This window comes from Acartia tonsa, chromosome 1, assembly GCF_053477335.1.
Source record: "Acartia tonsa isolate MP-2025a chromosome 1, ASM5347733v1, whole genome shotgun sequence".
Lineage (NCBI taxonomy): Eukaryota > Metazoa > Arthropoda > Copepoda > Calanoida > Acartiidae > Acartia > Acartia tonsa.
The window spans coordinates 62,761,054-63,049,411 of record NC_137260.1 but is presented as its reverse complement, the minus strand read 5'-3'; the positions used below and the strand labels follow the sequence as shown (position 1 = coordinate 63,049,411).

Genomic DNA, 288,358 nt, shown 5'->3' with positions numbered 1-288,358 from the left:
TAAATTGCAAAAACATATTTTGAAACATTACACTATGACTCTTGGTTCAGTTTTATCATTCAAAAAAGGGACAAACATTTTTAATTTAAAGAAAAATTTTAGTTCTTTTTGTAAGATTTCAGGGGATCCTAAATTTAAAAAGGCAAGGAATTAATATTTGAAGAAGTAATTTTAAGTTCCCCACCCCCAGTAAACCAGCCAACATCTGGAAATTCCTTTAGTTTAGACAATGTAAAAGTTATAAGCCAAAATATGAACTCGCTTAATTTAAGTTTAGCCTCTTTAGATAAGGATGGGGGTAAGTTTAAAATGAAAATTAAAATATCAGAATGCATATAATAAGTGGATTAGAGGATAAATGGGTTAGTGCAGGGACAAGGGAAGGCTATTCTGGCAAACAATGCTTTAGAGCTGATTTCATAGATTTCCAGTTAAAACTAGATGATGAGATTATGCAACTTTTGGCAGAATTTGATAAGAATCTCAAGCATTATTTATTAGTTTTTGCTCACTTTACTACAAGCCATGCAAAAATGATAGTCAGAGATTAGTTCCATGTTCAGTTTTGAGATGGACAAGTTGTATAATGCTTTTTACATATTTTATATATTTTATCTAAATCATAGACTACTCGTAAATTATATGTTTAATAGTGAATAAAATTTATTGAAAATCCCAAAGAGTGGATAGCTGTAATATTTTCAAAAATATTTAAGATTGTTTATATATTTATCTCATCTAAAAATTTTACATAAAAAAAGTTTTTACGACACCTATCAATAAAATTCTGAACTACATAACTATTCTTTTCCAAATCCTAAATTTTATAATATATGTTGTGGTTTAATTTGGTATTTCTTGACAACTTCTTGCCTCTAATTGTGAAACAAGTTGGAGGGAAGTGGCGAAATGGGTAATGTAAATTAGAAGCTTCCCTGAAATCATGATTTATTATGTACTGCAATACTAAAATCAACTAATCTTCTCCGAATATTAACATTTACAAACTTTTCACAGAATTTAAAATATGGGGAATTTCCCCCATAGTGCCTTGTAGAGCACAGAATCCCCACTTTCCCGACCATTAATTTAAAACAAATTGTAAACGACCAAAGGGGAGGGAGTCTTGGTATAGCATTAAAGAAACCAAAAGATATAATTCAAATAAGGAGGGGGATCCGTGCTTGATAGGCAACTTTGTGGTAAGGCACCAATATATGTTTTTTATGATTTATATTAAATTAAGTTGATCGTCAAATAGAATTTAGTTCTTTATGTTTCTAGGTCATTTATTTTTTAAAAGCGAAGCTTTTCTATAATTAGGGTCGGTCCGTAAGTCCGTCCGTACGTCCATCCGTTACAGTTAGCTTTTCTCGTTAATCCTTAAAAAGGTTAGGATTGTCCTTTCGATTTCAAACTTTATATGCTAATTCCTATAGCAGTTAGGTACAAATTCGAAAGCGCAGCAACTCTATAATCATTACTAGAAAGTCCGTACGTCTATTTAAAAGAAGCTTTTCTATAATTAGGGTCGGTCCGTAAGTCCGTCCGTACGTCCATCTGTTACAGTTAGCTTTTTTCGTTAATCTAAAAAAGTTAGGATTGTCCTTTCGATTTCAAAATTCACATGCTAATTCCTATAGCAGTTAGGTACAAAATGATAAGCGCAGCAACTCTATAATTATTACTAGAAAGTCTGTACGTCTATTTAAAACAAGCTGATTTTTTACTTTTTTTACAACAAATTTTTATATATTCAAAGTATCCTAGTCATCTGATTTTTTTAATACTGATACCTATTACAACAAGGTATAGTGTTATAAGCGAAGCTTCTCTATAACTAGTCTTAAAAACGTTAGTATGTCCTTAAACAGTAACATGTATTTAAACAAGTTTTGCAACAAATTTACTTACAATTTTGCATAGACATATGTTCAGTTTATTCAGTTCTGTCACTCTATGAGTGTTAATGTTCGATTTCCTTCCAATTCAGAGCTTCGCTTTTATAGATGTTGTCATCCTTGTTTTAATAAGTAATGAGCAAAGGATTTTATTTTTGAGCTTTAAAGTAAGAAGTTTTTAAGTTATTGAATCAATTTGAAACTTTTACTTTAACTTGCTCTAAAGGGTTAATTAGGAAGTGTTTGAAAATGAGCCGAAATAAAAATTTGTCAAAATATTTTGTTTTTCGTCTTTAAACAGTTACTAATTTTATGGGTAGGAAAAATATTTAAAGATTTTATTTTTAGGAAGTATTTAAAAATGTTTTTTAATCTCCCTACTGTGTTATTTTTTTTAAATCGGTCTGCTAATAACATAAATAATCAGGGTTTGGCAGCCGCGCCTCAGCCTCACTTTTAAACCTGCTTGTGAGCAGAAAAAGAAATTTCAGAAAGAAGGATTGTCAGCTAAAGAGCAGTTTTATACATCCAGCTGAATATTATAGTAATAAAATGACGATATCACTGAGGCTTATGTGCGGCTGCCGATCCCTGTTAATAATCTACAAACTTTTGATGAGGTTTAGTGAATTTAGATTAGCGAATTTATACTCAGACATAATTACTACAAGCCCCTTTTAATAATAGTTGAATCATCAATAATATTACACACTCGTAAAGGTTTCGTGATTAGATTGCATGATTTTAATAGACTTTTTGGTCAGAGAAACCTTCCCTTGTCCCTGGGGTTAGTGTTTTGGTTTGTTAGTTTTTCCTTTCCATTAATACATCATTGTTTCTTGGAACTATTTATTGTTATAATATATACTTTTATTTTCAGTTCCAAGCGGATGGTCCAGTTAAAGAAACTGAACAAGATCCACAAGTTTTTAAAATTAAAAGATGCCATTGCCCTCACACACTTTAAACAAAAGCTTAAAACAATTCCGAGTAGTCAAAGAAGACGAATCATGTGAAAGATACTGAAAACGGAATATATGCAAGTGACTTATGTCCTTCCATCTAAGCCAGGAGTGCCTATAAGAAAGGAAGATGGCTCCAGAACATCATGTGCAATGCTGTTAGTTGCTCCTGTTAATAGGGGTCGGCAGCTCCTGGAAGCTGAGGTCAACAACCAAAGGATGTATTGTACCAGCTCTAGATGCTACATGGAATGCTACTTTGCAAGACACTATAGGTTCCAATGTCTTGGAAACAGCGAAGTAGTTTACCCTTCATTGCTTGATCCTTGAGGGTATCCCAGGACACCTCAGGTCATGAAAATAACTTCACTTCACATAAATGCAGCTGCAATCAATGCAACACACGGAAAGGGGTTTTATCTGTCCCACAAACTAAGACCAGGTGTCACATATGCAGTTGAGGCCAAGCATCTGATTTAAATCAACCTGACTATCATTTGGCTAGATGCACATAGGCAAATACGTCCTCTTTTTTGCTTCAATCTTCAAAGGGCACCAACAGAAGTGCTAATTGTCCAAGACCAGTTGATAGGTTTCAACATAATGCAGGCCGAAGAAACAGAATTTCCTGATGTCAGTGATGGCTTTCCTCAGCTCTTCAATGAGTTGGCAACAGGCTCTTACCTGCCGAAATGTGCAAGGGAAGTTGTTACTGATATTAGGAGAAATGAGCTGACTGGGCAACTATATCCAAGACTGGAACAATTCCATGCTTTAATGAACCAGCCTCCAAGATATGTGCAAGGGTATGTTTACAGAGCGACTGATGAAATGCCTGAGGGATACGAAGAAATTTTGAATGTTCTGGATACTGAAATACCTATCCCACCATGGGCACCAAACCAGAATATTTTGATAGTGCCAGGCATTCTTAGCAGAATGAAAATCAGAAAGAGTAGGAGAATAATCACAATCGCCCACCCAAAAAGAGACACTCATAGGAGAAACATCACAAACCCTCTGAAGTACAAATCAAGACAGCTGCATAAATTTACAATGTGGATATGTGGCCCCAGAGGAACACAAGAAAATTCCTGTCCACTTGGGCAAGGACGAACTGTCCAGACACTCATGTTGGAGCAGGAATTTTAATAGCTGGTGTTCTCAGTTACAATCCAGACCTTCACAATAGCACTCACAGGAAAGCAAACTTTCTGGATGCAGGTAATGTGTTACCAGTTGGAGATCATGAAGGGATGGATTAATGGATAAGACTACACAATGTTCCTCAAATCTTTTTTTTAAGGCCTTCAGTCAATTCTAGTTTAAGCTATTTTGTAATCAATCTTTTTGTGTAATTTTTCTATGTAATGATTGATTATGATTATATATTTACACCCTGTAATAATCCCTGGAAATAATTCATCGATACATTTTAAGAAAATAATATATACATAGAGACTCAGTCAGTGAGGATATAACACCATAAGATTGTTTATAAACATATGATCTGACATATTTAAAAATGGTCTCACAACAGGTGTGTTTTTAAAGATTTATTTTTTCAATAACTCCTCAAACTCAACAATATTTACTAAAGTCTTTGAGTGCGTTTTTATTTGTATTACTCCATTAAGTTTAGTTAAAATATGATAATATAGAAGTAACCAAATTGTGTTATCGCTTAACTATTTTGTTTGATGAAATGAAAATCTTAACAAATGTCATACATGGTGTTCTGAATATTTTTTTGATTTTTTTAAAAGTAATAGTAAACTTCTTAAAACCTGAGACTTTTTGAAACTTTTTAATTAAAGTATACTTACATAAAAAAATCAAAATATTTAACCTTGTTTTTCGTTTAAAAACAAATTTTTTTACTATAATCGTTTGCTTGTGTAAATGTCCATTTGTCCCATGCAAATCATATCTTATTGTTACATTTCTCTCATGTGTTGAGAAAACGGAACAGTTAACACACTTAAAAACTTGCTTATTCGCCCTAAACAGGCTGAAGTGAAACAATTTCTTATGTTTTATTTACATAATCAAAATGTGCAAAGCAAATTATTTCAAGACTTTTTCCTCGTTTGTGTGTTCATTATCATAAGGGTTAATTATTTATGTAATATTTCTAAGAGAATAAAATTTTTACCAGAGGCTGTAAATGAAGAAAATGTGATGATTTGTAATTTGTGCTATATTTTAGACTGTGCTGTGATGATTTAATTGAACATTTCAGAAAATAATCATCCAGTTATTCCTACTATACATATATTAGTTAATCTCCTTGCACTTTTAAAAACAACAGATGATTAAATTTTCGTTGAAATTTAAACAAAACAGCTAATTTCATTGTGTAAAACCCAAGGGTAAAACCTGTGCTTTATACAACTTGACAATTTTAGAACTTGATTATAGAGTTGCTTCGCTTATAATATTGTACTTTGTTGTCCCAGGAATCAGTATACAAAAAATCAGATCAATCGGATGATTATATCACATACGATTATAGAGTTGCTACGCTTTCTAAATCGTTCCTAACTACTACAGTAATCACCATGCAAAGTTTGGAATTGATAGGACATTTCTAACATGCCTTAAATAACGAAAAAAAGCTATCCGCTCCAGACGGACGGACGGACCAACCCTAATTATAGAAAAGCTTCGCTTTAAAAAAAACTTAAGTTAATCTAAAAAATGTAAAATAGGATGATTCTTACTATGACTGTCAAGATTAAATTTAAATGTATTATGTTTATTTAATTGAAATTTTACTTTGCTTGCCTGTAAGGGCGCAGTTTGAAAGTTTTAGTCAGAAGGGGGGAGGGATTAATTAATTGAAAATATACAGTTAAGTATTTTGACTCTAAATCATACTGATATCCAATTTTTCATAAACAATCTCTCTCATTTGTTAGCTAAAACTTTGGGTACTTTAATCAAATTGATTATTAAACTTGCATGGCAGTGTCAGAACATTATAACTAATAATTTTTAGTTTCATTTAGGAGTAATTTCGTTTATTATCAATTTATCGTCCATTGTCTTGTCCCTAATTAAGATCCCTTTAAATCCATTCATTAAAGTGACTTTCTGAAATTTCTAAGCAGTATAGCGTGCACAGTGATTCAGCTAGGGCAGTCCTTAACAATATCAGTTTAAAGGGGGGTGTAGACACCCCCTACACCCCTCTAACGCACGCCAATGCTTCTAAGTCATGCTTTGATACAAATTTGTTACGTAATTATATACAATTTCACTAAGTAATCAATATAGTAAATAAATTCTTTAATTTTGTACTTTTAAATTGTACTAGTAGCTACGCCCCCTAGAAGCCTCTAGGGGCACTTAATGTGTGAGATATCCTCCCTCCAAAATAGTTTAAAACATTTCCTGGACCTATAAGAAGCTTGATTGTAAAGGAGAACTATATCGGTTCAGCGGTTAGTAAGATCCTTTGCTAAAGACAAAACAAACTTACTACTTTATATAGTAGGATTAATTAATACTTTAGCAGCTACTACTATAGAAAAGTAAATTAGTCAAAAGTTGCAACGATTTATTAATTGTGCTTATCTGTAACAGAATTTATCATGCAATGTTTGAAATTGATGGTACTATTCATTTCTATTCTTACAATAATACAAGTTATCCGTTACGTACATACTCACCCAAATAATAGAAAAGTTTTTTTTAAGTACATATAAAGAACCATGTCGCTTCTAAAATTGGTTTTTCTTGATATTTTAGTTATTAAAATTGCCGCTAGGTGTTTTAAATGTATAAGTTTTATATATAAACAATAACCATATAGAAAATGTAAATAATTAAGAATATAAAAAAGAATAAAAATTAAATATCTACAATGTTGTTACATAATTAAAAAGCAAAAACATTTTTTATTATTTTAAAGAACTTTTTAAAGTTTTGAACATATTATAAATAAAAAAAATTACAGCAATGATCAAGAGGGTTTGAATCACTTCCATAATTTGTTGGCAAATAATATTTGAAGACCTATGGTCTCTCTATGTTTAAGAATTCTTTGCTGAACAACAGTAATCATACATCTTCATACGATTTTCATAACTTTTCTAATCAAAGTTCATGAATATCATTTCCTTTTTTTACACAGTCGTTACGAACATCTTTGCTCCAAAATTGCCAGAAATTTCTTATACGTAAGCTTACTGATTGTTTACTCCTTTTTGTGTGAAGGGAAAAATCACAAAAAGTTCATCATTAGACTGGTGATTTCTAGAACGACTTGGAATATTATAGAAGCAAATAATCCTTTTTATTATGTTTCTTGATGTAAAATTATTTAGGCTTGTAGCTTCTGTGCTGATAAAATTGGGGGGGGGGGGGGGGGGTTGGTTAACGGGATTTTTAGGGATAAGACAATGAACAATAAATTGATATTCAACTCCAGTGATGGTAAATAAGTTTATGTAGATTAAATTTGCACCAATTTAGTGTTTAATTGAAAATTTAATTTAGTTGGTTGAAAAGTTCTAAACTACTAGTTTGGAACCAATCAATCAAAATTCAAAATTTTAACTGAAAAATAGGATAACTTTGTTATAAACATTGAGTAACAAGTAATTAGAAGTCCAATGTCTCTTCCCTTCCAGCTAATAATATACTTTTAAAATACAACAAAATTATTGAATACAGCGTATTGATTTATGTTCTACTAGCGGCTACGCCCCTAGAGGCCTCTAGGGGCACTTGAGGAGGAGAGAATCGAATTTAACAATTCAATTTCTTATTTAAGATTTTAAAAGAAAAAGTGAAAAAAAAATTTGGGGGGGGCGAAAAAATCATTTTTTTTATTTTAAGTTAAAAAAAATTTAAAATTTAGCGGTTTAGTGGTTAGCGAGATCCTTCGGTACAAACACACATACACACAAACACACAAACATCCTGTTACTTTATTATAAGGATTATTAATTTTGGTAATACACTTGCATTGAGTGAAACCAATGGTCTCATATTTTAGTTATGACAATATTCGCTAGGTTTCACTAAGGTTTTATTTTAATAATCAACACATTCAAGTGGGAAATAATGTTAAATACAATAATTATAATTAAATAATTTAAGACTATAATAAAACAATTAACAAAATTTATCATAATTGCAAATTAGTATATAATCCTTGTTTTTCTTTAAAATCAAGTTTCTGAATAATAATAATACATTGATAACACAGGGAGAGTTGTAGGAAAACACGGTGGAGGTTAAAACTATTTAGAGACTTTGACAGTCTTTTCATCGCTCATGATTAACGTAATTATCTACAATCTATAAACCGTCTCGGCCTATATACTAAAGGTCCATTGTTAAGTACAACCTCCCTATAATATTTTAAAATTGAATGAACTTATGAGAGGGTTTTAAAATTTTTATTTATAAATGAATTGTGGGGATGGGGTGGCAAGTAACAGTTAGATTAGAAAGTAATCTATTAAAAATTCAATACTGAAGAATATTAATCAAACTAAAATTCAAATAAATCTTACTTTTGTCTTGAAGCCTAACTATTAATCAATACTTATTGTTGAATTTTAGTAGTAGCATAGCTACTCTAGAATTTTAGTCTGTTGTTTCAACTGTCCGTCAGAAAGAGTGTCGTGGTAGAATTGTCTTCCTATATGTATAGAGAAAAACAAAATAAAATATAAAAATGATTATTTTTATATTTATTCATTTTTATGCTAGCAGCATCGCTACGAGCATCTCTGGGGTCTGAATTTGAATAGTGGGTCTTGAATTTAAAGAAATGAAATAGCCTAAAACTAACATAAGACCTATATGAAAAACTCAATCAGTTCAGTGGTTAGCAAGATCTTACCATACAAATACATAGTATGTTTGTTTTGAGAATTTGTAGTGACTACTTTTGCACATAATTGTTCTTGTTAAATGATAGATTTGCTAGTATGGAAATTTGCGATTGCAAACTCATGACTTTACACTTTTGTATGCTATCATACTATCATAAATGTTTCCATAATGTTTATCTTCATATGAATCACCTTCCCAATTTCATAATAATATTAGCTTGATATTTTGTTTCAACATTGTGTCAAATGTTTCAGACATCTTAAGTAACACGGTAAAATCTAACATAACAAATAAATGCGTGTAACCTAAAGGTTACTGTAATTTATAGATCTTCGCAACTGATTTTTAAAAAGCCACCTTTATTATCAGCTGCGTCTTCGGTTATTTATTTCTATGAACGATCTTTTTGGAGGTACCTTCCCCCATACTATTTATAAACCTTCCCTGGACCTATAAAAAGCTTCACTCTAAAGGAGAATCATATCTGTTCGAACGGTGAGTGAGATCTTTCGCTACTACAAACAGACAGACATCCTGTTACTCTGTAATTATCAGTAAATTTTGTATGTTGCAACAAAATTGTAATTTTTTTCGAAGAATTCAATGAAACAATATACCTTGAAATAATGTTCATTTGGTCTAGAAAGACAATACAATTATTACCACACTGTTAAAAACACCCAATGTGGCAAACAAGGGACGTCCAAGCTTATCAACTTGAGGGTTTGAAAGGTTTGTTTGAGGGTTTGAAAGTTTTAGGGCGGTAAACATCCCTTTAACCCCATCTCTGGACGTTTACAGTGGTATAGTTTTAATAAGATGAAAAGTAAAGGATTATGCAGTAAGAATACAGAACAGAATAAAGCTTGACTAGATAAATTAAGAAGTGCAATTTAGTTTTAATTTTTTTAAAATGCAACAAGAAAAGGATAAAAGTATATTTGGATGAGTTGTAATTCCAATTTGATTAAAAAACAAAAATTTACAGAAAAACTGAAGAAATTATAATTTATGATGCATGAAATGTAAATACTTATGTGTTTATTTGTCTTTGATTTTTTGGCTTAAAAAAGTATAAATATTCTAAATATACTGCCGTTTAAAAAATACATCTTTCTTTTTAAAAAATGATAAATTCTAGGGATTTTTTAAGAATAACATAATGGGGGTTGTAGATTAACTTAAGTGGAATAAAATGCAATCATAGCAATAACATTTAATGTTTTAAATTTAAGTAATAGCCTGCCAACTTTCTCTAGTGTCTAATAAAGAACCCGCTAAATGGGGCGCAGCCACATGTAAGTCTGTATTCATAATTTATGATGAACAAAAAACTGATTTAATAATTTTTTTTACAATTTGTCAACAAGATGACTGATAGAGACTATATCACTAAAATGAAATCGCATCCGTAATACTTTTATTTTAAATTTAAGTATTAGAATAGTTTTAGGCTATATTTCTGCCCACTTTCTCGAGTGTCTAATGAAGAGCCCACTAGATTCTCTATAGGGCGCAGACGCTAGTAAGTCTTTAAATTCAAGCTATCTGTTGCAAAATGATATAAAAGAGTCATCCTTTGATACAATAATAACATTATCTGTCTGGTTCAAAACATTAACACAACAAACAAGAATGATAATGTTTTTAGTAATAGCATTTCTAGTATTGCTTCGAAACCCATTCACATCTGCTGGTTCTCAGCCTTTCTGAAAAATTATGTATAGCATCGTACTGCAGACAATTTTCAATTAATTTTAAATAAAACAATAACAGTTTTGTTAGCCTGGGCCTTTGGTCCCTGAACATTTTCCTGTGGGAGACATTTGACTGTAAATTAAATTGGTACCCAAAGTGTTAAAACTCTTTTTCTCGGTTATTTTGTTTATCATAATTGGGGATGTACATCAATTAGTCGTCAATTGTTTGATAAATAAAGAGCATCTGCACTACTTTAAATTGATCACGTACATTTTGCCCTTGAATTAATTCTTCAAGCTCATTTATTTGGGTAAGAAAGAAATAGATAGATAAATACACAGGGAGAGAGAGAGAGAGACAGAGAGAGATAGTGAGATACAAAATAAAAGACCTAGAAGGAGGTGTTAAAAAAAAGATGAACGAGAAAAAAAACATTATCCTTTTGATTTTTTAACCCCATCCCCCACCCCTCATCTCTATATGTATCCTTACATAAAGGTTACAGGATGTCTTGTGTGAGTGTCTGTATGTGTGTGCCAAGGAATCAGATAACTGCTAAACGAATATATTTCTCATTTAAAGTGTAGCTCCTCATTGGTACTAAGAAGGTTTATAACCAACACCCTTCCAAGAGAAACCGACCTAAAAGAAAATGACCCACAGAGAAAATAATTCCTTTTTTTCAAAACTAAAATTAAAAGGAGGGATTTTTAAGGATTGTATTAAACACATAAAAAACTGATGGGGAAAATGACTTTGCCATTACAAATTTAGCTGGCCAATGCGTGTAGACCAGGGATCTGAAGGGAGAAGACAATGGATTACAAATTAATGTACATCACAAATAGGTTTGGGGACTACTTGTTTTGTACAAACCATTTAAGATTTAATAAAAGTACCCAACATTTTTAACCCGACAAATAAAAAAGCACGTTATTATAAAACTTTGGGTACCGATATAATTTACTGTTCAATGTCTCCTCCCTCCCTGGTGTAGAAAGACAGACAGGTATCCAAAATTAGTTCTGTCATTTTTAACACTACAATACAATACATAAATACGCTTTGTCTACAAATTAGTTTGGACAAGGTTGGCAACAGAAAAAGTAAGTTAACTATTTTTTAACCATCCCAAACTGGAGGTACCTATGTGAAGATTCAATAAAATGGAGAACTCAATCGGTTCATTAGTTAATCAATCAAAAAACATCAATACTTTTTATAATACTTGTTTCTTGACCACTAGCCAATAGTCTCTAGTGGTGGTAAAAAATAGCCTAATAACAACCCAAAGCATAATAAAGCTTCCCTAAAAAGTTTGCCCAAAATCTTTTGCTTCAGACGAAGAAAAACTTATTATATAATAGAATGATAGCTGTCTTCAAGTAGCTTACTCCAACTGATTTATGATATCTATGATGGTTCGTCTGTATGAATTTTACTGTCCTTGTCTTACTTTAATACTTACTAGCGGCTACGCCCCTAGAGGCCTCTAGGGGTACTTGAGGAGGGAAGAGTCGAAGTTGATAACCCAATCTATCATTTTAATTTTAGTTAAAAAAGTGTTTAAAATTTTTTTTTTTGGGGGGGGTAATTTTTTCTAGAGGCGATTTTCCTTTGGAGGGTGGTGGAACCCTCCCCCAAAATAGTTATAAACCTTCCCAGGACCTATGAGAAGCTACCCTGTTAAGGAGAACCCGATCGGTTCAGCGGTTAGCGAGAACCTTGGGTACACACAAACAAACAGACATCCTGTTACTTTATTATAAGGATAATTACTTATCCCTTGATCCCTGCCAGCTCAAACCAATAACGAAATTAATTCGGAAGAAAATCACGAAACCTATACGTGTTTTTCAGCTGTCGTTGGGGGGCAACACATCGTAAAATTGACGACCTCTCCATTTGCCCCCCAAATATTATTTTAGATTTATTTTGCTTGTTGGTTATACCTTATTCCTGGATCCCTGCAGAGGGGTGGAGTTTTTAAACTGATGGTGGATTTGTTCAGATAATGTGTTAACAAAAAGATGATGGGTCATTTTTTTACCACGAATAAAAGTTATAGTAAAAATAATTTGTTTTTAAATTTTCATAAAATAATGTATTAAAAAGGAACATTTAACAATTACATATATCAAGAATTAATATAAGCAAATTAGGCAATAAACTATTTTTTTTACATGATCGATATCAAAATTGCTTGTTTGATAAAAATAATATTATTTTAACTTTCCACAATCCATTTTAATCCCTGCGTTTTTTTGTGCTAGTGTTTATTTCAACGCAGGGCGGCCCAAACAAAATTAGATAATTAAAAAATCAACTCATCATTCAATTTTTAAACACGTTATGACCATTTTATCCAGGGATCCAAAGGGATACGACAATGGCCGATAAATTGATGTACATCCCCAATGATAATGCACAGAATTACCTTTTCTGTAGATTAAAACCAGTGCCTGAAACATTTGGACACTTAACTTAATGAACCAACTAATTAATATTCAATAAAGTTCCCCAAAGTTGTTAAGCAAACGAGTAATAAAACATTATTATAAACCTTTGGGGACCAGTGTAATAAACAGCCTAATGCTCTCTGTTAAAATGTTTTGAAATATGTCTGATATCCTATAATATAAAGTAATGAGGATTTTTTTGTCTGAAGCTTAAGATCTAATTAACGAAAGAACCAATTGGGTTCTTTATTTTCGGTAAACTTCACATAGATCCTGTGATAGATTTAGGTTATTCAGGTTTAAGTCTTGGAAAGGTTTAAAGCTATTTTCTAGTTCTTTATAAAAGAAATAAACAGCGAATACCCCCCCCCCTTTCCGTATTTTTCAAAATAAAATGGGGGTCAGTATTATATACGCACCCAAATTTTACTTTGAAGATAAATATACATTACTTATGCATCGCTTATTTTAAAGTATGTTGTCATCCTTGTTTACAATGATTGATATATTACTTTATATTTTGTAAAGTAATTGGCTATTACAATTATAATCATTTCTTTATACAAATTTTTTATGTGTGTAACTTCTCAATAACTTGAAAGAAAGAGAAAGAAAGAGAAAGAAAGAGAAAGAAAGAGAAAGAAAGACAAAGAAAGAGAAAGAAAGAGAAAGAAAAAGAAAGAAAGAGAAAGAAAGAGAAAGAAAGAGAAAAAAAAAGAGAAAGAAAGAAAAAGAAAGAGAAAGAAAAAGAAAAGAGAGAAAGAGTAGCAACGCTTCTAAATATACATACGGTGCATTATTTGCCAAGTGTACCACTTTTCTGCACTACCTCTCCGATTTTGTTAATACTCTATATTTTGGTCCGTTGGGTGATTCAAGGATGCTGGATGGTCAAAAAAAAGTTTCAGAGTCCCTGGATGTCTAGATATCTAGCTATCTATGAAAGTAGGTAACAAAAATTTAAAAAAACACCCATTTTTTCACAATTTTGAAAATGAATTTTTTCATCAATCTTACATCCAACCTATACATTTTATACACCAAAATGATCGTTTATTCATGTAAAAAGCGCACATAATGCTATTTTGGCCAAAACTCTAATTTTACAGGGTGTCCAACAAAAAGTGTATTTTAGATATCTAGCATAATACCCAAAATACTTGTCCAAAAAAATCATTTTTTTGGCTTAAATCCTGTGTTTTATCTGTGGTTATATGTGGTATATAACGGTTCAGATGACCCGGGACTATAAGGTTGTCAAATTTCACTTTGGGACACCCTGTAAATGCGATTTTTGTGTCTGTAGAGCTAAAACTTGGTCCAAATTGGCTAAAATTAGAGTTTTGGCCAAAATAGCATTCTGTGCGCTTTTTACATGAATAAACGATAATTTTGGTGTATAAAATGTATAGGTTGGATGTAAGTTTGATGAAAAAATTCATTTTTAAAATTGTGAAAAAATGGGTGTTTTTTAAATTTTTGTTACCTACCTTCATAGTTAGATAGATATCTAGACATCCAGGGACTCTGAAACTATTTTTTGACCATCCAGCATCCTTGAATCACCCAACGGACCAAAATATAGAGTATTAACAAAATCGGAGAGGTAGTGCAGAAAAGTGGTACACTTGGCAAATAATGCACCATACATATAAGTAAGAAAATCATAATCAAATTCATATTTTTACATAGTTTTTGATGTTGTCGTCCTTGTTGCAGAGAAATAAAACTCTGCATGGTATAATTGTAAGTACCGTTTAGGTAGTTGATTAAGCCATATTCATTTCTTTATATGGTTAGCTAGTCTTACCATATTATAGTAACTATTTATACACAAAGAGTTAGTAATAAGTACAACATGTAAAATAATGCTTATTTATTAATTGAAAAAAGGATGACAACATCCATAAAAGCGAAGCTCTAAAACAGTAGGACTAACGAACATTAACACTTGTAGAGTGTCAAAACTGAAAAATCAGAATATGAATGAACAAAAGAAAATTTTTTTTTTAGTAAATTTGGTCAAAAACTGCATAATTACAGGAAAAGTTTTTAGGACATACTAACACTTTTCTGACTTTATTATAGAGATGCTTCGCCTATAACATTGTACTTTGTTGTCCCAGGAATAATTTAATTCAAAAATCAGAAAAATTGGATGATTTTATCACATAAAAAGCTGTTGTTAAAAAAGTTAAAAATCAACATGTTTAAAATGGACGTACGGATATTCTGGTAACTATTATAGAGTTGCTGCGCTTTAAAAATCATACCTAACTACTACAGTAATCTTCATGCAAAGTTTGAAATCGATAGGACAATTCTAACGTGGCTAAATTAACAAACAGACCCTAGTTATAGAAAAGCTTCGCTTTTTTCTTTATGTTACTCCTGCGGGTTTTTCTAACCCAACACATACACACGAATGTATTTCAAAATAAGGGTAGATGATGAAGGGATTAGGCACTTTACAGGAAACTGCCAAAACTTTAGATTTCAAAAAGGACATAAAAAGGAAGAATTAGTTAAACATTTATTCGCGAATTCTACCATTTGGTAACTTTAAGTTATAATAAGTAAAGTCTTGATTGAGCCATCTTTAACAATAACCTATAATAATGTTTTGTTTACAATCGTTATTTATTGCATAACCAACTTGTAATAATGAGAGTAAAGCTTCGGGTTCACTCACTTTTTACTCTTGAACACTGAGCGTCAAATATATTTGCAAGGATTTGCAAAAATCGGTGATCTTATGGAATGGATAATGGATGATAAATCGGTTTACACCCCAAAATTATGATCAACAAAATTAGTTTTTTTTTGTAGAATTATTTTATGTTTGTACCATGCCAACCAACCATGATTTAAGAATAAAAGTACCCAAAGTTTTCAGGAAATTGAATGAGAGAAATGAACCCTACTTTCCTGGGGTCATTACATTGTAAATTATACTGGTGATACCCAACGTTTTAGAAACACATTCTCTTATTTGTCAGCTTAAAAACTATGTGTACTTGCAACATATCTCTAAATAATCAACGTACGTGAAAATTATATCTTTAATAATAGTAAGATTCTAACTAAGTCATTTTTAGTAGAGAAGCTACTCTATTATTTAAAATGTCCGCCTGTATGTCTGTATGTCTGAAACGTTTTGGGGGAAACGTGATTTACTCGGCTCCTATAAAAGATAGACAGCTGAAGTTTTTAGGGATTAAATAAGTTAACATTATTCATATTTTCACCAAGTTTCGTTAAGATATGGGTGCTAGATCGATTCCTAAATTTTTAAGATTTCATGATTTTCTCGATTCCTATTAAAGATAAAAGTCTAAAATTTTCAAGGATCAAATAAATTCAAATTCTGCACAAACCTATAAAGTTTCATTGAGATTTGCTTATTGGTTCATCCATAATTTTTAAGGCTCGCTACTTAATGGATGTTGTCATCCTTGCTTCTTTATGAGTTTTATCCTGTGAAATAATGAAATGAGGGTCAATTTATAACAAGCTGTTAATTTGAAAATATAATGCAAGAATGAAAACAAAGGCAATTAGAACTAGATAATCATTATTAAACCCAACCTATTTATGTACAAAAGAAGGATTAATTACCCTTTCTATTAAGTTGGACTATTAATTACATTTGATCCTTGTTATTATTATAGTTTGTAAGTAGTTAGATGCTTGATTGTATGTATTTTTGTATCTATAATGCAAAGTAGAACAATATCTTCATATAAGTTTTTACGTCTCTATGTCCATTGGTCGGTATCATCCACTGCAGAACTTTGACGCTATAAAGTCGACACAAAACCCCTTTCCTTTTCTCTACTTTGTATTATTAAAAGCGAAGCTTTTCTATAATTAGAGTCGGTCCATCCGTAACTGTTATATATTTTAGTTTATTTAGAGTTTTCCTATTTATTCAAATTTAGCTAAAAATTTAAGTATTCCATTTACTGTATTCTACAGGGTCATTCAAGAGAAATTATTTTTTTAAAAACTTAATTATGCATAGAAAATAAACAATAATTTAAAATCCTTTAGATATTTGGAAAACCTATTATGAGACATTTATGTTTCAAATATTTGAAAATGATTATTTCAACAAATTATGCCCTAAAAACCGGTTTTTCCAAAGGCCTTTTTTTCGAAGATTTATTGATTTTAGAGTTGTAAAAAAATGCGCACCTTTTTGAAATTTTAATTGCGCAGCTTGTATTAATTGTAGAAAAATGTTATGCATATCGTTAGAATCGTCATAATCTCTAGTTTTTTAATATATAAAAACCATTCCTGTGCTACGTATAGTAAAAGAGCTACGAGGTAAAATGTTCCAATTACTTAAAACTTTTCAACCTTTTTCTCACATTTTTCAATGTAGCTCCTAAACTACAAATAGCACAAAAACGGGTCTTATATTTTCAAAAACTAAAACTTATGACGATTCCAATGGTATGCGCAACATTTTTCTACTATTAACATAAGTCACGCAATTTGAAATTTAAAAATGTGTGTATTTTTTGCACACCCTTTAAATCCATAAATCTTCGAAAAAAAAGGTCTTTGGAAAAACCGGTTTTTTGGGCATAATTTGTTGAAATAATAATTTTTAAATTTTCTATGCATAATTCAGTTTTTTAAAAAATCATTTCTCTTGAATGACCCTGTATATTTATTATTTACGCATTTTAACAACAAATGTACGTATCACTTATTTAGACTTGCAAATTAATGTTCTGCTTTTAAAGTTCTGACACTTTACAATAGTTAATGTTCGTTTGTCCCTCATTCTGATTTTAGAGATTCGTTTTTATGGATGTTGTCATCGTTTTTTTAAACATTTACTAATCATTTTCGGATAGCAACTGTATAACAAAGAAAACTGACAATTTCTTTGCTAATTAACCATTAAATATTAAAACTTTTGCAGTAAGAAAGTAATACAAAATTTGCTGTACTTTCTCTCTAAATTTCTTATGGTCAAAGAAAACCAGTCCTTCCTGCATTTAAAAAAAAGGAAAATAAGATAATTTTTCTTTTACTTTACCCTTTCAAGGGAGGCATTTAACCAACTGCTGTGCTATAACCCTGTGAGACTACCCTTTACCCAATATAATATAATTTAACTTACCTAACTTAGCAAAAGTAACAAGGTAACACCAGAAAAAAATAACCCATCCTTATTATTCAAAATAAGAATGAAGAGTTTTCTGTAATCGACTAGGTACTAAAAAAACTGCCAACTTACTTATCCAAAAAATCCATTAAATTCTGCCTGTCTGTGGTCAGTAAAAAACAAGGATGACAACATCCATAAAAGCGAAGCTCTGAAACGATATGACAGACGAACATTAACTTTTGTTGAGTGTCAGAATTGAATATACAAAATATGAAAATATAAGGTTTGGCAAAATTATACGTAAATTTGTTGCAAAACTTCTTAAATACAGAATTCTGTTTAAGGACATACTGACATTTTTAATACTTTATTATAGAGATGCTTCGCTCATAATATTGTACCTTATTGTAATAGGAATCAGTATTCAAAAAATCAGATCTATCGGATGAATTTATCACATTAAAAAAGTAAAAAAATCAACATGTTTAAAATGGACGTACGGACATTCTGGTAACGATTATAGAGTGCTACGCTTTCTAAATCGTACCTACTACAGGAATCACCATGCAAAGTTTGAAATCAATAGGACAATTCTAACATGCTTAAATTAACGAATAAAATCTAACTATCTCGGACGGACGGACGGACGTACGGACCGACCCTAATTATAGAAAAGCTTCGCTTTTAATAATGAAAAACTAAAGTAGAAGACAAAGGAAATAAAATTTATAGTTAAAGAAATTACAAAATTTATACAGTACAAAGTTTTTTCTTTTTAAAAATTGGTCATTGCAAATAAGAAATTAGAAGCAAATCTTTTTTTTTTTAATTTTGTTTTACGTTTCATGTAATATTTTTGGATATAGGTTTTTTTTCTCAGTGTATAATTTTGGATAACATGTTAAAAATATAAGCACAATAACAGTTGCACCCCTAGCATCTAGCTGAGGAAGGAAAGTAAAATAGTCTAAAACCTTCCCAAGTCTGTAATCTCAAATTAAATAGCCTAAATACATCATAAAGCAACTATGTGAAGCTTCTTTATAATGGAGAACTCAATCAGTTTAGTGGTTAGCGAGATCTTAACTGACAAACAAACAAAAAGCAGTACTGCTTCCTAATAATTATAACCTATTGGCATGTTTCTATATACCCTATACCCTTACTAGAAGTTGGAGTGATGTTTCAGAAAGATTATTTACTAAGTATATTTGCGATAACTTTTATTTAATGAAATCTTCCAATTTTTAACATGTACAAAACGGCCTGCTTAATTGCTTCAAGATCCATGTTAGATCTATATAAGAAATAAATGTCTATAAACGAGCTCAAATTTTCCAAGGAATATTTGTTTAAAACTCATAGTGCTCCAATAATCCATAATAAATTCTCATTGCCCAGAACGATAAGACCCATTATTTTACTTTATTAAAAATAAATTCCTTTTTTAATTTCATGTTGCTATTTACCTTATATTGATGTGTTTAATTTCTAATAATAAAAAAGAAAATTTTAACTTATAATATAATAAATTTAAGAAAACTCTGTTTTAAAAGAATTCGATTGTGGCGACATTTTGTGTGTTCAAATATTAAACTAAAATTGTAATCATCATTATTAACCCTTTGGTGATGGTAATGTAAAGAAAAAAATATAATTTAAAAAATCTTTTTAAAATCATTTAAATTATTAAATATTTACTTTCTTTTAGATAGTAATGCCGGGTGAGGAAAATAGATTTATTGAGAAATAGATATGCATATAGATAACTAGCAAATAGGGAGATAATTATATCGAGCCAACTCTAGTTTTAATTATAGGATAGGTAAAATTGCTATAAAATATCATTATACTCTTTAGCAAAAAAATCTTAAAAGCAATATTTTAGTGGTTATTTGTCTTTGCATAAAAAAATAAAATGTTTTCTTATTATAATTAACTCCTTATATCCTCACTTTTAATACACTTGATGCTACACCGCTAGTATCAATAGGTTCTATATTCGTAGTGAGTAGAAGACAAAAAATAGCCTAAAACCATCCCAAGACCTATTTGATGCATCCCTAAAGAGAGGAACTCAATCTATTCAATGGTTAAACAAAAAAGACCAACTATTTATATTATATGATTACCAAAACAAAAACTTTTATGGATTATTTCTCAGTTTTTATTATCACTTAAGCCATTGATAAGTTTTACAGTAGCTAATGATGCTTATAGCCAATTATATTTAGTAAGTATAAAAGTTAATGTTTAGCTATAAATTTTATGCACTATGCACACGACAACGACCTCTTTATTAATCCTTTTATAAGAGTAATATGATGACTGTTTGTTTGTCTGACTGTAGCAAAGAATATCTCTGAATTGATATGGTTCTCCTTAAGTTAAGCTTCTTATTGTTCAGGGAAGGTTTGTAACTATTATTGGCCTGTGTAGCTCAAGCCTCCAAAGAGTAATCAGCTATAAAAAAATTAATCCCAATTCCAAACAAAATCTCTTTTTCTTTATTAAAACTAAGATTAAACGTGGAGGATCGACTCACCATCCAATGTTCCCTATATTAGTGATGAAACCTCTATTATTGAATAAATAAACTAATTAAATTATAAAAATGTAAAAGGGGTAAATTAAGTCTAAAACCAGGATTCGGCAGCCGCGCGTCAGCGGCCTCTAAGAGTCAGGGAAATCAGCTGGAAGTCTATAACCGACCCAGAAATTCAATCCACCTTTATCAAAAAATATTTTCAATGCATTTGAACGGGTTTAAATTTGTACCATAGTCGTGTCTTACGCAAGGCTGCCGAGCCCTGCCACAAACAGTGAAATTGCATAATAAAGACTCGGCCTTGCCCGAGGGTATATTTTCTTACTAGGCCTTTCTTTCTCAGATTTCATGCTGATTATACCATGCAACTTCATGCATAAAGGAACACTCTTTTTAGTACTGCAGCTGTTTCATGATTAACTTTGTATGTCCTTACATTCATATCATTATTTATTCATGACCACTGAACTTCTGCTTCATAACTTACTTTGTCCATTTGTCATTCTTGTTTCTTGGGCTGTTTATTACATTGGCCCACCATGTTTTTTCAATTATTCGTTGGCTTAACAACTTTGGGGATTTTACTGAATTTTGATAGGTTAGTTTATTCAGTTTAGAATTGGTTATTTTGTGTGTCATCATTAAGGATGTACCTTATTTTATCGGCCATTTTCTTATCCTTTTAGATCCATATTATTTCAAAGGAAATGGTATTGTTTATTCTTATTGTAGACTAGTCAAAATAAATCAATCTTTTAGTTACAAATATATGTTAATCATTAGTATCATTATTCTACTTAATTAAATTATCCATTTCTTCCTGAATCTTAAAACATTGTTATAGCCGCAAGGAAATTTTAATTTTTAATGCAATTTATACTGTTTCAACAATTATAACAAAATTTAAATAGTCAATTATATATTAGTATTTTAATAAGCAATTAATATATTTTTCTGCCAGTTTGCTACTTAAAAATTGCTATATCTAAATTTATAGTGCTTAAAAAATGAAAGTCCTTTTTACATAACAAAAACATTTCTAGAAAAGTTACAGGATGTGTAATTACTTTTTTAGTAGGCTCGTTGGGGCTTTGGTCCACCTTCCCTAATCCTAAAAGACCATCAATGACCAAAAATCTAAAATTTTCATCAAAAATAATGATTTTTTTAGGGGACGGGGGGCAAGCAGTTTTACCTTACAGGGCGAATCCAATTGGATTAAAAATAGCTTTACATACAACGACAAGATAAAAAGTAAACAAATTTTTGCACTTTTTCTTTTGAACTGGAAGTATTTAGTTTTTTTCTCATGGTTCTAAAATGCAAGATGGTTAGCTGTCATCATGATTTCTTAACTATTTAGAATCAACAATAGTGTGTACTAATTAATGGTACATTTCCTCTTTTGCAATGAGTTATCAATTATTCATAATGTCCAATAGTGTGTACTAATTTGTTGTACATTTTTCATGTTTGAAATGATTTCTTAACTATTTAGAATCACAAATAGTGTGCACTAATTTGTTGTATATTTTCTCTATTTCTCATGAGTTGATTGTTTTAGAATGTCCAATATTGTGCACAAATATGTTATACAGTTTCTCTTTTAAGCTATGAGTGGTTTATTATCTAACAAGGATGACAACATCCATAAAAGCGAAGCTCTGAAACGGTAGGACAAACGGACATTAACACTTGTATAATGTCAGAACTGAATAATCAGAATGCGAATGTATAAGAGTCAAAGCAAAATTGTAAGTAAATTTGTTGAAAAACTGCTTGATACAGGATAATGATTATGGACATACTTACATTTTTAGGACTTGATTATAGAGCTGCTTCGCTTATAACATTGTACTTTGTTGTCCCAGGAATCAGTATACCAAAAATCAGACTAATCGGATAAATAGGTCACTTACAAATTTGTTGTTAAAAATGAAAAAAAATCAACATGTTTAAAATGGACGTACGGACATTCTGGTAATGATTATAGAGTTGCTACGCTTTCTAACTTGTACCTAACTATTACAGGAATCACCATGCAAAATTTGAAATCGATAGGACAATTCTAACATGCCTAAATTAACGAAAAAAGCTATTTAAAAAAGTAAAAAAAATCAACATGTTTAAAATGGACGTACGGACATTTTGGTAATGATTATAGAGTTGCTACGCTTTCTAAATCGTACCTAACTACTAAAGGAATCAGCATGCAAAATTTGAAATCGATAGGACAATTCTAACATGTCTAAATTAACGAAAAAAGCTATCCGTTACGGACGGACGGACGGACGGACGTACGGACGGACCGACCCTAATTATAGAAAAGCTTCGCTTTTAAAAAGACCAATATTGTGTATTGATTTGTAAAATTAAATATAATTTCTTGATTCAATATATAGATAGACAACAAGAATAAAAAACGTCACATAGGAAGTTAGAATAAAATGTACATCCAACTATTTCTTTTTGATCATCATCTGCTTTTTATATGTAAAATATTAAGTCATATTGTGACTTCAACTTTTAATAGTTTTATGAACAAGGGTGCTGGGTCTCCGTTGTAGAGAAATGTAGAGGAGCTTCGCTTCTGATTACTTTTTTTCTAAACTGAAATAACAGATGGGGGGGAGTCAGCCCCTACAACTTCAAGTACCTCTATAGGTCTCTAGGGGCGTAGCCGCTGGTTTATTATAAAGAGGCTTTTAGTTATTGTTTCTCTAATTAGATAAATAGATGGTTATTTAAACAATGCAAAAGTCCTGTGAAAAGTTTATAAATCATTTTTCAACATTTCTTGCAATTTTCAATTTTAATTAACAATGCATTTTTGTAGGAAATGTGCAGTGGTTTTTAAATTATTCTACATCCCATTCCTCCCCCCAATATTAAAAGCAGAGTTTTCACATGGAAATTTATGGTAAGGTTATTTTTACGTTGTTGTCTTATAATAACTTGTAAAACTTTTTTTTTGTCTTGCACTTTTAAACACATTTAACCAAATAATAAATTCTAATAAAATCAAAAACAACTTCCTTGTTTATTATTGACTTTATAAAATTTTAAACTTTAATTCTAGATGTATTTATAACAAAAAATAAATTTGTGTGTGAAATTTACATTTATTATTTTTAAGAAGATAACTTAAAAAGATAACTTGAGCTTTTTTATTGTTTGTATTTCTTTTAACAATGAGCAAATAGCCTATTTAAGTTTAAAGAGTTCTATCAACAATATTTTAAGTGCCTCACTTGTAAATAGGGAATATTATTAAAAGAATAAGATTTGTGGTGACAATTTAAGTAATTTATATCGACAATTATCGTTTTAGAAAGTTACAAGGACGTCTAAGCTTTTTGTTTATATTTTTTTTGGGGGTGGGGGAGTGTTAACAAAATGGTTTAATACATAATAGGGGTAGTTCATGTTTTTTTCTGCTTAATCTAATTTTTTCCTCGGAGATATATTTTACATAAGGGGGGGGGGGGGTAAGTAGAGTATAGATTAACACTTTATGGAAATAAATGTGACAAATTAACCCGATTTGTTAAAGTTAAGGCTTTTAAACATAGAACGAAGGTTCGATAATTAGAGGATAATTTTAAAAAGTGAAGAATTATATGGCCATACTATGATTTTAATAACAATCATCCGTGTTCTTGACTTTGCACACTGACTTTAAATATTGGGTTTTGGGGAGTGAAGGGGGAGAGAATGGCCTAAAAATTGTCAGTTGGGTGGTTAAGAGATTTCAAAGCGGATGGCCCTAAAAAATGGTCAGAGGGTTTAGCATCAGGGTGGCTTCACAAGGGCGTGGTGACAAGTTTTACAAATATTTTTAAAAAATACTTCATCAAAGCAATATTCCAAGGATGAAGGGGTGGGGACAATGAACGAAAAATTAATAATTACCCAAGTTCATATGTGGTGTAGCACGGTGAAAAAAAGTAGTGTATACACATTTTGAATGTTATTTTTCCCCCTAAGTCAAAAAAGTGTAAATTATTAGTTAACGAAGATTTTAGGCACCAAAAGTCAGTGAGAAATGGATTAAAAGTCTCGAAAAAAATTAAGAACAAATATTTCATCAACAAAAATATTTTGAGGGCATTTTAGGAAATTAAAGGGATAAAACAAATAGACATAAATTTATTTACAGTACACCCCCAATTATATTCAGCAAAATTAGATTAAAATTAATCCTGGGAAGTTTGTACAATCCAATCAAGTTTTAATAAAAGCTTCTCTCCTTCTAAAAACAAATGAATGATCTAGAATGTGTTTTTAATTTAGGGAACTTGTATAATTTGTATTTTATATTTAAAAAGTAAAAATTCTATATGGATAATACGATACATGATTTTTCGATATGGCTGAGAACTGGTGATTAATAGGGAGAATTTGACCGTATTTTAAAGCATACTGGAAATAATAGTATGAATAATACCTTATTTTTAGCAAACTTATTATTTTCTATGTTGATCGATGGATATCATGAAATGAGAGTCTTTAAAAAGCAGCTTTAATAAGGGTGGAGTAAAAATGTGTTTGTGTGTGTACGTGTTTTGATACAGTGCCCTAAAAGCAGGGCTAAAGTAACATGAAATAAACCAGCGACTATCATCCGATTAAATAAAGAAATTGGGTTTGTATGTCTGGGTCTTAAGATTTCGAAAACTATTGAAATTTCACATAGGATTTGGGATGGTTTAAGGCTATTTTATTTTTAGATTTAAGACTTCAAATGGCTTAGACTATTTTCTGCATCCCTATCCTTTCGAATACAGAGCTTCTATAGGATACTAGGAGCACAACAGCTCGCTTTCTATAAAGTAGTGAGTTGTTGTGTGTATGTAACGAAAGATCTTATAAATGCTATATCTGATTATACAATAATCTTCAGGTTCTGAATAGCCTAGAAATGATTTAAAACTATTTGGTGGGATGGGTATAAATGTAATTAATGTTCAGAGGATGGGGTGACTTCCCACTGTCTCTTAGGCTAGGGGAAATGTCATAATTTATTGATTCCTTTAACCCTGTTGTTGTATTGGCCTAGTGCCCTAAATTACTGATACCCATCATTCTCAGGCGAGTTCCTTAGTTATCTAAATCATCTAAATTCACCGCATAATAACAGTTTATTATTTGCCTTAAACGTTCTGTAAATGTATGAGATATTAATCTTAGAACCGACTTTATATCTTGATATAACACGCTTCATAAGTAACAAATTCATTTGGGGTTTGGTCTTTTTGTTCAGCCCTTCAGGACTTAAATTTTTATAATCTCAGCTTTTATATTATTAACATTTAGAGGTAAATACGTACTCAATTCGCCATAAGTATTATTAGAAATTTGTTTAATGATAGATTCCTGGTGAAACCATAGCATGGTAAAAATATTTGTTCCAAAGTCTTCGATAAAAATAATGTTAAAATTATCATTCTAGTGAATATGATTGCCTTTCTTTTGATTATCAAAAAAAATATTCTGAAAACAAAATGATATAAGAAAACTAGTGATATTAACGAAAAATAGAGGGGTCTCGTAAAAAATAAAGCTACTCTGAAAAAAATTAAAATATTAACCATTATTATTTGGGGGAAAGGGTTGTACCAACAATTAATATTTTAACAACACAACCTAATTGGTTTAGTGGTGGTGATAGCTTACTGACGAACAGTATTTGCAAGGAATAAGAAAATTTATGATATATTAATGTACATCCTTAATGATTTAAGACACTAAGTTTTTAAGCTAACCAGTGAGAGAATGATAATGTTTGTGTTTGTCTATGAATATAATGACCCAGTTATAGAGAAAATCAAAGTACTATCCAAATTTTCAAAATTCATTAACCAAAAATCACCAAGACAGTAATTAGTGAAAAAAAATCATTGAAAATCAAATTTCTTTGTCTTCCTTTATTGCAAAAAAAATGTGTAAGTTGTGGTTACGGTATGCAAGGAATGCGATAAATTATGCGTTTTACCAATTGTGCGTTTCCGCTCATTTGACGTCGCATTTTTAGAACAAAGCTCTTCTGTAAAAGACCGTCTCAGTATTCTCTCTAGATCATTTTCTATCTACTGTACTAGCGAATATACTCTAAAAAGTCATCTATCCGCAATCTTATGGTTTTGGGGGGAGGGGGGTGATAGGCAGCTGATTTTTGTTCAAGATTTCCTTTTCCAATGAGCATTCATTATTTAATTTACTTATTTTATTAATGCTCATGAATTTTCTAATGATTTTTTTCTTTTTTGACAATTTGTTCATTCATCATTTGCTTCCCCAGTTATGAATATTGACATATTGACATCCTTGTTTTCTGGAAAATTCTACTTTGAAGAATTCTTAAGTTATTTTTGGTTATTTAATAAAATACCAAATTAATTTGGTTATTAATCAAGGGAAAGTAGAGAAAATTCCAGTATGGCTTCGAAACCGATTATTATCTGCTGAATTAAAACAGATTTTCAGCCATGATAAATATTCATGTATAGCATCGTATTGCAGACAATTTTCCACGAAGTAAATCAAATTAAAATCATAAGATTATTAAGTTTTTTAGCCCGGGCCTTTGGCCCCTCGGGGCTAACAAAAGTGGTTTTAATCTGACATTTTTTATTTTGATATTCGCGGAAAGCATTTTGATTGGATGTTTCAAAACTATCATTTTACCCAAAGAGGGGATATTCTTGTTTATCATTATTGGCGATAATTGTCTTATCCCTCTAGATCGCTGGGAAATAACAGTACTATTGCTATTTGTAAATCATATCAATCATGTATGAAAACTAAACACATATGTTTTGTAAAACATAAAAAAATGTGAAAAATTGCTACCGTAATCTTTGACTTCATTCATCATTGTTTACTTTTATATTTACAAATTTTATAATTTATAGACTAATCATAAATATATTTCATCTAGTTATACAAAGTAGTAAGGAATTTTTGATTAGGTATTTATGATCAATAGTAATGGTTTAAGGTTGTTTCATTTCAAATACATGTCTTGGACTAGTGTAATCCTATTTTGGTTTCCTTCTAATATAATTCGTTTTTATGATTTTTTGGGTCATGTGAAGGAATCGAAGTTGCAGGTTTCGTCGTATTTTCACAGTAGCTTTTAAAAGGGTACTTTAGGTTAAGTTAGATTAGGTGATTGCCCCGCAGAGTTAGGCAATTGGCCTTGCAGGGTTAGAGCCCCCCGCAAAGCGCTAGAAATGGAAGAAAAGTTACTGTAAAAATATAACGAAAAAATATTCATTATCCTAAAATCAAAAGTTTAAATAGGTCAATCTATTTTAACTCAATTATTTGTGTGTTTTAGTTTAGCCGCCTAGTAGTTGTAAGTCGTGCAAGTTAATGTATCCATAACCAATATTTTGTCCCATTTATAAAAATAAAGCTTTTCGGAGGTTTCGCTCAAAGTCAGGGACGTCTAAGCTTTTTATTTGAGGGGGGGGGGAGTCAAATGAGGGGTTTTAAAGGAATGGCATTTGAGGGGGGTAATCTAATGTATTTTTTTAATTGTGGGGATTAACTATAAGGGGATTCAATGTTAAAGCGGGGTAAACACCCCTTTACCCCCAACCTTGGACGTCTATGCTCAAAGTGCCTAGGCAAGATAGAAACTACACTCCCTCAATTCTTGAAACAAATTAAAAATGTGTGCAGGTTAGTTTTTTGTGTGTCAAAATACCCCTTTTGTGGATTTTAAATTATAGGTTTAAAAGTTTGAACATTGATGATTTGATTGATCCTCCAATATTTAATAAAAGTACCCAAAGTTTTCCAAAGAAGTACAGACAAATATTTAGAATATTAAAAAGCTTGGTAACCAAAACGTTACAAAATCTAAACAAAATATAAATCCATTAAAAATCCAACTTGTAACACGTGCCAGATAAATTAAAATTTGATATAGATAGTAAAATTTAAGCTTAGATAGCCTGATATCTAGTTGCCGAAAGTGTACGCAGTTTCCTGAGTGTTTCCTCATCCTAGCTCAATATTTACTACTAGCTAAAAAAGCTTCAAACTTCAAAAAAAAATCAAAAGTTAAAAAATTCAAATGTATAATGTATAAATCGTTTATACATTCAAATTTTGATTTTTTTAAGGGAAGTTTGAAGATTTGTAGCTAGTAGTAAATATTGAGCTAGGATGAGGAAACACCCAGGAAACTGCGTACACTTTCGGCAACTAGATATCAGGCTATCTAAGCGATAGCCTGATATCTAGTAGCCTCATCTTGTTCTTTATACATGAGATACAGTTAATTACAGTACATTTACAAGCTTTTCAAGATATGCCATAGCAGTTATTTAAAGCTGTAAGCAATTTTAGAACTAAATTTTGATCCCCACCCTTAAAATATATTTTTATGTAAAATCATAAATATTTATGCACCTTTTAAGGACATTTTATATCAGTAATTTACAGAATTTATCATTTATTTCTAGAATTTTTGTTAGAAATCTTTTAGTATTTTAAGTTATAGGATTTAGTTTTTTAAAAGATTGCTTTTAATGTTTAATTTTGCAAAAAGGTAGGTTGTGGTAAAATTCCGTAATGGTGTGAGTTTTAAGACCTAAAAACAGTAGTACAACGATAATATTCACTAATTTTCTTTTTCACCAATATTTTTGTCTATAGTTCTATTCAATAAGCACAACCTACCTCCCCCTTATTAGATTAAAATTATATGAAAACTTAAAATCCTGGGAGGGAAGGGACAAAGGACTGTTAATTACTACACTAGTACCCAAAGTTTTATAATCGTGTTTTCTTATTCGTTGGCTTTGAAACTTTAGAAACTTTTATAAGATTTTTGTTAGTTGTTTACTAAAGTTAAGTGTACTAACGTTTGAATAGTTTCAATCTGCAGAAGGTTTAATTTAGTGTATCATCAATGGGGATGTAATGAATTTATCATCCATTGTCTTGTCCTTTAAGATCTCTGAAAATATGTAACCTTTTCTTTTGCGTGTTTAAATGTGTTTTCTAAGTTTCTAAAGATACCCAAACAAATAAATGTATATCCTAAAGTCGCAGAGCCATAATTAAAAACAACAGTAAACTGTAATATGATAGATCTAAGAGGAGAGACAATGTAAATACTTTGGAGAATAGACCCTATAAGTACGGAATCTATGATCGAGGGACGTACGGACATAGACAAGTTATAGAGTAGCTACGCTTGCAAAAAATGCCCACTCAAAAAATTTGAATACAGAAGTAACAAAGGGAAGAAAAGAGGAAAGATAAAAAAAGATTGCAAATCTTTTTCATGCACAGGAACTAGTATTATGAATAACTAGTGGCAAAAATGGGAACCAAATATAGCCTAAAACCTATCCTGTGGAATGTTAAATTTGTTTAAAAATTATATAACAATCGGTCCACCCATTTACGATATCTTACAAACAATTTAACAGACTTTTAGGAAGACATACACATTCAGTATTTAGAATAGACTACCCAAGTTAACAACCAGAGTTAAAAACCTTATTCCTTTTTCTTTGAATATTATCTCTGTTCCTTAACTTATCTTGGATCTTTTAACTTAATCAAAAGAAAAATGGTTATAAATTGGCCCGGTAGTTAAATTGCAATTTAAGATTTGAGCACAAATTTCCCTAATGTTTCATGTGGGTGTTATTCCCCCCACCCATTTCTATACATTTATATTTTAGATTAATTTTATTATTAAAGCAGACATGGTATATGATTATACCTGTGGCGATTTCCCCCTAAATTGTCTAGCGAGCATACAAATCCCCTCCTTTTTATTTTAAATGGATTGAGAATAGGAGTTCGCACGGGGGTAATTTTTTACTTTAAGTTAGGTTACATTGGTTACATGGTAGCAGGTTTAGAGCCCTAAAATGGGGTGAGGCATAAAGAAAAAAAAACTACATTTGTTTTAAATAGGAATGACGAAAATTGTATAAGAAATTGAGAGCTCTTTTATCCTCAAGGATTTGTTGAGCCTGAATTAAAATAGTCAAAGAATGAAATAACAGAAGAATAAAAGGATTACAATATCAGGCAATTTCAGGAAAAAAGTAATAGGTAGTTTTACAACAAAAAACAAGAAAAATTACTCTCTAGATTAATTTGAAACAAACCAAATCAAAATTAAACACAAGGTCCAAAAGTTTTTTGAGCTAACGAATAAGAAAACGTTGCCATACTATTGTTTGTTGGTGTATATTACATTCCTATATCCCCTTGATATTTTGATAAAACAAGGATGACAACATCCATAAAAGCGAAGCGCTGAAACAGTGGGACAAACAGACATTAACACTTGTATAGTTGTTTCGGAACGCAATCCTAGCCGTTCTCGAAATCTTAATCTCAAGCCCTCGGAATGACCAACATGTGAAGTTTACAAATGTGTATTTATTACCATGAAAACAGTGAGTCTAAAACAAAAATATAAGAATTAATATCATAAAATTAATGATTATTATTTTTGTAAGATCGAGGTTGCGTGATTTCAATTTAATTAAAAATATGAAATTTATAAAAAACTTTAAATTGGCACGAATCATATTAAATAGCATCAGAAATTGATAATTTTAGAATAAAATGATCAATAATATAAAGGAAAATATTCGTATGTCAAAACTTAGCAGTTAAATGGTCTATTTATTGAAAAATTAATGTTTTAAATTTCCTCATAAAATTATACCATTCTACACTTATTTTTAAGAATTAAAGATAAATTCTTACCACATATGATGTCAAACTAAGCAGGAAGGCTTATTTGAGATATTCCACACATCAGAACGCATGTATATTCAAGCAATACATTATTTTCAATCACGTAGCTCCTCATGTGGGACTAATCAAAGGAAAAGTGCGCGTTTCTTTTGTCCGTTTACAAGCCACGCGCCGCGCGGAGATAGTTAGGAATGCCGCGTAACACACTCATTCTCTAGGAAATTTGGTGTAAGGAAACAGGGATTAATGGGTTCGAACTTGCCAGGGAATACAAGAAATACATACCGAAACACACCCGTCTATTCACTGGGAATCGAACACAATACCTCATCTTTGCAATATGCATGCAGACAGTGTCCACGAAATCACAATCTCACAACACATAAACCACAAGAGTTTAAAATGTCATGGCCATAAGGCCTAAAATTAATTATGGTAACTTCACGAATACCACAATAACTCAAACCGACTCCACTACCACATAAGGATAGGAATAAGGAATGGGAAAAGCATTCAATATACATGAATTGCACATTTACCACTCACACATCTCATTATATCATGGCCTCATAATCTCAATAAAATTAGAATTACAGACCATGTAATTGCGAATACATGAATTAATAATCAATAGTACCTAAACTTCAATTAGGCACCTACATAATAAAATAGGTAAATGATTTTTATACTAAAAATCGCATCAATAATTAAATAATCAACTCAAACTTTTTTCATCAAAAGAAAGAAAGATTAAATAATGACATTTTTTCTACTAAATCTTTTTGCTAGAAAAGAAAAGTAAAATTGCATAAAAAACTTCTCAATAATTAGAATTTTTCTCCAGCGGAAAAATACTCGTGCTTACATCTAAACATTTCCAGATAAGATAAGTAAGATCCTTAAATCTAAACATGTTTTAATAAAATAGATACTTAAATCTAAATAAAATATGACTGTAAAAAATCATCAACTTCGGAAAATTAAAATTTCATAATTTTAAATCTTCGTGAATCAAAACTGCGTAAAATTAAAATTGCAATTGAAATATGCAAATTAAATTTACCAAAATAAAACAAAAGCTCAATATAAGAAAAGAACTTCTCTAAATGCTGAATTTGCAATTTCTCTCTGTTTTAAGAAGAAAGCAACTTATACATATTCAAACAGTCATAATTAAGGCAATTTGGGGCCTCAGTCAGAATGAATCCCTCAAGATACAAACTAACAAATCCATCAAATATTAATAATTGCCATGTTCCAGCTATCCTGTCGGACGTTATGTCTTTCCATCACAATTTTTGATACTGCATAATTTCCAACAGGATTTCTGGCGCAGGGCTACATCAACTGAAAATAAACATAATTAGTGATGTTTAAATCAAATTAAAATAAAAAGAATCATGAAATAATTCAAAGAAACTTTTAAATCATCAATCAAAGCAATCGAAATTAAAATAAATTATCTTATGCTTTAATTTTGCCGTTCTGCGGTATGTCTGGCCGAGGAAACAGAGCTAAGATACACCGTAGAGCGGTCTTATTAAGCTTAAATCTTCGAAACTCAAAGAATCTACTTAATTCAAGGCGAAAAAAATCTGCATTTTTTCTTTAGGTACATCGGTTAAAAGGTAAATAGTAATAATTTTAATATGCATGTAATATTAAATTATTTATGTGATTATAATAAATCATAAAGAAATATTTAAATGATGTAAAACTCTCATTTGTTAATTTCTTATCATATTAAGTTTCAATCCAACAAGGATAAAATTGTTTATATCTGCGCAGGTACCTAGGAAATTTTCCGCGAAAAAATCCCTGGTCCCGGAAAGACTTAAATCATTGCATCGATTTGAAAGTTTTAAACGAAATTGTATCAAAATTTGCGTTACTTATAAATCTTAAGAAATGGTTAATTTCTTTTTACAAAAAAAATACATTGAAGCAGTATTTTAATATATGCGATAAAAATGAAGGTAGAGTTAATTTAAAATATGCATAGTTTATCTTAAATTAATTCTGTGGCATTCAGATAAAATAATAATCAATATTTTAATAATACCATACATCGTGTTCATTATTATAAATGCTTAAACATGAACGAAAAATATATATACCTAGGAAAATAATTGCTAAAGTATTTTCTCAAGGTTTAAAATTGTCCGAAATCGCTAGGTACGTATATTACTACGAATCTCTGCTCTCGGAATGAAGAAAAAAAATCTTTACGCGTGGATTAATAGGAATCCCAGCTCCCGGAGTGAACAAAAAAAACTTTGTACATGAATTGTTAAGAATCTCTGCCTCCGGAATGAAAGAAAATCTTTGATTTGCTTACAAATTTAAACAAATATCTTGATTTTTTGCGATAATCTTTTAAAATAATAACGACGAATATTTTAAACATTATCATAATAATATTACATGTTGTTTTCTTTACTTTAATGCATTATTTCATATGAGAATCTGAGAAATAACATTTTTTAAGTAATCGTGAACCATAAAAAAAACTAGAAAAATAATTTGTAAAAAATCTATTTTTCTCAATTTAAATCTGCAAATCATTTGGTATTTAATACACACAAACTTTTGCTTTTCAAAATCATACTTAAAGAAACAAAATCTTTTTAAAATCTGCTTTAAAAGTCTAAACAGTTTTGTAGAATTTTTGTGCTTAGGTATGAACAATAAAATTAGTTGAATAATGAATACTTATTCTTTACAGAACCCATTTGGTTCCCTTCACAAGCCTAATATATAACTTGTGATATTTTTTTCTTTAAAGATCATTTTCACATAAATAGTTTTATGTTGTAGATTAGATATGTGTGGTTTGAAAATTTTCAATGACTTTCTGGCAGCAACACCCGCCATATTTCTACCCGCCAATGCAGGCCTCTTGCCCTGTATCAGGCGGCAAGCTTGGCAGCAACCAAGTCGATTCTTGATTCATAACACCACCAGGGCAAGTAATAAAAGTGTGGCTGTCATAAAACTTAGAATCATCTACCGGCTTTTGTCCGGCCGGAACCGAAACTCCCGTCGGCTCTTGTCCGGCCGAGACCGAATATCTTATCGGCTCTTGCCCAGCTGGAACCGAAACTCCCGTCGGCTCTTGTCCAGCTGGAACTGAAAATCTGATCGGCTCTTGTCCAGCCGGAACCGAAACTCCCGTCGGCTCTTGTCCGGCTGGAACCGAATCATTCAGCGGCTCAACACCCGCCGTAACAATGTTATCAACGGCGACAGTATCGTCACCAATATCATCAGGAATAATTGTAGCACAACTAACATCATTATCAGTAATAACCACAGCAACACCCGCCGTAGCCAGGTTGTCAACGGCTGCAGCACTAGCAGAACCAAAAGGTGCATCAGCAGCGTTACAAGCAGAACCAACAGGTTCAATAATAGCATCACAAGCAGCACCAACAGTCGGCTGCGGCTGAACATCTGAGCTTTCTGGTTTTAAAAACCCTATAGCTTCACTTTCCAACTCGAAATCTGAGCAGACAACATACCTACTCTTTGCTAAACCATTAGCACTAACAGCAAAATATCCAGATCCAAACAGGCTGGAGTAAAGCATGGTTTCTCCTACTGAACGTTCAGAGTAGGGAAACATCGATGGATGCAGGTGCCCTACGAGCAAATCAACCTGCCCATTAACCAAAGTAAAATCTTCAGGTTTCATATCAAACAAAACAGCTGCCTCCACAGGATTTATGGAGCAGATCGCCTCTTCAGGACCAATGAGAGGCACTACCACAGGTTCTAACATGTGATAATTCTTGTGTCGATCAACTAAACATAGCTTGACCGTCGGGAAACATTTAACTTCACCGTCAGCTAGAGAAATTCTTGCTAAACGTCCAGTAAAAGGTAACTGAAGTTTATTAACAAGTGACTGGGTTACCATTGAAGTAGTTAAACCAGTGTCCCACATGGCGTTCACTGGGACCTTCTGGCGATTAATGTCAACGACGTCCAATTGTTGTAACATTAACATTAGGTTCGCCTCAGGGGAAGTATGTACTTCATAGACGGCGGCAGCCATATCAACACTCTCATGCAAAAGGTTGTTATGGGCCTGACCACAATTGTCCACTTTGCAGCCGCCTATTACATCTGCCTTCGGGCAATCCACAGATTTATGCCCTTTCTGCAAACAAGTCCAACAGCATCCAGCACTCTCCACAATACTCTTCCTGTCTGACACTGACAGGTCATGAAATTTTGGGCACTTGTAAAGTAAGTGCATCTCACTACAGCCATTAACAAAACATGACTGCTTCATCTTAGATTTACCAGGTTTACCTACGGCGGTAGCGGCTGTCGCAGGGTTACCTTTCTTCTTAGAGGGGGTGTCCATATCAGTCGAACACCTCATTAAAATGGCGCCACGCTGTTCTTCAATAATCTTTAACAGCTTTGGAACGTTTGGGACATCCATCGAGCCCAATGATAAATTGAGCTTATCTTGAAAATCACGTGGCAACTTCTTGGATAACATCTCAAGAAGTATCACGGTCAACCACTGGCTGGTGGTGACCTCATCATCTTCATCATCTTTAGTCAACTGCTCCAGCTGGCTAACTGCACCACCAAACTCTGCTAAGACTGTCACAATCTGGTTGGAGTCCGACGGTTTAGACTTCTTCTCCCATTGGTTGAAAAGGCAGAGCATCTGACGTGTTTTGGACTTAAAACGTGCGTCAAGGTAGGCCCACTGAGATTCATGCGATTGAATCTGAATTAACTGGAGTCTAAGCTCTTTATTTTTACAGACCTTTTCACTGCTCAACAATAACTGTAAATACGACGGGTCTTGTCCTACAGTAAGCTTTTTAAAAGTGTCTTTAAAACTTACATAGGAAGCTTCCAGGCCGTCGAAAGATGGAAGAAGACGTTCATCGACACGATTCATATATCCTGGCGTGAACATAGAACCGGCGGCGAACTGTGATGTGTCAAACGGTGACACAAATGGCGATGCTGTCGTGGCACCCGCCGTCGTTGTGGGTGGCTTCACAGGTTCAAGCTTAACCTCAGCCAATTTTTTCATCAATGCAGACAAAGTGTTTATAATTGCATCAGGTAAGGGAAAATATGGCCCTTTAATAACTTTCACAATCTTCAAACATCGATCATAAAGTTCAGCCTGATGGTTAGGCAAATTATCACCAACAACATCAACAACACTTTGAATGTCACTAAGCTCTTCTATAGCATCAAGAGCATCTTTCAAGGAACTATAGTCTTTTTGTACAGTAACTATATCAGAATAAATGTCACTAAACTCATCAAGCTCTTGGATTCTCAAACCAAGCTTGCTAAAACCGCCCATGATGCTGTCGAACGTTTCGAACTTGTCGTGGACAAGGATTGACTCCTTAGTGAGATGTCTAACATTAAGTTCTGAAGTATCACTGACCAACTTCATCACTCTATTTAGCTCACTGGTTAGGGCATCAACGGCTGGACGCAGCCGCTTACTCAATTGTTCACCTTTATTCTTTTTAGGACCCATGACTGTCACTAAAGTTAACTGTACTGATTACGACTATAATAATGTGTGTTAAGGTATCACAACCAACACATTCAAAACTTCACAGATTCTTCTTAGCAACATCTGTTCTGTCTTGTTTTCATTGTTTCGGAACGCAATCCTAGCCGTTCTCGAAATCTTAATCTCAAGCCCTCCGAATGACCAACATGTGAAGTTTACAAATGTGTATTTATTACCATGAAAACAGTGAGTCTAAAACAAAAATATAAGAATTAATATCATAAAATTAATGATTATTATTTTTGTAAGATCGAGGTTGCGTGATTTCAATTTAATTAAAAATATGAAATTTATAAAAAACTTTAAATTGGCACGAATCATATTAAATAGCATCAGAAATTGATAATTTTAGAATAAAATGATCAATAATATAAAGGAAAATATTCGTATGTCAAAACTTAGCAGTTAAATGGTCTATTTATTGAAAAATTAATGTTTTAAATTTCCTCATAAAATTATACCATTCTACACTTATTTTTAAGAATTAAAGATAAATTCTTACCACATATGATGTCAAACTAAGCAGGAAGGCTTATTTGAGATATTCCACACATCAGAACGCATGTATATTCAAGCAATACATTATTTTCAATCACGTAGCTCCTCATGTGGGACTAATCAAAGGAAAAGTGCGCGTTTCTTTTGTCCGTTTACAAGCCACGCGCCGCGCGGAGATAGTTAGGAATGCCGCGTAACACACTCATTCTCTAGGAAATTTGGTGTAAGGAAACAGGGATTAATGGGTTCGAACTTGCCAGGGAATACAAGAAATACATACCGAAACAATAGTGTTAGAACTGAATAATCAAAATATAAATGTATAAGAGTCGATGCAAAATTGTATGTAAATTTGTTGAAAACTGCTTGATACAGGATAATGTTTATGGGCATACTTACATTTTTAGGACTTAATTATAGAGTTGCTTTGCTTATAATATTGTACTTTATTGTCCCAGAAATCAGAATACTAAAAATCAGATCAATCGGATAATTAGATTACATAAAAATTTGTTGTTAAAAAAGTAAAAAAAATCAACATGTTTAAAATGGACATACGGACACTTTGGTGATGATTATAGAGTTGCTACGCTTTCTAAATCGTACCTAACTACTAGAGGAATCACCATGCAAAATTTGAAATCGATAGGACAATTCTAACATGTCTAAATTAACGAAAAAAGCTATCCGTTACGGACGGACGGACCGACCCTAATTATAGAAAAGCTTCGCTTTAAAAAAAAAAAATATATTTTTGAACTCTTACCTGAATTAAGACATATTTAAAAAGTTTGTTTGTGGTTCACATTCAATATGACACGCACTAAAAGGTTATTAGAATAAGCAGCGACGACAGATGGATGGACTACTTCAGAGTAGCTTCGCACATTTTTTTTTGACTATTTGCTTATTTCTTTTCCCATGTTCAATCATTAGATCTAAATTACAAAATATTTCAATAGTTAAACAGCCGTTTATTTTCGGCTTACAATTGTGCCTTAAGAATTTATAGGTAAAAGTAAATTATGAAAATTATATAAAGACTATAAATGTATGTTATACCTATAACATCTACAAAGAAAAATTAACATAATTTTTAACATATTTATTTATTGCATCGTATTACATACAATTTAACGAAAAAAAAGGTATCTGTATTCAAAGAAGGTGGTATAGAGAAGACAAAATCAGAAATACATCAAAATTTAAAACTAAATCATCTCAGAATCTATGCGAAACTTTCTTAATTTGCTTAAATATAGTGCAAAGGAATTTTTTTATCTTTTTCCAATTACCAATCCCTAAACCCCATGCTAATTACCTAAGAAGCAAGGATAACAAAAAGAAAATGGTAGTTAAAGTTGTCAGAAAATTTGGAAATGGACAAGCATTCTTCAAAACAAAAATTATATAACTGGAAATTATCGTCAGAATCATTGTTTTTACAGACAATTTTATTATATTATGTTAACGTAAAGAATATAATTTCTTTTGCATGATTAATCATCCTAATAATTTATTAGGTGATTCCAGTGATAATTAGGAATAAGGTATCAGTATATCATCTGTATATAAATATAAGTAGGCATTTTAATATTGGTTTGATTTTGGTTTTAGCTTTGAAAAAAAATATGATTTTGATAATTTTATAAATTATGTTGCTTTTTCTTGAAGCAGTTAAATAACTATTCCTTATTCAATTTTGGAAAAGCTTGTCCCTGTCCAAAGACTGATATCCATGATATATAGCATATTGTAATCTACCAACAATAGAATAATAAAATTTAACACTGTGAGCTATTTATACGAATATCATTATTCAAATCATATCTAAATTATTTATCATAAATCATAGAAATTCTTAAAATATAATATTAAATATATGTTTAATTTATCAGGGAAATAAAAGGATAAATTGATGTGCGACCCTATCATAATATACAAAATTACCCCATCTGTAGAGTACAATTACTGGTTAAAACGTTTGGACTCTAAGTAACCTACTAATAAAAATTTAATAAAAGTCCCCAAAATTGTTACGTTATTAAAAAAAAACTTTGGGGGCTAGTGTATTAAACATCTGTTATTTTATACACAATTCTTGTAAAACAAACTAGATCCTGCAAAAGTTATTTAAGACCGATCGTATCACTTTATAATCATTCTTAGTATGTTTCAGGCTATTTGTCAGAAAGCTGCGTACGGAAAAAAAATCTTTTTAAAAATAAGGGATAAGAGTTTACCCCCTACCTCTTGGAGCAAAACAGCGATAGTCTAAGGGCAAAGCCACTAATAAGCCTTATATAAAAGTAACATGATGTCTGTCTGTACCGAAAGATCTTGCTAACCGCTTGACCGATATTTTTCTATTATAATGTAGCTTTTTATTGGTACATGAAAGTTTTATAACTTTTTTGTGGGAGGAAACCACCACCCTCAAAATAGATCGGCCTTATAAAAAAATATGCCACTAGTATAATAGAAAGGAGCAACAGATAGTTCCTTTTTATATGCTAAAATATTTCTTTTATTTTTATCTTTAGCCACTAGAGTTTTTACTGTAATTAACTTTTTAATGAATTGAAATAGCTTGAAGAGTAAACTCAATTTGAACTTGCTCTTTTTTGGTGTAATAGAAACATTTTGAAGAAAACTTTTGAAAAAACTCAATAAAGAATAGAATAGAATAATTAGATTTTAAGGAAACCTTAAATCCTTGGCTAGCCTGAGAAGTTTATAGGACTTTAACTTTCCTTTAATTCATTGAAATCAACTTTATTCACACAACAGCCCATTCAATTGAATAAACAATATGTGAAAAATAGTCCTCATTCCACAAATGAAATGTTTGTGCACAAGAAATGGGTCTGAAATGGGTCTTATCACTTTTGCACGATTGAGCAGACTTACTTTCAATACATGTACATCATCATTAATATTATAGATTTTAGTGATATCTATCTGTTTGTAAGATAATGTTATTTGTACTGCTTTTCAATGAAGTTTCCTTCTAATTCTATTATTGTTTAACGTACTTTTCGGAAGGAAAATGAAAGGAAAAAATCCACAAAGAAATAAATAAGTAATCTTTCAAACATCCTACTATATAAAGGTTTTTTTGTCACTCCGTTAGTATATCGCTTAAATCATTATATCAATTAGTTCTACCTATATTATTGGGAAGCTTTGCGTAGCCTTCGGACTGGCTTGATGTTTTTTTTCTGGATCATTCATTACTTAAGTGGAGCCCCAAAATACTAACCAAAAGAACATTATAAAACATATTTTGTAAATAAATATTGGCATACAAAATAAACAAAGATAGCGCAGGCATGATTGTTGACAAATCAGGAGGTCTAGCCACAAACACAGACCGATATTCTGCAAGTATAATTGTTGAACAGGGTAGATGTTAAAGAAAGTTATTTAGGCTTATTGAATATTATTATATAACCAATCTACCATGCAAAACATGTAATAATATGTAAACAAGAATAACAACATTCATAACAACATCAACAAATTAGAACAATATGCAATTGGGACCTACAGACAAATGTCGTAAATTATTTGTTTTAAGAATAAATGACTATGTTTGTAGACAGTTGAAAAATGATGGGGGCTGTGCAAGGATCTAAGAGATCAGACAATATGGATGATATATTGATATACGTACTCAATAATATTAGACTAAAGGACCCCTTTTGTAGATTTAAATTATTAACTGAAAGTTTATACATTACTAAATAGTTTGGAGATACGCGAATCAAACATTCAATAATAGTTATTTCTCGCATCGTATTATAAACAGCTTTCCGCGGATATTTGTAGAATGTATAATTATAAGAATAAAACTATTTTTTTAGCCCCGAGGTGCCAAAGGCACGGGCTAAAAAAACTGGCTTTTATCTTATGATTGTACATTTTTATATAAGTAGAAAGCTGGATATAATACGATGTTAGACATAGTTTTTCGTATGGATGAGAACTGGTTCTTATCCACCGGATTCGAATGAATACAAGAAAAATACGCAAAATTTTTAGAATCAACGAACAAGAAAATTGGGTTATAAAACTTTGGGTACCCTAATAATATTTAATGTAATGTTCCCTCCCTTCCTGGATCTGTGAGATGAATGGACCCAGACCAAAACTAAATCTGTGGTTACAAGAAATTTATGTAATTGCTCTTTTAGATAACAAAAAAATGGCTGCACCACTAGCATCTAAACAAGTATAAAATCTGTGAAATGTATACAATAAAAATATTAATGGGTGTAAACGAGTTATTATTAGGTGCTGTAGAGATAATTTATCCCATTATTAATAATCATTTATCGCTTTGTATTCTAGACAGCTTTCCGCGAAAATTAAGATGGAAAATTATAAGATTAAAATCTGTTTGATAGCTCCGAGGAGCGAATAACACGATATAACAAAGAGTGTTATTAATTTTGGGATTTTTATTTTAATACTTATGGAAAATTGTCTCTAATACGATGTTATATTATGCATAATTTCTCAGTATTTCTGAGAACTGGTTTTAATCCAGCTGATATTAATCGATTTTAAAACCTTAATGGAATAAATATTATATTGTACGAGGACCTCTTTGGCTTTAAGTAGTCATCTAAAGACCCTAACCATTAAATGGGTAATGATATCAAGTATATATTTTATTTAGATCTTATAGATTGTATTTTATATAATTTTAAACATTGAATGCATGGCAAAAAAAATTTCTATTCATTAAAAAGATATTAAGATCAATATGAAACAAGAATTAGCTTACTTTTTTTTACTTTATTGCCAACCCTAAATTGGAGCAAATATTGATATAAATAGCACAATTGGCCCCGCGCACTAATGGGTGCTAGCTACCAATAACTTGCAGAAAAAAACAAGATCCCAAGACCATAAAATATAGTTTTAACACCACAATTTTTGCTCCAACTAGTCAAATAATAGGCTGTGATTATCATTTACAACGTGACGTAAAAACTAGCATGAAACCACGCCTTGCAATTTATGTGTATCTCCTTTGGTTAAAGCAGGGATTAAGGGATGGGACAATGAATTATATACAATCTTCCAAAATCTTATGTACGCAATTCTGCCTGGTTAGATTATAAATTTGAAGTGAATCAATAGATATTAAATTACTTATTTAACATTTCAACGAATAAATCTAATATACAGAAGGGGTAGTTTTGTTAATTATTTTCATTAGATTCTTTTCATTTTATTAGTTATATCCAGCGTTGCGGAGCCGTTTGATTTTGGTGCGGCTCCGGTTCTGGATTCGCGGAGCCGTCTGTGATGATGGCGGCTCCTGCTCCTGCTCCAGCTCCAACCTAAAACCAAGAAAAACTCGACATATTTTTTCCCCACGTCTATTTTTGACTTTTGAAAGTTATCAAAGTTCAATTTTTGATAAAAATGGACTTCAAAACTTAAAAGGTGCATTTGCACATGACAAAACAAAGTTACCAAATCATAATTTATAAAAAAATCTCTTTTTTTATCTAGTCCGGAGCCGGAGCCGTTTTTTATCGAAAATTACGGCTCCAGCTCCGGCTCCGGCTCCAGCAAAATATGGCTGCTCCACGGCTCCTGGCTCTGGCTCCGCAACACTGTTTATATCAATTTATCGATCATAGTCTCGTCACTTAAATCTCGATTATTTAAAACACAACACTATAACCTAATATTTTTCTCCTTTTTTCCCTGAGAAAGGGATTAGGTAAAAAAGGAGAAGGTGGAGTTTATTTTAAGATGCTACAGTAATAACAATTTTTAGATTATTTTTGGGGTAACTCCAGGAAAATTTGGATACAAACTTTTTTTGAAGAAAAATAACGAATGTCTATAATTAAAGGTTATATAAAGTAGTAAGTTTCTTTTTGTCTGTTACTTAAAATACCTAATGAATCGATTTAATTATTCATTTAAAGGAAGCTTCACATTGGAAGCTAGTAAAAGTGGCGGCACAGATTATGACGCCAAAAAAAAATTAACCAATGAGAGGCCACTATAAATTTTACCATTGGTCAATTACTGTGTATACTGGCCTCTCATTGGTTGATTTTTTTTAACGTCATAATCTGTGCCGCCACTTTTACTAGCTTCTTCACACCCAGGATCTAAATAATACCAGAAAAAAACCTAGTTTTTACCACTTTTACGGTATAATTTTACCAGCCTTTACGTTATAAAAAGTGGTAAAAAACTTGGTAAATCTGACCGAAAAGTGGTAAAAACATTTTTTCTGGTACTTTCTCACGGTTTTTACCACCCGTTTTTACCACAATTTTCGGTCAAATTTTACCAGATTTCCGGTAAAATATTACCATTTTAGGACGCAAATTTATACCAGATTTCGACCAATTTTACCACTTTTTTGGTAAAATCTTACCGCAAATTTCTGTAAGATTTTACCGAAAAAGTGGTAAAACTGGTCAACACCTGGTAATATTTTCGTCCTAAATTGGTAAAATTTTACCGGAAATCTGGTAAAATTTGACTGAAAATTGCGGTAAAATCGGGTGGTAAAAATCGTGAGAAAGTGGTAAAAAACGACCGACCCTAATTATAGAGAAACTTCGCTTTTAAAAATCGCAAAAATTATAAAATTTTTTGTTGTATTTTTATATTTATTTAACTTGAACATATAATAATAATTAACAGCAGCCGTTCTCAATGTCGCGCAGCTGAGGACCCTTGGGTGTGCCGCCAAACACACAAGTCTTCTTGATTCTACTGCTCTGGCCGAACTGTTGCGCAACCTCCTGGATTTGCTGGGCCAACTCTCTAAAATAGAAGTTATTTTAAAGAAAACTTTAGCAAGGTGATAAACGCATGAACCTCGGGGTTAAAAAACTGGTTTTAATCTTTTTAATAATTGTACATTCTATATCCGCGGAAAGCCGTTTATAATACAAAGAAAGAAATAACTATTGGACCAATGGTAAAAATACATTATTGGTGCCCAGGTAAACTAACAACTAATTTTAATTTACAAAAGGGGTATTTTGTGTATCATCAATTTATCCACCATTATCTTATCCCTTATATTTCAACTTTAAAAAAGCGAAGTAGTGGGTTTCATTATATTTTCACAGTAGCTTTTCTTTTATTTCTAGCCCCTGCGGTGGTCTCTAAACCTACGTGGCAATCATTAACATTTACCTAACCTATCAAAAGCTACTGTGAAAATACGATGAAGCCCGCTAGTTCTTTTTTTCCATGATCAACACATTTTACTTGAACTAGGTATATATCCTACTGGCTGACGTTTGGATAAAATTCAACCAATAATTCGAGCTTGATACCTCCTCATCCAACTCAGATCGTACGAGTTAGATACATACCCAGGGAGGTAGGAGACATTGGACTGTGAATTATACTGATACCCAAGGTTTAATATACACCTTCAAAACTTTGGGAACTTACAATCTAGCAGTGTTCATATTTCTCAGTGTCCAATAATTCTAATCTACTGAAGGGGTATAGTTTTGTTTATCATAATTGTGAATGTACACATACCTGAGTTGGTTGTCTGACCCACTGCCATCCGTTTCTGAATGCTGATATGTCAGGCACCACACACAACATACTCTCTTGGCATCTATAATAAGAATTAAGTTAGGTTAGGTTAAGTAAGATAGCCCCGCAGGGATTAGGTTTTAGGTAAAAAAGGGAAAAATATACATAGTTTTCTTTAAAGTTTATGTCAGAAAATGGTAAAGTTGTCAAGTAAGGTTTTTGTTTGTTCGTTAAGATCTCGCTAACCACTATTTTAGGGAAACTTCATATAGGTCCTTTTAAAGTGAAGTCTTTAGATAGTTTAAAGCTATTTTTATGCCTCCCCCATAAAAAAAAATCAATCACGTACCTATACATTGTCTCGCTCTCCACATCTCTGAACCACACCTTGAGGTTGGGGGTGAAACACTCCCCGGTCAGCTAGAACATGGCCACGTCCCCACCCCCATTCAGGTGCAGGGAGTGGACCACGGGCACGGGGGTGACGGGGGCGCGCACCGGCCCCATTCCCTCGTAGAACTGATTTTCAACCTGGAATAAAATTGCTCATTAGTTAATTAGATAATTACAGGGATATAAAGGGATAAGACAATGGCTGATAAATTGATGTTCATCTCTAATGATGATACACATCGTTACCCCTTCTGTAGATTACAATAAGTGATTGAAATGTTAGGACACTCAACTTAATGAACCAACCAATAAAAAATCAATAAAAGTACCCAAGGTTGTTAGGCCAAAGAATAAGAAAATGTTATTTTAAAACTTTGGGGGCTAGTGTAATTTACAGCCCAATGTCCCATCCCTCCCTAGTAAATATCTAATCTATAATACAAAGTAGAACGATGTCTGTCTGTCCGTCCGTCTGTCTGTCTGTCTGTCTGTCTGTCTGTCCGTCCGTCCGTCCGTCCGTCCGTCCGTCCGTCCGTCCGTCCGTCCGTCCGTCCGTCCGTCCGTCCCTTAAGATCTCGGTAACCACTGAACCGATCAGATTCTACTCTTCAGGGAATTTACCTACTTTATCACCTCTTGGGGCAAAGCCCCTAGAGGCTAGGGGCGAAGCCGCTAGTTAAAAACAATAGGATCACAGTCGCCTTCAGATATATATTTTGGGTTAACAAAACTGGTTTTAATTTTAGAATTTTTTATTTTAATGGAAAATTGTCTGTAAAAAACCAGATTTTTTAGTATGCCTGATAACCGTTTCTAATCCAGCGGTTATTAACCGGTTTCGAAGCCATACTGGAATAACAAGTACAATTCTATTACCTTGTCAGTGGAGATAATTGTCCAGTTAGCGCCGTCATTCAGCATCTCCTTGTTGGGCTCTTTGGGACATGGGGTAGCCTAAAATAAATAAATCAATTAATTAATTAATCATCAAAATTCAAGTATTTGAATGTGATATGATTCGTTCATCCTGTAGAAGGGGAGGGGATGGGGTAAAGGGGGTATCATTACTTTAGCCAGCTGCAAGTTTCAATTTACATTCAATTTGTATCCATTTATACATCGTCGTTAAATCTATTGAATAACTTAAAATCCTTCATGTAGAAGGCACATTTGTATCTATCTATCTATATAATCTATTAATACCTGGAACTGAATAATCCTCTCCTGAGACAGACAGAGGTACATCCTGTCAGTATCCTTCATGTAGAAGGCACACTTGTGTATATCTATCTATCTATTAATACCTGGAACTGAATGATCCTCTCCTGAGACAGACAGAGGTACATCCTGTCAGTATCCTTCATGTAGAAGGCACACTTGTGGAGCTGGCTTACAGGGTCCTCAGCGTCAAGGATGGCCATCTGTTTGTCAACCTAGATAGAAATAATCCTGTTAATGGTGGAGTATTTAAATGACACATACTTATTAGATCAATAAATATAGATTTTACAAGGAATGAAAATTGGACTGTAATTTACACTGGTACCCAAAGTTTTATATTCAAGTTCTCTCATATATCGACTTAAAACTTTATAAAATCTTCATTGTTAGGTTCAAATAAGCAGTATCAAACTATCAGGGTGATAATGCTTATCATCATTGGATATTAACAACAATTTATTGTCCATTGTCTTATTCCTTAAGATCCTTAGATTTTAATATACTACGCTACTGCAAGGGTATCTTTGCCTTTGATGCTACAGAAAATCAAGTACTCAAAGTTTAGTGAATCAAGTTCTTTCATTCATTGGCTAAAAAACCTTTGGGTACTTTTATTCAATCATGATTGTTTGGATCAAATTAGCAATGTACAAACTTTTCAACCAATAATAATACCCTTACCTTTCTAATGATAAGCCTAGGCAGAGCCATGCCGGTGATACTACAGACCAGTTTGACAGACGAACCGTAGTGTATGTAGCCGTCCCGGACGGTAAACTCTTCGCTCTCACTCTCGTTATCATCCACTAAAATAAAATTTTATTATCTATGGGCTGTTTATTACAGTAGTACCCAAAATTTTATAATAACGTTTTCTTATACGTTGGCTTGACAACTTTTGGGACTTGGATGAATTTTAATTATTTTTAAAATTACAACTTCTTTAGATTATAATTAGACATAATGCTAGATAAATTTTCAAAAGAAAGAAAAAGAACATAAGAAAAAAAGAATACTTTAATAGTTAAATTTCTTGCATCGTATTATAAACAACTTTCCGCGGATATAGAATGTACAATTATAAGGTTAAAACAATTTAAACTAGTTTTAATCTTATGTACTTTTTAATCTTTGTACTTTTTTATATTCGTAGAAAGCTGGATATAATTCGATGCTAGACATAGTTTTTTCGTATTGATGAGAACCGGTTCCTATCTACCGGATTACTCTTTATTACATTTAGCAACTTTTACCTTTTGGGCATGCTGTAATAAAATCAATACGTCAATACGATCCGTCGCCCCCAAGGATAATATCCCCACTTAACTCATTGCTCAAGCGTGCGTGGTTTAAACAGAACTGAAGCCACTAACTTACTAAGCAACTCCAGAAGTACAGGGTTACGAAAGTTTAAATTGATGTTATCTTTTTTTAATGTTAATATTGAATGTAGTATAGTTTTGTAATGACATATAAAATATATTCGATAGAATATAAAAAAAATATAGTGCATTCAATATTAAAAAAAATATTTAAATATATATAGTTGTTAACCTTTGCGTATGCATGTACTTCCGGAGATGGGTTCTTAAAAGATAATGCCGCGTTTTTTCGACATTTTTTACGCTATGAATAACAAGCGCGACATTCGCGAAATCTAAAAGAGTATACAATGATTTATTTAATTATTTCGCTTTTGATGGTACGGCCTTCATAGAAGAAAAAAAGATTACCTTCAATCCATTTTTGCTGCATATTAATTAATGCATCTTTTTAGAGCTGTGTTAGACATTAGAAAAATTGCTGAAAAAATAATTTAAAATTCAGTATTTTTAAGTTATATACTCTGTTTGAAATTCTATCGTCAACGTTCAATCAATCAATGTCTAAAAACGCCGAAAAAATGTGGCATTCATCTTTTAAAAACCCATCTCGGTGGTATTTCCGGTTGGCAGAGACAACATAAATATAGAAATCATGAAACATATTGTTTATTCCACAATTTTGCCACATTTTTAAACATCTTGCTTAAAAAAATCTTCCAAACAAATTGTAAATTCTATAAATTTAAATATTTAGAGAAAATTGAGTAGTAATTTACTTCTTGATTCAAAATATTTGATTAAATTGAATCAAAACTAATAATTATTTTTGGCACTCTATATTCAAATAATCATAAGCTTATCAATAGTGCGCATATGTGCACAGAGGTGCCATAAATTTCAAAACTTAAAAATATAAGTTTTGTAGCGAAATTACTCTATAATTCGAAATCTCTGTCTTTCTTTTAGAAACATTCAGGGGAATATACGAAAGCTTATATTTATATTAAAGATGAAAAATCGATAAATTCAAATGCACACGGCACATCTGCACACACCTGGATTTTTTTTCTTTTAATTTTAATTCGTCATGAAGCTAGCTCTAATAAGTAAATATTAAATTTGATATATTTTTGACTATGCGGGAGGATGTTTTAAAAGAAATTTTCAAGGTTTTAAAAAAAAAAGTTAGCTTCTTTTATGCGAAAAAATTCAATAAAAAGTAAAAATTGACCCGATTTTTGGTAAAAATTAACCAAGTTGGGTTTTTTTGCCAAAGTCCGAAAATCTGTACTTAGCCTCAAAAATTACCTTGTCAATTTTTACCAAAAAGTTGGTCAAATTTTACCAAGTTGATTTTTTTTGTCAAAGTCCGAAAATCTGTACTTAGCCTCAAAAATTACCTTGTCAATTTTTACCAAAAAGTTGGTCAAATTTTACCAAGTTGATTTTTTTTGTCAAAGTCCGAAAATCTGGACTTAGCCTCAAAAATTACCTTGTAAAATTTGACCAACTTTTTGGTAAAAATTGACCAAATTGCGTTTTTTGTCTAAGTCCGAAAATTCAGACTTAACCTGAAAAATAAAGTAGTAAAATTGACCACATTTTTGGTAAAACTTCCAAATGTGGTAAAATTCCAAAAAAAAAAAAATCTGAAATTTAGGCTTCATTGTATAGAAATCATTATTTTAAAGTACTACAATTGATTTTGAAGAGCTTACATTAATTTAAAACACAAAAAACGGGGTTTTATGTTTCGTCAAATTTTACAAAAAAAATGGTAAGATTTTACTAATTTCTTGGCTAACATTTTTGCTGGTAAAATTTTATGACGAAACCGGTTAGATCTTACCATTTGACCAGCATTACCACTTTTCCGGTAAAAAGGGTGAAATTTTCTGGTACTTCGTAGAACCTGGGCATTATTCCCGGGAGAGTTTCAGGCTATTCTAATTTTACATTTAGATCTTGGGATGGTATAAGCGATTTTTCCCCTTACCTATCAATGGAATTAGAAGCTCATAAGTACTAGGGGCGCAAAAAAGGAATTTTATACTAAGCCTCAAAATATTTGTTTAAACTAATTATTACTTTATGCTTGATTTAATTTTCACTTTTCATACCATGAGAGACAATTTTAATGGCAGGTGAGAAAATATTTTTGCCATTGCCAAAATTCTTTTAGTCAAAATTTGCACAAGTTATAGTAAATTTGCATGTTAAAGGAAATTAAGGCGTTGGTTTTGGGCTAAAAATACATGTTTTATTTAAAGTAAAATAATGCGTTTTCTTTTTTCATATTTTTTATTTCACAAAAAAAATCTTCCCCATCAAAGAAGTAAGTTATTCGTTTGTGTATGTGTCAAGTATGATCTATAAAACGGCTCCAAAATTATGGATCCAATGGGTCAAATTCTAAAATAATCTCAGGTTTGCCTAAAAGTTATGGTTTAAAACTCCGTCTCTATTTTGGCTAGTAGGAGAAATTTTATATGCCAGATTGGCTCATATAAAGAAGAAAAAGAAGTCGTATGTTTTTGTTGTATTTAGTTGTAATTTAATTTGATAACACACCTTTGCGGCCCCCCCCCCCTCAAAAAAAACATACTTTAAAACCATAATTGAAGTATAATGAATAAATAAACTTTCAGAAAAGTTTTGCTCCTAAATCTTTAAAGATCACTTGTTTATGCAGCGGCGGCTTTTTGTCACATTTTAATCAGATCAGATAAGTGACGGTTTCTATAATAATAACATACCATATTATCACAGTAAAGTTAGAATTAAGCTAGTTAGCCGTTGAATGTTATTTGGCTCTATATTGGACGTTTACAATCATCTAAAAACAATTAACAATATCAATTAAAATCAGTTTTTAATTAAGGGCTCGGCAGCCGCGTGTCAGCCACAAGTAAGGTTCAAAATCAAACCCGTTTGGATACTTTGAAACTTTTGTTGAAAAGAGGGAATGCCATATGGTTAGGACTTCCAGCTGATTTTAAAAATTGTATACGGTTGATTTCCCTTAGGCTTACAGGCGGCTGACGCACGGCTGCCGAGCCCTGGTTGTTTTTTAATCATATGATTAGATTTTATAAAAATATTGCTTTCAATCATTGATTCCTAGGACAATCTCTGCAATTAAGTCTTAAAATATAGGTATGACCATATTAAGCATCATATAATAGACTAGCGGCTACGCCCCTAGCATCCAGGGGCTGGGAAAATAGTCTAAAACCATCACAGGACCTATGTGAAGCTTGTCTAAGAAAGATAACCCAAGCGGTTAAGTGATTAGTGAGATCCTTCGCTACAGACAAAAAAAAACTTACAACTTTATATAATAGGATGTATACTTTGTGGAGCTTCACTTTTATGTATGTTGTCATCCTTGTTATACAAATAAAGAAATAGGAAGAAAGTGAAGTGCACTTCTAGACCACAAATAGAAAAACAATTTAGATTAATAAAGTTTTTTTTTAAAATCATGATTTAGCTGCTTTATAAATGTGAGATTATGTTAGACAACAGGCCAATTAATTGCAACGATATAAAGCTAAAGTTGAATACATAAATGCATAACGACAGTGTGAGGGAAGCTAAATATATTACAATTTATTAAATCGTAAGTAAAAGAAAAATCTTAATCATATAATTACTTTCGGATATGATAATGAATTTGTAACAAATTAGACAAAGAAAATATTTTAGTAAGCAAAAAATAAAATTTGTCCATAAAAATATATTAATACATCAAGGATGACAACATCCATTAAGGCGAAGATATGCCAATCGAAACAAAATATGAGTTAGTTCACTATTTTGACAGTGTTTGTATAAAAATATAGAGGCGTAAAATGGACAAACAGACACTTCAGGCGTTAATTAAAGAGCATCCTTGCTATATGAATAAACATATGAACAGACATACCTAGAAAGCTATTTCTTCCCCTAGCATACGATACGTACTGGCCCTTATTATAGAGAAGCTTTGCTTTTATCGGAATGTTTATTTAACCACAAAATTACTTCTTAAAATATCTAGACCAAATAATTTCCTAATGTAAAAAAATGTAACAATAACAATTATGACCATAAGTAGCACAGCGATAACATTATTTTGAATAGAATTTTTGGCAGTTTTTGTAGAGTTTTGAACCTTCCCCCCATTGGTATATGATTAAAAATAAGGAAAGGGGAGGGGGGTAGTAGTTTTTTTGTTTGTTTAATACTTCATGTTAGGTTAGGTTGTATTGGATAGCGCCGAAGGATTAGAAACACCGCAGGTATAGGCACATCAAGGTAAGGGATTATATCAAACTTCTCCCCTTCATATGAAAAATTGGTAGCGCCGCAGGGTTAGGAACACCAAAGAAAAGGCCAAACAAGGATAGGGTCCTTTACAAAGATTAAACTAAAATTAGAAATGAGGGATTATCCATCTCTTTTTAGGGGTTTTCTCCCTCATTTTTATGACGATACATGGCTGATTTTTTAGACACTTTGTACCACTCCTTCAAAAGTAATGAGGGTATGGAATCAGTGCTCGATATCAAAAAGCTTATCTGTACAACAAATAATGCAATCACCGAAGATGCTTCACCCAAAAACAAAAGAATAATAATCAATTATCAGGCACCTCAGGGAGGAAGGGGACAATGAGCTGTTTAATAATCTAGTCCTCAATGTTTTATAGTAATGCTTTCTTATTCGTTGACTTAAAAACTTTCGGGACTTTTATTGAATTGTAACAACTCATTGTAATTTACTGAGGGGGTAAATGTATGAATCATCATTGGGTACGTAAATCAATTTATCGACCTTTGCCTTATCCCTTTAGATCCCTGATAGCCCTGTATAAAAATAGACATTGTATTGCTTCACTTTTTCTCAGGGAAGCAGAGATAGGACAACGAAGGATAAAATAATTTTTAATGCTATGAAAATGCAATTTGCAACTGTTAGGTGAAAGAAAGAGTTGTAGATTAATCTTCTTATCACCATCTACTTTCTCCCTGAGTGTTTCTTCACTATAAATCATTTCTGGGCTTAATTGGTTTGGTCATTAAACTGCCGTTATTGCTAGGGTTAAAGGAATCGATATAATATATTACTTGGATGTTGCACCAGATTTTATTTACTCAAATAACGTAATACTCGCAGTTGACTAAAATACTGATACATTCCATACACCCCCTTTACCCCCATCCACTTCCCTCCTACTGAATGTACGAACTGACCAATAAATGAGGTCCAAGTTAGCAACCTAATTTGACGACAAATTTTCCACTGACAATAAATAACCACGTATATTCTATATCTAAGGATGTTAAAGAAATAGCTAAACAAAATGCACTCTCTCTGATCAAACTTGAATCAGGGCCCTTACATTTTGTGTACAATATATCCTTATATAAAAGTAACAAGATGTCCTTCTGTCTGTGTTTACCGAAGAATCTCGCTAACGGCTACACCGTGGCGATTCTCTTTTCAAAGTTTAGCTTCTCATAGCTTCCTAGTAAGGTTTATAACTATTTCGGGGGGAATTTTTATTCTATTTATCCATTCCTAAATCTTAACCAACCCAGGGGCTGAATAAAATGCGTTTTATTGCGTATGAGGGGTGTGTTTAATAGTCTATGTCTTAAAAATGATACTCTACTCTACAAGCAATGCTTTATGTTCCCTGGCAATTGATCTTTTAATAGATGTTTCTAGAGTTTATAGACATGAGTTGCGCGATGGTTTCCCTCAAAGTTCCTAGTCGAGAACAGAAGAAATCCCCCTCCTTTTATTGAGAAACATTTATAATGCGAGAGGTAATTTTCCGTGTGATTTTTTCCACTTTAGATACGGGGCGTACGGGGTTAGTCATGGTAGAAGTTATAACTTTTTTAAAAATCATAATAAATCTTTTTATTATGAAGTTACCCTACCCTAAGAATAGTTCAAAACTTAACTAGACCTTCAAATAGTTTAACTGTATCGGTTCAGTGGTTAGCAAAACCCTAAGCTACAGACACACATTCTGTTACTTTTATAAAGAATTACAGAAAATTTGTATTAATAAGGTTTCGTGATATTTTTTTATTAAAAATAACCTCTTTTAACATTTGTAAGGTAAGATTTCACTAAATTAAAGTCAGGAACAAAAATGCAGATAAACTCAATTATATGCTTAGTAACCCAGTTATACTGTGGCTATTTCCATAAGAAGCATATCATTCGAACACTGCTTGGTTAGAAAACAACCGTAAACTTTTAATTTTAAAAAGTTGGTAAGATTAAGTAATATTGAAGATTTTTTAAAAATCTAAATGAACTTTTAAAATCCTTGAAAATATAACATTGTGACGGAGAAACATGCATACGGACGGACGTACATCTATATTCTATTTACAAAGTTGCTACGCTCCAAAAATACAGTACCCAAATTATTAAAAGAACAAGGATGAAAAAAGCGAAGCACTAATACGGTAGGACAAACAGACATTAACACTAGTGTCAGAACTGAATAATCAGAATATAAATGTATAAGAGTCAAAGCGAAATTGTAATTAAGTTTGTTGAAACACTGTTTGATACAAGATAATGTTTATGGACATACTTACATTTGAAGGACTTGATTATAGAGTTGCTTCGCTTATATATTGTACTTTGTTGTCCCAGAAATTAACATGCCAAAATTTAGATTAATTGGATAATTCGATTACATAAAAATTTGTTGTTAAAAAAGTAGAAATATCAACATGTTTAAAATGGACGTACGGACATTCTGGTAATGATTATAGAGTTGCTACGCTTTCTAAATCGTACCTAACTACTACAGGAATCACTATGCAAAGTTTGAAATCGACAATTCTAACATGCCTAAATGAACGAAAAAAGCTATCCATTTTGGATGGACGGACCGACCCTAACTATAGGAAAGCTTCGCTTTTAAGAAGTATGCGGATATCTATAATAATAAGTAAAAAATCCGGGACCCAAAATGCAAAATAGAATAGTAATAAAAAGAACAATTATTATGACGTAGCATAATAATTATATAACAATAAAAACTTAGATAATTATTGTGTTACCAGCTAACCAATAATTAAATAATAATTACGGAACAATTAAAAAGAAATAATTGATAGAAATTTTATTTACAAAATTTTACATTGTAATTATTTACAAAATTAAAACAATTGCACATTTGAGATCTTTGTTGTTGAAATAAAATAAATAATAAATTTGTAAATGCAGTATTTTTCTTTTTATATTTCAAATCTTGTATGATATTCTTAAAACTTTTTGATTATTTGCATTTAGTCGTCGTTGTAAAAGTAAACTTTTTTAGAATTTTATTTACAATAATATGGTATAGTCCTCTTAAGGGGCGTTTCGTCGGATTTCCACAGTAGCTTTTCCCCTATTTCCAGCACCTGCGGGGGGCTCTAACCCTTTGGGCCAATTGTCTAACCTTACCTAACCCATAACCTATCAAAAGTTAGTGTGAAAATATGACGAAACGCCCCTTAAGGCGTTGCCATGAAAGGGACTATACCCCAATAATTTTATAACAATTAAACAAGGATGACAACACTCATAAGTAGCGAAGTGATATGTGAACAATCGAAAATAAAGCTACTTATCCTTTCATTTATAATAATTTTGACAAAAAAATAAATTTACAGCTTTTATAGCAGCTGAGTAAATCGCATTAAAAATGAACTGACGGAAGGACAGAAAAAGTTTTGTATAGAACAGCTTTGCTACTAAAAAAGTAAAAAGATGCATAAATTTTAGAGATATTGTGTTCTAAGCTCGAATAGTAGAACCAAGAGATGAAATTGAGGTTTCCTAAAAGTAAAATTATGATCATGTACTAGATATCCTATATAATAACAAATAATAAGGTTATTTGTCTAAAGTATATGATCTCTAAAACTACTAAACTCATTGGGTTTTCTATTTAGAGTTAGCCTCGCATTGGTCCTGTGATCGTTTTTGGCTGTCAGCTATTTCCAGATTTAAGTCTTGGGATGGTTTTAAGCCCACTTTAATTTTTTTAGAATCTCACTGCCGCTTTGAATACAGGGGCCTAGATGCTAACGGCGAGCCACGAATGTACTATAATGGACTAGAAAAATACCAAGTACTATAGGTATACTTACTTGGTAATCAGGAGGATAATCAGAAAATGGATTCAGAGGTGTACTATCATGTAATAACTATGTACTATCATGTACTAACTATGTTCTATCATGTACTAGAGGAGTACATAGGTATACTTACTTGATAATCAGGAGGATAATCAGAAAATGGATTTAGAGGTGTACTATCATGAACAGCCAAAGGAATGCCTATAAATGTTTAAGGATTTTTAACAAACTTAAGTAAAATGTATTGTTGTTAAGCATTTTCCAAAAAATGTATTTTAAATAATTGTTTATCTATAACTACTTATTTAACTATTAACATGGGAGTAAGAAACATATACAGATCATTGGGAGGGGGAGGGGGGGGGGGGGCAATTCCGTATCATCTCAACCAAGTAAAGCTACTTAATGTTAATAGCTTTTTTCCGATGGATTTAGTTTACCTTGTCCAGTTTCAATTCTACTTAGAGCCAAGAACTTCTGTCTCAATCTAAAAACAATAACAAGGATGATAATATCCATGACAGTAATAAACAATTACAGCTTCTCGTTATAAATTACATTTCTTATGTTTTTAGAAGATTCGACTTTTCTCTACAGTTAGTCTTTTTATAGATCCCTTAATCGGGGATTATACCTCATAAGAGAAATTATTTTTTTGCCCCTATATCTTCAAAGGGTGCAGCCGCTAGTACCTGTATATACCAAGACCTAGTACTGTAAAAACTGCCAGAAACACCATTGTAGCTCCAGTTATACTAAATATAATATCAATATACCTGTATATACCAAGACCTAATACAGTAAAAACAGCCAGAAGTGGCTCCAGCTATACTAAATATAATATTATTATACCTGTATATACCTAGACCTAGTACTGTAAAAACTGCCAGAAACACCACAGTAGCTCCAGCTATACCGAAGCTTATTCCAATCAACTTGCCTGTATCTAAAATAAAAGAAAAATAAATCAAGATGTTTTTCCAACAATTAATGAGAGTTTTATTTTTAAAATTCAAACAGACACACAGAAGAAAGCTATTTATCCTTAAAATCATAAAAGTTGAAAAGTTGCTTTCAAATGTTATTTGTACATATGTAGAGTCGTCAATTTTGACATGGGACTGTAAATTTGGACATTCAACTGATACCCAATGTTGTATAACATGTTTTCTCATTTTAAGTTAAAAACTTTGGGTACTTTATTGGTTTAAATTTGCAGTGCCCAAACTTTTCAACTAATAAATTGAATTTGAATCTAGATGCAAGTGATAATCTTGTTTTTACAATTGTGTATGTACATCAATTTATCATCCATTGACTTATCCATTAAACTTCTTGGCAAATAGTAGCTGCACTACTTACAATATTGCCTTCGCTATCCAATGTAAAAATGTTACCTAAGCCTCCAGGACAATTGGGCTGAACTTGCAACATGTTACTCCACTCAGAATATAAATACCTTAACAAAATTCCATAAATATAGAGTTAAATATCGTAATACAAATTTTTAATCAGAAAATAACAAATCCTATGACAACAATATACAGTAATTATAAGTAAAGCATCTCTATAATCAATTCTTAAAAAGGATAGTATGTCTTTTTATAGTATCCTGTAATTTTTCAACAACTTTATGTACAATTTTGTTTAGATTCACATTAAAACTTTAGAAGTTTTTTTCTATTGATGTTTTAGGATAAAGAACAAACTAATTTTCTTAATTTCAAATTAAATAATGGTAAAAAGAAATATTTTTGTTTGTTTGTTTTAAATACATCGACAGGTTTGCCCGGCAGACAGACAGTAAAAATGGATCAAACCTGACATTGTCATCATAAATGACATAGTTGTAGCATCTGATTGAAACATTCAGGTGTAAACAATTATTCTCATGTACAAGTCCATACTCTAATTCAGAAGATCTAAAATTAAATGATATAATTATAGCATCTGATTGAAATATTCAGGTGTATACAATTATTCTCATGTACAAGTCCATACTCTAATTCAGAAGATCTAAAATTAAATGATATAATTGTAGCATCTGATTGAAATATTCAGGTGTATACAATTATTCTCATGTACAAGTCCATACTCTAATTCAGAAGATCTAAGATTAAATGATATAATTGTAGCATCTGATTGAAATATTCAGGTGTATACAATTATTCTCATGTACAAGTCCATACTCTAATTCAGAAGATCTAAAATTAAATGATATAATTGTAGCATCTGATTGAAATATTCAGGTGTATACAATTATTCTCATGTACAAGTCCATACTCTAATTCAGAAGATCTAAAATTAAATGATATAATTGTAGCATCTGATTGAAATATTCAGGTGTAAACAATTATTCTCATGTACAAGTCCATACTCTAATTCAGAAGATCTAAAATTAAATGATATAATTGTAGCATCTGATTGAAATATTCAGATGTATACAATTATTCTCATGTACAAGTCCATACTCTAATTCAGAAGATCTAAAATTAAATGATATAATTGTAGCATCTGATTGAAATATTCAGGTGTATACAATTATTCTCATGTACAAGTCCATACTCTAATTCAGAAGATCTAAAATTAAATGATATAATTGTAGCATCTGATTGAAATATTCAGGTGTATACAATTATTCTCATGTACAAGTCCATACTCTAATTCAGAAGATCTAAGATTAAATGATATAGTTGTAGCATCTGATTGAAATATTCAGGTGTATACAATTATTCTCATGTACAAGTCCATACTCTAATTCAGAAGATCTAAAATTAAATGATATAATTGTAGCATCTGATTGAAATATTCAGGTGTATACAATTATTCTCATGTACAAGTCCATACTCTAATTCAGAAGATCTAAAATTAAATGATATAATTGTAGCATCTGATTGAAATATTCAGGTGTATACAATTATTCTCATGTACACGTCCATACTCTAATTCAGAAGATCTAAAATTAAATGATATAGTTGTAGCATCTGATTGAAACATTCAGGTGTATACAATTATTCTCATGTACAAGTCCATACTCTAATTCAGAAGATCTAAGATTAAATGATATAATTGTATCCATCTGATTGAAATATTCAGGTGTATACAATTATTCTCATGTACAAGTCCATACTCTAATTCAGAAGATCTAAAATTAAATGATATAATTGTAGCATCTGATTGAAACATTCAGGTGTATACAATTATTCTCATGTACAAGTCCATACTCTAATTCAGAAGATCTAAAATTAAATGATATAATTGTAGCATCTGATTGAAATATTCAGGTGTATACAATTATTCTCATGTACAAGTCCATACTCTAATTCAGAAGATCTAAAATTAAATGATATAATTGTAGCATCTGATTGAAATATTCAGGTGTATACAATTATTCTCATGTACAAGTCCATACTCTAATTCAGAAGATCTAAAATTAAATGATATAATTGTAGCATCTGATTGAAATATTCAGGTGTATACAATTATTCTCATGTACAAGTCCATACTCTAATTCAGAAGATCTAAAATTAAATGATATAATTATAGCATCTGATTGAAATATTCAGATAAATACAATTATTCTCATGTACAAGTCCTAACTCTAATTCAGAAGATCTAAAATTAAATGATATAATTGTAGCATCTGATTGAAACATTCAGGTGTATACAATTATTCTCATGTACAAGTCCATACTCTAATTCAGAAGATCTAAAATTAAATGATATAATTGTAGCATCTGATTGAAACATTCAGGTGTATACAATTATTCTCATGTACAAGTCCATACTCTAATTCAGAAGATCTAAAATTAAATGATATAATTGTAGCATCTGATTGAAATATTCAGGTGTATACAATTATTCTCATGTACAAGTCCATACTCTAATTCAGAAGATCTAAGATTAAATGATATAATTGTAGCATCTGATTGAAACATTCAGGTGTATACAATTATTCTCATGTACAAGTCCATACTCTAATTCAGAAGATCTAAAATTAAATGATATAATTGTAGCATCTGATTGAAATATTCAGGTGTATACAATTATTCTCATGTACAAGTCCATACTCTAATTCAGAAGATCTAAAATTAAATGATATAATTGTAGCATCTGATTGAAATATTCAGGTGTATACAATTATTCTCATGTACAAGTCCATACTCTAATTCAGAAGATCTAAGATTAAATGATATAATTGTAGCATCTGATTGAAACATTCAGGTGTATACAATTATTCTCATGTACAAGTCCATACTCTAATTCAGAAGATCTAAAATTAAATGATATAATTGTAGCATCTGATTGAAATATTCAGGTGTATACAATTATTCTCATGTACAAGTCCATACTCTAATTCAGAAGATCTAAGATTAAATGATATAGTTGTAGCATCTGATTGAAATATTCAGGTGTATACAATTATTCTCATGTACACGTCCATACTCTAATTCAGAAGATCTAAAATTAAATGATATAATTGTAGCATCTGATTGAAACATTCAGGTGTATACAATTATTCTCATGTACAAGTCCATACTCTAATTCAGAAGATCTAAAATTAAATGATATAATTGTAGCATCTGATTGAAATATTCAGGTGTATACAATTATTCTCATGTACAAGTCCATACTCTAATTCAGAAGATCTAAGATTAAATGATATAATTGTAGCATCTGATAGAAATATTCAGGTGTATACAATTATTCTCATGTACAAGTCCATACTCTAATTCAGAAGATCTAAAATTAAATGATATAATTGTAGCATCTGATTGAAACATTCAGGTGTATACAATTATTCTCATGTACAAGTCCATACTCTAATTCAGAAGATCTAAAATTAAATGATATAATTGTAGCATCTGATTGAAATATTCAGGTGTAAACAATTATTCTCATGTACAAGTCCATACTCTAATTCAGAAGATCTAAAATTAAATGATATAATTATAGCATCTGATTGAAATATTCAGATAAATACAATTATTCTCATGTACAAGTCCATACTCTAATTCAGAAGATCTAAGATTAAATGATATAGTTGTAGCATCTGATTGAAATATTCAGGTGTATACAATTATTCTCATGTACAAGTCCATACTCTAATTCAGAAGATCTAAAATTAAATGATATAGTTGTAGTATCTGATTGAAACATTCAGGTGTAAACAATTATTCTCATGTACAAGTCCATACTCTAATTCAGAAGATCTAAAATTAAATGATATAATTATAGCATCTGATTGAAATATTCAGATAAATACAATTATTCTCATGTACAAGTCCTAACTCTAATTCAGAAGATCTAAAATTAAATGATATAATTGTAGTATCTGATTGAAACATTCAGATGCTACAATTATTCTCATGAACAAGTCCATACTCTCATTCAGAAGACCTAGAATTAAAGATATTTTATTATAAAGCTATAAATCTTCCCTGTGCTATAAGAAGCTTCACTGTAATGGATCATCAGTTTGGGAGATTTATATAAGGCAAATGTCAAATAAGAAAGACAAGAAAATCATTTTTATTTTCTGTATATCCCCAATGACTATAAATAAAATTAGCCCTTCTGTATAGATGAAAATTATTGATTGAAAAGTTTGGAACTAACCTATCAAAATTCAATAAGAGTACTCAAAGTTTTTGAGCCAACGAATAAAATATAAAACTTTGGGTACCAATGTAATTTACAGTCCAATGTCCCCTTTCTCCCTGATAATTTGTGATACTTACGTAGTAATATTAGTATCCGCACAACAGTTTGTTAAATTGTCGTCTTCACAGGAAGGTTCTTGCAATTTTAATCTGACATGCTCTCTAAACAAATAAAGGGGCGTTTTGTCATATTTTCGCAATGGCTTTTGATAGGTTATTTTAGGTTAAGTTATGTGATTGCCCCGCAGGGTTACAGCTTCCCGCAGAGCCTAAAGATAGGAGAAAATCTACTGAGAAAATACGAAGAAACGCCCCTTAAAAGACATTGTCAAGAAAGGGACTATACCAGTAATTTTTACACAAATAAACAAAGTTAATAATTATATATTTATTGTTATTATAATTAGGGGTAGAGAAGTTTGGAGGGAAATTTTTTACCTTTAAATACAGAATACAAGAATCGATATTTCTCGCATAAAAGAAGGCCAACAAATAATCTGAAATAGCTATTACTCAATAATGCACAGTTATCTCGCAACGCACATTAATGCACAAAAAATAAAAATATATTTTTGATACTTACAATAGTTTGTTATCAAAGACTTTAGCCTCACACTGGTCTGCCAAGCCAGACTCAAAATTTAGATACACCTAAAATATAATAAAACCATATATCAAAACACATACCCAATGATGATAATCAAAATTACACCTTCTATAGATTGATTAAAAAGGTTGGACAATACTAGTTTGGAACCAACCAATCAATATTCAATAAATGTACCAAAACTTTTTAAACTAAAGAATAAGAATTTAAAACTCTGTGAACAAGTGTAATTTACAATGTTCCCTTTCTCCCCGCTTAAAAGCTTACAAAACAAGGATGACAACATCCATAACAGCGAAGCTCTGAAACGATAGGACAAACGGACATTAACACTTTTATAGTGTCAGAAATGAATAATCAGAATATAAATGAATAAGAGTCAAAGCAAAATTGTGAGTCAATTTGTTGAAAAACTTCTTGATACAGAATAATGTTTAAATGGGCATATCTTCATTTTTAGGACTTGATTATATAGTTGCTTTGCTTATAATATTGTACTTTGTTGTCCCAGAAATCATTATACCAAAAATATGAACAATTGGATAATTAAATCAAATAAAAATTTCCTGTTAAAAAAATAAAAAAATAAACATGTTTAAAATGGACGTAAGGTCATTCTGGTAATGGTTATAGAGTTGCTACGCTTTCTAAATCGTACCTAACTACTACAGCAATCACCATGTAAAGTTTTAAATTGATAGGACAATTCTAACATGCTTAAATTAACGAAAAAAGGACCGACCCTAATTATAGAAAAGCTTCGCTTTTAAAAATCAATTATGAACGTTTTTCAGTGCTACAATCATAAAGTTGTTTTTTTTTCCATTTATTTCTTTACTAACAAAAGTTAGCATTTTGAACCAACTCACCAGTAATCAGTAAGGCCTATTAAAGAAGCTAAAATAAAATGTTTACCTCCCCATTATCTTTAGTATTAGCAGATAGTAGAACTGGGTAGAACGGCTGTTCTTTAATATAACTTGGTTTATATAATATTATTCTATACCTTCCCATTATCTTTAGTATTAGCAGATAGTAGAACTGGGTAGAACAGTTGTTCTTTGATATAACTTTTTTATTTAATATTATTCTATACCTTCCCATTATCTTTAGTATTAGCAGATAGTAGAACTGGATAGAACGGCTGTTCTTTAATATAACTTGGTTTTGACCAGGCAGTACAGTCATAAAATTTACACATTCTCATTCGTAACCTTAAAAAAATTATCAAAGAAATATTGAAAATCTAAACTTTATCAAGAAATTTTAATAGATATGTTCCTTTAACAAAAATACATGAAGCTTTATGATACACTTGCGGCAACGCTCTGAGCAATGAGCATCTAGGAGCTCTATATTTGAAGGACTATGGAAAATAGTCTAAAACCAAACTTTAACAGAAAATTTAAATAGCCTAAAACAATCCAGTTACCTATTAGAAGCTTCCACGAATCGGAGAACTTAATCGGTTCAATAGTTATCAAAATCTTAAGCTACAGACCAAAAAACATACTCTTTTATATAATAGAATACACTTTTAAACTTTTAATTCTATAAGAATAGTCACTTAAGACTGCAAATAAATGTTCTTGCAAAGACGTTACTTGATATTTATATGTATGAATCCGATCTACAATTTAATTGAAACAGTTAAATTAAAATCTTACTTTGGACATGGACTTAAAACATGTAGAGATGTCCAATCCAGTGAGAGATATGAACTGCAGGATCTAAAAAGTAAATATTAAGTTAGAAATACAAGGATAGAAAAAAAATCTAGACATGAAAACTTTTGCAATTTAAAACAGCTTTATTTCAACAAAGCATTTGAAACTTGTCAAACTAAATTGACAGAAATATAGATTTTCTTAATTTTTGGCAGCAACTCTATAAACAAAATATTTCTTTGTTCTTTATGTAGTAACAGAAAGTTTACTACAAAGATATTCATTATTGGAAAACCTATGAATTTTCTACTGCTTAAAACTTTTTATTAGATTCTTATTTATGTTCTTCTTTTGGAAATAATTTTCCTTAGTTTAACTTTAAAGATATATTTTCACAATTGCTTTAGTTTCAGACTGTTCTGTTTAAAATAACCTGTTTTGGATAGAAGAAGAAATATCGAGCTGGCACATTGTATGTTCATCTAGCTTTTCATCTTCCAAATTTGATCTCACACTAAAGATTTTAATTTGTAGTGCAACAAAATGTCTCAAAAAACGTCATGCGACGTCATAAAAATGAGGGAGATGAGAGAAGAAGTAGTAAAGAAAACCCTTAAAAAATATATGGATAATCCCTTTTTTTATGACGTCACATGACTGATTTTTGAGTCACTTTGTCCCACTACTTTAATTTTCTATTTAGTAAAGTTAAATTAAATCCAAGTGTTATTAAAAAGTAATTCATTGCAAAAATTGTCAGTTAATAAAAAATTACAAATATGTCAAAGAAAACATTTCTTTTTCGGATAAACATAAATTTGAAATAGGTTGACCTTTCCTCAACTAAACATTTAAATTTAAAATTTGAGAAAATTATCTATGACGATTCTTTTGTCTAAAAGAAAAGAAGTTTATATTTGGCACATCTTATATAATTTTTTACTTAAACACTCTTGTATTTTAGTTGGTCCTTCCGACAGTAATGCTATATAGTTATGTTCTATTTTCAGGGATAGGGAGGGGGGGAGGGGGGGGTGGAGAGACTTAAGACCGTAAATTAAACTAGTACCCAAAGTTTTATCACATTGTTATTTTATTTGATGATTTCTAAAACTTTGGGTACTGATATTGAATTGTAAATGGTTAGATTAGAGTAAAACACTAGAGGGAGAAGGGGTTAAATAACTGTATCTCCCCATCGAAACCGCCTTGTGCAACCTTTCTATTGGGTCATTGGAAATCAACCAGTGGTGTCGCTTATATAAAAACAGCCAAGTAGCAGAAAATAATTTAGAAGCAGACAAAAGAGGTCTTTGAAAAAGGAAGGGGGGAGTTTTCTGTGTATACATCTATACTATAGATCTGTTAGTTAGTTCAAAACTAGGGATGTAACCAATAATCTTATCCACTTTCTTATATTTATCTCTTGGGATCAATATCAATTTATCGTCCATTGTCTTATCCTTTAAGATACATATTTTAAAAGTCTTCATACTGACTTATTTATGTATATGTTCGATCATAACATTATATGTATTTAGCCATAAATGTGTCAAAAATGCTTTAAAACAGACCTTTTTGACCTAAAACTGATAAAACTTGGGCTTGTAAATACACTGTTTCAGTAACTTGGGTTTGTTTTGTAAGCATTTTTGACAAGTTATAGCAAAAAACATATATGAAAATAAATTTATGAATGCTTACCTGAGATGTCCATTTACAATGTAGGCAGCCTTAATCATAACAGGCCTTTGTGGAAGCGTACACCATCTAAATTAAAGTTCTACTAACTTATAGTTGTTTTTGTAAAGTATATAATTTTTTTCTTGTAAGAGTTTTTGCTTTTAGTGGTGTGGATCTATCCCCCCACGGAATTGGATATAACAAAAATTCTCTAAAGTAAACAGATAAAGAAGCTTTATTTTGGTTTAGCGGTTACCGAGTTCTTTTGTCATACAGACAGACAAACAGAAATGCCGCTTATTTTACATAAGGAGGATCAAAATATCAGACCAAATCCATCGAGTTTTGTGTAGCCTATAATAGGAGTTACCATTACATTAAACTTAAATATAAATGACTCTTTAGGGCTTTGGAAACCTTAAATCCTATGCCATTCTAAGCTAGATTTTGCCTAATATTAAATCCTTCGATACGAGAGAGAAATTCATTTTTACAGCTGTAACATATTTTACCTTTGTTTTTGAGTGTAAATACTAGAATTGGTAATCAGGTGGACACCTCCCCATAATAGATAGCAGGTACTTTCTTGTAATTCGCTACACATAACAAAAATATTCTTGATTGATTTTAATTAGTTATGGTTACTCCATAGCTAGTTTATGTCTTCCAGTCTATAACTTTCATATGTCCGTTTGTCCATCAACTCTACATACACACAACAAAATTATTCTTGTTTAATTTTAATTAGTTGTGGCTACTCAATAGTTAGTTTATGTTTGTCTGTCTGACTCTTAACTTAAATGAATAGCAGGTACTTTCTTGTAATTCGCTACACACGAAAAAAATCATTCTTGTTTTACTTTAATTAGTTCTATAACTGTCCAAAAACCTGGAGATGCGATCCTCAATTTTCAAATTCTTTGAACGTACATATAAGACTTTTATAGAAATGCTTCGCATCCAAAACTATCTCTCTATGCTTGATATAAAGTCAACACTTTATAGAGCAGATTATGAATATTTGATTGACGTGTGCCCCGCAATTATCCAGTAGCAATCAGGCGCAAGACACAATTACTTTAGCTAGGCCCACGGCATTATTTGTATCCTTTTATGCATTCATAGGCCTATCTCTACCTATATGACACCATATATGGGTAACGCTAGCCTATTCATGGTAATTTGTATGTGATTTGCTAATAGTATATGTTTATTAAAGACATTATGTTTATTGTTAAAGTAACCATGTAAACAATCAGTACAAATATGTATGCCTACAACCATGCCTGATTTACGTCACATATTAACATACAGACATTTAATTGCACAGACAAACACTAAGATCCTGGTCCAAAGCTAATGTTATAGCATGTACCTCTTAAATTTATTTAGTTATTTATTGACTCTCCTACCATCAACTTCTCTTTCTGGCTTTAAAAGGTAATGACTTAGTTGTTTGGCATGCATTGTAGTTTAAATTTAGGCCCCTTGGTACTTAGCATGAATTGAGCTTAGGCCTTATGTTAGAATTCTAACACTTAGCACAATTCACTGCTTGGGACTTAGGGCACATTTCTGTCCTACTCTACTTATAACTTTAACACTTATCCTGTAAATATCTTCATACTTAACTTATGCACTTGTAATATAAATACACTTTATAAAAACATTTTCCTTCCTTAATGCTTAATATACTTATATAATTCTGATCGAATATCAAAACCAACCATTTATTCTTAGATTAAAGCAACATAATACTTCGCGTGGGTCTTTTGTTGAGCTTCCACCAGCTCAACCAAATTCGTATTATACTTGTGGGAATAGAGGGTTAAGCATTCTAAACAAATGAACCGACGATGAGAATGTCTATGTGTATTGCAGTAAAAGTAGGTTTTTAGTAGTACTCATAGAAGAGCGGTCTCCATACCTAAATTTGGACAAACGCCCCATTCGCACACACAAACCTAATCTATAATAAAATGTAGAACGATGTCAGTCTGTCTGTCTGCCCTTCAGAAGCTTAAGATAACTATATAACCAATACCTCCCTATAAGGGATAGCAGGTACTTTCTTGTAATTCGCTACACATAACAAAATTATTCTTGTTTGATTTTAATTAGTGTAGCTACTCTATTTCTAGTATATGTTTGTCTGTCTGTCTGTCTGACTCCTCACTAAAATGAATAGCATATACTTTCTTGTAATTCGCTACACACACCAAAATCATTCTTGTTTTACTTTAATTAGTTCTATTTCTGTCCAAAAACCTAATCTATAATACAAAGTAGATTGATGTCTGTCTGTCTGTCTGTCCTTCTGAAGCTTAAGATAACTATGTCAGTCTTTCCATTACCTCCTAATAATAAATAGCATGTATTTTCTTGTAATTTGCTACACACAACAAAATTAATCTTGATTAACTTTATTTTGCTGTAGCTATTCAATAACTTGTATACATATGTCTGGCTGTCTGACACCTAACTAAAAAGATCAGCAGTTATTTTCTTTTATCTTCGAGAAAAAAAATCATTCTTTTTAATTTTAATATATTGTAGCTATTCTGTAACTAGATTTATAACCTTCTTGAAATTTTCTGTACTTACAGTGAAACCATTCTTGCGCAATTTATATACAAATGTGAAATGAAACCGACAGACTGGGCCAAAGTAGAAAATAGCTGCCTTACAAACAACTATTTTTTAATGTTTTTTCCAATATAGGCCTATCTCAACATACTAGGATTTATACTTTTTTTGTCGTTAGCTTGAAATTGCAATACTATATTTGGACTACCCTTAGTAATTTTGAATAGATCAAGAATAAAATGATTTCCTCAGATATAGTCTAGTTGATTGTGAATATAATTTCTCTGTTGTTCCCACTACACAACTCTGTTTACTTCTAATTTCAAGTGATTTTTAATAAACAGACTACCTTAAATTGAAAATATGTTGATTTTTTTACTTTTTTAAGAACAGATTTTTATGTGATCTAATCATTCGATTTATCTAAATTTTGGTATATTGATTCCTGGGACAACAAAGTATAATGTTATAAGCGAAGCAACTGTATAATCAAGTCCTTAGAATGTAAGTATGTCCTGAAACATTATCCTGTATCAAGCAGTTTTTCAACAAATTTACTTACAATTTTGCTTTGACTCTTCTACATTTATATTCTGATTATTCAGTTCTGACACTATAAAAGTGTTAATGTCCGTTTGTCCTACCGTTTCAGTGCTTCGCTGTTATGGATGTTGTCATCCTTGTTTAAATGTCAACCCTCTAACTTTATTAGCTGGTTAAAAGTTAAAATTCTCTATAAAAGTGAAAATTTGGGTACCAGTGTAATTTACAGTCCAATGTCCCCTTCCTCTCCCTGTATATTTTAGACAAAAATCGTCTGACAAGGAGTTGATTGTCTTTTTGTCTATTCAGGGCTTTTGTAAAAGAAACATGATCTGTGTCTGTGTATCTGTCTGTCTGTGCTAAAGGATCTTAGTAACCGTTGAACCGATTTACATTTTCTTCTTAAAAATATAATTGAAAGTAGGAAGGGTTGACTCACCCATCCCACCACCCTAGAGGTCTCTAGGGGCGTATCCTCTAGTATCTAAATAGTTCTATTAAAAATCACTTTCCTTTCTTTACAATAATATAGAGTTTGACTAATTAAAAGTGAATGAATTTTTGAAGTTTCAGGTTGAACTGTAATGTCACAAAATGTAGTTTTTAAATGCAGCCTGACATAATTTGTAACAGCATTTTCAACAGTTAGATCAGGTACTACTTTTTCCTCGATATTTTCTAAAATAAACAAAAATTTTATGACTGTCCAAATATAAATCAAATAGTGGCTTTGCAACTAGCATTCAGAAGACATTTTTATTTTGAAAATAGCTCAAAACATTCACAGAACCAGTAGGTTTATGCCTTAGGAAGTGCAACCTAAGTGGTTCATCGGTTAGTGAAACCTTAAACTTCAGACGGACTGACATCGTTTTATTTTTATGTATTATTGATATATGATAATATATTTATGTCAGTCCGCTTAGATTTCGATAACCATTGGGCCATTTGAGTATTTTTTTAGGGGAAGCTTCTTATAGTTCCTGGGTAGGTTATTATTATTCCTTGTGGGGAAATAAATGCTGAACCATTCTAAGGAAAATTTCACATGAAAATTTTAGTATTTTAATTAATTAATTTTTATTTTTTTTCTAAATAAAAAGCAGGTTTCTGAAATCTTAAATAAAAAAACATGCAAGGGAAAAACAATTAATCAATAATTATGTCAAAAATGTTTTGATTAAAACTAATATTTTTCAGTTTTCCTGTATTATAAATATTTTTTGTTGTTTCTTTCACTATTTTTTTCTTATAAATAGATTAATGATAATTGTACAATCCCAAAATCTTCCTTTCCTTCATTCCTTATACAGAAAGATAGCTTTGATAATTTTGTTTTATATAACAGGGAGGAAGGGGACACTGGAATGTAAATTTTACTGGTACATTAAGCATTATGAACACGTTCTATCATTTGTTGGCTTAAAAACTTTAGTTCTTCATAAAATTTTGAATGAAAAAAATCATAAAATCTTGGTTTAAACTATAGGAATTTTGTTCCTTTTTAAACAAATAATTTTAACCTACTGAAGGGTTTATTTTGTTTATCAACAATTTATCGTCCATTGACATAATATGGACAGACAGGTTTAACCAACAAACAAACTTGTATAGCAGCTTTGCTTCAATCAATAAATATTTATAATAAGGTACAAAATTTTTGTTATTACTATCTTCCTAAAGATTGCAAAAGCATGAAACATTAAGTTAAATTTAAATAAAAACATTATTTAAATGTATTAATTATAGTATTCACCTTTATTTAATTTGCAGGTCACAGGAATAAAACCCTTTACAAAACATTCTATTGGATTTGATTTATCTCAGATGCATAAAAAAATACATGGGGCCAAATTCTCTTTCAATTTAAAGTGATCATATAGAGAAGTCAGAGCATCTTCCGCTTGCTATGGGATGCGATACTCTACCTCCAACTGATACTAGTTTAAGAAGCATCCAACAGACAACTAACCCTTTGATTGCACGAACTTTGTCTGGTTGCGCCTGCTTATGGTACAAGGCATTCCCCCTACTCTCACTATAGACATATCAGCAGTAGATACATTTTTAACTTTCTAGTATGACGTAATGTGGGCCAGATTCGAACCTGACAGCAAACAGACACTCTATCATTTACGCTATTGCCACGTATAGAGGGGGAGAATATAAGATAATTAAGAGACAAAAGATTTAAAGATTAAATTTTGCAATTGATTGTAATTTTAAAAAATTAAATTGAAATAATTTCGATGTCAATCATACAATAGAATTCCTGGACAAATTGAGTTGCAACAAAAATAAAATCTGTTGGAACATCTGTAATTATTTCTCTGATGTTCTTCCATTCTATGCCATTCTAAAATATAAATAATTTTGTAATCAACTTTACATTTCATTGAAATTTTCGGTATCAAATAAATTTAATGAAAAGTAGCCTTTAAAAAGGGTAATTATGTCTATAATCAGTGCAGCAAAAACAAGCTAAATACATATCTGAACTCAATTTAGAATTTTGTTATTTAATTAATACCTATATTTGCGACAACTTTTGTTTATTCTTCCAATTTTTAACAACCACAAAAACCCCGCCCCTCTCGGAGAGAATCGAACCCGGTACTAACAGATAAGGAAACCAACATTCTATAAATGACCTATGAAGGAGACCAATTATCTGTGATGAAAAAAGACAAGGTACACAAAAGCTTAAATCTTATAGTATACTATAAAATTTCACACGTCTTCTTGTTAAGTAATGAAAGCAACAAATTGTCTCTATGTATGTATGAAGGAATGGAATTACCAATGATAGCTTTAGTTAGCTTTTAGTTAGCAAAATAACCATAAGAATTTAAGCGTTCTTAATAACAGTTATGTATATTGCAATTCTACTCTTTATATTGCAATGTCTCTCAGAGGATTTTATAGACCATCAGACCTTGTAAATTTGGAATCTCCCCCTCCTTAAAAATGAGTAGTCTATTTAAGAAAATGATTGAGTAAATTCAATATCCCCCATAGTGTTACGGACGGACGGCCAAAACAAGATAAAGATTAGCTTTGCTACTAAAAAGTTTACTTGGCAGGTAGGATTCTTACACCAGAAAACTGTTTTTAACTCTCCTTTTCTGAGGTTTTTTTAAACATTTTTTTTATTATTTTCAAAACAAAGCAGAAAATCCATTTAATAACATACTGATTTTATACCTCTCCAAAGATCAAGATATTCAAATAGTGATTCCTGTATCAATTAGGCACAATGCCATATCTATAATTACGACAAAAATGTAAGTATGTCCAATTTAAGCAACATGGATTTAGAGAAATACTAAGAAAGATTTTTCTCGTATTTATTCGAATCCGGTGGTTAGGAACCGGTTCTCATCCATACGAAAAAACTATGTCTAGCATCGTATTATATCCAGTTTTCTACGAATATAGAAATGTACAATCATAAGATTAAAACCAGTTTTAATCTTATAATTGTACATTCTATATCCGCGGAAAGCCGTTTATAATACGATACGAGAAATAACTATTCCAGTATTGCTTCAAAAACGATTAATATCCACTGAATTAGAACTGGTCCCCTGTCATCTGAAAAATCATCCTTAGCATAGTATTACAAGCAGTTTTCCAAAAATAAAAAAATACCGATCATAAAATTAGTACTAGTTTTGTCAGCCCAGGCCTTCAGTTTGAATCTTAAAGTTTTTCATTTTTATTATCCACAGAAAGCTGTCTATAATACAATACAATAAATAACTTTCCTGTTTTAATTGATAAAAGCACAATCACATTTTATTTTTGATGTCTGCCTGATTTTTTTTGGTTGTTGTTATCCTTGTTATATTTTTGTATTTGAAACTAGGGATATAATGGGATAAGACATTGAGAGATAGATTTGTGGACAACCTGAATGAGAATAAACAAAATTACCCTCTCTGAAATTAGAACTATAGATTGAAACATTGAAACTTTGAGTACCAGTGAAATTAACAGTTCAATGTCCCCTCCCCCCCTGATTTATAACTAAGATATCCTTGAAAATATGATTAATTTTGAATATATTATCAAGATATTACTTTAAAATGGAAAGTTGAAGATTATAAAATATGAGATTAAGTAATTAATATTTATGGGTGATGTGCTTTTTATATCTTTACCCTAATCAGAATATATTGTTCATCTTTAATGGAGGGGACATTGGGCTATAAATAAAATTTCTATAATAATTAAGTTTTTTTTCGTTGGCCTAATAACTTTATAGACATTTATTGAATTTTGTTGATTGGTTAATTAAGTTGAGTGTCCAAACGATTCAATCACTATGCAATCTACAGAAGGGATGTTTTTGTCCATCATCATCAGGGATTTACATCAATTTATTGGCCATTATCTTATACCTTTAGATCCCTGGATAAACTATCTACTTTCTGGATAAAAGGACAAGTAAGTATGTTTTAAAAGAGTATTTGAGACTTTGGTTCCATAATGATTGTTAGCAGAAGCGTGAAGAAGGGTAATGTCTCCATTTACTGGCAAAATATAGGGGGGTGGTGGATACCACCCCCAAAACCCCATTACAATCCGCTTGAAAGGGGTCTTTATGACCTTATACAACCTCTAGAAGAGCCAGGATATTTTAAAAAGTCACACATTCCCTTAAATTTAAGGAGGCTTGTTTGTAGTTGGTGTGACGTTTATAGGGGTGTATACAATAAAATAACACCACTCTTGTTGTCTGTATTACACCCCCGTCAATTTTGGGTTAATAAAGGTGTCAACACGCCCCTGCAAACCCTGTGCACTGATATTTGTTAGGTTCAACTGCATAAACATATTAGTAGTGAAGATAACTATCATTTTCCAAACATTTCCAACAATAACTTTAATGTCGAGAATGGGTAATTTTGTTTATCTTGATTGGGGATGCACATCAATTACTATTTATCCCTTTAGATCTTTGGTTCTATTTATTTAGCATTACCCATATTACATCACTATAAATATATTATTCATTATCAAATGTCTATTCCTGCATATGAGAATATTTTTCTTATCTTCCAAAACTACCACGCAATCTGTACTTTCTTCTAGGTCTGATCTGTATTCTGGTATCCATAAACTCCTTAAATATAGATAATTATATCCATAGTAGTGTAGTAATAAAACTTATATAGAGTCTGTACTTCCACCCAGGTCTGATCTATATTGTGGTATCCATATACTCCTTAAATATAGATAATTATATCAATAAGTAGTGTAGTAATAACTCTTATATAGAGTCTGTACTTCCTTCTAGGTCTAATCTGTATTCTGGTATCCATATACTCCTTAAATATAGATAATTATATCAATAAGTAGTGTAGTAATAACTCTTATATAGAGTCTGTACTTCCTTCTAGGTCTAATCTGTATTCTGGTATCCATATACTCCTTAAATATAGATAATTATATCAATAAGTAGTGTTGTAATAACTCTTATATAGAGTCTGTACTTCCTTCTAGGTCTAATCTGTATTCTGGTATCCATATACTCCTTAAATATAGATAATTATATCCATAAGTAGTGAAGTAATAACTCTTATATAGAGTCTGTACTTCCTTCTAGGTCTGATCTGTATTCTGGTATCCATATACTCCTTAAATATAGATAATTATATCCATAAGTAGTTAGAGAGTAGCGGGACAAAGTGTCTAAAAAATCAGTCATGTGACGTCATAAAAATGAAGGATTATCTATCTATCTTTTTTATGGATTTTCTTTCCCACTTCTCCTCTCATTTTCCTCATTTTTATGACGTCACATGGCTGATTTTTATGACAATTTTATGACCGCTACAGCCACAAGCATTCAATAAATAAAAGGAATAATTAGATTAATCTAAGAAATTCAACAGCTTACTTATTATATGAATGAAGGAAAAAAGAAACGACAACTTCATATTAATGTTTGTACACTTTCTAAACTAATAAAATGGTCAGATTGTTCCTATGCTGCTTTTCAATTGGTCCAATTGTGTTATTGGGGATCTAGACTTTCTATATTTATTATTTATTCTCAAAAGAATATTCTTTTTAAAACTATATTAAATAGTTTATGGAAAGAAACCAATATATAATAAAATGCTTTGTGTATTCTATAATGATTATTATCCTTTAAAAAATGTAATTTATCTCATCGTATTATGGACAGCTCTCCTCGGATATTAAAATGAAAAATCATAAGATTACGACCAGTTTTGTTAGCCCCGAGGGACCTGCAGTTTCAGCCTGACTTATCTGGTATTAATTTTATTATTCATGGAAAATTGTCTGTAATACTATGCTATGCATGATTTTTCAGTATGGTTGAAAACCACTTATGTCGTTATTGAGCATTCAGGCAGTTTTATGATAGATTTAGTGTTAATATTCGTTTGTCCTTCTGTCTGATTTGTTGAAAATGGATATTGATATCCTTGTTAAATCCAATATATAAAGCAGTAAACGTTTTTTGTTTGTCCCAAAGGATCTCGCTAACCGCTGAACCGATATTGTTCTCCTTTACAGTGAAGCTTTTTATTGGTCCTGGGAAGGTTTTTACCTATCTTTGGGAGGGTTCTACACCCCCCTCCCACCCAAAAAAAATATTTTTTTATCTATTTTGAAACTCAAATTCAAAATGGGAAAATGTCAACTTTTCCCTCTCCTACCAGTGCCCCTGGAGGCTTCTAGGGGCGTAGCCGCTAATATAAATATACAGATAAATGCCAAAAATGTAGCAAACATGTTTCTATGTTTATCTAAGAAGGAGTAATAATAATTAAATTCTATGAATCTCAGTATGCCATACCATACATAAATAATCAATTATTATTAAAAGTTGTTAGTAGCGAAGCTACTCTATAACTAGCGGATAAATTGGGGGGTATCGTTATTTTAGACATCTGCGAGTATCACTTTATTAGATCAGTACATGAAAATCTAGTGCAACATCCAAGTAATAATATGTCGATGTAAAAAAACGAACAAACGAAACCTCTTACCTTATCGTTAACTAGCGGCTAGAGACCTCTAAGGAGGGGAGAATCTAATTTCATAACCCAATTTCTTATTTTTTTGGGGGGGTGCATCCCCCCCCCCCTCTCATTTTTAATTTTAGTTAAAAAAAATTGAAATTTGAGAGGGTTGGGGGTGTCCCACTCACCAAGAAAATAGTTATAAACCTTCCCGGGACCTATGAGAAGCTACCCTGTTAAGGAGAACCCGATCGGTTCAGCGGTTAGCGAGATCCTTCGGAACAGACACACAGACAAACATCCTGTTACTTTAGTATAAGGATTTAGAAGAAGGGGGATTAGTTCAATGCTCAACTAGGCACTTTGAGGAAAACCTTCCAATTTAAAGAAAAATTCAAACTATTGAAATGGTAAATAATTACCTGGATTCAGATGAATTATAGAATTTGTTAGAGCCAAATATTTTTATTTCTTTTGGAAGATCCTTTTTCTGTGCTGTTAGGGTGTAGCTCTCCTGAAAAGAAAATTCGCAAAATTAGTATGATTTATGAATATCATTATTTCCTGATATTTTATGTTGTTTCTTCAACAACTTTTGCCAATACAAAACTCTCTATACAATTCTTATGATAAAGTAACAGGATGTGTGTTTTTCTGTCTGTCTGTTTGTTTGTTTATACCGAAGGATCTCGCTAACCGCTGAACCTTAACAGGGTAGCTTCTTATAGGTCCCGGGAAGGTTTATAACAATTTTGGGGGAGGGTACCACCACCTTCTCAAGATAAGTCGCCCCTAGAAAAAAATTATTCCTCCCCCAAAAAAAATTTTTACCTTTTCTTTTAGAATCTAAAATAATAAATTGGGTTATCAAATTCGACTCTCCCCTACTCAAGTGCCCCTAGAGGACTCTAGCGGCGTAACCGCTATTATAGGATAAGAAAATCTATGCAAAATAAATTCTTGCCCTATTAATTCTTTCATATTCTAAGATTATGTGTAGCGTAAGGGAGGAGAGGAGGTTATAGGTTCGAATCTTGACTAAAACCAAGTCATAACCAAAGACGTTAAAAGTTATACCTACTGCTGCAATGCCAATTGCGCAACATTAATAGTTAGGACTTCATGACAAAGGCCATGCAATCAAAGTTAGTGTTCTATACAATATTTTGTATGTTTGTCCTTTTGAACCTATTGTACTAAAATTTACCAGGAATCTAAGGTATAAGATAATGACCGATTAATATTTCCAATGTTGATACATAAAAATACCCCTTCTGTATATTACAGGTTTAAACACTTAACTTAATGATCCAATCGATCAAAATTGACTGGTCCCAATAAAAAAACGAATAAGAAAATGTTATTATAAAACTTTGGGGATCAGTGTAATAAACAACAAAATGTCCGTTTCCTTCCTGTGATGTTTCACTACTTGAGAATAAAACTGCACTTGTTATTTTATCATTTTTATACCTGAGAAATTGTGTAGAGTTTATCATCATTCAGCACTATTAATCATATCAAATTAATATTAAGTAGCATGGTTTTGTTTTCCGTTAATATCTCGCTCAGTGGATTGAGTTCTCTATTTCAGGGATGGTGTTAGGCTTTAATCCTTTTATTTAACCTTGATGCTAAGGGAGTAGGCTGTAATCTATAATGGAATCATTTAAATTTTTCATATCTAAGATGTCTATCAATTAAGTGTTTGTTTTAGGGACAAAGCCCATATTATCCTGTTGTGACGTCATAAATTTCGGGACAGGGAAAGGAGAACCCTATTTCTTCCATCTCCTTTGAAGCTTTTATTCATTGTTTATAAGAATTGTTGTATTTATCAGAAATATTGTAACATTTTAACACTATGACTTTTAGGAAAAGGATGTACAATTAAAGAGGCAATTGTCTGTATTTCTCTTAATCAGGACAAAAGAAATACTTACTAAAAAAATTTAAATTTAACAATAGATATCTATTTATTTGATATAATTTCCTAGATAAGAAAAGTCAGGACCATTCTTTTGTTCTACTTCTTTCCAGTAAACTGTGACCTTTAAAAATGCAGAAAGATTTAATTAACCATTAACGGTCGGGGGGGGGGGGGGGGGGGTTCATTGAACATAACTGAGAGTTGGAATTTTTGTAATATCTTCATCCTAGCGGGCACAGGATGCCAGCAAACCTGGCAGGGTCATCCAGGTAAAGAGTAAAAATATTCTTTGATTTAAACAAAGCAATTTATTCAACCAAAATCCAAAACCAAGATCCGCCTCCTTTTTACCACCGACCGCCGTCTGCGGCGGCTGGCAGCTGCCAAGTACAGCTGCGGCCGCTGAAATTTATGTTTTGATATTTCAAATATAAAAGTTACATAAAGATAAACATTTTCTGCAAATACATTGTTCTTCTAGCTTCAAAAATAAGAAAATTATATCAGTTTGATATTTTTAAGTAAAAAAGGAATTAAAAACAAAGGTTGTTGAATAAAAGGGTGAAGTAGGCAAAAATTTACTTCGACTCACTTAAAGTCAGAAATTCATTATCAAACAGTGGACTGCACAAAACATTTTAGCCCTTTAGCTTGCATAGGAATCGAGATAATAGGGGGGGGGGCGTTGAATTCCCCCCCAAAAAAAAAGAGAAGTGAGGACTATTTATAGTTTTGAGAGAAAACACTAAAATTTCACTACATAGACTTTTTACTATTTTTTTGACAATGGCAGATAAAATAATCTTCAACTCTTTCATCCCCCCAATATTCATAGAATGGATAGTCTTACCTTAACATCTGAATCATTAACAGACTGTATTTCAAAACTATCCGGATGTATTTCTGGTGGCAATGGTTCTAAAAAATTAATTAACCACTAAATTATTTTTATTACAAAAAAGGAAGACAACATCCATAAAAGCAAATCTCTGAAACGGTAGGACAAACGAACATTAGCACTTGAAGAGTGTTATAACTGAATAAACAAATATGTAAAAAATTATTTTTAAGAGGTTAAATGTCTTAAATGGACGCATGGACTTTCTGTTAACGATTATATAGTTGCTACGCTTCCTCAGTCATACCTAACTGTTACAGGAATCATCATGCAACGTTTAAAATATTCTAACATGTCTTAGTTTAAGAAAACGTACGTACGGACAGACCAACCCTACTAATAAACTTTTTTAATAATATTCTATTAAAAGGGTGGTAAAACAATTATTCTAAGCGGGAATGTTTTGGTAATGAACAGGTACATATATCACGACCCAAAAAACTAGCTTGAAGGGTTTACAGCCGTTATTTATTTATCATTTATAAATATCAATTTAGGTAAAAATCTTATTTTTATATATTCTGATGTGGAAATGTATAGAGAACAAGGCCATATGATACGTTTGCTAATAAACCAAGAAATCAAACACTTAAAACTACTTTTTTATGGGTCATGCTGTACATAGAAATATTCCATAGACAAATTTCTTGTGATATAAGTGTCTTATTTATATTTACCTGAAGCTTTTGTTGTAGCATTAATCCACATAATATCAGATTCTAACATAGTAGAGTTACTGTCACACAGTTTTAAATTCAAACCTGAAAATATTAAAACATGGATGAATTTTTCTATAAATGGCGTAGTACAGATTAGAAAGAAGTAAAGGCGGAAAGCATGTAAAAGTGCCTCGTAAAATAATCGAAAAACAAAATAAAAACTTGACGTCATATTCCCTTGTAATATGAAATTGGAATAGTAAGGATTTGAAATTTTTCTTCTTTTTCTCACTAAATATTTTTACCAGCTTTACAAGTGGATTTATATAGGTTACGTCCTGATAAAATGCTTAGGCTTAGGCCTAGAAGAAGGTTTCTTTACCTCTAAGTAAGGCTGAGGATACCTTATATCCCAGGCTTACCAACTAATTTTGGGAAATTTTAAATAAAATTGTAAAAAAAATTAAATTCTACCTATTTGATAATTAGAGTAAGGCATTAAATCATCAATTATAACTTCTGTTTCAAGATGCCTCCATTTTGTGATTGTTTCTTTCTAAAACAGGAACATTTTGGTAAATAGTGGGAGGGAGGTGATATTGCACCGTAAATTATGCTGGTCTCATAAATTTAGTTTACACCTTTATAAAAACTTAAATGGGTAGTACAGGTTCTTGTAAATAATTTTCATTTGCATTCTTAATTGTTATCTTTCATTGGCTTATAACTTAGGGTCCAAGTAGCAAAGCTCAAAAATCACGAAAACTTGAAAATCTAGGATTCGATCTAGCACCCCAAATAACAGACAGATGGACAAAACAATGTATAGGTTAGATGATCATATGTCATCTTCACTAAAAATTTCAGCTGTTGAGAAAATCACGTTTCCACCATAGCATTACGGACTGACGGACATACAAAGTGAATTATAGAGTAGCTTCGCTACTAAAAAACTTTTATACATTTAAACATTAAAGGTCTGTCTGTCTTTTTACTTGGTATCTAAATATCAACGTAAAAGAATACATGTTAAAATAGTCACAACAATTTCAAACTATCCCCTGTAAGCAAACATAAATATAAAAATATTAGCGATCCGTTTTAGAAATCTTATTTAGTACAAACAAATAAAAATTCATCTGACCTTTTTTAAAAAGGATTTGATCACATGGAGAGTTTGTATGTGATGAACGTACACGTGGTAAGATTATTAAATCATTAATGTATTTATCTAAAGAATGGGTAATTTCTCTCAGAGTATTTCGTGATCACAGAACCCCCCCACCCTCCCCCCCCCCCCCCCCATTTTTATTTTTTAAATTAATTAAATATTCCATTATAACCTAACCTAAGGTAAACACTAACATTGGAAAACTTACCCCCCCCCCCCCTCTATTTTTACATCGTTTTAATGAGGTGGGAGTCTCTGGCTCGCTAGGAATTTTGAGGAAAATCACTGATGAATGTTTTGGCAGACAAGAATATTTCACTTTATTTTTTTGTCAAATATCTTAAATGCCAAGATGTTTTTTTCTACTTATTTTAAATAGTCATTTATGTACGTGAATAATAGAGGCTTCGTCACTAGCCCACAGTGCCTTCGAAGGTGCTTTGACTTTAGTGTCAGAACCTAAATTGGGACATAGTGCAAGTTGTTTAAAATTTTAAATAAATAATCTTTGCTTTTCTTGTCATGATTATGCGGTAACTCCTAGTGGGTGAAAATTGAACTTGAAATTTTTAAATCTAATTTTCTCAAAAACCGCTGCATTTTAGATTTTATTGAAAAGTGAAATGAAGTTACCTAACCTAGGGTAATGAAATGCACTATGTCCCAATTTAGGTTCTGACACTAAAGTCAAAGCATCATCGAAGGCACTGTGAGCCTCTAAGTAGTATTCCCTTCCCTCAAGATATGATTTTAAAAAACCTAAAAAAATGCTCATTATTGGATAGCTTCGCAGCTAAATCTGACTTTAAGTCAGTTACTTTTAACAATATTGAGTCTATTTGACAAACATTCTGATAGAGATAAAATTAAACTTTTCTAATAAATGATTTTGGATCTTTTCACATCTATACGCATCGTACTATAGACAGCTTCCGCGAATATTAAAATAAAATATTTTAGAATCAACTATTTTTGTTAGCCCCGAAATGCCGATGGTGGAAAATTGTCTGTAATACGATGCTTTACATGATTTTTAAGTATGGCTGAGAACCGGTTCGAAGCCATACTGAAAAAAATTTCATTATTCTTTTTATTTATTTATAAACATAATTATCCGGGTTTGATTTGAATGAATTTACACATTTTATATTCTATGTATCTTTATTATTTTGATGTAGGGTAATTATAAATTACAAGGATGACAACATCCATAAAAGCAAAGCTCAAAATGGTAGGACAAACGAACATTAACACTTGTATAGTGTCAGAACTGAATAATCATAATATATGTGTATAAAAGTCGAACGAAACAAAATTGTAAATCTGCTGAAAAACTGCTTAAGTACAGGATATTGTTTAAGGACACACTTACATGTTTAGGACTTAGTTATAGAGATGCTTTGCTTTGTTGTTCCAGGAATCAGTATTCCAAAAATCAGATCAATCGGATAATTTTATCACATAAAAATTTTATGTTAAAAAGTTAAAAAGCAACATGTTTAAAATGGACGTACGGGTTTTCTGGTAATGATTATAGAGTTGCTTCTCTTTCTAACTCGTACCTAACTCCTGTAAATCATCATGCAAAGTTTAAAATCGATAGGACAATTTCAACATGCCTAAATTAACGAAAAAAGCTATCCGTTACGTACAGACGGACGGAAGTACGATCGACCCTAATTATAGAAAATCCTCGCTTTTTATTATCACAGTCATTTCAAAATATTATCTTAACTCACCTCAATTTTTGTAGAATTTGTCGTCCAGTAAATACTCTGAAATAGCATTTGATTATTAGAATTTTATAAATGGTTTTATGATGTGTCTAATTAGTTAAATAAAGTCAATTGAAGAAAATCCAACTTATGAATTTATGTAAACTACATACACTTTGAAATTTATTAAATTTTTCTTTTAAATCTTAAATGTCACTGCTCTTATATTCTGACTTTACATTTAAAGTTTTAGATGAATGTGCTTTTCAAAATAATTAAGCTAAAGCTCAAATTAATTGTCCACTTTACTATCCCTACATGTATAACCTCTAGAGAACGGGATACATAATTTAGGTTTATTTAAATGTATCTCTGAACCCACCCTTTGATTGCACTACCTTTGTCTGATAAGTCCTAACAGTGCATGGTAATGAGTTGCGCCTGTTTTGGGCCAGGGCATTTACCCTATTCTAACTATTTATGTCGCGCTACTGACATAGCAGCAATAGGAAACATTTTTAACCTTTGACGAGGTTTCAGGCCGAGATTCGAACCTCTCACCTTCCCGACAACAAGCTGATGCGCTACTTGCTACGCCACAGTTTATTAAATTGTGAACACAGTAATAGTGTCTGACTGATTATGACGTAACAAAAAAAACTTAGCCAATGAGAGGCCGTTATTGACCAAGGGTAAAATTTATAGTGGCCTCTCATTGCACATATCATTTTTGGAAAGTAAATACTTTCTTGAAGCCAATCTTAACGAGGAAGGTATTTTTGGAAAGGGGAAAATGTGCAGAAAACACCTATGTAAATTAGAAAATCCGCAGAAACCATTTTCAAAAGTTATTTGCAAACATTTGCAATGTTAATTTGCAAAATTAATTTCATGCCTTAAATGACATATTTTGAAATAAATGTTCTTATGAAAGTTTTTATCTATGAGTTTAGGACATGTTCAAGACATACATTTTATTTTCAGTGTTAGTTTTTTCGCCCTACGTGTGAAAAAAGGCATTTCTCACATTTTATTATAGAAAATTGCATATAAACACAAAAATAATTTTTTTCTGCAGTAAACATAATAATTGGTATAAAATCTATCATTTTAAATGCAAAAGTCAGATTCTGAATCCTTTTTAGAGCGAATATATTGCAAAAAGTAACCAGGCCATTTTAGCAAAGTATGAATATTTAAAGAAATAAATACTTTTTATTTTTAATATACATATTATATAAATGAATAAAAAGAGAGAGAAAAAAAACTATAAAACAAGGTATATGTTTTTTTCACTCTATCATTGAATAAAATGCACTTTTAGGTTTGATTATAAGCAACGCATCACATAAAACTCATTTTTTACAGTTATTAAACAAAATCAATGCAATTTTACAATCAAGGTAGTTTTATAAAGCAGTAATTCTTTTTGTAGCTATATTTTTTGCCAAATTTATTCTTTATTTTTATAAATAAACTTAATTAAAATCTAATGATTTGAGATTTCGTAATAAAGAACTTCATATTTTTACTGTTTAGACATATAAATTTCAAAGAAAAAGATTAAATCCTTTAAGTTTGAATAAAACTTTATTCATTTACATAATAAAAACGTTAAAATCATTAAAGAATCTAAAAAAAGAAAAAAATAAGTAATTTTTATAAATGTTTTTGTGTCGTCTTTATAAACTCTTTCCGCTTTTATTATTAGACTGATAGAATTTAAAATTATAAATAACACTTGTTGGGCCTATCCTATTATATAAACTTAGTAAGATATTTTGTCAGTATCTTAAGGTTTGATACTGCTAAACTGATTGAGTTCTCCATTTTAGGGAAACTTTACATTGGTCCCGGTATGGGTTTAAGCTAATGGGTTAAGCAATACTTTTGTCCTATTAAAAAAAACACCCTGTATGATATAAGATAAGATTATTTATCAAAACAGATATTTTTATGGTGCAAGCTAACTGTATTTCGTTTTTTAAAAATAATTTAGACAAGCCTACTTCTTTTTGTCTTAGAATATAATTTGTTTAGAAACACCTAAAAATATTATTAATGTCTTGATTCAGACATTGTTTGGACAAACCCAATGCATTGTTTACTTTTAAGGCCATATGATCCAACAAACTATTACATTGTTTTTATCAGGTGGAACTATATTGTATTCAGAGCCATGATCATGGACATCAAAGCTTTTTTATTTGGGTGGGGGAGATAAAAAGACGAAATTCTTTAAAATCAAATTTTATTTGGGGAAGGGAAAGTAAATACTTCCACCAAAATGGTTGTTGGTAAATTTTTTGGTTGGGGGGGGGGGGATGAGTAAAATAACATTTTTTTCTTCTTAAATATACATGGTGCCTATGACATCCCCAAATGCGTTTTGGGTGTGTGTATGTGGGGAGGGGGGTAAACAATAAACACACCCTTGGACATACCTGACAAAACAAAGTATTTTCATTTTTAACCTTTTTAGGGTGTCCCAAAGTGAAAAAAATTATGCATAAATAAGACGCAGTTTTAATCAGTAATTAAAGGCCTGTCACTTGGAAACAAAGTAATCAAAAATTAAAAATTCTCAGTACAGAAAAAAAGTTTATCTAACAAGATTTAATACCAAAAAGAAGAAATGGAGAGAGCTAATAAACATACAGACATAGTATACAGTATTGGAGCCATTACAAATAAGCTGCTGAAAAAATTAAAGGCATTTAATTTTCATAACAATGCTTCGCTACAAAATGAATGACTGTCCCACAAAAAAAACATATTTAATTATTTGGGAATCGTCCCTTTCGTAACATGGCCCCATAAGGGGTGATTCGTCGTATTTTTAAAATGGCTTTTTATAGGTTATTTTAGGTTAGGTTATATTTGGTTAGGTGATTGCCCCACAGGGTTAGGTAATTGGCTCCGCAGGGTTAGAGCCCCTCTGCAAGGGCTAGAAATAGGAGATAAGCTACTGTTTTAAATACAAAGAATCGCCCCATAAGGTGCGATGTTACGAAAAGGACTACACCCGATTATTTTTATATTACTATGTCACCTCACTTTTTAATAATTCACTATATTTTTCAAAAACCTTTTTTTCACCCTTATAATTAAAAATTTCTTTTACCCACAGGGAGAAAATATTCTTTTTTTTCTTTCTAGGTATATCAAATGGCTGGATTTTATTATTCATTACGACATGCATGTTTAAATATAAAATAGAGACAATGCGGGTTTTTTTAATGTACAAAAGTAATATTATTACAAGAAAAAAAGAGTATCTTTCATTAGAACTAAAAGTAGCTTTTTGTTCATGTTAAAAATCCTTTTTATGTTTCTCAGAAAAGAATATTATAAAATATATGCATGCCTGAAAATTAGTTTAAAAAATTCGTATTAAACAGGAAAAAGAAACTAAGTCGTCGTTATATTTATTGTTTGTTCTTTTTGGTGTAAGTTTTTTTTTAATGAAACTTTTTTGGATCTCGTTAATTCGATTTCTGCGGATTTTCTGGTTGCCAGAAATGAAATCTATGCATCTTTTTTAGCTAGATGGCATTTGTCTGGTTAAGATTGGATAAAAAATTCTTTGGTTGGTTAAATTTAATAAGTGTGATTGGCTAATTTTTTTTGTTACGTCATAATCAGTCAGACACTATTACTGTGTTCTTAAATTGTAAACTAACCTTTATTATTGAGCAGAACTTTTTAAAGCACAGACTTTGTGACTTGAGCACAACTTTTATTTGATTCTCATAACCTTCAATGTATTTCACGTCCAAGTTTGCTGGCTTCACTAAAATAAAGTAGAAAATTTGGTTATAGTCCCTTTCGTGGCAACGCCTCTTAAGGGGCGTTTCGTCGTATTTTCACACAGTAGCTTTTGATAGGTTATTTTAGGGTTAGGTTAGGTTAGGTGATTGCCCCGCAGGGTTAGAGCCTTCCGCAGGGGCTAGAAATAGGGGAAAAGCTACTGTAAAAATACGACGAAACGCCCCTTAAGAGGCGTTGCCACGAAAGGGACTATACCCGAAAATTTTATAACCATCTTGTTCATTTAGTTGAGTGTCCAAACGTTTCAACCACTAATTGAGTTAATTGTGTGTATCATCATTGGAAATATAGATCAATTTGTCGGCCATTGTCTTATCCACGGAAAAAGCAGTCTTTTTTTCTTATATATAGTTAATGAAAAAGAATATACTTTAAAAAAACTTTAATTCAAAATAAGCATGTGAAAATAATAAAGATTGGGATAGGGAATAATTACTTCTAACATCTTATTATAAACGTCTTTTCGCGGAAATAGAATGTACAGTTATGAGATTAAAACTAGTTTATTTAGCCCCGAGGTGCCGAAGGCACCGGCTAAAAAAACTGGTTTTAATCTTATGATTGAACATTTTCATATTCGTAGAAAGCTGGATATAATACGATGCTACACATAGTTTTTTCGTATGGATGAGAACCGGTTCCTATCCACCAGATTCGAATGAATACGAGAAAAAAGTTTAATAGATGGGTGTAAAAGAGTAGCTACTCTATATCTCGAAATGTCCGTCCGTCCGATTGTCCGTCTGTCTGTCCATCCGTCTGTCCGTCTGAGACAGAAAGGGGGAAACATGATTTTCTCGGCTCCTATAAAAGATAGAGAGCTGAATTTCAGGGATTAATTATGTTAACAGTCTTCAAAGTTTCACCAAGTTTCATTAAGATTCGTCAGTTGGTTGGGGTGCTGGATCGATTCCTACATTTTCATGATTATCTCAACTCCTATTCAACTGAAATTTTCAGGAATTGAATACTTTCATATTCTGCATACTTTTATTAAGTTTTATTGAGATTTGCTTATTGGTTGGGGTGCTAGTTCGATTTCTAGATTTTAATGTTTTCTTGATTTTCTTTACTCCTATCTGAGATAGACGGCTGATATTTTTAAGGATTAAATAAGTTCACAATTTACTTATCCCCACAAAGTTTCATTAAGATTTGCTAATTTGCTGAGGTGCTAGATCCATTCCTAGATTTTCACGTTATTGTACAAAGTTTCGTGATTTTTTGTTTAATGTTTTTTTATAAAACTGCAATAAAGTTAATTTTTTTCGGGATATCCATCCATAATTTTTAGGCTTCGCTACTTATGGATATCGTCATCCTTGTTTTATTCGCAGGGATCTTTAGACAATAAGACAATGGACGATAAGTTGATATATATTCCTTATATACAAAAATAAAAAATATCACAATTCTGTAGATTAAAGCTTTTGGTGGAAAAATTTGGACATTGCCTGATTGTACAACCCATTCAAGAATTAATAATAGAACGGGTTTTTAAAACTTTGGGAACCAGTATAATTTTATTCTCCTGTTTATTCTCATAGTCAAATCGACATAATAAAATCAGTCCCGATTTTGTATTACTTTTGAGGAACATGATTGCAGCAGGGATAAGGGATGGGAAACCTGACCGAAAATTAGGTCTCAGCCTCCTTTTAAAAGTGATGGGGCAACTTTTCTTTTTTGCCTATAAAATCAACTCATTTCCCCCAGTTCCTCATTGGCTGTAGGCCAATATCCAATAGCCTGAAACTTGCTTTTAGCATTAACCAATTAATTAATAACAAACGCGTCCCCCAGTTCATTATTGGCTAAATTAATTCAACCAAACATAAATTTCTTTGAAAAGTTTTTATTATATTTTATGATAGGTGAAATCAACTACCTGAATTCTATTCTATACTTTTTTTCTTTGCATTCATATAATAGCTATTTCATCATTGTTCATAGTTTTCAAATCTAACTACTGCGTCATCCCGAAACTAGTTTTTTAGGCCTAGTTGGAAAATAGGCCTGGAATAATATTTTCTTACGTTTCCCATCCCTTATCCCTGGATTGCAGTTACGTCATATTTTTCTTTCCCGAAAAAGGGAAGGGGGAAAGAAAAAAAAGGGGGGGAAGAAAAAAGAGATGGAAGAAAATGGGGTTTTCCCCATCTCTTTTGAAGAGATTTTCTTCCCCCCTTCCCCTTTTCGGGAAAGAAAAATATGACGTAACTGCAATCATGTTCCTCAAAAGTAATACAAAAACGGGACAGATTGTATTGTGTCAGTCAAATCAACTTTGAATATACTTTATATAATTGATTTGTTTATTATAAAAGTTTCATGCTGAGATTAAAAAGTTTCTTTTAAAAAAAACTCAGCATTTTACTTTACTAACAAATTAATTAGAAATTCTATCATAAGATATTAAATAATTTATATTCTTTTGAGAGTACTATAATAAATTTTTGTTTTTTCTCTGATTTGTTGAGTTCTCCATTTTATAAAAGCTTCCTATAGGTTTCTGGATGGTATCAGGCTATTTAATTTTTATATCTAAGTTTGGTTTTAGACTATTTTCCTACTTTCCTTTGAATACAGAGCTCCTAGATATATGTAAGTAAATGAACATTACAAGTTAACAAAAAATAGAAGTTACTGTAAGCGTATGTTCGTTAACAAATCTAAATAGGTTTGATTTAACATAGGTGACAAAACAAGAGTGTTATTGATACTATATGGAGTACCATACTTTATAAACAAACTAGCGGCTACTTCCCCCTAGAGGCCCCTAGGGGCACTTGAGGAGAGGAGAGTCAAATTTTATAACCCAATTTATTATTTTAGATTTTAAAAGAAAAAGGGAAAAAATTTGGTGGGGTGGGGGGTTTTATTTTAGCTAAAAAAAAAATTTTAAGTGGGGAGGGGTAATTTTTTTCTAGGGGTGATTTCTCTTATGAGGGTGGTGGTACCCTCCCCCAAAATAGTTATAAACCTTCTTGGGACCTTTAAGAAGCTACCCTGTTAAGGAGAACCCGATCGGTTCAGCGGTTAGCGAGATCCTTTGGTACAAACACACAGACACACTAACATACAAACAGACATCCTGTTACTTTAGTATAAGGATATAAGGATAAGTTATCATACCGACTTCAGAGGCCATAAGAAAACCATGAACATCCTCACAATTTTGTCTTCTGAAAATAAAGAAGAGAGGTTATTTTAAAACGCTGACATGTCTGTTTGTAATGCTTAAGTCAAGTTTTAAGTTTTGTTGTTGTTACTAACCTAAGTCGGAAAGACAGCTGTATTGATAATAGCTGCCGAGCCCTGGGTTAAATTGCTGCAGTTATGACTAAAATTTTTGAAATTATTCTGGATGATCAATTAGACACAATCCTTATAATAAAGTAAAAGGATGTTTGTTTGTCTGTATGTTTGTACCGAAGGATCTCGCTAACCGCTGAACCGATCGGGTTCCCCTTAACAGTGTAGCTTCTCATAGGTTATAATTATTTTGGGAGAGGGTACCACCACCCTCTCAAGAGAAATCGTAGTAATAAAAATTAGGTTTTGGGATTCAACTCCTCCCATCCTCAAGTGCCCCTAGAGATCTGTAGGAGCGTAGCCACTAGTAATCAGTTAAATTAATTAAAAGAATTTGCAGAAGAAAAAAGGTTTTTTATTTGCATTTTATCGTTAAACACTTTGTAACTATTAATGTGGTTAGATTGTTATATGTTCCTACCACACTGTGTTCCTATTGGTCCAATAAAAGGATTGTAGATCTAGAATAGTTACTTATCGCATCATATTTTAGACAGCTTTCCGCGGATGTTAAAATGAAAAATTATAACTATATTCTAATATTCGTGGAAAATTGTCAGTAATACGATGTTTTTAGGGTTGTGGGGAATATGGTGGGTCCACGCATTCCGTGCATGATCAAATATCTCATGATTTATCGTTCTTAATTACTGACTACTTTTATACAGTGGGAGGCGTAGTGAAACAAATTAGTTGGGGGGGAAAAGACCAATTCAACGGTGTGCGGTCATTTCCGCATATTATCACATACGCATATTGTTTTATCAATACACAAAAGCAAATTAAATTAGAAGGGGTATACAGTAGTGAGTGTAATGGATCTAAAGGGATAAGACAATGGCTGATAAATTAATATACATCCCCGATGATGATACTTAGAATAACCCCTTATGTAGATTAAAATTTGTGGTTAAAAAGTGTGAACACTCAACCTATTGATGCAACCAATTCAAATTGACTCAATCCCCAAAATTGTTAAGCCAACTAATAAGAAAACGTTATTTAAAACTTTGGGGACTATTGTCATTGCCCACTCTTTCTCTGCTGTACAAAGTTTATACTGTATTAACAAGGACAAAAGGGATGAAAAGTAGAAAATGTTTTTTTCATGAAGTAAAAGAAATATATTTTTTTCATTAAATAAAAAAAATATATTTTGTATCATGTATATCAAAATATTGTAGATCCTAAATAAATTTAGCTGAGTAATTTACCACATCGTATTATAGACATCTTTCCATGGATAATAAGTGAAAACAAGGTTCCAAATGCCTGAGGTAACAAAACTGGTGCTAATATTATGATATTTACTTACTACTCATTTAACATTTCTGTAATATTAATAGTAATAGAGTAGCCCCGCTACTATGAATTATTTTGTTTTATACCAACTGGGAACTAACGGCAAATTTTCAGATATTTAAATAAATTTTTTTTAAAAAGAATTAATTAATGATTATTAAAATCTCAAAAGCTTCTTTCCTAAGTTTGTTTCAAAAATTAATTTAAATACTATGAAGAAAAAAAAATACTTTATTGATGTACTTAATAGCTTAATGTACTTTTCTTCAATTTATACATGGAAACGTTTTATGGGGGCGTTGTTCAAAAAAGTGGTTTAAACACCACCAATAATTAAAATTTAAACAAAAATAAAAATCTGTATATTAATGTATTTTATATACATAGATATATTTAAATCTTTTATTACAAGCGACTTGGATGAAAATAACACATCATTATTCTAAAAAGACTGACATTCAACCAAGTGAATTGTTATTGATCTACACATACTCCAATTATAAACTTCAAACAACTGTAGAGGATTTGTATTCTCGCTCATGATTGGTATATAGATAATAGTTATGTAGATACTGCCGATACTCTAAATTATTTGCTCTATTATTTGTTATACAATATTTTAAATCACACACACACACACTCAGGCGAGCGCCGCTTCACATACTCACATTACGCTTACACTTACACTTTTTTTACTCACACGCGCAAGCACGCACACACACATACACTTCCTCTTTCCTTTACTCACATGCACACAAATACATTTTCATTTTTATACATATACCCACACTTAAATTTTTCTTTATTTATGATTTTTTTAATTACAATTTACAATGTTTTGTCAATTTCTAAAGTTTTTTTCATTGTCAAACCGCTTATATTCTACTTTTTGTTTTATCAATCCTTAATGTTTATATATATATTTCAAACATATAATCTACTTAATGATTTTATTTATTCTCATAAGTATAATTTTCTTTTTCTTAACTCCTATTTTAAACTAAATTTTTTTTATATCATCTGCCTGAAATGTTTTTTAAATGGAGCAAAATAGGATTCTGAATTTTGAATTAAACAGTAATTTTTTCTCAATTTTAAATAATGAAACGATAAATGAAGATTTATTGTTTAATCCATATGAAAATATTGATATAAAATGCCAATACTTTGATATTTGTAAAGTTATAAACCACTTAAAATCAAAGAAAGGTCTAAAAATTATAGGTTTAAATATTCAAAGCCTTCAATCTAAATTTATTGATTTTCAAGAATTTGTTGATGAACTCTTGAGGCAAGGTTGTTATCTTGACATTATATGCTTAGGGGAAATCTGGAATATAAAAAATGATGATTATGTTAATTTAAAAGGGTATGATTTTATATACAAATGTCGATCTCAATCTAATGGGGGTGGGGTTGGTATATATATAAAAAAAGGTATTGCATTCAAGGAAATAAAAGCTTTATCTAGATTTGAGGAAAAAATAATTGAAAGTTTAACTTTAGGTATTGGGAAAAATGATAAAATATTTCTAACAAACGTCTATAGATCAAATTGTAAACATCCTAATCTAACAGAAAGTGAGCAGTTAGACAGGTTTATCAACTTGTTCTCTGACTTACAAGCAGATCTAAATAGCCGCAAATACCCTTCCTATATTATTGGGGATTTAAATTTTGATCTATTAAAATTTGAGCAACATGATAAAACTAGATCACTACTTGAAAATAGCTTTGCAAATGGTTTCTTAGAATTAATCTCATTGCCAACTAGGATCACTCATACCAGTGCTACTCTCATAGATCATATTTATACCAATGATAATAAAAATAAGTTTGAGTCATTTATTATTACAGCAGATATTTCTGATCATTTCCCTACTTGCACTATTATTCTTGACAAAGTTAAAGAGTCTGGTCCTGTTTTTGTTCAAACTCAAAATTTTAGTGAGGAAAATATTTCCTCTTTTAAACACGATATGTTAAATGCTGATTGGAGTTCAGTGTCTAATAATTACAGTGCTCAAGATGCATATAATAAATTTTATAGTATTTTTAATGAGTCATACTCAAGACATTTCCCATTTAAAAAAGTTAAACTAAATAAAAATATTCATAAAGTTGAACCTTTTATGACAAATGCTTTGCTTAAATCTAGAAAGACAAAATTTGAGTTATATGACATTAAACTTAGAGAACCAACTCAAGATAACATTTCTAAATACAATGAATATAGAAAATGCTATAACAAAGCAATTAAAACAGGGAAAAAATTGTATTTTCAAAAATCTTTTGAAGAAAATAGGAATTATTTGAGAAAAACATGGTCAATATTAAGGGAAGCAATAAGGAAGCACAATGACAAAAGTTCAGTCATAACTGAAATTTTTAGTGATGGGGTTTGCTATAAGGAGGGGAAAGATATTTCTAACAAATTTAATGAATTCTTTACAACCATTGCAGATGATATAACAACTAAAATAAATCCATCAGATAGAGACTGCACTTATTATACCACTGCATCTGACTCCATATTTTCATTTACTCATATTCAGCCTAAAGATATAGTAACAATTGTAAATGGTCTAGAGTCTAAATCAAGCCAAGACATGCTAGGTGTTTCTAATAAACTTATGAAAAAAATCATTGAAAATATTGCTATTCCTCTTACTCACATTATAAATTTATCCTTACAGTCAGGCAACATTCCAAATGAGCTCAAAATAGCCAAAGTTTTGCCAATTTTCAAACTTAAAACAAAAGAATCTGATCTATTAAGTAACATGTCTAATTATAGACCAATAAGTCTTTTGCCAATCTTTTCAAAAATCCTTGAAAAAATAGTTGCAAATAAACTTACTGCATATCTTGATGAAAATAACCTTATTTACAAACATCAATATGGTTTCCAGAAAAAAAAGTCAACCATACAGCCCATTTTTCATCTAATAAATGAAATTGTAAAGAATAGTAATGATAAAAAGTATACAGTTGGAGTTTTTTGTGATTTACAAAAAGCTTTTGATTGCTGTTCTCATAGAATCTTGCTGGACAAACTTTCTAAGCTTGGAATCAATGGTACAGAATTGACATGGTTTAAAAATTACTTAGCAAATAGACAACAATTTGTTTACATCAACAATGAAAAGTCTGATATGAAATATATTAACAAAGGTGTACCTCAAGGATCTATTTTAGGACCCTTACTATTTTTAATTTATATCAATGACTTAGCTAAATGTACTACTCTATTTACATTACTTTTTGCTGATGATACCAGTTTTTTAATTTCGGGTAAAAACCTTCATGATATTATTGATATTCTTAATATTGAATTAAGAAAAATAACTTATTGGTTTAGAACAAATGAGTTAAACCTACATCCATCAAAAACTAAATTTATGATATTTACAAAAGATGAATCAACAATTGACTTTGATAGCATTAGTATTAATCTTGATCACAATAATGATAACCAAAATGATCCAAATTTGGTACACAAACTTTCATATGTCAACTCAAGGAGTGAAACTCCTGCAATTAAATTTCTAGGTGTTTATATAGATCCTAAATTAAACTTTAAATATCATATTGATATGATAAATAAAAAGATTTCACGCTCATTATTTGCTGTAAATGCTGCAAAACATATTATTGGTGGAAAAGCATTGCAAACTCTATACAATTCACTTGTCCATAGTCATCTTACATATTGTGCCCCTATTTGGGGAAGTGCAGCAGCATCAACTCTTGATAAAATTGTAAAACAGCAAAAAAAAGCACTGAGAATAATTACCAACTCAAAATATAATGCACATACTACAATTTTATTTAAAAATTTAGAAATTCTTCCTGTAACTCAACAAATTGTCTATTCTAAATTACAATTTATGTTTGATTACGTTAATCATAGGCTTCCATGTTCTTTTGATAACTTATGGATTAAAAATAGCACAAGAACAACAAGAGTTCTTAGAAATAATCAACAGTACAATGTTCCATTTGTTAGACTTGAGACATTTAAAAAATTCCCTTACTCTGATCTACCAAAGTTACGGAATGAAATCATTATTCCTAATACTAATCCTAATCCTGAAAATGATAATAATAATGACGAGGTTATGTATACTTTTAGCACAGTTATGTCAAGAAAACAGTTTTGTATGAAACTTAAAGATTTTTTGTTGGAAAAACTTAATTTTATTTGTAATAGAGAAAACTGTTCTGAATGCATAAACAGATCTTAAAAATTGATTTCATAAAAAACCTAGTGATTTTTTTAAGGAGGGGGGGGGGAGTTGTTTTTTTTTTGTTGGGAGGGGAGTGTTGTTGTTTGTTTTTTTTTTGGCGGGGAGGGGAGGGTTGAATACAGGGCAAAGATCAAAGTGGCATTCTTTAAAAAGATATTATTTTGAATTGAGAAATTTCTGTTTTTTGAAAAATAATAAAATAATAGAATGACAAAGTCTTGAAGTATTGCTTTTTTTTCCTTTTTATGTGTTTTTTTCTTTCTCCTTTCTTTTTAAATAAAAACTTTACTTATTAATCTTCAATGAAATTTTAAAACTTAAAATATGGTATTAAAATTATGATCTATCTTATAATTTTTCCTTTTATACTCTCTTTGCTTTCATAATTGATTTATTTTGTTTAATTTTCTCTAAAATCTTTAATCTATTTTTTTCATCCTTCTTATTATTTACTGATTTCTCTAACATAATATAAATGTTTATTTGTGTTTTTCTTTTTTTTACCATCCTCACAACTCAATTTAACTAAATTAAAGTTTCGATTTTCCCTTTAACATTTAATTTTTTATGTTCTTTTTTTCTTTTTGTCTTCCTTAAAAAGGGGCTTCAGGAATCAAATACACTATCCCCATTTTGGTCAAGATAGTACTTCTGTAGCTCCTGGTGCATATCCTGAAAATTTTCCTTTTATTCCACCAATTTATATTTAGTTAATAATTAAACTCTTAGTATATATTATTTTATTTTTGTATGAGACTAAACATCATAATGTAAACTCTAAATTGTTGATAGATAGCAGCAATTTAGAGTATTGTATGTGCTATCTCCTAAGCTAGGGGGTACCTAGCAGCACCAAATAAACATTATTATTATTATTATTATTATTATTAAAGTATTAATTAATTCGCATGCGTTGCATGTGTTTGAATGTATTCGCATCAATGTAAATTATGTTTGCAGGGATAAATGGAGTTGAAATATGGATCTTGAAATTGTTGGCAAACTTTATCTATAATTTAGATGTCTGTCAGTCTGTTAATGTAACTTTTTTTAGTACATTTATTTTTAATTTTATATATTGTTTAGGTATTTTCTTTATAGGATTTCAGAGTGACAGATTAACAGGGAGAAAAAACAAAGTTAGTTGCAGTGTAGATGTGCTTATAAAATTAATTTATTTGCCAACATTTTCCTGCTGAGTGCCATTCAACTTTCTCCTCACCGTCAAAGGGTTAAAGATTAAAAAATAAAACAAATATATTCTGTTCAAGTGTACTCTGGTTGCAAAAAAATATTGGAAAATTAATCAGTATTATTCTGTTAGTGAGTAAATTCATATCAGCTTTTTAAAAGCAAAGCTTTTATATAATTAAAGTCTGTCTGTCTGTATTTAAGTTTATTATTCTGGCAGAGTTAGCTCTTCTGGTTAATTTAAACAGGTTAGAATTGTCCTATTAATTTCAAACTTTGTATAATGATTCCTATAATAATTAGGTATGGTTTTTGAATTGTAGCAACTTTATAATTGTTACTAGAAAGTACATCTAAAACATGATGATTTTTTATTTATTCTGCTAATTTTTGGGATTCTGATTCCTATTACAACAAGGTACATTGTTATAAGCAAATCATCTCTATAAATAAGTTGAAAATGTAAGTATGTCCTTAAAAATTCTCCTGTATTAAAGAAGATTGCAACAAATTTACTAAATTTACTTCAAATTTTTTTAGACCTGTGTTTAGTATTCTTCTTATTAAGTTCTGATACACTACAAGTGTTTATGTTTGTTTGTCCTACATTTCAGAGGTTTTCTTATATGGATGAGGCCAAATGAGGAAGTCAATTGTTAATTTTATTATAATTCATGTATAATCATATCCATATTCCATAAACAAATTTAAGGTGGGAGTTTGTACACTTACAGATTTCATCCTGGGACTTTCCCTCTGGGGGCTAGTGGAGTAAAACAGCTCTAGACCAGCCAATTTTGTATGTAGTCTAATACTGTAATCATAAACATATAAAAAACTTAATTGGCGTCAGCAACCGCCGTAAACGCCGAAAATGGCGGTTTCCGTTATTTGCCGTTTTTTGGCGATGGTCAGAAAAATATTTTTTTGTTTATGTAAACTAAGAGTTCGTCCTAAAATTTGGTTATCATAGCTTTAGAATTGGCCGCACTACAGCTGTTTTAATATTTAACGGCTGGCAAAAAAATGAAATAAGGGGGGAGGGTGGAAGTTAGTAAACTTATAGGAAATGAAATTCAATACCAAATTTTGCCCTGGCTTGTTTTTCTAGTTATCAACCTAATTCTTTTTGTAAGCTCTCTTACATACCCATAAAACCTTAAAAATTTAATTTTGTGACTTTCCCTCTAGGGGCTAGTGGGGCAAAAGAACCCCCCAAACACTAAAAATTTAGGTTCTGAGCTTATTTTTAGAGATATTGAGATGATTTTTTTTTCAGAAAACTTTTTAAACATAACCAAACTAAGTAAACATTACAGATTTCATTTTGAGACTTTCCCTCTAGGGGCTAGTGGAGCAAAAGACCCCCAAACACTAGAAATTTAAGTTGTAAGCTTATTTTTAAAGATATTGAGATGATTTTTATTTCAGAAAACGTTTTTAACATAATCAAACTAAGTAATCATTACAGATTTCATTTTGGAACTTTCCCTCTAGGGGCTATTGGAGCAAAAGACCCCCCAAACACTAACATTTTAAATCTTAAGCTTATTTTTAAAGATATTGAGATGATTTTTTTTGTAGTAAACCTTTTAAAATAACCGTACTAAGTAATCATTATAGATTTCATTTTGGAACTTTCCCTCTAGGGGCTATTGGAGCAAAAGACCCCCCAAAAACTAACATTTTAAATCTGAGCTTATTTTTAGAGATATTGAGATGATTTTTTTCCAGAAAACTTTCTTAACATAACCAAACTAAGTAATCATTACAGATTTCATTTTGGGACTTTCCTTCTAGGGGATAGTGGAGCATAAGACCCCCAAACACTAAAAATTTAAGTTCTGAGCTTATTTTTAGAGATATTGAGATGATTTTTTTCCAGAAAACTTCCTTAACATAACCAAACTAAGTAATCAATACAGAATTCATATTGGGAATTTCCTTTTAGGAGCTAGTTGAGCAAAAGACCCCACAAACACTAAAAATTTAGGCTATGAGCTTAATTTTAGAGATATTGAGATGTCTCTCCATCTATCTGTCAGTCTGTCCATCAGTCTGTCAGTCAATAATACTTTTGGAAAAATGTGATTTTCTAAGCTGCCATTTAAGATAGAAGGCTAAAAATTCTTAGTCAACATATAAATCATTATGGAGCATAATTAACTTAAAACTTCATAGGAACAGAGAGTAAATTGTATTTTAATTTTAGGGATGCTGGAATTTTGTATAATTAGAGTGGTCCATCTAGCAAAGAGGAGAGTGAAAGTAAGAGAAGGTTATTTCCAGTTTTTAGAGGGTATCTGTAAATCGATTCAGCTGGAGCAAAACCGGTTGGAGGTACAAAAAATTTTACTTCACATGAAATTGCCTACAAAAATGTACTTCACCATCAACTTGATTGGACAACTCTTTCCCCTCCTAAATGTCCATTAAAACCTCGGAAACGGCAAAAATCGCCAAAAATCATGCCTTCGGCAGCGAATAACGGCTAAACGGTCAGCCTCTAAAAGTTGTTCATCATCAACGAGATGCTTGAAGTCTCTAAAACGACTCCTTCCCCTCCTCTTAAAAATTTAAGTTCTGAGCTTATTTTTAGAGATATTGAGTTGATTTTTTTCAGAAAACTTTTTTAACATAACCAAACTAAGTAATCATCATAGATTTCATTTTGGGACATTCCATCTAGGGGCTAGTGGAGCATAAGACCCCCACACACTAAAAATAAAAATTCTGAGCTTATGATATGAACCTGTTTTTTTTAAAGTAAACTTTTTCAACATAAATTTCAATAAAGCTGTAAAGGAAAATTTTTAAAAAAGGTAAAAGTAACAGGATGTTTGTCGTGTGTTTGAATGTTTGTTGGTTTTTGCCAAAGTATGTAAATTTCATATTAGAAACCTTAAAACATAAATTTTGAGAGCAGCAGCTGCCTCAGTCTGCAGATAAACCACGGCAGATTTTCAGGAAATATTAATATGTCATCCAGTTATCCTTACACTAAAGTAACAGGATGTCTATTTGTGTGTCTGTGTGTTTGTTCTGAAGGATCTCGCTAACTGCTGAACCAATCGGGTTCTCCTGAACAGGGTAGCTTCTCATAGGTCCAGTGAAGGTTTATGACTATTTTGGGTGATGGTACCACCACCCTTCCAAGAGATATAAAAAAAGTCGACAAAAATTTAAATATTTGAGAGACATAAAGAGGTATTGTAGAATTTTAAAGCAATAAAGAGGTATCATATAGATTTGAACAAAAAAATACATTTAAAGCGCCACTAGAGGCCTCTAGAGGCGTAGCTGCTAGTGTTTTTAAAAGTATTAAGTATAAAATTTTAATTCTATATGTCAAACATTGTGGTAACAGGAGCAATTTAAATACTGTTAAAGGTTAAGATTAAGTAAAAAACCATCTCGCATATTTCCGTTAATCGTCGGATACAGTGACCAGCATCTGCAAAGATTTACCACTGCTTCAAAAAAATGTGTTTTGAAAAATATTTCCTTAATAGATTGTTCTTCTACCTTAAAACAAGGATGACAACATCCATAAAAGCGAAGCACTGAAACGGTAGGACAAACGGACATTAACACTTATATAGTGTTAGAACTGAATAATCAGAATATAAATGTATAAGAGTCAAAGCAAAATTGTAAGTAAATTTGTTGAAAAACTGCTTAATACAGGATAATGTTTATGGACATACTTACATTTTTAGGACTTGATTATAGAGTTGCTTTACTTATAACATTATAGTTTGTTGTCCCAGAAATCAATACACAAAAAATCAGATCAATCTGATGATTAGATCACAAAAATTTGTTGTTAAAAAAGTAAAAAAATCAACATGTTTAAAATGGACGTACGGACATTTTGGTAATGATTATAGAGTTGCTACGCTTTCTAAATCGTACCTAACTATTAAAGGAATCACCATTCTAAATTTGAAATCGATAGGACAATTCTAACATGCCTAAATTAACGAAAAAAGCTATCCATTACGGTCGGACGGACCGACCCTAATTATAGAAAAGCTTCGCTTTTAAAAAAAATATTTAGCAATCCTCATAAGAAAATAACAGGATGTTTGTTTAATAGGGGGGAACTTCAACGCCCCCCCCCCCCCCCCCAAACCTATTAAGGTCCAGAAAGGGTACCGACCGTTTAGGGTTAAACATAGAGTAAATTCGCTACTAAAACTTAAACTCTAAAGTCATCCTAGATGTAACACAAATTTTATTTAGTTTCTTGCAAAGTTGTCTCCGATACCATTGCTAATTTTTAAAATCAAATTAATGTTTTTGATATACAAAATAATAATCCTTTAATAATTCTTAGAGCATTTTAATATGGAATGTAAATATTCTAAATAGAAAAAAATAATTTCTATCTAGGCATTGCAAAGTTTTAAGTTCGCCAAATTTGAGATATGCCAGAAAGCCGGACCCACCTTTTTCCCCACAACCGTTTTTAGTATATCTAGTAACCAGTTATAATCCAGCGGATATTAATTGGTCTCGAAGCCAATTCGATATTTATGCTTTTGACTCTTGAATTATTAAATTTACTAAATGTTAAGATATTCATTAGATTTACAAATTATAGAGTACAATAGAAAATGATTAGGTTATTTCCTCATATTCTTACTCATGTAAGAATTATTTATGCTTTAAAATTACTTTCTAAATTCTTAGAATTTCCAAGAAAGGGATAAAGATAAAGCAAATAAGGTTTAATGTTTTTATCAGCAAAGCCTTTCTATAATTCGAAATGTCCGTCTGTACTATTTAATGCTTTCTTGATAGTTTCTACTTATTTGGTCCGAAGGTCTGCCGATCCTGGTACAAAAGTCTGTATTTCATTCTTTTTGTTATTCGCTACTTCTGGATGTTGAACTTGAAAATTTTGATAGATTTCTTTTGTATTCAATCTCTGCCAAAATTACTTTCAAGGGGGGTGTGAAAAAAATTCACACTTCTTTGACTTCTATGTTGGTAAAATGTTAGTTATGTATTTACCCCCCATGACAATGAAAAACATACCTAAAAAAAACTTTGCACGCCACTGAATGAGATATTATTATTATATTTTATTTTTTAAGATATTTATCTAAACTCTCTAAAGTAAAGGATATGAAAAAGATTTCTAGATTATTAAATAGTTCGTTTAACAATTTACAAAACTGTTTGAAATGAACAAATTTCTGTATAACTATTTAGCAAATTCATGATAAAAATATGGTTTAAATAAATATATACTTTCAAGGAAATTTAAGTCACTAAATACGTACATTAACAAGGATGACAACATCTATAAAAGCGATGCTCTGAAAAGATAAGACAAACGAGCATTACTAATTGAAGAGTATCAGAACTGAGTAATCAGAATATAAATGTATGTATAAAAGTAGAAACAAAATTGTAAGTACATTTGTTGAAAACCTACTTAGATACAGGATATTGTTTAAGGACATACTTACATTTTGAGGACATGATTACAGAGATGCTTCGCTTATAACATTGTACCTTGTTGTAATAGGAATCAGTACTCTAAAAATCAGATCAATCGGATAATTTTATCACATAATTATTTGTTGTTAAAAAGTTAAAATCAACATGTTTAAAATGGACATTCTGGTAATGATTATAGAGTTGCTAAGCTTTCTAAATCGTAACTAACTACTACAGGAATCATCATGAAATCGGTAGAACAATTTTAACATGCTTAAATGAAAGAAAAAAGCTATCCGTTCCGGACGGACTGACACACCCTAATTATAGAAAATTTAAATAAAATAAAATAAAAATTGGTTTAAATAAATAAATACTTTCAAATAGTTTGAAGAAATTTGAGTCACTAAATACGTACACAATAATAATAATACGAGGAAAAGCAGTATAATAGGGATCTTAAGGGATAATACAATAGACGATAAATTGATGTATATCGCCAATTATGGTAAACAAAATTACCTCATCTGTAGATTAAACCTATTGGTGAAAAAGTTTGGAGACTCCAAGTTTAAACAAAACAATTTTTTTCATAGCATTGAGAGAAAGTAATTTTAATACTTTGGGTACCAGACATAGAGAAAAAAATAAAAGAGAAGAATCGAAGCAACTAGAAGACGAAAATAGGCAGTGGGCCTAGGGGCCTGATCAGCGCTGTTGCCGCGCTAAATTTTATTGCTATTTCAAATGGGAGGATTGCAAAATTAATATGTAAAGTTTTAATAATTAGAATATAATAATTGAATCAAAAATAAAATTTTGTTATTAAATATAAATATGTAATATTTTAATTAAAAATTACATATAATCTAATTTTTATTAAAAAAAATTTGTGCATAAAATTCAATTTCTAAAAAGAGGGGAACTTTTATTGTAAATCAAATTCAGCTGATTCTTGCATCTACCGGCTGTTTGTTAAATATCGCTTTTCATTTTATTCACATTATTATTTATGATTGACATACAAAAAGCCAGTTGATGTTTTACCCTTTCGTCTGCCAGATTTTCTTCAAAAATTTAGGGATGGGGAAGTAGTATTTTACCATGAAAAGGGGAAGGGCATTCATGCTCTTATCCTTTTCCCTTATGGTACCAGAATAATTTGAAATTCAATGATCCCTCCCTCCCTGGCTATTTAGCTACACAGTGATAGGACAATGAATGATTCTTGATTCTAACGTGTTGATTTCTGTCCTATGTAACTAACTATTCATTATAAAAATAAAGGGTATAGTCCCTTTCCTGGCAACGCCCCTTAAGGGATGATTCGTTGTATTTTCAAAATGTCTTTTGATAGGTTATTTAGGTTAGGTTATGTTATATTCGGTTAAGTGATTGTCCCACAGGGTTAGAGCCTCCCGCAGGGGCTAGAAATAACAGAAAAGCTACTGTGAAAATACGAAGAAATGTTGCCACGAAAGGGACAATACCCAAAATAAAATATGTTGGGGGAAGAAATGGTTGTAGATTAAATTTAGCGCAAACTAAGATAAAATGGAAGTAAAATTGTATGGAATGTATTAAGAGAAAGAGTGGACATTGAACGGTAAATTTTAATAGTACCCAAATTTTTATAACTAACTTTCTCTTATTCATTGGCTTAAAAACTTGGGTACTTTTATTGATTTGTGATTGCTTAGTATCCAAACATTTAAACCCATTATTTTGATCTACAGAAGGGGTAATTTTGTTTATCAAGATAATGGATGTACATCAATTTATCATTCATTGTCTTACCCCTTAAAATCTCTGGCATTTATTTTAAAGTTTTATTTTTACCTGACAGTATATTGAAATTCAGTTTCACAATGATAAAAATTGTCTATTTCATGGGAGATGAATTTGTCCAAGTCAGAAGCATATCTGAAAATAGAAATAACATATAAAGATAGAAACTAAGATACAGAGAATACAAGAAGAATATGTCCGTAAGTAGCGCAGCAATAACAAGCTTTTAAGGGAAGAAAATGTCTATTTCAAGGGAGATGAATTTGTCAGAAGCATTTCTAAAAATTATTAAGATCTTTCTAACCCTTAAAACATCTGTTTCTAGAAGGTTTTATAAATCAAATGACAAATAAAAAAATAGATGATCGAAGTCTTTTTTAAGGTTTAGTTCCCATTAGGTCTTTTGTACCAATAGGTCTTATATATTTTAAGTCTTTTTTACCAACGCTATGAAGTGCGCAAAAATAACAAGATGAAATTAGAAATTTCCTTTTAAGTAGATGTTAATATAATAACGTATAATCAAGCTTATTCCCAGTGGTGGGGACCTTTTTTTTGTCTCCTTACAAATTGCTTTCTACTCTTTTTTTGCGATTCAGCTATTGGCTTATAATTAAAGACCCTATCATTATATTATAAGTCAGCACAGGGTCCCCACCTCAAGGGTAGAGTTACATATAGCTCGAGCCCCCTCTATTCTTTTACTTTAATAAGCGTAAATAGACAAAGGTTATAAAAAAAAAGATTCTTGCTGTTCTGTGGAAATTTTTTATACTAATCTCTATACTTATCCAGGAAGATGTATATTTATCAATGTATTGTATATTTGTAACCAACCCGGTTTTGTTACAAAAAAGGTTCAAAGTTTTTTTTATCAACTTACGCAAGTAAAAGAAATGGAACATTTGTCAGCTGTATTTCTATATTTATTTTTGAATATTTTTTCTGAAAATTATGTTTCTTCTTTTTATAAAAAGTACACTTAAATAACGTAAAAATAGTGTAACTAGAACAGTATCGAGTTTCTTCGGGGAGGTGTCGGGTTCGAGCCTGAACCACAACGCTTCATACTAGAGACTTTATAAAGGTTCCTACTGCTGCTATGTCAAACATTCAAAATTAACAGTAAGTGAAGGGGTAATGCTTTGGTCCAAATACAGGTGCAAAATATTTACATGCAAAGTTAGAACTTCCAGCAAATAACGTGCAATTAAAGGGTTGGTTGTCTGTTTGGTTACCCAATACCCAGTTGGTTCATGAGCGCGTTACACTGCAAGCCAAGGATTTGGTGAAGGTGAAGTCCTTGTTTACAGAAAGAATGGATGTAGAATACGTGAATATATTGTCAGGAGAAAAATTTTCATCTATTTAGGTTGTTAATATTGACCTCATTGATTGGCCAGTTTATTCACCCATTAGTAAAGAGGGTGGGTGGAGGGTATAGTTATTTTAGCCAGCTGCGAGGATTACTGGAAATCTGGTGCTACATCCAAAAATTAATATGTTGATTACTGAAAGAAAGAAAGCGAAGTCAAATCATAACATAAAGAATATACCTTAGTTGAATCTGATTAATCCATACTTGTGTTGTTTGTCCGTTTATACTGTGTACATTTGTACTATTTCTTCTCTGACCATATGTACTAATTGTACTGTAATCATTTGTACTCTGACCATTTGTACTATTTGTACTGAGAGTACATTCCAAATTCTTCCAGTTGTCAGAAAAACAGTTAAACTCTAAAAAATGTTGTGAAATAAAAACATAATTTTCTTGCCTTAGCTGTACAAATTTAACAAAAAAGTCAACTGTTCTGCTTATGTCAAAGATGAGTTTTTAACAATTAAATTCGCGGTTTTCCTATAAGCTAATGCACCTTCCTCTATTTTTTTCTTTTTTATGGTTTTTCAAATGCCTAGGGGAGTCTAGGGGCGAAGTAACTTTGGAACTAAAAAGGGCTTATTACACTTAATAACTATTAACTAGGCCTAGGTAACCTTAACCAACCAACCATTTTTGGTGGTTGAAATCTTGAAATCTCGTATGAGTGCATCTAAGGATTACAGATACCAAGTTTATCAAGAATGTATACAAGTTTAATGAACAAATGACCACTAAAATACTACTTCTTAAGATTGAAATTATATGAATTGTATAATTACATTTAACTAAAAAGCAGTTGTCAGAAAAACAGCTAAACTCTAAAAATGTTTGTGAAATAATTATATTTATTCATCTCATCTTATTATAGACAGCATTTCGAGAATATTAAAATTAAACATTTCAAGATTAAAACATTGATAGCCCCAGAGCAAAGGCCTAGGTTAACAAAATTTAATTTCAGGTTTAATTTTAATATTTGTGGAAAATTGTAATACGATGCATACATGTTTTTGATGTGGCTTAAAAATAGTTCTAATCAGTGTATATTAATCAGTTTCGAAGCCATACTGCACTGGGAAAAAAATATCTTGTTGTAATTGTACAAAAATAATCTAAAGAAGTGGTAATTTTGTTTATCATCATTTGGGATAATATGTACTTCAAGTAAGATCTATTAAAGCTAAATCTGGCTTATCTCACCTAATTATAGTAACTCTTAATTAACAAAACGTGCCCTTACTCATATCAATGGATATAGAACATACGTGGATATATTGACGGGGGAAAAATTGTCGTCAATTTACATAGGTTGTTAACATAGACACCATTTATTGGTCAGTTCGTTCATCCAGTAGGAGAGGGGTGTGATAAATGGGAAAATAAGGGGTATCGTTATTATAAAGCCAGCTGCGAGCATTTACTTATCATAAAACACATAAAAAATCTGGTGCAATATCCAAGTAATAATATATCGATTCTTATACCTGGATTTACACAATTATCAGTCCCAAAATCATCTCCCAATAGAAAACTTGGACAGTATAGAATTAATAATAACAAAATGATCACATTTTTAGACATTTTTTATCATTCACATTTAACCCATTTCAAACTTAGTATCTTTTAACTTGCATTACAACAATTTTAAATATCATTTTAGAATAATAAGTTTATTTTGTAGGAAATGATAAGCAGTTATTGAAAACAGGTGTATGTATGCGTAGAAATTTTGTATTTATGTTTTTATCTGTGTATTTGTATTAACTAAATACTTTCAAATAAGCCTCAACGTAGATCAACTGAAAATTGATTACCTATTTCTTCCCTAATTTCCAAAGTTGTACAGCAGATAGCCCTAATATTGCAAAACCTATTTTCAGCTACTCAAGTCAAAGGGAAAAGCAATAAATGTATAAACGATAACATTATACATTAAAAAAAAATTTTAAGTTTGAAGTTTTTTTTTAGCTAATAGTAAATATTGATATAGGATGAGGAAACTATGTACACAATCGGAAACTCAAATTCAGCTGGCTTCAACGTAGTATCAAACCCCAGGGAGGGAGGGGATAGTGGCAGTAAAATTAATATACAACCCTTTATTCCACCCCTATTATCTAGGTACTAAAAGCATAATTTGCAAACAAGAATTGGGGAGGGGGTCTATTTCTATCCCCATTGAACTATTCCTCTGTCCCAGAACTAAGGGCCCATAATAATGTAAACGCGCTTATCTCTCTCTGACATAGAGAAAAATAGATAAGAGGGTAAATTGATCAAAATTTTGAAAATACTTGATTTTGATATTTTGTCTTTTTGTTTTATTGGAAAAAGAAAGGGGTGTAGATTAATTTAACGACTCATTACAAGTTTGCTTTGTTATATGTCTCGATTTCTTTATTTACTTTTCATTAAAATTTTTATTTGTCATTAGAAATGGTTCTTAAATTTACTACAAAGTAACATTTATGTCCGTTTGAAAGTCCCCTAAGATTTGGTAAACAGCTGGTTAAATTTATTTTTCAGGCAAGCCAAGTTTTGGTTAAGGCCAGGTTTTACACAATATAGAGGTCGGAGTGAAGATTTTAGAGGTAACATAGGGAGTGGGTCTTGTATAAATATATGGCCTTCAGAAAAAAATCTCCCGATAAAAAGTATACAAAAAAATATGGGGGTTATACTAGCCCTATCTTGGGTTAGTCGCTATTTAGAAGAGTTTTTTTTTCTTATCCCCCCCCCCCAAAAAAAAAAAAATAATAATAGTATTTTTTAAACTCTCTACTTTTAGTATTCTTTGAGAAAATGTCCAAAAAAATTTTTAGCAAGTAGGTGTTATCATTTTTGAAGAGAGAAAGAGAGAGAGAGAGAGAGAGAGAGAGAGAGAGAGAGAGAGAGAGAGAGAGAGAGAGAGAGAGAGAGAGAGAGAGAGAGAGAGAGAGAGAGAGAGAGAGAGAGAGAGAGAGAGAAAGAGAGAGAGGGAGAGAGAGAGAGGGAGATAGAATAAAGAGACAAATGAGAGATAAACAGAGAAAGCGAAACAGAGATAAAGAAGTTAGAGAGAGATAAAATTATAAGAAAAAAATATGTTCTATTTACTTAATTCTTTGCAAAAAAGGGAAAGAAAAATATTTGATTTAAAACAAATTGATTGATTTCAAATATCTTTTTTATCTATAATACAAAGTAGAACGATGTCTGTCTGTCTGTCCGTCCGTCGGTCCGTCAATCGGTCCTCCGTTCGTCTGTCCCTTAAGATCTCGGTAACTTCAGGGAATATACCTACTGGTCCTGTGGTGGTTTTAGGTTATTTTCTTTGGGAGTGAGACAACCCCCCCCCCCCCCCAAAGAAAACAAAAAATCCCTCTTATTTTTTTAATCAGTTCGAAACTAGTGGTTGCAGCTCCAATTTTATATTTTTTTTAAATTTTTTTTTTTAAACCTATCTTGGACCAATACAAAGCTTCTTAAAATTTTGTAGAACTAACATTCCAAATGTTTTTGAGTTTAACAGGAGACACAGTTATAAATTATAAATATCTAGTTATTTTGGGTATAGTCCCTTTCGTGGCAAAGCCTCTTAAGGGGCGTTTCGTCGTATTTTCACAGTAGCTTTTACGCTATTTTTTGCCCTGCGGGCCAATCACTTAACCTAAAATAACATATCAAATGCTACTTTGAAAATACGACGTAACGCCTCTAAAGAGGCCTTGCCACGAAAGGGACTATACCCGATATTTTAAATAGAAAAGGAATCAATCAGAAATCAACAAGTAGGGAATTAATCTTATATATTTCAGATGTCTAAGAAACTCTATATGCCAGAGGGCAGTTAGATAGTAAATTGTAAACATTATAAATCAGGAATATTTGATAGATACAAACATTTAAATTTCTTGATCATTAAAAAAAATAAACCCAAATATAAGCCAAATCACCGGGGTTCTTAACCTATCACAGTTAGGGAGTTGAATCCATTTTTATAGAAGCAGAAATATAATTTATGATTATGGTTTGGACCCTCTAAAACTGTAATCTATCTTTCCACTTTCCCCTCTCTTGGTGAAGATATCTTCAACGGCGATACGATTTTTGAAATGTAAGATTCTACTTTCCCTTCTCTTGGTGAAGATATCTTCAACGCCGATACGATTTTTGAAATGTAAGATTCCACTTTCCCCTTTCTTAGTGAAGATATCTTCAACGCCGATACGATTTTTGAAATTTAAGATTCCACTTTTGCCTTTCTTGGTGAAGATATCTTCAACAAGAGAGACAAAAGTGGAATCTTATATTTCAAAAATCGTATCGGCGTTGAAGATATCTTCACCAAGAGAGGGGAAAGTGGAAGGGTAGATTACAGTTTTAGAGGGTCCAAACCATAATCATAGATTATATTTCTGCTTCTATAAAAATGGGTTCAACTCCCTAACTGTATCATGGCTCAACTTGACCCAAAATATAAAAATCCATGATCATAAAATTTACAATTAATGGGGTTTAGTTATTATTGCCTAAATAAGAATTTATAGAATAAAATTAGTTTTATTTAACTTTTTATCATTACTGACTAATATTTATATTTATCTCAAAGCTAACAGAAATGCACAAAAAAAACTTATGTTCTGTTTGTCCTTGTTATTTGTATATTTGACTATTTATTATTTCATTTGAAGGCTTTATTTTCAATAATTGTTATTTCTCGAATCGTATTATAAACAGCTTTCCGCGGATGATTGTACATTTTTATATACGATGAAAGCTGGATATAATACGATGCTAGACATAGTTTTTTCGTATGGATGAGAACCGGTTCCTATTCACCGGATTCGAATGAATACAAAAAAATATATTAGCATACAATTATAATCTAAATATGATCAGGGATCTGAAGGGATAAGACAATCAATTATAGATTATTGTACATGCCCAATGTTGAAAGACAAAATAACCCCTTCTTTAAACTAAGACTAAAACCAATCAATTAAAGTTAATGAAAAGTACCCAAAAGTTTTGAGCCAACCAAAAAGATAACGTATGTATAAAACCTAGGGTACCAATTTAACTTACAATCCAATGTCCCCTCCCTGTCTGATAAATAACAATAGATGTACTTCCTGTAAACTGTACAGACACAGATACAATATAAATACAAAGGCAGAAATGTGTACACTGTACACTCTCGATCTGGCGAAAGTTTATTCAGGCGCATCCCCTTTGCTTCATTTATATTTAATTAACAAATTTTTAATTACTGGCTCTGTATTCGAAGGGGTAGATAATATTAAATTCATCCTTAAATCTAAAAAGAATAACTTAGCTTAAAACCATCACGAGACCTGTGTGAAGCCTCTCTCAATTGAAGATCTCACTCGGTTTAGTAGTTAGTAAAATCATAAGCAACAGACAAAAAAACCTAGCCACTTTTTATTAAAGGATTAAGCCAACTAAAAATAAAACAGTATAATTTACATTCCACTGATCACTTTAAACAATTTTACAAATCCAAACTAAATTATGATTAATAGTACAAATCTTCAGACCTAGCTAAAACACTTTAATGGATTTTTTCCATTTAAAATATTACATTGAACTTTAAAAATTATCAACTTAACCTGAAGAGAGTAAACCTTTATGTATATTTATGTCATTTTTAGCTTAAAGGAGATCGATTCTCGTGGCTAAAAAAACTGTTTTTAATCTTATAATTGTACATTTTCTATTCGCGTAAAGCTGTTTATAATACGACGCAAGAAATAACTATTATAAACTGAGAGCTTTACTATTATTGGGAATCTTTAAAAATCAGTCGTCAACCATGTTTCCTCAAAAATCATTCAGACAGACGGACAGGCGGACTTTTATTATAGTTAAAGAGTGTGCTTATGGACACTATGATCCTTGTTGACGAAGCCCAATCTGTACCACTTTTGCACCACTTTTGATTCCTGTGACGTCATATTCTCTATCTCTTTTTAGTGGTTTTCTTTCCCACTTTTCCTCTCATCTCCCTCATTTTATGACGTCACAGGAATTAAAAGTGGTGCAAAAGTGGTACAGATTGGGCTGCGTCATCCTTGTTTATCCCGCAACGGATGGCCCGCGGATATTATCTTATAAAAGTGGATAATATTATTTTATTCTGTTTACTGTAGGACTTATTCCGAAACCTTTATATCAAATTTCAAACCATGGGTTTTATTTCAAATATTCATCTCCTTTCAAATATAATATAACGCGAATAGAGATATACATTTAGAAGAAAAAAACAAGAATTTCACGGCCATAACACGAAAATAGATAAAACCATATGCAGTATACAATTATTAGACTGGAGGGGTGAGGGAAAATTTGAAAATTAAGTAAAAGGCATTGGAAGGGAACCAAAGCTCTTCATGCGTCTGATGTTGCATTTGCTGATCGAATCATTTTTGTCCGTAATGTGTGTTTTTCTTCAGATCTCGACGAAGCTCAATCTGTTCTACTTTTGATTTCTGTGACGTCATAAAAATGAGGAATTATCCATCTCTTTTTTAGGGGTTTTCTTTCCCACTCCTCCTCAGCTCATCTCCCTCATTTTTATGACGTCACAGGAATCAAAAGTAGGATAGTTTGGGCTTCGTCCAGATCTCTACACCCTATCCTTGCAGAACCTAGTATACATTTAATTTATAATTCTTGGAACATTTTACGAAGACGAAGAAAGTCCCTCATGGACGCCATAAAAATGAGGGATGAGGAGAGGAGGAGTGGGAAAGAAAACCCATACAAAAGAGATGGATAATCCCTCGTTTTTATGATTTTTTAAGGGACTTTCTTCGTCTTCACATTTTACAGACCTATAAGTAGGTATCATTCTTATTATAGTTTATTTTTAGCGATGAAATTTTTTGGATTTGAAGCTAAATTTGTCTTTTAATCCATCAATACTTTTTTGTCTAAATCTTATGATCTCATTTTTTTCTATTTCAGGTAAGCTTCACCTACGGTTTTGTGATGGTTTTAGGATATTTCATTTTGAGATTTAAATCTTGAAATATTTTTAAGCTATCTTTCTAGCTACTTAAAATGCATCAACCCCTAGATGCTAAGGGCATATCCGCTAGTAACATTATGCATTTTATAGTTCTCCCTAACCAACAAATTAACCTATATTCACTCTCTTTTTCCTTCAATGTGGCCGTAAGTTTTTCTGTCAGTCCGTCAATAAATCCATAAGAAAAACGAAAATAATTAATTGATGATGTCATTAGTTTATTTTTTATTAAAACGTAAAACAATTCATACTTTCCCAAGGTTAACAGGTTCTACCTACTTTTTTTTAGAGGCAAGGTTGAAAACATCCATTAAAGCGAAGATCAACAAATCAGACAAATGGGCAATTAGGAACCTAGTAATAGTGTCGGACTGATTGTGACGTAAGAAAAAAAATTAGCCAATGAGAGGCCATTATTGACCAATGGTAAAATTTATAGTGGCCTCTCATTGGCTAATTTTTTTTCTTACGTCATAATCAGTCCGACACTATTACTAGGTTCGGCAATTAGACATCAATAATTGATATAATTTAGAAAAAAAATTATGGAGACGAAGAAAGTCCCTCAATGACGTCATAAAAATGAGGGATAATGAGAGGAAAAGAAAACCCATAAAAAAGAGATGGATGATCCCTCGTTTTTATGACGTAACATGCTGATTTTTCGAGGGACTTTCTTCGTCTTCAAAATTTATGCGTGAATTTAAATAAACTATGTCTAATCGTTTTAGAACCCCAATTGCAAAAATAATCTATCAAATAATTCTATCAAAGGCATCCAATAGAGGGGGTGTAAAGTGTGATTACCCCCCCCCCCCCTCCCCCCAAAAAATTGAATATTTATCCCCAACCCCAAAATGAAAAAGCTTGGACGCCCTTGCATGTTAAATCTTGCATGCTCCTGTTTATTTTGCCTTATCAATATGTGAGTCGTTATTGAATATAGAAAAGCTTCACTTTTAAATCATAATTTAGCATGTTAATATTTATTTATGTTTTTTATGACATGTAATGTTATTCAATTAAATTAAACCAATTATTTGAAGTATTATATCTAGTATTTATTTTAGTTCAATTAAATAAAAGTTTTGTTTTAGTTGAGTGTTTGTTAATAATGTGTACCTATTATTTCTATAATTATATCATAACAATTATTTTAATGTCCATAGGTTGCAAAGCTAAACTGTTACTGGTGATTTTAGGTCTGTCTGTCTATATGTTCACCAGTCTGTAATGATATGGGGGATATGTGATTTTCTATTCAGCTATCAAGTTTGGTGGCTGTATTATTTTTTTTGTGAAATTCCCAAAGGAACATTCAGCATATAATTTACATGGTCCAGCATACAATGCTTCAAAAATATAAATATCCGTATAATAAAGTCACAGGATGTCTGTCTGTTTGTCTGAGTGTTTGTGAATATGTTTGTACCGAAGGATCTCGCTATCCGCTAAACCGATCGGGTTCTTCTTAACAGGGTTGCTTCTCATAGGTCCCGGGACGGTTTATAACAATTTTTTTATTAGATAGAACTTCAAACTAATATTTTGAAAACTTTTCAATTAACGATTTTAATCTATAGAAGGAGTAATTTTGTTTATCATCATTGGGGATGTTCATGAATTTATCATTAATCGTCTTATACCTTTAGATCCCTTCATAGAATCACAAAAAACGCTTCGCTGATAGTAATTAATATTAGAATCTAACCTTTATAGAATACTAATGAAACTGCATGCCTGTAAAAAAATCTATAGTTAAGTAAGTGTTTAGTTTATATACTTTTTATCATAAGTATGTATAGATAAACGTCATATATTTTGTTCTAATTCTGAATGCAATGTATTATGTAACTATATGTTTTTAGTATTCTTCTTAAATGTAATTTGTCCTCCGATACATAAACTAAAAGGTAATAATCCAGCATTAAACTTTTAGTATCTGTGAAATATTTTCTATTAAACTAAGAAATACAAGAACTTTTTAGAAAGGGGGTTATTATTTTCTGGGTCGAATTCTCTTGAAAAAAAAAATCTCTTCCCCGAAAATAGTTATAAAAACTTTTCTAGGACCAATGAGAAGCTATGTTGTAAATGTAAATGTACCTGTTAAGGAGAACCCGATCGGTTCAGCGTTTAGCGAGATCCTTCATTACAAACAAACAAACAGACAGACATCGTTCTATTTTGTAGTATAGATAATGTATTACTAAACTAGATGCTTCGCTCTTAGCATGAAGGGTATAATGAAATAGTTAATGAGCCCAAAACAATTCCAAGACCTTATTTAAAAGATAAAATAGCCTAAAAGCATCCCAGGACCTTTGTAAAGTTGAAAACCTAGATCGTTTCGAGATCTTAACAGACAAACAATAACCTTGCTACTTATAAAATATTAAATAAATTTTACTAGTTAGACAAACTTTTAGACGTGGATATAGAAAATTCTTTAAACCAATTAAAAGGACCTTCCAAGATATTCCTAAATTAGAGTTTTAACCCATGAATAGGATCAAAAAAGACGAATAAAACTAAAGCTTTGATTTTTATGCTTTTACACATATTATCAATAAAACAAAAACAATGATGACACCATCCATAAAAGCAAAGCTCTGAAACGGTAGGACAGACTAACATTAATTCTTGTATAGTGTTAGAAATGAATAATCAGAATATAAATGTATAAGAGTCGAAGCAAAATTGTAAGTAAATTTGTTGAAAAACTGCTTGATATAGGACAATGTTTATGGACATGCTTACATTTTTAAAACTTGATCATAGAGTTGCTTTGCTTCTAATATTGTACTTTGTTGTCCCAGGAATCAGTATACCAAAAATCAGATCAATAGGATAATTAAATCACACAAAAATTTGTAATTCAAAAAGTAAAAAAATCTACATTTTTTAAATGGACGTACGGACATTCTGGTAACAATTATAAGGTTGCAACGCTTTTCAAGTCGTACCTAACTACTACAGGAATCATCATGCAAAGTTTGAAATCGATAGGACAATTCTAACATGCCTAAATTAACGAAAAAAGCTATCTGTAACGACGGACGTACGGACCGACCCTAATTATAGAAAAGCCTCGCTTTTAAAAACATTCATTAGTAGCGAGCATCACAAATATACAAGTAAGAAGAACCAGAAGAAGGACAGCCAAAGTATAGAAGGAAAAGGCGAGCATAATAGACATATTAACGTTTAATAAAATGATTTATAGAATGTTCATCAGAACCTTGGGCTCAATACCAGCTGAGTATCCACGAATTCCCTAATAGTAGCTGAGTATATCCACGCAGATCTAAGTTTCATTTCAGCCGTTAAAAACACATATTTCTGTACAAGAAACATTCTAAAACAGTACCGATGAACCCATATTCGTCTATTTCAAATAACAAATCACAAAAGTTGAAATACTGTAGTGGGATAAAATTTCTATAAAAAAATCAGCCATGTGACGTCATAAAATTACGAGGGAGATGAGAGGAGAAGCGGGTAAGAAAACCCCTACAAAGATAATTCCTCATTGTATGACGTCACATGGCTGACACTTTGTTCCACTACGAAATATTTAAAGATCAAATTTTAAGACTTTCCTTTTCAGGATTGACAAGACGGTTTTAAGATGACGCATTATGTGTCCTTTTTATGGAGTTAGGGATCATTTAATTTAACATTAGATAGAAGGTTAACGTCTTCATTATTCCTTTTTTCATGGATAAATGGGGAGGTAGGTTGTGCTAAAATTCCGTAAAAGTTTGAGTTTTAAGGCTTAAAAACAGTAGTAGAACGATAATATTCACTAAATATGTGTATTACTTATTGAATAGAACCATAGACAAATAATTTTATATATTTATCGTTCTACTACTGCTTTGAAGCCTTAAAACTCACACTTTTACGGAATTTTAGCACAATCTACCTCACACTTTAACAAATATATTTTATTATATACTGTTTTAAAAGTCTCTATGATTTTGCTAGGTTCGGTTAGGTTATATTGGATGCAGCGTAGTGCCCACAGGGTTAGAGTTCTATATTTGTTAGCAACTTTGAGAAAAAAATCATATTCATCCCTATCAATTAGAAATATGCATAAAATATTTTTTCTCAATTATTTCAGAAGGTAGGATAAATTTAGCGTCATTGTTACAGGAATCATCATGCATTTTAAAAATTTAAATATTCAAACCTATTTACCTCTTGCTTTCTACCTGTATGTATACATATGCAGGATTGAATTAACCTATTTTGGTTCCTGCTCTTGTATTAATTAAAACAGACTATACTACTCAACAAGAATAAACCAATGTTTTTTTTTAAATCTCAAGTCTTAAGGATATTATTAGATTTGAATAGTAAATAAGAAAGTTTATTTTAGATTGGTTAGACTCAAGCTGTGACTTTTTATGCTTTTGCCATTACAAAAGCTTGTATAGGTGAATTTGCATGGTGGCCGGGTTAAAAAGTGTTTATCCTATTATTTAATGTAGTAAGCTTTTTTTGTCTGTGATAAAGGTTCTCTATAATCACTGAACCTATATGGTTCCCCTTTACAGTGAAGTTTCCTATAGGTCCAGCAAAATTTTTAACTATTAAACTAGCCCTCCCCCCCCCCCAAGAAAAAAATTTATTTTTCTACTTATTCTTTTAAAACTCAAATTGAAAATGGGGGGGAGAGATGTCGACTTTTCCACTCCCACCGTAAGTGCCCTTAGAGGCTTCTTAGGTGCGAATCCGCCAGTTTAGATATATTTTACTGTAGTAGTGACGCTCAACATTATATTGGGCATAATGTCGAGATTAACATATATATCAGGCTAAATATTATTTTAAACTATAGGGCAGACGCAATTTACATGTAGATATGCTTCGCTCTTTCAGAATGGTAGTTTTAGTTTTGAGAAGATAATGGAGTGCTTGGATCCCGCAAAGTGCTTTTCGAACACTCCATCTCTTATTTTTGAAATAAATTGAAAATAGGGGGGGGGGGTAGAGTTAAGGGCACCCCCTTCTTATAGTAATTTTATTTTTTAGAAAAGAATGATGGTTTTCTGTGTTCGACTAGGCACTTGGAAGGAAACCGCCGATTTTATGTAGGGGCTAAAACTATTATATCCATTTTTCTTTAAAATGAATACCCAATAAAAAAACTAAAAAAAATTTCTGCCTCAAACTAAATCGTAGAAAAGTTTGAGTCAATTCATGATGTGAATCATATTCTATTTCTATACTTCTTTCAGAGACATTGACTAGCAATCTAGAATCACACATCCTACCATATAAGTAGTAAGCTTTTTTTGTCTGTAGCGAAGGATCTAAATAACTGCATGACCAATATTTGACACAACCCAATCTTTCCCGATTTTGTATAATTTTTACGGAACACGATTCCAGTGACGTCATATTTTTCTTTCCCGAAAAAGGGAAGGGAGGAAGAAAAAAAGAGATGAGAGAAAAGAGGGGTTTCCCCATCTCTTTTGAAGAGATTTTCTTCCCCCCTTCCCTTTTTCGGGAAAGAAAAATATGACGTCACTGGAATCGTGTTCCGTAAAAATTATACAAAATTGGGAAAGATTGGGTTGTGTCCCAATATGGTTCTCCTTTACATTTAAGTTTCTCAAAGGTCCTGAGATGGTTTTAGGCTATTTAGTTTTATAAATAAGTCTGGGTGTTGTTTTAGGCTTTTTTCTGCCCTTCCATATATATCCCATCGAATGTAGGGCCCCTAGATGCAAGGGGCACAAATGCTAGTAAAAAAATAAATCATTAAAGACTTACGAATGGACAGTGTTACAGAGTAATTAAATTTTATGGAATTCAGTATACTCAACATAAGCTTTACAAAAAGACAGATATAATAAAATTGGTTGGACCAACTAAAAGTGTTCAAACTTTTTTACTGATAATTTTAAGCTTCTAAAGGGGCAATTTTGTTTATCATCATTGGTGTACTTTAATTAATCGTTTGAATATCCAAAAATAGTTTTAATCTTCTGAAGGGGTAATTTTGTTTATAATTATCGTCTATTGTCTTATCCCTTGAGAACCTATGATTAATATTCTAAAGCTTTGACTGATAAAATCTTTTTTTCATTGGAGTAAAACACTAGAGAGAGAAAGGGTTAAATAACTGTATCTTCCCATCGCAACCGCCTTGTGCAACCTTTCTATTGGGTCATTGAAAATCAACCAATGGTATCGCTTGTATTAACACAGCCAAGTAGCAGAAAATAATTTAAAAGCAGACGAAAGAGGTCTTTCAAAAAGGAGGGGAGGTAGTTGTCTGTATGTACATCTATACTATAGATCTGTTTTATTTTCATAATACATATTCTATACTCCTGTTTATTTTATTCTCCGTCAAAATGGTTTCTTGTAATGGTTTTACATTTGAACGGAGCAACAGGCTTTGTAACTCTCGGAGGTTTACGTTTCAACGGAGATACAATGAAAAGAGAGAGTGATAGACAGAGAGAGAGAGAGAGAGAGAGAGAGAGAGAGAGAGAGAGAGAGAGAGAGAGAGAAATCAAAAATTAGTGGGATTCTTTCTCTCTTTCTCTCTCTCTCAATTTCTCTCTCTCTCTCTCTCTCTCTCTCTCTCTCACTCAATACTGTATTGAAAAAGAATATATACTGTAATGCTTGACTAGAAAAGGGTTAGTAAGAAACTTGCTTTCGTACAGACACAAAAAAGGCAGCACAAAAATTTCAGGTATTGTTCGAAATTTTAAGATATTAAAAAATATTATACTTTAAGAACAAGAATGGTAATGAACTCACTTTAATTTTGATTTTCTAAGCACCTAGGTGCTAAAGGAATCCTCATTTGAAATATCAAAGCAATAGAAGTTTTTAATTTTTTCATGCGAATTATCTATGTCAAAATTTCCATGTGAACTGACATACCTTGAACAAAAAATTAGATTATTTTATTTAGATTTATTTTAGGTAATTTAAAAAAAAAATAAGCATTTCTGGTGCTGCCATTTATTTTAAAATAACTGCATAAATAAAATGACTGATGTTTTTTGAGGGGATGTGGGTGTCCCACCCCCAAGAAAATGGCCTAAAACCACCACAGGACCATAAAGTATATTCCCTAAAGAGTAGAATCCAATCGGTTCAGTGGTTACAGAGATTTTAAGGGACGTACGGACAGACATCATTCTACTTTGTATTATAGATAAAAATTTCATTGTCTTTGTAATTTGAAAGATTTGATATAAAAAAGTTTTTAAGCCAACGAATGGAACTTTGTGGGTCAGTTTAATTTACACTTTTGTATTCTCTCTTACTTTCCTCCCTATTTTTTTTCTATAATTAGGGTCGGTCCGTACGTCCATTTAGGCATGTTAGAATTGTCCTTTCGGTTTCACACTTTGCATGATGATACGATTTAGAAAGCGTAGCAATTCTATAATCGTTAACAGAATATCCATATGTCCATTTTAAACATATTGATTTTTTCATCTTTTAACAACATTTTTTTATGTGATATAATCATCCGATTGATCTGATTTTTGGAGTACTGATGCCTAGTACAATAAGGTACAATATTATAAGCGAAGCATCTCTATAACCAAGTCCTAAAAATATCAGTATGTCCTTAAGCAGAATTCTGTATTCAAGAAGTTTTGCAACAAGTTTACGTATATTTTGTCAAAACTTATAACTTTATATTTTGTATATTCAGTTCTTACACTGTACAAGAGTTAATGTTCGTCTGTCCTACTGTTTCCGAGCTTCGCTTTATGGATGTTGTCAATCTTGTTTTAGTAGGTTTTATCAAAACCTTTGATTGAGAAAATAGGCAATAATCGATTTGTCAAATGGGATTTTAAGATTTAAGTATGACGGAGATATGCCAGTTTTCGGTGCTATAACAAATATGCTATAATGAATTAGCATTTTTAATATTTTGATATTTTTGTCTGCTCTTTTGTACAATTTTTAAAAACGAAGCTTTTCTATAACTATAGTCGGCTTACATCCGTCCGTACGTCCGTAACGGATTGCAATTTTAGTTGATTTAGACATGTTTTAAACATGTTGATTTTTAACAATAAATTTTCATGTGATAAAATTATCCGATTAGTCTGATTTTCGGAATACTGATTCCTAGGCCAACAAAGTACATTTTTATAGGCGAAGCATCTCCATATCAAGTTTTAAAATGTATGTATGCCTTAAACAATTAAACAAGTGAAATGGTCAAACTTTTAGCTCAGACGTTCGACTAATTGTATAGCAGCTGAAATAAAAATATGATTAATAGTTAAAACAACTTAGAAATAAAAGCTTGATATAGTCCCTAGCTACTAAGCTATAAAAATTGGAAAGAATTTTAATGAATATAATAGATTTGAAATCTGCATAAAATTTTAAGGATTTTTTATAAAATTCGTTTTTTATATAATTCATTATTTAAAAGCGCAAATCCAATTTTAGTTAATTAATTTTGACCAATAGGATAGGTGGATTGGAAACTACCTGCGCTCTAATTGGTTAAATGATGTACGTCACTTAAGCTTCTCCAATCAGGGCGCAGATAGTTTTCAATCCACCAATCACAGATGTCAAAATTATTTAACTTAATTTGTATTTGCGCTAATAGATAAAGAATTATACAAAAAACGAATTTTATAAAAATTCCTTAAAATTTTATACAGATTTCAAATCTATTATATTCATTAAAATTCTTTCCAATTTTTATAGCTTAATAGCTACACCTGAGACTCTGCAAAGTTTCAACAAAAAAAATGAGCCGTGTGACGTCATAAAAGGGATAGGTGAGAGGAGAAGTGGGAAAGGAAATTCCTTTAAAAGAGATGGATCTATTGACGTCACACGGCTCATTTTTTCGGACACTTTGTAGAGTCTGCTACACCTCTACTGTTAAATAGTAATAAAGAATTCATACTTCAAGATTGTAGAAGTACATTTAACCAGGGAGGGATGGATGGGACATTGGATTGTAAATGATACGATACCAGTACCCATGGTTTGATAAACATGCTTCCTCAATCTTGATAGGTTGGTACAATCTAGTAGTGTCCAAACTTTTTAACCAATAATCTTAATCTACAAAGGGGGAAATTTTGTTCATCAACATTGGAGATGTAAACTAATTTTTCTTCAATTGTCTTATCCCCTAAGATCCCTGAAACTTCACTAACACACAAACACTCTTTCAAATTTTGAAAATTCTTTTATTTTCATGAAGAATAGTTTTGTCACGGATTTTTAGGAAGGGTGAAACAAAATAATAAAAGGAATCAATCAAGTTTGACAAAATCTATTAAAGCAAAGCTCTAAAATGGTAGGACAAACTAACATTAACACTTGAAGAGTGTCAAAACTGAATAAGCATAATATAAATGTTTAAGTCTAATTGGTATAGGAATAATCAGGCAAGTTTGAAATCGTGAGGATAATTTTAGCATGTCAAAATTAACGAAAAGAGAATCTTTTTTAAAAACATTTTAGAATCAACATAACAAGAAAATGATACACAGAAAATCACACTAGAAATAATAATCCTAATTAAATAGATCATTAAAAAGGCCAATTATACTGAAATACAATTTAAATGATTTAGTATTTACTGATACATATAAGTAATGTACTTTGTAATCAAATTAAAATAAAACAAATTTTATTAAAAATTGATAATCTTTTTAATTTCTGAAATCATCTTAGACTTCAAATTCAAACCTTTTCCATAAGATTGATTTTAGTCAAGTTTCTTATTCATATAGAAATTCATTCATCCTCATTTCTGGTGTTTTCTTTAAAATTATGTGTTGAGAACTGAAAACCCTGCGGGGGGGGGGGGTGGAAGCTCATACCTACCCCTGCACGCCTGCGGGGCAAGTTAATACAAACAAACTGAGAAATACACTAATAAGTTTGAAATCGCTAGGATAATTTTAGCATGTCAAAATTAATAAAATTTTATCTTTTTTAAAAAATATTTTAGAATCAAAATAACAAGAAAATGATACACAGAAAATCACACTAGAAATAATAATCCTATTTGAATAGATAACATTAAAAAGGACAATGATACTGAAAGACAATTTAAATGATTTAGTTTTTACTGATACATATAAGTAATGTACTTTGTAATCAAAGTAAAAATGAAAATAATTTTATTTAAAATTGATAATCTTTTTAATTTCTGAAATCATCTTAGACTTCAAATTCAAACCTTTTCCATAAGATTGATTTTAATCAAGTTTCTTATTCATATAGCAATTCATTTATCCTCATTTCTGGTGTTTTCTCTAAAATTGCGCGTTGAGCAATGAAAACCCTGTGGTTGGGGTAAGCTCATACCTAACCCTGCAGGGGCAAGTTTAAAAAAAAATGAGAAATACGCCTAACCCCCCCCCCCCCCCCTCCTTTTATTCTTAATTTATTTTAAAAACATGAATTTAAGCGAGACAGCGTAAAGAGGCACCAAAAAAATTACGTCATACAATAAAGTTGACCAATGAGAGGCCAGTATACAATGTAATTGACCAATGGTAAAATTATACTGCCCCCTCATTGGTTATTTTATCGCATGACGTCATATTTTTTGGTGCCACTTTACGCTGTCTCATTCAAGCTGAAAAAGATACACAATTGTAAAGATTTATTTTCTCAGATTTAGAAAAGGCATTTGATACATAACTCTCATAATTTTCATTCATAAAATGAACTAAAAGGAAAAGATGGAACTTCTTAAAGTAGTCAAAATTAAAGTAGTCATTATTAGATTAGATTTTTTTCTTCGGTTTACATACATAGAAAAAAACAACAATAATAAATCAATTAAATGAATATTATATACATTTATATATACAGTCAAATGTTATTGATATGGTTAATTTATAAGAAAATTTTCTTCCGATATGGCAGTTTCCTAAAAAATAGGAAGTATAAAGTAATGTGTATTCACACATTGTTTTCATACAGGCCATCATTATATCAACATAACAAAAGTCGTAATGTAGTTATAAGTTTCTAGCATTTATTCTCAATGTGTATCTAAATTATGACTTAGTGTCGATATGAATCATATAAATATTATGTCACTATAAGCCACCATATTCAACAAAAACAATGATGACAACATCCATAAGTAGAAAATCACAAAAAATCACGGATATACAAACCGTAAAAGGGAGTTATAAAGCAGATATTCAGTAGTCATAAAAATATATATAAAGTAAAAAATCTCGAAACCTTATTAAATAAAATATTCATAATAGATGTTTTAAAACATAAATACAACCTAAGGACTTAGTACTATCTACTGAAAGCTCGTTGGTTACTAGGAAACTTTTTTTTTAAATCAGCCTTTTATCTTTTAAAAAAGTCGAGATTATCTATCTCGTAACTTAGGGACAGACAAATGTATTATAGAGTAGCCATGCTACTAATAAACTATTTTACATAAAACAAGATAAAATTATTTTATTGAATAATTTTACCATAAATAATAAAATTTTAACCTTTTTTGGTTTTCAGGGAAGGAGGAACCTTGTAATTTTAGTTTAGGGATCTTAAGGGATAAGACAATTGATAATATACCAACAACAATGATAAATAAATTACCTCTACTAATTCTAAGATTAAAATTATGGGTATAGATCCTTTTGAAGAAACTCCTCTTAAGGGGCGTTTGTTGTATTTTTAATGTAGCCTTTTCCCTATTTCTAGCCACACTGCGGGGGGCTCTAACTCTGCGGGGCAATCACCTAACTTAACTTAACCTAACCTAACCTAAAATAACCTATCAAAAGCTGCTGTGAAAATACGACAAAAGGCCCCTTAAGAGGCGTTGCTACGAAAGGGACTATTCCCAAAAATTTATATGATTACCCAAAGTTTTTGACAATTTGGGAAAGGAGGTTTTATTTACACTCCATTGTTCAATCCCTTAATCCATAGTTTTTACATACTACAAAAGTTTTTAGAAATTTCAAATGAATTCCTTAAATTTTATCCCAACTTTTTTGATTATTTGATTTAAAGTTTTTTTATTAAATCATTTGAGGTTTACGGTCTAATTATTGATTATAATCAGACAAATATTTCAAAGTTTGGGTAATTATAATTTTCTTGTGCAATCGAAATAAATCTAAAAAAACAGGGATCTAAAGGGATCAAACAATGGCTTATAAATTAATGTTCATCCCCAATTATGATACACTGTAGATTAGAATTAGTGGTTGAAACGTTTAAACACTCAACCAATTAAGATTCACTAAAGTCCCAAAGTTGTTGAGCCAACGAAAAAGTTAACATTATTTTACAACTTTGGGGACTAGTATTATAGACAACCAATTGTCCCCTCTCTCTGTAAAAAAAAACAATACTACTTTTGCTTTTTTTAAGTAGAGCATTTTATTTGTAAAACAACATCCATAAAAGCGACGCTTAACAAATCAGACAGACAAATAAACATTAAAATATATAAAGTACTAAGTTGTGTCTTAGTATTACAGGAATCATCATGTGCAGTTTGAAATTTGTAGGAGACTCGATAATGTGGATGAAAAAATGAGCCGTGTGACGTCGTAAAAGAGAGAGATGAGAGGAGAAGTGGGAAAGAAGACCCCTTAAACTGACCAAGCTTACTTTGCTTGATTTACTTCACTAAGAGATGCGATTGATAATGAAGATTTTTTTCTTTGAAATATATTTCGTTATGAAGCAGCAGTAGTTACTAATTTATAAATGTTATAGTTAAGATAGATTTATAACTGTTAAAAGCCCTTAAAAATAGATGGATCTATTGACGTCACACGGCTCATTTTTTCAGCCACTTTGTCGAGTCTCAATTTGTAGAAAAATGTCTAAATAAACAGCTATCCGGACCGACGTACAGACTAAATCTTATTCAAGTAAGACTTCACTGATTCAAAAAGCTCTAAAATTTGACCTGAAATCTCAACTTTTATATTCATTATGAAAATTTAAAAGTCTGAAAGTTTGAAACTTTTAAAGAAGTTCAATATTGTCAAATATCTGTTAATATTTTATCCTCTAACATATTAACATATTAGACAGGCCTTCAAAACAGATCTATAGTATAGATGTATATACAGATATATGGCTTTATTCGTCTGCTACCAAATTATTTCCTGCTACTAGGCTGTGTTAATACACACCACACCACACCATATTGGTTGATTTTCAATGACCCAATTGAAAAAGGGCACAAGGACAGTGCCATGGAGAGATACAGTTATTTAACCCTATCACTCTTACTCTAACTTCACAATATTAATTTTAAGTGGGATGTTGACACCTCCCACATTTCACTACCGCCACTGGTTTAACTGAAAATAAAGGCCTTTCAAATTGAAATTAAATATTTGAGTTTCCTCAACTTTTGAGCAAAAGATAGGGGCTTAGTCGCTTGTACATTATGTAAGACATATTTATGATGTTTACCAAATATATATATATTAATTATTCAAGCATGTACTGTACTAAAAAATATCAACATTATGCATCCATGATAACCTATTTATGCTTTATCAGATCGAACAAAAATATACCTATTTAGTAGCAAAGCTACTCTGAAAGACTGTTTTTATGTCAAAATAGTTATTTATCAAACCGTATTATGGATAGCTTTCCGCGGATTTTAAAATGAAAAATTATGATATTAAAACTGGCATTAATCTTATGATTTATATTTTGTTATTCGTGGAAAGCTGTCTATAATACGATGCTATACATGATTGTTCAGTATGGCTGAGAACAGGTTCTAATTCAGCGGATATGAATCGGCTTGGGAGCAATACTGATATGTTTTATTCTGTACATAATATTAATGGTGTTATTATCCTTAAAGCGTTGAAGGTTCATAATTGCACTGATGAAACATAAATAATAAGTGAATAAATTACTACTTTTATACCTAATCGTCATATTATCTTATTTCAGGAAAACCACTTGGTATAAAATTGGGTATGCATGTTCACCTTCTGTCATTTCTACTCATTATAGGTAAGCCTTTAATAGTAGCTTCGCATCTAGCAACGTGGGGGGGTCTTTAAAATAGTGTAAAACCACACCAAGATATTTAAAGAGCTTTCCTGTCATGTACAATCTATTAACAATTTCGAGATACTTCAAACAAAAAACATACTACTTTATATTGTAGCGACTGCAAAACTATATCGGGACCTATCTAAAGCTTGTCTAAATTGGAGAAATCAATCGGTTTAGTAGCTTTTTAAGATTTAGACAAAATAATTCAATACTAACATACTAGTGGCTACGTCACAAGAGGCCTCTAGGAACACTTGAATCAAGAATAGCTAAGTTAAATTTAGTTATAGAAACAAAAAGTAAAAAAAAAGTTTTTTGCATGGGTCATTTTTTCTAGTGCGATTTTTCTTGGGAGGTTGGTGATACCCCCCTTTAAAATAGTTAAAAACCTGCCCCGGACCTATCAGAACCTCCACTTTAAAAGAGAATCATAACGATTTAGTGGTTGGCGAGGTACTTTGCGATACAGAGAAAGCCAGGCATCCTGGTACTTTTAATAAGGATTATTGTTGAGTCATTTTATGCTTTTTTCCTGTATGAATATGTTTGTTTATTTGTTGACATAAAAAAAAGTGGGTTTCTGCCTTTTTTAAACAAATTATCAATAGATATTAATATACAAAAATTATCTATTGTTTCCTTAAATACAGGGTAAGGTAACTTGGCGAGAAAAAATAAAATGATATAATTTTTCAATATTACAAAATGTAAAGACAATTGTTGGATATTTAATTTGTATATCATCAGTAAGATTCTCATTGTATAAAATATGTATTATTACTTATGTTATTTTATCATGCAATTAAGTAACATTAATGAATATAATTTAGGTTTTTCCTTTTTTCAATTTATTTTTTTTGTAATTATTATAATTGTGAAATTGATTATTTTATACCCAGTTTAAATGGTTTGCTGATTCAACTTAAAACTGTCTTCCTAAGTTTTATAAACACGTCCTCTTTTATTCGTTGGGTTTAAAACTTTAGGGCAACTAGCAGTTTCAAAAATATTTTCTAAATAACTCTAATCTTTAAAGGAGAAATTTAGTTTATCGTAATTGGGGTGTACATCAATCTATCATCCATTGTCTTATTCCTTAAAATCCCTTAATTTTGGAATTCATATTTAATCTAAAGAACGATATTTTTCTACAGCTTTTCTGGCAGTGATTTATCTGCCTGATAGGGGACAATATTCTGCTGTTTTTAATTTCATCATTAGAGAAAAATTTTATATTATCTTAAGAAACAGTTATCTTTAAGTATTTTCAAATTTGCAAGTTATTTTTTTTTTCATTACGGAACAAGTGTTGTTGTAGTTATTGATCAAATGAAAATCAAATTTCAATAACATAACAATGCATACGAGAAATAAAAGTTAAAATATTTTAATGGTTTCCCATTCAGTAAGATTTCAATAAAAATGAAAGTAAAAAGTCATTAACTTTCATACATTATATAAAGCTAAGCTTAACTATTAAATGGAACCTCTAGATATGTTATTATCATTACCAAATGATAATATTAATCCAATATTTAATATGTAATCCTTTTTCCGGTATGGCTTCGAAACTGATTAATATCCGCTGGATTAGAACTGTTTCTGAGGCAAACTTAATAATTTATATTGTATGGTATTATAGACAATTTTCTATTAAATAGTAGAATAAAAAATCATAATATTAAACTGAAAATTCATTTTGTATTTTTTCATTTTACTATCCGCGGAAAGCTGTTTATAACACGATCCGATAAATAACAATTCTTTTCTGTTTTTAAATAGTACAAAAAATATAATTTACTCCCTTTCAATTCCAATTATAATTTTCTAAAAATAATCACAGACAATTCATTGTGACGTAACTCATAAAGTTTTTGCCAAAAACAATTAACAAGTTTTTTTTTAAATAAATTTATTTATAACAAGTAACTACATTCTTTTAAAGGGTATTTTCAATAAATTCTTCTATGATATGTTTACTTTAAATGTCTTATTTTTATAAGACTTTTGACGAAGCTCAATCTGTCCTACTTTTGATTACTGTGACGTCATAAAAATTAGTGCTTATCCATATCTTTTTTAGGGTTTTTCTTTCCCACTTCTCCTCTCATCTCCCTCCTTTTTATGACGTCACAGGAATCAAAAGTAGGACAGATTGGGCTTCGTCAAACTTTTAGTTTAAACACTACGAAGGACTGACGGACGGACGGACATACACAAGTGAATTATAGAGTAGCTACGCTACTAAAAATTAGTTGTATTATGAAAGTATGACTAGTAGTAAGTTTTCAAAGCATAATTATTTTCTTGCTCCCATGAGATTTGTTTTCTAAGGAAAAATTTCAGGGATACAGAGATATGGCAATGGTTGACAAAGTAGTATATCCCAGGCATCCAAACGGATAAGACAATTGCCAATGAATTGATTTTCATCCCCAATGATAATACACAAAATTACCCCTTCTATAGATTACAATTAGTGGTTGAAACGTTGAACACTCAATATAATGAACCAACCAATCAAAATTAAAAGTCTCCAAAATTGTTGAGCCAATGAATAAGAAAGCTTTATTATAAAACTGGTGTGATAAACAGTCCAATGTCCCCTCCCTTGCTTAATAATACCTCTACTTTTTATTATAGAATTTTATAAATTATAAAGGAAAAGAGTTGTTTATAAATTTAGCCATGAATGTCCTCTCCCTCCCTGGCAAATATCTACTGACAGTCTTATATATTAGTGGTTAAAACTAATTTAAACTTTTCTATTAAAAATTCTATTTTTTTTGCTTGGAAATTTGGGATAGTGCAGAAAGAGGAATTTACTAGATATTTTCTGTATCAAAAAATTCACAAAGAAATCAATAGTCCATTCTTCACAAAAATTAAGTATGAAACTGGCAAAACGTATTTTATGTTTTATTAATAACTAGCGGCTACGCCCCTAGAAGCCTCTAGCGGAGTTGAATCCCGAAACCTATTTTTTTTTTAAAGTAAAAAAAAATTTTTGTGAGAGGGAAGGTTACTCTGTCCCCATTTTTTATTTTAGTTTTAAAAAAAATTAATTAAATTAATTTTTTCTAGGGGCGATTTCTCTTGGGAGGGTGGTGATACCCTCCCCAAAATTAGTTAAAAACCTTCCCGGGACCTATGAGAAGCTACCCTTTAAAGGAGAAGTTAGATTTATCTAAAGCATACCCAAACTATGTAAATCTTTTATATCAAAATTTTTGATATCTAGATTATTGCTAAGTCTTTTTAATTAAATGCTTCATAAAAGTCAAAGTGTCTAAAATATTACAATTTTAATAACAATGGTAGCAACTTCGTCAAAAGTCCGACAAATCAGATTGAGCTTTTGTTATACATCTTACATGATAACAGGAATCATTATACTTTAATTTCACTATGATGATTCTAACATATTTAAGTAAGAAATACATACTTCTAGTATTAAAATCTAAATTTAAATGTGAATAATCTTATAAAATTCATGAGTGTGAGATATTAAGCATATTCTTTTCATTTTCCAAGACAGACAATCTTATCCGTACGTACATGTGTATTAATTTCATGATTCAAATTAATGTTTTATAAATACAGAATGTACTTCAAGCTTTTCTATAATTGGGTTGGTTCATCCGTCCGTTCGTCAATAACTGATAGCTCCTTTTTTAATTTAGGAATATTGGAAATTTCTATTAATTTCAATATTGTTTTAACACTTTAGGTATGATTTAGATAATGTAGCTACTCTCTAACCGTTACCAAAAAGTTCTTACGTTTGAGGTCGATAGACTTGTCCTGTAAATTCAAAACCATGCAATTTTAAAGCAACTTTATTCTCAAAACACAGTATTTTATTTTTACGGTTGAAAAATAAGGAGCAATTTTACCTTTTATATTTGTTTCTTAAGTATGAAATACAACTTTTTTACAGTATTATTATGCACTGAGGATGTGCCATTGGACTGTTTATTACACTAGTCCCCAAAGTTTTATAATAAGTTGGTTAACAACTTTGGCCACTTTTAATTGGTTGGTTCATTTAGTTGAGTGTGCTAACGTCTCAATCACTAATTGTAATGTACAGTAGGGGTAACTTTGTGTATCATCATTGGGGAAGTACATCAATTTATCAGTCATTTTCTTATCCCTAATCATTGTGACCAATGAAAGTATAGAAACTTTTATTTGTGCGAAAAGTTATTCTGATAATTTGGTAAATTGTTTAGCAAAGTCAATATTGCATGATTTTGTAGGATTAGTACGAATATTCTGGTTTTTAGAGTTTATCTCATAGTTAATGTAGACATTTTAGAGTTGTCCTATCGATTTGAAACAGTTAGGTACAATTTAGAAAGCGTAGTAACTATACCAGAAAGTCAGTGGCGTGCAAAGCACTTTGTCTAGGGGGGGGGGCATTTTGAAGATTTTGTAAAATTTTGCCCCCCCCCCCTAAATCAAAGTGCCCCGGGGGGGCACTTTGCTTTAGGGGGGGGCATTTTGATTATATATACTAATTTTAAATAAGGGCGTTTTAAGGGGTGGGATTATTTGACTATGGGCCTCCTAGTCCTTATCCCTTCTTCCCCATCCCTATTTCCCATTTATATCCTCCACCTCTTCCCCCCCCCCCAACTCTTCTCCCCCATCCCTTCTCCCCACCCTGCAATGACCGAAGGGAAGGGAGCTAGAAAGCATCTTCGAAAAAATAGTACAGAAGATAAATTCACCTTTCCCCCCCCCCCCTCCACCACAAAACATTTTAAATGGGTGGAAGGGGATGTTATAAAATCTCAGCAGGAAGGATGAATAACCCCATTAAAAAAAATTGGGGGGGGGGGGAGATAAAAACAATCATTTTGGAAATAATTTACCAAAAATTAACCTAATATGAAAAAATGATATTAAATATTTCTTTATTGTTTGACAACATCTTTAAGAATCAAAGCACAAAAAATCATTAATAAGAATACAGACAAGAAGATTTAAAGAGCATCTGTTGAAATAAATATATATTTTAGGTAGAAAAAGTCACAAATCCTTTTTCCTGTATGTTGTGTGATGACAGTCAAAGTAAATTACATACTGGATGCTCAAAACAGCAAGAAATTTTATTTTTTTTAATATTATAATCCACAAAAAAATTTATCGTACCATAAAAACCAAAGATATAATGAACTGTGTAAAAAATAAAAAAAAATTACTTTCATTGTGATAAAAAGCAGAAACCATTTGGAAGGGCGCAAAGCGCAAATTTTTTAATTCAAATATGCAGGGAGGGAGGGGTTTTTGGGCTATTTATTACACTAGTCCCCAATATTTCATAGCAGAAACCATTTGGAAGGGCGTGAAGCGCAAATTTTTTTCTTCAAATATGCAGGGAGGGAGGGGTTTTTGGGCTATTTATTAAACTAGTCCCAAATATTTCATAGCAGAAACCATTTGGAAGGGCGCAAAGCGCAAATTTTTTTCTTCAAATATGCAGGGAGGGAGGATTTATTACACTAGTCCCCAATCTTTCATAGCAGAAACCATTTGGAAGGGCGCGAAGCGCAAATTTTTTTCTTCAAATATGCAGGGAGGGAGGGGTTTTTGGGCTATTTATTACACTAGTCCCCAATATTTCATATAAAATTTTCTTATTCGTTGGCTCAACAACTTTGGGGACTTTAATGGAATTTTGATTGGTTGGTTAATTAAGTCGAGTTTCCATACATTTCATCCACTAATTGTAATCTATATAAGGGGTAATTTTGTGTATCATCATTGGGGATGTACAAAATTTCTTTGGTAAAAAGTTTATATTATACAAAATAAAATACTTCCTATAACCTGGTTTGTTATGTTCAGTGAAAAAAGATTATAACCTAATTTCTACACTAATAAAAAAATTTGGTAAGGTTAAATGAATAGTAACTGTCTGTTTGGCGCAAAGCGCCAAATTTTTTTTTTTGAGTATTTCTTGATCTTTTTTTTGGAAACTGGGATAGTTTTGCTTTTGTAGGATAGGGGGCAAAAAGGGGCATTTTTGTTGACCAGGGGGGGGGCCAAATGGGGCATTTTTTAACATTTAGGGGGGGGCAGGGGGGGCGGTTGCTAGGGGGGGGCAGGGGGGGGCGTTTTGGTCGCTAGGGGGGGGGGGGCGATTGCCCCAAATGCCCCCTTCGGTTCGCACGCCACTGCAGAAAGTCCGTATGTCCAATTAAAAACAAAGATTGGCCTTTTTAAATGTATCCTATATTTACTCAATTTTGCAACAAATTTATGCACAATTTCGTTTAGACTTGCAATTAATTTTCTGCTTTTTAAGTTCTGACACTCTAAAAAAGTTATTGTTAGTTTATCATTTCCTCTGATTTTAGAGCTGCGCTTTTATGGATGTTGTCATCCTTCTTAGATAGCTTTTATTTCCTTATTTGAACAAATAAAACAAAAATCAGTCCAAACCTAAAAGTACGCATTTGTATGTTGCGTGATTGACCTTAGTTTCAGCAAGTAATCTACTTATTTAAACACAAGCACTTTACCAATTACAAAACCTTTACTTATTTTTCCTTGCATTAGGCTTATAAATCAACAAGGATGATAACATCCATAAAAGCGAAGCTCTGAAATGGTAGGACAAACGAACATTAACACTTGTTGAGTGTCAGAACTGAATAAACTGGTTATTAATTATACAAAATTATAAGTAAATTTGTTGCAAAACTGATTAAATACATATTACTGTTTAAAGACATACTGACGTTTTTAGGGCTTGATTTTAGAGATGCTTCGCTTATAACACTATACCTTGTTGTAATAGGAATCAGTAAACCAAAAATCAGATAAATCGGATAATTTTAACATACAAAATTTTGTTGTCAAAAAAGTACAAAATCAGCATGTTTTAAATGGACGTACGGACTTTCTGGTAACGATTATAGAGTTACTGCGCTTTCTAAGTCGTACCTAACTGTCAAAGGAATCGCCATGCAAAGTTTGAAATCGATAGGACAATTCTAACCTGTTTAAATTAACGAAAAAAGCTAACTGTAATGGACGGACGGACGTACGGACCGACTGACCATTATTATAGAAAAGCTTCGCTTTTGCAGCCTAATCCTTAATTAAGTTGAAAGCAATAAGATGTCTCTCTGCTTGTAGTGAAGGATCTCACAAACCACTCAGATTTAGTTATAGAGATAAATTTTAGCAATTTATTGATATTCTTTTACTGTTTAAAGACTCTTAACTTTTTTTTGGATAAACAAGGTTATTCTAGGTCTTACAAATTCCTTTTATAACTGCAAGTAAGGCTAGATAATTTTATGGGATTTGAAAGACTTTTTCAGCGTGGATTTGAAACCGATTAATATCTGCTGGACTAGAACTGGTCCTCCGTTATAGTGAAAAATCATGTATAGCATCGTATAAAAAAAAATTTCTAGGAATATTAATAAAATTAATAACAGTTTTTGTTAGCCCAGGCCTTCTGGTTTTAATCTTATGATATTTCATTTTGATATCCGCCTGAAGAAAGCTGTCTATAATACGATACGATAAATAACTACATACTAATAACTTCGTTATTTAAACAAAGAAGTAAAGTTTTTTGATGATAACCATATTATTTCCCTCTGATTAATTTTGTAACATTAGCCGACCATATTTATGATATTTATCAAAGCTTTATAAGTATTTATCATTACATTTGTCAAGTAAATGGATAAACAAGGATGACAACATCCATTAAGGCGAAGCTCTGAAAATGTAGGACAGACGAACATTAACTCTTGAAGAGTGTCAGAACTGAACCAGCAAAATATAAATATAAATACAAAATTATACGTAAATTTATTGCAAAACTTCTTAAATTCAGAATACTGTTTAAGGATATACTTAAAATTTTAAGACTTGATTATAGAGATGCTTCGCTTACAATATTGTACCTTGTTGTAATAGGAATCAGTACTTTAAAAATCAGACCAATCAGAATATTATATCACATAAAAATATACTCGGATATTATGACAGGAGAAAAAGTGTTGTCAATTTAGGTTGCTAACATGGAACTTGTTTATTGGACTGTTGGTTCATTCAGTAGGAGGGGATGGGATGGGGTGAGGGGTATGAGGGTGAATTAGGGGTATCGTTATTTTTTTAGACCGTTGCTAATTTCTCTTTTTTAGAGAACATAAAAATCTGGTGTAATATCCATGTAATATTATATCTATTGTCAAGTAACCTTATAATTTACCACTTTTTGTTTTCTTTAAAGCAATACTTTTCCAGTAATAAATGTAAAGTATTTTAACTCCAAAATTCTTTTGTATCTTTTAGTATCCTCAGGTAGATTTAAAAATCGCACACCTAATATAAACTATGATAGGCAATTTAATGTAAATGTCTTTTTTGTGATTTCTTGACAAGGTCGAGATGTTTTACCTTAAAAAAAAAAACCTTTGACGTCCTTCTCCCCATTCTATACCAAATAGCTGTCTATGAGATCTAAATGGACATACAACAAACAAATAAATAGAAAAAGAATAGTCGCTTGCATTGCTGTTTACCACTAAATCTAAATTACATTGATTTAACAAATTAGTAAATTAGATTTATTCATTGATCCTGACGTCTGTCTGAATTCATTCACTTTTATTCATTGATGCTTAGTATCGCAGCCTCTATATACGTCTGTTTTGTCTGTCAATTAAGATCTCGTTAACCACTGAATTGATTGATCAGCTTAGGTAAACTTCACATAGGTTCCAGGTTGGTTTAAGGCTCTTTTATTTGTAAATTTATGTTATCAGAAGGTTTTAGGCTATTTTTCTGCCATACATACCCGTACATACTCTTAAATTAAGGAATGTGCATCTTTATATTCACATTGAAAAAGTACTTTAGCTTAGTTTTTTAAGTGTTTAGTTTTAGTGATTTTTTAGTAATTTTATTCACAGTTTAGCTGCTTCTACTATATTTTATTAAGGTAGCAGCAATCCTCTATGTTATCTAAGTCTAAGATATGGATCATGAGCAACATTGGGATGTAGAGTTCATGATCTAGAACTTTCTTATTGCTGTGCTACTTATCTATCTATCTATATTATTAAGGAACAAATCTAAGATATGGATCATGTACAACATGGGGAAGAAGAGTTCAAGACCTGGAGCCCCTGGTGAAAAGGGGATATGTTCTGCATAATATGAATAATGGTTATCCAAGGTCAGATTTTGAGCATTTTAATCCAAAAATCGAAATCAATAGGATGATTTGTAATTTAAAATATTTTTTATATACAAATAATTTCATATCCTTAATGGACATATGGACTATTTGATATTGATTATAAAGTTGCTACGCTAAAAAAACAATGAAAAATGGTTAATTCTGGTGCTAAAACACATAGGCAAAAAATAAGCATGTGCAGTCTTAATTTTATGTACGGGCAAACCCTATTTTTAAAGTAGTATAAAGGAACGTTTTTACGGTTTATTAATGTAAATTAAACTATATAAAAGGTTTGATCGGATACAACGACTTTTATGCGGTATTTTTTATCGATAGTCATCTATTCTTAAATTTTTACTTTTCAAAGTTAGATATTATATATATTAAACACTACAAGATTCAAATAGATTAAAATAACCAAATAAATATCCCTTTCCAAGTACTTAATTGGATCTAAAAGCATTGCATTTCATATTTATATCAAAAGGAATAAATCATAAAAACATAAAAAGCTAGACTTTAATTATATGTATACTTTTATATAACCCTTTTTTGCTTTTTTAGAAGTTACAATTGTAAAATTTAACTATTTTATTTTCTCAAATCACAGGTTTTCTATTCTTAAAATCGTATATTAATGATCAAAAATATTGTTCTTATGGACGCGCTCATTCTTGTTTAGCCTAAAACTATTATTCAGTTTTTAGTAGCGAAGCTATTCTAATCTACGTCTTTGTCTGTTCGTCTTGTAGGTAAGGCTAGAGGATCAGTAATATTTGACATAATATCATTTAACATAAATTCATTTCACATAAAACATTTGACATAAAATCACTTCACATAAAGGTACATTTGACATAAAAACATTTGCCATAAAGGTACACTTCACATAAAAACGTTTCACATAAAGATACATTTGACATAAAGGTACATATGATATAAAGGTACATTTGACATAAAGGTACGTTTGACATAAAGGTACACTTGGCATAAAGGTACATTTGACATAAAGGTACACCTGGCATAAAACGTTTCACATAAACATACATTTCAAAGTCTACCCGAGGTTGTCATTTTTTTCCCCGAGCATGGCAACCGGTGAACAGAATCTCAGTTCTGCACCACAAGCCTCGCACGACTGAAGTTCCCATGTCTATACAGTCATATTTATATGAAAATATATTTAGAAGATTTTTGAATTTTTTTTTGAAGATTATCTATTTTTTTAAAAAGATTTTAGAAATTTTTATTTATTATTAAAAGAAAATCTTCCAAAAAAATTCAAAAATCTTCTAAAAATAATTTCATATAAATATGACTGTATAGACATGGGAACTTCAGTCGTGCGAGGCTTGTGGTGCAGAACTGAGATTCTGTTCACCGGTTGCCATGCTCGGGGTACCTTTATGTGAAATGTACCTTTATGTCAAATGTACCTTTATGTGAAATGTACCTTTATGTCAAGTATACCTTTATATGAAATGTATCTTTATGCCAAATGTACCTTTATGCCAAATGAGTTTATGTGAAACGTTTTTATGTCAAATGTACCTTTATGTCAAATGAGTTTATGTCAAATGATACTTTATATCAAATGTTTTATGTGAAATGAATTTATGTGAAGTGATTTTATGTCAAATATTACTGATCCAGGCTAGATATATTAGACTGCTTTATTATATAGACAACAGATCTATAGTTTAGATGTATATACAGAAAACTACCTCCCTAACTTATTCAATGACCTTTTTTGTCTGCTGCTAAATTGTTTTCTGTTACTTGGCTGTGTTAATATTAACAACACTATTGGTTGATTTTCAATGACTCAATTGAGAGTCGGCACAAGGACACTGCGATGGGGAGATACAGTTGTTTAACCTTTTCTCCCACTAGTGTTTTACTTTAATATATAGACTACTGAAATTTAATTTAAGATTTTAATTTTAAGAACTTGGCTTTGGTTATTTTACTCATAAATGTTGTCATCCTTGTTCTAAACTAAATCTATTTCCAATAAAGCAAACAACTTTAGAAAATTTAAAGGAGGAATAGAAGTATTCTAAGGAATAAAGTTTAATACTTAAATAGATTTTTACTTGTAAATTTTACTTTTTAAATTTCATTACTAGATATCATCTATAATTGCCTAAATATACAACTGGAATCTGATTTAAACAAGGATGGCAAAATCCATAAAATCGAGAGTTTGAAACGGTAGGACAAACGAACATTAACACTTCTAGATTGTAAGAACTTAAAAAGCAGAATATAAACATATAAGTATAAACAAAATTGTAGTTAAATTTGTTGCTAAAATGGGTGATTAGTATGAGGGTAGATGGACAAAAAATCAGCAATGTGACGTCATAAGGTATTTTCTTTTTTTTTAGGGGTTTTCTTTCACACTTCTTCTCATCTCCCTCATTTTTAAAACCTCACATAGCTGATTTTTAAAATATTTTGTCCAGCTACAAGTATTGCGATTTATCAGACTTCTGAATAGGTTGAAATATCTACATATCTTGGTTCGATTTATGGTTGTGTTCTGTGTACGTATTGTACAAAATTACGCGACAAAAGAATTTTCTTTTAGATACACTGCTCTTGTACGGAGAAACTTTATCAGATTTGGGAAGCGCAGCGGTGGAGGGGCTATGGCCGCCCCCCTAGCCGTTATGGGACGCAACATGTTGACACCCAAACTTATTTCTGCTGGTGGGGAGACAATGCCCTACCCCCCACCCCCGGCGGCAGCTAGTTTTGAAAATGGCGACCTCCCAGAGGCAGCTGGTGACGTTAACGAGATGGAATCTTCGGACGAAGAATATCAGGATCCTAGGCCGTTTCAGCAGGTAATAAAATCAAAGTTCTGTAAGAAAATTAAAGTAGCTAGGCAAAGTGTCCTAAAAATCAGCAATGTAATGTCATAAAAAAAATGAAGGAGATGAGAGAAGTGGGGAAAAAAACCTAAAAAAGAGATGGATAATCCCTTATGACGTCACAAGGCTTATTTCTTTAGAGACTTTTCCAGCTTAAAAGTGATTATTCCGATCTTTTCCTAAAGGTGCTCAGCGAGCAAAGAAACCCCCTCAATTTTAAAGATAAACTTTAAACAAGAAGGGTGGGTGGGGGAGAGGGGGATGTAGTCTGTAGTGCGATAGGCCTGAGATTGTAGCCACAATGTCAATGAAGATTATTAAATTTAACATTCGTGGAAATTTGTCTAAAACTCGTTACTATACACGATTTTCCAGTATGGCTGAGAACAGGTTCTAATACACAGAATATAAATCGAATTTGAAGCCATACTGGAATATATATGTTATATTTGCTATTGGACATTGTTTAAAATAAATTGTACAATTCTATCAAATAAAAATAAAAATATTACGCAGTTTATTTAAACTCTTAGGCTGCAGTTCATAAATTGCTGGAATATATATGTTATATTTGCTATTGGACATTGTTTAAAATAAATTGTACAATTCTATCAAATAAAAATAAAAAATATTACGCAGTTTATTTAAACTCTTAGGCTGCAGTTCATAAATTGCTAACGGCAGCGACACTTTTACCAATTAAAACTTAAAAGTTGTTTACGCAAACACTTTATATTTTGTCGAACAGATTAAGTAATGCCAAAGTTCACTCAGCCGATTTAAATACTTATTAACAGCAAACAAAAAATTTTCTCTTCTTTTTTTCAAACGAACAAGTTTAATTATAGAGCAGCTTTGGATCTATCTATCCAACAAGTTAAGTTTATTTAAACTCTTAGGCTGCAGTTCATAAATTGCTAACGGCAGCGACACTTTTACCAATTAAAACTTAAAAGTTGTTTACGCAAACACTTCATATTTTGTCGAACAGATTAAGTAATGCCAAAGTCCACTCAGCCGATTTAAATACTTATTAACAGCAAACAAAAATTTTCTCTTCTTTTTTTTCAAACGAACAAGTTTAATTATAGAGCAGCTTCGGATCTATCTATCCAACAAGTTAAGTTCAACAATTTCATTTAGTCGCAGACATAAACAATCTATAATTTAATAATTATTAAATCGAATCTTCCATGGTGCTAAAACACTTAATAAAAGTGGACTAAGTATAATTATAGAATAGCTTTGGATCTATCTAACCAAAAAAGATAAATATTTTGGAATGACTAGTTTTTAGCCGAATGAGTCTTTATTAATATCATTGTTTGTTTTATTATTCATATAGGAGTATTCAAATTAGTTTAATCATTCTTGTACATAATAGGATGGTGAATATATATATTTATTTGTTTTAATATGTTAAATAAACTAATCCAGAATTTCGACGCTTGGCTCGCGTCGCTCCTCGTGTTCTGACTCGGAATCCTCTTCGAAGGTGGGGCCGTCGGAGTTCTCGGATTCAGCACGGGAGGCGGCGTCGTCTCCAGCGGCATCGTCTCCAGCTTCGCCAACATCGGACCTAGCTCCGGCGGATCCAGCCCCTGACTCGGAATCCATGGACCAGTCATCATACTGGCCATCTAGGCCGGGCTCGCTGTCACTGATCTCAATGGTCGACTCGAGGTCCAGCACAATATCATACGCAGAGGTAGCCATTAAGACTGCCTCCTTGTAATCATTGCACTGAGCCTCGAGGACCGACAACTCATGTATGTTGTCCTCACGCGAGCGGTCGACAGTAGGCATTGCATCGCCTAACAAGCGGTGCAGCCGAATGCCTTCGTCGACAAGTCTGAGCGACTCGCGGTTGGGAATCTCTTGCAGACCTGCGCGAAAAGCTAACCGACACGCATCGCGGAAGCTAGTGCGCAGGCCCTTCCCAAAATAATACCAGTCAGCAATTTCACTCGAGTAAACTATCGGCGGAGCTGGCAGAGGATCTGGAACCGCAAAGGGAACGGGGCCGCCAACCTCGGGTTCGGGAGAGGGAGCCAAGACCTCCTCTACAGCGTCGATCAACAGTCTCAGGTTGCTATGATCAACCATGACAGAAAAACTTATTATTTAACTTATCGGCAGACTTAAAAGTAAACGTAACTTGATGGTAATCGTATGAACACCGGAAGAGCAATGATTAGTTAACAAGAAAGTCGCAATTAAATAGAATTAATCATGTCACGTGACATGTCCCGGCAAGCCTTTACAAATAGGTCTAATTTACCCCCATTTTTCATATTAAATAATAATAAACAAAGACAAAAACCGGCCGGGTCAAAAATCAAAAATCAAATTGCGCAAAGGCAGCTTCCTCCCCCAATGTCAGTCTTTTTTCTCCACCCCCTTTTATTATTACCACCCGGGTCAACCATTTTTCAAGACGACACTTTCGGCTTCTTTGACCTCACTGACACCTCTAGTGAATATTTAGTCTTGTTGTCAAGGGATAAAGGGGAAGGGATGCTAGGGACGGATTTCCCGGGAACCTAGCAACAACAACAACGCATGCCTATAACATATGGGTCGTATGCTCGTCAAATACATTGTTGTATGAAAAACGAATGCGTGTGTTTATGTTTATGTGTATGTTTTTGTGTTTGTGCGTAGACAATAGCCTCACTGGCCACCCAAAGCTCCTTAGCCTCCCCAATTTGCACGTTTCCTGCTCTACCCCAATATTAATATTAATATCATCATACTACCCAAAATATTCTAAATTCCTGGAAATGTTAAAGGTTAAATTGAAATTCAACGAATTTTTCTACACATATTTTCCAATTTTTAAATATGTTTTACAAAAAATCTAGCCCAAGGTCAATTTTTTCTTCACTCTTTGCTTTAGTCTCCACAAAAACTTCAATATTCTAATAATTTTAAAAATGTCTTAACGATGCCTTGAATTTAGAGATCGAATCACCACTACACAATTTACAATTTTAATTAAATTAATTTTTAGTTGACACTGTGGGTCATGACTCGGTCACTTCTACATGACCGAGCCAAATAGAACCAACGATTTCACTAGGAACCCCACCTCCAAACCCCCCCCCCCCCCCGTCAACCCACCAATGGGAAACCAACGGTCATATGGTCACACCGTGTTCTTTGACGCTTGGATCTGGTGCACGTCGCCTTTTTCAGGATAAGGACAGCACGGTGTGTGGACTAACCAAATGGCATGTCGGTCCTAGGGACCATAATCACAGCAGTGATTGGTGTGATATTGACATATTATCACAACCACGACATCCCCTATAGGCAACCAGTAGATGCATGATATATGGATGCAATTATACTTTAAATATAACTTATAAACTTAACTGTAAATTGTAATAGTACTTTTGTAAACGGATGGACTAACAACACGCACAGTGTTTTTACTCTATCCGTATAGCCACACGGCTATTTTCCATTGTAATCATTGTATTCTTCTGTTTTTCCGAAATAAATTATTATTATTATTATTATAAATGAATGAAGTTATTACGTAAAGTTTAACAAAAACCAAATAATATTATTTGACCAGTATTTTAAGTTCTACGAAAAAAATAACAATATATTTCTAGTGAATATATTTTTTGTAATGTTCATTTTTTTTATAAATCCGGGAATTAAATTTCTAGTATGGCTTCGAAACCAATTTACATCCGATGGATTAGAACTATTTCTCATCCGTATAGCATCGTATTACAGAAAATTTTCTACGAATGATAAAATAAAAATCACAAAATCATTTTTAGCCCTTCGTTAGAACCTTCGACCTAATTACTTCTGTATTCTGTTACTAGCGGCTTCGCCCCTAGCCTCTAGGGGCTTTGCCCCAAGAGGTAATTTTTAAAAAATGGGGATTTTTTGGGGGGAGGGGTGGAGGTGTCCCACCCCCAAGAAAATAGCATAAAACCACCACAATACCAGTAGATATATTTCCTGAAGAGTAGAATCAGTTCAGTGGTTACCGAGATCTTAAGGGACAGACGAACGGACGGACAGACAGACTGACAGACAGACAAACAGACGGAGAGACGGACAGACATCATTCTATTTTGTATTACAGATATAAAGAAGTAAGGTTTTTGGCTCTCGCAGACCACTTAACCATTTTCTCCATTTTTCGTAAGCTTTACATAGAACCCAGCATGGTTTTAGACTATTTTATCTCTAATTTGAAGTCTAATAGGATGGTTTAAAGCTATTTTCTTCCAAAGTCGCATATAAAAAAAAAACTTTAATATATTATTCAGGAGAAACGAATGAAAAGCTTCATTAGATTTGGAAAGCGCGGCCCAAGGAGTTCAAATTTCATCAGATTCGGCAGAGCAATGGGACCCATCCACATTTCAAGGTAATAGTTCCCCCAATGGTTATTTCTTAGACGATTAGACACGTTAAAAGAGTAGAATTTCGTCTACTGCAAGCATCTTGCATTTTGGTTAATTACATTGAGAACTAAAACTTCTAGTATATCTGATGCTATAGCCTTGCTTTTAAAAATATTTTCATCCTTGTTTATATATCTTGCCCTACTGACGATTTCTTAGACAATTATAAAAGTAGAATTACCTCTTACTTATACTACAAGCATCTTGCATATTGAGTAATTATATTGAGAACTAAAACTTCTATAATATTTGATGCTATAGCCTTGCTTTTAAACATTTGTTATCCTAGTTTTTTATTATTATTAAAAAGAAATAAAGGTTAATATAAATCCTTTGATGTCATACAAATATTAGGAACGGATTTTATAAATTTGATTATACTGTAATGTTCCTTTTTTCTCAAGTGCCCCCCCCCCCTCTCCCATGAAAATATTAAATTTTATAATTTTTTTGACGTTTTTTAAAAAAATACAATGCTAATTTTTCGACCTTTATTAGCTGTATTATCGTACAATTCAAATAAAGAGATATTGTAGGTAATTATACTTTTGTAAAATTAAAAAATTATGAAAGTATAATTTTTATTTCATGTCTTGAATTATAAATCTAAACTTACTACTTTTTACATGACGTAATTATAATATCATAACGTCATTGTTGGCATTCGACATATTTTTACATGAATGTTGTACAAGATTTTCATGTACTCAATAAAGTAATACTTGCAGCTGGCTAAAATATCAATACCTCCATTCTCCCTCTGTACCCAATCCCCTCCCCTCCTACTGGATAAACGAACTGACCAATATTAACTAAATAAGTAATTAACGCATGTTTGACTTTAACAAAATAGTTGATATATTTATTAGACCATTTTATTGACACAATAAAAACTGTCCCGAATTTGTATTAATTTTGAGGAACACGACTCCAGTTACGTCATATTTTTCTTTCCCGAAAAAGGGAAGGGGGAAAGAAAAAAAAGGGAAGGGGGGGAAGAAAAAAGAGATGGGAGAAAAGGGGGTTTTCCCCATCTCTTTTGAAGAGATTTTCTTCCCCCCTTCCCTTTTTCGGGAAAGAAAAATATGACGTAACTGGAGTCGTGTTCCTCAATATTAATACAAATTCGGGACAGTTTTTATTGTGTCCATTTTATTTGCAGGGCTTTTACCTAAAGTAATAAACAAACTAACAAAACTTCCCTTACCCCCTTTTATTATTAATCTTTAAAAAAAATATGGGTTACTTTGTGTGAAAGCGCTCAAACACCTATGTTTGGATATTGTTATTCTTGTTTTTGTTAACTTATAGTTGCTGCGCAGATGTGTATATAATAGCGGCTACGTCCTTACTGGCCTCTAGGGGTTATTAAGTGGGGGGGGGGGGAGTCGACTTTTTTTCTTTACTTTTTAGTTTTAAAATTCAAAAAAAAATGGTGTGGGGGAGGGCACTTTCTCTAGGGCGATTTCTTGGCACCCTTCCCCATATTAATAAACACATAAAGGAGAACAATATCAGTTCAGCGGTTAGCGAGATCCTTTGGTACAGACACACACAAATCATGTTACTTTAATATAAGTGTTGTCCTTGTTTTTAGTGAGGACGAGATAGATAGGGATAGCGAAGATAATGAGAGCATCGAGGAACACTTTACATGTATTTGTACATAATTGTACTTGTTTTTAGTGAGGACGAGATAGACAGAGATAGCGAAGATAATGAGAGCCTGGAGGAACACTTTAACATGCATTTGTACATAATTGTTCTTGTTTATAGTGAGGACGAGATAGATAGAGATAGCGAGGATAATGAAAGCCTGGAGGAACACTTTAACACGCATTTCAATCAGGTAAGCGTATTTTTATTTTTGTAAATAATTTGTCATAGTATAAAGAAAAATAGAGCAAGCTTTTTCATTACAGCTAAAACCTTTTTTTTTATTTTTGGCGGATTTATAATTTCTGTATATTTTGCAATACATACAAAAATAGTTTACTTTTTTTCAACAAATTGTTATTAACTTTTTATTGCTGTGCTTCTTTTACTTATAGAAAGGGAATACTGATACGTTCTTATTTTAGATTTGCTTGGCTATTTAAAACAGGGACGTCCAAGCTTTTTAGTTTGAGGGGGTAAAATTAGTGGTTTTAAAAGTTCTAGGCGGGTAATCGAAAGTATTTTTTTTTAATTTTGAGGGAAGTAAAATGAGTGGTTTCAAAGTTTAAGGGGGTAAACGCACCTTTACCCCCACCATTGGACGTCCATGATTAAATATATGTACTATTTTTTTCAGAACGGCGCAATGGCCCCACACTTTGTTTACCAGCGATGATTTCATGATACACAACCCAAAAAGTATTATATATACAGGGATGGGATAATGGATGATAAATTAATTTTTCCCTGAAAACTGCTATTAATGGGGGAAGTAAGTGGTGTAGATTAATTTATTACCCATTGTCCATACCCTCCCTGGTGACAATGCCTCTAATGTACAATATTTGTACCGTAAACAAGTACACAAAAAATAACAAGATACTATAATACAGAAAAATAATTTTGATTTCAAACCATACTTTTTGTTTAGTTTTAAAACAAACATTTATTACTATTTAAAATTTAAAGCAATTTGAATTTAGTATATTTTTAGAACTCTACTCAAATATGAATAAGCATGTTCTTGATCAAAAATAAGAAATCTTTTAATATTGTTGAATTTCTTGATTAGGAGGATCAAGAGAATTTTCAACAATATTTTTTAAAAATTGAAGTAGCTGGACAAAGTACCTCAAAAATCAGCAATGTGACGTCATAAAAATGAGGGAGATGAGAGGAGAAAAAACCCTAAAAAAAAGATGGATAATCACTCATTTTTATGAAGTCATAAGGCTGATTTTTTTTGACACTTTGACCAGCTACAAATTGGTATTATATCTTTTTATTATTCAAACCTATGAATATGTATATAAAAGCAATGTATATCGACAATCCTACAATTTTTAAACTTTTTAATTTTAATTTTTAAGTTAATACATTATATAGAAACATTAAAACCTTAGTTACTCTAATTTAAAAATAATAAAATTAAGGTTATTTATGAGCAATATGAATCAACTTAACATTTATTTGGAACTTTACTTAATTCTTTGTCTGTTCTGTTCATATGAGTAGAGATCATTGGACTGTAAATTACACTGGTACCCAAAGTTTTCTAACAAATGTGATGATATTATGAAAGCCGCAACCATTTTTTCATTAATAAGAACATAACCATAATTGTATATGCCAAGAATGCCAATAGTTTTGAAAGGGATTATACCCCCCCCCCCCCCATTCCAAAACTAAAATCATTCATATATTAAGGTTTAGATTTAGAAATAAGAACGATAATATCCCTTCAATCGATTGTTGAACCAAACAAAACCCCCTCTACTTCTTCCCCCCCCCCCCCTCAAATTAGAATTATAGTGTCAAACTCTACAGATCTATAGTATAGATGTATATACAGACAACTACCTCCCTTCTTTTTTCAAATAACTCTTTCGTCTACTTCTAAATTATTTTCTGCTACTTGGCTGTGTCAATATAAGCGATACCATTGGTTGATTTCAATGACCCAAAACAAAAAGGTTGCACAAGGCGGTTGCAATGAGGAGATACAGTTATTTAACCCTTTCTCCCTTTAGTGTTTTACTCTAATATAGGGTCGATAAAAATATAATTGGTTTATTTTTGTCTTGATATTTGTCGACTATATGGTGTCTAACAAAAGTGGCCATGGTTGACATTAAACCGCTATGACGATATTCTAATTACTACATAACACTAACTTTGGGATAGAAAATATATGTTTTTTCAAGAAATAGAAAAGGGGGTGTTCGAATGCTCAAATGGCCATTTGCGGGATATTAAGGACGTAAGAACTTTATATTTCTAACAGAAAACAGATAATAAATGATAGAAACCGAAAAATATCTTCATATTAACCTTTTCAATCTTCATTTGGATTTAAGAGGAAGAAAATATAGGAATCAATTTTATTTTATTAGAAAATAAAGATGACTAAAATATGTATCTAGAATATATTTTTTTGTCCTTTTTATAAACATTTTAGGCATTTGGCAGGTTATTTAAAATGTCCCCGGAAACGTGAATAAAAAGCAGAGAATTATCCATTATTATTTGGTAGGGTTGGGCCGGGTACCGGATATCAGGCTGATTTTTAATGCCGGATATCCGGCTCTGGCCAACGTTTGATATCCGGCAAATTACCGGATATCCGGCTCAACCCTAGTTATTAGCCCCTGGGTGCTAAAGGCCCAACAGAAAGGAATTGATCCCATGATTTTTTTTATATAACAGAACAGATAGAGAATTAAATACAGTCAATTAAACGTTAAATTGAAATAAAATAAAACAGAAGTAATATTTTACTTGTTAAAAATTATTTAGGATAAGAATATCACTTATGCTATGCAGATTTGAGATTTATTTATTTTATTTTAAAAATTATATTACCCTAGAACCGAAAAATGGACCACTAAAACTCCACTTTTATTTTCAATTATTAAACCCTCCCCCAAAAAATGTCCACAATCGGTTGAGGTGGAATTTCCGAGAATTATTTTACCTCGATGTCTTTCTAGCTATGGAAGAATGTATATTTTTTAGTGTGGCTTTGAAACCTATTATTATCCGCTGGATTAGAACCGGTTCTGAGCACATAATGAAAAATCATGTATCGTATCATAGTCAATTTTCCACGAATAATAAAATAAAAATCACAAAATCAATATCTATTTAGTTGGAACTAAACTAGAAATTATTTTATTATACGCGGAAACCAGTCTATAATACGATGCGATAAATAACTATTATATTTATTATATATAAAAAAAATTAATTATATTATTATTGATAAAACAAAATGTAAATAAATGTAATTATAAATTATAATTGTGATTTTCCTATTAATTATTATTACTTATTTATTGAGGCTGGAGTATTTTTAAAATAAATATAAAATTATATTATATTAAATAACAAAATAGGTAAATTTTTTCTTTAAAAAATAATATATTTTTTCATGGATTTTACACCAGATTTTCATGTTTTCTAATAAAGTGAAACAATCAGCATTCTAAAATGACGATAACCTCCATCCCCTCCTATTGGATAAAGGAACTGACCAATAAGAGAGTTCTATGTTAGCAACCTAAAGTGACGACAATTTTTCCCATAAACATTATATCCACGTATATTCTACATCCATTTCTAAAAATATCATCTTAAACAGAATTATTACCATAGATGACCCATCACACAAAGAATAGTTGAAACTTAAAAGGAACTTAGACGAAGATTTAGGATTAAATGAATCATAATTAGACAGACGATTTTTTAAATATGTACGCTTTCTAACTACTAATATGGTAGGATCGTTCCTGCGCTGTATTGATGTTGGTCTTTTTAAGGATTTATCATCAAGCTAACTTTTGTTTAACAACCTTATAAGAAATAACACTTTGTTTGTGCGACCATTTTCTGTAAGTCCTTAGAATTGTAACGATTATCGCCTGTTTACAGGTCAAGAAAATTGTACGTTTGACAAGTGCCTGACATAGCAGCAGTAGAAGCCATTATAGTCTTTTATTTATGTATGACACGTTGTAATATCTTAGTCATAAATCCAGTTTCTAGGTACAAGATAATGGACTAAGAAATTATGGAAACAATTATAGTTATTTCTTTCATCGTATTATAAACGGCTTTCCGCGGATATAGAATGTACAATTATAAGATTAAAGCCAGTTTTTTTTAGCCCCGAAAGCTGGATATAATACGATGCTAGACATAGTTTTTTCGTATGGATGAGAACCGGTTCCTATCCACCAGATTCGAATGAATACGAGAAACAAAATTACCCTTCTGTATATTAGAATTCTAGGTGGAAATTCTTGAACATTGTTAGTTAGCATAACCCAATCAATTCTGAATTAGTCTCTTAAGTTTGTAAGACAACGAATGAGAAAACGAAAATTTTGGGAAAAGTATATTATTAGTCCAATGGCACCTCCCTCCCCCTGTTCACTTCTGATTTTTAATGAACACTTAAAAGGTAAAACAAACTTTGTTTTGCCTATCTTTTAATTAAGAATACATTTACATAATGCATAAAAATGGTATGTCCGATAATTTAATTTCCTTATAATACGAATCTCCAGGGATCTAAAGGGATAACACAATGCCTGAAAAAATTGATGTACATCCCCAATAATGATACACAAAATTACCCCTATTGTAGATTACAATTAGGGGGTTAGTACGTTTGGACACTCTACTTTATTTTTATAAACCAATCAAAATTCAAGTAGTCCCCAAAGAACACGTTATTATAAAACCTTGGGGTCTACTTAAGTAATAATTTTGTTCATATTGAGAGGTAAACATCAATTTATCGTCCATTGTCTCATCCCCAGAGATTTTAGGATTTACAACTGCGCTTTTAAAAGAATTAGTAGCATCCCTTATCCTATCTATAATACAAAGTAGAACGATGTCTGTCTGTCTGTACCGAAGGATCTCGTTCAACGCCATTTGGCCACTTGGGGCTAATACAACTGTTTTTAATTGTATGATTTTTGTTTTAAAATTCGCGGAAAATTATTTGTAATTCGCTGCTACACGTGATTTTTCAACTGATTCTAATCCAGTGCGCGTATAATAAACGGTTTCGAAGCCATACTGGAATAGTTATTTCTCGCATCGTATTATAAACAGCTTTCCGCGGATAAAGAATGTGCTGAAAGCACCGGCTAAAATAACTGGTTTTAATCTTATGATTGTACATTTTTATATTCGTAGAAAGCTGGATATAATACGATGTTAGACAAAGTTGTTTCGTATTGATGAGAACCGGTTCCTATCCACCGGATTTGAATGAATACGAGAATAGTTATTTCTCGCATCGTATTAAAGACGGCTTTCCGCGGATAAAGAATGTACAATTATAAGATTAAAACCAGTTTTTTTTTAGCCTTGAGTTGCCGAAGTCGTACAGATAATCGTGTCACACAACAATAAATCCTCGACTAACAGACAATTCGAAAACTAAAAAAGCAGCTTCCCCCCCCCCCCCCATAAAAAAAAACAATCTGCACGTTCAATTTACACTTATTTCTAAATAAAGATTGGCACATGGGAAAAAATTCATTGAAAAATAATAACAATATTCTAATAATCACATATATACATAAATTATGAAAAAATAACCTAAATAAAAATTAACCGGTCATAATAAAAATTTTCACAATTATTTAAAGCATATTTATTTTATTTTTGCATATCTTTTTATCCACAAAGTGTATTTTTTAAACCTTTTAATATTTTTTAGTGCAGCTTATCTATAAATATTGCAGCAAATATTTTCAATAATTAAGTCCATCCGTAACTGTTAGCTTTATCGTTAATTTAGACATGTTAGAATTGTCCTATCGATTTCAAACTTTGCTTGGTGAAAGCTTAGCAACTCTATAACCGTTACAAGAAAGTCCGTACGTCCATTTAAACATGGCTTATTTGTAACTTTTTGTATTATATAATTATACTTTTCATATAATTCCTAGGACTATAAGGTAAAATATCAAAAGAGAATTCATAATCAAGACCTTAACTGTCCTTAGCTGGATCTTTAAATCATTTTAGTGGTGAGCCAGTTTGTGGTGCGCCGAATTTACGCCAATCACAGCGCGGCATTTCATTGGTGGAAAGTTTGCTTACCCCGATCTGGCTCATCACTAAAATGATTTAAAGATCCAGCTCTTGTGTCTGATTTTAAAGCTATCCTCTATGGATGTTAGCTTGTTATTGCTGCGCCACGTATGAATGTATTTGTCCTTGTTAAACATATATTAATGAGTATTTAGCAAAAATAATAAATAAATATTATTAGGCCAAAAATATTTTTGATGTGTGCAATTGACGTAAAGGGAAGACTAGAAATATACAGAGATACAATACAAAGACTTTACTAATTTGTACGTTAGACTGTACGTTATAATATATTGGTTTGCTATATAGGCGGAGCTAAACCATTTCTTACTAAAAATAGTAAAATAGTTTTCACCTATTAGATAGCTTAAAACCTTCCCATGATCAATAAAAAACTTAAATTAAAAATTTAAAAGCAACCTATAATTCACATATCACATTCACCACTGAATATATTAAATTTTTTCCTTTTATGAAAGCTTGATATAGCCAGCGGGATGGTTTTAGGCGTCTTTATTCAATTCAATGTATGGTTTTAGTCTATTATACTGCATTCTCTACCGATGGTATCGTACAAATTAGTGTATTCTTTATGGTATTACAATTTACTAAGCTCATTACAACAAGAATGTTTACTTACAAAATACAAGGATCTAAAGGTAAAAGACAAAGGCTGAAAAATTTTAATACACAAAATTACCCCTTGTATAGATTACAATTAGTCGTTAAAACATATAGCCATTAAACTAAATGAACCAAAGAATCAAAATACAATTAAAGTTCTCAAAGCTGTTAATCCAACGAATTAGAAAACGTTATCATAACACTTTGGGGACAAAATACACCGCCCATTGTCCTATACCACCCTGTACAAAATAGCAGAGCTTAAACTTACTACTTTAAGAGATACTCAAATTAATAATAAATAAAATAGAAAAATGAAATATTAGATAAATGAAAATGCTTTAAAGTAAAAGATGTAAATTTGTACTATGAATAAATGCCATTTGATAATTTTGATAGTTTTCGATTTTTGTATTTGGTGGGAAAGACGGTAGGGATTGGTTTATGTTGTACTATTTGGAATGACATTTTCCAGTTTGGCTTTGAAACTGATCAATATCCGCTGGATTAAAACCGGTTCTTTGCCATACTAAAAAATCATGTATAGCATCGTATTAAAAACAGTTTTCCACGAATGATGACAGTTTTGTTAGCCCGATCATAAATAGAAGTTACCAAAACTGGTTTTAATCTTAAACTTTTCATTTTAGTATCCGCGGAAAGCTGTCTATAATACGATGTTTTAAATAACTATTCTATTATAGTCTATACTTATTAGTTAATTACTAAGGGGTCGGAAAGACTTATTTCAAGATTTGTAAAGCTTCTTAAATGTACTACTGACTTATAATTGTTTAGCTAATCAAACACAAAGTGCACGAATTTCACATTGTTTTTGAAAGATTAAAATCTAATTTTTTTTAAATATAGAATTTCAAGTTAAAGTTCGACTATTGCTCAATAATTCATTGAAAAGTCTTTTAAAAACATGTATCTTGTTTAGTTAAGTGTACAATATACATATTAATTGCTGTACAAATCCGCAAAATGAACCTAACCGATCAATTACCATTGTATACTGCATGATAACAAATCTTTTAATATGATTAACACTTATTTTTAATATCTTGCACAAGCGTACATTCTTTTCAAATATTTTTAATATCTTCATTTTAGTTTAGGGGTAGGTCTTTAAATATAATAATTAAATGTAAGCATTAATCACAGGAGTTTAATTTTGATATTTTGAAAACTATATGGTAGAAAAGGGAACTTCATTTGTGAGATTTTAATTCAAATCTATGATTTAGATATTGTTAAACATTCATATTGTTATTTGAAATTGTTTCTAAGAGATCACTAAATGTTATACTTATCAGGCAAAGGTTTTTTTAATAAGCTCTATTTATATGAGTTATGATTATTTGAAATAATATTAATAATCTATCATTCTTTATCTAACATCAAAATATATCTAAAATTACAAATTTAGATTTACCTATCTAAGCTCAGGTTTACTCATATTCTACCATATATGTATGCAGGGTTTCAAAGGGATAAGATAATTTACAATAAAAATGATAAACACACCCCATTGATGATAAAAAAATGACCCCCCTGGAGATTAGAATTGATGAAAAAAAAATGAAAACTTCTAGATTGTATTACCATTAACAAATTATGACTCAATAAAAGTCCTCAAAATTTTCAAGACATGCTTATAAAAACATAATAATGTATAGTCCAATGTCCACTCCCTCCCTGCGCATAGGTAATAAAAAGATAGATAGGTATACCTACATTTTAAGTAATTTCAAGCTTTTTTATTTAGACTAGTTACATTTGAATGGTCCTATTTGATATTTTTGAAAGGTCTAAATTGTTTCTATTAATTGGCACATCTATACTATACATATTTTCATACATTCACTAAATGTTACAACAATAATACTATTCTATTAGAAAAATTTAAATTTTGATAATGTTTCTATTTCTAAATTGGACAGGGGTGTATATTGTGCACATAATTCATTTTTTCCCCTGCTGAAATTTTTTCTTTTTTTTTCCCTCCTAGTTATTTTTTAGCAAGGAAGGGGGAAAATATTTTCAGAACTCTTATTCATATTATTCCACCCTCCCATATATTCTTTGTTTTTTTCACCAAGGAGGGGAGAAAAATGAAAAAAAGTTTTTAGTGTAACGTTTTAATCTTAATTTTCTCTTATTTTTTTTACATTTTTTTCCCCCAAACAACATATTATTATATTTTTTTTTTTTCTCCCAACCCCCCCCCTCCCCCCACCCTAGCAGGGTCAAATTTGCAGAATTTACACCACTGAAATTGGATGTTATAAGAAGTATAAAAAAGTAAGATATATATTCATTACATTAATAAAAGGGGATGTTCCACGATTGTATTGTGTTAATAATTCACACAGGACACTTCGTAGAATCTCCCCTTTTTCAGACAACCCTAGATTTGTTTGATGGTTAAAAAAAGATAATACCTACTTTTTGTTGAATTTCTTTTTTTACTGTTGTTTTGTTGACTATAGAGTTGTCATGTAAAGCGATGAGATACATGTTGTTTACTTGATGAACTTGAGAAACATGTTGTTTACTTGATGAACTTGAGAAACATGTTGTTTACTTGATGAACTTGAGATACGTGTTGTTTACTTGATGAATTGGAAATACATGTTGTTTACTTGATAAACTGGAGATAAGCTGTGTGATTATAGTTGATACCTCCAACAAACCTCCATCCACCCTGTTGTTTACTTGATCAACTGGAGATACATGTTGTTTACTTGATGAACTGGAGAAACATGTTGTTTACTTGATGAACTGGAGATATGCTGTGTGATTGTAGTTGATACCTCCAACAAACCTCCATCCACCCTGCTGGGCCAACTCCTACAATTAAAAATGAAGTACATGGGTCAAGTTTTATATAAGATTATTAGTCAGGGATCTAGAGGGATAAGACAAATGCCGATCAATTCATGTACACCCCCAATGGTTATTATTACTTCTGTAGATTACAATTAATGGTTGAGACGTTTAGACACTCAACTTAATGAACCAACCAATCAAAATTAATAAAAAAGTCGCCGAAGTCAAGCAAACGAGTAAGAAAACGTTACAATAAAACTTTGGGGACTTGCGTAATAGCAAGCCTAATGTCCCCTCCCTCCTTGCTAATTAGTACTGTGATTACTCCTACCTTGATACAGAAAATCAGCATTGATTTTGCACTCTCCAAGTCATGATGCCTGGGAGCAGGAAGTTTGACCAGCCTGGCCATCCTGCTGGCTGTCCGGTCAACCAGTTTGGCCCCGTATGAGATGCGCCACGGGTACCGCTTAACTCGCCATTCCCAATCCTTAAACAATAAATTGGTATTCTACCATAATAAATTTAAGAATTTGATTTTATCTCTATTTTTCTATTTTCTTGCTTAAGAAATATTACCTAAATTTTTTGTTCATAGAATATGTATGTACGCGTAGTCAATTTAGCTTGCTAATATACACCTCATTTATTTGTCAAGGGGTTTGATGGGGGGAATCGTTGATTTAGCCAGCTGCGAGTACTACTATATCAAAATACATGAAAATCTAGAGCTATTCAAGAAAAGTGTCATATTTAGCGATTTGATGACAATATTTTTCAAACATTTTTTCATATTATTTATAATTATTGATATTAACTTGTATTTAAACAATCCTATGAAAAAAGAATTTCTATTTCTATTGATAATCACAGATCAAAAATTACCATAATTTGATTATCATCCAGATCCTCTTTGAGATCAATCTCGACAGTTTGTTCATCCACGGCTCCTTTCTCATCAGCCGTTTCAACATCAGCAGCTTTAGCTTTGTCCACAGATGTGTCAACATCTCCAGATGGTGAGTTTATCCTATGGTCATCCTGGATGGGGTACGGCCACCGACAACTTATTACATCCCTGAAAAATTTAGATAATTAGGAGTTTTGGGTGCTTGCTTACATGTGAAGACCGGAGCACCGAAAACCCCCCCCCCCCCGCTTAGTTTTGACAAAAATCAAAAATAAGGGGGGGGTAGTTTTTTAACCCCCCGCTTAGTTTTGACAAAAATCAAAAATAAGGGGGGGGTAGTTTTTAACCCCCCCCCTTAATTTTGAAGAAAATCAAAAATAAGGGGGGGGTAGTTTTTTCACTGTAAAACACGCCAGAAAGTTGAGTGAGGTAAATCAAGTAAATCCAGTATACCAGAGGGGAAACCTTATTACAGGGATATTCATGTTTTTGCGCAAAATTAAAACCTTTTACTGGCCCCCCTCCTCCTTATTTTCATTTTCTGTTCAGGGATACATCAATTACTAAAATCAGTCAATAAATAAGGAAATTATGCCCCAAAACATGAATGTCCCTGTAATAAGGTTTCCCCTCTGGTATACTGGATTTTCTTGATTTACCTCACTCAACTTTCTGGCGTGTTGTACAGTGAAAAAACTACCCCCCCCTTATTTTTGATTTTCTTCAAAATTAAGGGGGGGGTTAAGTCTTTGCCTTGCTGAGCTTTTTTCCTCCTTGCCGTTTTCCAGACATTAAAAAACTACCCCCCCCTTATTTTTGATTTTTGTCAAAACTAAGCGGGGGGGGGGGGTGGTTTTCGGTGCTCCAGTCTACTACATGTAAGCAAGTACCTCTTTACCGAGTTTTGATTTTCAAAATCTAAGCTTAAAAGGCTAGATACATTAATGGATTAGGAACCCAGGAATTTTTGCCAGGGCTTAAGGGATTAGACAATGGACGAGTATTTGATGTACATCCCAAATGATGATATACAAAATTACCCTTCTGTAAAATAAAATTATATAAAAAATTTGGAACCAACCAATTCAAATAATATAAAAGTACCCAAGGTTTGTAAGCCAGCAAATGAGATAACGTTGTTTTATATATAATCTTGAATACCAGTGTAATTTAAAGTACAATGTCCCACAGGGATGGGAAAAACCCGGTTTTTTTTTAAAAAGAACAAACCAGTTTGTTTGTTTTTGGTTTAAACCGGTTTTTATTGGTTTTTATTAATAAAAACCAGTTTTTTTTGGTTTTTTTTAATAATATCCAAATTATAGTATTCTAATTTTGTATAAAGGGGTTAGAATAAAGATTTAAACTATTAAAAGAATTTTGAATCAGGTATTTATGTTTTTGACTGTATTTTTTACATTATAAAAAGACTAGGGGCACTTGAGGAGGAGAGAGTCGAATTTAATAATCAAATTTTTTATTTTATATTTTAAAAGAAAAAATAAAAAAAAATTTGGGGGGGGCAAAATTTTTTTTTTTTTTTTGCGGGGGGGTTTTGCCCCCCCTCCTCATTTTTAATTTTAGTTAAAAAAATTTTTTTTTGGAGGGGGGGATTTTTCATTTTTTGGGGGGGTTGGGGGTGTCCCACCCCCAAAGAAAATAGTTATAAACCTTCCCGGGACCTATGAGAAGCTACCCTGTTAAGGAGAACCCAATCGGTTCAGCGGTTAGCGAGATCCTTCGGTACAAACATACAAACACACAAACAAACATAAGGATACTAGCGGCTACGCCCCTAGAGGCCTCTAGTGGCACTTTAAATGTTGTTGTTTGTTAAAGTTAATTTTTAATGTACAATACCACCTTATTTGACGTTGAAGTCTCCCCTAAATTTAAATTTTTTTTGATTTTTTTGTCATTTCTCTTGGGAGGGTGGTGGTACCCTCCCCCAAAATAGTTATAACCTTCCCGGGACTTATGAGAAGCTACCCTGTTAAGGAGAACCCGATCGGTTCAGCGGTTAGCGAGATCCTTCGGTACACACAGACAGACAGACAGACACACAGACAGACAAACATCCTGTTACTTTAGTATAAGGATAACTGGAAAGACAGGCCTTTGTATAAATATTTTAAAAAAAACATTTAAACCATCCCACCTTGGTTTTTTGTTTTTTTTAGTTTTTTTTTGTTTTTTTTTAGCTTTTTTATTTTGATTTAAACCACTTGATTAAAACCACGTGGTTTTTTTTATGCCATCTCTGATGTCCCATCTCTCCCTGGATTTTTGTGGACTCAATTACACTCAATTCATTTATAAAATGAACACACAAAATAACGCATTTCAGAGGCCCCAAACTGTGAAGTACTAATAAAAACTTGGGGTATAGTCCCTTTCGTGGCAACGCACTTAACGACGTATTTTCAAAATGGCTTTTGATAGGTTAGGATTAAGTGATTGCCCCGCAGAGTTAGAGCCCCCCGCAGGGGCTAGAAATAGGAGAAATGCTACTGTGAAACTAAGAAGAAACGCCCCTTATGGAGCGTTGCCACTAAAGGGACTATAACCCAAACTTGTAACAAACTAAAACCAGAAAAAAAGTTAAAATCCTTTCCTTTTTTTTGTGTGTGAAAAAATGTAATCCTTAGTTTTCTCCTCTAATCTTAATTTTGTTCATTACATTCTTATACATTTGATGTTATTAGATTAGAAAGCTTGTTCCATATCTAATTAATTAAAAGAAACAAAATTAACCCTTCTGTAGATTCAAATTGTTAGTGGCAAAGTTTGGACACCGCTATTTTGTTCTAACCAATCAATATTTTATAAAAATACCCAAGTTTAAATTGACGACTGAAAGACAGTGTTTTTAAATCTTTGGGTACTACTTATTACTTATGACCCGCGATCGTGGGTCAACACGTAGCGCACCCGCTCGTCGTCGGGAAGGTGATAGGTTCGAATCTCGGTCCGACGGTTCCTACTGCTGCTATGTCAGGTGCGCGACATAAATAGTCAGAGTAGGGGAAATGCCTTGGCCCAAAAACAGGCCACATTGTTACAGAAACACTGACAAATTGTCATCGGCCTATTCTCCCCCTGTGGAGTGAAAACGACTTGTTACTGTTACTGTTAATATAATTTACAGTCCAATGTATTCAGGAAAACTTTAGGAGGGAGGGAGGAAACATTGGACTGTTAATTACACTGGTACCCAAAGTTTTATAACCATACATCGTACTTAAAACTTTCGGTACAATTATAGTAGTGTACAAACTTTTAATCTACATAAGGGTTAATTTTGTTTATTATCATTAATTTTAATTTGTATTCCATTGTCTTAAATGTAAAGATCCTTAATAAAATTAAATTGTAGTAATTTTACTGACAAGGACATATACTCTAGTTATGAGTAGCTGCGCTAATAATAACAACAATCTTCAAATAAATAAAAGTTAAAAATGCCGTTGCAGTTTGATTAATGATTGATAAGTGGTAATAACTACGAAATCAAGCTTTGACTTAATTAAATTAGGACATGCAATTCATGACACAATAAAGTCACGGTGTTCCAGGGAAATAGTTTCTAAAATAGTTTTCATAAATAATGGAAGAAATGAAATCTAAAATAGGGTAAAACAGGTAGTAATTGTAACCTTGAATTCTAAACAAGGGTTGGGCCGGATACTTTTTTGGCCGGATACCGGATATCCGGTTGATTTCTAATGCCGGATATTCAGTTCCGGCCGGTATCTTGACAACTTTCGATATCTGGCAAATTACTGGATATCCGGCCGGATAACCGAATATCTGGCATTAAAATCAGCCAGGTATCCGGTATCCGGATAGTTTCAATATCCGGCCGTATATTAAAAATGGCCGGATATCCGGCCCAACCTTATTTTAAACACTTGTACTTAAGAGTCCCCCCAACAAAAAATATAAAAAAAAAACATTTTAGAGATTTTATCTCACAAACATAGAACAAAGGAGAATTCTAGATACTATAGAGAATGATAAAACTATCCGTTTATCCTGTTCTACCTTTTTTTTATAATAATACTCCCTTGCCTTCAGTTTCCGACAAAATATACTGTTTGTACTTTCATTGAAATTAACTATTTTGATTTATTGGTATAATACAGTGTTATACTTTTTGCTTTTGGATTAAAGATAATAAACAATTGATGTAACATATATAAGTGTATCACATTCACAACACCTATACATTTATTTGTAGCTTATTCCTATTAAATTCAATATCATATGGCAAACTAAGTATAATAATGATAATCTGACCTTATGGTTTGAATTTCCGACTGATTAGCATCCAGCATCCTAATAATATTTCCTCTGAGTAGATGAAGGGTGAGGCCTCTGCTCTGGTCCAGGTTGTTACTTCGGAACATGCACACAAACCCATTCTTAATCTAAAAATTGAAGATTTATCAATCGATATTTTTACTTAAATGTTGCACTGGATTTTCATGTACTCTAATGAATTGATACTCACAGCTGGCTAAAACAATAACACCATCCAACCACCCCCTTACTCCATCCCCTCGCCTCTCCTCCTACTAGATGAACTGAATAACCAATAAATAAGTCCCATATTAGCAACCTAAGTTGTCAACAAATTTCCCCCTATCAATATATCCACGCATTCTATATCAATTGTTTTATCCTACTTTACAAATTAAGAAATGTGACTTGTTGTACTTTAAGATCTCCGATTGAGTTCTCCGGGAGGGTTTTAAGCAGGGACCAAGGAATAGGACAATTCCCATTGATGATGAACAAAATAGTTCCTTCTGTAGATTAAAATTATTGGTTGAAAAGTTTTACCACTAATAGTTATTCAACTAATCAATATAGCACCCAAAGTTTTTGAGCAAACTAATAAGATACTGTTATTATGAAACTTTGGGTACAAGTGTAATTTACAGTCTAATTTCAGCTCATTACATGGTTTTAAGCTATTTTTTACTGTTATACAAGCTATTTAAGGAATCGTTCTTGTTTTCGTAGAAACTGAAGCTGCATGATTGTTCAGAAGAATTAAATAACTATTTTTATATTTCTTAAGAAGAAGCAACTTTAGTTGGGTTGATCATTTGAAAATGAAAAATCATCATTTTTTATTTACTTACACATAGTACAGTAAAACTTTCGGGTATAGTCCCTTTCGTGACAACGCACCTTAAGGGGCGATTCTACGTATTTTTCACAGTAGCTTTTCTCCTATTTCTAGCCACTGCGGGGGGCTCTAACCCTGCGGGGCAAATTGCCTAGCCCTGTGGGGCAATCACCCAACCGAACAAAACCTAAAATTCCCTATAAAAAGCCACTTTAAAAATACGACGAATCGCCCCTTAAGTTGCCACGAAAGGGACTACTCCTAAACTTTCTAAAAAGTAAAGGAATCCCATTAGAAATATAACAATTGTGCCTTAACTCCTCAATTTAACCAATGGTTGGTAAATTTGAAGGTTTCCCTCGAAGTGTTTTCTCGAGCAAAGAAACACTCTCCAACCTTATGATATTTTTTGTTTAGGTTAGGTTGGTTCTATTAGGCACTGGCAGCCCCCTTACGTTAATAAATAGGACCCGCAGGGTTGGGACCCGTAGCGGGGGCTAGATTTGGGGGGAAGGGAGAATTATCTATCATTTCCATACCCCTGACTCTTACCTCAACATTTCTGTACCAGCTGAATGATTGTTGAGACATTGTAAATACAAGTTTGGGGGGGGGGGGGGATAGAATTATCTATCATTTCCATATCCCTCACTCTTACCTCTACACTTCTGTACCAGCTGAATGATTGTTGAGACATTGTAAATACAAGTTTGGGGGGGGGGGGGATAGAATTATCTATCATTTCCATATCCCTCACTCTTACCTCAACACTTCTGTACCAGCTGAATGATTGTTGAGACATTGTGAATACAAGTTTTTGGGGGGGGGGGGGGAGAATTATCTATTATTTCCATATCTCTGACTCTTACCTCAACACTTCTGTAACAGCTGAATGATTGTTGAGACATTATGAATACAAGTTTGGGGGGTGGGGGGGAGAATTATCTATCATTTCCATATCCCTCACTCTTACCTCAACACTTCTGTACCAGCTGAATGATTGTTGGGACATTGTGAATACAAGTTTGGGGGGGGGGGGAGAATTATCTATCATTTCCATATCCCTGACTCTTACCTCTACACTTCTGTACCAACTGAATGATTGTTGAGACATTGTGAATGCAAGTTTGGGGGGGGGGGGAGAATTATCTATCATTTCCATATCCCTAACTCTTACCTCTACACTTCTGTACCAACTGAATGATTGTTGAGACATTGTGAATACAAGTTTGGGGGGGGGGGAGAATTATCTATCATTTCCATATCCCTGACTCTTACCTCTACACTTCTGTACCAGCTAAATGATTGTTGAGACATTGTGAATACAAGTTTGGGGGGGGGGGGGAGAATTATCTATCATTTCCATATCTCTGACTCTTACCTCAACACTTCTGTACCAGCTGAATGATTGTTGGGACATTGTGAATACAAGTTTGGGGGGGGGGGGGGGGGGGAGAATTATCTATCATTTCCATATCTCTCACTCTTACCTCAACACTTCTGTACCAGCTGAATGATTGTTGAGACATTGTGAATGCAAGTTTGCTCACAAACCAATCTGTGTCTGAAATATTGAATTCATCTTAATAATGCAATTTAAAAAGCAAGCTGACTAAATGTCTCTAAAAAGAACAGCAAAGTGTATGTTCTTAGTGAAGATGGTGTAATCTAGTACAAAATCTTTATTAACAGGTTTTTTATTCAATTGCTTATTATATTCTTTAAAATTAGTTTTATTTAGTTTATACAACAATTAAAGTAATACAATCAAAGCTGATAATGTCGAAAATTTTCGGACAAACGGACAATATATTCAAAAAGATTAACTGCGCTCATAAAAATAAATTACCTTCGGGCACATAAATCCCCTCCTTGCCTTCAACCTTTTTGAGTCGCAGCTTTTCACACAGTGCCTCTACAACACTGTCCTCCATATTGACCAGCTTGACCCCCTGATTCTGGTGGGCACACACGCCAGCCAGGGCCTGCTGGCCTATACCTGGCAGGATTCTGGAGTCGTGCGCGAATAGCAGCAATGTTTCACCACTCTTCTCAAATCTAGGACATAATTATTTGATTTGAATATTTGTTTGGTTTATGTCTAAATATACATGTGTGTAATGAAATTCTTATAAAAATCATCTTTTGTGCTCTATTTAATATTTAATAATTGTACTTACAAGCAGTGATGTCCTAAAAGGCAAGTTATTCAATTTGACATAATTAAAACCACAGATAAACAATTAAGCCTCACATTAAAAACCTTTTACATATTACATCTTCAATGTTTGCTTTTTTATAAAATTCTACATTTTTGGGGTCATGCTTACAAAAATCAATTAACTTGGAATTATTGGGAAAAGAACTGTAGTGCTTGCATGTGACGTAGGACTAATTGTTGTTTACCTTAAAGTGCCTAGCGAACAAGAACCCCCCCACTATTTTTTTTAGTTAAAAATAAATACGGTAGTTTGTTTTTCTTCTTTCTTATACCTTTTTTTTAACCCTGGCGGGAATATAACTGCGGGTCTACATTTCCAATAAAATCTAACTTTAAACTATCTGAGATAAGCATGAATAATTAACATCCCTTATTTTCAATTTATTTCAAAACAGAGGGGAAGGGGGTGTCTGTTCTTGAATAGAAACTTAGAGGGAAACCGTGGAGTAATAATATATATGCAGCCACTTTTAATTATCATACTTGGACAAAAATTATATATTACAGTATTTGCTAAGTTTTATGAATGCAAAAAATGTCAAAAAGATATTGTTAAGCTTTTAAAATGAAGAATAAGATGGTTTTATTTAAAATAGAATATATTATTGATTGGATATTGTTATTTGATTTCTGTTGAAATAATAGGATAAACTTTTTACAAAGTTTGAGGTAAATAGTATTTATTTTCTATGAGGGACAAGGGATAAAAAAAATTATAACTTCTAATTAAAATTGGAAAATATTCAGTATTTGTATTATATTGTTGGTGGAAACGTTTGGACACTATTAATTTATAGCGCTAGGCCTGCGAATGGCAGAACGTGTAAACAAACGTTGAGAGTTACCGAGGAATCTAAAGAGATAAGACCTTGGCTGATAAATTGATGTACAATACATAATTGTAGAATTACATCCCCAATGATCATACAAAAAATTACCCCTTCTGTAGATTGAAGTCCCCAAAGTTGTGAAGCCAACGAATAAGAAAACGTTATTATGAAACTTTGTGGACTAGTGTAATAAATAGCCCAATGTCCCCTTCCTCCCTGATTCCTACCTGGTAGTCGAAGCAAGCTTCCATTGTCTAGAAAACATTCTGTAGGCCAAATCAATCAAAATCAAATCCATCGCTTCGGCGGATCTAAACTCGTTCGGGCAGCTCGGGTCGTCTTGGGACTCCCGGAAAGACGTTGGGGTGGGGGTTCTTTTGGAGTGGACACCCCCCTGTATGCCGCCCCCACCGCCTCCAGGGTTAAACAGCTTTTCAATTAGTACCTTTTTTCAAGGAATAATAAGTTTATCTTAGAATAAGACTAGAAATAATTTGAAATCATATTATTTTTATCTTGAAGCGATAAAATGTTATACTTAATTGTTAATTACTGTTTCGGTACAACGGCATTTGGCTGGCCGTTTACCAGATCTTTGCGTACAGACGTACGAAACCTGCTACTCCCCACAAGAGACAAAACCAGCATAGTTACTAATACAATTTATTGTATGAAAACGGTCATGCTGAAATAGAAAATAACAAAATTAATAATCAAATATTAAAATGTTAAATACATGATAAAATAAATCTTGTAAGAGAGAATAAATCTTTTCTTATTTGGAACAATCGTCTTTTTAATAAAGTAAATATTCATTATGAGAGGTTGCGTGCATTCGAAATTATGTTTAAATATATAAAATACTAGGGTTACTTTTTTGCTTAAAATTAATCAAAAATTAAATACGAGTTTGAAATTCATAAACAAAATCATTATAGACTACGATTAAAATATTCTGATACAAAAATAAATTAATTACTTGGTCTAATTTAAGTAAAAATGAAAGATTAATTTGCCGTCTTTTAAAATTCACTCCATTCCATTAAAAATGCTTAAAGAAAGAATTCTTACCGAAGTTTTTGTTCCTGTAAAGCCGGGAAGCAATCAAAGGTATTTTTCAGTACGGACAACACCACAATTCTGACAATACATGGTTTTTTATCACGCAGATAATCCGCACATTTTGAAAGAAAGATCAAAGATGGCTATGCTCGCTTTGTTTATGGTCCATGCGCAAGCATTGTTTTTGAATGCCGCGTCCAATTATGAACATTTGAATTTCACCGCTTTCCAAACTGACATTAATGATAAGGAAAACAAAAGGATAAAGGTTCGAGTTCACAAACGCATCACACTATTATACTTCCAATACACACCCGCCTGAAAGTGGGGAATCGAACACCACACTATTCAAATTTTTTCAACTTTGTGTGCAGACAATGTCCACAAAAGTCACAATTCAAAACCACATAAATTACAAGAGTTTTAAATTTTGGCCCTTTGGCCTCAAATTTGCTAGTAGTAATATTCACGAATACTCGCACTAACACAAATGACACAATTCCACAAAAATGTAGGAATAAAGGAATAGGAAATAAACATTCTTCATTGAAAGCTTACACATTCACTACTCACTCATAACACTTATTCTCATGGCCTCACAATTTTTTCGAAATAAACAAATGGTTATTTGAAATTGTTAGACCATGTAATGCAATACATAATAATAATTTAAATAAGTACCCAAACTTTAATTAGGTACCTAATCAATAATAATGATAATAATAATATTCTTAATATTAAAATAAACTTAATGCTAAACATAATCTGCATTAATCATCAAATAATTCATTCAAACTTTTTAATAAAAGAAGAATAATTACTTAAAAAACTTCTTTTCAAACAAATATCTTTGCTAAAGAAAAGTGAAAATGCATACGTAAATCTTTCTTCGATCAAATCTTTATGTAAAAGATAGATAAGAAACAATCCTTAAATCTAGATAAACAGAATAATCAAATAAAGTAAAATTATCCTTAATCTAAACATATCATCAAAATATAATATCCTTATATCTAAGAACATATAAAAGAACTGTATTAATTCATCAATAAAACATCAAATGAAAGTAAAATTGCATTTTTGCATATGCGAATTTTAAATTAAGCTCAAAGTAAAAGAAAAGTCTCAAAAAGTGTTTATTTGGCAATTTCTCTTTGGCTGAATAGATAATAAGCTTTTCCGTGTACTTATTTATACAGTCTTCTTATATTTTAAAGTTAGTATGTTTTTCAACCTATTTTAAAAAAATTTACACTATTCTAAGACATGAAGATATATTTCGATTTTAGCAATCATTTTCAATTCATTTTGTCTAAAAAAATATAGGCATGAGACATTAGATAACAGCAAATATGATCAAAGATATTAAACATACATTTATATAGAACAATGTCACAAATTATTTTGAATCTTAGGTATCACCATAGAATACAGATGACTACTGAAAAAGTTTGAAATACAAGATTAAAACATTAGTTTTTTAAAAAGGAGGAGTAGGGAATAATTCTTGGCCTTGTTTGAGTTATGGGGCGGGGCATAGTTTTAATTAAAGGAATTTTTTTGATGGTTAGAAAATAGGCGGAGTTTTGGATGGTGAGTTTGGTTGAAGGCGGAGACAGAAAAAAAAACTGGGAGGAGACAAAAAAGTGGGAGGAGTGGGGGGGGTTATGAAAAGGTTATGAATTTATCTTTGTCCTTGGTTGTTTATGGGCGGCGATTTGGATTTTGAAATCTGTTAAAAAAATGGGTGGAGTTATTCCTGAGATGGGAAAAATTTTTAATCTTTATGATATCCTGCTTTGTTTAGGTTTTAGGATGGAGGAAGAATTGGTGTTCTTTTGAATTAACCAAAAAAGTGAAAAAATGTGTACATTTTTTTGATGAAACATGAAATGAAAACTACATGGTATAAAATGTTGACTTATTTGAGAATTTTGGAAGTATAATTTGATGATGCAAACAATTGATTTGAGTTAAAAGATAACCTGAATATCAAAGAAGCTTAATCCTTTGAAATGTTAACTGTGTTTTAAAAGTTTTTTTTATAAAAATTTGCAAATGCACACAGTTAATTTGAGTTTAAAGAAATGTTCAGAAATAAAATATTTTTACAAACTAAATGATGAGGGTTTTTTAGTAGATCTCTGAAAATGCAAACAAATGTTATGTGTTGAAAAAGAAATTTGTTGGAAAGATGGGTCTTGTTTGAGAAAGGATTTTTTTGTTTAATTGATGATTAAATGTTTGTTGGGTGAAGCAAATTACACAATTTTATTGAGAGCAGAATCAAAAGACCTAATCAAAAGTTTTTCCCTAGCTAGGCGTATCCAGGGGTCTGTGCTTCGTATTTTCTCTATTGGGACAATTTCCAAGTCCTGTAGATTGTGTCCTTGGGCCTTGAAATGACTTCCAACTGTAGTTAATCCAGTGCTGATTGAGTGGCTGTGCTCGTTAAAACGGCTGGAGATCATTCTACTTGTTTGGCCCACATACTGAGGTCTCCTAACTGCACAGGATCCACTGTTTTTCCTACAAGTAATAAGATATATAACGTTTTTACTAGTACAGTCTAGAGTGCTTAAAATAGGGAAGATTTCATTGGTTTTAGTGTTTATGACACTTTTACAAAACCGGGGGGAATTGTGACACATTTTACAATTTCTACCACAGTGGGAAAATCCATTTTTAACCCTGCTTGACCTTCTCTCTGTAATTACTGGTGGGAGTTGTGCCTTAATTAAAAAATCCCTTAGATTTTTTGGTCTGGACCAGCAAATCATTGGAGGATTAACAGTCTTCTTAAAATTAAGAGCAATTGGGGCCTCAGTTCAACCTGAACCTCGAAGGCTTGCAGATCAAACCGACGCACTACAATTATAATAATGCCACGTGCGACGAGTCCTGTTTATGGTTATGTTTTGTTTCTTTTTTGTGTAACCGTGAACAGGATTCCTGGCGCGGGGCTCAATTCACGAACATTTCTGAAAAAGATAGAATGAAAAATGTTCCAAAGTTAAAATCTTCAAATAAAGAAGGAATCAAAGAAATTATGAAAGAATCTTTTCAAAATTATCAGATATTTCTTAAGCTTTAGTTTTGCTGTTATGCAGTGTCTTCGGCCGAGGAAACAGAGCTGGAAGGCTTTGTATAGCAGTTTCATTAGGCTATACTCATCGAATAAAATCAAACAAATCAAAGTAAATCTGCTGTGTTCATAAAATTACTGCTTTTTTGTTTTTAGGTAATCTTCAGAATGAGATAAAATATAATAATCTTAATATATAGTTGATATTAAATTATTTATAATGCTTGTAATACAAAAGATATTTTTTAAAATGATCAAATGTGTTTCATTTCTATTCTTATCTGTATATATCATATTTCACGTCTGTTAAACAAGAAACGACAATAATGCTTCGCATCCAAAATTAAAAAAATACGTACCTAAGATTTTTAACGCAAAAAAATCCCAGGTCCCGATCAAATAAATCCGTAAAGAAAACTTATGTATTCGAATAGAAAACTTTAGTTTTATGCGTTGGAAATAAAATTTTGAGCTCATTTATAATTTTAAACAAATTTGTAAGGAAATTTGCGTCAATTATAAATTTTAAGAAATGGGTAATTTCTTTAACAAAATACTGCTTCAATTTTAATATATGCGATAAAAATGAAGGTAAAGTTAATTTAAAATATGCATAGTTTATCTTAAATTAATTCTGTGACATTCACATAAAATAATAATCAATATTTTAATAATACCATACATCGTGTTCATTATTATAAATGCTTAAACATGAACGAAAAATATATGTACCTAGGAAAATAATTGCTAAAAAGTATTTTCTCAAGGTTTAAAATTGTCCGAAATCGCTAGGTACGTATATTACTACGAATCTCTGCTCTCGGAATGTAAAAAAAATCTTTACGCGTGGATTAATAGGAATCCCAGCTTCCGGAGTGAAAGAAAACTTTTGTACATGAATTGTTAGAAATCTCTGCCTCCGGAATGAAAGAAAATCTTTGATTTGCTTACAATATTTAAACAAATATCTTGATTTTTTGCGATAATCTTTTAAAATAATAATGAGGAATATTTTAAACATTATCATAATAATATTACATGTTGTGTTCTTTACTTTAATGCATTATTTCATATGAGAATCTGAGAAATAACATTTTTTAAGTAAACGTGAACCATGAAAAAAAAATACCTCGAAAAATAATTTGTAAAAATCTATTTTTCTCGATTTAAAAATCTGCAAAAATCATTTGGTAGTTAATACACACGAACTTTTGCTTTTAAAATCTGCTTTAAAAGTCTAAACAGTTTTGTAGAATTTTTTGTGCTTAGATATGAACAATAAAATTAGTTGAATAATGAATACTTATTCTTTACAGAACCCATTTAGGTTCCTTTCACAAGCTCAACATATAACTTGTAATATTTTCTCTTTAAAAGATCATTTTCACACATAAATAGTTTATGTTGTAGATTAGATATGTGTGGTTTGAAAATTTTCAATGACTTTCTGGCGGCAACACCCGCCATATTTCCACCCGCCATATTGCAGGCCTCTTACCCTGTGTCGGGCGGCAAGCTTGGCAGCAACCAAGTCGATTCTTGATTCACAACAGCACCAACCTTATTATCAGAAACGGCTGGAACACAAACAAATTTAACAACATCATTGTGAACGACGACGGCAGCACCCGCCGTAACAATGTTATCAACGGCTACAGCATCATCACCAATATCATCAGGATTAACTGTAGCACAACTAACATCATTATCAGTAATAGCCACGGCAACACCCGCCGTAGCTATGTTGTCAACGGCTGCAGCACTAGCAGAACCAACAGGTTCATCAGCAGCGTTACAAGCAGAACCAACAAGTTCATTAACAGCGTTACAAGCAGAACCAACAGGTTCATCAATAGCGTCACAAGCAGCACCAACAGTCGGCTGCGGCTGAACATCTGAGCTTTCTGGTTTTAAAAACCCTATAGCTTCACTTTCCAACTCGAAATCTGAGCAGACAACATACCTACTCTTTGCTAATCCATTAGCACTCACAGCAAAATATCCAGATCCAAACAAGCTGGAGTAAAGCATGGTTTCTCCTACTGAGCGTTCAGAGTAGGGAAACATCGACGGGCGCAGGTGCCCAATGAGCAAATCCACCTGCCCATTAACCAAAGTAAAATCTTCATGTTTCATATCAAATAAAACAGCTGCCTCCACAGGATTCATGGAGCACATCGCCTCTTTAGGACCAATGAGAGGCACTACTACAGGTTCTAACATGTGATAATTCTTGCGTCGATCAACTAAACATAGCTTGACCGTCGGGAGACATTTAACTTCACCATCAGCTAGAGAAATTCTTGCTGAACGTCCAGTAAAAGGTAACTGAAGTTTATTAACAAGTGACTGGGTTACCATTGGGATAGTTGAACCAGTGTCCCACATGGCGGACACTGGGACCTTCTGGCGATTAATATCAACGACGTCTAATTGTTGTAACATTAACATTAGGTTCGCCTCAGGGGAAGTATGTGCTTCATAGACGGCGGCAGCCATATCAACACTCTCATGGAGAAGGTTGTTATGGGTCTGACCACAATTGTTCACTTTGCATCCGCCTATTACATCTGCCTTCGGGCAATCCACAGATTTATGCCCTTTCTGCAAACAAAGCCAACAGCATCCAGCACTCTCCACAAAACTCTTCCTGTCTGGCACTGACAGGTCATGAAATTTTGGGCACTTGTAAAGTAAGTGCATATCATTACAGCCATTAAAAAAACATGACTGCTTCATCTTAGATTTACCAGGTTTACCTACGGCGGCCGCAGCTGCGGCAGGATTACCCTTCTTCTTGGATGGCGTGTCCAAGCCATGACTGGTGCGCATTAAAAGAGCGCCCCTCTGTTGTTCCAATATATCCAGCAACTTAGGCACATTTGGAACATCCATTGACCCTAATGCAAGGTCAAGCCTGTCTGAAAACTCTTTCGGCAGTTTCTTAGACAGCATCTCCAACAATAAAACTGTGAGCCATTGGCTTGTAGAAACTGCGTCCTTACCATCAGCCTTGGTCATTTGCTCGAGCTGGTTGATGGCACCTGAGAACTCAGCAAGAGCGCTAACAATTTGGCCGCTCTCGGACAATTTACCTTTCTTGTCCCAGTTGTTGAAAATACACAACATCTGTCTGGTTCTAGATTTGAACAATTGGTCCAAATACGTCCATTGCGCTGCATGCGTGGCAATCTGTTGCAACTGCAGCCTCAACGGTTTATCCTTCATTACTCGTTCACAACTTAACACCATCTGCAGGTAGCTGGGCTCATATCCAGTAGTAAGCTTCTGGAAATTCTCCTTAAATTGCGCATAAGAAGATTCTTGCCCATCAAAGCTGGGAAGGAGTTTCTCGTCTAGGCGTGGCATGTACCCATGAGACGAGAACATCGGACTGGCAGCAAACGATTGGGCGCCAAATGATGGCAGCATAGAATCTACCAAGGCACCCGAGACTGGCGTAACAGGCTCTTGCTTAGCCTTTGCCAGCGTCTCCATCAGTTTAGTCATATCACTGATAATTTTAGTTGGTAGAGGTATGTAATCACCTCTAATAACTTTCACTATTTGCATACAACGTTGTTGCAAACTGTTTTTGTGAGCTGCAAGATCATCACCAAGAACTAAAACCTCATTGTTTATCGCTCTTAGCTCATCTATGGCACTTAATGTAAGTTTCAACTCGCTATAGTTCTTTCGTGCCGTGATAATGTCACTATAAAAATCCTTTAGGTTAATATCATCTTGGATTAACACATCCAGCTGTTGAAGACCGCTCATGGTACGTTCCAGATTTAGGTTCGCATCATGGACAAGGATGCATTCCTTGGCGAGATTAACATTGATGTCTGCGGTGTCTGAAACTACCTGCATCACTCTGTCTAACTCTTCGGTTATCACTTCAACTGCCATAGGCAATCTGCCCGACAATAATTCATACCTAGTCTTTTTAGGTGCCATTTTCACTTTTGTTAACACTAATTACAACTATAGTCACGTGTAGAATTTTATTCACATTCAACACATACGGTAACTGTCACTGGCTCTGACTGGCTGACTGGACTTCATACCGTTTTCATTGTTTCGGTACAACGGCATTTGGCTGGCCGTTTACCAGATCTTTGCGTACAGACGTACGAAACCTGCTACTCCCCACAAGAGACAAAACCAGCATAGTTACTAATACAATTTATTGTATGAAAACGGTCATGCTGAAATAGAAAATAACAAAATTAATAATCAAATATTAAAATGTTAAATACATGATAAAATAAATCTTGTAAGAGAGAATAAATCTTTTCTTATTTGGAACAATCGTCTTTTTAATAAAGTAAATATTCATTATGAGAGGTTGCGTGCATTCGAAATTATGTTTAAATATATAAAATACTAGGGTTACTTTTTTGCTTAAAATTAATCAAAAATTAAATACGAGTTTGAAATTCATAAACAAAATCATTATAGACTACGATTAAAATATTCTGATACAAAAATAAATTAATTACTTGGTCTAATTTAAGTAAAAATGAAAGATTAATTTGCCGTCTTTTAAAATTCACTCCATTCCATTAAAAATGCTTAAAGAAAGAATTCTTACCGAAGTTTTTGTTCCTGTAAAGCCGGGAAGCAATCAAAGGTATTTTTCAGTACGGACAACACCACAATTCTGACAATACATGGTTTTTTATCACGCAGATAATCCGCACATTTTGAAAGAAAGATCAAAGATGGCTATGCTCGCTTTGTTTATGGTCCATGCGCAAGCATTGTTTTTGAATGCCGCGTCCAATTATGAACATTTGAATTTCACCGCTTTCCAAACTGACATTAATGATAAGGAAAACAAAAGGATAAAGGTTCGAGTTCACAAACGCATCACACTATTATACTTCCAATACAATTACGAATTGTAATAGTAATACTAGTTTTGATAGCCAGGCCCTTCGGTCCTTCAGGACTATAAAAACTTGTTTTTAATCTTGTAATTTTTCATTTAATATCCGCGGAAAGCTGTCTATAAAACGGTGCGATGACTAACTAATCTTCAAATTTAAATTTAATGTAAACTTTTATTCTGAAACCTTTTTCCGTAGTACAACTCCTTCTTCAATTTTGGGAGATTCTTTTTTATCATTGGCGTCAGTTGTACTTTCTTTGGTGACAGTAGTCTCATCATTCTTAAACAAATCTTTGGGTTTGTCTTCAGTTTCAATTGTTACTTCAGTGGTAGTTGTTGGTTCAGATTGTGCAGTTTCATTTTTATCATTGTCCTAATCATTTAGATTGATAAGTAATATGGAATGGAAATACAGACAAAGAAATTTGGAGAGCAGATGTTCAGTGGTTATAATTCAAGAATAAAGAGGAGTATGCACGAACGAGAGCAAGCAAGTAGCTTCGGACAAAGTAGCTTTGGACAAAATAGCTTCAAGACAAAGTAGCTTCAGGACAAAGTAGCTTCAGGAAGGACATTTACTTAAGAAAAGTAGCTTCCTAAGAAAAATAGTCTCCAATATGGCCCCCTTGCCTATAACCTAACCTAACCTAACCTATGTTAGCCTCAGAACATTTATTTAAAAATATCATCAACTGATAATACATAGGTCGTGGTTTAGAATTTCATGGATTTTGCAAAAAGTAGTTGATAGATTTTTTACAATTTTTAATATTGTTTTTACAAGTTTTAATAATGTTTTTAAAATTTTTTGGTTAGGTTAGGTTAGTCTATAGGCTAGGGAGCCGAGCGCCCGCGGCTAGGCAGGCCAGGGGGCTGAGCGCTGCGGCCATGACCTTTATTAACAGTGGAGGCTACTTTCCTTAGGAGGCTACTTTGTCCTGAAGCTACTTTGTCTCAAGCTACTTTGTCCAAGATCCATATACTAGGGTTGTGTTTAATATCGTTATGTCAATTTTTAAAAAGTTTTCACTATCGTTATATATGAATTTTTTTTGACATTTTAGGCATTTTTAAATATAACTCATCAAATGTTTTGTTGGGTTCTAACTGCAGTGACACAAATGTACCTAAAGTTTTTTGATGAAAAATGTTAATTTAGAAAAAGGTATGGTAACTTGTAATATTGTAAACAGTTTTACTAGTATACTTACTTAATTTACAGCAGTTGATTATATATTGGCGTGTTATTTTATTTGAACCTTTGTACTCAACAAAATATTTAATGATAATTTTCAAAAAATGCTTAACATTTCAAAGTTTTATTCATAGAAAACCATAGTGAAACTAACTTTTTAAAATTAATATAACGATGTTTAACATAACCCTAGTATATTTACTAAAATCACATTTAGAATGGAAGGTGTTGAGAATCGCTTGCTCACGTTCGTACATAGTCCCATTTTAAAAACACACGAAACCATTCATATATGTTGTTTATATGTTTTAATAATTTATTTTTATTACTATAAATCTGTACCTTTTCTGTGTCATTCTGATCATTTGTACATTTTTCATCATCAACTTGTGCATTGATATCATCAGCGGCAGTGGCAGTAGCAATTGAATCCTCGCTCTTCTTGTCCTCCTCGGATATGTAGCCACTCTCATTGCTTTTCTTTACTTTACCATTGTCTCCTTCAGTCAAGAGATAATGAATAAGAGTTTTTTTTTGTTTAGTGAGATTATAAGCAAGAATACCCCTTTTATAGATAACAATTAATGGTTGAAACGTTTGGACACTAAACTTAAAGAAACCAACCAATCAAAATTCAACCAAAGTCCCCACAGTTGTTAAGCCAGCGAAAAAGTAAACGTTATTATAAAACTTTGGGGAATGGTTAAATGTACAACCCAATGTCCCCTCCCTCCCTGAATTAAAAAATATTTGGTTATAGTTCTGTCAAATGCTCTATTAAATCTAAATTCATCATTAGAAACAAACATTTAAAAACAGGAAAGATTATATTACTATTTAATATACCTACTATTTCTATGGCCTGAAATTGCCAATACTCCACCTATTATCATTAAAGATTTTTTTAAGGAAAATATTCAGTTTAAGATTCAAATTGTACTTCACAGAAATTAAATTGCCATTATAAAAAAACATTTTATCCATTTCGTCCTTGCCTTTGCTATTTAATTCATCATCCGATGAATTTGAGGTTTTTATTGGTTTGTTTTTATTGTTTGCATGGTCCAGACTAGACTTGAGAATATTGTTCACTTCAAAATTGTTTTTGCCACCTGAAATTTAAAATTAAACGGGGTGAAATTTGAATATGAGTGAAACGAAATATGTAATATTTTACCAAGTTAGCCGCATGAAGTTCAAGGAAAAAAAAAAATTTTGTAAGGGGGGTCAAAAATGGGGGGTCCGCAGTCTCACCACCCCCCGCAGGGGGGCGGCCGGAGGCCGATTTTAAAAAGGAAAATTGCTATGGATTCTTGAATGCCAGGAGGACCTAGGACAATTGGAATTTCCAAAATCGGAGCAAAAACGCGCGCGCAGCGCGCGCGCAAAGTTGAAAATTGCGGAAAAAAAGTCTCCATTTCACGTTTCGTTCAAATTATCCTCTCGTTTTTTGATTGTTAATAACGCGCAGGTTTTTCAAGTTACAGTAATTTCCTTGAAAACCCTGAAAATATGGCCCGATGGGGTCGCGAAAAATCATGCCCCAACATTTTCCCCCCATTGGCGGAAAAGTTAGAGCACTTCAAAACAAATTTTTACCAGGCCTGCCGTATTGGCCACTGTGGGCCTCCCGGAGGGGCTACAAAAAATCTAAAGGTACCTACAGAACCACAATGGCCGGCTCTAACTATCATTTAGTGTTGCCGGAGGCAATTGCCGGCTGTCTTCCGGCCTTTAAATGGCGGCAAAGTTAGCGCACCCAAAAAATGGCCATTTTTGCCGTGTTTTTCGCGCGTAGCGCGGCGTGTGTGCGTGGCGCAGCCACGTGTATTCCAGGTTTTTTGTAGTCCATCCCAAGCCGGTTCAGCAGATGTGCGGCCGGAGGCGGTCGGCCCAGCCGTTTGGCCGGCAGCGGCCGTCAAAGGTCGCGAAAATCGTCAAAAATCGCTGTTTTTGCGGATTTTCGGCGGGCCGGTGCGGCCAGACCGTGCGGCCGACCGGCTTGGGACACATATCCCTGGATTCTATGGGCCATTGGCCTTCATTGCTATTTTGCACAATTTTTTTCCCCCAATTACCCTGGCCGGGACGGCCGTCCAAAGTGGCCTGGGTCAAAATCGGCAAAAAACCGTCAAAAAACACCGTTTTTGCCGTACTTTTTGCGGCCGACCACGGCCGAACCAGCTGGCCGACAGGCCTGACCGGGATTTCTCTGAAACCGGCTGGTAATGCCGGTTTTGGGGATGTAAAAACATTGCTCCCCTCTGATGTGATTTTTTTCGGCAACAGCCCCTTAAAGTGGGGTGGGGTTCTAAGAAATTATAAATTTTTTCTGTAAATTATAACAACTACTATTATTACACCACCCCCTGAAATGTATTTACCCCCCGCAAGAAACAAGTTTGGATGAAATAATTTTTTAAGCCGAAGGCTCCAAAAAAATTATTTCATCCAAACTTGTTTCTTGCAGGGGGGTATTTAGGATCAGAGGTAACTTCAGTTTTAGTACACTCTCTACCTTTCCATCTCTGGTAACAGGTATAATAACTACAGTTATCAATTATATTATCTAACCAATTAGTAATCCACCAACTACAACTCAAAATCAATTGCTAATTATTACCATTATCTGTTTATTAATTTAATTAAATAACCAAATACTTATTATTACCTAATTATCATTATATAGTCATCACTATCATTTGTAATTTACAATATTATAATTATCCATCATTTTATCTTACCTGTTACAAATCAATTACTAAATATTATTACATTTTAATTATTATTATAATACCTAACTTTTATAGTTTGATTATAATTATCTTATTTTTTTGCAATACAATAGATATCAATGATACATTTCAATCATAATGCTATAATCAACAATCACATTATATTACCCTTTACAAATCAATCGATTATCTTATAAGTTTCTATAATTAGCAATTATAATATTATTATAGTTATCTATGATATTATTTTGATTATTTTATTATTTAATAATTATATTATTAATATATTTAGCAATTTTATATCATAATTATGATACTATACTATAATTTTCAATTATAATATATAATAAATAATAATAATTATTTTAATATGATATTTTAATAATTTTATATTTTATTGATTACATTAATTATATAATTAGCACTAATAATATTATTAAAATTATTCTATAATCTAATTATCATACAATATTATAATAAATATTTATTATGGTATTTCAATTATTCTAATTATTTTATAACTTAATATTCATATAAATAATAATATTTATATTATAAATTATCATATCATTTACAATATTAGATTACAAAAATAATTATCTTATTACTTTCAATATCATAATTAGCAATTATTATGTTAATAGTAATGTTTGTAATATAATTATCATACAATAACATAATTTTCATAATAATATTATAATTGTAATTACATTTAATTCAATTAAAGGTAGGTTCTTTTTAAACTATTTTCCTCTGATATACCTGTTATTATATTTAACTTTAATTAGCAATTATAATATTATTAAAATTATTAATAATGTTATTTTAATTATTTTCTATTTTAATATTCATAAAAATAATATTATTAATTTTTTGAATTACCATATCATTTACAATATTAATATGAGATTACAAAAATAATTATCTTTTTACTTTCAATATTATAAATAGCAATTTTGATATTATTATAATTATTTATAATGTTGTTTCATTTATTTTATGATTATATTAATAATATAATTAGCAATTATAATGTTACATTAATTATTTTATAATATGAATATTATACAATATTATGATTTGCAATCATATTATTATAATAATTATTTAATAATATAAATATCATACAATATTATAATTACCTTATTATATTCAATATTAGAATTAGCAAACATATTATTATAATTGTTTTGTAATATAATTAGTACTCAATAACTTTAAATTTATTAAAATAATATTATATTTATTATTTTAATTATTTTATTAATTACCTTATTATTATTAGATTGAAATAATCATTATCTTATTATATTTAATATTATTATTATGGTATAATAAAATTATTATCTTAATTATAATAATAATTTGTTAATGCTTTCTATACTCATATATTTTTACAATTCGCTGACGCTTGCTTCACGCGGTCCCATACCAAATTTCACCGTGGGGGTCCCAATCGAAAGGGACCGCGTCAGCCTGTTCTAGATGTTGATTATTTTTCCTCTATGTAGGTATGAAAATTAACTTCATTCGGTTGTGATCCGTGAAGAAATAACATGTCTACTGAGGTACTATTAACTTTCTGCATTTGCAACATAATACTTAAAATAAATACTAGTGGCTTCACCCTTAGCCTCCTAGTATCGGGAGTAGTGAAGTGTGGTGCCCTTTTATTTTTGTCTTTATTTTGTCAGAAAAATTTTTTTAAAATAGAGATAGTAAATTTTTTTGGTGGGGTTAGGGGCAAAGTTTTCCCCACATTTAATTTTTATCATTAATCAAATTTCTGGAGGCGGGGAGGGAAAAGGTTTACTCCCTTAAAACAGATTAAAAAACCCTCTTTCCTAAAAAGAAGAGACATATCGTACCAAAATCATTTTATTTAGGATTTAAGAAAACTTTCCAAGCACAAATAAAAGTTTGATTTTGCCGGTAAATGAATTTAGTTAAGCTTATAATATTTTGTCTAAATTCTGACCTGGAGCAAATACTCTGTAAACAGCTGATTCTTCAATATCATCATTCTGGTCAGCTTCAGATGTGTCCTTTACACAAGGAGGGAAAAGTAAATGAAAAGATCAATGATTGAAATGTTTAAAACAAGGAATATTATATCTATCAGAAATTTAGATATAACAGAGATTTGGCGTTTAAATATCATTACTAGTTAAATCGCATCGTATTTTAGACAACTTTCCACAGATATTAAAATGAAAAATTATAAGATTAAAACCAGATTTGTTAGTCCCGAGGGGCAAATCATGATTTTTATTTCAATATTCAAGGAAAATTGTCTCTAATACGATGCTATACATGATTTTTTCAGTATGGCTGAAAACAGGTTTTAATCCAGAGGATATTAATCGGTTTCGAAGCCATATGGGAAAATATATTGTTAAATTTTTTTTAATTTTAATGAGTTTAACCCTTGCCTTGTCAGTATCGGTTATCCTAATGGCAATAGTGTCGATGCCAGGTACAGGAACACTTTGTTTCTTCAGGATCCAGGTCAGGGCCTCCTGCAGGTCCCCAGAAGCACAACAAAGATCACCTGATAATTAAGTCAATCCTTAAACTAAATTTGACTTTTAATATTGCAAACAGATTAATTAATGTATTTTTGTAATTTACAGCATTTCATGATTTTTTGACATGTTATTTCATGAAGTCCTTTGAACTCAACAAAACATTTTATGTTATTGCGCAAATAAATGCTGAAAATTGCAAAGATTATTTCAAATAAAACTATGGTGAAACTTAATATTTTTAGTTGATGTAACTATAGGTATATAAACCTAATATATTGACTACAAAAATACTAAGGTTCGATGTTGGAAGGTGCTTAAAATCACATGCTCCCGTTCGTTTGTGTTAACTGAGAATTGCTAAATTGGTTTTAAAACTCTTGATAAATGTTAACACAGATTATTAGAAAAATTTTAAGGATCCATCCCTGATTTCGGAGATTTCGCGCCATTTCCATTGACACGTGATAAATCAGCTGATTGGGTTAGATTGCTGGAGCATATTATCTCCCAGGAAATGGTTGAGAGGCCGGTAAATAGGTCCAGGATAAATTGGGCCCTGTTCAATATATCAATATAAAAGTGTCAAGAATATTATAAGTGGAACATATAGGTTATATAAGGTAGTAAACTCTTTTTGTCTGTAGCGAAAGATCCCTTTAACCACAGAACCGATATGGTTCTCCTTTATAGGGTAACCTCTCATAGGTCCTCTCCCCTGAAAAATTTAAAATGAAGGTGTTCCATCTCAAGCAAATAGCCGCTTGTTATAGCATAAGCTTTAAAAAAAATGTTAGCAACGATTTTAAACATAATCTATGCATGGTTTGGTAGTTTTATAACTTGAGTTGGCCGTTGCAAAAGCTGAAAATAATAATGATATATTCCTAGTAAAAGGGTCATGTGGTCGAGTGGTTGACTCCAGATACATGTACGGACATAGACTAGTTATAGAGTAGCTGTGCTACTAATAATTATAAAATATAAATTAAATTCCTTGTATCAGGGTCATGTATAGAAGGTCCAGTGGATTGACTCCAGAAACAACAATTCTCTCCAACATCTCCCCCCTCCTCCTACAGTTAGGCAGATGAAAAATAAACCTTTCATATCAAGCAAATAAAAATTTGGATCTGTCAGACTCTAGCTAAAATTTCAATATAAACTTTCTAGAAAGGTCTAAGAAAGATTAATTGAAATCTATAATGATAACATGAAACTTATTATTTTTTCCCCATTTTGGATTTTAAAGTTAGAAATGATTCGAGATATCTATGAAAATCCCCTCCCCCTCCGTAATTAAAGATAGGGTTACGAAAGGGTAAATAGGTAATATGGAGGATGGGGGGTATCGTGTATCGCTATGTTTTTTTTGTCTGCTAAACTTTCCTGTTCCTTCTCTTCTCCACCTCCTTTGCTCTCCTCTTTCAACTCAGGCCAGAATTTATCTATTTTTCATCTTGTGTTTTATATTATGCAGGGAGGGAGGGTTGTGATATTGGACTGTAAGTTATACTTGTACTCAGAGTTTTATAAATCACTCTCTCATACGTTTACTTCGAAACTTTGGAAACGATTAAGAATATGATAACTTAATCGATCTGTTGTCCTGTTTGAGGGCTAAAATTATACAACTTTTTTGCCACATGACATATCCCTTTTAAACCCTGAAGACTTACTTTTGTTTATGATTTGTTGTGTTGAGGTGTGAGGAACAAAATAATAAATCAGAATGAACATGATATATATAAACAGGGATCTTAAGGTGTAAGACTATGGATGATAATTTCATGTACATCCCCAATAAATTGCTTTTTTTGTATATTAAAATTATTGTGAAAAAAATATGTTGCTGCTATCAGCCAATAAATATTTAATATCATTCTCCAAAGCTTTCATGCTAACAAATGAAGGAACGTGATTTAATTTACAGTCCAATGTCCCCTCCCTTTCTCCCTGAGATATAACAAATGATGTCAAAATTTAAGTGAATCATGTTTTTCAAAACACTTTAAAACATTTAAAAATAGTCTATTCATCACAAAGATGAACTTTAATGAAAAATACTCATTTTCAGGGATCTAAAGGGATAAGATAAATTGCCGATAAATTGATGTACATCCCCAATAATGATACACAATTCAAGGACGTCCAAGGGGGGGGGTAAAGTGGGGATTACCCCCCTCCCTCATTTCAAATTTACCCCTACCTTGGGGATTTAGGAGGGGGTATTTACTCCCCCAAAACAATTTTTGGGGGGTAAATACACCCCCCCCCCAAAAAAAAAAATCCCTAACAAAATAAATTTTGGCGCGCTTCGCGCGCATTTTTACTACTAAATATTTAATAGTATTTAAATTACCCTCACCAAAAATTTTATCCCTCCCCCCCCCCCCCCCAATAAAAAAGCTTGGACGCCCCTGACACAAATAAATTAAAATTAGTAGTTAAAACGTATGGACACTAACAAATCAAATTTCATTAAAAGTCCCTAAATTTGTGAAGACAACGAATAAGAAAACTTTGTTGTAAAACTTTGAGGACTATTGTAATAAACACCCCAATGTTCCCTGCCTCCCTGTAAAAGTTTAGATATTATGTGGAACACAAGAACATCCCTATAGAAGATTGAACAATGCTCTGTATATCTCTGTTGGCATGCACCAGTCTGATCTCTCCATCTCCTGTGGTGGGGCCAGCCGTGCATTCAGAGTCGGCATTCTCACTTGACCGTTTCCGAGATTTATGTGTGTATAACCTGAACATACAAGTGTAGTTAAATCAAGGAACTCTTGAGGATTCAAAAAGGGAAAAATTATTAAAAATTAAAATTCTTCCCGACATCTATTAATTAATAGTTATTTATCGCATCGTATTATAGACAGCTTTCCGTGGATAATAAAATGAAAACTGGTAGGTATTAGTTTTATGATTTTTATTTAAATATTCGTGAAAAATTGTTTGTAATGTGATGATATACATAAATTTTCAGCATGGCGGAGATTCAGTTCTAATACAGCGGACAATACTGGAAAAGACCTATTACACTGAAAATAAATATTAGGCCTATTCTATTCCATCAAAATGTATATGCTGTGCCCTTGTAAGATATTTCCGAGTATGGCTTTGAAACCGATTTATATCCGGTGGATAAGAACCGGCTCTCAACCATACTGAAAAATCACAAATATAGCATCAAATTACAATTTTACTATGACAATATTCTACGAATATTAAAATAAAAAATAATACCAATTGCGGACCCTTGGATCTAACAAAGCTGGTTTTAATGCTATTAATTTTCATCTCAATATCCACGGAAAACTGTCTATAATACGATTCGACATGTAACTATAATCCCTTCTTAAAAATGTAGGTAAATGTAAACTAAGTTCTAACAAAATTGTGTACATATTGTATAAAAGATATATTTTACTTGAGTATGTTTGCTTTGTACGGGTAACGGTTTTAAACATTTTCAATTATAGTTTGTATTTTTTAGTATAACAGCCAAAGGGACATCATGAAAAAACCTTATCTAGTTTACATCTTCAATACTATTTGGCTGATATACTTACTAGTCTTTATTTCAAAATATCCCTTTTTCCATGAAAATCTATACTACCTTCGATTTGAACGAGGTTTAAATCTTAAAGATGTTAAACAAAACCTTAAGCTGCAACAAATATGTTCTTTTATTCTAATATATAAAGTAGTAAGCTTTTTTTGTCTGTAGCGAAGGATCTCGCTAACCGAAACTACTTTACAGCGAAGCTACTTATAGGTCTCGGGATGGTTTTAGGGTATTCTATTTCTATAAAAAGTCTGGGTAGGTATGGTTTAAGGCTATTTTTCTGCCCTTCCACATTCCTTGGAATATATATATATAGCCCCTAGATGCTAGGGGCACAGCCGCTAGTTCAAATATAAGTTACGTTAATGAATTGTTTTTATTATAGATTTTTCAATTTATCAACAAACAAACTAATAACATTACCTATAAAGTGTATTATACTTATAAAAGTACCCATTCTTTATATAAAATAAAGAAAATATAGTTTCTAACATATAGTTTTCAATTTATGCAGAGTAATCCTAAAGTTTAAATCTTACCGTAATGTTAACGAGGCCAGGCCAGGATCATAGCTTGGAGTTGGAACTGATAAACTATGAAAACTATAAGAAACTGGAACCTAAAAAAAACATTCATAACGTATCATGGAAAAAAGATTCATGTCCTAACGGGTGCAGACATTCAAACCCATCAGAAGAATGTCTAGAAATTATTTTACAGTATAGCTTTGAAACCAATTAATATCCACTGGATAAGAACCGGTTCTAAGCCATACTGAAAAATCATGTATTGCATCTTATTACAGACAATTTTCCCCGAACATTGAAATAAAAATCATCAGTTTTGTTTAACCACGCCTTCAGCACCTCGAGGCTAATAAAAATAGTTTTTAAACTTTTTTCATTTAATATCCGCGAAAAGCTGTCTTTAATACAATGCGATAAATAACTTATATTACTTTTGCTCAAATCAAATTATCAAATGAAAAATACCTATTATAAACCAAATTAAATAATTCACATGCTCTACATATGTAAGTTGTTATGCAAACAATGATTTCTCTTTAATTATAAATTAATTAGTATTGCATGATTAATATATAATTAAAGATAGAAAAAAGAAAGGTTGACCTTTTAGTCCACATTTTAAATGGTTTACTATTAAATTAAGTCTACGTAAATAGATAAAAAAAACAGCGTTGTGGAGCCGAAGCCGCCATAGTTTTCTGGAGCCGGAGCTGGAGCCGTTATTTTCGTTAAAAAACGGCTCCGACAAGAGATTTTTTATTAATTATAATTTTGTAACTCTGGTGTGTCGTGTGCAAATAACCCTTTAAGCTTTTCAAGTCCACTTTTATCAAAAAGGGATAGTTTCATGAAGTGCATTTAAAAAAAAAATAGTGAACTGTAAGTTTTTTCTATTTTAAATAACGTATTAGTGCATGATATAAAGTTATTGATTAAAATTAAAAGATTTGACCAGGGATTTTCCTTAAAAAAGTTTTTCATTTTTATTTTCAACTTCGTTACATGTTATATATGGCAAAAACTTTTTTGTCATAAATACAACTTTAGATAGCATTTACTAGTTAATAGAACTTCAAACTTTTTATACAACAAAATATACATAACAACAAAGAATGACCAATAAAATATTTAGTATAGTACTTAGAGTAGTGATCTTTTTATATGTCTTAGTAGAATATATTAGGCATTGGATAGATATAATTGTGATAAAAGAATTTTAATATTGACCTGACCGAACTTTTTTTATTTGACAATATCTAAAAAAGTTAGTGATTTGCAACATAAATTACATGAGAATGGTCTTTTATATATATATATATATATATATAACTTGTCCCAAGGGGAACCCCTGTTCAATTTTTTTATAACTCTTGTGAAATATGTGGAAAAAGATTCTCTCATATTGGTGTTTTAGCTATACATATTTGGAAAAAAATAGACCATTCTCATGTAATTTATGTGGCAAATCACATTAACTTTTTTAGATATTGTTAAATAAAAAAAGTTTGGTCTGGTCAATGTTAAAAATTCTTTAACATATAATCATATCTATCCAATGCCTAATATATTCTACTAAGACATATAAAAGTTCACTACTCTAAGTACCTTAACTCTTTAAATACACTTCGTATAACTATCCCTTTAACTTTTAAAACCTTCAAAAGTCAAAAATATAACATGGCAAAAAAAATATGTTGAGTTTTTCTTGATTTTAGGTCGGAGCCGAAGCCGTAGTTGGAGCCGGAGCCTTTGTTTTCACAGGCGGCTCCGCGGAGCCGGAGCTGCACCAAAATCAAACGGCTCTGCAACGCTGAAAAAACTAACCTTATTATTAACACAAGACAAAAAATCGAATCCAGCCATTTTATTAATTCACATGTCTAACTGACTTCTAATTTGTTTTAAGTTTTCTTTTTACATCTGAAAGTAGATACCTAATATTATTTTTTTTTTATTCAGAAATTCTTGAAACATCTTAAATATAAAAATTATGTTATAACCAAGAATATTAAAATATATTAATTCGAGCATAAAGGTTTAAAAAAATTTGTACTGAGTTCCTTATAAAGTACTAAAATGCAGGGATCTTAAGGAATAAGACAATGGCTGATAAATTGATGTACATCCCCAATGATGATACACAAAATTATCCCATCTATAGATTACAATTAGTAGTTGAAACGTTTTGACACTTATTTAACTAAATGAACAACCAATCAAAATTCAATTAAAGTCTCCAAGGTTGTTTAGCCAACGACCAAGGAAACGTTTTTATAAGACTTTGGGGACTATTGTAATAAACAGCCCAATGTCCCCTTCCTCCCTGGACGTTTGTGATCTGCTTTTCATGGAAGCCACTAGTACATTAAACTAAGGATATCACTTAAAATATTCTGATCTTCAGGGATCTTAAGAAATAAGACAATTAACGATGAATTGATGTATATACTCCACAATTAACCTTTCTAAATAATTAAATTATTTGTTGAAATGTTTGTACACTTATTGTTTAAACGAAACCGATAAGAAAGTACCCAGCCTTTTTTGGCCAATCAATGAGAAAATGTGTTTGTAAAATTTTGGGTACCGGTAATTTTGGGTCAAAAGTCTTCTCCGACCATGTTGATGTTTCAGTTTTAACCCAGAAAAAAAAATGAATAAAAATATGACTCATTCTTTATGAAGAATAAATATGAAATGTCAGGGAGGAAGGGGACATTGGACTTTAAATTATACTGGTACCCAAAGTTTTATACAACGATATCTCAAAAATCTGTTGGTACTTTTAATGAATTTAAATTGGTTGGTTACAAACTTTTAGTATCAAAATTTTAACCAATAATTTTAATCTACAAAAGGGTTAACTTTATTTTTCATCACTTGGGATGTACATCAATTTATCCTTCATTGTCCTATCCCTTTAGATCCCTAAAAAAAATATAGAAATATAACTGTGCTCGTGTTTCCTGATGCGTAATGGCTAATGTGAGTGTTATGTTAATGATTTTCTTATTATCATACACACTTCACATGTGGATAATGTCAGGGATCTCAAGGGATAAGACAATGGCCGATAAATTGATGTACATCCCCAATAATGTCAAACAAAATTAACCCTTTCTGTATAATATTACAATTGGTGGTTGAAACGTTTAGACACTCATATTTATTGACCAACAAATTATAATTTAATAAAAGTTCCCAAAGTTGTTGAGCAAACGAATAAGGAAAACGTTATTATAAAACTTTTGGGACCAGTGTAATAAACAGCTTAATATCCCCTCCCATCCTGGGATAAAATAAAGTGTTAAATAGAAATTTTTACAAACAAATTCAAATACAAATGGCACCTTTTACATTTTACGAGATTCAACTCACATACTTAAGCAGTTAAGCAATGATACCCCCCCCCCCCCCCCCATCTTATTTTCAAATAAATCGAAAATAAGGACGGAGGGGGTTACTTTTTTCATTACCTAACCCCTAAAGGTAACCTATTAGGTTAATCCTATTGGGCTACACAGTACCAAAAATAACGGTCCTACGACAAACGCAGGAGTCCCAAACGTCAGAGTTGACACTTAACCTAACCTAACCTATTTTATACCATCTTATAGGTTTTTTAAATGCCTAACCCCTGCTGAGGGCTTATTTGTTAATTCATATCTTAACCTAACCTAATCTGTATAGAAATACCTAATAAAATTAATATTTTAAAACTCCTTCGTTTGTCTACTCCGACGTTTGGGACTCCTGGGTTTGTCCTGGAACCAAAATAACCTTAAACTAAAATCTATCCTCCCCTTTATTTTTAACTTATTTAAAAAGTAAGGAGGGGGTTAGGAGGGTTCAGTACTAAATAAGATCCTTTCTGTAAAATTGGTATTTCAAGTATATTGAAATGAATGGAAATTCTCTCTAATGTTTTGCAATGAACATGTTATTTGTAACTTGTAATTTTATATTTTTACCTTAGTTTTATCTAAAATTCATCTTTTTATTATTTTTAATCTAAACAATATAACACCCAAATTTATATGAACCCTTACATGTATAAGTAACATGATCTCTGTGTGTCTGTCTGTACAGAAGGATTTCACTAACTAAATACTATCACACCATAGTTGTATGAACCCTTATATGTATAAGTAACATGATATCTGTGTGTCTGTCTGTACAGAAGGATTTCACTAACTAAATACTATCACACCTAAAGTTGTATGAACCCTTATATGTATAAGTAACAGGATGTCTGTGTGTCTGTACAGAAGGATTTCACTAACTAAATACTATAACACCCATAGTTGTTTGAACCCTTATATGTATAAGTAACATGATCTCTGTGTGTCTGTCTGTACAGAAGGATTTCACTAACTAAATACTATCACACCTAAAGTTGTTTGAACCCTTATATGTATAAGTAACATGATCTCTGTGTGTCTATCTGTACAGAAGGATTTCACTAACTAAATACTATCACACCTATAGTTGTATGAACCCTTATATGTATAAGTAACAGGATCTCTGTGTGTCTGTACAGAAGGATTTCACTAACTAAATACTATCACACCCATAGTTGTATGAACCCTTATATGTATAAGTAACAGGATCTCTGTGTGTCTATCTGTACCGAAGGATTTCACTAACTAAATACTATCACACCATAGTTGTATGAACCTTATATGTATAAGTAACAGGATCTCTGTGTGTCTATCTGTACAGAAGGATTTCCCTAACTAAATACTATCACACCCATAGTTGTATGAACCCTTATATGTATAAGTAACATGATCTCTGTGTGTCTGTCTGTACAGAAGGATTTCACTAACTAAATACTATCACACCCAAAGTTGTATGAACCCTTATATGTATAAGTAACATGATCTCTGTGTGTCTGTCTGTACAGAAGGATTTCACTAACTAAATACTATCACACCCAAAGTTGTATGAACCCTTATATGTATAAGTAACATGATCTCTGTGTGTCTGTCTGTACAGAAGGATTTCACTAACTAAATACTATCACACCCAAAGTTGTATGAACCCTTATATGTATAAGTAACATGATCTCTGTGTGTCTGTCTGTACAGAAGGATTTCACTAACTAAATACTATCACACCCATAGTTGTATGAACCCTTATATGTATAAGTAACATGATCTCTGTGTGTCTGTCTGTACAGAAGGATTTCACTAACTAAATACTATCACACCCATAGTTGTATGAACCCTTACATGTATAAGTAACATGATCTCTGTCTGTCTGTACAGAAGGATTTCACTAACTAAATACTATCACACCCATAGTTGTATGAACCCTTATATGTATAAGTAACATGATATCTGTGTGTCTGTCTGTACAGAAGGATTTCACTAACTAAATACTATCACACCCATAGTTGTATGAACCTTTATATGTATAAGTAACAGGATGTCTGTGTGTCTGTACAAAAGGATTTCACTAACTAAATACTATCACACCTATAGTTGTATGAACCCTTATATGTATAAGTAACATGATCTCTGTGTGTCTGTACAGAAGGATTTCACTAACTAAATACTATAACACCCATAGTTGTATGAACCCTTATATGTATAAGTAACATGATCTCTGTGTGTCTGTCTGTACAGAAGGATTTCACTAACTAAATACTATAACACCCATAGTTGTATGAACCCTTATATGTATAAGTAACAGGATGTCTGTGTGTCTGTCTGTACCGAAGGATTTCACTAACTAAATACTATCACACCTATAGTTGTATGAACCCTTATATGTATAAGTAACATGATCTCTGTGTGTCTGTACAGAAGGATTTCACTAACTAAATACTATAACACCCATAGTTGTATGAACCCTTATATGTATAAGTAACATGATCTCTGTGTGTCTGTACAGAAGGATTTCACTAACTAAATACTATCACACCCATAGTTGCATGAATGAAGATTAAAACAAATGCACATGTGTTGAGAGAAGGGTAAAAACTGAATCACATCCAATGCAAATTAAATTATCTGTGTCTCAATAGTTTTTGTGGCGGCTTAGACAACTTTTAGGCGACAGAATTCATGATTTTTAATTAATTTTAAAAATATTTGTATTGAATTAAGATATAAAATGAATATTTTTTTTGGTGCCTATAGAGTTGTGCTTTTAAAGGAAGGCTTCTTTGTACTTGGATATTTTAAGGCTTTTTTATACTTTTATTCTCCTGCTGAAAGGTTCCCAAATCCTAAAGTTTATTCAAAGATGTTTCCTTTGTAAGAAAAAAATCTCTGATAAAGTAGGACTGAGAAATCTGTGCTTTTAGGGGAGCTTGTAATATGTAAGATTTGTTTGGCGCCTGGAGAATATGCTACCTAATCTAATGAGTGCATCTTTGGAGTAATAATATAAAGAATTACGGTTTTAGTTGCTTAAGTTTGTAGCTGAACAAAAATGCAGTACTTCTCAGCTTGTCAGTTGCGCTAGGTGGCCCATCTCCTCCTCTTAGGGGGTGGCCCCTCCTTTTTATAGGTTGGCCCTTTATAAGGAGGACAAAAATTGAGTTTTACTTGGATTGCGCTTCATTAAGAGGACAAAAGTTGGGTCTCATTTGGGTTGCAAAAACCCAACTAATGCATGTATGCTAATGAACTGATTGAGTTCTTTATTTTAGGGAAAATTAACATAGGTCCTAGAATTTCATACAGTGTTAAAATAAATTACTAAAATACAAAGGTCCCTGAAAAAATGCACAAAACTTAAATTTATCAATTAGACAGAAAAGTGCATTTTTGACACACTTAACCCCATCTAGTTTTTATTGAAAATGAAGGCTAGACTAAAATAGCTAAGATTTATCTTCAAATATAATTAAGATCAAATAAGAAAACATTTGGGCGCAATCTTGTAACGTTCCATATCCTCTTCCTTCTATAGAATATATTTTTAGGTTAAAAAGTTTGGACACTTATAGTTCAGAACCAATCAATCAAAGTTCAATAGAAGTACAATAAAGTTTGAGCCAACAAATAAAACATCAGAACCTTCACATTTTATAATCAAAATTTGAGAAAAAAAAGTATGCGTTATTATAAAAAGATGGTGGTGTAGTACAAAACATATAATTTTTAATATTCTTGGTTAAATATTTAATAGTTATACAAATACATATTCACAGCGCTTTTACATTTACACAATTATACAAATGGTTTTATATGGTTTTTAAGAATCAATAAATAACATTAGAAAGTGACATTTTAGTAGTGTTATGTCTGTATTTAAGGTAGGGTCAACAAAAAAAATTAAATATGTTTGGACACTTAAAACATTGATCTATGAAGTAAATTAACCCTTAACGGTCGTGGGGGGGGGGGGGCGTTGAACGCCCCCCCATCCGGTTTTTTCTATCTCATTTTTTGTGTGTGAAAGATAAAGAGCCCAAACTGCGTGACTTTTTAAGTTTGGGTATGACACATAACTGAGAGTTGGAATTTTTTGAATATCTCCATCCTGGCGGGCACAGGATGCCAGCAAACCTGGCAGGGTCATCCAGGTAAAGAGCAAAAATATTTTTTGACTTAAACAAAGCATTTTATCTTACCAAAATACTAAAATATCCTCTAGTAGTACATCCTTATATAAAATACAGGTGTTCAAGTCAATTTCAGGTTCCAGGTATGATCCTGCAGGTCCTGATCCTCCAGGTCTCCAGAAATCTTTAAAAGGCTCCTGTGGCCTCAATTTTTGACTTAGAGACTTCAAATTTTAAACTTAAGCTTTTCTTACATGTCTACATAACGTATTAAAATTTCATAAAGATCCGCCGCCGTTTTCCCGCCGACCGCCGACTGCGGCGGCTGGCAGCTGCCAAGTACAGCTGCGGCCGCTGAAATTTATATTTTGACATTTCAAATATAAAATTTACATAAAGATAAACATTTTCTGCAAAAAAATTGTTCTTCTAGCTTCAAAAATAAGAAAATTACAGCCGTTTGAAATTTTTAAGTAAAAAAGGACCTAAAAACAAAGATTGTTAAATAAAAGGGTGAAGGAAGCGAAAATTGACTTTGACTTACTTAAGGTCGGAAATTCATCATAACACAGGTGACTTGTACAAAAAAATTTAGCCCTCTAGCTCTAATAGGAACTGAGATAATATGGGGGGGCGTTGAACGCCCCCCCCCCCCCCGACTGATTAAGGTGCGGCAAGGGGCCCGACTGTTAAGGGTTAAAAGAAAGGTTTATTGAATAACTTCAAAGCACACTCCCCCAAAAGACATAATAACAATTACACTGAAAAGTTCTCTATAAAAATTATGTTTAAATGTTACATGTAAATATAAATACAAAAATGATTCTAACTAAAAATAATCACAATACAAGATGATAATAATGCACTAATAATAATGTTTACTTTCCCTTTGATTTTCCCTTGTCCTTGTTGGGTGGCCGCCCCTGCGGTTTCTTGGCATTCTTGTCTTTGGATCCGTTCTTGGCCAACATGGGATGCACCTAAACAAATATTGTTGTAGAGAAGCTACTCTATATGTTTGTCTGTCTGTCTGTTATTTACCCGTCTGCAATTATGCTTATAAATAAGCTAGAAAATCCGTAAAAGTAGTGTGAGTAAAGCGAATTATCTAGCTTAACCGATATGGTTCTCCTTTGCAATTAAGCTTACTATAGGTCTAGGAAAGGTTTATAACCATTTTTTTGGGAAGGGCTCGTTCGAACTTGTACAAGAAATGTGATAGCATATTGCGAAAGCGTTGATAAGAGAAGACGGTTGGACATACAAACAGACATTCCATTCACTACTTAAACAATTTCCTATAATCTAATCAAATTTTTCTTGGTTTCATAATTTCATTTCTACCTAATAATTTTTATCGTTTTTGTTTATAAATACCCATTTGCCTTTCAACATTTAAAAAGGAAAAATATCAGAACAAAAGATGAATAAAAACTTTTATCGGATAAACATGAATCATACAAACATCAATGTCTGAGAAATATACAGAATTATAACTTCTTTTTTGACATGAAAGAAAAAACTAGGGCAAAAGTTTTTTTAGAATAAATATTGTACATTTCCAATTTACATTTTTTTTAACAATCAATTTTCATTCTCTAGACTTGCATTGAAAGTGACGATACACTTAAATATAAGAACGTTTACTGAAATATGAGATACTAGTGACTAGGCCCCAAAAGGCCTCTAGGGACTCTCGAGTTTGGGGAGGGGGAAGGGGGGGTGTTAGAGGCGACCCCCATCCCATAACTTACAATTTTAGTTTTATCAAGACAAAAAAAAAATTTCGGGGGTTGGTAGGGTGGTGGACCTGGTACCAAAAATAGTTTTTTAAAAATCTTTCCAGGACCTTTAATATTAATCTATAGGTATCCTATATATCGGAAGGACAATTAGTATTACTATTTATATTAAATAAGATCCCAAAAACTGCTTAGAAAGACATACCTCATCTGTGGGAGCATTTTCCAGGTTGATATCTGTAGTTTTGGTTCTCTTCTTTTTGGGTGATGAATTTTCTTTATGTTGCGATGATGAACTCCTGGTAGTCACGGATTAATAAATATGTAAGGAGGGGGGGGGGGGGGAGTCTGTACACTTAAAGGAAATGAAATTCAGTAACAAATTTTGCCCTGGATTTTTGGGCTTGTTTTTATAGTTATCAACCTAATTCTTTTTGTAAGCTCTCTTATATCATGATTGGATGTTCATTCTAGGGGCTAGTTCCCAAAACTTTTGATGGGGTAATTTTGTTTATTCTCATTTAGAATGTACATTAACTTAAAACTGAATATTGCTGGTATATACTTTAAATGCAATTTCTTTTCACAAAAGTTAGACTTTTGGAACTGCAACTTATTAGAGACTTTAAAAATCCTTGTTGCTTCTTAATTCTCCCTAATAACATATTTATTAATTCATGCCTTTTATTAGATTCTTCAGATTCCTGGGCAGGTACATACCCCTCCTCTGGCTCTTCAACCTAAAGTAGTAGTCGTAGTTGTAGCGTTATAAATCCAATATTTTTTCAATGGTGAAGATTGGGCAACAATTTTGTTAAAGCATGAATAACCCTATTATAATTTTCTATACTTTCAAATTTACTGTTTATTTTCTGTCAGTCTGTCAATTAGTTTAGCTACATGTCTTTCCTAAACTGTATGGCTAGTCCTTTGTCATTCTGTCTGTATAAATATATATCATTCTCTGTATGCTTTACATCATTACTACATATCTATCTATCTATTTACCTACCTCAGGAGCTATAGGTAGATAAACTAGAGCAGACTTGTCATCAGATTCTTCATCACTACTACATATCTATCTATCTATCTATCCATCAATCTATCTATCTATCTATCCATCAATCTATCTATCTATCTCACTATCTATCTTACTATCTATCTGACTACCTCAGGAGCTATAGGCAGATAAACTAGAGCAGACTTGTCATCAGATTCTTCATCACTACTACATATCTATCTATCTATCTACATATCTATCTATCTATCTACCTCAGGAGCTATAGGTAGATAAACTAAAGCAGACTTGTCATCAGATTCTTCATCACTACTACATATCTATCTATCTACATATCTATCTATCTATCTACCTCAGGAGCTATAGGTAGATAAACTAGAGCAGACTTGTCATCAGATTCTTCATCATTACTACATATCTATCTATCTATCTATCTGTCTATCTACATATCTATATATCTACCTACCTCAGGAGCTATAGGTAGATAAACTAGAGCAGACTTGTCATCAGATTCTTCATCACTACTACATAAAGCTGGAATTGGCACCTGCAACAATTTAAATCTCAATAAAAGTCCAATATTTTCCTTTGTCTACCTATGCTTTAGCTTAAGATTACATTCATTTTTGATTTTAGATTGAGTAAACCCTTAGAATTTTCTTAAGAAAGTGTTAATCTAATAAGGGTAAGGAATATAGACAATGCAGAAGACAGTATGTTGCTAATCAAACATCATGGAGTGCAGCTGCTACAAAACAAAGCATATAATACCTTCACATTTAGTTCAAAAGTTTGGGAAACAATAAAATAGGTACTAAAATTATTGATGAAAAATAATTTACCTTTGTTGAAACATCAACTTCAAAATCAATATCTAGTTGTTCCTCGTCTTCTTTTACACTTCTATCTTCATCCTAAATGGCAAATCAATTTGGTTGGCTGAATAAATGAATAACTTAAGTATGGATGTATAATCCCAGGAAATCTACCTGGTCTAAGTAGTTGAGACCCTTTTCGTCTGCTAGCAAATTACTTTCTGTTTTTTTTGTAGGGACTCTACTGTGTTTATATTCTCGACGCTATTGGCTGATTTTATACCCAATACAAAATTAGGACAGAGATACATAAAGCTCATATCCCCCTCTATTCTTTCCCTTGCTTGGCTGTTGAACTTTTAACGAAAATGTTGCTAATAAGTTTATTTATTCTGACTTCAAGATGCTACTATACTTTAAAACTTCAAAGATAGATTATCCTATTATATAAAGTATCAAGGTAATTTTGTCGTTAGCTTATGATTTCAAAAACTACTGAACCGATTGAGTTCTCCCCTTAAAGGTAGCTTCACCTGGGATCTTTGATGGTTTTAACTTTTATATTTTGATATTCAATTCATTGAATGGATTTAGGCTGTTTTTCATCCCTTTTATAACACCATAAAATACAGATCCCCTAGATGCTACGGTATACGGTGGGAAGGCTAGGTCTAATAGTCGCATTGAGTTTAAGAAATAATTTTACCTCAATGTCAAATTCCGACTCTCTTTCTGCATATTCAACATTTTCGTCCAGCTCTTTGAAATCTGGCGCGAAAGCTGACCAATTTTCTACTTGTTGCTGGGCCCAAACACTGATTACCCCACTTGATATACTTGCAACTAAACATAAAAGATATTAAGGTATTGCTGGGCCCAAACACTGATTACTCTACTTGATATACTTGCAGCTAAACATAAAGGATATTAAGGTATTGCTGGGCTCAAACACTGATTACCCCACTTGATATACTTGCAACTAAACATAAAATATATTAAGGTATTGCTGGGCTCAAACACTGATTACCCCACTTGATATACTTGCAACTAAACATAAAATATATTAAGGTATTGCTGGGCCCAAACACTGATTACCCCACTTGATATACTTGCAACTAAACATAAAATATATTAAGGTATTGCTGGGCTCAAACACTGATTACCCCACTTGATATACTTGCAACTAAACATAAAGGACAGTAAGGTATTGCTGGGCCCAAACACTGATTAAACTACTTGATATACTTGCAACTAAACATGGAAGGATATTAAGGTATTGCTGGGCCCAAACACTGATTACCCCACTTGATATACTTGCAACTAAAAATCAAGGATATTAAGGTATTGCTGGGCCCAAACACTGATTACCCCACTTGATATACTTGCAACTAAACATAAAGGATATTAAGGTATTGCTGGGCCCAAATCTGACCATTTGTTTACTTATTGCTGGGCCCAAAAGTAAAACAGAAAGTAACCTGTTTTTCATACATTACACAAAAAACTCTATATCAAAAAGCATGAAATTTGCCTTACTCTATGACACCCCTCCCCCTCTCCAAACTTACAATCAATTTGCTTACCTATAGGTCTAACAGGATGCCAGACAACATCTAGTAGCATCTCCCCCTTGGTTCCATGTAGAATTTTGACCAAGTTGCCCACGGATTTTTCCCAAATATAGAGGGCATGCTGCCGGGCGGAACCTGCACACACATATTCACCATCTCCTACAATCAAAGATTAAAGCATTAGGTTTTATAGAAGGAGTGAATACTGGTCGGGTACCCATAGTTTATTAACTCGTTGGCTCAAAAACTTTGGGTACTTCTATAGAATTTTGTTTGGTTGGTTCCATCATTGGGTAATGAGATTTTCATCAATTTATCGTCCATTGTCTTGTACCTTAAGGTACCTTCTTGAATATTTATAATTTAGGTGTTATTTTTAACATTGATCTTCAGGTATAAGACTATGGAAAATAAATTAATGTATACCTCTAATTATGATAAACAACATTACCCCTTATGTGCATTAAAGTTATTGGTTGAAAAGTTTAGACAGTTAAATGCTGATTTGTACGACCGAATCAACAATTAATAATAAAAGTCCTCTAAGAATATAAGCCAAACAAATTAGAAAACGTGATTATAAAACTTTGGGGACCAGAATAATTAACAGTCCAATGTCCCTTGCCTCCCTGGTTTTTAAGCAATATCAATAAACTAAGTCTTAAAGAAATTGCCACATTATCTTTCACTAGCGGCTACGCCCCTAGAGGCCTCTAGTGGCATTTAAATGTTTTTTTTTCATTTCAAATATCTACTTTGAGAAATAATTTGTCTATGGTCAATCAGCTGTTAAATTCATGTCTTTACGCAGCGTCAAAACGCTAGCGACACTTTGCGGCGAGAATATTTCAATATTTTTCGATTTTATTGTGATTTCTCTTGGGAGGGTGGTGGTACCCTCCCCCAAAATAGTTATAAACCTTCCCGGGACCTATGAGAAGCTACCCTGTTAAGGCGAACCCGATCGGTTCAACGGTTAGCGAGATCCTTCGGTACAGACACACAACCATCCTGTTACTTTAGTATTAGGATTGCTGAGCTAGCTAAGGACATTAAATCAACTAATAAAGCACCTGAGAAGCAACATTTTTTCCACATAGTTTTGTTGACTAAATCTTGAAGTTTTTGCAGAGGCTCTGGATCTTTCCCAGGCGACAATCCTATCACATCCTGAACAAAAAGAAACCAATAGAAGCAAGCTTTATAAAGGTATTAAATGAAGACTAATAACAAGCGGCCGTAAAATCAAGGTTTAAGAAATTAAGACATCCTATTACTTTCATTTAAGGTTATTAATTAGGTATTAACAAAAAAAGAAAAACAATAATTACCTAAACTTTAAGATGATTACTTAACTATTATACAAGTTATTAGCTTATGCTATATTTATCTTATTTATTTCATTTTTGGAACAATGATTTCTAAGACTACAAGGTTCAATATTAGAACTATCACTATTATCAAGTCCTACATATGTAAGTAAGTCCTTAAACAGTATCCTATATCTAAGCAATTTTGCAACTTTTTTTAAATAGACTTACAAACACCTAGATATTCTTCTTATTAATTTCTGACACTCTAAGAGTGTTCATGTACGTTTGTCCTACCGTCTCATTTTAGAGCTTCGCTTTTATGGATATTGTCATCCTTTTTTAAAATGATAATGACGTTAGACAAAAAAAAGACTAACCTTTAAATTATAAACTCTGATAACTCTGTCTGATGTATTAACTAAAAAGCTTTCTGTTCGTCGGGCAAACTCAATTCCCTAAAAAAATATTTGTTAAAAAATCATAACAATGATGACATATCATATACCTAGCAATACCTTTTGGGTATAGTTCTTTTCGTGACAACGCCTCTTAGGGGCGTTTCGTCGTATTTTCATTTCACAGTTGCTTTTGATAGGTTATTATAGGTTATGTTAGGTTAGGTGATTGCCCCGCAGGGTTAGAGCCACACACAGGGGCTAGAAATAGGGGGAAAGCTACTGTGAAAATACGACGAAACGCCTCTTAAGAGGCGTTGCCACGAAAGGGACTATGCCCACTTTTTTTATATTGAAATAAAAAGCCAAAAATGAAATGACAAAAGTTAAATATTAAGACCTTAAAATTCTTTCTCATAAACTTCTCAAAATAGACTTTAAAATGGAGTTAGATTAATTTATCATGCTCTTATACCTACATACTGTATCCCTGTTCTAAAATGCATTTCTGAATAAGGAAGTTAAATGGAGAAGTACAATTCAATTTTCCCATAAATCCCCCAAAACTTTTCTTGTTAGATGCCATTTTTAAATAACTTTTTTTTGTTGTTGAAATATGAACAAGGGCCGATTGGTCCAAATTCAATAATAAAACATTTACATTATAGACAGACGGACAAAGTTAGTTATAAACTAATAAAATTCTAAATTGTCAGAGAAATCACCACAAAAAAAATCAGCCAAGAAATTCTTGTTTTACAAACGGTCTTTGACTTAAACAAACTGGTTGGTCCAAACCAGCTGTACCCAAACTTTTCAACTGTATCGGAAGTATAATAGTGTGATGCGTTTGTGAACTCGAACCTTTATCCTTTTGTTTTCCTTATCATTAATGTCAGTTTGGAAAGCGCTGAGATTCAAATTGAAAGTTCATAATTGGACGCGGCAATCAAAACAATGCTTGCGCATGGACCATAAACAAAGCGAGCGTGGCCATCTTTAATCTTTCTTTCAAAATGTGCGGATTATCTGCGTGATAAAAAACCATGTATAGTCAGAATTGTGGTGTTGTCCGTACTGAAAAATACCTTTGAGTGCTTCCCGGCTTTACAGGAACAAAAACTTCGGTAAGAATTCTTTCTTTAAGCATTTTTAATGGAATGGAGTGATTTTTTAAGACGGCAAATTAATCTTTCATTTTTACTTAAATTAGACCAAGTAATTAATTTATTTTTGTATCAGAATATTTTAATCGTAGTCTATAATGGTTTTGTTTATGAATTTCAAACTCGTATTTAATTTTGATTAATTTTAAGCAAAAAGTAACCCTAGCATTTTTATATATTTTAAAATGTAATTTCGAAGTCACGCAACCTCTCATAATGGATATTTACTTTATTAAAAAAGACGATTGTTCCAAATAAGAAAAACATTTATTCTCTTTTACAAGATTTATTTTATCATGTATTTAACATTTTAATATTTGATTATTAATTTTGTTATTTTCTATTTCAGCATGACCGTTTTCATACAATAAATTGTATTAGTAACTATGCTGGTTTTGTCTCTTGTGGGAAGTAGCAGGTTTCGTACGTCTGTACGTAAAGATCTGGTAAACGGCCAGCCAAATGCCATTGTACCGAAACAATGAAATGGTAAGAAGTCCAGTCAGCCAGTCAAAGCCAGTGACAGTTACCGTATGTGTTGAATGTGAATAAAATTCTACACGTGACTATAGTTGTAATCAGTGCTAAGAAAAGTGAAAATGCCACCTAAAAAGAATAGGTATGCACTATTGTCGGACAGATTGCCTAGGGCAGTTGAAGTGATAACCGAAGAGTTAGACAGAGTGATGCAGGTAGTTTCGGATTCCGCAGACATCAATGTTAATCTCACCAAGGAATGCATCCTTGTTCATGATGCGAACTTAAATCTTGAACGTACCATGAACGGTCTTCAACAGCTGGACGTGTTAATCCAGGATGATGATAACTTAAAAGATTTTTATAGTGACATTATCACGGCGCAAAAGAACTATAGCGAGTTAAAACTTACATTAAGTGCCATAGATGAGCTAAGAGCGATAAACAATGAGGTCTTAGTCCTTGGTGATTAGATTAGATTAGATTAGATATTTATTTTATGACACACATAACAAATAATAATAATGACAGTATTATAATACAGGTATTAAATATTCATATACAAACAATAAAATTGAATATGAATAAAAATTAAGGACAGATCAATCAGATAGTAATTATGTACAGTGTCAAAGGACTAAACAATCTCGTGAGAGGTAATATTGGATAGCCTTTGAAATAGATAATATACAAGTTTAAAGAAAAAAGATTAGGAATATGAAACAACAGAAATTTACTAAAATGGTTAAATTTCATTCCAGTGTGAAAATGAGGGAGTGAGGAAGGGTGTATGTGAGAAGACTAGAACATTAGATATTAGATTTAGAAAAATAAAATTGATTATAGATGAAGTATGGAGTTAAAGCTATTACTTAATTTAAATTTCTCAAAAGACATGAGCGGCATAAAATTCTATTACATGTGGTTACAATTCTATTTAGTAGGCACTTTTTAAGCTTGCTTATAAATTGCTTTTTAGTCAAACTATTTCTTATATTGTCAATATCATTAAAATTATTCCATAGAGTTGGTAAGGAACAGTAAGGTAGTCTTTCAACTAGAGAAATACGAGAAGCAGGTATAGTCAGATTATCATCATTTCTAAGGTTATAATTGGCAACTAAATCACCCCTACGGGGCCACATGTTGTTAAAAGACCTAGGCAATAGATCGTTTTTATATTCATACATAAGCTTAAGTTTAAAAAAGATACACAAAGAGTCAAAAGGTAGAATTTGAAGTTTTTTAAAGATCGGACCAGAGTGACTATAATATGTTGCTTGTTTTATGCACCTTACAGCCATTTTTTGCTTTATTTTGATGCCATTAAGAATTGAAGGGGATGCACAGGAATATATATGAATTCCATAAACCAAGTGGCAGTGAAAAATAGAAAAATACAAAGATTTCATAGCACTTTCTGTTAAAAGGCTTTGACATTTCCTTAAGCAAAATAGAGATTTAGATAGTTTTTTGTTCAATTCTTTTATATGAAACTTAAAATTTAGGGCTGGATCTAGGTAAATGCCCAAAAACTTGATTGCAGGGATTTCACTTTCATGGTTTACAAAGTCAATTTTATGTTTCAGTAATGGATTTGGATTCAGTGTATTGGGATCATTTTCATCAAAGTAAAGGTTAATTTCATTCCAAGGTATAAGGGATGGGGAAAATATTGTAAATTTGGTTTTGTTGGGATGTAAACACATCTGATTGGCTCTGAACCATTGAGAAATACTTTGAAGTTCAGTGTTAACAAACGAAATAAGATCATTAAGGTTTTTTCCCGAGGCTAAGATTGTTGTGTCATCACAAAAAAGGAGAAGTTTAAGTAATGTTGACTTTGGAAGATCATTAAAAAATATCAAGAACAAGATTGGTCCTAAAATGCTACCTTGAGGCACACCACTATCTACTTCTAATGGTTCAGAGTCAAATAGCCCAAGCCTTACAAATTGAGTTCGATTGGAAAGATAGGACTCAAACCAACTAAGCATATTACCATGAATACCAAATTAACGAAGTTTCATTAAAAGTGTCTGTTTAGGCACGCAATCAAATGCTTTTCTAATGTCACAAAATATGCCAATTGTGTATTCTTTTTTATTCATAGCTTTACTCACATGATTTAGTAAATGTATCATAGGATGAAAAGTAGAATTTTTAGCTTGAAAGCCAAACTGAAGTTCATTTATCAAATTATTTTCAGACAAATAATCTTGCAAGTGGTTAGCAATGTATTTTTCTAATATTTTAGAAAAGATTAAAAGAAGTGAAATTGGCCTATAGTCATTTAAATTAAAAGGATCACCGCCTTTTTTAAATACAGCAGTTATTTTTGCCATTTTAAATTGTTCTGGTACATTTCCAGATTCTAAAGATTGATTAAAAATAAAACACAATGGATCTAGAATTGGTGTAATAATTTGTTTTAACAAGAAGGAGGATACTCCAAAATAATCAACAGACTTTTTACTTTCAAAATTATTGACAATTTCAATAATGTTAGCTGGTGTAATACGTGGAATGTTAAATAAAAATTCAGATTCTTCCAGATAACTATCAGGTGGCCTGTCAGTAGGATTGATAGTTTGCCTATCTTGCAGCTCACAAAAACAGTTTGCAACAACGTTGTATGCAAATAGTGAAAGTTATTAAAGGTAATTATATACCTTTACCAACTAAAATTATCAGTGATATGACTAAACTGATGGAGACGCTGGCAAAGGCTAAACAAGAGCCTGTTACGCCAGTCTCGGGTGCCTCGGTAGATCCTATGCTGCCGTCATTTGGCGCCCAATCGTTTGCTGCCAGTCCGATGTTTTCGTCTCATGGGTACATGCCACGCCTAGACGAAAAACTCCTTCCCAGCTTTGATGGGCAAGAATCTTCTTATGCGCAATTTAAGGAGAATTTCCAGAAGCTTACTACTGGATATGAGCCCAGCTACCTGCAGATGGTGTTAAGTTGTGAACGAGTAATGAAGGATAAACCGTTGAGGCTGCAGTTGCAACAGATTGCCACGCATGCAGCGCAATGGACATATTTGGACCAACTGTTCAAATCCAGAACCAGACAGATGTTGTGTATATTCAACAGCTGGGACAAGAAAGGTAAATTGTCCGAGAGCGGCCAGATTGTTAGCGCTCTTGCCGAGTTCTCAGGTGCCATCAACCAGCTCGAGCAGATGACCAAGGCTGATGGTAAGGACGCAGTTTCTACAAGCCAATGGCTCACAGTTTTATTGTTGGAGATGTTATCTAAGAAACTGCCAAAAGAGTTTCAGGATAAGCTCGACCTTGCACTCGGGAGCATGGACGTTCCCAACGTGCCTAAGCTGTTGGATATACTAGAACAGCAGCATGGCGCATTATTGATGCGCAGCAGCCACGGCTTGGACACGCCGTCCAAGAAGAAAGGTAATCCTGCTGCAGCTGCGGCCGCCGTAGGCAAACCTGGTACACCTAACAAGTTCAAGAAGAAGCAGTCCTGTCCGTCAGACGGCTGCAGTGGAGATCATTTTTTGTTTAAATGTTCGAAGTTTACAACCATGTCTGTTCCAGAACGGAAAGATTTTGTGATGAAAATCGGCGGGTGCCTCTTATGTCTTAATAAGGGGCACCGCGCCTCAGAGTGTCCGCGTGCTGAGAAGCTTGGAGGCTGCAGGATCAACAATTGTGGACAGAAACACAACTCCCTCCTCCATGAGTCCGTCGCCCAGGTTTCAGCTGTGTATGAAGCGCTATTTTTGGGTGAGAATAATTACATGTTGATGCTCCAGAAGTTGGACGCCCTGGATGTCTACAAGAGGAAGGTGCCTGTGTCTGGGATGTGGGACACAGGTGCCAACCTCACCATGGTTACACAGTCTATTGCCAAGAAGTTGCAGTTGCCCTCTACTGGACGTGTAGCTACCATTTCAATGGCTGATGGCAAAGTTCAGTCATGCCCAACAGTTAAACTCTGCCTGGTTGACCGTAACAAGAACAAGCATGTTATGGAAGCAGCTGTTGTGCACACAATTGGACATACAGATGGGCTGCGCAGCATGGACCCAGTCGCCGCAGCTGCTCTGTTTGATATGAGGCCACAAGATTTTTCATTGGTCAATGGACCACTTGATATTCTCCTAGGGCATGTCACGCCCACGACGTTCCCAGCAGCGGATAAACTCATCGGCGAGTCAAGATTATACCGCAGCATTTTTGGCACAGGTTTCCTTGTTGTTTCAGCCGATGGAAAGCCTGTTAGCAAGCCAGTTGTTTGTAAAGTTACCAAGTTGGAAGTTGCAGCTATGGACTTCCTATCGTCGGAGGCGTTAGGCGTGCAGCCGCCGCGGCTGTGCAGTGGATGCACGGGCTGCAGGCATTGCCTGGCATTTGCGTCAGGCAAGTCAGCCGTTGATCAGCGAAAACAGGATCTGATAAAAGAAGGTTTAACATTGGATCTTGTGAAGAAAGAGTGGACGGCAGCTTATCCATATCGGCTGCCAACACATACGCTGCCGAACAATTCGCGGCAGGCGTATAACATTGCGCTTCGTGATCGCCGGCGCATGATAAAAAACGGCGAATATGACGTGTTCGTGAAGGTGTTCAAGGAGGCGGTGTCCCGTGGGGTGTACGTCAAAGCCACGCCACAAGACTTAGCATTTGAAGGTCCAGTTTATTTTAATTCATTAGTGACGGCCTTCAAGGATAGTATTTCTACCCCCTTGAGAATCTGCGCAAATTCTAGCTTGACCTGCAATGGAACAAGTTTAAACCATATTATGATGGACGGCCCACCACCTACCTACACTTTGTTTCACAATCTCATTCGGTTCAGAAGTTACAAGTGTGCCTGTGTGTGTGATGTCTGTAAATTTTACAATTCTTTGGCGGCCACATATGAAGATTCGCAGCTGAAGAGAGTGTGGTTTGCAGAGGATGAACATGCCAACCCCGAAGTTTACTTGACCAAAAAAGTTAACTTCGGGGAGAAATTGGCAGGCGATTTCGCCGTCACAGCCCTGAGATTGACAGCACAGATTTTTGGAGGGCGCAGCCGCCAAGATGTTCATGATGTTTATGGATCTGAATACGTCAAGGGAGCAGAGGTAGTTGCAAAGCAGGACCTGTGGAGAAGTGAGCAACAACCTACCGGTTCCAAGTTTGTACTGCATCAGGATGCTCCAGCTATCAAGCTGGAGCAGTGTACCTACATTGATGACCATACTGGCGGCCATAATAGCAAGCCAGAAGCCGTCAAAATGGTCGAAGAGTTGAAGGAAATGATTGAACCTGGCAACTTCAGCTTTAAATCAGTTATTTATTCTGGAGATGATGTTGATCCTGTTAAGGTACTGGGCATTCAATGGGCCCCCAGAGAAGATGTTCTTACTTTACCTGCTCGGGTGAATCATGGCGCCAAGATAAAGGGCCGAAAATTGCTGGAGGACCTTGATCTGTTAGATTTATGGAGAGCCATGCCAGAATGTGTAACGAAGAGAGAGACTTGGCGGGTCGTACAGCAATTATATGACCCTCTTGGCCTTATGTGCCCACTACTCCTGAAGTCCAAGCTTATACTTCGGGAGGTTTGCATTAGTGGCGTATCATGGGATGAGCATGTTCCTGCCAAGCTGAGAGATGATTTTGTTGACAGTTTGGCCGACAGGGCTAAGCTTGGAGAAGTGCCATTTCAACGTTCTTTAGTTCCTGATGAGCCACTGGGGCTCCCAACCATCATTGGTTTTTCTGATGCTTCAAGTTCAGCCTACGCAGCCATCATTTACCTACGTTGGCCAACGGCCAGAGGCTTCGAAGTGATTTTATGCAGTGGCAAGAGTCGTGTGGCTCCTGTTAAGATTGAGTCTATTCCAAGACTTGAGTTGTTGTCATGTTTATTAATGGCAAGATTGGCGGACGCAATTGTCCCAGCCCTGCCCTTTGCAGTAGCAGGCAAGATGTTTTTTAGCGACAGCACTTGCGCTATATCGCAAATCGTGTCTGAATCAGTGATGTTAAACATATTTAACAGTCATCGTGTGAGTGAGATCCAACAGCTGACCAGCCCAGAGGATTGGCGCTGGCTTCTTACAGATCAGAACATTGCAGATCTTGCCACCAGAGGTGCCTGTACCATTCAAGATGTTTCACCAGGATCCAGGTATCAGGATGGGCCTGAATGGCTGCGCCTGGAGCAGGACCAGTGGCCTGTAAAGACGGCGGGTGAAGTAAATCACCCCATCCCAGAGGCTGAGATGAATCAGCGCATGGTCCGATTGAAGTGTATGGCCGTCCAGGTAGTTGATACTGATTTCTGGAGAACTTTAGCACGACGTACCTACAGGCAGGCACGTAAAACTATGCAGGCGGTGATCAGAGCTGCCAACTGTTTTAAGTTGTTGCTTGTTAAGAAACGAGTTCCGGCCAGGCAAGAGCCGATGAATGATTCGGTTCCAGCCGGACAAGAGCCGACGGGAGTTTCGGTTCCGGCTGGACAAGAGCCGATCAGTGTTGCGGTTCCAGCTGGACAAGAGCCGACGGGAGTTTCGGTTCCAGCTGGACAAGAGCCGCTAGTTGATTCCAAGTTTTATGGCAATCACACTTTTTCAATTACCTACCTAGATGTGGTGTGTGATTTATTCCTGGCATCATACAACCAGGAGAAGGAGATGGTTATGGAGGCTGAAGGTAAATATGATAGTCTTCAACCGTATTATCACGAGACTGAGGTGTACTGGCCTATCGTTGGTAATAATGGCTATTATCCTGTTCGTAAATTCAGAGTCCTCAAGATGCGTTCCCGTGGGGATGAGGCCTTGGAGGCAGCAGCCGAGGGGAAGAGAAAGCTGTTCAAGGATTCCCCTGGCCTTATTTTGATTGATCGTCACAATAACTTGGCCAGACTGTTCCTACAGCAGGCCCACGATGAACTTGGCCATGCCGGACATAGAAAAACTTTGGTACAGAGTCGCAGGTATGCTTGGATATCACGTGGCCGCCAGGAAGCTATGAAGGTTGTCAAGTCATGTTCCAGTTGTTGTCTAGAGTATGCACGTCGTTCAGCCCCAACTATGGCAGACGTCCTGCCCGACAGGTTAGAATCTTCAGTTCCATTCTTCCATGTTCACCTTGACCTTGCTGGCCCGATGGAAGTTACAAGGCCTGGAGTCCGCACCAGGAAGAACCCAGCCAAGTACAAGGTTTGGTTGCTAATTGTTTGTTGTCGTTTTACACAAGCAGTGTTTATTGATGTTCTGCTGGATTACAGTACTGAGGCTGTCATTATTGGCCTCAGAAAGCTCCAAGCATTCTACAACATGCCCAGAGTCGTGACTACTGATCGCGGCACCAATTTTCTTGGCTCGAAAAGAATACTTGATGAAGTTATGAAGAAATCTGATGTGAGTTTTGAGTGGCACCTTGTACCGACTGGCGCTCATTCACATGTAGGAAGTGTTGAGCGCCAGGTCGCCATGGTCAAGCGTGTCCTCAATAAGAAGTTGTGTGGAGCTGTTGTCAATCACAACGAGTTGTTGCTGCTGACTGCTGAAACTGCTAGAGTTTTAAACTCTAAACCCTTGAGCTATGCTACACAAGGGAATGATGTTAATACATGGAGAATCATTTCTCCTGCTGATTTGTTGGGTGGCAGAGCTAATGACGGGATTTGCTCGTTCGAGACCGGTTCCAGAGATCGAATTACACGCCGTTTAAGCCATCTGGAGGAGCTGACTAGACAGTTCCATGAAGTCTACAAGCAGCAGCTGCTGCCTGAGCTATTGCGCACGGTAAAGTGGAGGCGCAATCAAGTTCCGCTGAGCGTTGGAGATGTGTTCTTGTTGACGGGTGCACCAACTTGGTTAAGAAGTATCGCCTCGGCAGAGTTCAAGACGTACGAGGCGGTGGCCGTACAGTTGTAGCCCGTTTCAAATTGTCCGATGATGTTGAAGCCACGGATAACGAGATTTCTTCAAGACGATTGTTGAAAGTAAACCTACCCCAAGATGATTCCCAAGACGATTAAGTATTTTTATTAGTATCGTTCTTATCGCGTATTTTTTTAACTTTCAACAATTGCATATTTTTTTTAATTTATAATTGACGCAAATTTCCTTACAAATTCGTTTAAAATTATAAATGAGCTCAAAATTTTATTTCCAACGCATAAAACTAAAGTTTTCTATTCGAATACATAAGTTTTCTTTACGGATTTATTTGATCGGGACCTGGGATTTTTTCGCGTAAAAAATCTTAGGTACGTATTTTTTTAAATTTGGATGCGAAGCATTATTGTCGTTTCTTGTTTAACAGACGTGAAATATGATATATACAGATAAGAACATAAATGAAACACATTTGATCATTTTAAAAATATCTTTTTATATTACAAGCATTATAAATAATTTAATATTAACTATATATTAAGATTATTACATTTTAATTTCATTCTGAAGATTACCTAAAACAAAAAAGCAGTAATTTTATGAACACAGCAGATTTACTTTGATTTGTTTGATTCTATTTCGATGAGTATAGCCTAATGAAACTGCTATACAAAGCGTTCCAGCTCTGTTTCCTCGGCCGAATGCCTTGCATAACAGCAAAACTAAAGCTTAAGAAATATCTGATAATTCATAAAGATTCTTTTTAGTTTCTTTGATTCCTTCTTTCTTTGAAGATTTTAACTTTGGAACATTTTTCATTCTATCTTTTTCAGAAATGTTCATGAATTGAGCCAGGAATCCTGTTCACGGTTACACAAAAAAGAAACAAAACATAACCATAAACAGGACTCGTCGCACGTGGCATTATTATAAATGTAGTGCGTCGGTTTGATCTGCAAGCTTTCGAGGTTCAGGTTGAACTGAAGCCCCAATTGCTCTTAATTTTAAAAGACTGTATAAATAAGTACACGAGAAAGCTTATTATCTATTCAGCCAAAGAGAAATTGCCAAATAAACACTTTTTGAGACTTTTCTTTTACTTTGAGCTTAATTTAAAAATTCGCATATGCAAAAATGCAATTTTACTTTCATTTTGATGTTTTATTGATGAATTAATACAGTTCCTTTATATGTTCTTAGATATAAGGATATTTTATTTTGATGATATGTTTAGATTAAGGATAATTTTACTTTATTTGATTATTCTGTTTATCTAGATTTAAGGATTGTTTCTTATCTATCTTTTACATAAAGATTTGATCGAAGAAAGATTTACGTATGCATTTTCACTTTTCTTTAGCAAAAATATTTGTTTGAAAAGAATTTTTTTAAAGTAATTATTCTTCTTTTATTAAAAGATTTGAATGAATTATTTGATGATTAATGCAGATTATGTTTAGCATTAAGTTTATTTTAATATTAAGAATATTATTATTATCATTATTATTGATTAGGTACCTAATTAAAGTTTGGGTACTTATTTTAAATTATTATTATGTATTGCATTACATGGTCTAACAAATTCAAATAACCATTTGTTTATTTCGAAAAATTGTGAGGCCATAAGAATAAGTGTTATGAGTGAGTAGTGAATGTGTAAGCTTTCAATGAAGAATGTTTTATTTCCTATTCCTTTATTCCTACATTTTGTGGAATTGTGTCATTTTGTGTTAGTGCGAGTATTCGTGAATATTACTACTAGCAAATTTGAGGCCAAAAGGCCAAAATTTAAAACTCTTGTAATTTATGTGGTTTTGAATTGTGACTTTTGTGGACATTGTCTGCACACAAAGTTGAAAATTTGAATAGTGTGGTGTTCGATTCCCCACTTTCAGGCGGGTGTGTATCGGAAGTATAATAGTGTGATGCGTTTGTGAACTCGAACCTTTATCCTTTTGTTTTCCTTATCATTAATGTCAGTTTGGAAAGCGCTGAGATTCAAATTGAAAGTTCATAATTGGACGCGGCAATCAAAACAATGCTTGCGCATGGACCATAAACAAAGCGAGCGTGGCCATCTTTAATCTTTCTTTCAAAATGTGCGGATTATCTGCGTGATAAAAAACCATGTATAGTCAGAATTGTGGTGTTGTCCGTACTGAAAAATACCTTTGAGTGCTTCCCAGCTTTACAGGAACAAAAACTTTGGTAAGAATTCTTTCTTTAAGCATTTTTAATGGAATGGAGTGATTTTTTAAGACGGCAAATTAATCTTTCATTTTTACTTAAATTAGACCAAGTAATTAATTTATTTTTGTATCAGAATATTTTAATCGTAGTCTATAATGGTTTTGTTTATGAATTTCAAACTCGTATTTAATTTTGATTAATTTTAAGCAAAAAGTAACCCTAGCATTTTTATATATTTTAAAATGTAATTTCGAAGTCACACAACCTCTCATAATGGATATTTACTTTATTAAAAAAGACGATTGTTCCAAATAAGAAAAAGATTTATTCTCTTTTACAAGATTTATTTTATCATGTATTTAACATTTTAATATTTGATTATTAATTTTGTTATTTTCTATTTCAGCATGACCGTTTTCATACAATAAATTGTATTAGTAACTATGCTGGTTTTGTCTCTTGTGGGAAGTAGCAGGTTTCGTACGTCTGTACGTAAAGATCTGGTAAACGGCCAGCCAAATGCCGTTGTACCGAAACATCAACCAATATTTTGCAAATACAATCTGTTGAAGGAGTAATTATTTTTATAATCATTATAGAGGTACAAAAATTTCTTTCTCTTTTTTTTGACTTTTGCTTTACAATGAACTTACACTTTTTATAAGAGAATATCTTGGATTAGTCTTTATTTAATATTGTTATAATAACTCTTATAATTCAGATGTTAACTTTTTATGTATATAATTAAGACAAATAAAGAATCAAATAATAATAATAAGATTTAATTTATTGTCTTATCCCTTAAGATCACTGCGTTTTCCCCAATAACTTACGTCCAAGCTCAAATAAAACTTATTGAATAGCAACACTGAAAAAAAAAACTTACCTTTACTGCAATATTGATTAATTTTGTTTATAAACATTGGGGAGCTGCGTCGATTGTCATACCAGCACCAATAAAACTTATAGAATAGCGCCGCTCAAAAAAAACAGCTCACCTTTACAGCATTATTGACTGCCGCCGTCTGGGTAACTCTAAAACAAGCTTTCTGTGCCAGGCTAGCGGAATCAACAACCAGTATTTTCCCCTTTGAGCAAAGAGAGGATAAAGTATAGAATTGAAAATCTCAAATATTTCTTGGAAAATTGGAGAAAAGTCGCGCTTGCGCAATATAAAAACTTATACCTAACCAACTTGAATGTGTGATTGTCCAGTTTGGCCAAACTGAAATAATGCTTTTAAAAAAGAAAATATATTCACGTTTAAATTCAATTTTGTACATGGTTTTGCACATTATATAAAGGTTGAATACATTGTGAATGGCCGAATGATAGTCGGTCTGGCTTTCATTATGAAAAAAGGCATTAAGTTTAATAATATATCTTGATAATCTCTGAAATCATGCGATTTTACTAAAAAAAACCAAAATGACTTGCAAAAGTTCGAATTTTATATCAGGCTAGCCAGGTAGAATCGTCTACCTGGATTCTATTCTATACTTTATCTTCTTTGCCTTAGAGTTGCCAGAGAATATGTACTTGCCTCGTCTGTACACACATCATAGTATCAGTATTTATAATCCTTTCATTCGAAACCGATCAGTATCCGGTGGATTAGAACCGGTTCTCATTCATACGAAAAAAACTATGTCTAGCATCGTATTATATCCAATATTATAATCCCTTCATTTCATGATTCTTAAGATAACAATGATAGGAGGAAATATTTGCGGAAAAAAAACCATTTATAAACAAAAATTTTGATATTTATGATATTTCAGTTAGGGAGGGGAAATTGGACTGTAAATTTTATTATGCTGGTACCCAAAGTTTACCAACCACGTAATCTTAATCGTTGGTTCAAAAAAAATGGGTACTATAGTTAAATCTTGATTGATTTGTTCCAGTTTCAACCCATTATTTCCATATTAAAATTAGAGTAAATATTGATATAGTTGCCAATATATTTGTATTATTTAACTAGTTTTGTTATCTCTACCAGAAGTTTCTTTTTGATAATATAGTTTCCTATTCTAATGCTTAAGACCGTAATATTATAACTTCCTTACATTTTACCTACTGAAAAAAAAGATTAACATAAAACAGAATGTATTTTTTTTTACATCTACAAATATGCTGTTTTCCTAATTTTGATTCAATTCTGTCAGGTCAACCCAACCCATCCGACAAAGCTTTATATTTCGAACAGGAAGGGAGAGGATAATGGCACTTAAGTCAATCTAAATAACCAAAATGAAGAATGCATTGCACAGTGCACAATATAAGAATTTAAAAGAAGATTAAAATATCATTCAATGTTCTATCTATGTATCCCTGATTACTATTAGTGCTTACAGAAAAACTCATAGGGCGGTTTATTACACTTGTCCCCAAATTTTTAATAATGCTTTCTTATTCGTCTTATTCTTGGTTCAGAATTGGTAATTTTGTACATCATCAATGGAAATATACATCGATTCATCGAATATATTGGCTTATCCATTTAGATTCCTGGTAAAACTAGATTATTAATAGCAATATTCCTGTCATAGCAAGCAAAAATATTGAGATCATTTTCATCCTCTACAGGAACCAGTTTGTGGCCACCCTCCAGACTAGAAGCAGTGTCAGTATCAGATCATTTTTTTGTTTGTAGCGAAGGATCTTGCTAACCGCTCAACCGATATAGTTCTCCTTTACGGTAAATCTTATTATATGCCATGAGAAGGTTTATGACTATTTTGGGGGATGGTATTAGCCCTGGGAATTTTTTTTTACTTTTCAGTTTTTTACAGTTGAAAAAAGTAGGACGGGTTCACTTCTGATATCTGATATTTGATTATCTGATCTGATATTGAACCTGACAATAACCGCGGCATGGCGCATAGGAACTACGAGCAGTTCTCCACTGTTCCGGGGATTAAACTGGACACGTAACACTGGACTTGGGAACCGAAACCTAAAATATATGCTACTAGAACCCAAGGTTTTTATTTTAGTTGCACCTTTCACTTACTCCGAACCCAAGGTTTTTGTTTTAGTGTCACCTTTCACTTACTCCGAAAATGTCAAACGAAAAACATCCACTAAATAACCTCAGAAGAGAGGGGATCGTGTTACCCCAAGTTTTATTAGCACGTTCTCTATTTCTAAAAGGGTAAGTTATGTTTATCATAATTTGTGTACATAAAATTGTCCATTGATTTATTCCATAAGACTCATGCAGAAAACTAAAACTTTGATAGCCTAAGTGAAGTAGTTCCGGATGATATAACAATAGGCATTAATGTTTTTTAGAAAAGCTCATTATAACTTAAAAAAGGTTATTGTAAAAACTAAAAACAATTGTAGAATTATAATACGGTTTGTGTCAATGATGATAATTTAAAAACTTTTAACATAATAGTTTTTCTTAGTGTGCCACTTTAAGTTTATGAAATCATATGAATGTTCACAAAAAAATAAAAAAGAACAATTTGCTACATAACTCAACAATAAAAATGATACAATGGCAAATATTCCGTTGACTCTGCAAAATCCAGGAACACAGGGATTAGCCAATAGACAATAAATTATCATTCTAAAAATTTTGATTGTAATTATGCCTCTAATAGCTAATAGATATTGGTAAAACTAAGGCTTATTAAATCGTCATTTATTGTTCTAATGTTCTCTCCCTCCATGGCAAAATTTAATGCTAAGCTTGCTAAGTATTTGCCAGCAAGCAATACTTTTATTGAATAAATTAAAATAGAAATATTCAAGTGTTTATAAGTATGGAATATGTATTATGTATCTATTGTATACACATTATGCTTATAAAACATGCATGAATTGATTGTGAAAGATAAAATGTTTTTAAAACCCTCTAGAAGAAATACTGTCTATTTGTTTTTTAAATAAAATCTTGCAAAGAGGTGCTATGGAAACCAATCCTTTGATGGAACAAAAACATGTCTGAAAGTCCTGTGCATGGTAACAAGATGTTCCTTTTATAGTCAAAGGCATTTCCCTACTTCAAAACTAATTTCGTGAATTTATATTTTTTATATCTTTATTTTTGACATGGTTCTAGGATAAGATTCGAACCCATTAACTTGCTAAAAACGTTTTCTTATTCGCTGCCATAACAACTTTAAGGACTTCTATTGAATTATGATAAGTTGTTTCATTAAGTAAAGTGTCCAAACGTTCCAACGGTCCTACCCCAAACGTAAGAGTCCCAAACGTCAGAGTGGACAAACGCAAGAGTCCCAAACGCAAGAGTCCCAAACGTCAGAGTGGACAAACGTCAGAGTGGGACAAACGTCGGAGTGGACAAACGTCAGAGTGGACATTGCTTAAGTAAAACATCAGAGTCTATGCTATTTTAATTATATGACAAAAAATCTTCTAAATCTTCTTAAGAAAATGACTCTGGCTGCAGCACTCAGCACCCTGGCCTACCTAGCCGCAGCGCTCGGCCCCCTAGCCTGCCTAGCCGCGGGCGCTCGGCCCCCTAGCCTATAACCTAACCTAACCTAATTATAAAGAAAATATTGTGCTTGTGCTTTTTTTTATATGGTAATGATTATAAAATCGAGACTCATACGTTTTACTTATAAAATGTCCACTCTGACGTTTGTCCCAAAAATCCTGCGTTTGTCCACTCTGACGTTTGTCCCACTCTGACGTTTGTCCCACTCTGACGTTTGGGACTCTTGCGTTTGTCCACTCTGATGTTTTTCCACTCTGACGTTTGGGACTCTTACGTTTGTCGTGGAACCGTTCCAACCACTAATTGTTATTTACAGAAAGGGTAAATTTTTTTTATCATTACTGTGGATGAGAATTAATTGATAAGCCATCGTCTTATTCCTTTAGATCCCTGCAAAAGAGTAGCTACTCTATAAACAATAACGCCTACCTGTGTTCACATTTCCCCGTTAGTATGTCCCAACCTGAAACTGTATTGTCAGTTGAGGCTGAGGAAAGTTTAGTGTTTTTCCTACGCCAATTTATTGAGTTGCGTCTGTTTTGAGCCAAGGCATTTTTCCTATACAATCTTTCAATGTCGCGAATCTAACTTAAAAGCAGTAGGTACAATATTTAACGTCTTTTGTCAAGATTCGAACCTCTTACCTCCCTGACCACGTTACACAACATAGAGTAGCTACTCTATAAACAATGGCACCTAACTGTGTTCACATTCTCCCGTTAGTACGTCCCACACTGAAACTGTATTGTCAGTTGAGGCTGAGGAAAGTTTAGTGTATTTCCTACGCTAATTTATTGAGTTGCGCCTGTTTTGAGCCAAGGCATTTTTCCTATACAATCTTTCAATGTCGCGAATCTGACTTAAAAGCAGTAGGTACAATATTTAACGTATTTTGCCAAGATTCGAACCTGTTACCTACCCGACAACGCTACACAAATAGCTGCTACTCTATAAACAATGGCACGTACCTGTGTTATCATTCCCCCGTTAGTACGTCCCACACTGAAACTGTATTGTTAGTTGAGGCTGAGGAAAGTTTAGTGTTTTTCCTACGCCAATTTATTGAGTTGCGCCTGTTTTTCCTATACAATCTTTCAATGTCGCGAATCTAACTTAAAAGCAGTAGGTACAATATTTAACGTCTTTTGTCAAGATTCGAACCTCTTACCTCCCTGACCACGTTACACAACATAGAGTAGCTACTCTATAAACAACGGCACCTACCTGTGTTCACATTCTCCCGTCAGTACGTCCCACACGGAAACTGTATTATCTGTAGAAGCTGAGGAGAGCTTCGTCCCGTTTCTACACCAACTTATAGAACACACTGGATGTACGTGTGCTGAAAAATGATGTGTTTAATAAATGAAATCAAGATATTCTAAAAGTTTGGATCGTGGAAAGAAAACAAAGTTTCGGGTTTCCAATATAGCTATGAAACCGATTAATATCCGCTTGATTATAACGGGTTTTCAGTCATACTGAAAAATCTTGCATTGCATTGTGTAATACCTATACAATTTTCCACGAATATTAAAATAAAAATTTTTAAAATTAACACCAGTTTTGTTAGACGGGGTCTTCAGCACTTCGGGTCTAACAAAACTAGTTTTAATATTATAATTTTTCATTTTAATATACGCGGAAAGCTGTATACAATGCGATAAATAACTATTAAAACCATTTCGTATTCCTTTTATCAAGCTACACTTAATTTTTAACATAAACATATTTCATATCTTATCTTAAGTATCTTATGTATTCTTTTATTTTTTTTGTTCTTAAAAAAAAACACCCTGTATAACAAGTTTGTCTACAACCATAAGTAGCGAAGGACAAAAAAATCATGGATGGACAAACGGACAGTGATTCTTAAAGCAAATGTTCATCAGAGGTCATAAAAAGAGAGGATGAAAAAAATATATAAAGGATAGGTATAAAAATATGAGATGAAGAATGGTAGGAAAAGAGACGGACTGAATAACAGAATATATTCGCTACTAAATAAAATGAAATACCTGAAATAATTTTAGCAATGCCTCTTGTAAGAAAATCCCAAATAACAATTCTACCGTCGTTACAACCAACAGCAAATAAAGTTCCAAATCTTAAATAAAACAAAAAATGATAATATTGCGAAAAATTCTCTTAAACATTTAATCAAAGTCTATAAAAATCTATAGTTTTCCTTAATTCACATTTAATAATTATCAGACTGTTTTTAATCAAAAGTCACTTTAGCCCAAGATTCAGAGGCGGGTTTGAAAAGATAGGGGACCACCCTGAAAATATTCTTAATTTAGAAGGATAAAGTAAAAATTACCTAGTTTAATAGCCCATCAAGACTACAATGAAGCTTATTGAAAGTTTCTTAGATCTTACAAGACACACGGACATTCAGCTACTTTGGTATATCACTAGAGGCTTCATACTTACAGGCCTGTAAGGAAAGGTTCAGGGGTGGTCGACCATCCACTTCCAATTTTAGTTTTAAAAGAATATTTTAATTTTTCATTTTTAGACAGACATCCTGTTACTTCAATATATAGAGATTAGATTAGCTGGTAATTTACCTGTTAAATTGGCATGTTACAGCCATAGAAATACAATCCAAGGATCCATCAAATTCCTCCGGATAATTCTGTCCAAAACTCTCCAATAATTCCAAATTCATTGTGATTTGTTTGAGTCTCTGAAAATGCCAAACTATTGTTGAGTTCTTGTCTCGTGGTGGTTATTCACAAGTTATATCTTACATAAATATTTTTACAATGATGTAGAGAAAATTTGGGATCTAAATCAGAAATACAAAATATTTCGTTTACATTCTTGTTATAAACAGGTTTACAGATTACTTGAAATAAACGGCTGGCCCAAAAAATTGTAAATATCTACTACCCGAGAACGAACTCGCATAGGAAGCACAAAAAGCTGGAGAAAATGCGCAAAAATCCATTTTTTGGCGCGTTTTCGTTGTATTAATTGGGAGACTGTTTGGTAAACCGCTTGTCATTCAACAACCTTTATAAATAGGTATTTGAAAATGAAGCATATTTGAAGCGATACTTTATAATTACTGACTTATTCCAAATATTGTATTTCAAAAATTATGTAAAAGTAAAAAAATGTTACCTACAATTTTAACACAGTAAAAAAACTCAATTAAAAAACTAAACAAAACAAAGACTAAAGTAAAATTAAACAATGGACTAAAAGAATTCAATAAAATAGAATTCTTTTCATTTAATTTTACTTATATTTACAAATGTTTAAGCTCAAAACAAATCACAAAACGAGTAGAGAAAAAAAGATTAAAAGACACACACACAAAAAAAAACATTTGTTTCGTCCTAAAAAATATGAAATTAAATCCTAATCAAGATTAGATTTATCACAAAATATTTTTTTTTTACTTTGAGCTGAATAGAGCCAGGGATTTAAGGGATATGTTTCTGTCTGAGAAAAATATATTTTTACATGGATGTCATTATCCAGGAATCTTCAGGGATAAGACAATGGACGTTAAATAAATGTATATACCCAAGGATGCAAAACCAAATTTAAATACCCCTTCTGTAGATTCAAATTATTGATTGAAAAGTTTAGACACTGTAGTTTGAACCAACCAATCAATAAGTTATAAAAAGAATCCACTTTTGAGCTAACCAATTAGAAAGCGTGTTTTTAAAACTTTGGGTACTACTAGTATATTTTTCTGTCCAATGTATACTCCCTCCCTAAAAATGATCAGACAATTAAAATTAAAAAATCGACATGAGCAACAAAACAAAATTATTAAAATTCTGCATCTAAATGGGAAGCTGACTACTCCCTCAAATCCCTGATATCAAAATACTAATAAATAATACAAATAAATAAAAAAAGATCCTATGTTTAAATACTGAGTAATTTTGGTTTAATTTCCGGAAAGTTGAGAATTTTAATAATCCAATTAAGTAATACGATCTTGGTATAACTATAAGTATATCAGATATTTTATTAGTTGGGCGGATGAGAAGATTTGCATTTACTTGACTCAATAATTCATCGAACCACATCTTCATTTTAGAAATAAACTGAATATACCCGCGGTGTCATAGCCCTGCTGGGCTACCCAGTAACCTAACCTAACTTAGGTAATAAACAAACGAAAAACTATCTCAGAGTTTGGTGTCTCTAACTAAGAATCATAAACTAAAGCAAAAAAAATTGAACTCAACCACCCACCTCTGTATATGGCAGCTAGTTTTATCAAGAAATATAGTACAATTTTTCAATATAGTAATTTGAGACTTAATATTGCTTTTGTGACAAACATTTACAGTATGAATATGAGGTTTTCTTTTTTACAATGTTAAGTTACAATTTTTTTTGTACAGGTTAATGCCTAGAAGTATTTATCACTAAAAGTTGTCAGTAGTATAACAGTTATTTTTGTGCTTAAGTAGTTTGAATAGGTACCTTTTTTGTAATTAATTGACTTGGGTTTTAATAGGTACCTTTTTGTAGACTTTAGTAAATCTATGTAGTCTTTTAACGTTTAAATAAAGGTTTTTAAAACCTGAGAAAAATTGGATAGAAAATGTGTTTAATCATTGAAAGCTTTCTTCCACAAAGGGTTAATTCTAGATTTGTCATCAAACAAACTTCGTATCAACAAAACCTAAAATAAAATTACAATCAGAAAATGTTTTTTCTTTAAAGAAATTTTGAAATATGTAGATTCAAGTAATTAAGGAAAAAATTTTCACGACAAAATGTGTGACAAAAACTGACGGAGATGTGGTGTAATAAAGAAATCAGGGAATCTTTACAAAAATTTTAAAACCTTCATCAGTTTTAGAAGCTAAGTTACAGTATACATCAATTTTACTTTCGCGTTACATACAACAGGTCAGACAGGAAGACAAATGGAGCTGGTTAGGGGAGGCTTAAATAATTGAAATAGTAGTGCTAATAAACTAACCTGTAATAGGCCGGAGCAAATGAGAACAATCATATAGAAACAGGACATAAAGTTGATACTACTAAATACATATATCTACTAACCTGTAATAGGCCGGAGCAAATGAGAACAATCATATAGAAACAGGACATAAAGTTGCCACGTTCAAAATTATGTTCTTAGATACTACTAAATACATATATCTACTAACCTGTAATAGACCGGAGCAAATGAGAACAATCATATAGAAACAGGACATAAAGTTGACACGCTCAAAATTATGTTCTGCTACTACTAAATACATATATCTACTAACCTGTAATAGGCCGGAGCAAATGAGAACAATCATATAGAAACAGGACATAAAGTTGACACGCTCAAAATTATGTTCTGCCACAGTTCTGTCTTTGGTATCTGTTACTCGGATCAAATCCTAAAGAATATAAGAATAGAAATAAATTATAATCAATTCCTTTATTACGGGGGTGGGGGAGGAATTGATCTGTAAATTATACTGGTCCGCAAACTTTTATATACAGGTTCTCTCATGTTTTGACTTAAAAATTACAAAAAAAGGTTTCCCCAAATTCAAGCCCTACTATAATGTTAAAACCATTTTAAATTGTCAATATCTACCTAACAAATAAATATGATCTTAACTTTTAAAAGGATTTAAATCATCTAGGTAAAATATGGATACAAACACGCAAAATTACTTACAGAGAAAATGAACTGAGCAGAAAATGAATTAATACCTGTAAATGTCGAGATTTTTCTACTCCTTCTTTGATTTTCTTTAATCTGGACTGAAATAATAAAAGCTAGGTATTGTAGGTGTGTTTTTTGGCCCACCATTCATCTTTTTTGAGAGGAAAGAGGGCGATATAATTCAAGGAAGAAACATGCATCCATTTGCTTCAAGATATGGGATAAAAACAGGGATTTAAAGGGATAAGAAAATGGTCGATAAATTTATTTTCATCATTTATGATGAAACCCCCCCCCCCCCTTCTTGGAGATTACAATTAGTGGTTGAAACGTTTGGCCATTCAACTAAATGAAACAACCAATCAAAATTCAATAAAATTTTCCAACGTTGTAAAACCAACTAATAAGAAAGTGTTATAAAACTTTGATGAATTTAATAAACAGCCCAATATTCCCTCCCTCCCTGGGGATAAATTCTACCTCAATATCTGCTACGCTCAGCTCAAACACTTCCAATCCTTCATCTTTATAATCAGGAAATATGTTGGCAAGGTCATCATAATCCAACTCTTCCTCGTTTTCATTCACTATCTCAAAGTAGACAGTCTTGCTGGACACGTAGGAGAAGGTGTTGTCAAAACAGATCTTGAAATCTCCAAACTCCTAAACAAGGTCAGTTAACATTAAAAAAAAAGGGAGATTGGGTCCCACTAGTCCCCAAAGTTTTCGAAATAACAATTTCTTATTTGTTGTCCTAATAACTTTGGGGATTTTTGTTAAATTTTGAATGGTTGGTCATTAAGTTGAGTGTCCAAACGTTTCAGCCACTTACTGTAATCTACAGAATGGGTAACTTTGTGTATCATCATTGGGGATGTACATCAATTTGTCGTCCATTGTCTTATCCCTTTAAATCTCTGAGAAGGTTTTTTTTTAGAAATAAAAATAAAACAAAAACTTACATTCATTTTCTGATTGAAGGATCCATCCTGTTTTTTAAAGGTGGCCACAATTGGATGTCCTCTAGGGTCCATTACTCTAAAATAAATCAGGTTAATCAAACAAAGAACAAAGAAAGAAAGAAATCGTTTGATCAAACAATAGATAGCAGACATATCTAATTCTGTTTAGTATCCATGGTATTAGGAACTGTCTTTGTCCAGTCTATACATTCGACTGTTTTGTTTTTTAAGACTTAAGTGAGTTCTTCATTTTATGAAAGTTTAACATAGGTTTCGGGATAGTTTTAGGCTACTTTTCTGCCCTATTCCTATTAGGGAATTAATACTTTTTCTTAAAAATTATTAGGTATCTTTTTTTTGGATTTTTTGGAAAAATATTTTTTTCTGTTTTAATCCCTACGAAAACTAGGAAAAAAAGAATGAAAAAATGTACCTACCTAAAATTAATATCAAGCTCTGCATATTGACCGGATCCTGCATCAATCACCTGATAAAGTCAAATGTTAGGTATGTAAAGTGGCGTGCACAAATTTTCACCAGTGGGTGGGAAACCAATAAAAAATGAAAAAGATGGTCTTCTCACTTTTAATTTTAGGGGGTATTGACACCATCTACATCCCTCAACCGCAAACCACTGGTTATATTATATTTCTTCCAATAAACAAGAACAACAACCGATAAGGGTGTACTGTTTAGGGTATATGCATGCAGACTGGTCCTTCGACGGTTTTAAGCTATATCCTTTGGGAATGGGAAACTTGTAAGCCGCTAGTTTAATATATAGAAAAGCTCATTATTAAACTAATATTACCTGATATTCAACACCAAGTGTGAAACCCTGTTTAACAGATTCAAAGAAACATTCCTCCTTGCCAGGACCTACTTCTACTGTCATTTCCTTAACAATAATCATAAGGTAATATTGTTGCATTACAATTTCTCACGTATCACAAAACCCTAATATATGTTAGATGAAAAGGAATTTTTAAGATTTTAGTAAATAATAAAAAACGTTTGTGAGAAATCTTTCTTTAGTATTTGGAACTTATGATTTATTTGCAATTTTTACCCGTTTTATAAACTACTAAAGCCATACAAATTTGTATTTCTTAACCATTCATTAATTTTGGAAGCAAAGCAATATATATTTAAGGTGTACCTGGCCCTTCGAAACAAATATCTCTGATGTTAGAAACATCCTATCGATTTAAAATCAACAATAGGCGCAGTTAGAAGTTATGATCTGAATTTAGGGGCGTCAATATTGTTTTACTTTTTATAAATTTGATTTTTACAAAAGGGATTCATATGACAACCAAGCAGGATTTTATTATCATAGCATCACTAAAATTGTATTGTATAGTATGATTAAATTCTTATTGGTTTTGATACTTATAACAAAGCGTAGCAACTCTACAATAATAAACCAACCTGTTCTTTAGCCCCCGAGTATTGTAGATCCAACACAAGCACCAACAACAAAATCAACAATCCTGACATTTTAAAAAACAGCAGCGCAGCTCCTCTATAACCAACTAAATACGACAAGCGTCACCGCATCTATCTGCACGTCCTTCCAAGAGAATCTGAAACTTGCAAGCCAACTACGTAATTTCAACTGCATACTAAGTTTTATCTTATATTCATAAAGACTAATTTATCCACAAAAATTTAAGTTTATTTTAAAGTTATTTTCTTTTGTGTTTCCAAACTAAAAAATAAAAGCAGGAGATTTTTAATCTAATAATTTACAAAGATTAGATAAGATTTAATCTTAAGTTTTTAATTTGTTCTTCTTTCTTCAAAAATCGATAAAAATTTCATTTCAAACTTAATAAATCTATATCTCAATCTTTATATAATTAAACCTACGATAATGAAAATTACAATGAATATTTCTAACATAGACCGGATGTACAAACAAGAAATAAACATAGTTGAAAAACTCAAAAAATGCCAACCCTAAAAAAGGCGCCCTATGTGTACTAAAAATCAATGCACGCCATGTTGTAAGGTTGCCAATTTTAAGATAGGCATATTTTAAGTAAGATACTTAATTAAATAATTAAACAAGCAGCAGTTGGAGCAAAGCAGCGTGTTTTGTTTACTGTAAATTTTATATTTAGTGGCTTATATATCCACAAATAATATTACAACGTCTTGAAGTCTTGTTCAAAAAATATAAAGAGATTTTAAAAATGTCTTGATTTTATAATAATTAAAGTTCATAACTATATTAATGTTATATTAATTGAAACACTTAGAATTATTTTTTTGATATTTTGCTATGATGATAATAGTACAATAAAAGATAAATGCATTGAATAACAAAATGCTGAACAATATTAATATTTGTATTTTGTATTAACAAAGGCTGTTTCCTGGATTTTTTAAAATTATTAGAAGATTTTTCAGTTCAGATTTTAAAAATATTTTAAACATTTAGTTACTATTAAAATAAAATGCCTTTTTTTATACAAATACGCATTAATAATGTCGATAAATGGTACATTAATGTAAATTGTGACAGAATAACGTTAAGAAAATATATCAAACTGACAAAGAGTACAATATTTTGTCAGTATTTTTCACAAAGATTTTGCCTCCACCAAATTGCATATTTTTGACAATTCTTCTATTCATACGGGGGTGAATATTTTCTGATAAATATCCCTTAAATTGCAAGGATGAAGAAAAAATATACACCCCTGAATTAAGAAGCATATTTATGTCAAAATAAAGACCAACAGTTAAGGATTAAGTTAGGGGGAGGTAGGGAGATTTATAAAATATTTGGCTGAAATATCAATGAACAATAATTATGAAAATATATTGCAAAGAGATTTAAAGATGGATAGGAAAGGTTGTTTGTTTGTCACGACTGCAAATTCCATCAAAATTCTACCATATATATGATTTATGTACAAGTTTAAAGCTTTCGGGGAATATAGAAAATAAAACAAGCATATAATAGAGGACAGAATTTTTCAAAATAAAAAATAACATAATAAGAAAGGACTTAAAACTTATATTGTGCTTGTAAATTGTAATAAAAACGTATAAATTCGGTGTCATAGCAGTTTTAGCAAAAACATGCTTGGCAGTTTTCTACACATAAATCAATGAAAATAAAATCAGTCCCAAAATAAAAACCATAGGCAATAAAAAACTAAACATCATAACTTAATTTCAACTACTCAACTAGCTACCATACACAAATAGCACTTGATTTCCATCTTGTTTTAAGATTGATTGCTAAAAGCAGAAAAAGCAAAAAATAAATAAGATTAATATGGCACATAGCATTAATATTTTGGGTGCCAGGTGCCGATTCTTAAGAAAATTTGAGGGGGGTAAAAAAGAGATTTTTATTTTGAGGGGGGTAAATTGAGGGGATTTAAAGGTATGAGAGGGGTAAACACACCTCTTAATCCCACCCTTGAACGTCTATGGGGGTAAATCTTTTCTTTGTTTTAATATGGAATAAAAGTGCTATGTGTTAATCTAGGAAAAAACTTGAATCAATATGTTATACAATATTAAAATAATAATAATAATTAACAATAGAAAATATATCGGATGTATCAAGATTAATTAAATTATTACCAACATTAAAAACTATAAACTACACACACATCATGCAGCAAAGAAAACTAACTTCACACAAATGTACTTAATGTATTAATCAAAAGTACATTATTGTTTTGTACAGTACATCATACACATTGTTCAAAAATGCATCCCAATTGAGATTTCAATTTTCTTACTTCTTTTCATGGAAGAAAAATATTTGCTTTAAATTTTTTTTGATTTTTTACTTGGCAGTTTGAATGTGATGGGTATGTGAAAATTTAAAAATATATATTTTTTTTAATTTTATGAAAATGTAACAAATTACTTTAGTATTTTAATAGGTTGTTAATATGTTATTTTGTAAACAAAAAACTATTTAAGCTAATAAAAATCCCATCATAAGCCTAATATCTAAATGGAAAAGCAAACCAATTAAGTAAATGTTTGAAGAAAAAAGTTTGATTTCATCATAATTCATAGAAGTACAAACATTTAAATGCTATTTGAATTTTCATATTTGAATATTTCATTTACTTTATTATAAGCTGCTTTTTTATTGTACAATAAAAGCTTAAAGCATTCACACAATTTATCTTATTTGAAAAGTGAAGAATTTTACAAGGAATAAGCTAATTTTCCTTGAAAGTTTTCTAAAAATAATTTAGAGCCAAAAAGGTCATTTGGTATTGTAGGTAGTAATGCTAGTATATAAAAGATCATTTTAATCATTAATAAAAGTATAAAGATCTAAATGCGAGAAAATGCAAAAAAAAATGAAGTTGGTTTTTAAATTTTAAAAGCAGTGTTATTATATCAAGAATCTGACTACAATATTTTATAAAGTACACAGAAAAATGCGCAAAAATGCTTAATATTTATTTTGGGGGATTTTTTTCTTAATAAATCCCTTAATGAGGTGGTGTTAAAGTGTGTGTGTGGAGAAAGGGGAAAGAGGTGATAGGACGTGGTGGCAGAGAGTTTTATTCAACTGGTAGTAATTCTAATTCAGCATTTTTAAAAATACAGGAAAATATATTTTTATAAATATGATCATATCAAAACTTATGATTTTTTTGGGGTGGTATCATCTGAAATATTTCTCCTGTATTTGCAAAAAGTACACTTTGTATGTATATCTGATGTTAGTTGATTTACTGGCCAGCATTTGACAGCTTGTGAGCTACCCGTTTCAATCTAAAACAAAAAGTAATGATTATTATGTTATTTAATAATACCTATATAACAAGAATTTTTTATATAGGTAGTATTTTTTATAGATTTATTTCAGTTTAACAAGGACAATTTTGTTCTTAAACACCGTCAATGAAATAGAATTTTTTGCAAATAAAACTCAGGTAAAGAATAAGACAATAGGCGATAAAATTATGTTAATTCCCCAAAATGTTAAACAAAATTAGATCTTTAGATCAAATTTGAACTGCTAGGCAAAAGACAAAACTTGTAATACAAATCGTGTCTTTTTGCATTTTGGCCTTTACAAATCGTGTCTTTTGTCAATAGGTAGTTTAAACCATCTAATTAAGATTTTCAAAAGTTTTTAAGCCAAAGAATGAAAGAACAAGATTATAAAACTTTGGGGACCATTATATTTTACATTCCATAGACCACCCATCCCTCCCTAATTCAACTGATGTAAAAATTTACCTGAGTCTGTCCAAATTTTTCTGCAGCTGGACAGCCACTCTGTTTCTGCAGTCACCAAACTGGAAGTGGAGTCCAACCTTCAGGATCACCTTGTTGGCCTCGATGGCCCGGGTGATGGACGTCTCCACCTTGTTGCCCAGGAACTGGGCCTGCTGGTTGGCCCCCTTGAAGTCAATGACGGCCTGGTGCACGTTGATAGCCTCGAATATCTTGGCCATGGTCTGCGGAGAGATGTTGTTCGATTCAACGTTCAACTTTGTCAAGTTGCTGTTAGCCTAAAAAAATACATGTTTATAAGCTTTACTTTCAATATTCAAATGATTGCTTTTAAAGAAGTTGATAAAAATATGGCAATAATACCTAATCTATTATTTCTGACCTAAATCTAAAATTTATTATAAACAAGGGGCCTATATTTTTCATAATTCCCGTGGTTATGAATAGATATAGAATATATGTGGATATTATGACTGGAAAAAGTGTCGTCAATTTAGCTTGCTATCATTGACATCGTTTTTGGCCAGTCCGATTATCCAGTGGAGTTGAGGGGAATTATTATCTTAGACAGCTACAAGATTAACTTTATTAGAGTCCTACATGATAATCTTGTATAAGATCCAACTAATAATAAATTCAATACTGGATTTAATCGTCTTTGATTTAACTGAAAATTAGTTTACCTGGATGGCTGAGACTAGGATGCAAGCGGCTGTATCAGTCATACCACAATTAGCCGCGTTAAATTCCTGTAAAATAATTCAGTTAGCATTTGTCAAATAAATACCACTTTAAAAATATGTCTGTATAAAATAACGTTTTAGTTTACCCTATACTTTACAATAAAGGTAAGTCTATACCTAGGTTATTTTAGAAAAGGCAACGTGTTTATCTCCACATTTATATATGGTGTCATCCTTATTTTAAATATAAATTTTTTTTTAACACGAATGGTAACAAAAAAACAACCTTAAGATTTGTATTCGTCTCCATGGCGTTGAACATCTCAATAAACACATTCTCTGACACATAAACATTATTCAGATTCACGCTGGTCAGGGCCGGGTCATTCGCTTTGATCTGCTCGCACACGTCATCCGGGTTGGTGCGGTTCGGCTCCTCGGGGGGGAATTCTTTCAGCGGCGTCGCCTTGGTCACCCCGTTCCAGCCAATTGTTGGGTCGGGTTTGGGCGCTTTTTCAGATTGGGAAGCGTGGTATTGGTCCTGTTTTATTGATTGTTTGATATTGAATTTAAATAAATGTACTTATTGAAAAGGTTGTTTTACCAAGTTGTATGTGAAGTAGAAACCACACATTTATTTTAAAATTCAAATGAAAAAAAATGGCTAAGATATGTAAAATTTCTAATAACTAGGAGTGTTAGGTAGGAGACAAACAAACAGAAAAAAAACGAAAGCTAGTTAAAAACAAAGAAATAAATAAAACTAGAAAACAAGAATCTTTTTCAGGGTTCTAATATTTGTTCATAATAATAATACTTTAAACAGTTGTTTACAAACACTTGAACATCAATAAAAATTTCAGTTTTCTGTTCTTTAATAGTTTGAAATTATATTCTTTCCAACAGCTTTTCATATAAACACAATTGTATTTATTAAGAATGTTCCTCTCTTTTATTGTTTTGCAAATGTTTGTCCTTATTTTGCATTAAAATAAAGTGCAACACTTGAAATATGATAACTCCTCTTATATCATTCATAAACATTATGAAAATACTTTATGTAATGGAAAATCTTTAATGTATATGTGCGACAATTCTTTTACATACGTGACAGAATGTATATTTGTCTGTCACAACACTGAAAATGACCGATGGATCGCCATGAATCTCCTTTAAAGTAGAGCTCATTCTAGATTCCGAGAAGGTTTTTGCCTGTTTGGGGGTTTTATCCTTTAGTTCCATTAATATAATAATACAAATCCATTCATTAGTATGTTACTTGAAGGTATGTTAAAGCAGGATAGATTTTGTCACGTTTAAAAGCGACCATTGTAAACCCTTTTGTAACTCGTAGATTAATTTTCTTCGATAGTTCACTTAAAGATAGTCAAAATTCGTTTTTAATTTGTAAACTAAAAAAAGGACAGGCAATAGACCTTGTTTGTCTAATCTACCTTTTATCAAAATAACTTTAGACAAAACCTCTTAGATGGAAAATTAATAACCTAAAAAATCAAACAATCCTGGTTCATGATAGAATGTAGGCCCATGATACCCGCCAAGTCGACAATCTCGTCTGTGGTGGCCGACGACAGAGCCAGCTCAACATCCTCCCCGAGGTCAAGTGCGATTTCTATGTTGTCATTTGGGTTAGGCTTGGACTTGGCCGGTGGGTTGTACCGCTTCCCCCGCAGGGTTCCCGGCACGTGGGGTACTACCTCGGGGATGTCAGGAGTGTTGAGGGCTTGCTCGGTTATAAAGTCTGAAAACAATATATTTCAATTGCAATATTTTAATATACTAAAGTGATTAATTTATGGATCTTTGTATTTTAATATATTGTAATTCTTGTAATAGTGATAGCTACTCCATAACTAAGTACGTCCGTTCGTCCTACCATTACTAAAAGATCGTTAGGAATATAGTCTATGTGCAGTAGACAATACTCTCTTTATGATAATATTCTATAATATTATTACTGTATTACTTTTTCAATTGTTGTGCTACGCTTCTCATTAAATAAACCTTGATTTAAATAGTTTGTTTAAAAAACTATAAATGCTTACCAAGAAGAGCTTTTTTATTGAATGGCCCTGTGTCTACTTTTTCACATTTGTAGTTACATCTAGATAAAAAAAAATACATTAAAATGAGTTTAGACAAAGAAAGTACGAGTAACTTTATTAATACTGTAATATTTTTCTTTAGGTATTACCTATAAAAGAATTTTTTATAAACGAGGAAATTTTACGCACACATCGAATTGTGAAGTTGTTTTTAAATCGGCAATTAAAGCAATTTCAATATTTCTCTTATTTTGTTGTTATGGCTTATTATCACAAATTAATAATCAATGTCCAAAATTTTCCACAACTAAAATTAGTCTTTAGACAGATAATTTGGTTCATCATAATTAGAGGGATCAATTGCGTACTAATATATTGTCCATTGTCTTTTCCCTTAAGATCCCTGGAAATCATCCCCTTACAAAACTTGGCAAGAAATGCACCAAACCCAAAGCTTGTTATTTACCTTAATGCTGGAGGAATCTCTGAGTCATCGGGGTCACAATCGTCCAGAAATTTTTGGATCTCTCCTGAAACAAGAATTTAATAATGTCAAGAGGATGTTTAGTTTTAAGTTGCTACGCTTTTTAAATTGAACTTATCTATTACATTATCATCAATGCTTTTTTTTATAACTGATAGGAAAGTTCTAACATGCAAAAATAATAAAAAGAGCTAGGTATTAATATCAGTTTCAATCAAGGGACAGGAATGGGTTATTAAACAAACTAGCTGTAAGTTACTATATTTGTAGTGTACCCAAACTTAATTTTATGAACACGCACCTCATGCATTAATTGACTTAAATACTTTAAAATCACACACTAATTAATTCTTGAATACTTGGTTTAATCTAACAGTATCCAAACTATTCTATCAAAAATATTTTAGTCAAAGAATCTATATAGGTGTAATTTGTTAAAGAATTTATTGTGAATTTACATTTTTGATTATCCTTCGATTGTCATATCTTGAGATCGAAGTAGATTATCACACATGTTATGTCGACATACCTGGCGTCAATTTATCGACAAGTTCGTCAATGTCCAAATCTGAATAGTCCTGATGTCGGCTTGTTATTATGCTTGACATTTTTCTGTCTAAAAAAAATATAAAAATGTATAATTTATATTACAAAAATGCTATTATATCACTAAGAAAACACTAAAATATAATAAAAGTATTACAATTTTCACTTAAGATAAAATTTACTAACGAAAAATAACATTTTATAACACAAAAACACTTTTAAAACTTTAATATTTTGTTTTTGAAGTAAAAGTGGAAATAACTCACCTTTATTTGTATGAGGGAATCTTCTATGAAGTGTGTTTGATGAAGTATCTTGAATCTAAAACTTAATGAACTGGTTTTGGTATTTATACTTTATTCTTATATTTAAAGGAAGAATTTCAAATAAGGCTAGTACAGATTTATTTAAAATTACTTAATTATTAAATTTGGCTGAAAAGCCTAAAATCAAATATTATTAAACTTAACTTAAAATCGAATACTAGCCTTTTAATTAAAGAAAACAAGGGGGGGAGGTGTGGGTTGCTTTTATGATGGAAAAAAGAATTTAAAATTAAATCTGAAAAATAAAATAAAATATATAATATAAAAGAACCATCTAGGCATTGAATACAATTATAGAAAATAAATGCAAAGGCTTCACTTAAGAATAATATGACCTATATGTAGCACCCTATAATTTGAAATGACAAAAATATTACATACAAAGTTTATGATCGTTCTTTCCATTTAGTTTCAAGAATTGAAACACGAGGAGGAAATAACTCACCTTTATTTGTATGAGGGAATCTTCTATGAAGTGTGTTTGATGAAGTATCTTGAATCTAAAACTTAATGAACTGGTTTTGGTATTTATACTTTATTCTTATATTTAAAGGAAGAATTTCAAATAAGGCTAGTACAGATTTATTTAAAATTACTTAATTATTAAATTTGGCTGAAAAGCCTAAAATCAAATATTATTAAACTTAACTTAAAATCGAATACTAGCCTTTTAATTAAAGAAAACACCATAAGAAGTAAGAAAAAGTAAAATAAAAAACCCAAAACCAGTCAAACCTTATAAACGTTGGCGACAATCATTCAAAATTTTAGAAGGTAAAGACCAGTCAAGAACAGGATTACTGAACCAATCAGATAAAGCCGGTGACCAGTCCGAACAGATAGGAAGGGAAACGTTATCAACCAATGATCTTCCTTTGTTATCAGTTCGAGACAGTGTGTCAGCTAATAAGGCAGGTAAGGTTGAGACCCTTGGTAAATGTTCCACATACAATTTGAAAGGAGTTGAACAAGCTATATGATTTAAAACTGAAATCATCAAGGAAGTGTAAGGATCAGTTCTTGATTTTCCATTTTGATATGCCCAAACAACAGCTACATTGTCGACTTTACAGACAACATGTTTATTTTGAATGATTGAATAATTGTGCACAATAGCGACAATCAAACCAATGGTTTCAAGTAAAGTAGATTTGTTACCGAAAGACTTCTCATTTACATCATGAAACTTTGTAATAAAATCAGAAGGCCATAAGCATTGACCGATGTAAAAAATATCACAAAACTCTTCATGGTTATAAAGGTGACCTACAGCACCAACTCCTATTTTATGATCTTGTATAGTAGGATCAGAACAACCTGCAGCATCAGAAACAAATACTAAAGCTTTGGCAGGAGGAGAAGTAGAGAAGTCGGGAATAGGAAACCCCATTTTTAAATCATTAAGAATAAATAGCCATCTGTGAAGGAACATCACAGAGTCAGAGGACAAAAAAATAGGCTCCGGTTCGACTTGTAAACATCTTCTTAGATCATCAATTATCACAGATTTAAAAAATTTTAAAGGTGGACAAAGTTGTATCACAGTATTTATCATACCCAAAAGTTTTTGTATATCATTTGTCATTACTTTGCGATTCACTAAAAGTTCAGAAATAAATGAAGAGTATTTAATATTTTTGTCTGAGGGTAAAGTCCATGTTAAATCTGTTGTATCAAAGGAAATGCCAAGAATTGTTCCTTTTTGTTGATAAAGAAAAGCTTTATCTGGCTTATCATAAGGAGCTAAAGGTAGATTTATTTTATTAGCCAAATTTATATAGGTTTCCACAAATTTTTTATTTTCCTCTAAAGTGCTAGTCATCACAATTTGATCATCTAATTGTCGCTCCAAGAAGCAATCAGGAGTGCCAGATTTTATTTTTATAATTCCAGAAAAACAATTATGAAATCTGTCATAATTTGGGACAGAAGATCTGGCACCAAAAATTTGTGAGGTTTCAATAAATAATCTACCTAACCAACGAAATCCTTGCAGCCATAAATCCTCATAATTTGTCGGAATTAGCTTATATGCGCTTTGGTGATCAATTTTTGATAATATGGCACCCTGACCAATTGCATATAATTTTTTAGCCACTTGAACAGGACTTGACATGACTGTTTTACCCATCCTTTCATCCGAAACTGCTTCATTAAAGCTATTGCCTTCCGGTGCACTAAGATTTAGGATTGGTCTATATTTATCACCCTGTTCAATGGCAAACAAACTATTCACTCTTAAACTTTCAATAGGTGATTCTATGAAAGGGCCTGAAATGAATTTCTTTTTCAATAATGTAACAAGTTGATCTGTATAAAATGAACCAATTTTTTGTTTGCCCATGTTTGAAGAATTAGAATCATCCAAATTTGTTATCATTGATTTATCCACTAAAGAATCCGCACCATATCTAATATCATTGATGCATTGTAACGCAGAAATTCTTTGCGGAATTGATAGTTTATCATGCAAAAACAAAATTTCATTTTCAAATTCATCAACTAAAAGGGGAGTGTTAGGTTTATTTTTGGTGGGTAGTGGATTAAATGGAAATTTTAACCAAAAATCTTCATGGGGAATGTTTGAATAATCTTCTAATATTGGAATTTCAGGATTTTTTAAAGCTTTCTCTGATTTATGAATAATAGGAATTTCAAATTTGAATTTTTTATTGGAAACCCAAGATTCTAAAATGTCTGCAGGAAGGCCCAATCTACGGAACGTTACACCTCCTAAACAATAAGGCTATAATAATTTTTTTAGAAGGGAAACAACAACTACAACTAAAATAATATTTTAAGAAGGGAAACAATAAAATAACTAATGTAAGAGCAGAACTGAAGAACTTTACTCGAAAACGAAAAGTTAAACCTTGTAACCGATAAATATTATACACTTAGATATTTATTGGAAAAGAAACAACCAAATTAAGAGCGGAACTAAAGAACTTCTCATAAAAACTATAATCCAATATCAATCGAGTAACATAAAAAAAAAACTCGTCATTTTTTTTAAATCATTTTTTTTAAGGACTCAACCTTAATCTGAAAATATAAAAACAGTTTTTAAAAATCAGTAAATAACAAAATTTGTTTTTTTTTTTAAATAAAATTTATAAAATCTAAACATAATTAAACATAAAAATGAAACTTATAACAATATTATAAAAATCTTTAATAAATGCATAAGAAATAAAATATCAACAAAACCAATTGTTGGTAAACATTTAATGAAAAAGAATTTCCAGGTACAAAAATTGAAAGAAGCGAGTTACAGGTACTAGAAGGAATTTCTTTGGTTAATAAAACAAAATAATCGAATAAGATCAAAATTAATCTTTAAGTATATAACTCAAGATAAAATAAAATTTAAATAAATAAACTTTTAAGATAATATATATAAACAATATTTAAAAAGATTCCATATAACATAATTCAGGAACTAGATGAATTAATAAAAAATTCAACTAGAAAAAAACAAAAATTAAATTTTAAAAGAATTTTTAGTAACTCAATAAATGAGAAAATTAAAAAGAATAATTTAAGATAAATTCTATGGCTAAAATAAACTTAAAAGAAATAACCAACTCAATTAAACAAAATTGCGATTTTAAAGTTTAAGAATGATTATTTTTTGAATGTAATTGTCCACAAGGACGCCCACTTTCCAACTTTACATTGCAAATATGTAGAAAAGAATTATTAGATTTCGGATCTTTACACTTTTTGGTGATATTATCAAACTTGTTGTTACAGCCATTAGCACTGTTATAACGCATACAAATAGTTTTTATAGGAATGAAAGTAGAACCAGGGGCTGCGCTTTGAAACTTCTTTGGTTTCTCATTATTTGTATGGTTTCTAACCACATTAGTGTTACCATTGTCTCTGTTGCCGTTGGCTATCGGCACCATTTGAACAATAGAACAACTAGAATTTGAAATGCAATAACTTTTAAATTCTGAGTCAATTTCTGATAAAGATAAGTGATAAGATTTGTGCAAAAATCGGTCTGCATTACAATGTAAAATTCTATCAACAAAGTTTGCAAGAAATAGACCTTGATCTATGTCACGATAGAAACCAAAACTGTTAGGATTGTCCTGAAAATATCTATGAGTTATAAAAAACTTCCATAGTGGTTCAAGGGACTTATCCCAAGGAGTAGCTCTACTCTTAAAAATGAATAGATTGAAAAAAGCATCTTGAAATTGAGTGAAATTACCAATATCACTTAAATGTTGAGATGATAAAACTGTAGGATTTCCAAATTCATTGTGAATAATGTTCATTTCAGCAATGCCCCCTGTACTCCTTCTAAAGTTTTCACGTGAAAACATTCTAATTGAAATCTCGCGTGAAAATGGTTTGTGAGCTTCTTCCACACCTTTTGACGTAATTACATTTGTCATTTCAACAGAGGATAAATCATAAGAGTTTGTGGCAAGTAAATCTTTATCAGCATAAAACTCGGCAGCCGTAACAAAAAGTCTTTGAGAATTTGTCAAAGGAAAACGATCAAATCTTATATTGTGTAAAATGTCCTTACAATCATCCATTTGGGCATCCCAAATAATACTTTTTGTGATGTTCCTATCATTATCCTTCATCCGACCTTCATAAGACAAAGCTTTTTTGTCAGGTCTAAAGTTTTTTAAATTTGCACGACAAAGTTCTGCAATAGTTAAATAAAGGTAACATTCACAAATGGAACCATCAGGGTTTAAATCCAAATATGCAAACATTGATTTAAATTCACTTGGAGACATGTTAATATCCGCTACAATTTGGTCCCTTTGATATTTAATTTTTGTGGATGTAGAAGGTTGAAGAGAACCATTACCATTACCAAATGAAGACTAAAAATAATAAAACATTTTTTGAAGGAAAATAAAACTAAAACGACCAAAAGAAAAACATAATAAATCAATAATTAAAGTAAAATAAAAGTAACTTTAAAGTAAAAAACTAAAATTAAAAAGTATAACACTAAAAAATTTTAAAAATAAAAATATTTGTCAATTAAAAAACATTATTAAATCAAAAATTTTAAGTCCCAAAGAAAAACCTTATTCAAATAAAAACTAAACTTAAAAAACTAAAATTTTAAATAAAAATGTATCAACAGAATTATAACACTAAAAATGTTATAAAATAAAAATCTGTCAAATAATGTAATAAAAAAACTTTAGTTAATACCTGCGGTAAATTATCAAAATAAACATTAGCTGGAGTAGAAGCCGCATCAAAAGGTGGATTTATAGGTGTTGGCCGTCTTGAATTACTAGATGAAACTCTTTGGTTTAAAGATCCTTGCTGTGAATTTTGAATTAAATTTTGAGCAATTGAGGGAGCTACTTGAGCACTTTGACTAGAAATAGTATGTGAAACTTGAGCTTGATTTGTACGACCAGCATCATTTACCAGTTGGCAAAATTCATCATTATCCAATGGCTTTACCAACGCTCTTGTGTCTAAAAATAAAATAATAAAAATTTTATTTATCAAAAATAAAATTATAAAATGTGCTTAAACTAAATGAAAATGTTTCCATAATCTTTTTAAAAACTTAAAAAGTAAAATAAACTTTAAAAATTAACAAAATTCACTTGAACAAATGTGAATATTTCTCACCTTATCAAATTGACAAAATTAAGAATAAAACTCAATTTAACAAATGTCAAATTAAAAATTAAATTTTTGAACATAATAAAATTGTTCTTGTTAGAATAAAACTAAACTTAAACACTAAAAAATGAACTAAAAGTATAAATTAAACCTCAAAATTTTAAAAACACTAACAACTTGGAATTAAAAAATTAAAATTGACATTTAAACTAAAATGTCGCCAACCGAACAAATTTTAAAATTTAATTATTTCTAAAAAACAAAAAGAAATAATAAACAATTACCAAATGCAACACCAAACACAATTTAAAAACCAATCATAAAAAGAACAACCTGCAAATAATTATCAAGCTTTGCAAACATTGATTCTTGAGCAATTCCGTGGATCCTCTGATATCTCCTTACTGTAGCTGAGGCCCATCTTCCACTCAACTTTGCATCCTCTTCTGTGAAAATTTCAGGATGAGTTGCCATATGGCTGGGAAGAGCAGCTCTGAAACTATGAGTTGTGAACTTCATTCCAGGAAAAATGGGTATCAAAAAGGATTTCAGCAAATTGTTTATGAACCGTGGCGTTAGTAAAGTTCCAGATAACAATTTAAAAACAGGTTGATCAAGGTGCAGCATGTTTTTGGTTTTAACCATCAATAAAAGTCTGTTCAAATTTGAGATTGGACATAAATTTTCACTGCCAGAGTATTTAAAAATATCCACTACAAAACCTAACGGTTTCTCAGAAACTTTGGGTATTAGAATATCCACTAAATAATGATCTGGACTTGATTCTCTAATCTTTGACCAAGATATCGCTCTAAATGGATCAAAGCTATTTTGTTCTGTGGATAATAATTCACCCATTCTAAAAGCACCAAAAAATGCTAATAAAAACAGAGTCCAAACAACCTGTCGATCATGGTCCACCAAAACAGGCGACTTTGCTAAACAATGACTTAAAATCCTCAATATAGACCAGGTTATAACACCTCTGTAATTTGGTTTTGAACGTAACACCAGACATTCATTCTTGATACCATCAAAAACCACTCTAAGCCTAGGATTTAAAAAGTTTTTAATATCCACGTTGTTAATAATGTGTAAAAACTTGAGAGCAGAAAAATATGACTTAATAGTTTGATACTGCAACTCCTTTTCATCCATCAAATAATCAGCATAACACTCTAACCAATCTAATTCCACAGGAATGTACGGTTTTCTACCATAAATTAAACAAAAATTTGTAAAGCACCGCCAAGCACACATATAACTGTCCCAAGTAGAATTAGCCCGAGAAATACATAACCTTCTCTTCATTGATTCAGGTATTGCAGCAATATAATGGAAAATATTTTTCTTTGTACCAAATTTTGACAAAGTATAGGTACCTGTAGCATTATGAAATTCCATAGAAACATCAGTTGGAGAGATTTTCCTCTTGAGTGGAAAACGTTTCCCATTACCAGTGTTGGCAATTGGTTTTTTGACGTACTCCTTAACTTGGTCCCAGGAATTGTCAGCGGCTACTCTCATCAAATATAAAATTGAAGGAAGACCATCAGCTACCATGGCAACATAATCGTTATCATCAATATCCCTATCAGTAAACACTGTTGGAGCAAAGGGAAAACTTATATTTAAAATCTCCGCAATACTTGGAGGGAAAGAAGAACCTTGTACTGAGACTCCGCCACCAGGAACAGATTTAACATCTCCTAGTTGCAACAGAGTATGGCCTTTAACAATAGATTTTGTAGTTGGCAAAATACGGATTCCAAAATACATCTTTGAGCCAGAAGGAGGAGAAAAACATTCAATCCTAAAATTGAACTCTAAATTATCATAAAGACTAAATAAATTTAACACAAAAAATGTCTTAAAATTCAAAATAAAACTTAAAATATAAATATTATGTAAAACTACACAAAAGAATTAATATTCATAGAATAAAACTAACCTAAACATCATAGCTAGCTCCTTGTTGGCAAATGGGGCTCTCATTCTCTTCAAAAAATCATTAAACGGTTCCTCAGTGACACCTTCTTTGGTGAAAGACATATTACCAGCATTGATTTCGTCCTGTAGAGAATACCAACAAGTGTGCCATCTATTATCAATGAATTTAAGATCTTGTAACAATTTAGGCCAGGACATCTTGCAACCGGGAATTGGATTTGTTTCTCCAAAAATGCTTGACAAATTAAACACAAAATCAATAGGTTCTGTAGAAAAAGCCGAAATCTTGAATTCTCCATTTAAAGAATCGCCTCTTGAATTTGCTCTAGCACATGCTGTAAAAACTGCCCCATTTTTAACAATTTCTTTGGAGAAAACCTGTGGAATGAACTTCCCATAACTACTAGCAGATTGAATCAATCTAAATAAAATTAGAATAAAATCTTTTAAAATTTTTACATATTAAAATATTAAAACCGAATTTACCTCAAAAAAAAACGTTTTCAAAATAAAACAATCATTAAAACTTTCCAATTCTTTTGACAAATCTTTAATTTTTAAGTATTTAATGAATTATAATTTAACACGTTAATAAAAATTAATCCTATCATTAACCTTACAAGTTTTTATATAAAAATAAGAATTTAAATCTTCCGTTTGTCCTAGATTTTTAAAAATACAATATAATAATCAAAATAACTTACCCAGATTCTCGCGCCTGCATTTTCTTCTTCTCAAAATTGCTTTTATGATGGAAAAAAGAATTTAAAATTAAATCTGAAAAATAAAATAAAATATATAATATAAAAGAACCATCTAGGCATTGAATACAATTATAGAAAATAAATGCAAAGGCTTCACTTAAGAATAATATGACCTATATGTAGCACCCTATAATTTGAAATGACAAAAATATTACATACAAAGTTTATGATCGTTCTTTCCATTTAGTTTCAAGAATTGAAACACGAGGAAAACAATACGCGCAGGATTGTTTATAATGCCGCGGAATATTTTAAAACTAGCCTACTCTTTGCAGGGATATGAGGGATAAGGCAATATGGATGAACAATTTTATATATATCATCGATAATGATAAAGAAATTTAAGGCTCTTTTTAGATTGAAATTATTGGTTGAAAAATTTAAGCCGTAAAATTACAAATTAAAGGTATATCCTTTAATTCCTGATTTTTTGATAGAATAATAGGATACATCGATTTACAAAAAAAAATTCTGAATGTACTTTTTAATTTACTTTGGAACCTACTAAAATTGTAATTTTTAGATAAAAAAAAATGTATTTTAGAATGGTCAACTGATGCTTTGTTCATTTGTAACAGTTTTTCTTTTTATAGCAGTACAGAGCTAAATTTTGTTTGCTTTGAAAAAAATAAATCGACTTCATCTAAAAGTCAAGTTAAAAACTACAATTCAAGGCTAATTGTTGTTGTAAGTAATTGGTAAAAACTGTGGGTTGGGTTGAGTGGGGGAATATATAACCTTTGTTTTACATTTGAATGTACGACAAAGCTTTGCAATTGGCACGTATTTATTACTCTTTTTAATTGTATTTTAAATTTGACATTTAATTTGTCATTAAAAAAAACATTATAAGGACTTGTATTCAAAAAAAAATAATTAGTATTTTTAATGCAAATCAACGATTGACAATTTCGGCAGCATCCTAGTTTAGGAGTGGAGATACCCGGTATCATGAAAATTAAACCCCCCCCCGGGGGTATGCATCTATTTTGACACCCGGTATGCATCAATTTTGACCCGGTATATATTAATTTGGTCACCCCAATTTTTTTTGCTTAAAACAGACAAATGGGTAATGAACAATACATAGTGGGTCAAAAATAAAGCATACGGGGTACAAAATTAAAGATAGGGGGTAAAACGATAAAGGGTCAAACATTTACCCCCCCCCCCCCCCCCTCGGTATGCAACAATTTGGACACCCCGTATGCATCAATATGGACACCAACAAAATTAAAATAGATGGTCAAACATTTACCCCCCCCCCCCTTAAACAGACAAATGGGTAATGAACAAAGGATAGTGGGTCAAAATTAAAGCATACAGGGTATAATATAAAAGATATGGGGTTAATAGATAAAGGGTCAAACATACAGCCCCCCCCCCCCCCCCCCGGTATGCAACATTTTGGACACCCGGTAAGTGTCAAAATGGATACCCCCCCCTCTTATAATCCTAGTGTCCATCGAGGTCGTTCCTCGCGCGAATTTCCTCTGAACTGAAATTCATCTTTAACCCCAATACTATTTCAAAGAGGGGAAAGGGTTGAGTAATATAGTGATATTCTATTCATAAGGAGGTATATAGTTAGACAACTGCTACTATCCATATGTTGTTTTGTATTAAACTGACTTTATTGTATAATAAAATTGTTTTCTAATATGTGTGTAGTGTAGAATATGTCATTTTTTTTACCTAACATTGATGAAAGTTTGTAGGTTTGTGCCTTGTTTTATTTAGAAATTGAGACTCCTAGTGGGAGATTTTGTTACTAATATATAGGGCCTGAAATTTGGCCTGGAATAGCTGAGGCTTCATCCTCAATGGAGTTATGAGATGATTAGACTGCTCAATAAAATGGACCATCTCCTTCCCTTGTCATGTGATGGACACAAAAGAGGCAAGCTATTTGCAATAAAGCAAAAAAATTGGGGTGACCAAATTGATACATACCAGGTCCAAATTGATGCATACAGGGTGTCAAAATAGATGCATACCGGGGGGGGGGGGGGGGTAAATGTTTGACCATCTATCTTAATTTTGTTGGTGTCATAGGAAAATGTTATTATAAAACTTTGGGGACTAGTGTAATACACAGCCAATTGTCCCTCTCTCTCTATTTCTACTGGTGCAATTAATTCTTATATTAAAGTAACAGGATGTCTGTCTTTCTTTTTCTCAGAGAGAGATGAGACAACGGATTGTTTATTACACTTGTCCCCAAAGTTTTTTTTTAATAATGTTTTTAAGAATTTTGGGGACCTGAGAGAATTTTGTTTGGTTGGTTTATATTAAGTTGAGTTTTCAAAGTTTAAACCACTAATCGTAATCTAAAGAAGGGTTAATTTTGTGAATCATGTACATTAATTTATTTTACATTGTCTTATCCCTTTATATACCTACTTTTTTTCTATGCAAGGATCAGCGGACCAATTAGGTTTCTTTAATTCATTGAAGCTTTGGGTTGGTTTTGAGTATTTTTAAAAGCGAAGCTTTTCTATAATTAGGGTCGGTCCGTCCGTCCGTCCGTCCGTCCGTCACGGATAGCTTTTTTCGTTAATTTAGACATGTTAGAATTGTCCTATCGATTTCAAATTTTGCATGGTGATTCCTTGAGTAGTTAGGTATGATTTAAAAGCGTAGCAACTCTATAATCATTACCAAAATGTCCGTACGTCCATTTTAAACATGTTGATTTTTTTTACTTTTTTAAATATCCTTTTCCGTTAATTTAGGCATGTTAGAATTGTCCTATCGATTTCAAATTTTGCATGGTGATTCCTGTAATAGTTAGGTACTAGTTAGAAAGCGTAGCAACTCTATAATCATTACCAGAATGTCCGTACGTCCATTTTAAACATGTTAATTTTTTTACATTTTTAACAACAAATTTGTATGTGACCTAATTATCCGATTGGTCTGATTTTTGGTATACTGATTCCTGGAACAACAAAGTACAATATTATAAGCGAAGCAACTCTATAATCAAGTCCTAAAAATGTAAGTATGTCCATAATCATTATCCTGTATCAAGCAGTTTTTCAACAAATTTACTAACAATTTTGCTTTGACTCTTATACATTCGCATTCTGATTATTCAGTTCTGACATTATACAATTGTTAATGTCCGTTTGTCCTACCGTTTCAGAGCTTCGCTTTTATGGATGTTGTCATCCTTGTTTAAAAACAATTTCTATAAAAGTACCAAAAGTTTTTGATTACAAAAATAAGGGAGTATGTATTTAAAACTTTGGGCACTAGTATAATTAACAGTCCAATATCCCCTCCCTCCCTGTTTATAATACTGATAACCAGCCAGTGGACCTATTGGGTTTTTTATTCAATAAAGATTTTTCTCGTATTCATTTGAATCCGGTGGATATGAACTGGTTCTCATGAAAACGAAAAAACTATGTCTAGCATCGTATTATATCCAGTTTTCTACGAATATAGAAATGTACAATCATAAGATTAAAACTAGTTTTTTTAGTTAAAACCAGTTTTTTTAGCCGGTGCCTTCGGCACCACGTGGCTAAAAAAACTAGTTTTAATTTTATAATTGTACATTCTATATCCGCGGAAAGCCGTTTATAATACAATACGAGAAATAACTATGAACAGTTTTTTCTTAATTAACAAATCTTTATATAAAAGTAACATAATCAGTGTATATCTGTCTTTGTGTACCGAAGGATCTTGATAACCGCTGAACCGATATCCTTCTCCTTTACAGTGTAGCTTCTCATAGGTCCAGGGAAGGTCCATAACAAAACATAACATAATAACATAAGACATACACAAATCCTTACTTTTATATAAATAAGAAATGATTATCTAAATTCTTTAATTTAATAAAACAAATTGGTCCACCGGTTATCATGATTTTGTATATCCGTATCATAAACAGGGAGGGGGGGGGACATTGGACTGTAAATTAAACTGGTGCCCAAAGTTTTAGATACATACTCCTTTATTTATGTGCTCAAAAAACTTTTATTAGACGAAGCCCAATCTTTCCTACTTTCGATTCCTATGACGTCATAAAAATGAGGGAGATGAGAGGAGAAGTGGGAAAGAAAACCCTTTAAAAGAGGTGGATAATCTCTCATTTTTATGACGTCACAGGAATCAAAAGTAGGACAGATTGGGCTTTGTCCTTTTATTATATTCTAATTGGTTGGTTAGCAGTAATGAAACACATATTTCAACCAAAAGGGATCATTTTGTTTATTATTATAAGGGATGTACATTAATTTATCTTATACTAGCGGCCACGCCCCAAGAGTCCTCTCCCCCAAAATAGTTAAAAACCTTCCCGGGACCTATGAGTAGCGGCCCTGTTAAGGAGAACCCGATCGGTTCAGCGAGATCCTTTGGTACAGACAGACAAACAAACAAACAGACATCTTCTTTATGATAAGGTTTATCTAATCCCTTTAAATAAAAGTAAAATAATTTTATTTCAATAGGACTATTCAATCATCAAATATCGGGACTTTGGTACCCAAAATTATATAACAAGGTTAGTAAAAAACTTTGGGTACTCTTGTTAAATTTTCATTGGTTGATTCTTTTAAGTATCTGATATTAGTGTCTAAACTAACCAACCAATAATTTACATCTACAGAAGATATTATTTTTGTCTATCATCAATGGGTACGTACATCAATTTACTGTCCAAAGTTTTAAATCCCGGACTTTGGACTCTAAATTATACTGGTACCCAAAATTATATAACAACAAAAAACTTTGAGTACTCTTAAATTATTAATGGTTATCCAAATTTTTCACCCAATAATTTTCATCTACACAAGGGGTAATTTTGTCTTTCATCAATGGGTACGAAAATCAATTAAACGGCCATTGTCTTATCCCTTTAGATCCATTAGTAAATCTTTATCATATACACACACACACACGCACACTCACACACACACACAAAAACACACACACACACACAAACAATCTTTATCAAATATCTTTATTGGATAAACAAAATTAAGAACAAGGATGACAACATCCATAAGTAACGAAGCAAAAAAATCTTTTTTTTGACGGGTGGTGATGTAAAAAATCAGGATAGGGAGGGGGGGATACCGGGTATGTCCACTCCTAAACTAGGATTATCCCTTTCTTTTTTTTACAAGTTTAAATACAATTCTTTTAACTTTTTTATAGGAAACTTTTATATATTTCTTTAAAATCCAGTATTTAGAGTAAGTCCTGTATGAGACTAGGTGTAAAGATATCAGTTATAAAACTTTGGGTACCAGGTGTAGTTTACAGTGAAATGTTTACTAATGGTTATAAAACTTTGGGTACCAAGTGTAATATACAGTCCAATGTTTACAAATTGTTATAATACTTTGGGTACCCAATGTAATTTAAAGTTCAATGTTTACTAATGGTTATAAAACTTTGGGTACCAAATATAACTTACAGTCCAATGGTTACTAATGGTTATAAAAGTTTGGGTACCAATTAGTCCTGTTAATATAATTAGCCTTATTCATTGCAGGTTTATTAATTGAGAGAAAATTGTCTGTAATATGATGCATTTCAGTAGGCTGAGAACCGATTCTAATCTAGCGGATATTTATCAGTTGCGAAGCCATTTTTAACGTTAACTTTTCTTGCAAAAAAAACACTTAAAATAAAGATAGGAGTCTGAAAATTTTTGTGTAGATTCCTTAAACAAATTAGAATCGCCGCTCTTTTATGCTTCGTGCTCGATTTTTAACTTTAAAACCCTTTAATTATGCGATGTTTGTCCGTAGGTTATTTACGTTTAAATTTCGTATCAATTAAATTTCAACAAAATTAACGTTAACTTTTTTTGCAAAAAAACCCACTTAAAATAAAGATAGGAGTCTGAAAATTTTTGTGTAGATTTCTCAAACAAATGAGAATCGCCGCTATGTTATGCTTTGTGCTCGATTTTTAACTTTAAAATCCTTTAATTATGCGATGTTTGTCCATAGGTACTAAATGACACTAAAAATATCTCCTCAAATCACGATCCCCCTTTGAATTACCCTAACTCGGTAGTTTTTCATCGTAAATCAATGAAATTTTAAACATAGTTAGTTTAAGTAGTTTCTAGTACACACAAAAAATTTTATTAATATCAAAGCAATACGAAAAAAGTTATCGCTTTCGTAAAAAAGGCACTAAAAACGATAAGAAAACAGCATTATAAACTCTCTCAAAACTGGTTTTTATCTGTACCTATTAAATTAGCTTAAAAATAGCATTAAATTTGACGATTTTAACGTTAAAACAACGTTGAAAACCGCAAAAAAGGCCGTTATTCTATAGCCATTACATTACTTTAAAAGTATAGTCAAAAAAATGTTAAAAATCACGTTTTTTTTATTCACCTATTAGTCTGTATTAATTCTCTATCTAGGGACTTACAACTATTGGGAGTAAAATCAAGAAAAAGTTAAAATATTTGTTTAGTTTAAAAATTCACACATAGATGTCTCCAAGTTTTAAGGAAACTTAGACTTGCCAAATTACAATATGACCATACAGGCATTAAAAACACATAACAAACACTTATAAACAAAGGCCAAACTATTTTATCCTATACTTTTATCATTTTAATCATCTTTTATATGTGATCAGAGCCTCCTGCTACTTCTATCTAGTCCTTAACAAGGTATTAACCACTCCTAACCATCCCTTTCCCCTCTTTGAAATAGAATTGGGGTCAAAGATGATTATTAGTCTAGAGGAAATATGCGCGAGAAATGACCTCAATAGACTTGACCCCCCCCCCTGTATCTATCGGTTTTGACACCCGGTATACGTCTAAATGGACACCCCCCTACATATTGATATATAGGGGGGTGTCCATTTTGACATTTACCGGGGGTCAAAAATAACGCATACGGGGGTATCCATTTTGATACACACCGGGTGTCAAAATAGATACATACCCCCGGGGGGGGGTTTAATGTTCATGATACCGGGTATGTCCACTCCTAAACTAGGATTATCCCGACAATTTCTTTATCAACTACCTAACATTTTTGTTTTAAGAATATTCTAGAAATTTTAAATTATAATAAATTATTTTGAAAATAATTTGAAAAAGAATACGACATTTAAAACTTTCCTTACATTCCAATATTCCTAAGACTGTATTGCCAGAACAATTTTTTGCCGGCCATTTGAACAGAATACATTCGCCTTACAATATATTAATCTAAAAGGAATAAAAAGCTTTTATTTTACCGTTAAAAATAGTCAAAAATGTACATTAATTTGATAAACCATATGACGTTAATTTAGTCAAAAGATATAAGTTTAAATGGAAAATTGGCCCATGTTTAATTGAACGTATGGCAATGCATTATGGAAACAAGTTGCATTAAGTAATGGAGCTTAGAATACGCATGCGCTGTAGTGGTCTTTTCTGGCGCATACGCACAATAGATTAACAAGGTTGCCATGTTTAATACAAATTTATTCAAATCCGGTTTTGAACGGTTTCAACTTAAAAAATATAAATGTGAAAAAATGAAATGTCGGCCTTGAAAAGATTTAAACTAAACAATAAAACGTTTTTTGATTAAAAAATATATTTTTAAGTTAAAAAATAAACGTTTTTGAATATGAGGGCCGCTGGTGACGGCAACCCTATTGAACAGTAGTTGAATGATAATGGCTGACACACTGTGTGCTTGCACATAGCTCTTACAGCTGGATTTTAAACAAATTGCGTTTCCAATTATGTCCAGCATGAAAAGTGGTAACAACATGTACGTTTTACGGCTTTAAACGCCTTTTTTGCCCAGTGATATGTTTATAGTGTTAGAATTTATGAAAATAAGTGTTTTAATGGTAAAATTGATGGGCAAAATTTAAAGCGCCATGCGTTTTTTCTCTAATATACAGTGAAAATTTGAAAGTACATTCATTTTGTTTCTTTAAATAACAATAAAAGTGCTTTACATTCATTATTAGAATAGTGAAAAATATATTTTTGAATGAAACAAGTGATTAATTATGATATATCATCGTACTTTTAATGTTTTATTAAGTAAAAGTATGATTTTTAAGTGAAAAATTAGATTTTTTATGAACATGTTTATTACGTGATCAAATTTTCTCAGCTGATATTTCGGCAGTTTTCATTATTATTTGATTTATTTTTATACTTTTAGTTGATTTGTCAGTTAATATATCAAAAAATTCGTTAGATTAAGAATAAGTTTAAAATTGCTTCTATTAAATTAATTTAAATTGCATAAAATAGGCTTTAAAAATTTCATAATTTGAGTCCTTAAAGGCGTTAAAAAGCCATAGTCTCCCGTTAAGCATACTTTTAATACTTTGTTTTTAACTATCAATCAATTTTTTTATATGTAAAATTGTCTTTTTGGATACTTTAAAAACGTTTGATTATATAACCAATTAAACGAATTATATTAATTTTCATCGTTTTTTAATAGACTATTATTGATTTTCATCTTCTGTAACATTATATTTATTTTGTTGGCTTATATTTTTATTGTTTTTATGTATTTTGTTATACAAATGGATATATTATTCGTGGATGTTGAACCAGATTTTTATATCATCTTATTAAATGATACTATCAGCTGGCTTTAATAACGATACCTTCCTGCCACTTCCATAACACCATCCCCTCCCCTCCAACTTGATGAACGAACTGACCAATAAATGACAGGGGCCAGCAACCTAAATAGACGACAATTTTTCCCCTGTCAATAGATCCACGTATTCTTTATCCATTATTAAACATTTATAATGTAGAAATCTATTATATATTTTTATTTTTTATATTTGCAGATAACAATTAATTTTTCTCTATGATTGGAGAGAAATGCTAAAATAATCATATTGGTGACGGTTACAATCAAAATCAAGTGATTTAGTGTGAAAAATAAAAAAGTGAGAAATATCTTTTACTTAACAAATAACATTGGACCAATTTGCTAAAGTGGAGACCGGAGGCGGACTAATACTCAACCATTCCGCTGCCATAGGCCTTTTCGGCGGTGGGGCGGGGGCGGGGGGCGCCATGCAGGCGGAACTTAAAACAATACCGGCTGCGGCGGCCTTCATACCGTTGACGTCGGGCACACACACTCACCTGACGGCCCCATACATACGGCCAAACTTTAATCAACAAAAGTATCAAAATGCAAATAGTTATTATAATAGGTAGGTCGATTTTATTTTTATTTGCTGTTGTTTTTGATTCTAGTGACTCTTGTGTATTGGAATGAGATATAGGATAGGAATGTTTTTGGTTTGGTCTTTTAAGTCATTTCAAATTTATTCTTCCCCACTCTGTATTTTGTATGGCAGGTGTCTTAAAATTAGGGTTGGCAATTCGTATCCGAATCCGGAATCTGTTTTTAATAGCGGATTCGGATTCTTAATTGGTAGGCTAAAATTGGCGTCTAGAGTTTTTTCTTTCAACTCCCGCTTTTTGAAGGCAAAGATTATCATCATTATGCATAATATTTTTAAAATCTGGTTCGATTCTTTGAAGTGAATTATAGAGAACACCAAGAACATTAATTTTTAGGGCATATGTAGCACCTAATTTTTTTTAAAGTTGTAAGTTTTTATGTTTAAAAAAAGCCTTTTAAAATATTGCTAGAATCCGGAATCCGCCATTTTTTGTAAGAATCCGAATCAGGTCCAAAAATTTGACGGATTAAATTTTTACTTAAATTTTTACACATATTTTAAATCAAGCAGAAAGTCGGAAAACGTTGGTTATTATCACATCTTTTTATTATGTAAGAATCATCCCTAACATGCGTTTTTTATTCTTTTTACTTCAAAAATGATATCTTTTTTTGCGTTTGGTTTGCTTTTAAATATGTATCTTGATAATGAAAAATATTTTTCTTGGTTTTATTCCTTAAAAGATTGTACTACAGTAAATGATTATTAAAGAAACAATTTTAATGTTTTTTTTAAATTTTTGTATTACATCAGAAGTGGAGTATGTAAAAAATGTTTTAAACGTGCCAATCTTGTGTATTAAACTTCTTTGTTGCTGGGCTCTTATGCAATAATTTAAAAATGGACATTTACAATTTACTACTACAACACGTTTATGCTAATTTCATTTTTTTTAATTAAGTAGATGTTATATAAATAGAAGAATTATTATCATTGATTAAGAACATGATTTTTATAGTTTGAGATTTCAAAATATATTTTCTTTTTTAAAGAGTTGAAATGTTCATTATTTTCTTTATTGATAACCATTGCGTTGTGTTTTTACACAACACATGCAAAAAACGAAATCAAGGATGACAAGTGGATGGAGTCTGGACAAACGGACATTGATCGAATATTCAGTGATCATAAAAATATATTTCTTTCATAGACTTACGGACGGTCAAAATTGAATATTTTATTTATTAAAAAAAAACAGGTTTTATTTAGAATCATTTAATTGTTGATAGTTTTTCTTGTTCTAGAACCAAAAGGAAGCGTGACTCGAGTTCTGGGTCAAACAGCCACACCCCCCTGCGGGGTGGGTCCCCGGGGGGTGTTATAAACCTTCCCCCCTGGGTTCCTCCAGATAATCCATACAGCAAAGATTACATTATAGCGTAAGTATCTTTTATTTAATTTAGTTCAACAAAAATAATTACCTACCTATTAAAGAAGTTTATTTTGCCTTTTACGTAGGAAAAATTATGTTATTTATTAGCGCAATTTCTATACAATTTGGTTTAGTTCATACCTAGTGTTAGTCGTATTTACATGGTTTAAGAAAAGTTTAAACGTTAGCTCTGTATTTCAGTAAGTCGACAAAGGCAATCCTTTTTAAAAACATTTTGATTCCCGTGTAGAATTAAGGGGAAAAAAATAATATTAGCTTTGCAATCATGTCATGATTACTTTTTCTGTTTCAGATTACACGAAGAGATTAACGACTTTTTCCAGTGGATCACCCCTACGCAGGAGGAGCACTATATGCGCCTCGGCGTAGTGGGGCGGATAGAGGCGTGTGTCAAGAAAATCTGGCCCTCGGCGGCACTCCACATCTTTGGCAGCTTTAGAACGGGGCTTTACCTCCCCACAAGGTGAGTTCAGTTCTTGAAATTATTGATTTGATTTACCCTAGAAACCCTTCTCCAAAACTAGGTAGGTAGTCTCCGTCACAGGACACATTTATGTCAAAATATTCCAGCCTTTCATTAAATATTCCAATACTTGTGTCCTAAGATTTTCTAATTTGACATGGTATTACATCTTACTATTTCTTAATATTTGATAAACTATCATTACTTCGCTACTTAAGGACATAATTGTCCTTGTTTTTTTTATAAATGACTGTAAGTAAGATTCTTAGGAGGAAAAGTACAAGCTGATTTTGTTTTCAACTTGGTTGACAAGGGTTATCTAAACATTGGTATTACTTTCATTTCTCTTAAATACTTAAACTGCGCCAAACACTTAAAAATGTCTAGAAATAGAACACAAGGAAAACAGGCTAATGAAAGGATAATAAATGTTTATTGTGGATGGACAGTGACTTTTAATTTTTTAAAAAATTAAGCAAAGTCCTTCACTTTTTTTAGGTTCTTAAAAAACGTAAAGTACCGAGTTGAGCATTGATAAACTCTCCCCCTAATTGAAAATAGAGAAGGAGGTCGTTTGTTACTTTTGTTAGGTTTCTGGATACTGGGTGGACCCGCAGGGTTAGGGCACCCTAGGTTTAGGTTCATTAGTGCTCAAATAGGTACCTTGCGTGAAAGCCCTTGTTTTCAATTATATTTTACTTTATTCTATATTTTGAATTTTTAGCTTTATTTTAATCAATTCGTATGAATCATTAATTCTGTACTCGATTGTCCTAGGTTTTTAACATTTTCAAGGTTTTATATAAAAAAAAATGTGTAAGAAAGTTACACTTGTAGATTAAATGATCAAAATGCTAGGTGTACTGTTTTCTTAAATTCATATAAAAATACTCATGCATTGTAAACAGTAAGTTAACTTAAGATAAAGCGAATTAAGTGTTTAATTTTGAGCTTCTAATTTTGATAAAAATTTCAATGTAAAAGGGCTTGTTTAAATTGAGCTTTAAATAATAATTTAAATGATATTTTTTTTTCTCGTTGAATATTTTGACTGCATATTATTTTTCCCTGTGTTTTAAAGAAGTTGTAATAATTTTTGGGCAGTTTAACTTGGTGATGCAAGAATGATCTTTATGCTATCTTTCACAGAGACACATATTCCGATTATTTATCTTAGGGATGGGACAACGAAGATGAATATACGGTATATCCCCCAATAAGGATAACAAAATTAATCCTGATATTTATTAAAAATCTGAAAAGTTTGGACACTTAAGTTTGCATAGACCAATTATAAGACCACCGAGGTCCCCAAAGTTATTAAGTCAATGAATGATAAAAAGTTATTAGTTAGAAATATTGTATGCCTAGTTCTACAAAATATCTTTCAGATTATATGTCCCTCCCTGTGCCAGCAATCCGTCTGTTCAGTCATAGTCTCTATTTCTAATTCGGATCCCAGAAAAAAAATGAAATATTTGTTAGCAACGTAGCTTCTCTATTTTTATACCTTTTATAACTTTTAAAATGTATACTTAAAAAGTCCTTTAGGACAGAAAATTAATAACTTTATTTTTTTTCTCTTATTTCGGCCAAAATATTTACTTTGCCATTGACGTGCAATCCATGGAATTAAACTTTCTTGTTTTTAGCTTCTGTTAAGTTTATCAATTACATTTTTTTTACACTGAACGATTTACATTTTTTAACTGGAATTTAAATCACTGAAATGGATAAATGCCAAATTTTGCTACTATCTAGAGAAGAGAAAGATTTTCTGAATTTTAAGTTAAAAGTCAAACATATTTATTGGCATTATCTGACACAATGTTACACATGTTATTTCAATATTGTTACATTTTGCTTAACATGTTTCAAATGATGGGTTTTAGTTAGATGCTTTATTTTTAATTAATGTTTGCTGGTTTATTTCTTTGCTAGGTACTTATGAAAATTTTCATGATAATGGTCTCCATCTATAAGTTGCACTAAGTCGAGTTTTTTTATTTATTTTAATTATGATTAAGTTTTAAATCTTTATAAATAGATGCCTTGGTAGTAGCTTTTTTATGATAAATATTTCAAATTAATTTATTTTGATTTCAAAAGAATCCAAATTAATCATTTGTTGTCAAAATAGTGAGAAGGATTAATTTTGAGTACAAAATGCTTTTGGTGTCTATTGCTAGATTAATGAATTGAATTAATCACACCGAGTGGGAGAAATATTTTGGGGGGAAATACAATCTTATTTTAAAACAGAAAACCTAATAAAATGCCTACTTAGCTGATTTTTCCTTAAATATTGTTATCTTGTTATTGCTGCGTTGCTTATTGATTTATATAACCATTTATTTTGCCTTGAAAACTATTATACAATTTGTTATTTTAGAACTTATGTCTTTTTCTTTGAAACAGGTTTATATCTTTTCAATGTCTTAATCCTCCCCCCACCCCCCACAACCACCAAAAGATGTGCAAATAAAGAGATAACATAATGATTTTCTGTCTCATTCTTAAGACTTTTAAAAGGGTGTCAAACCATGCAGTTCTGAAGGAGATACCTAAATATGTTTGAAGTGAAAAGATAATGGTAGATAAACTTGTATATATCAAAGCCAGACCCCTATGTTTTATGCTAAACTTATCTTTCATTGTTCTATCCCTGAATCCAACTTGTGTCTACATTTGTGCAGTGCATGTGGGTATTTCTTTTCTAAGCTGTGCTTTAAGTCCATTACTTAAATTATTGGCTCAAATCTTCAAATCAACCTGCCAATCATTAAATATACAAAAAACATCTATATTTTAATTCTTACTTTAATCTAAGAAGAAACACAGCCTATTACTTAAATCATCATTCAACAATGTTTAAGGATTAGGTCAAAACAATTTTTGTGTAACGAACTATGGGCCTTACTACGAAGCCTAGGAATTCAGCTTCCAGTTTTATCATCAGTTTTTAAGGATTGGGTCAAAACAATTTTTGTGCAACGAACTATGGGCCTTACTACGAAGCCTAGGAATTCAGCTCCCAGTTTTATCATCAGTTTTTAAGGATTAGGCCAAGACAATTTTTGTGCAACGAACTATGGGCCTTACTACGGAGCCTAGGAATTCAGCTCCCAGTTTTATCATCAGTTTTTAAGGATTGGGCCAAAACAATTTTTGTGCAACGAACTATAGGCCTTACTACGAAGCCTAGGAATTCAGCTCCCAGTTTTATCATCAGTTTTTAAGGATTAGGCCAAGACAATTTTTGTGCAACGAACTATGGGCCTTACTACGGAGCCTAGGAATTCAGCTTCCAGTTTTATCATCAGTTTTTAAGGATTAGGCCAAAACAATTTTTGTGCATCGAACTATGGGCCTTACTACGGAGCCTAGGAATTCAGCTTCTAGTTTTATCATACTGCTCATCTTTTAAATCAAACAAAGCCAGTTTCGTTATTCAGTAAACCCAGATTATTTCTCAAGGTACTTTCCCTTAAACCGTACATTGAACACATAACACCTCCTCTTTTTAAATCATACTTTATTTTAAGTTAATATATTGTAGAAGGGGGTTGGGGGTTCCTTGTAGGATTAAGGTGGTACTTGCCTTATTTTTGATAACTCTTAAATGACCTGTCTTTGTAACTTAGTAGTAAGTTTTATAAAGGTATGCTCAGGATTTTGGCCCGGGGGGGGGGGGGTAAAGGTTTTCAAAAAAAAGGTCCCCTCTCCTAAAAACATTCTTGGGGTATAGTTTACACCCTCCGTTTGTTGTAATCCCCAACCACTTGTACGCCTTTGGGTGTTTTATGTAAGGGTTTTATTTTATGAAACCTTTGTCTGAAAAACATTCTTTGCTTTTAGATAACAGTGATTTATATAAAAAAGAAACCCTTTATTTTTTTATAAAAATATATTCTAAAAGAAGCCTTTAAAATCCCTATATTTGATCAAAAATAATCTTAAATAATTACGTTTATTGTAAAACCTTAATACTTATCTTCATAATTAGCGCTGCAAATATAAATTTGAAAATTTTCTAATTACCAAATATACAGTAGTTGACTCAGTTACATAGTAACGGACGGACATACACTGACTAACCAGTAGCTACTCCTTTGTAGAATCGAAAATAATCAAATTAGATTTTTTACCCAGCCTTTTCTGGTTCATTGATTTATCACTAGTTTTACGAGTGATGTTTTTATGAAGATATTTTTATGGATTTAAATGTAAATTAATATTTTCGTCTTGAATTTTATTTCTTGTTAGCAATAATTTCAAATATATTAAAAATGTGATTAGAAATTATACAGGCTCAAAGTGTCAATGCGTGTTTTTACTACAAAAATGTATTACTTTAACTAAAGTGTATCAATCTTAAGTATATTTTACAATTAAATACATTTTATGGAGCTATCCCTTTCAGGTTTTAAACGAGCTTGTTTTGTTAATCTTTATGCCATTAAAAATAATAATCTATTAAACTTACTAACCCTTTATTCTCAATTTTCCCTAAATACTCACCGCGCCTTTTTGTCAAGAATATTGCCTATCTTTACTGAAAGTTTTAGCTTTTCAACTTGGGTCTCTTATGTTATTTGATTTAAAGGGTTATTTTTCTTGAATTATTATTTGCTCAGAAGAGGCGTTTTTTTCTACCATTGAAAAGATTTAAATTTATACATGCTTTCTATCCTTTTTTCTCAAATTGTTATCAAAATAATATTGTTTGAGACTTTTTCCTCAAATGAAGAAGCTCCAAATAGCACAACTTTTCCAAACGTAAACCATGGCATTTAGATCTCCATAATCGTGCCTTTAACCAGAAAAAATCTTCACTTTATTGTTTGTTGGCTTTTAATGTATTTGATTAGTTTTTGTGCTTTTTCTTTTTCAATAATTGCATTTATTAATCGTGAACTTTTAGATGTATTACTTGTGTTATGATATTTTTTAGTAGGGTAGCTGCTCTATAAGAATAGTATGTCCGTCAAATTTGTAACCGTCCTCTAAAAAAGTTTCTTAGTCGTATTAAGACTTTTCTAAAGTAACTCCAGTTAAACCTAAAAATTAAATAATTTTCAAATGAAAAACATTGTTTACTTCTGGAAAAATTGTCCTTCTTAAATTCATTTTATCCTTCGAACCGTTTTGGAGATCATAACTGACAAACTAATCGCAACAGCTAAGCACTATTCATACATTGACATTTGGGTAAATATGCCAGAGAGAAAATTCATTCATAAACAAAAGATAAATATTGTCATGGAAATGGAAAAATAATCTTTAAATATTTATGGATTTTTATAGGGCGTAATGGTGGGAAACATGATTTGAAATGTACAAAATAACAGTGTTCAAACTCTTTCATCAATAATATTGGAATAAAAGGCATTTGTGGATATTTTATTTGAAGAAAACTATTTGGTCCAACAATCTTCAATATTTTCTTTTTTAAATATTGTACAGTATAGTAACAATTTAATAGTACAAAAATATTAATAGCGCAATGATTTATTCGGAACGCAATTTCAGAAAACTTATGCTTAACATTGATTGCTGTTTAATTTCAAGGCTTAGAAAATGATAGATAAGAATTTAATGTACACGAATCTTACGTAGTAATAATATTTTTATGTAATTTATTATTTTTTTTTATAGCTTACAAATTTTCCTTTTAAAGAATTATAATCTTAGAGCGCAGCTACACTGTTACTAAAGGTCCTGATACTTGAATATTACTATACTAGTAAAGTCTTTAAGATTTCTGTTATAATTTCATATTATTGTTATTGCTGCGCTACTTATAAACATAATTGCCCTTTTTAATTAAATTATAGGTCAATTGTTACTTGGGAAAAATTAACAAAAAATAAGGGACATTGAACTGCAAATTATACTGGTACCCAAAGTTTTATAAACACTTTACATTATTAGTTTCATTAAATCTTAATTAGTTATAGTTATACAATAATTTTGATGTACACTAGAGGTAATTTTGTTATCAATCGTCCATTGTCTTATCCCTTAAGATCCATGATCTTTTCTTAATTTCACACGCCAGACAAAGCAGTGAAATTCCTGCAAAAATTAAATTATTATCAGTTCATCTTTTTAAAGGTCAATTTCAAGTTAAATTGACAAATGTGGCAGAAAAGTGGCAAAAATTATGGGTTGGTTACAGTGCGAAATTGTTGCCAAAATATTTTTAGGCTGACGATGTCTATTAGCCAGACTTACTGGTTTTCTACATTTAATTTTTCTAAGGACAGGGATATATATCTGGAGGATAAAATTTACATGTTCTTAAGGTGATCAAAATAGGCGATAATTTAATATACATCCCCAATGATAATGATCAAAATAACCCCTTCTGTAGATTAAAAATTAGTGTCAAAAATTTTGGACAATTCTAGTTTCGAATTTACCAATCAATATTCAATTAAAGTACTTAAAGTTTATAGGCTAACGAATAAGATAACGTGCTTATTAAACTTTGGGTAGCAATGTAAATAAATCTTTTTCTGTTCTGTTCAATTAATTTTCCACAATGTAATCTCTTTCTACCAGTTTTATCTTTTGGGGGAGCGATGGGTCATGTCATGTCTAGGCAATGGTCTAAGATTTAACAGGAATTGGGGGATAGGACAATGATGGATAAATTAATCTTCCAACCAATTCTTAAGTGAGACGTTCCTTCTTTCATAGCTGGTAAATTAAAAATGAAACAAAAATTTGACCTCTAGTGTCCTAACCTCCCTGTCATGATATAGTCTTTTAATCTTCGGATTAGAATCTTTTAATTGAATTAGGGTAAATTCGGATTTTTAACATCATTTTCTTATAAGATAGACTAAATGGCTTTTATTAATTAGTTTATTGAATTTAAAAGTTTGTAAACCCTTCTTAATAGGTATAATACTTGAATCTACGCCAATTATTTCAAGGTGTAACGTTTTCAAAGACTTAAAAAATAACCTAAAAACAGTAGACTTATATTTACAAATAAAATGGCCTTAAACAATCTCAGAACGTATTTGAAGCTCACCTTAAAAGGAAACCCTTTAGTTATTGAAATCTTAAGCTTCAAACATTAAAACTTTATATTATAGAATAGAATTAGACAGAAAATAGCATGAGACCATAACGAGACTTTTATCATTTTTTGTAATAGGATTCTATTTGCCATTTTTCGGACTAAAACCATTCATTTTTCTTCCGAAATTATTGGGCGTACTAGCTAAGTTGATATTTCAATAATAGCTCATTTTTTGCTTGATCTGTCTGTACTGTAAAAGGTTTAGAATGTGTGGTTTCTGATTTTTGATCAGATAATGACCTTATAATCATTCATTTTAGCTTCAAGTAACATCAGAAGCTTTAAAAACAAGATTAAAATAAAAAGATTTTTCAATCATTAAAAATATGAAGCCTTATTATAAAGCTTTTATAAAGATTTTCTGCAATTTTCGAGGTCGTGAGCATCATCTAGATCACCAAGGCTTTTTATTAAAAAAGAGTATGCTTTTATATTGCATTTTGATTCTACTAGTACTAGCGGTTACGCTCTTTACATCTAGGGGCTCTGTATTGGAACGGACAGAGAGGGGCTAGAAAATATGCTTAAACCATCACAGGACCTATGTAAAGCTCACCGAAATAGAGAACCCATTCGGTTTAATAGTTATTGAGATCTTAAGCTTTAGACAAAAAAACGCTTAGTATGCTTTTATAATAGGATTTCATTTTAAGTTTCAATACTATGAGAATTGACCAACAAGTTCTAAAAATCAGCTATAATCCAAATTTAAAAATCTCGTATTACTTATTGCCATTATCATATGACAGGTTATCTTATTTTTCTGATATAGGCTAATTAGGGGTCCAATTTTGTAATGTTAATATTTCGTACATGTAGGTTTAAAAAAATATTTTTGAAATAGTTTGTTTACTAAAATGTACAAAACTTTAAGATTTTTTTAACCATATTAGTTCAATTTTGAAAGATTTGTTTTTGTGATTATTTGCCGTAGTACTTTTTAGACTTGCATACATTCTCTGACTAATAGGTGTCTTGTCATCCAAATGTCTTGTTTTTATTTTGTTGTTATTTGTGGGGTGTCATACAGTACATACCGCTGGTCAGACCACTTGATTCTTTCAGTTCTGGGATAAAGGTGGTATGAAATACACACGTTCTGTAATTTTGGTTTCAAGATTAGAGTAAAACACTAGGATGAAAGGGTTAAATAACTGTGTATCTCCCCATCGCAACCGCCTTGGGCAACCTTTCTATTTGGTCATTGAAATTCAACCAATGGTGTCGCTTATATTAACACAGCCAAGTATCAGAAAATTATTTAGCAGCAGAAGAAAGAAGTCTTAGAAAAAGGAAGGGAGGTAGTTGACTGTATATACATATGTACTATAGATCTGTTGTTTAAAGTCACTGTTAGAAACTAAAACCGTTTTCAAACTTATCCATAAATCATTTCAATCTTTATAATGGGTAAATTTATTAATCTATGATTCTATATTGTGGGGTACATTAATTTAATTCCATTGTCTTGTCCTTTAAGATCCCTTAATTTCGAGCCTTTTTCAGAATGTTGTAAACAGTTCAATCTATCTTATTCAGTTAGGACTTTCAGACAAAGGTCGTAATATAACAAAAAAAAAATTCAATGAAAAATAAAAGATTTAATAATGTTTAAAATGTAGAATTTTGTTATTAAAATGTTGAAATTAATGACCTTACTATCTCAATTTTAAAAATGTATGAATTTTTACCGATGCCTATATTTCTAATAATTCAAATATTCCAAAAATTGTTGAAAGTTTAGTGGTATTTATAAAAACCCTTCAAGACAAATTTAGTCGTTCTTAAGTCAACAATTTTCACTAGATTTTGGATGTACTTGGAAATTTTGGGTTTCATCTACCAATAAAAGGGATTTTTGTTTAAATAAAAATTGATTTGCCTCAAATTTTTCGCCAGTTTTTAGCTTGAGGTTTAATCTATAAAATTAAAACTTATATTTCATTGACGGGAGTTACAAAAAAATGTAGTTTGTTTACGAAAAGTTTTATAAAATGTTGTGAAATTGATATAAAAGAATTTGTTATAATGAAAACTAGAGCAAAACTTACTTATAAGGCTATGACTATAGATAAGTGTTTTGAGTTTATCGAATAACAGTTTAATAGCATGCTTACTAAAAGTTATTATACTGTAATTTATAACAAAATAAACTCTTGAATAACTTTTTCTGTGCTTAAATAAAAATGTATGAGAATAGAGTATAGAGGGAGGCAGGGTTTATAGGGATAAGACAGACGATATATAAAAATACAACCCCAATGATGATTTACACAATTACACAAATCCCCTTCTTCCCTGGTATAGAGAGGTCTTTAACTTACGCATGCGCCCTCTAAATTAGTGGATAAAGAAATTAATAAGTCATTCAATGATAAATTTCTCTTAAAACTGTTATTCTTTATTTACTTTAAAATAGTTTACTGTTTTATTATTTGAAACTTTCTTGTTATTGCTGCTACACTTATTGATATAATTGTCCTTGATGTTAAATATTTTAAAAATTAAAATTTTGTCCTTTTATCTTTCCCTTTAAGCCTTGGAAAAAATACGGCTTTGTTCTTGCAACAGAAGTTTAGAACCTGTTCTATACGCCGCTTATAACAGCTCCATACATACAGGGGTCAGGGACAAGCATTAGAAATATTGGTTGCAAAATTAATCTTCTACAGATTTTTATGTTAATATCCTGTAGATTTATCATGGTAAAATAAGAAAAAGAGCTATGATAAGAATTAAAACATTATACTCGTATCAGTAGACAACTGTCAACAAACCCATGCGAGAATAGCTATTTATCTTATTGTATTATAAGATAGTTTTCCGCGAATAGTAAAATTAATATAAAATTTATGATTTTATTATTGTTAGTTCCGAGGTGTTATATAATCTATAAATCTAAATAATACGATACAATACATGATTTTTCAGTACTGCTCAGAACCGGTTTTAATCCAGCCGAAATTAATAATCGGGTTTTCTTTCCAATTATTTTTAAAGTAAACTTGTCCTTACCTCCTGCTATTGAAACGTTGAGATATTTAGTTCTTGCCATCTTGGAAGATGAGATAGTAAAATTATTCCATCTAGATTTCATTACGTTCAATACTCCAGATTCTTTGAATAAGAAAGGCTTATGAAGGCAGAAGTAGAGGGCTTGTCAGCGGTACATTTATTGCAGCTCGGCTGCGGATTGTTTCATTTCTGGTTGCTTTAGTCATTGAATTTATATCAGTCGTCATTCGGCAGCTATGACTTTTTAATCCCTTTAGCAGTCTGTTAAAAATTAGGCAAGAGACAGAGGCTGTGGCTGCTAAAAATGGCATACAAGCGCTGCTGCCGAGCCCTTATGGAAGGGCTGCAGGCTAAATGAGAGGGGGGGGGGTATCTAATGCGCATTCTAGATGCCCATAAAATTGGTAACTTTTAAAAAAGGAAAATGCATAAAATATTTTTTTTGCAGTTGCATATTTTTAGAAGCATCCGAGATTTTAGATGTTGACTTGATTTTGATGCTCATTCCCTTTGTTCTGCGGTTCTAAATTTGGACAGTCTCATTAGCATTTTTTATATTTTCTTTTTAAGTGATGAGTTGATTTTTTATATTATTCAAGATCCGGTTTAAATAAGAGTTTGTTGGTTTTGTATATTAGCTTTTGAATGTTTCTTTTTTCTTTCTTTCTTTTTTTGGTTAGAAAGCTGGTTTTCGTTGGTTCAATCAACCCCTATATAAATGAAAAATACACACTTTTTAGTTTTTACCCCCTCCCCCCCTCTTTTTCTTCATTTCTAAAATAAGGAAAATTATTTGGTTTTTAAGGAGAAAGGATGTTTGTGGGGGTGGGGGGGAGGGGTTGAGGATTTGTTTTCCCTGCGTGCGTGCACGTAATAAGTGTTGTGTAGCACACATACAGACATGAATGCCAAGGTCACCCCCCTCCCCCTCACTCTTTCTACAAGTGCCCCCCTCCCTCTGTCCCTAACAGCCCACTTAACTTCATTTTTATGTGGAAAAAACTCTCCCCCTTTTCCAAGTCCCCTTTCTCTAAATTCCAGGGATGGAAGGACATGGGAGAAAAAATAATCTTCCCTAAATATATTACAAATTATGTCCATGTAAAATAAATAGAAGAAAGAAAGGGATGTAGAATAAATATGCCATTGTCCTCTTCCTCCCTGGCATGAAGCATGCACAGTTAGCTTGCAGGCATATAAGGTTGGGAGATTTTTTTTATACAAAAAAATTCTTGGAAAGAGAAATATTTCTTAAAAATGATAATTTTACTAAATGACTTCAATGTTACTTTATTAAATGTCTTATTTCTTGCTTAATCTATGTCTGTCGTATGATACAATCTCTTTTTATGTATATAAATCACTTTTAGTGAGCTCAAGTTAGAGTGCATGTTTGTCTGTCTGTATGTATGCATGTAGAACGCATGTAGCAATGCATACACGGTTTATATACGTTTCATTTTCTTTAAAGAAAAATATAAATTACAAGATTTAGTCAATATTTAATAGTACAAAATCATTACATTTTTTTCCAAATAACTAAATAAACAAGTAACAAGATGTATTTCTCTCTCTAAGTATGTTAAATAAAATCTCTTAAACGGCTAAACCTATGGATTTGTATTTTAGAGAGTAAAATATGGCTTAAGATATGGTTTTAGGCTATTTGACAATATTATTAACAAAGGTTAAGATTTGAAAACGAAGTGGACATTTCAAGCAGATAAAGCTCATTGGCTTAAAGCTTTTAATGATAATAAATTCTCCAATAATGAAATTGTTATCAAACGTTGAGTACCAATGTAATTTACAGTCCAATGTCTCCTCCCTCCCTGAGTTTTCAAATATGGTAATTATTTTTATACAAGAGAATTTTCTTCTTTTGTTTTTTCTTGTGTAAAGAAGGCTTTCTTTGATTCAAAAATATTATTACCAGGGCGAGAGGGGACAGTGAGCCCCCAAAGTTTTTCTTAGGCTTAATAACATTGGGGACTTTTATTCAATTTTGAATGGTTGGTTCATTAGGTTAAGTGTCCTAAAGTTTCAACCACTAATTGTAATCTACAGAAGGGGTAATTTGTGTATCATCATTGGGGATGTCCATCAATTTATCGGCCATTGTCTTATCCCTTAAGATCCCAGATTAATACCCTTCTTCTTTCTAATATCTACCACAATATTACCCCTATTTACTACAGGAATCAGAGGATAAGAAAATTTGTCAACAAATCGCTTGTTATGGCATACCCAAAGCGAGGGATGGTACATTATACTTTAAATTACACTGGTAATTTTATTGATTTTTGGTTGGTTAGTTTAAATAAGATAATGTTCAAACTGTTCGACCAAGAATTTTAATCTTCCTAAGGGGTACACTTGTTTTATCATCATTGGGATGCGTATTAATTTTGTCTTATCCCTTAAAATCCCTGCATACTATATTCATAAAAGTATTATTTTTTTAAAATTTACTTGACCCTTTCTCCCCGACCCTCTGTTTACTTTGTTTAGCCCTCATTATTACAATAACTAGATTTTAATTATCAAAACATTTCTAGCTTTCAAAACAATTGAATGTCCAAAAAAAACTCTTGTCATATTAATAATGACTAGAAAGCGTGATTAAATTAAGTGATTTGAATACTTTATAGGCAAAAAATTCAAGTTCAACAATCTTTAAATTAAAAGAACATTTAAATGTATTAAAGCATTGAAACAGATTAAAGACTGACTTCTGTTGAAAAGTTTGGACACTACTCGTTAGTAACCAACCAATATCCCTATCCCTCCCTGCGATAAAGTGATGATTTGAAAAATCTATTTTTTATCATAAGCATTGATTTAAGAACAAGGCGTTGTTCAAATGCACTTATTCTCTATTTTTTCTCTCTCCTCTCTCTCTCTTTCTCTCTTCTTTTTTTCTCTCTCTTTTTTTTTCTCTCTCTCTCTCTCTTAATATTTTTCAGCTTCCTTTCTTTAGCTAAATCCATGGATAAGACAATGGATGATAAAATATTATGACATCCTATTATCTTGTGTGAAAATTTCATTTTGGTAGCCTCTAAAAATGGATAGAGGAAAGAGTTGTAGATTGATATTGTGCTGTTTATCACACTAGTCCCCAAAGTTTTCTATTAAGTTTACTTCGTTGGCCTTACCCCTTTGGGGACTTAATTAATTTTTGATTTGTTGTTTCATAAAGTTGAGTGTTCAAATATTTCAACAACTGATTGTAATTTTCAGAAGGGGTAATTTTGTATATCACCATTGGGGATGTACATCAATTTATTGGCCATTGTCTTATCCCTTTAGATCCCTTAGTTCCCTTCTTAGTTGAGAACCATCGTTAATTTAAATTAAATGACATTTCTTTTGTTATCAAGAAATTAATATACATTTTCTATATATACCCATACAAAAACATTATCTGAAATTGCAAGCAAAAAAAAATTGCAGGTAGAGAGACTTGAATATGTTATTTTTTCATTATTGAAGATGGTTTTAGGAACTAACATGGAGGGAGGGGACATTATACTGTAAATTAAACTAGTACCCAAAGTTTTATAAACACCATCTCTCATCCGAACAACTTATGATACTTTTATTAAATCTTAGATCAAACTAGCACCAATGTCCAAACTTCCACAAATAGAGACAATTTATGTAGGTTTAGAGAATATTTGTTCTCGTATTCGTTCGAATCCGGTGGGTAGGAACCGGTTCTCATCCATACGAAAAAACTATGTCTAGCATCGTATCATATCCAGCTTTCTACGAATATAAAAACTGGTTTTAATCTTATAATTGTACATTCTATATATCAGCGGAAAGCTGTTTATAATACGATGCGAGAAATAACTATTCTGATTATTTTAGTGGACATTTGTGATATTTCTTTATCCATTCTCCTATCCCTAGATTTAAATAAAACATTATCATCCCAATTAATGTAGCATTATCTACTCTGATAATAATATTCAACTATCCTTCCTCAAGTGCCCCTAGAGGCCTCTAAGTGGCGTAGCCGCTAGTATTCCATCATCTATTGACCTATCCCTAGATTTAAATAGAACATTATCATCCCAATTAATGCAGCATTATCTGCTCTGATAATAACATTTAACTATCCCTCCTCAAGTGCCCCTAGAGGCCTCTAAGGGGCGTAGTCGCTAGTATTCCATCATCTATTGTCCAATCCCTAGAATTAAATAGAACACTATCCTCCCAATTAATGTAGCATTATCTGCTCTGATAATAACATTCAACTACCCCTCCTCAAGTGCCCCTAGAGGCCTCTAAGGGGCGTAGTCGCTAGTATTCCATCATCTATTGTCCAATCCCTAGAATTAAATAGACCCAATTAATGTAGCATTATCTGCTCTGATAACAACATTCAAGTCATACCCCTGAACTTTCAATGCTCCGCAATGGTTAAAATAACAAGAGTAGCGCAGCAAATAAAAAAACTGCACTGAAAAAAATAAATACCTTTTTTATCTGTTAATGTCAATAAATCATTTAATATGAAAATTTATTATTATAGCTCGTTTATTTAAGCATTCTATTTTGAATTTTTAAGTCCTTATTCTTCGCGTATTTAACGGATGTACGGACATTCCCTATCTTTAGAGTAGCTTTACTAATGAAAAGTAGAGCATTTTATCGCCTAAGCATCGCATTTTTAGCTCTGGCTTCTAAAGACATTTTAACTCTATGGCATAACTTACTTTTTAAACCTCTTTAATTCTTTAATAATAATGTTTTTGTGCATAGGCGTACTTACGTTAGAAAGCAGATCAAAAAGGGCGTATTATCTACCAATCTTTGCATTTGCCTTTTATTAACTGCAGAGAATAAGTTTAATGTAACTTTTGTGCTTTTTAGTAGCAAGGCTACTCTATAATTCACAATGTCCGTCCGTCCGTAATTAATGAATTGGGGGAAACGTGATTTTCTCGGCTCCTATAAAAGATAGAGAGCTGAAATTTTTTGACAACATTCCCATCATTAAGGAGCACAATTAACTATAAAACATCAATGGCGGTCGGACTGCCTTTTAGCAGGTTTTAGGCTATTTTTTATATTTTCCAAATTTTCCCCATATCTTTGGTGTTTATGGTCCGATTTTCAAAATTTTTTCAGTTAAAGATATTAAGATTAAATTTCCCGTCATTTGAAGAAAACAACAATGACGGTCAGACTGCCTTTTTGCAGGTTTTTGGCTATTTTTATATTTTTCACATTTTTCCCCATATCTTTGGTGTTTATGGTCCGATTTTCGAAATTTTTCAGTTAAAGATATCAAAATTAAATTTCCTGTCATTTGAAGAAAACAACAATGACTGTCAGACTGCCTTTTTGCAGGTTTTTGGCTATTTTTGTATTTATCACATTTTTATCCACATCTTTGGTGTTTATAGTCCAATTTTCAAAAAATTTTCAGTTAAAGATATTAACATTAAATTTCTGGTGTTTTAAGAAAAGAAACAATGGCGGCCAAACTGCCTTTTAGCAGGTTTTTGGCTATTTTTATATGTTTGACATATTTCCCCATATCTTTGGTATTTTTTGTCCAATTTTAAAACTTTTTTGCATTAACAGTTTCAAATTTTTTTCCCCCATTGTTATGTGCATCTAGTATGTAATTTACTTTAATCGTCTTCATCATACAAAATAAAACAAGGTTTCGTGTTTATTTTCTCCAATAAATCTATTCTTGATTTTAATAAATACACTTTAAATCTACTTCTACGTATTCCCATCCACAATTTTTTGTGCTTCGCTACTTATGGATGTTGTCATCCTTGTTTATATAAGTAATATAGTAACCTTTTTTCACAAGTAAATGCCTGCTTCTTTGACATATCTTAACTGATTTTACCTCATTTTCAAAATTTTTTGGATGAAACATTAGAGTAAAACACTAGACGGAGAAAGGTTTAAATAGCTGTATCTCCCAATGGCAGTTTTGCTTATATAAACACAGCCAAGTAGCAGAAAACAAGTTGGTAGCAGACGAAAAGGGTCATTGAAAAAGAGAGGGAGGTAGTTATATGTATATACATCTATACTATAGATCTGTTGCTGAATTATGTTTGGGTTTTGTATAACTTTACATGAAAGGACAGGAATTTTTTTATTCATTTGGAAAGGCAGAATTTTTCATGAAAAGTAATCTTGTTTGCTCTAAAATTTTCCGCCAATCACAAATAACAATTTTTTAGCATTGTAGTATTTTCTTTGTTAATAACAATCATAGCATATTATCATGCACGTTTACTATTCCATAATCCCAGAATAAATGCGCCAAAAGAAATCTAAAGTATCTCATAGCAAAAAAAAAACTATGTCTTCTTCATTCAGTTTGCATTTTACATCCTTGATCTTCTAGATTATCAACAATCAAAATTAAAAATATGTATTCTAAAATAGTAATGGTAAAGGGGCAGATTTGAGTTTCCATTGGATAAGACAATGGATGATATATTGATGTACGTCCCCAATAATGATAGTAAACACATATACCTCTTCTATAGATTAAATTTATTGGTTGAAAAGTTTGGACATCAAAAGGTTTTTCAGCCATCGATTAAGATAATGTAGGATAAACCGTTGGGTACCTATGTACCAGTGTAATTTACCGTCCAAAGTCTCCTCACTCCCTGGATTATTAAAAGTAATTTTCTAAGCGCAAATACCCTATGACTATCTTAGTACGTCCAATCGACATAACAATGTCATAAAACGTGATTTATTGACAGTATTTGCAATATAAAATTCATAGCTATATTATATAAAATTATCATATTTTGGTATTTCTGCGTTTATTGTTTTTGTCAATAATCATCCCCTACAATTTTGAAACATTTTTATTGTTTTACTAGTTGATTATCTTACAAAGTAATGCAGCAGTTATAAACTTGAAGATAAAAATCTTAATTGAAATAAACTAGGCACTTTGGGGCCTTATTCGTCGTACTTAACAGTTTATTTTGTCTTCTAGCATTTATAAAGGTATTTTTATGACACTAATACACCAAAAAAAAAATAATTTCTTTGTTAATGAAGTACTTTAGTAGCGCGGCTACTCTATATCTAGGGTCATTTTGTAGAACGTCATTTATTTTCTATAATATTATTGTACTATAGATTAATGTTTCTTTTTACCCTTCAAAATGTTTTTAATTTGAAAGATTTAAAATCTTTTGTTAAAATTTTCTTTATTAAAGTTATGATTTAATTATGACATTAAATTAATTTTCAATTATGAAAGATGAAACTACTTTTCTACCTTTTAAACTCTTAAAACAGTATGTAATCAAGGAGGGAGAGGACATTGGACTGTAAATTATACTTGTACCCAAAGTTTTACAAACACGCTTTTTGATTGGTTAGTTCCAAATTTGTAGTGTCCAAACTTTTCAACCAATAAATTAATCTACGGTAGGGCTATATTTGTTTATCATCATTGGGGATGTAAATCGAATTATCGTCCATTGTCTTATCCTTTACTATCCCTGGTATATGTAATACCTTTCTAATATATTTCCTAAATAGTTTCTCTTTCCTTTAAAAACTTTGCTCCAATAAGAATTTGTATTCGATAAAAAAAAACAAGTTAGATAAACTATGATAAGCAGGGTTTTAGCTATTTTTATCAAGTATTAACTGGATTTTTATAGGTATTCTGACGCAGGATTGCACTAACTTTGTCAGTATATTTTAAAGTGGATCTTCTTTTCATGGGCCAAGGCAATCTTCATAGATGTCATTCGCATGACGGCAGTTAGTTTTTAGATCTTATCATAATTTTTAGCAGATTTCTTATTCTTTTTCACCGGTGTCCAAATAGGAATAATATTTTGGCCCAGTTCCAAAAATTCCATTCTCTCTCTACTACAAGCTGTATTGGGGACAAGGATACTGATAAACAATGGTCGAGGGTATCTCTTAAAGTAGCTAGTCGAGCAAAAAAAGTGCAAGGATTAATGCTCGCAATGACCTTTGAGTAAAATTAACCAATAGTCTGAAATTGATCTTATAACTTCTTAGTTTATCATTTTGTTTTTAGTTACTGGTAACCTAATTTTAATGAATCTTTTAAAAAATCATTTTTCTATGTCAAATTTCTTGATTACATAGAATTAATATTTCAAGAAATGAGATCTCTCTGTGAATGCTGTCTCGTTTTTTTTAAAGCTAACAAGCTTAATACTTCGCTTGGTCACCTTACTACACAATTGAATTAATATATATATATATTTTTTAACTTATACAGTTTGTTGCATAACATAAAAATATAGGAAGAGGATTTATTTAGAAACTTTAATATTCTTACAAAAAATTATTTCTAGGCCTTAAAATAACACTTGAAAAGAAATTGAATACATAATAAAAAGGACAATAATGTTTATATGTAGCGCAGGAATTTGTTAATGCGTAAAAAAGTATGAAATATTCTGACTGATAAAAGGTGGCTTCGAAACCGATTAATATCTGCAGGATTAGAACCGGTTTTCAGCCATTCTGATAAATCATGTATGACATCGTATTACAAACAATTTTTACGAATATTAAAATGAAAATTCATAAAATAATAATACCAGTTTAGTAAGCCGGGCATTTGTTCCCTCAGGTCTAACTGAACTGGAATTTAATCTGACAATCTTTAATTTTAATATCTGCGGGAAGCTGTCTATAATAAGTTAGATGCGATGATTAGATATGCTTAAATAACACTTAAAATCTAATATTAAAATATAGATTCCGAACAAAAATGAAATGCAAATACTGCAGAAAATAAGTCTATGAAATGGTCAATTTGAAACGTATAAAACATCGCAAAAAAATGTGTCAACATTTCTAATTTTAACTTCAACACATTTGCAAAATATTCATATAGATAGATAATATATCTTTTATACCTATATATATATTAAATATAGATTTTACAAAAATAACTGTTATACCTAATGTTTTCAGTGTGCATTTTTAGATTAAACAAATGAACTTTTAAGGATAAGACAAAAGGCGATAAATTAAAACACATCCTAATGAAGATTAATCATTGGTTGATACTCCAACCTTGGGGGCCATAATAATTTACAGTCCAATGTCCTCTCCCTCCCGAAGTAAAACCTTTCTACCGACATTACAACTTACTAATTCATCTAACTTGTACTTTAACTTTCAGTGATATTGACCTTGCCCTGTTTGGAAAATGGGACCACCTGCCACTGAGAACACTGGAAAAAGCTCTGCTGGACGATGATATTGCAGACCCAGCTACTTTAAAGGTAAACAAATGGATAGATAGATAGTAAGATAGACAGATAAATAGGTGGATGGATAGATAGAACCCTGGAAAAAAGCTCTGCTGGACAATGATATTGCAGACCCAGCTACTTTAAAGGTAAAAAGATAGGTAGATAGTAAGATAGACAGATAAATGGATATATAGACAGATGTATGGATAGATAAGTAGATGGATAGCAAAAAAGATAGATTGAACACTGGATTATGATATTGTAGACCCAGCAACTTTATTAAAATTTATTAAAGAAAGCTAAACAGTCATCAAATATGATAAAGGCACTGGTGGATAGATGGATAGAAGTTATACATACAAGATTGGCATGATAGACAGATAGATTATCTATCTATCTACATCTCTTATCTATCTATCTAGGTATTGGACAAGGCTAGTGTACCCATCATCAAGATGATGGACAAGCGCACCCGGGTGAGGGTGGACGTCAGCTTCAACATGGTGAACGGGATCAAGTCGGTGGAGCTGGTGAAGATGTACAAGAAGAAGTATCCCCCCCTGCCCAAGCTCATCTATGTTCTCAAACAGTTTCTCTTGCAGCGGGATTTGAATGAGGTGGGACTATTCTCACATATTTTTGTTCTTAAAGATTTTTAGGTTACCTTGATGGCATCAAATGGGAAATTTTTTGATGAAATGTATTTTTAATCGTCAAATAACATCCTTTTTTTAAGGGAGAAAGGGTACTTTACTTTTATTAACACGTTCTCTCATTCGGTGGCTTAAACTAAATGTATCTTAAATGGATGTGCTAGTAGTGTGCAGAGTTATCCATCTATAGTTTTGTTTTATCATTATTTATTGTCCATTGTCTTAACCCTTAAGATTCCTGATTTTTTCAATAGCAACAAATTTTTTATAGATGTTAACAAATGTGTATTTTTGTGATATTCTTGAAATACAACTGTAAATATTATTACAGCACAATTGATAACTTATATATATAACATCACAGATTAGGATATACAATATTAAAATTGATCTGTATTAACGAGAAGGCAGGGAAAGGGCATAGGAGTGTAAATTGCACTTGTACCCAAAGATCTTTCATTTGTGTACCCAAAACTTTAGATACTTTGACTAAACCTTGATTGGTTGGTTAAACTAACATTGTCTAAACTTTTCAACCATTAATTATAATTTATAAAAGGGATAGTTTTGTTGATCATCAATGCAATTTATTGTCCATTGTCCTATCCATTGGATATTGTTAACGTATTTATCAATCTAAGTCGCTGATATTATATTTTGCAATTGTTATAAGTTTAGATTATACAACTGTGCTTGTATATATAAAACAAGGATGATAACATCCATGGCAAAGTTAAGACGTTGCTTCTCATCTTGTACCTATAGGATACATAACACGCTATAAGTGTGTGAATGAAAATTTATCAACACTGAAAACTTGTAAGAGTTGCTTCGTTCTTGCAAAGAAAAATTGCTAGATTAATACATAATGGGTATAAAATATACGTGGATATTATGACAGGGGTTTACTAATATAGCTATTACTTATTGGTCAGTTCGTTCATCATGTAGGAGGGGGAAGGGCATGGGGGATCGTTATTTTAGCTAACTACAAGTTTCACTTAAATAGAGTACAGGATTATCTGGTGGAACATCCAAGTAATAAAAAAATCCATTAGATACATTCATTATTAAATATGCTTTGTGACGAGATTTCTTGTTTTAACAACATTTTTATAGTTTAACTTCAGCTTTTATAGTTTTTTTTTCAATTGCTACTTTACCCCCTGAATATTATTTTAAATGTTCATTCATTAAGTTTAATGTTTGTATTGTTTGTGCAGCCACAAATGCTACTCTATAAGTTTATTTTGTCTGTACATTTCTGTATATTGTCTTTTAATACAGTGATAAGACAATGGATGATGAATTGAAATGACTCCTTAAATATGATTAAATAAAATCTAGATTACAATTATTGGTGGAAAAGTTAGGACACAGTTAGTGCGGAACAATGTTTTGAAGTCAACGAATCAGAGAACGTGTTGATAAAACTGATAATAGTATAATTAACAGTCCAAAAATTCTTTAATGTTTAGAAATTCATCCATCCCCCTATTCAATTACACTCATTATTTGTACATTTGCTGTAAAGAATATTCGGGTATAGTCCCTTTCGTGGCAACGCCTCTTAAGGGGCGTTTCTTTGTATTTTGACACTAGCTTTTCTCTTATTTTTAGAACTTGCGGGGAGCTCTAACCCTGCGGGGCAATCAACTTACCTAACCTAACCTATAAAAAGCTACTTTAAAAGTACGACGAAACTCCCCTTAAGAGGCGTTGCCACGAAAGGGACTATACCCGAATATTCTCCTAAAATCATTGCACTTTGAGATGAAAGTAAAAAGAAAATCTCGCTCCGCTACTAAAGAATAAGCATGTCCTTGGTTTAAGATAAATTATACTTGCAGTCAAGTATATTGTTCAGTCTTGTGCAAGTCATAAGATAAACTTCTAAGTCGATACTGTCCTCCATTGGATAGTAATAAGAAAATCTAGCTCCGCTACTAAAAAATAGGCATGTCCTTGGTTTAAGATAAATTATACTTGCACTCAAGTATATTGTTTAGTCTTTTGCAAGTCATAAGATAAACTTCTAAGTCGATACTGTCCTCCATGGGACAGAGATGTGGATTAGGGATTTATCGTATCGTATTATAGACAGCTTTCCACGGAAAGTAAAATAAAGAATCATAAGATTAATTCCAAGTGTTCTGACCTGCATAGTATTTCAGCTTGACTGCCCACAGGTAGAATTTTAAAGTTTGTTTCTAGCCATTCTGTGTTGACTTCTGCAAATATTTCAACTTTATTTACACACAGTTTCTTATTCTTATTCAATAGTTTCTTACATCAATGGTGCGGTAAACCTAAAAAGAATAGACCATTAAACTAATCCAGATATCCTTTACAATAAATATATGCATTTGATTTAAAATTTAAAATGTTTAAAATTGATAAAAATAAAACTTTTGGAATGATTTTGAATTGAATATTTTTTAGTGACAGAAGGTCAAACTTTATCTGCTTTTGTAAAAGAAATTGATTGAATTTGAATTATTGAAGAAAGAAATTAAAATAAATTGGTTTACAATAATAATTAAACTTACATAGTCTTTCTCAAGCATCTTTTACTTCAACATTTCTTGGCTGTCAACATCAATAACTTCATCACTCATAGCTTCTTCATCATTACTTTCATCATCATCTTTGGTATCATCATCAACTATATCATCATCTTTGGTATCATCATCAACTATATCATCATCTTGATCAGATCATCAGCAATCAACTCTTATCTCATCCTCTAGTACTTCTTTGTCAATGGGTGCTCCTTTGTCAATTGGTGCTCCTTGTCAGCTTGTGATTGTCAGCAGCTGCAGCTCTAAAAAAGATATACTTGAGGAGCTGGAAGATGATGATAATGAATCATCAGTTATTTTAAAGACTTGACTTAAGATTCTTTTGTTCAACACTATTAAAGATGACTTAAAGGACTCAATTGCTGATATTGATGAAATTGCTAGTTTCAAGGCTCTTTAAATTTGACTCTTAAATGTATGTACCTTTTTCAAGTGGCAGTTTTGCTTGTAGGCCACTTCCTGCAGGGTTCCCTCTCTACTGGGCTGGCTCCACTCCAAGCCACTCCTAAAGATCATCAGATTAGGATTGAATGGATACATAATCATCAGACAATTTAAACTATTCAGTGCCAGATTCAATTTTAAGGAGATCAACTTTGCTTGCATGAATTTGATTGCTTTAAACATCAGATAGCATTAAATTAAACTTTACACACCTGCAAGCTTCCCAACTCAAGCTCAACCCTTGTTTGGTAGGGTGTTGGGGATTTGAGTGCCAGACATTTATCCACAGTTGACCAACTCTAGTGTTGCTTGATCCTCCTCTCTGAACTCTACCAGATCATCTCTGTCACCATCACCATCAGCAGCAACAGTCCTTAACAAGACAAGATCAGGATCAACATCAACAATGCCTCAGCCCCACCTCTCTTGGCTACTGAGCAAATTGTAAAAAAGAGTCAAAATTCTACCTTTTTAAATCTTTGGTTTCTTTCAGATTGTTTCAGACATTCATTTTAAATAAAACACTTAGGATATCTGGAAATAAAATTAACAATTAATAAGGTCTATTCATAAATTATCTTTCCTGCCTATGACTGCTAATTTAAGTTAAGTTAAGGGAATTAAATGCAGCAAAAGCAAAATCAAGAAAAGAATCATTTAGACTTTTACATTTACATAAGAATCATTAATATTGGCATCCTATTTACATAAAGCCTTACTCAAGCTAAACAAGTTTAAATAATAATTTCATAACTAAATCTTCTTGATCTTTGTTGGAAATAATCATCTGGAGGATCCTCTTGACAATGGGGACTCTTCTGCCAATGATGATCTAGAAAATTCAGAAGATTAAGGTGAAATTCCATTTTGCTGCTCTAGATGTACATTCTGTACACCAAGTGGAAATTGTCAATAATACGATACATGATTTTTCAGTATATTTCAATTTTTCAATTGTCCCATACTTATATTTTTAGAAAACTTATTCATCTCTGTTTTATGTCCTTGCTTTTCGTCACTCCTTTGTCATAATACGAGCAACTGCACCCCTAGAATCTAGAGTATCTATTATTCAAAGGGATAAAGGACAGAAAAATAGCCTAAAACCATTCCAATGCCTAATAGAAGCTACACCGTAAAGGAGATCCAGCGGTTAGAGAGATCCTTCGCTACAGACAAAAATACCTTACTACTTTATATAATAGGATTTTCTTTTTAACTTTTGTTCCTATCATAATTGTAATTTTCTAGTACTATTATGAATAGTGGTTTGCAGCCACTGCAGTGGACTGGACCGATTGATTCTCCATTTTAGGGAAGCTTTATATAGGTCCCGAGATAGTTTTATACTTTTGTAACTCTAAATTTAAGTCGAGGGATGGGATTGGCCATTTTTCATTCTCTTAATACCTTTAAAGCTGAAATTAAAGTATTTACGGCATTCTCTAAGATCTTTAAGGACAGACTAACATAAAGACATTGCATTACTTGATAAAAAGGTTCTTAAATATTATTATGAGCACGGCTGGTTTTTTATTAAATGAATAAGTTAGGGTACAATGTTTGGCACTTTCGATATAAGTAAATGATAATGAAAAACCCATAGAATACGATAATACCTTCAGAAAAATCGATAAAAATAGTTTTCATACTAAATTTTGATTTTTAAATTTTTTTTCTTAAATGTCATAGCAGAAGATGCAAAATGTCGTCTTAGTTTTTGAGGGTTTTCATATTCTCTGAAATCTAAATTATCAAAATATTTTTTTTGGTAAATGATTATATGATATATGTCAAACATTTTATCAGAAAAAAAATATTTAAAATTATAAAGTAGAAACCTGAATAATTTTTCTTGTGGAAATACTTTTCTTTAATTTTGATAAACATATGTCTGCTAGCATGAAGATGTTTGTACTGCCAATACACGTTGGGTTTTATTTAAAGAATTTCTTTAAAATGTTGTTTTTTTACCTTGTATACCAATAACGCAAATTGCTATCAGAAAACCCCCGTACCCCCCAATCGACCAAGACTTGCCTACGGCCCGATCTTTTAGGATTGCTTTGTAATTCACATTTTTGAAAGTCTTTCAACAGTATACACAGCAAATGCTCTCTTTTTTAACTAACTTTCCGAATAATATACCTAAAGCATTTGAATTAACAAAGGATATGCTAATATTTTTACCATTCAAGTTTATTTAATATTCTAATAAATAGTGCAACCCTCCAAGTTATGGCTACTTTTCATGAACATATGATCTAAAGAATAAGCTCTGACGCAATGTCATATAAGGATATTATAATATTCATTAAAAAAATTGTTATTTTTGCATATATGTTACATTTTACAGTATTTTGTGGCTCAAAAGAAAGACAATTAAAATTTATTTCATATTATATAGTTTAAATTGCATAAGATAACCTAGAAATAGTAAAAAAGTCCCTTTCTTTTTTTGTCGTAAAACAGAAATTAACAAAGATTTTTATTAAAAAACACCTTAGTGTAAAAATTAAAAATTTTAAATATGGTCACAAAAAGATTCAATTAGTTTATTAAATGTTTCATTTTCAGCAAATTACGATTAATCTCTATTACAAAGAATAAAGTGTAAAAAGATATTCTCGTTATAATTTTAAGCAACTTAAAATGCATTTTAATACCTTTTAATGATTTATTTTTTAAAACATCATTTTATAAAATGTTATTGATTTTTAAAGTTATATATTAGAATGATTTTAAATTTTGTTAACAGTTTGTTTTAAATGTAGAAAATTGGTAATTCTAAACATTCAAAAAATGATTTTATTAAATTTTCATCACTTAAATTGCATGTTTGATGAAATTTTCAACTGATAATTCAAGAAAAATCGTTTAAGTTTTATTATATTTTACTTTGAAATGTTAAAAAATATAATTATTGTCAAAAATGTGGAAGTTATACTTTCCTCAAAAAAAGACCTAAAACATGCAAATTAACACGTGTAATGAGATTTCTTTTCTTTCAGGTTTAATTTTAAGTAATTATTGATATTTTTTGTAAAAAGGATTTTATATAAAAAGTTTTAAAACTCGAGTTATGTAGTGGTTCTAAAAAAGGTTGCAAATTTATGCAATTTTCTTGCAAAAAAAATTTTCTAGGATTTTAAAAATAGCATAGGGTGTTATTAGACGTACTTACAGATACAATTGCTAAGTCATTTTGGCCAAACACTAAAATAAAGTTTTGACATCTGAGGGACCATACGTGTGAGGTAAATAATTCTTGGCTAGGTAGGTATTGATATTTCTGTAATTTTATATTTTCTGCTGAAAAAAGTATTAATTGGTAACTTAATACCAATATCTAAATATATTTTTATTTTCTCTTTTCCTTAGTCTGATACCAAACATACTTTGTAATTTAAGTACATTATATTTAGTACAATTATGAAACATTAAGGATATAATTGATATTTAAAAGCTAAGATAGTAGATCATAAAAAAATCCGCCAGTTCTCCCTTATTTAGCAGTTTTTTGGTATGTTTGTGATTTACTCAAAGCTAGGTTAGGTTAGGTTATATTGGGTATAGGATAGCCCCGCAGCCTGCCGCAGGTATCGATCTTGAAGGGACTTAGTGATTTTTTTAAGGATTAGTTTTCATAAAAACTAATCGGTAATATCCTCTTAGAAATTTTTTTTTCAATTTTGAAAATTGTGTACCAAACCCCCACCCGACAGAACTCTATGAACTCTAGCCGCAGCGCTCGGCTCCCTAGCCTGCCTAGCCGCAGCGCTTGGCTCCCGAGCCCCTAACCTAACCTAAAATAGTTGTTCGTTGTCGGGGGGGGTGTACTCAAATTTTCAAAATTGAAAAAAAATTGAGGAGATCGCCAACTAATCTTAATAGCTTGCGAATATTCATTTTTTAACAACACTAACTCCTGTTAATTTTTTAGGTATTTACCGGGGGCCTGTCCTCGTACTGTCTGATCCTGATGGTTGTCTCCTTCCTGCAGCTGCACGCCAGGCACGACGTAGGGGAGGACGATGCCAACTTGGGCGTCCTCCTGCTCGAGTTCTTTGAGCTGTACGGCAAGAGTTTCGACTATCAGTCCTTGGCCATCAGGGTCACGGGGTCCGGGTCGTATGTGCCCAAGGAGGAAATTCAGGTAGGATTTATATCATTGCAGTGTTCTGTTAGAGGTTGTTTATTTCAAAGTTGTTATGCCTTACAGTTAGGCTCCATTCTTATTGAGTGGTTCAAAGTTTAACACGAATTAAGGTATGGTTGTTTTAAAGAGATAATACCTACAATTAAAACTTTACACTCGTCAGATTATTTAGTTACTTCTCGACTTTACCTCAAATTTTGAAGGTAGTACAGGATTCGATTCTTAATACAATCCACGAAATGTCCACAATCAAACTGTCTTAAAATTAATGCTTTTCGTTTTCTTAAACTGTCGATTTGCAAAATTATAATTTTTATGTAATTAAATAATTAAGAACTAACGGTAGAAGGCCATCTAACACATTTTGCATTTTTTGTGCTTTACCACACTTTATGTACTTGACTTAAGGGGGGGGGCGAAAGTGACACTTTTTGAAACCAAAACTAAAAGTCAAAGGAACTCAACTAAAAAAAGAGTTACAGGTCTGACATTTTGCATGGCAGTTGCTTTATAGGGGTACAATATGGAAATGTGAAGAAACGGCGGCGCAACCGCCGAAAACCGCCGAGAAAAGGCAACAAAAATTACGGCGGGAAACGGCGGTTTTCAGCGGTTGCGCCGCCGTTTCTTCACAGTTCCATATTGTACCCCTATAAAGCAACTGCCATGCAAAATCTCAGACCTGTAACCCTTTTTTTAGTTGAGTTCCTTTGTTGACTCTTAGTTTTGGTTTCAAAAAGTGTCACTTTCGCCCCCCCCCCCCCCCTTTGTACTTCGTCTTTTTTAAAGGAAAACATTTTATGATATTTTTAAGTTGCTCACCTGTAGTCTATTAATAAATAATAATAATATAAGGATTTCTTTTTTTAACACATGCAAAAATTAACCGGTATTTCTTTGAAATTTTTGTTAGCTTATTAATCTGCACTATTTAAGAATATTGTTGTCCTTGTTAATAAAAAAAAAGAACAAATGTCAATAATTTGACTTTTAATAGTCAACTTCAGACCCTAACCAAACTTTATATTCTAGGAGGAGATGCCCGCAGGGGTACGACCAAGCCTGTTGTGCGTGGAGGACCCTCTGCAGCCCGGCAACGATGTGGGCAAGTCCAGCTACGGAGCCCTGCGGGTCAGGCAGGCATTTGACTATGCCTACGGGGTCCTAGACAGGGCTATGCATGGGGTTATTGACACCCCCTCCTTGTTATCTACAATTATACAGGTAAGAATCAAGGGTAGAGCAATGGAAGATAAAATAGTCTTCTTAGTTGATCTTGCAACTAGCCACTTAATTTTCGGAGAAAGAAATGTTGTGAATCATTACTCACTTGTTTGAGTATAGTCCCTTCGTGACAACGCCTCTTCAGGGGCGTTTCGTCGTATTTTCACAGAAGCTTTTGATAGTTTATTTTAGGTTAAGTAATTGCCCTTCAGGGTTAGAGCCCCCCTCCCCGCAGGTGCTAGAAATAGGAGAAAAGCTACTGTGAAAATACGAAGAAATGCCCCTTAAGAGGCGTTGTCACGAAAGGGACTATACCCCTTTTTACTTTTAAGAAAATTATAATTTTAGAATGAGGCCAACGGCCGTGAAATTGAAGGTGTCATGTACCCTTTTTTCATTAAATGTATTATTATTAAAAAAACACCTGTAAAAATCTATCAATATTTATCTTCGGAATTGATAAAGATACATTTTTAAAAATCTGCTAAAATAGAAATAAAGTAATCTTTGAAGTTTATCATTTGTTTATTACGAAGTCAGTCAGGTTTGTTATGTTGGTTTATATTGGATACTGCGTAGCCCTGCACGGTTAAGCAGAGGGTTTCAGTGCTCCATAAGCACTTTGAAAGAAAGCACCATATTTTTTAGTCTACTGACCTATCAATGTTTGATATATTATTTTGTTACTAAGATCCAATAATATAATTTTAAACTCAGCATTATTATAAAGTTATATAATTTCAAATAAACAAAATATATAAATGCAGTTTAATTAACAAGTTATTTCAAGTATGTCCCTTGTCCTTCCTTTAAGGGATTAAGGGATAAGACCATGGACAAAAAATATATTCCTTTAGTAAGAAACTTGCAGCTACGCCCCTAGAGACCTCTAGGAGCCCGTGAGGGGGTTGGGGGACACATTTTCCCACTTTTAAATGTAGTTTTAAAAAAAAAGTTTTTAAAAGTTTCTCTTGGGAGGGTGTTGATACCCTTCCCCAAAATAGTTATAAACCTTCCCAGGACCTATGACAAGCTACCGTATAAAGAAGAACCATATCGGTTTAGCGGTTAATTTGATCCTTCGGTACACACCGACGGACATACAAAGTTCCTGTTACTTTTTATTAGGATAGGAAATCTGCCTTTGGCAGTTGTCATAGTAGATTTATTGCCATTATCCCTATCTTTTCTGTTAATTGTTAAAATTTGGCTGTTATACTATCAGTTTACTAAATAATGACATTTCATATGACGCTTAAAATCTTAAAATATAGTAGAACTTCTTTGCAAGCATTTTAAGTAGCGAAGCTACTATATAATTTACTTTGTAGCTACTATATAATTCACTTTGTCTGTTAATCAATCAGTCCTTAAAGCTATAGGGGAAATGAGATTTTCTCGGCTGCGATTGAAGATAGGAAGCTGCAACTTTTAGTGAAGATTCCTATGACATGCGCATCTAGTCCACACATTGTTTTGTCTGTCTGTCTGCTATGCGTCAAAAAAATCATATTTTCTAAAATTTCGTGATTTTCTTAGAGTTTTTGCATATTTTCTCTCCCTTCTTTTGTCAACATAGTTTTGAAAGTTTAACTTAATATTTAATTGTGTTGTACAAAATATTAAAGTTTTCATATGATAACGTACAATTCACAATTCCCCTATATCGGTCAGTCTCTGTTTTTAAGCGCAACTACTCTAGATTAAATGATTTCAACGGTTTTAATGTTTCTTAGATTTTTTTCTCAATTTATTAACGTATTTTTTTTTTCAAAATTCAACTGTTTTATTACCTAAATATTTTTATTTCCAAGGATATATTTACACCTTATGAGACGTCCTTTTAAAAGAACTTTTTTACTGTGTATTGATTACAACATAAATTCTTTTAAACTAATACCTAAAAGTACGCATTTTTAATGATAATTACATTACTACGTCTCATGTGTGTTTGTGTTTTTCCGAGATAGTAAATTGAAAGTTAGAACCGGTTCTCAGGCATACTAAAAAATCATGTATAGCATCGTATTACAGACTATTTTCCACGGATATTAAAGTTAAAATGATAAGACTAATATCAATTTTGTTAGCTTGTGCCTTCGGCTCATCGGGGCTTACAAAACCGGCTTAAATCTTGTAATTTTTCATTTTACTATCCGCCGAAAAGCTGTCTTTAATACGATGCAATAAATAACTATTCTTGTCATTAAATCTATTGAAAACGCAGATTAAAATTGCTATGCTTTCTCCTTCCCTAATTTCTTAATCACAAGGATAAATATAAACAATCTTCAAGAGGCAGAGATCTAAAGGGATAAGACAATGGATGATAAATTGTATGTACATCGACAATGATAATACATAAACTTACCCCTTCTGAAGTAAACAATTAGTAGTGAAAAACCTTTGTTTACTCAAAATAATGAACCAAACAATCAAAAATCTATAAAAAAGTCCCTAAAGTTGTTAAGCAAACCAATAAATAAATGCTATTTTAAAACTTTTGGCACTAGTGTAATAAACAGCCAAATGTCCCCTCCCTCCTTGTATTAGAGAGTAATTTATTGTGTGTTTTAGGACAGTTATTTTCAGGGAAGTTTTATATTAAATTTTAAAGTTATTGAATACTGCAAGTAAAATGTAACCTTATAAAAAATAAATCTAGGTGCAGGCAATCTATATTTATGTGAAGCTAGTTTGAATGAAGGGTGTAGAAAATGTCTGTGTGTACAAATCAGGGAGAACGGATAACAAATAGCTTAAAACCTCCCTTATAAAGCTTACTTGGGTAAATCATCTTTGGGCAGAAGTTTTAAAGATCATTTATTTTAGATAATAAATCTGTAGGAAAAAATTTACATAAAACTAATAGATGTGTTGACTAACTTTTTAAGTTATTACCGAGACCTTAAGCTTCATACATCGTTCTACTTTATATTATAGAAACTGTTGCTATAGACAACTTGGAATTTTTTAATCTATAAAAATAGCTTAAAACCTGCTAGAAGCTCTAGAATGCCTCCTTTATAAATCTTAAACTATTTTTTTCCTAATTGATCTATCCCTATTTCCCTGATGTGTAAAGGAATGTATTTGCTTTCTATGTCTCATTACAGAAAATATTTCCATGTTTCTCTTGATACAACTTTTTCAGCCATTTTTCCTTTTAAGGTAAAATTGATTTTAAATGCGGGTGTTACTACCTAATCAGTAAGTAGTTAACTGATTTTTTTTAAACATCCCAAATGAGTTTAATAGATTTTTAAGATTTTAGGATTTAACCTTACATAGATGTTTTTTTTTAATATGAATTTGTTCTTTAGACTAAAATAGAATTTTTAGGAAACTTCTAAAATATCAAAAACATTGTCGTTTTTTTTTAAATTTAGCTCCAAAAATATTTTGATGTTGATAAAAGTAATTTAAATTGACCTGTGTGTCAGTTAATCAAACAAATCTAGGGCGGCTTGTTCTGCAGGCAATGGACAGAAATAAGTTTTCCAGTATGGCTTCCAAACTGATTGATATCCGCTGGATTAGAACCGGTTCTCAGCCATACTGTAAAATCATGTATCTAATAGTATTATAGACAATTTTCCATAAATATTAAAATAAATATAAATAAATATTATAGAATTAATAATTTTGTTAGCCCGATCCTGGCACCTCGAGACGAAGAAAACTTTTGTTCATCATATAAATTTTCTTTTTAATATTCGCGGAATGCTGTCTATAATACGATACGATAAATAACTATTCTGAAATTTTTTTGCTTCGACAAATATGGATAGTTTCTATTTAGACGGTTTCACCAAAAGGTTTTACTTCCCAATATACACAAGAGTAGCAAGAATTTTTTAACATCTTTAGCTATGACATGGCTCTGTTTTAAGGATTCTTCTGTAAATTATATTTGTTAATACATTACCATATCCTATATGAGGATAATTTTTAAGCATTATATACATGTTTTCACTGGGATGGAAAGTTGTAAATTTTAGACACATGTTTTCTCAGGGATGCAGGGATAAGACAATTTGATAGATTTTATCGCATTGTATTATAGACGGATTTCCGCGGATATTAGAATGAAAAAGTAAAAGATTAAAACCAGTTCTGTTGACCCCCAAGGGGCCGAAGGCCAGGTGTAACAAACTAGTATATTTTATGATTTATATTATAATATTCGTGAAAAATTGTCTGTAATACGATGCTATACGTGATTTTTTAGTATGGCTAAGAACTGGTTCTAATCCAGTGGATATTAATCGATTTCGAAGCCATACTGGAAAATTGAATTAATTAATCTACCATCTTCTTATTGCATTCTCCCCTATTAAAATGAATGAGAAAGTACTGATCTCATTAGGGAAGGAAAGGTTTGTAGATTAGTGCATTGGCTGATTCTTTTATCTTGAGTATTTGTGTTTGTGTTTGCATTCAATTTACAAATTCATTTTTGGTCAAGGAGAAAAAGTATCACAACTGGCTTCATTGCTTTCAAAATGACGCTCTGACCTCTAAAATTATCTGTTGATCATTTCTTTCTAGCAGCGCAGCGGCTCTATAATTAGGGTATGTCTGTCAGTATGTCATTCAAATAGCGTTAAGATGATTGCTTACAAAAAGTTTCTTCACTTATTTTCAATTCTAGAAAATGGACTCAATGACTTATCAAAGAAATAAAAAAATTATAATTTTACTTATTATACCTAACCATATTAATAAAAAGCACTATTCTTAAATTTTAAACCTAATACCTAACTCACTTATTGCAGCTTTTAAAGTTTTTCCCCTACTAATGTACTTTGTATTTTAATCTGCCCATTATGTGCGTTTTTTACAATACCCTAATGTATAAAAATGCCTGGGTAAATGATAAAACCTACTTCTTGTGATCTTTTGCAGGTTGAGCCATCAACGATACAATACCGCGACTGGATCCGCCAGAACTTCTCCATACCCCCGGAGGTGAAGGACGGCTCCGTGTCGCCGATACCCGAGCCCGACATCCCCGAGCACGACGAGACAGACGAAGAAGATGATGATGATGAAGTACCTGACAACCATGCCCATCATGCCAAGGCTCTGCTACACCACCACAGCCAGCAGAACTCTAATTCTAACCACCGGCACCACCATGTTAGTCCTGCCCATAGTAACAACTACACCAACCAACGTGGTGGTGGCAAAGTAGCTAGCGCGGCAATGGATAAATATCGGGAAGAATCAGATTCTGGCGACAGTGGGGAGGGTGGGCTACTGTTGTTGAAGGATGAACAGGAGTCTAATAGTGACAGCGAGGCAGAAAGAGAGGAGGTAAATATGTTTTTTTTTTGTGTAGATTCCATTGACAATAAGGCATCTACTATAACTTGCATTGTCGGTCTTAATTTATTCGGCTGCTATATAAGATAGGGTGAATTCAAAAACATACTTTGTTTGCTCTAAGACAGTTTCTATTATTATTTCCAAATTGTCAAGGAATCCGTAAGAGACGGACAAAGTGATTTAAAATGAACATTTTTAGTGTTTATCTTTAAAAAAAATCAAAGAAAATCACATATCCCCCACAGCGTTTCAGACTAGGAAGGAAGGGGATATTATGCTGTTTTATTTCTAATTTTAATATACAGAAGGGGTAATTTTGTGTATCATCATTGGGGATGTACATCAATTAATCTGTCATTGTTTTTCTCTTTAATTTCAATATAAGACATACAAGCTGAATTATAGAGTCGATTTTCTATTAGATTTATCAATGCTTTTTTTGTTTGTTTTTATATCTCATCTAATTTCTAAATGATTTTAGGTTGAAGAAAGAGATGTGCTAAACGGCGAGGCAAACGATGATGATGACGACATAATCGTGCTCGGCGATGACGAGAGCTCAGACGGCGGCAGTGAGGCGGACGACAGCTCGCCTGAGCGCCCCTGCTCCTCCCCAGAAGTCATTGATCTCACACGGGACGATGATAGTGAGACTAAATCGCCGGCGGCTTTGCGGTTGAAATCAGGCGCGGCCAAAGATTCCAAACGCAAGCCAATGCTGATATCTAATCGTCAGCCGATTAGCTCTCAAAAGAGCGTCCAGCAGCAGCAGGCTATGTCCATATCTCCAGTTACCAGTGAGTCGGGCGAGAACGGTGAAAGCGCCGACAGCCCGGCAAGGAAACGCGGCGGCAGCAGTGCAAGTAATAGAGAACGGCGAAGGGGCAGCAAAAATAGCAATATCTCGGCGGCTAACAGCACCGAAACCGTTGCTAATGCCAATGCTGCGCAGTCAAATAACGGCGGTAATAGTAACGGAACGCCGACGCCGTCTAAAACCAACGCAACGCGGGCCAGCAAGCCGCTGTACAAGCCGCCTGTCAACAGATACTCAACGTGGACCAATTCCAACAACAAGAACAAAAACAATGCCATGACGCGGGCTGACTTGGACATGAACTGGCGGGCGTCCGCGCGCGGCCCTGGCTCGGATCAGTCCAGCAATAGCGGCGGAGAAATGCAGTCGCTGCCGCCTCAGTCAAGCCGCAAGGAGAAGGCGGAGCCAACCTGGCGCGGAGAATTTGCCAAGCCGCCGAACGGCTCACAAAAGTCAAGAAAAAGCCAAGATGGTAAGTTTTGGGTTTTTTAATACAGCAATAGATAAGCAAGGGAAAATTCTAATGGGAGATAAGTTAATTTTTCAAAGAATTTAAGGGGTGAGGCATATTTTTTTAACCTAAAGGAAACTTAAACCATTAAAGACTTGGGATTAAAATTGAGCAAGTATCTATATGGATATTATATACATCCTCATTGATGAGAAGTACCTAATTTTTTTATTCAAACATATTAAACATTATTCAAACATTTTAAACATATTATTTGTCCGTCCGTCTTTCCGTCCGTCCGTCCTTTAAGATCTCGATAACCACTGAACCGACCGGATTCTACTCTTCAGGGTATATACCTATTGGTCCTATGGTGGTTTTAAGCTATTTTCTTGATGGAGTGGCCCCCCCCAAAAAAAAAAAAAAATTCCCCCCCCTCCCTCTCATAAAAAAATATCTGGTGCTGTCGCTTGTATTCCTTTAAACCCACAGAAATTATTCGCTAGGGACAGGTAGACATCTTATTACTTTTAAAATTAGGATTATTTCATTATTGTTTTTTTTCAGGTAAAAGAAAGGAAGACAACAAAATGGTGAATGTTGCTTCTTCCAAAGTGAACAATAGTCAAGGAAAGAATAAATGAATATCTTTTCTCTAGTTAATACATGCTCTCCATTAGGGTTATCCGGCCGTTTTCAATATCCGGCCGGATACCGGATATTGAAACTATCCGGATACCGTATATCCGGCTGATTTATAATGCCGGATATCCGGTAAATTGTCGGATATCCAGCGTTGGCCAGATATTCGGCCGGATACCTGATATCCAGCATTAGAAATCGTCTGTATATCCGGTATCCGGCCAGACCCTAATTTCCTTAGTTACATTTGACTTGTTAATTTATGTTGATATTTTGTTATTTAATTTATTATTATTCTTTTAAATATAATTCAATTTTAAATGTAGATTTTATTTATTTTCTTCTGTTGTAAACAATTTCTTTATTTTGTGTGTAAAAAAAGATATTCATTTATTGCTCCCTGTAGAAAAACGTGTGCCCGAGAGTAGCAAAAAGATCGCTGAAACGGCGGGCAAAAACCGCAAGGACACACATCGCAACCAGCGCAGCTCTAAATCAATGGGCGGCGAGCCATCATCGTCCGCAGTCGGCGCGTCTAAAGTGTCGACACCCAGCAGCGCGTCAGCCGCCAAGTCTATGTCAAAACAGCATTCATCTGCCGCCGTTGGCAGCAAGGAAGTGTTGTGTGATAGCAGCAGCTCGAGTAGCAGCGGAATTGGCAGCAGTCGGCTGTCAAGTTCCGGCGGGAGTAGCGATGCTGTCGACAACTGTGATAACGGGCAAACATCATCAACGGCTGTTGTTTCAAACGAGGCGCGTCGGGTGCCAGAACTACATCCCGAGGGTGGGTGCGACGATGTAGCTTCTAACGGCGGCAGCCGTAAATCATCTATAGGCGGTGGCGTTAAGGAGCCGCTAAGCCGCCAGGCTTCTAGCAATGGCGGTGATGACAACAGCAGCCCGAGCATGGTGGCCAAGTCTTTATCTAAAAAGAAGCGTAAAAAACGGCTGGATAAAAATTCAGCTGCTGCTGCTAATGGGCAAGCTGTTTCCTCTAGAGATTGTTCACCAACCACCGCTGTGAATAGTTCTAGTAGTAGACAGTCGGCGGCGGATAAACGGGTGATAATCAACCCGCCCCACAGTAGTAGTAGTGGAAGTAATAAAAATAACGCCTCGAATCGTTTTTCCTGCGAGGCCGGACCTCGAATCCCGAAACGGTGACAACGGCGGGAGGAGGCTAGGAGGGGCAGTGACGACGCCGTTGAAACCGCCGATTTCACCGGCGGCAGCGGCGGCGAACAATGTGACAAGCAAACGGACAGAACCGTTGTTAGTCAATAGTAGTAGTAACAATGACAATTCTAATCATACTAGTGTCAGTAAAACCTGTGATGTAGCTTTATCCCGCCAGCAGGCAGCGGCTGCCATATCGTCTACAGCTGCCGCCGCAGCCACTGGCGGCAAACGTGATCCTAGCCCCCCTAAGCTGTCCTATAGTGTGAATTTCTTTAATTGGAGCGTGAGTGATTGCTCTAGCGAAGAGGAGAACGAGGATTGTCGGAACGTGACAATGAGCTTAAACCGGTTGAAAATTCGCAAATCAAGCAAGGAGAGAAATGAAAAGTCGGCGCGCGGCTCTAATTTATAACCGCCGCCGCGTATTGGGAATTGAAGCATAATCGCGCATTTTTGCGACCCCAAATAAAAACGCCTTACATCTTGTGCTATTTTAAAATCTTTATAATTCAGCTTGATTTGGTCTTGGCGCGGTGAATCTTTCTTAAATATTGTCGCCATTTAATTCTCATATAATCATTATCATAGAGAAATCGCCTCTTTTTCTCTGTCTTTAATTAAAGTGATCCTTAAGCTTTTTTATACATATATTATACCTTCATCATTATATATATAAAAAAATATTATTAATGAAAAAAATTAATAAGAATTTATATAAAAAAAAAGAAGTGTAAATAATCTATAAAAATGTATTATGCTGTGCCAGGAGAATAATATCCTACAATTACTGTTATAAACAGATATTTGTTATAGTTATCATCAATTTATATAAAAACCATAATAATAATAACTCTGAAAATTAAATCATAAATGTTGCTCTGTTTTTTGTAGTAAGATATTAAAAAATGTGTCAATTCTTTTTATTTTAGTTATTTGCTTTGAAACTGTTCAAATGAAACTAGTTTTTTAATAATAAAATTGAGCATATGAGACTAGGTTTTAACTTAATAATACAATTCTATATTGCTTTTCATACATTTTTCCAGTATTTTTAAAAATCCTTTTCTGCCAGGAGCATTAATAAATTTTTTATAAAGCATGATTTTAAGTTAGCAATCATAGAAAATATTTCTCAAATTGGCTTGCATTTAATACCTTTTAATATAACTTAGACAATGAAATATTATTTAATAACCTACCTAGCGAATATGAACTCAATATTTTTACATAAAACTACCAATAAGAAAGGCTTGTCTATAAAATATTTTAAATTATTATAAATATATCAAAACCTTTAATATTAAATCATACCTATTGAAAGGAAACCATTTAAATTAAAATGATATCTCATATTTTAATAGAAAGTGTTTTTTAGACAATACTTTTTTCCAAAAACCTTAAAGAAGTTAAAAATATGAAGCATATGCAAGGCATTTAAAAAAAGAACAATTTCAAGCATAAAATTAAAAGCCATCTTCAATTTTTTTATTTCTTACAAAAGACCAACTAAGCAACAGTTAAAATTTTCTAAATCTGGATTATTGATCATAAACATATTCTATAGCTCCGCAATTATGCAATAGTTTTATATTATTTGTGAAAATATTACCAATGTATTTTTATTTTTGCTCTATGTTAGTTTATTTTATAAATAGCTGTAATCCTAAATAACAACTTAATGCTTTATATATTCGTTAGTTCATTGTATTTTCAGCCATTGATTAATTATCTATAGACATCCCATCTTTTATATTATAAATATGAAAAAAAAATCACCACAAAAAAAGTTAAAAACAGATAATTCTAAAATGCCTCAAAAATTGCCATTTAAAGTATCATAATCTATTATTTGATAAAATACATTATTATTATTATTATGATAAAAACACAAAGAAAAAAATGTTTGTAACAGTTTTATGTTTAATGTAGATATACTTATATTTAATATTTAAAAAGTTTTTCATAAAAATGATCTCTTTTTCTTATTTCAAAGATTTTCTGGGTTTGTGTAGTTTTTTTTTTTGTTATTCCGTCATAAACCTTTTTGGAATTTTTCCTCTCAAAAAATAGAAGAACCAATAGGTAGATTAGGTTCAGTAAGGGCTGGGTAAGATTTAACTGTGTCTTTGTTAAAAAATAATACCTACTTAAAATCCAAAACCTTAAGAAAGCCACACAAAAAAATCACGAAACCTTATATTGTTTGTTAATATATAAAGCAAGCTTGAATTAAATGATTGCAAAATCTAAGAAAAAGCATTTGTCAAAGATATTTTTTAAATAATAATCAACGGTTTGGTTTGAAAAAGTAGCAAATCTACCCCGATCCCTTTAGTTTTAATTTAAGTTTTTCTCTTGAAAGTAGATCAACTACTATTATATTAACAAACACAATAAAAATTAGCTTTAAGCTATTATTTAAGAATAGAACAAATTAAAAAGATTACACCAAACTTCAGAAATCTTTATCTAGAATTTTAAATGGGTTAATATTATTCTGTGTTGATTTTTATGAACCTTTATACCTGTAATGTTTATATACAATGTTTTCCTAATATTTCCATTGCCTTTGTATTCATTTTGAATATTAGATGATTAGATAGGTCTTAATAATTACAAAGAAATCCTTAAATTGATTCAATTTCGCCATTATTTTGTTTTGCTCAACAATTTAGATTTAATAGGCAGGGAGTAAGGGAGGGGACAATGGGCAGTTAATTCAATTTTATAGTTGTGACCCTTTAAGGTTGAAAACCCAGATATTTCCAGATAAAACAAGTATTTGCAATATAGCAACCTTTAGTGGAAAATTTTGATTTATTGAATTGTTTTTAATTCGAAATGCACCATCCTTAAACTGATGCTTTACTACAAGCCTTTGATTCTAGAGATCAAATCCCTTGTTTACAATTCATTTTCATAATTGTTATTATTTAAACTTCGGAAAATTAAGGAAACATACCATTTTACTACAACATCTTTTACCCAAATTTTTTTATTGTATTTATTAAAAAGCTTAGACATGAAAAAGCCTTTAAATAATTATATTACAAAACTTACTAAAACAATTACCTTCCTACAGAACTTTTAACTCAAGTTATTTCATTTAACGAAATAAAAATGAGATACCTTGCGTCAAAATTTCATACTACATAAATAAAATAGTTGAGAACATAAGTACATCTTGATTTTAAAGATCTTAAGGTTTAAGTAACATATCTTAGGATAACTGGTAGCTGCGCTCCTAGCATCCAGACAGAAAAATAAAATAACACCATCTTGAGATTTTAATGATAAACAAACCTTGAACAACTCAGGACTTCGTGAATTTATCCAAAAATTTTGAAATTAATCGGATCATTAATTACA

General features: G+C 32.0%; 11 protein-coding genes, 3 long non-coding RNA genes and 1 pseudogene across 23 annotated transcripts; 2 read left to right on the top strand and 13 right to left on the bottom strand.

Annotated features, from left to right (window-relative positions):
- Positions 1–44,871: 44,871 nt before the first annotated feature.
- On the bottom strand, positions 44,872–47,796 carry LOC145328454 (recombining binding protein suppressor of hairless-like; annotated as a pseudogene). Its single transcript, XR_013882464.1, has 6 exons — positions 47,778–47,796; positions 47,206–47,330; positions 46,608–46,736; positions 46,180–46,257; positions 45,260–45,441; positions 44,872–44,992 (listed from the first exon to the last, which is right to left on the bottom strand). The product of XR_013882464.1 is annotated as a recombining binding protein suppressor of hairless-like (transcript).
- A 7,179-nt stretch (positions 47,797–54,975) lies between these two features.
- LOC145326321 (uncharacterized) lies at positions 54,976–57,912 on the bottom strand. Its single transcript, XR_013881843.1, has 6 exons — positions 57,814–57,912; positions 57,391–57,452; positions 56,846–56,939; positions 56,434–56,480; positions 56,127–56,194; positions 54,976–55,691 (listed from the first exon to the last, which is right to left on the bottom strand). It is a non-coding gene; the product is annotated as an uncharacterized LOC145326321 (long non-coding RNA).
- A 3,206-nt stretch (positions 57,913–61,118) lies between these two features.
- On the bottom strand, positions 61,119–68,511 carry LOC145328449 (uncharacterized). Its single transcript, XM_080172146.1, has 9 exons — positions 68,449–68,511; positions 66,126–66,211; positions 65,635–65,700; positions 64,364–64,444; positions 63,931–63,993; positions 63,360–63,477; positions 62,240–62,307; positions 61,735–61,818; positions 61,119–61,206 (listed from the first exon to the last, which is right to left on the bottom strand). The coding sequence occupies exons 3-9, from the start codon at positions 65,670–65,672 to the stop codon at positions 61,119–61,121; spliced, it is 540 nt and encodes a 179-aa protein (XP_080028272.1). The 5' UTR covers positions 65,673–65,700; positions 66,126–66,211; positions 68,449–68,511.
- Positions 68,512–69,066: 555 nt separating this feature from the next.
- LOC145328440 (uncharacterized) lies at positions 69,067–77,473 on the bottom strand. Its single transcript, XM_080172134.1, has 8 exons — positions 77,470–77,473; positions 77,217–77,251; positions 76,166–76,257; positions 73,781–73,870; positions 71,819–71,870; positions 71,017–71,098; positions 70,499–70,534; positions 69,067–69,420 (listed from the first exon to the last, which is right to left on the bottom strand). Exons 1-8 carry the CDS (start codon positions 77,471–77,473, stop codon positions 69,227–69,229), a joined length of 585 nt encoding a protein of 194 aa, XP_080028260.1. The 3' UTR covers positions 69,067–69,226.
- Positions 77,474–77,719: 246 nt separating this feature from the next.
- LOC145328434 (uncharacterized) lies at positions 77,720–106,394 on the bottom strand. The gene is made up of 10 exons (XM_080172127.1): positions 106,113–106,394; positions 104,801–104,984; positions 103,296–103,379; positions 89,083–89,132; positions 85,800–85,909; positions 82,141–82,176; positions 79,705–79,786; positions 79,249–79,332; positions 78,524–78,591; positions 77,720–77,794 (listed from the first exon to the last, which is right to left on the bottom strand). Exons 1-10 carry the CDS (start codon positions 106,207–106,209, stop codon positions 77,720–77,722), a joined length of 870 nt encoding a protein of 289 aa, XP_080028253.1. The 5' UTR covers positions 106,210–106,394.
- An 11,930-nt stretch (positions 106,395–118,324) lies between these two features.
- LOC145326325 (uncharacterized) lies at positions 118,325–147,353 on the top strand. Its single transcript, XM_080169620.1, has 7 exons — positions 118,325–118,382; positions 125,618–125,680; positions 134,828–134,939; positions 137,539–137,797; positions 142,123–142,223; positions 144,037–144,109; positions 144,554–147,353. The coding sequence occupies exons 2-7, from the start codon at positions 125,644–125,646 to the stop codon at positions 144,590–144,592; spliced, it is 621 nt and encodes a 206-aa protein (XP_080025746.1). The 5' UTR covers positions 118,325–118,382; positions 125,618–125,643; the 3' UTR covers positions 144,593–147,353.
- A 5,589-nt stretch (positions 147,354–152,942) lies between these two features.
- Positions 152,943–184,123, bottom strand: LOC145328425 (uncharacterized). The gene is made up of 18 exons (XM_080172116.1): positions 184,012–184,123; positions 182,200–182,279; positions 180,709–180,844; positions 179,467–179,538; positions 179,085–179,162; positions 178,520–178,647; positions 177,994–178,117; positions 177,540–177,606; positions 173,822–173,938; positions 173,169–173,326; positions 171,816–172,004; positions 162,815–163,032; positions 161,386–161,594; positions 161,027–161,100; positions 158,699–158,829; positions 154,375–154,567; positions 153,821–153,979; positions 152,943–153,510 (listed from the first exon to the last, which is right to left on the bottom strand). The coding sequence occupies exons 1-18, from the start codon at positions 184,048–184,050 to the stop codon at positions 153,430–153,432; spliced, it is 2,253 nt and encodes a 750-aa protein (XP_080028242.1). The 5' UTR covers positions 184,051–184,123; the 3' UTR covers positions 152,943–153,429.
- LOC145315851 (uncharacterized) lies at positions 163,238–163,797 on the bottom strand. Its single transcript, XR_013878168.1, has 2 exons — positions 163,659–163,797; positions 163,238–163,272 (listed from the first exon to the last, which is right to left on the bottom strand). It is a non-coding gene; the product is annotated as an uncharacterized LOC145315851 (long non-coding RNA).
- Positions 167,030–171,733, bottom strand: LOC145326313 (uncharacterized). Its single transcript, XM_080169602.1, has 2 exons — positions 171,332–171,733; positions 167,030–170,945 (listed from the first exon to the last, which is right to left on the bottom strand). The coding sequence occupies exon 2, from the start codon at positions 170,692–170,694 to the stop codon at positions 168,229–168,231; it is 2,466 nt and encodes an 821-aa protein (XP_080025728.1). The 5' UTR covers positions 170,695–170,945; positions 171,332–171,733; the 3' UTR covers positions 167,030–168,228.
- A 1,902-nt stretch (positions 184,124–186,025) lies between the features above and the next one.
- On the bottom strand, positions 186,026–215,431 carry Rbbp5 (retinoblastoma binding protein 5). 3 transcript variants are annotated; one of them, XM_080169534.1, is made up of 18 exons: positions 215,317–215,431; positions 214,762–214,850; positions 213,968–214,085; positions 211,127–211,225; positions 210,814–210,881; positions 209,781–209,818; positions 209,265–209,354; positions 196,543–196,620; positions 195,926–196,022; positions 194,865–195,011; positions 193,988–194,124; positions 193,309–193,380; positions 192,933–193,013; positions 192,130–192,188; positions 191,654–191,747; positions 190,428–190,686; positions 186,758–189,507; positions 186,026–186,577 (listed from the first exon to the last, which is right to left on the bottom strand). In XM_080169534.1, exons 1-16 carry the CDS (start codon positions 215,415–215,417, stop codon positions 190,585–190,587), a joined length of 1,470 nt encoding a protein of 489 aa, XP_080025660.1. In that variant the 5' UTR covers positions 215,418–215,431; the 3' UTR covers positions 186,026–186,577; positions 186,758–189,507; positions 190,428–190,584. The 3 variants fall into 3 exon arrangements, with proteins under 3 accessions (XP_080025660.1, XP_080025671.1, XP_080025649.1); XM_080169545.1 differs by having other exon boundaries at positions 188,116–189,507; XM_080169523.1 differs by lacking the exon at positions 186,026–186,577 and having other exon boundaries at positions 186,983–187,939; positions 188,116–189,507.
- A 3-nt stretch (positions 215,432–215,434) lies between these two features.
- On the bottom strand, positions 215,435–220,930 carry LOC145326300 (transmembrane emp24 domain-containing protein 1-like). Of its 2 annotated transcripts, XR_013881835.1 has the most exons (9): positions 220,790–220,930; positions 220,170–220,256; positions 219,796–219,845; positions 219,359–219,434; positions 218,877–219,059; positions 218,444–218,494; positions 218,005–218,121; positions 216,971–217,406; positions 215,435–216,719 (listed from the first exon to the last, which is right to left on the bottom strand). XR_013881835.1 is itself a non-coding variant. In XM_080169578.1 (8 exons), exons 1-8 carry the CDS (start codon positions 220,856–220,858, stop codon positions 217,332–217,334), a joined length of 708 nt encoding a protein of 235 aa, XP_080025704.1. In that variant the 5' UTR covers positions 220,859–220,930; the 3' UTR covers positions 215,435–217,331. The 2 variants fall into 2 exon arrangements, 1 of the variants encoding a protein (XP_080025704.1); XM_080169578.1 differs by having other exon boundaries at positions 215,435–217,406.
- Positions 220,931–220,943: 13 nt separating this feature from the next.
- Positions 220,944–228,624, bottom strand: LOC145326292 (tropomodulin-like). Of its 2 annotated transcripts, XM_080169570.1 has the most exons (10): positions 228,356–228,624; positions 227,809–227,872; positions 227,343–227,401; positions 226,803–227,038; positions 225,563–225,820; positions 225,277–225,342; positions 224,597–224,871; positions 223,361–224,125; positions 221,843–223,127; positions 220,944–221,693 (listed from the first exon to the last, which is right to left on the bottom strand). In XM_080169570.1, the coding sequence occupies exons 1-8, from the start codon at positions 228,432–228,434 to the stop codon at positions 224,083–224,085; spliced, it is 1,080 nt and encodes a 359-aa protein (XP_080025696.1). In that variant the 5' UTR covers positions 228,435–228,624; the 3' UTR covers positions 220,944–221,693; positions 221,843–223,127; positions 223,361–224,082. The 2 variants fall into 2 exon arrangements, with proteins under 2 accessions (XP_080025696.1, XP_080025687.1); XM_080169561.1 differs by having other exon boundaries at positions 220,944–223,127.
- Positions 228,623–231,739, bottom strand: LOC145326308 (uncharacterized). The gene is made up of 3 exons (XR_013881836.1): positions 229,434–231,739; positions 229,144–229,204; positions 228,623–228,699 (listed from the first exon to the last, which is right to left on the bottom strand). It is a non-coding gene; the product is annotated as an uncharacterized LOC145326308 (long non-coding RNA).
- A 369-nt stretch (positions 231,740–232,108) lies between these two features.
- On the bottom strand, positions 232,109–237,245 carry LOC145326277 (uncharacterized). Of its 3 annotated transcripts, XM_080169492.1 has the most exons (5): positions 236,981–237,245; positions 236,278–236,697; positions 235,709–236,139; positions 233,898–234,172; positions 232,109–233,557 (listed from the first exon to the last, which is right to left on the bottom strand). In XM_080169492.1, exons 1-5 carry the CDS (start codon positions 236,998–237,000, stop codon positions 232,316–232,318), a joined length of 2,388 nt encoding a protein of 795 aa, XP_080025618.1. In that variant the 5' UTR covers positions 237,001–237,245; the 3' UTR covers positions 232,109–232,315. The 3 variants fall into 3 exon arrangements, with proteins under 3 accessions (XP_080025618.1, XP_080025625.1, XP_080025633.1); XM_080169499.1 differs by lacking the exon at positions 232,109–233,557 and having other exon boundaries at positions 234,023–234,172; positions 234,660–236,139; XM_080169507.1 differs by lacking the exons at positions 232,109–233,557; positions 233,898–234,172 and adding an exon at positions 235,159–235,377.
- An 8,616-nt stretch (positions 237,246–245,861) lies between these two features.
- Positions 245,862–287,559, top strand: LOC145326258 (uncharacterized). 3 transcript variants are annotated; one of them, XR_013881805.1, is made up of 13 exons: positions 245,868–246,238; positions 247,504–247,653; positions 247,960–248,130; positions 267,435–267,537; positions 267,930–268,124; positions 275,130–275,342; positions 276,378–276,569; positions 281,478–281,888; positions 282,382–283,189; positions 283,736–283,798; positions 284,217–285,879; positions 286,491–286,991; positions 287,463–287,559. XR_013881805.1 is itself a non-coding variant. In XM_080169469.1 (11 exons), exons 1-11 carry the CDS (start codon positions 246,096–246,098, stop codon positions 284,972–284,974), a joined length of 3,192 nt encoding a protein of 1,063 aa, XP_080025595.1. In that variant the 5' UTR covers positions 245,862–246,095; the 3' UTR covers positions 284,975–285,877. The 3 variants fall into 3 exon arrangements, 2 of the variants coding, with proteins under 2 accessions (XP_080025595.1, XP_080025602.1); XM_080169469.1 differs by lacking the exons at positions 286,491–286,991; positions 287,463–287,559 and having other exon boundaries at positions 245,862–246,238; positions 247,519–247,653; positions 284,217–285,877; XM_080169476.1 differs by lacking the exons at positions 284,217–285,879; positions 286,491–286,991; positions 287,463–287,559 and having other exon boundaries at positions 283,736–284,135.
- Positions 287,560–288,358: the final 799 nt, after the last annotated feature.

What these genes read in the sequence shown, in the direction of transcription:
- LOC145328449 (XM_080172146.1), bottom strand. Translation starts at nt 65,672, where the DNA reads ATGATTAAGGCTGCCTACATTGTAAATGGACATCTCAG. An exon ending in GTTTTAAGTCCATGTCCAAA is followed by an intron (nt 63,478 to 63,930) that starts GTAAGATTTTAA and finishes AATTTTTTTAAG; the next exon opens with GTTACGAATGAGAATGTGTA. An exon ending in GTCTTTGATAACAAACTATT is followed by an intron (nt 61,819 to 62,239) that starts GTAAGTATCAAA and finishes TTATTTGTTTAG; the next exon opens with AGAGCATGTCAGATTAAAAT.
- LOC145328434 (XM_080172127.1), bottom strand. Translation starts at nt 106,209, where the DNA reads ATGTCTAAAAATGTGATCATTTTGTTATTATTAATTCTATACTGTCCA. An exon ending in GAATTTCAATATACTGTCAG is followed by an intron (nt 89,133 to 103,295) that starts GTAAAAATAAAA and finishes CTTTATTTTCAG; the next exon opens with AAGACAAAATTGTGAGGATG. An exon ending in TTACTCTAATTATCAAATAG is followed by an intron (nt 79,333 to 79,704) that starts GTAGAATTTAAT and finishes TAATATTTTCAG; the next exon opens with GTTTGAATTTAAAACTGTGT.
- LOC145328425 (XM_080172116.1), bottom strand. Translation starts at nt 184,050, where the DNA reads ATGGCTGGATTCGATTTTTTGTCTTGTGTTAATAATAAG. An exon ending in AGAGCATTGTTCAATCTTCT is followed by an intron (nt 179,539 to 180,708) that starts ATAGGGATGTTC and finishes ACAAGATGAAAA; the next exon opens with ATAGATAAATTCTGGCCTGA. An exon ending in GCTGGTACAGAAGTGTTGAG is followed by an intron (nt 158,830 to 161,026) that starts GTAAGAGTGAGA and finishes TTCAATTTTTAG; the next exon opens with ATTAAGAATGGGTTTGTGTG.
- LOC145326292 (XM_080169561.1), bottom strand. Translation starts at nt 228,434, where the DNA reads ATGTCAAGCATAATAACAAGCCGACATCAGGACTATTCAGATTTGGAC. An exon ending in TGTCGATAAATTGACGCCAG is followed by an intron (nt 227,873 to 228,355) that starts GTATGTCGACAT and finishes TTCTTGTTTCAG; the next exon opens with GAGAGATCCAAAAATTTCTG. An exon ending in TCCTAGTCTCAGCCATCCAG is followed by an intron (nt 224,872 to 225,276) that starts GTAAACTAATTT and finishes GTATTTTTTTAG; the next exon opens with GCTAACAGCAACTTGACAAA.
- LOC145326277 (XM_080169492.1), bottom strand. Translation starts at nt 237,000, where the DNA reads ATGCAGGCGCGAGAATCTGG. An exon ending in GAGCTAGCTATGATGTTTAG is followed by an intron (nt 236,140 to 236,277) that starts GTTAGTTTTATT and finishes GTTCAATTTTAG; the next exon opens with GATTGAATGTTTTTCTCCTC. An exon ending in ATTTTGATAATTTACCGCAG is followed by an intron (nt 233,558 to 233,897) that starts GTATTAACTAAA and finishes TATTATTTTTAG; the next exon opens with TCTTCATTTGGTAATGGTAA.
- Rbbp5 (XM_080169534.1), bottom strand. Translation starts at nt 215,417, where the DNA reads ATGAATTTGGAATTATTGGAGAGTTTTGGACAGAATTATCCGGAGGAA. An exon ending in CAATATTTTTGCTTGCTATG is followed by an intron (nt 209,819 to 210,813) that starts ACAGGAATATTG and finishes TATGATGTGTGT; the next exon opens with ACAGACGAGGCAAGTACATA. An exon ending in TCAGAGTTTATAATTTAAAG is followed by an intron (nt 196,023 to 196,542) that starts GTTAGTCTTTTT and finishes CTTTTTGTTCAG; the next exon opens with GATGTGATAGGATTGTCGCC.
- LOC145326258 (XM_080169469.1), top strand. Translation starts at nt 246,096, where the DNA reads ATGCAGGCGGAACTTAAAACAATACCGGCTGCGGCGGCCTTCATACCG. An exon ending in TGCAGCGGGATTTGAATGAG is followed by an intron (nt 268,125 to 275,129) that starts GTGGGACTATTC and finishes TTAATTTTTTAG; the next exon opens with GTATTTACCGGGGGCCTGTC. An exon ending in TGCCCAAGGAGGAAATTCAG is followed by an intron (nt 275,343 to 276,377) that starts GTAGGATTTATA and finishes TTTATATTCTAG; the next exon opens with GAGGAGATGCCCGCAGGGGT.
- LOC145328440 (XM_080172134.1), bottom strand. An exon ending in AACTCTACACAATTTCTCAG is followed by an intron (nt 76,258 to 77,216) that starts GTATAAAAATGA and finishes TTTTCTTTTCAG; the next exon opens with GAGAGCTACACCCTAACAGC. An exon ending in AAGAAAAATATTCTCATATG is followed by an intron (nt 71,871 to 73,780) that starts CAGGAATAGACA and finishes TTAAAAAAACCT; the next exon opens with CAGAAAAGGAGAGTTAAAAA.
- LOC145326325 (XM_080169620.1), top strand. Translation starts at nt 125,644, where the DNA reads ATGCATGTTCACCTTCTGTCATTTCTACTCATTATAG. An exon ending in GTCATTTCTACTCATTATAG is followed by an intron (nt 125,681 to 134,827) that starts GTAAGCCTTTAA and finishes TATATTATTAAG; the next exon opens with GAACAAATCTAAGATATGGA. An exon ending in GGACCCATCCACATTTCAAG is followed by an intron (nt 142,224 to 144,036) that starts GTAATAGTTCCC and finishes TCTTGTTTATAG; the next exon opens with TGAGGACGAGATAGATAGAG.
- LOC145326300 (XM_080169578.1), bottom strand. Translation starts at nt 220,858, where the DNA reads ATGTCAGGATTGTTGATTTTGTTGTTGGTGCTTGTGTTGGATCTACAA. An exon ending in CACTTGGTGTTGAATATCAG is followed by an intron (nt 219,846 to 220,169) that starts GTAATATTAGTT and finishes TGACTTTATCAG; the next exon opens with GTGATTGATGCAGGATCCGG. An exon ending in CCTTCAATCAGAAAATGAAT is followed by an intron (nt 219,060 to 219,358) that starts GTAAGTTTTTGT and finishes GACCTTGTTTAG; the next exon opens with GAGTTTGGAGATTTCAAGAT.
- LOC145326313 (XM_080169602.1), bottom strand. Translation starts at nt 170,694, where the DNA reads ATGGCACCTAAAAAGACTAGGTATGAATTATTGTCGGGCAGATTGCCT.